The sequence below is a fragment of the Bufo bufo genome, chromosome 2 (assembly GCF_905171765.1).
Source record: "Bufo bufo chromosome 2, aBufBuf1.1, whole genome shotgun sequence".
Taxonomy (NCBI): Eukaryota; Metazoa; Chordata; class Amphibia; order Anura; family Bufonidae; genus Bufo; species Bufo bufo.
The window spans coordinates 169,882,359-170,170,716 of NC_053390.1; the positions used below are offsets into that span (position 1 = coordinate 169,882,359).

Below are 288,358 nucleotides of genomic sequence, written 5' to 3' on the forward strand. Positions count from 1 at the left end.
ACTCCTTACCACACATTTGGGCCCCTAGAATACCAGGGCAGTATAACTACCCCACAAGTGACCCCATTTTGGAAAGAAGACACCCCAAGGTATTCCGTGAGGGGCATGGCGAGTTCCTAGAATTTTTTATTTTTTGTCACAAGTTAGTGGAAAATGATGATTTTTTTTTTTTTTTTTTTTTTTTCATACAAAGTCTCATATTCCACAAACTTGTGACAAAAAATAAAAACTTCCATGAACTCACTATGCCCATCAGCGAATACCTTGGGGTCTCTTCTTTCCAAAATGGGGTCACTTGTGGGGTAGTTATACTGCCCTGGCATTCTAGGGGCTCAAATGTGTGGTAAGGAGTTTGAAATCAAATTCTGTAAAAAATGACCTGTGAAATCCGAAAGGTGCTCTTTGGAATATGGGCCCCTTTGCCCACCTAGGCTGCAAAAAAGTGTCACACATCTGGTATCCCCGTACTCAGGAGAAGTTGAGGAATGTGTTTTGGGGTGTCTTTTTTTACATATACCCATGCTGGGTGAGATAAATATCTTGGTCAAATGACAACTTTGTATAAAAAAATGGGAAAAGTTGTCTTTTGCCAAGATATTTCTCTCACCCAGCATGGGTATATATAAAATGACACCCCAAAACACATTCCCCACCTTCTCCTGAGTACGGAGATACCAGATGTGTGAGACTTTTTTGCAGCCTAGGTGGGCAAAGGGGCCCATATTCCAAAGAGCACCTTTCGGATTTCACAGGTCATTTTTTACAGAATTTGATTTCAAACTCCTTACCACACATTTGGGCCCCTAGAATGCCAGGGCAGTATAACTACCCCACAAGTGACCCCATTTTGGAAAGAAGAGACCCCAAGGTATTCGCTGATGGGCATAGTGAGTTCATAGAACTTTTTATTTTTTGTCACAAGTTAGTGGAATATGAGACTTTGTAAGAAAAAAAAAACAAAAAAAAAAAAACATCATTTTCCGCTAACTTGTGACAAAAAATAAAAAGTTCTATGAACTCACTATGCCCATCAGTGAATACCTTAGGGTGTCTACTTTCAGAAATGGGGTCATTTGTGGGGTGTTTGTACTGTCTGGGCATTGTAGAACCTCAGGAAACATGACAGGTGCTCAGAAAGTCAGAGCTGCTTCAAAAAGCGGAAATTCACATTTTTGTACCATAGTTTGTAAACGCTATAACTTTTACCCAAACCATTTTTTTTTTACCCAAACATTTTTTTTTATCAAAGACATGTAGAACTATAAATTTAGAGCAAAATTTCTATATGGATCTCGTTTTTTTTGCAAAATTTTACAACTGAAAGTGAAAAATGTCATTTTTTTGCAAAAAAATCGTTAAAATTAGATTAATAACAAAAAAAGTAAAAATGTCAGCAGCAATGAAATACCACCAAATAAAAGCTCTATTAGTGAGAAGAAAAGGAGGTAAAATTCATTTGGGTGGTAAGTTGCATGACCGAGCAATAAACGGTGAAAGTAGTGTAGGTCAGAAGTGTAAAAAGTGGCCTGGTCTTTCAGGGTGTTTAAGTACTGGGGGCTGAGGTGGTTAAAGGGCTTCTGTCACCCCACTAAAGTCATATATATTTTTTGGGCTAGTTAAATTACTTATCCTGCGATATATGAAAATATAATGGTGTTACTTACTTTGATTCAGCAGTTTCTTCTAAAAACGAACTTTTATAATATGTAAATTAGGTCTCTACCAGCAAGTAGGGTGGCTACTTGCTGGTAGCAGCTGCAGAAAACCGCCCCCTCGTCGCGTTGATTGACAGGGCCAGCCGGGATCTCCTCCTCCGACCAGCCCTGTCGGCATTTCAAAAATCGCGCGCCTGTGTTCATTCGGCGCAGGCACTCTGAGATGAGGAGGCTCGCCTCCTCAGAACTCCCTCAGTGCGCCTACGCCGATGACATCACCGAAATAGAAGACGTAATCGGCGCAGGCGCACTGAGGGAGTTCTGAGGAGGCGAGCCTCCTCATCTCAGAGCGCCTGCGCCGAATGAACACAGGCGCGCGATTTTTAAAATGCCGACAGGGCTGGCCGGAGGAGGAGATCCCGGCTGGCCCTGTCAATCAACGCGACGAGGGGGTGGTTTTCTGCAGCTTCTACCAGCAAGTAGCCGCCCTACTTGCTGGTAGAGACCTAATTTACATATTATAAAAGTTCGTTTTTAGAAGAAACTGCTGAATCAAAGTAAGTAACACCATTATATTTTCATATATCGCAGGATAAGTAATTTAACTAGCCCAAAAAAAAAAAGAGACTTTAGTGGGGTGACAGAAGCCCTTTAACTAAAAAGCCTCTAAAATTTAAAGGGGCTATCCAACCCCTATAATACCCCTCAAAATGCCCAAGCACCTCATACAGGTTATACTTGCCCTACTCCCTGGCACCTGTGTCTCTCCGGATGCCTGCACAGCTGGCGCTGCATCTCCCCGTCACGAGGATCAAAACATTTTGTCCCCGGAGGGGGGGCGGAGCTTGCGCCAGAGGAAGATGGTAGTGTGTGCCTGAGCTCCATCTAACTAGCTCTGCTTTATCGAAGCCTACGCTCGCTATACCGATCAGATCATGGTGAAAATCGGCAACCCGAGACAGGGAGATACCCAGCAACACCAGAAGCATCCAGTTACCTCGGGGGACATGGACAAATTTATTAAAAAAGCGGCGGCAATACATGTCGCCAAGGAAAGCAAAATGGCGCCCGCGGCTGCCCCTGAAGACGAGTATCAGAACTCAGAGGGAAGAGACAGCGACTCAGAAGAGACCGGAGGTCGTCAAAACCTTCCTATCTCCAGGAAATACTTGAAGTCAGTCCTCACCAAAGCCCTGGAACCACTAGTAAGTGAAGTTTCCTCCATGCGGCAGGACATTAAACATATTGGGGGCAGAGTAGAGGATTTGGAATCCGCTCACAACGCTGCACTAGATTTCCAGGCGGCTGCTTCTAACAGCTTACAAGTGGTCCAAAACCACCTGAACAATGTCTATGCTGCTTTAGAAGACCAAGAGAATCGGGGCAGGAGGAACAACCTGAGGTTCCGAGGCCTGCCCGAATCTATTATCCCCTCAGAAATCCCAAAGGCTATGATGGCCTTATGTGAGCAGATCCTAGGCCCCGATTATCCAAGCCCAATCATCGAAAGGGCTCACAGGGCCCTTCGCCCAAAACCTAAACCAGCAGAACCGCCCAGAGATATAATCTGCCGGTTTCTAAATTTTCAGGATAAAGAAGCCATACTAGAAGGCGCCAGGAAAAAATCGGAGGTCCTGTTCAGGGATTACCGCATCCATATATACCAGGACCTGGCACCGATCACCCTGAAAAAACGCAAGGTTTTGAAACCTTTAACAGAATGGCTCATCCAAAAGAAAATTACATACAGATGGACTTTACCTTTTGGCATCTCCTTCCTATACGATGGGAGCAGGATTACAATCAGAACCCACGCTGACCTGGAACAACTGTTTCAGCATCTGGAAATCCACAACATGGAGATAGAAAACTGGGACTTGATCCAAGATGTCGCCTCCTTGCCGGATATTCTCAAACCGCAGCCTTTTGAACCCAGAAGGACCCCCAAAGCCCAGCGACAAAGGAAAAAGGCCAATTCAATCACGCCTAGACGTCTCTCCACAGACTCCTTCTGACTCAATACGAGTCTATTATGTCTGGTACCTGCTAACCCAGTTATTCTTCCTGGGAAAAGATAAAGAAATGATCCATATTGACCCTCTATAAGTATACTGTTAATATGTGTTAGCTTTAAAGGTTTACCTTATCACCTCCCCTTCATCCTGCTATTCCCTTTTTTCCCCTTTCTTACACCCCCTGTCCCCCCCCCTTCCTCCCCCCCTTCTCCTTTACCCTTCCCCTCCTCCCCCCTTCCCTCTTTCCCCTTTCCCCCCTCCTTCCCCCTATCTGCTTTCCCCCTATCACTCAGAACAAGCTGCAAGGAGCTTTTGAAGTTAGTTATCCAAATCCTCCATACTAGGCTGACATGGTCTCTCTTCTTCAAGCTTAGACCCCTAGTCTCATAAAGCCCCATATTGTACAGTCGGTAGTATCGGAATGGGATGCGCTCCATAGGTTCGCTCCTTATTTCTGATACTTACTCAAGATATCTTTGATAAAGCTCTGCTATCTCAAGGGTATACCCACTTCCCCCCCCCAACTACTGAGTAATGTCTATGCAAATTCATTGCTTATGTCTTTTGTTTTTCTCTTGTTATTTTAGTTACCATGTTTTTACTGTTACAACGTCACCTGAAGACCTCAGATGGATGAATTTGGTATGGGCTGCACATCAAAGGTTGGATCTTTCCTTAATATTAGGTGCTAATCTCCTCCACATAGAGCTAGAGATTTTCCTCCATACCACACTCACCGCGGACTCTATCCTTCCTCGTATCCCAGATGGATGACCTTAAGATAGCATCCTATAATGTCAGAGGCTTCAACTCGCCGTCTAAGAGGCGTCAGATATTTGGTATGCTGAAGAGAGAGGGGGTAAAGGTAGTATTTTTGCAGGAAACACACCTAAAGCTAGGCCATATTCATATTCATACTTCTCCCAATGGTTCCATAGTGGCTCCAATTCTTCAAACTCCAAAGGGGTTAGCATAGGTCTACAGAAAGGAGTTCAGCTTCAGCTCATGGACCAAAAATTAGACCCGGAAGGCAGGTTTATAATGCTGAAAGGGAAAATCCTGCACCAAACCTACACATTTGTCAATGTGTATGTTCCCAATAGGAAACAAATTCCCTGGTTGAAAAATATTCTAGACATAATGAACAATTTTAGGGAAGGTACTTTAATCTTAGGAGGAGACTTCAATCTGGTACTGAATCCCTTATTAGACTCTTCATCGGGCAAATCAGCACACTCTCAGTCAGCTGTCCGCTCCCTGACTTCGAAGCTATGGAGGGCCCAGCTTATTGATGTTTGGCGCACGTTCCACCCAGACACTAGGGACTACTCGTTTCATTCAACAGTCCATAACTCATATCAACGTTTGGACTACCTCTTTATATCCAAAAACCACTTACAATATTGTAAAGACACTAGTATAGGTAATATCCTCCTTTCCGACCACTCCCCTATATATCTGACCCTTACCTCACCTAAGGAAAACAAATCCCATAGATCTTGGAGGTTAAATGAACAACTGTTGGGTAATGCTGAATCTAGATCAAAAATTAAAAAAGCACTAGAAGACTACTTTAGTTTGAACGTATCCTCAGGGGTATCCTCTCAGACCTTATGGGACGCCCACAAGGCGGTAATACGGGGTCAGTGCATTAGCATTGGAGCTTATCTTAAAAAACAGAGAAACAAACAAATAGACGAACTACATGAGAACATCACCAGACTTGAACAAACACATAAAGTTTCAATGCTTAAAAGCCATCTAGAAGAACTAAACGGATATAGGCGTTCCCTCAAAGATCTTCTTAACACCCTTTCAGCAAAATACTATCTTAACTCACAACAAAAGATCTTTGCCCACGGGAACAAAGCGTCTAGGTTCGTAATGAACAGAGTCAAAATGAGGAAATCAAACAACTTTGTCCACAAACTAACAACTACATCAGGCTCACACATCTTTGACTCAGAACTAATCGCATCACAATTTAGAAGCTTCTACGAAGCATTATACAATTTGGACACCCCCACCTCCCCTCTTTCCTCACAAGAACTCTTGTCCCCTCTCTCTACATATCTAGAAAAGTTACATCTTCCAACTTTAACTGAGGAGAATAGAACAACGCTGACCTCCCCCTTTACACCAACAGAACTCTTTGAGGCCATACGTAACTCCCCTAAAGGGAAAAGCCCTGGCCCAGATGGCCTACCCATCTCATATTACTCTACATTTCAGGAAATCTTAATTCCTTACCAAATTCCACTTTTCAATCAAACCATTTCCAACACTCCTCTCTCTAGCGACATGACTAAAGCCCATATTGTTTTAATCCCTAAAGAGGGCAAGGACCCAACACTATGCCCTAGTTATAGACCTATCTCTCTCCTTAACATTGACCTTAAATTGTTGGCCAAATTGCTAGCAAATCGCTTAGCGTCTATACTTCCCACCCTGATTCATAGAGATCAGACTGGCTTTATTAGGGGGAGAGAAGGTAAAGATAATACCGCTAGAGTGCTTAACATCCTCTTTCACATACGAAAGAAATCACTACCTTTGGTCCTTCTCAGCACAGATGCTGAGAAGGCATTTGATAGGGTTAAATGGTCCTTTATGAAAGCGGTCCTTTCTACAGGGAGTGCAGAATTATTAGGCAAGTTGTATTTTTGAGGATTAATTTTATTATTGAACAACAACCATGTTCTCAATGAACCCAAAAAACTCATTAATATCAAAGCTGAATATTTTTGGAAGTAGTTTTTAGTTTGTTTTTAGTTTTAGCTATTTTAGGGGGATATCTGTGTGTGCAGGTGACTATTACTGTGCATAATTATTAGGCAACTTAACAAAAAACAAATATATACCCATTTCAATTATTTATTTTTACCAGTGAAACCAATATAACATCTCAACATTCACAAATATACATTTCTGACATTCAAAAACAAAACAAAAACAAATCAGTGACCAATATAGCCACCTTTCTTTGCAAGGACACTCAAAAGCCTGCCATCCATGGATTCTGTCAGTGTTTTGATCTGTTCACCATCAACGATGCGTGCAGCAGCAACCACAGCCTCCCAGACACTGTTCAGAGAGGTGTACTGTTTTCCCTCCTTGTAAATCTCACATTTGATGATGGACCACAGGTTCTCAATGGGGTTCAGATCAGGTGAACAAGGAGGCCATGTCATTAGATTTTCTTCTTTTATACCCTTTCTTGCCAGCCACGCTGTGGAGTACTTGGACGCGTGTGATGGAGCATTGTCCTGCATGAAAATCATGTTTTTCTTGAAGGATGCAGACTTCTTCCTGTACCACTGCTTGAAGAAGGTGTCTTCCAGAAACTGGCAGTAGGACTGGGAGTTGAGCTTGACTCCATCCTCAACCCGAAAAGGCCCCACAAGCTCATCTTTGATGATACCAGCCCAAACCAGTACTCCACCTCCACCTTGCTGGCGTCTGAGTCGGACTGGAGCTCTCTGCCCTTTACCAATCCAGCCACGGGCCCATCCATCTGGCCCATCAAGACTCACTCTCATTTCATCAGTCCATAAAACCTTAGAAAAATCAGTCTTGAGATATTTCTTGGCCCAGTCTTGACGTTTCAGCTTGTGTGTCTTGTTCAGTGGTGGTCATCTTTCAGCCTTTCTTACCTTGGCCATGTCTCTGAGTATTGCACACCTTGTGCTTTTGGGCACTCCAGTGATGTTGCAGCTCTGAAATATGGCCAAACTGGTGGCAAGTGGCATCTTGGCAGCTGCACGCTTGACTTTTCTCAGTTCATGGGCAGTTATTTTGCGCCTTGGTTTTTCCACACGCTTCTTGCGACCCTGTTGACTATTTTGAATGAAATGCTTGATTGTTCGATGATCACGCTTCAGAAGCTTTGCAATTTTAAGAGTGCTGCATCCCTCTGCAAGATATCTCACTATTTTTGACTTTTCTGAGCCTGTCAAGTCCTTCTTTTGACCCATTTTGCCAAAGGAAAGGAAGTTGCCTAATAATTATGCACACCTGATATAGGGTGTTGATGTCATTAGACCACACCCCTTCTCATTACAGAGATGCACATCACCTAATATGCTTAATTGGTAGTAGGCTTTCGAGCCTATACAGCTTGGAGTAAGACAACATGCATAAAGAGGATGATGTGGTCAAAATACTCATTTGCCTAATAATTCTGCACGCAGTGTATACAAAAATTCCCGACATCCTTCCTATCAGCCATAGATGCTATGTATTCAAAGGCCTCCGCCTCCATATCAGTCAACAATATTATTTCCTCCCCCTTTTTAATTAGCAACGGAACTAGGCAGGGCTGCCCTTTATCCCCCCTTCTTTTTGTTTTATGTATGGAACCCCTTCTGCAATCCATTAGGTCTGACAGAGATATCAGAGGAATAACCCTTGGAGATCAAGAACACAAGACGGCAGCCTTTGCCGACGATCTGCTGATGATGATAAGCAACCCTTCAGTAGCTCTCCCCAAGATCTACCATCACTTAGAGATATTTGGCAAATACTCCAACTTTAAAGTCAACCACAGTAAATCCCTGATTATACATTCCGGCCTATCGACCTCCTTGGCTAACCATCTAGAGCATAATTCCCCCTTTAATTGGTCAAGCCCTCACTTAACCTATTTAGGTATTAAAATTAGCAAAGACCCCTCCCAATTGTATGCTTTAAACTATGCGCCTCTACTAAACCATATTTCCACCTCTCTTAAAAACCTTGACTTACCAATCTTCTCATGGTTCGGTAGGAAAAATTTACTTATGTCCCTAGTTCTACCTAAGCTGACCTACTTACTTCAAGTCCTTCCCATTCCTGTCCCTTCCTCATATTACGCTTCTCTTCAGTCTTTATATAGTTCATTTATTTGGAATGGAAAAAAAGCCCGTCTCTCATATAAGATCCTAAATAGACCCAAGGCACTGGGCGGAATAGCTCTCCCAGATCCAGAATTACCGTATTTTTCGCTTTATAAGACGCACTTTTTCCCCCCCAAAAGTGGGGGGGAAATGGCAGTGCGTCTTATAAAGCGAACACTGCCATGTTTACTTTGGTCACGCTGATACATCGCAAGCCGCGATGTATCAGAGGGGTGGGAGGAGGGGACGGAGGCTGGCAACACTCGCGGCGGGGCCCGATGCAGTGACTGTACTGTAATACATCGGACCCCGCTCACAGTAATTATCACATGTAAAGTCTATAATCTTCAAGCAGTGTCTCTGCTTTAAACTAGGGCAATCCTCTGTAGTGCAACTCACTATGAAAGCGGCAGGCAGGGCGGCAGCGTAACCTCGCGATTCTCACTCATTCATGGGAAGGAAGTGGGAGGAGCATTAATGAGTGAGAATCGCGAGGTTACGCTGCCGCTCTGCCTGCCGCTTTCATAGTGAGTTGCACTACAGAGGATTGCCCTAGTTTAAAGCAGAGACACTGCTTGAAGATTATAGACTTTACATATGAAAACGGCTTCATTACACTCTGCTTTCTTCTATACCAGTACTCACTATGAAAGCAGCGGTCCAGCCGGCGCGTGACGTCACTCACTCGGTCATGCTCCTCCCACTTCATTAATGAAGCTGGCAGGAGCGTGACTGACTGAGTGAGTGGCGTCACGTGCTGGCCGGACTGCTGCTTTCATAGTGAGTACTGGTATAGAAGAAAGCAGAGCCATTAAAAGATTATACATATAAAGTCTACTGTGTGCCCTGTGGTGTAATGGGGGTCACTATTCACACAGGGACAATATACTGTGACACATGATACTGTGACCAGCATAAGATCATCTTATGCTGGTCACAGTATCAGATGTGTCACAGTATATTGTCCCTGTGTGAATAGTGACCCCCATTACATAAGATGCTATATATGATGCTACATCCCCCGTAGTAGTGCGTCACCCACAGGTCCCCCCATAACAGTGCGTCATCCACAGGTCCCCCCATAACAGTGCGTCACCCACAGGTCCCCCCATAACAGTGCGTCACCCACAGGTCCCCCCATAACAGTGCGTCACCCACAGGTCCCCCCATAACAGTGCGTCACCCACAGGTCCCCCCATAACAGTGCGTCACCCACAGGTCCCCCCATAACAGTGCGTCATCCACAGACCACCATTAGTTCAAAACCCCTCCAAAAGCACACCATTAGTTCAAAACCCCTCCAAAAGCACACCTTTTGGTTAAAAATTTTTTTTTCTTATTTTCCTCCTCAAAAATCTAGGTGCGTCTTATCATCAGGTGCGTCTTATAAAGCGAAAAATACGGTATATGGGAAGGCTGTCTTACTAGCTAGAGCGGTAGACTGGCTGAGAAACCCTCCTCATAAATCTTGGGTTCAGATGGAACAAACCTTAATCAAATCATCTTTTAAAGCTCTTATGTTAGGGCATAAATGTTTTCTTCCCTTTCCACCGGATGTAACTCCTCTGATTAAGGCCACTTTTAACACCTGGAAATGGTTCCAATCTACCTTCCTCCATATTCCTTTCCCTTCGCCACTCCTTCGAGTGGGAGATATCCTACATACCGCACCTAAAGCTTTACAAGATAGCCTACCCACACACCTTAGAGACTCCGATATTTTGCTGAGAGATCTGTACACCGACGATATTCCTCCTTCACTAAATAAATTGAGGGAAATCCTGGCTATTCCTTCTTCTCTTGCGCTCAATAACCCAATTTACTTCATTAAAACGTATTTATCCCTCCACATTTCTTTAGGGGACCTAATAAGACCACTAACATGGTTTGAAAGCTTGTTAGAAAACTCACAAAATCCCCTAAGAATCATATCACAATTTTACAGCAGACTCAGATCCCACACCTCAAATGTTCTACCTTCTTTCATGGGCCAATGGGAGAAAGACCTAAAACATACTTTTACAACTAAAGAGATTGACATTATCCTACAATCCCCACATAAGTCCTCTAGATGCGTTCGTATTCAGGAGAACGGTTATAAAATTATGACTAGATGGTACAAGACACTAGATACTCAAGTTCTGGATGCGATAAATGTTGGAGATGCCTATCAGACAGAGGCTCCTTCATACATGTATGGTGGAATTGCCCCAGCCTTTTTGCCTGGTGGGAGAAAATATTTCAATTAGCTAACCATATTTGCGGAGCAGATCTAGTTCCTTCCCCAGAAATTGCACTCCTGAGTCTCCTTCCATCTGGTCAGAAGATTTCAAACCGAATACTCTTCAAACACCTGATAGCCGCAGCAAGTTTCCTAATTCCGAAACTATGGCTTTCCACAGAACCCCCCTCCATTGACCAATGGTTATCAAAGGTCGACCAAATACACAGGTTCGAAGAAATCTCATCCTGGGAATTGAGAAACTTCCAAAATTTAAAGAAGTTGTGGAAGGACTGGGAAATCTTTAGAAGCCCTAACAACACCCCCCAAATTCATCCTCAAACACAGGATTCTTAAACCCTTTGGAGCTGAAGATCTAAAATTCTTTCCTTCTTTATATAGGGAAGTTCCTACTTTGTTTAAAGTCCTTCATCCTTAATAAGTGCAGCCATTTACCTTCTGCGCCCGTGCCAATTCATCCATCCAGGCATACCATGCTAACTTAACTCAGACAAAAAGCTATACTTAACAGAATATGTAAAATTGTAATGATGCTTTTACCTACATATGTCAAGATATACCATGTGACGTTAATGTTACTATTTTCTGTTATTATTCACTATTACTTTATTGTGAGGCTTGGCCTCCACCTGTACTGTATCTTGGTTTTCAATAAAGGAAATAAAAAAAAAAATAAAAAAACATTTTGTCCCCGGGCGTGGGTCTGTCACAGTCAATAGCAGGCTGTGACAGGGAAGAGCCTCCCTAGTGTCACCCACGATGCTAGGGAGGCTCATTTCCATCATGGCCTACTATAGTCAGCCGCCCCCCATCGCCGGATGTTTTGATCCGCGTGACAGTGAGAAGCAGCGGTGGCCGTGCGGCCATCAGGAGCGACATGGGTGCCGGAGAGTAGGGTAAGGATGATCTATATGAGGGGCCTGGGCATTTTGGGGGGCATTATAGGGGTTGGATAATCCAGACAATATGCAGTGTGTAATAGATCAGATTAATGGAATCAAACACACTGTTAGGGCTCATACACAACACTTTAGTCTGTTTTGCGGTCTGCAAATTGTGGATCCACAAAACAGGGATGTTGGCTATGTGCCTTCCGCATTTTGCGGAGCCGAACAGCTGGCCCCTAACAGAACAGTGCTATCCTTGTCCGTAATGTGGACAATAGTAGGACATGTTCTGTAATTTTGCGGACGGAATGGACATACAGATGCGGACATTACAAGGAGTTATGTCCGCAGAGATCTCCCCATTTATTGCTCTGCTAGATTTATATCAAGCTGACAGCTCAAGGGGAGTGTCTCAGCTCTCCCTATCACAGCTCAGGAGGCAGCTGAAGGATGAAACTGAGCATGTGCAGCCTTCTCAGTGAGCAGGTAAAGAAATAAGAAAAACAAACAGCAGGCGGCGCTATACAGATACATTTTATTGAATAACTCAGCGGCTATGCTACATTTTTAATTACAGACAATTATAAAAGTATTCAGATGCAGGTGCTGGTTTGAAAACTGTAGAATATTTTTGTGGGACAACCCCTTTAACTAAAAAGCCTCAAATTTAAAGGGGCTATCCAACCCCTATAATACCCCCCAAAATGCCCAAGCACCTCATACAGGTTATACTTGCCCTACTCCCTGGCACCTGTGTCTCTCCGGATGCCTGCACACAAAAAATGCGGATCAGATGAAGACCAAAAATGTTAGTGTGCATGAGCCCTTACACAGAGGCAATGAAAAGATACAGTATATTGAGCAGTCACAGCTTCTATATAATGTGGTACCTGAGACAACAACTGCAGGCAGGGGCATACACAGATCCCATAAGGCCCCAAAGACAAATATAGAGTTCTGAAAAAGTTATTTCTTGTTTATTTCATGGAGGAATTTTTTAATTTAAAAAGTTGTGTGTCCTTCTTACTCAGTTACGTGACTTTTACTTATGTAGAACATGTGCTTCATACACTGCCTGTCCAAAAAAAAAGTCACCACCTGGATTTAACTAAGCAAATAGTTATGAGCCTCCTATTGGATAATTACTGCATGGGCGATTATCTTTCAGCTGGCAACAAGTTATTTAACCCCAACTGGGGCAATGAGTTGCTTCTATTTCTTAAACAACCATGTCGAAAGACACATCTCGTGGTCGTGGAAAAGATGTTAGTCTCTTTGAGAAGGGTCAAATCATTGGCATGCATCAAGCAGAGAAAACATCTAAGGAGATTGCAGAAACTACTTAAAATTGGGTTAAGAACTGTCCAACGCATTATTAAAAACTGGAAGGATAGTGGGGACCCAACGTCTTCGAGGAAGAAATGTGTCGGGAAAAAATCCTAAATGATCGTGATCGGTGATCACTTAAATGTTTGGTGAAATCAAATCGAAGAAAAACAGTAGAACTCACGGCTATGATTAATAGTGAAAGTAATCGCATTTCCACATGCACAATGCGAAGGAAACTCAAGGGATTGGGACTGAACAGCTGTGTAGCCGTAAGAAAACCACTAATCAGTGAGGCAAACCAGAAAAAAAGGCATCAATTTGTTAGGGAGCATAAAGATTGGACTCTGGAGCAATGGAAGAAGGTCATGTGGTCTGATGAGTCCAGATTTACCTTGTTCCAGAGTGATGGGGTAAGAAGAGAGGCAGATGAAGTGATGCACCCATCATGCCTAGTGCCTACTGTACAAGCCTGTGGGGGCAGTGCTATGATCTGGGGTTGTTGCAGTTGGTCAGGTCTAGGTTCAGCAACAGTATGTGCTCAAAGAATGAGGTCAGCTGACTACCTGAACATACTGAATGGCCAGGTTATTCCATCAATGGATTTTTTCTTCCCTGATGGCACGGGCATATTCCAAGATGACAATGCCAGGATTCATCGGGCTCAAATTGTACAAGAGTGGTTCAGGGAGCATTAGACATCATTTTCACACATGGATTGGCCACCACAGACCTTAACCCCATTGAGACTCTTTGGGATGTGCTGGAGAAGGCTTTGAGCAGCAGTCAGACTCTATCATCATCAATGCAAGATCTTGGTGAAAAATTTATGCAACACTGGATGGAAATAAATCTTGTGACATTGCAGAAGCTTATCGAAAAAATGCCACAATGAATGTGTGCCATAATCATAGCTAAAGGCGGTCCAATGAAATATTAGAGTGTGTGACCTTTTTTTTTTGGTGGCGACTTATTTTTTGGACAGGCAGTGTAATAAGGCACACACTATATTTCTCAATGTATTGTGAGATAGTGACAGGTCTCACGCAGGTTAGAGGCAAGGAAGGGGTGGATAGTGCGGTCAACGCCCCTATTCCACCACATGTGAGACCAGCTGGGGGTACTCAGCCTAGCAGAAAGCACCTCCCAGAGTGTCAGCAAGGGGGGAGTGTGTTACCTGTGGACAGAGGCCTGGAGGCTTTGTCTGTGTGGTCTCAGCTGGGCAAGGCTGAGGGACCACAAGGCTGGGTGATAGCCTGGAGTTGGGTGACGAAGCGACGCCTGGGAGGGTCGCAGGGCTATAGTCAGGCGGACTACTAAGCCCCAATCCCCCACAATAAACACTGAACTGGAGACAGTGGGCGTACTGGACTCTGTACAGCCAGGAGGCCGTGCGACATTGGCTGACAAAGCTGCATGGGTTCACAGGGTGTGAACTGTGACTTAGGTGAGTTAAGAACTTCATGTTTAGTTAGAGCCCAGCCGGGCAGGTGTTTATTTTGTATTATTTATGTTTGGTTTGCTGAGGCACAATAAATGCACTGTTTGGACCTGAAACCTGGTGTCCTGAAGACGATTCTTGTGAGAATGACCCCCCAAGTACAGCGATCCCTTACAGTATTTACACCAGACAACTGGCATTAACATTCATCAAGACCAGTGTTTTCCACGCTGTCAGTCTAAAATCTAGGGCAAAAAATAAAGATCGAAATAGAGATGCAAGTATAGCCCCTCTGAGACTCCCAGGGTAATTATACTGTATATCAACGAAAACCCCAGAAAACTGAGGTAAAAAGGAAGATAAAACTTAACTTTTACTAGTGCTAAGCTAAAATCACAAACTGCACCAAAAAGACATACAAAACACAAATATGCATAAGCCATGTAGTAAAGATTCAACCAGAATGTTGCACAGCCATGATAAAGGGCCCATAGAAAACAATGGAGGGGGGAAAAATGTAATAATCTCACCAATCCAGACGTAGTTGATCTTCATGAGGATATGAATCACTTGCAGACCCCCAATTTGAGCTGGTACCCCGATGTGCTCACATAAACATCGTGTAGACATGTAGACAGGCAAATCTTTCAAATACAGAACAGGCAAGAGGGCGGGTTGCTCCTAACTTCAGTAAATAGATGGAGTCAGGAACAGCGAGCCTGATTATGCCATATGATGAGGGAAGGGACTAAAATTAGTGATGGACGAACATCGGCCGGGACGTTTCGATCAAATGTTCGCGAACCGCGCGTTCGAGGCGGGCCCCATTCACTATAATGGCAGGCGAACATAAAAAACCTTCAGGTCATATTTTCAGCCACCAAAAACTTACTAGAAGTGCACAAATAGTCCCACAACATGGACAGTGACATACCAGGGGGATCAATGGCAAAAATTTCCACAAAAAATATGTATTTTAATCAGGGGCCATTTTTATGCGTCTTAAAAGGAAACTCTCAAAAATGTGACCTACTGGATCCTAGAAAATTTTTATTTTAGGCCACGGGAGTACAGGCCCCAAAAATTAGGCATTCTCCTGACAGATAAGAACAAGTTGGTAAGGCTGATTAGTCAGCCTGCATTTGTGGGAGGGGCGGAGGCTCTTCATATACGAGCCACAGCCTCACTCACAGGCGTGTGTTCTCAGGTGCTCCATTCACCCATTTGTTACATCATGTGTTGTACTCTGCTTCCACTCAAAGCTGCATTCTCCTGTTCATTGCTACGTCATGGTTTTACTCAATAGTCTCACTGGGGCAGTCTGCACCCACCGCTCTGGTTCTTTAATCCTGGCTCATATTCACTCAGACTGGTCTCCTTTTACTTCTGGTTCGTATTTACTTAGATTGGTCTCCTGCCTCAGTTCACTAAACAGCTCCTCAGTGGAGGTCAGTCAGCCAATAGGAGTAAGTTTCCTGCTATGTTTTCACAAGCTGTTCATTTGTTTGTCACGATAAGAGACTTCTCTTAGCGAACTTGCAATGACTCAGGCTCTTGTTTTTCTCCCATCTCTGTTTCAATTTCATGTTTACGTTTATGGTTTGCGGTGGTTAGTGTTATGTATGCACGTGCTTCGGATTTCTAATGTCTATATTTTCAACGCCTGTTGGCAGTTATGTTCCTTAGGCCACCTTCTAGCCAATCCAATCATTCAAGCCTCTGCATATCCTATCAGGTCCGGCTTACGTTTTAATTACATATCGTCACCGCAACGTCATCCCTCTGGCTTCGGGGGCCTCTGGCTTCGGGGGCCCTATGATTGATCCGACCTCATGGCTCCGGGGGCCCCTTGACCGTTTTTCATGTTTTGTTTTGTTTGTTAGGGGTACGACATGGTTGTAGGCTGGTTAGTGTCCCAGGTTTTCTGTTGGAGGGGGTTATGGTTATGCGAGTCCCCAAGGCATTCTGGTGCTGCATAAGTGGTTAAAAAAAAAAAAAAAAACATAAGAGGCTCGCCCGAGTGGCTCTTCGCTTATAGGACCTCACAATTGGCACCGACACTTGTAGTTCGCACGGCCATCTGATACTTTTTTCCGCCATAAGAGTCTCGCACGCATGGCTCCCGCCATAAGGGATTCGCACGCATGGCTCCCGCCATAAGGGACTCGCACGCATGGCTCCCGCCATAAGGGACTCGCACGCATGGCTCCCGCCATAAGGGACTCGCACGCATGGCTCCCGCCATAAGGGACTCGCACGCATGGCTCCCGCCATAAGGGACTCGCACGCATGGCTCCCGCCATAAGGGACTCGCACGCATGGCTCCCGCCATAAGGGACTCGCACGCATGGCTCCCGCCATAAGGGACTCGCTGGAGTGGCTCTTGGCTTAGTGGATTTCACAATTGTTATCGACATTGGTAGGTCATACGGCCATCTGATACTATTTTCCATGGCACACCTTTCAGAAGTTTTCTTTTGTTCATTTAAATTTTACAGATTAGTACTTGCGGTTCATTTCATCCTCATTTCATTAAGAAGCTTTACCCCATGTCATTGTCTTTCTAGGTTATCGAATCCCGGTTGATTACTAAACCCGTCGGGTTAAGCCCCAATCTTTTCCCCAGCCGTCCTCAATTCTAAGGTTTGCACCCCGGCGGCTGCCCGGCCCCATGGGCCCCTGGTGGTTGCTTCGGCCCCATGGCTTCAGGGGTCCGACCAATGGTTGTCTGTGCAGCTATGTTTTTGGTTTTGAATGACTCACATCTTTATCTGTTTGCCAACTTATGTTATTTAGGTTTCATTTTAGTTAATGTCCGTTATTATCTCCATTTTCTGTCACGTTTCCCTTCGTCATGCAGTTGAATTCATGTTGGGGGTCACCTTCCACGTCGGTCAGGTCTCGGTCCTAACTATATTTCGCCTTGCATGTTAGTCAGGCCACGTAGTTTATCTTAGGTATCGCCTGCCACATCGGTCAGGCTCATGGTTTAATTTCACCTGCACCTTATTCAGGTCACTTATTATAGTCATAATTTCTTGATAAAAAATAAAAATAACTCTGCCCCATGGCTTCGGGGGCCCGAAGACTGCTTCGGCCCCATGGCTTCGGGGGCCCGGCGACTGCTTCGGCCCCATGGCTTCGGGGGCCCGACGACTGCTTCGGCCCCATGGCTTCGGGGGCCCGACGACTGCTTCGGCCCCATGGCTTCGGGGGCCCGACGACGGCTTCGGGGGCCCGATGACGGTTTCGGCCCCATGGCTTCAGGGGTCTTGACGATGGCTTCGCCCCATGGCGGCTTTGGCCCCATGGCTTCAGGCTCCCGATGACGGCTTCGGCCCCATGGCTTCGGGGGCCCGATGATGGCTTCGGCCCCATGGCTTCGGGGGCCCGATGACGGCTTCGGCCCATGGCTTCGGGGCCCGATGACTGTTTTCAGTCCTGCTGGGCTGATTGCCTGGTTGGTTGTCCATCTGTGCATCTGGGCTGATTTGGCCCCTATGTATCACATACATACCTGCTTACCTAATTTCCTAATAATCCATGTTGATCGCTCACTTTATGTTTTGACCGCAAGCTGGTCCGGTTCGCCCTACAGCATCATTGTCATGTCTTACGCAGATATTTTGTCTTGCTTTAATTGTTCATGCTTTCGTTCAGGTCCTGCCAGAGGAGGAACAAGTAGGGTAATTCCCTCTAGCATTTCAGTCTCCGATCGTAGTCGACCATATCTTGTCAACCAGGTCCCCGCGCAAAGTCTTTGCCTCTTTACCACGACTAGGAATTCAGACGGTCTTCTCGTCTCAAGCGTTAAAACAATTCTCAGGGGCACACAGTAGAACAACGCGCGGACCACGGCTAGCAGATAGCTGTTGTCTGGGGAACTATTCAAGGATTCTCTTCCTATCTACATAGTTCATTTTGGCCTTCATTCCTGCATAGTCTAGGCAGTTAGGTTTCGGTCCCACGATCTCCTGAGGCTAGGGCATTGCCAGTACTCCCTAGAACCAAAACTTTACAAGGTTCAGTTGGTTTTCATGATCCATTTCACAACGTATCCTGCCGCTTTGGGGCAGTATCCGCAATATTGAGCATCATGTCTCTGGCCTTGTCATCCACAAGATGGGTTGTAGGTTTCCTTCTGGCCTTGCCTCATACACCCCGAATTTTTCGCTCTAGATCCCTGACGCCTTGCAGTTGGCTTGGGGATTAGTTTGCACATGCCATTAGAGTTCCTTTTCTACCCTACTTGGCTTGGTTTTTGCCCACTTACAGGCCTACCCACAATCATGGCTTAGGGCACACAACAAGCCATTTAGTCAGATTAGCTAAGACACGCCTAGCTCGGTTAGGTTGTTCCCGTTGTTTCTCTCCCTAGGGTTCTTCGGATATCTCTTGGCTGTAGCCATGACCACAAGTTGGTAAGGCTGATTAGTCAGCCTGCATTTGTGGGAGGGGTGGAGGCTCTTCATATACGAGCCTCAGCCTCACTCACAGGCGTGTGTTCTCAGGTGCCCCACCCTCCCTCCCTTATCTTCTCATTTCTACAGGGTATGCCCACTTACAGGCCTACCCACAATCATGGCTTAGGGCACACAACAAGCCATTTAGTCAGATTAGCTAAGACACGCCTAGCTCGGTTAGGTTGTTCCCGTTGTTTCTCTCGCTAGGGTTCTTCGGATATCGCTTGGCCGTAGCCATGACCACAAGTTGGTAAGGCTGATTAGTCAGCCTGCATTTGTGGGAGGGGTGGAGGCTCTTCATATACGAGCCACAGCCTCACTCACAGGCGTGTGTTCTCAGGTGCCCCACCCTCCCTCCCTTATCTTCTCATTTCTACAGGGTATGCCCACTTACAGGCCTACCCACAATCATGGCTTAAGGCACACAACAAGCCATTTAGTCAGATTAGCTAAGACACGCCTAGCTCGGTTAGGTTGTTCACGTTGTTTCTCTCCCTAGGGTTCTTCGGATATCTCTTGGCCGTAGCCATGACCACAAGTGATTATGTTGATGGAGGTACATTAGGCAGTTACTGGATAACAATTTTACTGTAGGCCAGTGGAGTACAGGCCCCAAAAATTAGGCATTCATCGGACAGAAAAGAACAAGTGATTATGTGGCTGAAGGTACATTAGGCGGTCACTGGATAACAATTTTATTGTACGCCAGTACAGGTCCCAAAAATTAGGCATTCACCTGACAAAAAAGAACAAGTGATTATGTGGCTGGAGGTACATTAGGCGGTCACTGAATAACAATTTTACTGTAGGCCAGTGGAGTACAGGCCCCTATGTGACTGGTTATACAAACCGGATTCCAAAAAAGTTGGGACACTATACAAATCGTGAATAAAAACTGAATGCAATGATGTGGAGGTGCCAACTTCTAATATTTTATTCAGAATAGAACATAAATCACAAAACAAAAGTTTAAACTGAGAAAATGTACCATTTTAAGGGAAAAATATGTTGAATCAGAATTTCATGGTGTCAACAAATCCCCAAAAAGTTGGGACAAGGCCATTTTCACCACTGTGTGGCATCTCCCCTTCTTCTTACAACACTCAACAGACGTCTGGGGACCGAGGAGACCAGTTTCTCAAGTTTAGAAATAGGAATGCTCTCCCATTCTTGTCTAATACAGGCCTCTAACTGTTCAATCATCTTGGGCCTTCTTTGTTGCACCTTCCTCTTTATGATGCGCCAAATGTTCTCTATAGGTGAAAGATCTGGACTGCAGACTGGCCATTTCAGTACCCGGATCCTTCTCCTACGCAGCCATGATGTTGTGATTGATGCAGAATGTGGTCTGGCATTATCTTGTTGAAAAATGCAGGGTCTTCCCTGAAAGAGATGACGTCTGGATGGAAGCATATGTTGTTCTAGAACCTGAATATATTTTTCTGCATTGATGGTGCCTTTCCAGACATGCAAGCTGCCCATGCCACACTCACTCATGCAACCCCATACCATCAGAGATGCAGGCTTCTGAACTGAGCGTTGATAACAACTTGGGTTGTTCTTGTCCTCTTTGGTCCGGATGACATGGCGTCCCAGATTTCCAAAAAGAACTTCGAATCGTGACTCGTCTGACCACAGAACAGTCTTCCATTTTGCCACACTCCATTTTAAATGATCCCTGGCCCAGTGAAAACGCCTGAGCTTCTGGATCTTGCGTAGAAATGGCTTCTTCTTTACACTGTAGAGTTTCAGCTGGCAACAGCGGATGGCACGGTGGATTGTGTTCACTGACAATGATTTCTGGAAGTATTCCTGAGCCCATTCTGTGATTTCCTTTACAGTAGCATTCCTGTTTGTGGTGCAGTGTCGTTTAAGGGCCCGGAGATCACGGGCATCCAGTATGGTTTTACGGCCTTGACCCTTACGCACAGAGATTGTTCCAGATTCTCTGAATCTTCGGATGATGTTATGCACAGTTGATGATGATAGATGCAAAGTCTTTGCAATTTTTCGCTGGGTAACACCTTTCTGATATTGCTCCACTATCTTTCTGCGCAACATTGTGGGAATTGGTGATCCTCTACCCATCTTGGCTTCTGAGAGACATTGCCACTCTGAGAAGCTCTTTTTATACCCAATCATGTTGCCAATTGACCTAATTAGTGTTAATTGGTCTTCCAGCTCTTCGTTATGCTCAAATTTACTTTTCCCAGCCTCTTATTGCTACTTATCCCAACTTTTTTGGGATTTGTTGACACCGTGAAAATTGGAATCAACGTATTTTTCCTTTAAAATGATACATTTACTCGGATTAAACGTTTGATATGTCATCTATGTTCTATTACAAATAAAATATTGACATTTGCCATCTCCACATCATTGCATTCAGTTTTTATTCACAATTTGTTTAGTGTCCCAACTTTTTTGGAATCCGGTTTGTACATTAAGCGGTCACTGGATAACAATTTTACTGTAGGCCAGTACAGGCCCCAAAAATTAGGCATTCACCTGACAGAAAAGAACAAGTGATTATGTGGCTGGAGATATATTAGACGGTCACTAGATAACTATTTACTGTAGGCCAGTACAGGCCCCAAAAATTAGGCATTCAACTGACAGAAAAGAACAAGTGATTATGTGGCTGGAGGTACATTAGGCGGTCACTAAATAACAATTTTACTGTACGTCAGTGGAGTACAGGCCCCAAAAATTAGGCATTCATCGGACAGAAAAGAACAAGTGATTATGTGGCTGGAGGTACATTAGGCGGTCACTGGATAACAATTTTATTGTAGGCCAGTACAGGTCTCAAAAATTAGGCATTCACCTGACAGAAAAGAACAAGTGATTATGTGGCTGGAGGTATATTAGGCCGTCACTCGATAACTATTTTACTGTAGGCCAGTACAGGTCCCAAAAATTAGGCATTCATCTGACAGAAAAAGCCTTTTTTGCCGCTGTTTATACATAAGACAAGAACCATTTTTTGTTCTGGGTGGTGGCGGATATGTGTAGGCTGTGTGAGGATTTGCTATGGTAGGCAGGGTAAGCGGATGTAGTACAGAAGCAAAACAAGTTTGTAAATGAAAATGTCTGTTTATTCACACAAAAGGCAAAAGAAAAATGACTCATTACAGTCTTGGTGTTAATTCACACAATGAAAAGTCCATAGAACAGACACGTCACCTTGCTAGCCGTTTTAACCGCGGCAGTCCACAGCAGGCTTTATGGGGCCTGTTTCCCAGCGTACAGCCCTCATGCGGCTCTCAACCTTACAGCACAGCACCATGCTTCAGATCCCAAAACAGAGACTCAGCTGCTGAGCCCAGCTGCCTATTTAAAGGACAGCCAGGTGCTGCCAAAACCCAGACCGGCACTTAAACTCCGGTCCGGTATTTGATCTCACCTGGCTGGAAATCAGCCCAGCTGCCCATAAAAATACCTGCCTTCCCAAACAAACCCCTTGCTATGTCACAGCTGGCATGAGGAAATTCAAATACACGTGGTCGTCACAGGTGTTGAATTCCTCCAAGATCCATGCCTCATTAATTTTTAGAAATGTGAGGTAGTCCACACTGTTGTGAGCTAGGTGAGTGCGCTTATCGGTCACAATCCCCCCTGCTGCGCTGAACGTCCTTTCAGACAGGACACTCGACAAAGGGCAAGCCAAGAGTTCCATGGCAAAGTCCCCCTCAAAGCCTGCTTACTCCTCCTCCTCCCCCCAGCCACCATCCTCCTCTGACTCCTCTTCAGACTCCTGCTGACTTGTCTCAGATGGAATAGCCCCCTGGGAATTAATTCAGCATTGCGACTTCCTCATCTTCCAGCTCCTGCTACTAGTCGGCTTGATCAATGACATGACGCAATGCACGCTCCAGAAAGAAGGTGTAAGGCACTGATGGTGCCCTGGCTGCGACTGACCAGATTGGTGATCTCATCAAATGGCTGCAGAAGTCTGCATGTGTCACGCATGAGCAGCCACTGGCGCCTTGAAAAGAAACCAAGCTCCCCAGTACCTGTCCTGCTGCAGAGTTCGTACAGGTAGTCGTTAACGGCACGTTGCTGCTGGAGCAGCCTATTAAGCATATACAAGGTGGAGTTCCAGGGGGTCGGGCTGTCACAAATCAGACGTCTGACGGGCAGGTGGTGTTGCTGCTGAACGTCAGCAAGGCGAGCCATGGCCATGTAAGATCTTCTAAAATGGCCAGAGAATTTCCTGGACTGCCGCAAGACATCCTGGACCCCGGGGTATTTGGCAACGAATCGCTACACGACTAAGTTCAGGACGTGTGCCATGCACGGCACGTGTGTAATTTTGCCCTGTTTCAGTGCGCTCAGCAGATTGGCACCGTTGTCGCACACCACTTTACCAACTGTCAAATTGAACGGGGTTAGCCACTGATCGGCCTGTGACTGCAGAGCTGAAAGCAGTGCAGGACCGGTGTGGCTCTTGGCTTCCAGGCACAACAGCTGCAGCACAGCATGGCAGCGTCTCACCCGGCACGTCGAATAGGTTCTTGGGAACTTGGGGGTGCAGAGGACGAGGCGGTAGCAGTGGAAAAGGAGGATTCAGCCGAGGAGGAGACGGAGGATGGAGTAGGAGAAGAAGAGGCAGACCTGCATGCAATCCGTGGCGGTAACACCAAATCCACACGGGTGCCACGGGTTACATGCTTGACGGCCATCAGAAGGTTCACCCAATGAGCAGTAAAAGTGATGTACCTTCCCTGCTGGTGTTTGCTAGACCATGTGTCTGTGGTCACATGTATCTTGGCACTGACACTGTGTGCCAGAGATATATTCAATAGCCGCTGAACATGGTAATATAGCTCTGGGATGCCCTTCTGGTAGAAATATTTCCTTCCGGGGACTTTCTATTGCGGTGTGCCAATGGCCACAAATTTTCTAAAGGCATTTGAGTCCACCAGTTTATATGGCAGTAGTTGGCGGGCTAGAAGTTCCGACAAACCAGTGGTCAGCCGTTGGGCAAGACGGTTATCCAGTGTCATCAACGTTTACGCTCGAACATTTGGGCCTGCCTTTTGTCAGATGAACACGACAACAGCACGGTGGAAGGGGAAGTAGAGGACAAATGGGAGGAGAGAGGAGAAGAGGTAGGACGTGGAGCGCCGGGAGTGTGACTTTGTGGGTTCTATCGGCGTTGCTCCCACTGAGCTCGGTGATGGGAGGCCAGGTGCCTTCTTAAGGCGGTCGTCCCTAGGTGAGTGTTGGGCTTACCGCGACTTATGCATTGACAGCACAGGCTGCAGATGGCAACACTACTGTCAGCAGCTGACACGTTAAAAAAAGCCCACACTGCGGAGCCATATGCCGGCGTCCTGGGAGCGCAAGATGTGACCATGCATGGTGGATGGCTCGCTTCAGATACATTTGCAGTCTGCTTTTTGCCTCCTGTGCACTGGGAGTTCTGCCTGCTTCTCCATATCTGCTGCTCCGTCTCTCCCTCTGAACTCCCCTCCTCTCCCCTCTCTTGTGGGCACCCACGTGACGTTCATCGACACGTCATGATCGTCACCTTCACCACCACTGACATTAGAGATAACGGAGTAGGCAGCAACAGCGAGGACCACCCTCCATGGGCTGATCTGGGTACTGTCGTCAGACCGCTGGGTGGCCGTTGCTACGTCCTCTTCCTCATCCGATGCCAAGAATGGCTGCGCATTGGTAAGGTCTGGATGGTAAAATAATTCAGTGGAGGGGCTATGGTGGTGGTGTCTTTGGGGGTGCACACAGCAGAGTGAGGAGGGTGCAGATACAGAGGATGAGGAGGGTGCAGAAGCGGAGGCTGAGTGAGCCACTCATCCAACTCTGGTGCATCCTTTGACGTAATCTCACGCACCTTCTCCAACTTCCTACTTAGGCTCCGGCCTGGTGCACCTGCCCGACCCCTACCACCCCTGCGGAATGGCCTGCCTTTTCCTATGCCTGTCAATTTCAAAATTACAGTGTGTCAAAGTCGCTAGAGAAGAGCAGTATTTGGGGAAGCAGGTATATCGCAGGCCTTAATCAGTATTTGGTGGAAGCCTGTATATCAAACCTCTTAATCAGTATTCTGTGGAAGCAGGAATATAGAACCCCTTAATCAATATTTGGTGGAAGCAGGTATATCGCACCCCGCAATCAGTATTTTGTGTAAGCAGGTATCTCGCAGGCCTCAATCAGTATTTGGTGGAAGCAAGGTATATCAAACCCCTTAATCAGTGTTTTGCAGAAACAGGTATATCGCACCCCTCAATCAGTATTTTGTGGAAGCTTGTATATCGAACCCCTTAATCAGTGTTTTGTGGAACCAGGTGTATCGCAGGCCTCAATCAATATTTGGTGGAAGCAGGTATATCAATCCCCTTAATCAGAATTTTGTGGAAGCAGGTATATCAATCCCCTTAATCAGTATTTTGTGGAAGCAGGTGTATCGCACCCCTCAATCAGTATTTTGTGGAAGCAGGTGTATCGCAGGCCTCAATCAGAATTTGGTGGAAGCAGGTATATCAATCCCCTTAATCAGTATTTTGTGGAAGCAGGTATATCAATCCCCTTAATCAGTATTTTGTGGAAGCAGGTGTATCGCAGACCTCAATCAGTATTTGGTGGAAGCAGGTATATGTCACCGCCAGTTCTGTGAGAAGGTCTGGCAGATGTCCTTCTCTACCTCTTGCATGACGTTCTTTGTTTTGGTTTCACTTTGTCATCTCCTTTCCTTCTGCCAGGTGTCACCTATTTAGACTAATCGTCTCCCTTTATATTCCCTCCCATACTGCCTCACTTTGCAGTTTACACTACTTCCTGGATGAAGTGTTCACTGCTGGAGGCTGCTGCTGCTGTTTGCTCAGATAAGTCTTTTCATGTATTGTGTTTCCTTGCTGGCTTGATTCTAGGTGACCCTGACTCCGTCCGTATTAAGTGCAGGGAGCCGGTGGTCGTGTACCCTCACTATTATAGGGTTTTCAGGTGTCACACAGTCTTAGGTACCATTGAGACCCTTGCATGGGCATAGCAGTCAGGGAGAGCTCTTAGGTTTTTATAGGACTCACCTATATGCTCCTTAGTTTGGGATCAAGCCAGTCGGACGTTTATTTATAAGTTCCAGCTATCTGCAACATCATCCGTGACATTATAAACCGCCGTAACCGTCTTAAGCGTGGATCCGGTTTCAGCCTTGATTGACCGCATGCAAGGTCTTTCGCTGGAGGTAGCAGATCTTCGTAAAACTGTGTCTCAGTTTCAGGTGACCAGTTCTGCTAGCTTTTATGGAGTTTGTTCCGAGCCTAAGATCTCGCTTCAGGATACGTTCTCCGGAGGTAGTGAGAATTTTGTTCGCTTTAGAGAGGCTTGCAAACTCCATTTTGGCCTACTTACCCATTCCTCTGGTGATGAGGAGCAGAGGGTGGGGATCATCATCTCGCTGCTCAGGGATAACGCTCAGTCTCGGGCCTTTTTGCTGCAGGTGGGGGCACGGCCCCTCCGATCGGTGGATGAATTTTTTGTAGCCCTGGGGCAGATATATGATGACCCGGATCGTATTGCTCTGGCTGAATCTAAACTGCGTCTTTTATGCCAGGGTAAACAGTCCGCAGAGATATATTGTTCTGAAGTTCAGAGATGGGCAGCTGATACTGGTTGGAATGATGCTGCACTCCGAAGTCAATTTTGCCATGGTCTTTCGGAAAGACTTAAAGATGCATTTGCTTTTCATGAGAGACCAGCCTTGTTAGAATCTGCCATGTCTCTAGCTGTTCGTATTGACAGGCGTCTTAGAGAGAGAGAGGAGACTACTCCTTCCTGTCATATTCAGCCCAAGGAACGTGGGGCTGTCTCATTCAGTGCGCAGGGGTCTCAGTCTCTCTCAATCCCCTCTGAGGAGGAGGTCATGCAGCTGGGTTTGCTTGCCTCTGATAGTAGAGGATTCAGCTCTAAGAGGAGGGTTTGTTTCTGTTGTGGGGGTATAAATAATTTGGTTAATGTTTGCCCCTCTAGGAGATTCATGGAGTTTTCTGAGGGTAAAAAGAAAAAGAAAAAAACCCTCTAAAAACTTTCCATTTGCGGAAATTGAAGGTTTGCCGTTTGCTTGTAGTTCCCATTTTCTCCTACCTGCCAGGGTGGTGCTAGACAGCAAGAACATTGTTTGTGAGATTTTTGTAGATAGTGGAGCAGCTGTCAATCTCGTTGATAATCAATTTGCAATAACGCATGGTTTCCAGGTATGCACTTTGGAAAAGGATATACCTGTTTTTGCTATCGATTCCGCTCCACTTTCTCAAAGATCGTTAAAGGGCATAGTTCACAATATCCGTTTGACTGTGGGCGACGCTCATGTTGAGGATATGTCATGTTTCGTCCTAAGCGGATTACCTACTCCTCTAGTGTTGGGGCTACCCTGACTCACTAAACATAGCCCCACCATTGATTGGCAAGCAAGGCAAATAAATGGTTGGAGTGAGTTTTGCAGAGAGAATTGCCTCACGGCGTCTCTTTCAGAGGTTTCTACCAAGACTGTACCATCTTTTCTCTCAGAATTTTATGATGTGTTTTCCGAGAGTGGTGTCCAGGAGTTGCCCCCTCACCGGGAGTACGACTGCCCTATTAATCTCATCCCAGGCTAAGCTGCCAAAATCACATTTATACAATCTCTCCCAACCTGAAAAAGTCGCTATGCGTACCTATATCTCTGAGAGCCTGAGAAAGGGACACATCCGACCCTCAAAGTCACCTGTTGCCGCTGGTTTTTGTTTTGTTAAGAAAAAAGATAGTTCTTTAAGACCTTGTCTGGATTTCAGGGAGCTAAACCGTATCACAATTCGTGACCCATATCCGCTTCCTCTGATCCCGGACCTGTTTAACCAGATTGTTGGGGCTAAAGTTTTTTCTAAGTTGGATTTAAGAGGGGCATACAACCTGGTCAGGGAAGGGGACGAATGGAAGATGGCCTTCAATACCCCTGAGGGTCATTTCGAGAATTTGGTTATGCCCTTTGGTTTGATGAATGCTCTGGCCTTTTGTGAACAGCATTTTTTATCATATAATGGGGAAATTTGTTCTGGTGTATCTAGATGACATTTAGATTTTTTCTCCTGATTTCAAGACTCATCGGGACCACCTACGTCAGGTCTTGCTGATTCTGCGGGAGAATAAATTGTACGCTAAACTGGAAAAATGTGTGTTTGCGGTTCCGGAGATTCAATTTCTTGGTTTTCTTCTCTCCGCTTCTGGTTTTCGCATGGACCCTGAGAAGGTCCGCGCTGTGCTTGATTGGTAGCTTCCTCAGAATCAGAAGGCGCTGATGCGGTTTTTGGGTTTTGCCAATTATTACAGAAAGTTCAATTTGAATTATTCCTCTGTTGTTAAGCCACTGACTAATATGACTAAAAAGGGGGTAGATTTTTCCTCGTGGTCGGTAGATGCGCTTAAAGCCTTTCCTAGTATCAAAGAGAGTTTTGCTTCCGCTCCCATTTTGGTACAACCTGATGTCTCTCTACCTTTTATTGTTGAGGTGGACGCTTCTGAGGTGGGTGTGGGTGCGGTCTTATCTCAGGGTCCCTCTCCTGCCAAATGGCGGCCGTGTGCCTTTTTCTCAAGGAAACTCTCCTCTGCAGAGAGAAATTATGATGTGGGAGATAGGGAGTTGTTGGCCATCAAATTAGCTTTTGAGGAATGGCGCCATTGGTTAGAGGGAGCCAGACACCCTATTACCGTGTTTACCGACCATAAGAATCTGGCCTACTTGGAATCGGCCAAGCGTCTGAACCCGAGACAGGCCAGATGGTCTTTGTTCTTTTCTAGGTTTAATTTTGTTGTCACGTTCCGCCCTGGGGTTAAAAATGTGAAGGCGGATGCCCTGTCACGTTGTTTTCCGGGAGGGGGGAACTTTGAAGACCCGGGTCCCATTTTGGCTGAAGGGGTGGTCGTCTCTGCTCTTTATCCTGATTTGGCGGCAGAGGTTCAGGAAGCCCAGGCAGAGGCTCCTGATCTTTGTCCTCCTGGGAGGTTGTTTGTGCCTCTCGCTTTACGACACAAGGTTTTTAAGGAGCACCACGATACTGTCCTTGCTGGGCACCCGGGGAGTAGAGCTACAGTGGATCTCATTGCTCGGAGATTCTGGTGGCTGGCTCTTCGTAAGACGGTTGAGGGTTTTGTGGCAGCCTGCGAGACCTGCGCTCGTGCCAAAGTCCCTCATTCACGGCCATCGGGTTCTCTCCTCCCGTTACCCATTCCTTCCCGTCCTTGGACGCATCTGTCCATTGACTTCATTACGGACCTGCCTCGTTCCTCGGGGAAGACTGTGATTCTGGTGGTAGTGGACCGTTTTAGCAAAATGGCGCATTTCATTCCCTTTCCTGGGTTACCCAATGCTAAGACGTTGGCGCAAGCGTTTGTTGATCACATTGTTAAATTGCATGGCATTCCTTCAGACATCGTTTCTGATAGGGGCACGCAATTTGTTTCCAGATTCTGGAAGGCCTTCTGTTCTCGCTTGGGGATTTGGTTGTCGTTCTCTTCTGCTTTTCACCCGCTGTCGAATGGTCAGACCGAATGCGTCAATCAGAGTCTGGAGACATATATGCGCTGTTTTGTGGCGGAGAATCAGGAGGATTGGTATTCTTTTTTGTCCCTTGCTGAGTTTGCTTTAAATAACCGTCGCCAGGAGTCCTCTGATAAGTCACCATTTTTTGGTGCATATGGGTTTCATCCGCAGTTTGGGACATTCTCTGGAGAGGGGTCTTCTGGTTTACCTGATGAGGAGAGATTTTCCTCGTCTTTGTCATTTATTTGGCAAAAGATTCAGGGTCATCTGAAGAGGATGAGTGAGAGATATAAGCGTGTGGCGGATAAGAGACGTGTGCCTGGTCCGGACCTGAATGTGGGTGATCTGGTGTGGTTGTCTACAAAGAATATCAAACTGAAGGTTCCCTCCTGGAAGTTGGGTCCTAAGTTTATTGGGCCTTACAAGATCTTGTCCGTCATCAATCCCGTTGCCTTCCGTCTTGATCTTCCTCAGACTTGGAAGATCCATAATGTTTTTCACAGGTCCCTATTAAAACCTTATGTCCAACCCACTGTACCCTCCTCTTTGCCTCCTCCTCCGATTGTTGTTGATGGTAATCTTGAATTTCAGGTCTCTAGGATTGTAGATTCTCGTATTATCCGCGGTTCTCTCCAGTACCTCGTTCATTGGGAGGGTTATGGTCCTGAGGAGAGGATGTGGGTCCCAGTGGCGAACATTAAGGCCACTGGTCTCGTCAGGGCTTTCCATAGGTCTCATCCTGAGAAGGTGGGCTCTGAGTGTCCGGCGTCCACCCGTAGAGGGAGGGGTACTTTCATCGCCAGTTCTGTGAGAAGGTCTGGCAGACGTCCTTCTCTACCTCTTGCATGATGTTCTTTGTTTTGGTTTCACTTTGTCATCTCCTTTCCTTCTCCCAGGTGTCACCTATTTAGACTAATCGTCTCCCTTTATATTCCCTCCCATACTGCCTCACTTTGCGGTTTATACTACTTCCTGGAGGAAGTGTTCACTGCTGGAGGCTGCTGCTGCTGTTTGCTCAGATAAGTCTTTTCATGTATTGTGTTTCCTTGCTGGCTTGATTCTAGGTGACCCTGACTCCGTCCGTATTAAGTGCAGGAAGCCGGTGGTCGTGTCCCCTCACTATTATAGGGTTTTCAGGTGTCACATAGGTACGTGGGCATGCAATCGTCTACCATTGAGACCCTTGCATGGGCATAGCAGTCAGGGAGAGCTCTTAGGGTTTTATAGGGCTCACCTATATGCTTCTTAGTTTGGGATCAAGCCAGTCGGACGTTTATTCATAAGTTCCAGCTATCTGCAACATCATCCGTGACAGTATATCAAACCCCTTAATCAGCATTTTTTGGAAGCAGGTATATAGAACCCCTTAATCAATATTTGGTGGAAGCAGGTATATCGCACCCCTCAATCAGTATTTTGTGGAAGCAGGTATATCAAACTCTTTAATCAGTATTTTGTGGAAGCAGGTATATCGCACCCCTTAATTAGTATTTTGTGGAAGCAGGTATATAGAAACCCTTAATCAATATTTTGTGGAAGCAGGTGTATCGCACCCTTCGATCAGTATTTTGTAGAAGCAGGTATATCAAACCCCTCAATCAATATTTTGTGGAAGCAGGTATATAGAACTCCTTAATCAATATTTGGTGGAAGCAGGTATATCAATCCCCTTAATCAGTATTTTGTGGAAGCAGGTATATCGCAGAACTCAATCAATATTTGGTAGAAGCAGGTATATCGCATCCCTCAATCAGTATTTTGTGGAAGCAGGTATATCAAACCCCTTAATCAGTATTTTGTGGAAGCAGGTATTTTGCACCCCTCAATCAGTTTTTTTTGGGGCAACAGGTATATCACAACCATTGCAAATAGTTGTTCCAATAGCGCTTGTCCCTCTATATACCAGCTGCACAATACAAATGCACTATATACTTTCTATGTTACAAAGTATATTATATGTATATCACACCCCTCTATATCACACCTATCGATAGCACACCTATACCAGTCCTTAAAAGGACTTTTGTGGCCCTATTAGCTAGCATTTGGTGTCTTTCCCTGCTCCACAAAGCAACCTCTCCCTACACTGGCAAAACACAGAATGTAAAATGGCTGCCAGATCGGGTTCTGTTATAGGGTGGGGTTGTGTCCATGTGCTGAAACGTCTCAATTGGCTGTTCTGTCCTAGGTGATGTGTGTGTCATGGGTCAAAGTTCGGCAAAATTGAAAAGAATATGGCCCAGCGGACATTGCCATATGTTTGCATGTTCGGCGAATTACGAATGCGCAAAGTTCGCCGCGAAACGACCGCCGGGTGAACTGCAAGGCCATTTATACTAGGAATACCCTGCCTATCTATACAGAGCACTCGGCCCGAAAGAGGCGACCCCGTCCGGATACCTGACCCTAGACCCGGACAGTATCCCTAGTAAACCCTAAAAGATGTTCCCGACGTGCCACGTTTTGTTAGATAACTCATCAGGGGACTTTCCATTGCGGTGTGCCAATGGCCACAAATTTTCTAAAGGCCTCCGAGTCCACCAGTTTATATGGCAGTAGTTGGCGGGCTAGCAGTTCCGACAAGCCAGCGGTCAGCCGTTGGGAAAGAGGGTTATCCGGCGTCATCAACTTTTACGCTCGGACATTTGGGCCTGCATTTTGCCAGATGAATGCGATGACTGCACGGTAGAAGGTGGAGTAGAGGACAAATGGGAGGAGAGAGGAGAAGAGGCCATTTCTACTAGGAATACCCTGCCTATCTATACAGAGCACTCGGCCCGAAAGGGGCGACGCCATCCGGATACCTGACCCTAGACTCGGACAGTTTCCCTAGCCTTGGACAAAGAGCAGCAAGCAGGCTGGCTCTAAAGTATCCAATTGCTAGAGCCAAAATATACCAGTAATAACCACCTATTTACTATAAGTGAAAGGTATAAATACAGTATCCAAACAGAAGGCAGCCTGCACTAATAAAGGCTGACCAATCGATAGCAACTGCTAACTAATCACCACTGCTGCAGTTATAGTGTAAAAAAATAAAAAAACAAATATAAAAGGAAGCACCATCTCGAAGTCCAGAGAGAGTTTTAACTAGTAGGTTAGATATTAATTGCTAAAAAATTTATTTTAGTATTATCACAAGTAATAAAAGTTATATTTTAAATCAATAAAAATTACAATACAAATGCACATGTCAAGAGTAGGCAACCAGTAGTCTACGACTAAATGTATATACGATCCTGGATAAGCTGCACTACCTGAGCCACTTGTGTGGGTTGTAGACTCCGTCTCATGCTACCACTAAAGTGAAAGCACCGCCAGCATTTAAAAGTGACCAAAACATCAGCCAGGAAGCATAGGAACTGAGAAGTGGTCCTGTGGTCACCACCTGCAGAACCACTCCTTTATTGGGGGTGTCTTGCTAATTGCCTATAATTTCCACCTGTTGTCTATCCCATTTGCACAACAGCATGTGAAATTGATTGTCACTCAGTGTTGCTTCCTAAGTGGACAGTTTGATTTAACAGAAGTGTGATTGACTTGGAGTTACATTGTGTTGTTTAAGTGTTCCCTTTATTTTTTTGAGCAGTGTAGTATATAATCATTCTTTTCCTGCTATAAAGTAAATACACTACGCACAAAAAGTTAGGGATATTTGGCTTTCGGGTGAGATTTATGGAAAACTTAAAAAGTACACACTACAGTGTTATTATATCATGAAAGTAGAGCATTTAAGTAGAAGCATGGAATGCTTATTTCCTCATCTCAAACAAGTTATTGAAAAAAAAAGCCAACACCAGTGGTGGGTATACCCCCACAAAAAATTTCAATGTTTCAATAACTTGTCATGTGGCCATGAGCATCAGTTACAGCTTGACAACAACTCATACTGTTCACAAGTCGACTTATTGTCTGCTGAGGCATGGCATCCAACTCTTCTTGAAGGGCGGCCCTCAGGTCGTCTAGCACGCAGACCTCGCTGATGTAAATGTGTTTGAATGGTCTGACGTGACAGGTGGGTGCCTCTCACCTCCCTTAAATATGCCTGGAGTTGTTAGACATTCATCCTCCGGTTCCAAAGGGCATTGTTCACAATGAAGCGGTCATCAGTGTGGGATGTGGCCAAAGGACGTCCATTTCTATGCCTTTCTGTGACTCTTCCAGTCTCTCTGTATCTTTGTTGCAGCCAGCTGTTGACACTCTGTGACACTCTAAGCTCAGTGGCCACTTCCGTCTGAGAACATCCTGCTTAATGCCTCACAATGGCGAGGTACTGTTGATCAATTGTTAGGTGTCATCTTGGTCTCATGATGTCAAAATGTGAACAGCATGATGAGGAGGACTGTTTAAATACCAATTGTAATTGAACCAGGAAAGTTATTGGGGCGATTAATGGATCAAACGCCTGTTGTGAATTTTGACGTTAAGCTCCTTGTTAGAGAATAGCAACTTTTGCAAAAAGTACTGAAACATTGAACAGTTGGACATGTGCATTCAAAACTTTCTCGTGACCTTGTGCTAACTACACATGTTGTTACGCTGAGCGCTCCGGGTCCCCTGCTGGCCTCGGAGCGCTCACAGCGTATGCCCCCAGGCAGCACTCCAGCGTCTCGGCGTGTGCGTCCTCTCTCTCTAGGGCGCGCGCGCGCCGGGACTCTTAGATTCAAAGGACCTGTGCACCAGTGATTGGTGCCTGGTCCAAAGGGGTTATTAAGGGTTAAGGTTGTGAGAGGCAGTGCTGACTTAATTAGGCTGCACCTGTGCACTGCCCATTTATACCTTCTCCTCCCACAGCCTTCTGCCGGATCTTTGTGCCTTGTGCCTCAGAGAAAGCGTTCCCTACGTTGCTAGTTTGCCTTACCTGTTGCCGTACCCGTTGCTACCATCCACTCGCCTTTGAACCTTTGCCGCCTGCCCTGACCGCTGCTACGTCCGACTACGCTCTTACCTTCTCCCTGTGTACCACGCCTTATCAGCTGCCAGAGAGGTCGAGTTGTTACCAGGGGACACGACCTGGTAGTTACCGCCGCGGCAAATCCATCCCGCCTTGCGGCGGGCTCTGGTGAAGACCAGTAACTGCTTAGAACCGGTCCTCTAGTACTACCCGCGCCATCGCCTCTCTGGTCCAGAGGATTCACTACCTGTCCTGCCGGTTCGTGACACATGTATGGCACAAGATGGAGTACAGTGATGTGCAGGACTCCATTGGCTGTATTACAGCCTCCATGTGGTGTGCTTGGGGCCTTAAATGGGTATTCCTACCCCTGGAACTCATTCCCATCTGAGAGCGCACCACGCAATGGCGGCCATCCTCTGTTCACCGTTACGGGAGTTCCAAAAATATTGGAGCACTGGCTCTGCTATTTCTGGCAAACCCATAGAGGTGAATGGAGAGGCGGAAGTGCATGTATGGTGCACTCTCCATTCTCCGATATTGGACTTTCGGATATAGCCAAGCTAAAATATCCAACAGTGTGCTTTCCTTTACTTTGAGCGCCCAGTTCTGGAGGTAGGATCGGGTTCCAAACGTAAGACCAGCATCTATCTGACATTGATGGCATATCCTAGCAATATGCCATCAGTGTCTGTGGTGGGTAAACGAACACACAGAGCTGCAGTGTAAAGCATGAGGAAAGGACAGAGGAGCAGCCTTTTTCTGAGTGAGACTTTGTTCAGACAACCATGCTCCTAAGCTGTGGGCATTGATCATAGCAGTGGCCTGTGCACAACGGAAAAGCAGGCCAATGTCATTCACTGAAGATAATATATAATAGATTTAGTAGACCCAAGAAGTAGTAGATTAAATAATTTTGAAGGTACCTAGTAGCCTAAAAGTGACTCTGATTGTTGTTCTCCCATGATCCATCCTTTTTGGTTCTTCTGACATCATGTGGCCATTTCTAGCATTACATTCTGAGAAACAATCTAATATGTAAAAATAGTACATACAGTAGTCTAAAAATATTATATAGCGCAGCAATCCCTTCAGGAATGGGTCAAATTTCATATTTGATTTTTCTTTCCTGACTTCCAAGGGGACATAACTTTTTAGTTTTCCATTCACATAACCATATGAGGGCTTTTTATGGGACAAGTTGTAAAAAAAAAATTGTGGGAAGAAATTAAAAAAAAAAAAAAAAGAAAAGAAATTGCCATTTTTTTGGGGGGTTAGTTCTTACGATGGTCTCTAGAGATGACATGACAACCTTATTTTTTAGATTAGTATGATTACAGTGATACCAAATTTATATAGTCTTTATTATGTTTTAAAAAAAGTAAAAACCTTTAAAAAAATGGTTGTCTTTGCATCACATTCATAACATTTTTATATTTCCATCCACAGAGCTGTGTGAGAGCCAGTTATTTGCGGAGCAAGCTGTAGGTTTTATTATTACCATTTTGGGCTATATATGACTTTTTGATCACTTTTTCTTATTTTTTTGGGGTTTTTTTTTAGTGTTGAGGTGACCAAAATTATAGTAAATCAGCCCTTTTTTTGTACATTTTAGCATTCACCGCGCATAATAAATATTTTTATATGTAAAATTAGGAAAGCAGATTTTTTTTTTGTAATAATAATCTTTATTTATATAGCGCCACCATATTACGCAGCACTTTACAATCCAGAAATCACAAAGTTACTGGCTAATATACAACTGAAGCACTAGGAATACAGTGAGGGCCCTGTTCGCAAGAGCTTACAATCTATGAGGAAGTGAGGGTGAAACAAAAGGTACTGTAGTTGATTGGTATATGAAGTGGTCCAGCCATCTTTGTACCAAAAGGAGTGGTGTAGGCCGATCTGCGTGTGCTAGTGCTTTAGGTGTGGGTATTACTGTCAGAAGATCAAGTTCAGGTCTGAAGAGTTGGGGGGGTTACTAGGGGAAGAGTCAGTTATTTTTTATTTTTGTGCTTTATTAAAAAAATAGTCTATGGGATTTTTACAGGCTTCCTATTAGGCTGGGTTAACAGTCAGTTTCCTATGGAAGGCCTGACAGACTTCATAAAGCCCCAGGCTGCCATAGCAATCAATCGATATCCTGAAATTTAATTGTGGGGCTCCAACTGGTGGATAGAGGGAGCACCCTTTCTCTGTCTAAGGGATTAAATAACCAGGATCAGAGTTATCTTGGATCCTGGTCATTGTGGTTGGGTATCAGCTGTATTACACAGCTGGCACCCATAATGTATAGAGTAGGCTCATCTTGTGAGCCTGCGCCATACATTCCTTGTGCACCTTGGACATACAGTTGCACTTTGGTGCAAGTAAGGGGGTAAAACACTACTGATTTAAATGTTTCAGGTATCAACAATAGTGTTGATCGAGCACCAAAGTTCTCGGGTGCTCTGGCCGAACACATCGGGATGCTCGGGTGCTCTTCCGAGTATAAGGGAAGTCAATGGGAGAACCAGAGCATTAAACCAGGCACCCCCTGCTCTGAAGAGGGGAGGGTGCCTGGTTCATAGGAAAAGGTCAGAAAATGATGGAAACACCACCTAAATGGTTCGGGAACAGCATGGGGAGGATGTCTGGCTGCATCTTGGACTCCCAGATCGCTGCTGCGAACGATGTTGTCCGAGTAGTACGCCACTTTTACAGACTGACAATAATACGCATTAACCCGAAGATTAAATCGATTTTAGAGGAAAAATTGTTAGGAAACATTCTTTCCTGTATATTTACTTGTATATAAAGTGCAAGTGCTGCCAAAAATTACAAGGAAGAGGCACTCCAATACACCCTTTGTTACACATAAAGGAGGGCATCATACATGAAAAATTATGAGTGATGGCCTGCTGGTGACCCTCAAAAACATTTGGAGCAATGGCCTGCTGATCTGACCATCTAAAACATTATGAGCAAGGGCCTGCTGCCACTTTGGTGACTCTAGATAACCTGGGGCTGTTTGTACCACGTCCCCGTGACGGTGACGATCCATTCGGATGTCTGCCCTATCAACTTTCAATGTTATTTTCAGTGCAAACCATGGTGACCACGGGTAACAAGGGAATCATGGTTCGATTCCGGAGAGGGAGCCTGAGAAACAGCTACGGCTACCACATCCAAGCAAGGCGGCATGCGCGCAAATTACCTATTAGGTATAATTAGGTGAGGGCCTGTAGGTGAGCTGACACTGTAAAAAATTTTAGGTGCGGGCCTGCTGGTGAGCTGACCCTCTAAAAGGTTGTAGGTGAGGGCTTGCAGGTGAGCCGACCCTCTAAAACATTATATATGAGGGCCTTCAGGTGAGCTGACCCTGTAAAAGATTTGAGGTGCGGGCCTGCTGGTAGGCTGACCCTGTAAAAGATTTTAGGTGCGAGCCTGCTGGTGAGCTGACCCTCTAAAGGTTGTAGGTGAGGGCCTGCAAGTGAGCTGACCCTCTAAAACCTTATATGCGAGGGCCTTCAGGTGAGCTGATCCTGAAAAAGAATGTAGGTGAAGGCCTGCTGGTGAACTGACCCTGTAAAACATTATATGCGAGGGCCTGCTGGTGAGCTGAACATCTAAAAAATTATATGCGAGGGCCTGCTGGTGAGCTGACCCTGTAAAAAATTATATGTGAAGGGCTTACAGATGTAGCAGGGGTAACACACATACTCTTAACTCAAATTTCTTAACTCATCGCGTTATCTTGAAACAAAAGCCATTGAAAAGCAATTGCTTAACGCATTTAGTTTAGATAACATGTCTCATAAAGCATGTGTGTTAACCCTGCTACATCCATATATGCATGGGCATTAAATGCGACAAAAAAGCATGTGTTGATATGATGGAAGAGGAGAAGGAGGATGAGAAAAGGAAGATTTAACCATATACCCTTGTTTGTGGTGGAAGGGGTGCATGAGAATATAGTGCATTCAGTACATTATAAACAACACATTTAACCACTTAAGGACCACAGGTTTATACCCCCCTAGTGACCAGGCCCTTTTTTACAAATCGGCACTCCACAATTTTAACGGTTTATTGCTCGGTCATGCAACTTACCACCCAAATTAATTTTACCTCCTTTTCTTCTCACTAATAGAGCTTTCATTTGCTGGTATTTCATTGCTGCTGACATTTTTACTTTTTTTGTTATTAATCGAAATTTACCGATTTTTTTTGCAAAAAAATGACATTTTTCAATTTCAGTTGTAAAATTTTTCCAAAAAAATGACATCCATATATAAATTTTTCTCTAAATTTATTGTTCTACATGTCTTTGATAAAAAAAAAATGTTTGGGTAAAAAAAAAATGGTTTGAGTAAAAGCTATAGCGTTTACAAACTATGGTACAAAAATGTGAATTTCCGCTTTTTGAAGAAGCTCTGACTCTCTGAGCACCTGTCATGTTTCCTGAGGTTCTACAATGCCCAGACAGTAGAAAAACCCCACAAATGACCCCATTTCGGAAAGTAGACATCCTAAGGTATTCGCTGATGGGCATAGTGAGTTCATAGAACTTTTTATTTTTTGTCACAAGTTAGCGGAAAATTATGATTTATTTTTTATTTTTTTTCCTTACAAAGTCTCATATTCCACTAACTTGTGACAAAAAATAAAAACTTCCATGAACTCACTATGCCCATCACGAAATACCTTGGGGTGTCCTCTTTCCAAAATGGGGTCACTTGTGGGGTAGTTATACTGCCCTGGCATTTTAGGGGCCCTAATGTGTGGTAAGTAGTTTGAAATCAAAATGTGTAAAAAATGACCTGTGAAATCCTAAAGGTGCTCTTTGGAATGTGGGCCCATTTGCCCACCTAGGCTGCAAAAAAGTGTCACACATATGGTATCGCCGTACTCAGGAGAAGTTGGGCAATGTGTTTTGGGGTGTCATTTTACATATACCCATGCTGGGTGAAATAAATATCTCGGTCAAATGCCAACTTTGTATAAAAAAATTGAAAAAGTTGTCTTTTGTCGAGATATTTCTCTCACCCAGCATGGGTATATGTAAAATGACACCCCAAAACACATTGCCCAACTTCTCCTGAGTACGGCGATACCAGATGTGTGACACTTTTTTGCAGCCTAGGTGGGCAAAGGGGCTCACATTCCAAAGAGCACCTTTAGGATTTCACAGGTCATTTTTTACACATTTTGATTTCAAACTACTTCTCACACATTAGGGCCCCTAAATTGCCAGGGCAGTATAACTACCCCACAAGTGACCCCATTTTGGAAAGAAGACACCCCAAGGTATTTCGTGATGGGCATAGTGAGTTCATGGAATTTTTTATTTTTTGTCACAAGTTAGTGGAATATGAGACTTTGTAAGAAAAAAAAAAAATCATAATTTTCCGCTAACTTGTGACAAAAAATAAAAAATTCTAGGAACTCGCCATGCCCCTCACGGAATACCTTGCGGTGTCTTCTTCCAAAATGGGGTCACTTGTGGGGTAGTTATACTGCCCTGGCAATTTAGGGGCCCTAATGTGTGGGAAGTAGGTTGAAATCAAAATGTGTAAAAAATGACCTGTGAAATCCTAAAGGTGCTCTTTGGAATGTGGGCCCCTTTGCCCACCTAGGCTGCAAAAAAGTGTCACACATCTGGTATCGCCATACTCAGGAGAAGTTGGGGAATATGTTTTGGGGTGTCATTTTACATATACCCATGCTGGGTGAGAGAAATATCTCGGCAAAAGACAACTTTTCCAATTTTTTTATACAAAGTTGGCATTTGACCAAGATATTTATCTCACCCAGCATGGGTATATGTAAAATGACACCCGAAAACACATTGCCCAACTTCTCCTGAGTATGGTGATACCAGATGTGTGACACTTTTTTGCAGCCTAGATGCGCAAAGGGGCCCAAATTCCTTTTAGGAGGGCATTTTTAGACATTTGGATTGTAATAGCAAGCGATCAAAAAGTCACACGCACCCCAAAATAGTGCCAATAAAACCGTCATCTCATCCCGCAAAAATCATACCCTACCCAAGGTAATCGCCCAAAAACTGAAAAAATTATGGCTCTCAGATTATGGAAACACTAAAACATGATTTATTTTGCTTCAAAAATGAAATCATTGTGTAAAACTTACATAAATAAAAAAAAAGTATACATATTAGGTATCGCCACGTCCATGACAACCTGGTCTATAAAAGTACCACATGATCTAACCTGTCAGATGAATGTTGTAAATAACAAAAAATGAAAACGGTGCCAAAACAGCTATTTCTTGTTATCTTGCCTCACAAAAAGTGTAATATAGAGCAACCAAAAATCATATGTACCCTAAACTAGTACCAACAAAACTTCCACCCTATCCCGTAGTTTCTAAAATGGGGTCACTTTTTGTGAGTTTCTACTCTAGGGGTGCATCAGGGGGGCTTCAAATGGGACATGGTGTAAAAAAAAACAGTCCAGCAAAATCTGCATTCCAAAAACCGTATGGCATTCCTTTCCTTCTGCGCCCTGCCGTGTGCCCGTACAGCAGTTTACGACCACATATGGGGTGTTTCTGTAAACTACAGAATCAGGGCCATAAATATAGTTTTGTTTGGCTGTTAATCCTTGCTTTGTTACTGGAAAAAAATGGATTAAAATGGAAAATTTGCCAAAAAATAGAAATTCTGAAATTTCATCTCTATTTGCCAATAACTCTTGTGGAACACCTAAAGGGTTAACGACGTTTGTAAAATCCGTTTTGAACACCTTGATGGGTTTAGTTTCTTAAATGGGGTCACTTTTATGGAGTTCCTACTCTAGGGTTGCATCAGGGGGGCTTCAAATGGGACATGGTGTCAAAAAAAACAGTCCAGCAAAATCTGCCTTCCAAAAACCGTATGGCATTCCTTTCCTTCTGTGCCCTGCCGTGTGCCCGTACAGTAGTTTACGACCACATATGGGGTGTTTCTGTAAACTGCAGAATCAGGGCCATAAATATTGAGTTTTCTTTGGCTGTTAACCCTTGCTTTGTAACTGAAAAAAAATTATTAAAATGGAAAATCTGCCAAAAAAGTGAAATTTTGAAATTGTATCTCTATTTTCCATTAATTCTTGTGGAACACCTAAAGGGTTAACGACGTTTGTAAAATCAGTTTTGAATACCTTGAGGGGTGTAGTTTCTTAGATGGGGTCACTTTTATGGAGTTTCTACTCTAGGGGTGCATCAGGGGGGCTTCAAATGGGACATGGTGTCAAAAAAAACAGTCCAGCAAAACCTGCCTTCCAAAAACTGTATGGCATTCCTTTCCTTCTACGCCCTGCCGTGTGCTCGTACAGCGGTTTACGACCAGAGTACCCTTGCTTTGTAACTGAAAAAAAATTATTAAAATGGAAAATCTGCCAAAAAAGTGAAATTTTGAAATTAATTTTCCATTAATTCTTGTGGAACACCTAAAGAGTTAACAAAGTTTGTAAAATCTGTTTTGAATACCTTGAGGGGTGTAGTTTCTATAATGGGGTCATTTTGGGGTGGTTTCTATTATGTAAGCCTCACAAAGTGACTTCAGACCTGAACTGGTCCCTAAAAATTGGGTTTTTGAAAATTTCTGAAAAATTTCAAGATTTGCTTCTAAACTTCTAAGCCTTGTAACATCCCCAAAAAATAAAAAATCATTCCCAAAATGATCCAAACATGAAGTAGACATATGGGGAATGTAAAGTAATAACTGTTTTTGGAGGTATTACTATGTATTATAGAAGTAGAGAATTTGAAACTTGGAAATTTGCAATTTTTTTAAAAATTTTAGCTAAATTTGGTTTTTCTTTATAAATAAAAATTAATTTTTTGGACTTCATTTTACCAGTGTCATGAAGTACAATATGTGACGAAAAAACTATCTCAGAATGGCCTGGATAAGTCAAAGTGTTTTAAAGTTATCACCACTTAAAGTGACATTGGTCAGATTTGCAAAAAATGGCCTGGTCCTTAAGGTGAAATAAGGCTGTGTCCTTATTAAAAAGGACTTTTGGGTCTCTGAGAAGTTTTGTGTATAAAAAAATATTCAAGTACACTCCCTACACTCTCTGTCCCTTCCTATGCTCAGCTATCCCTGACTACAAATGAGCCGAACATGCGTCATCGGGTGTTCCCTGCTCATGGAGAGAGGAATTAACCCCAAACCACCACGCTTTGCCTTCTCCTTCCAATATAGTTCTGCCGCTGAGACAGTTAGACAGGTAATCAATCAGAACTGGGACCTACTGAAGGGGGATTCTTCCCTTAGCAGCTTTACCAATGAAAAACTGATGATCGCATTTAGAAAGTGCCCTACGCTCAAAGACAAACTTGTCAGGAGTATATTTTCTATGCCTAAGGGCGAGACCTGGCTCAGGAAGCCTAAGGGCAACTTCAAATGTGGCCACTGTTCATTTTGTACACTTAATGTTTGCAGTAAACATCTATTGATAGGGGGGATACCACATACTGTACGGGAATTTATAAACTGCCGCACATCTTATGTGGTATATGTAGTTTTTTGTCCCTGTAAACGTTTCTATATAGGCAAAACAATCCGCCCCCTATTTGAACGCATCCGTGAACCTGTTGGTTCTATACGGTCAGGCAGAGGTAGCCCACGCCTTATTGACCACATCCGTACTGCCCATCATGCACATCCACGCTGCCTCTCCTTTGCGGGGGTAGAGCATGTCCGTCCCATCCCTAGGGGAGGTGACCGGCATCGCCTGCTCCTGCAGAGGGAGGCAAGGTGGATAATGCAAACTGGAGCAATGGGTGCGGCAGGCATGAATGACAAGAACGACATGTCAGTGTTCTTATAATCCGCATGCGTTCAGGGTAGAGGGGCAATTGTTTACATGATGCGATCTTTTTGCATTTGTGATTCTTCGCATTTGCGATTTTCCGCGCTGACATTATGCGGCTTTTGCAGCTCTAACATTATCATTATTTGAATCTCAATGAATTGTATACATCTGAATCTGTATCGCGGTGCCTGAAACCTCCCCTGCCACTTATGTATGAATCTGCAGTTAAAGCCCGCTTGGTGTGGGCACTATTAAGTGATCTGCATCCGATTTTGTGCTTATTGATTTGTTGTTAACATCCATACCTGTTCCTGCTGTTCACATGTTTTTAATTTATGTCATCAATCCCAGGGCGCACAGTTGTGGCCGACGGCGCCGGCCGTCCCCTGTCCGCCTGTATAAAGCGCAAACCTGCGTGATGACGTATACAGCGGCCTGAGGAAGCACGAAACGGCCGTTGCCGCTCGCAACACTGTGTCCGCCCCTGGATCCTTCATGTGCTGTCTTCTTAGGAAGCCCGAATAAAGTATCAACTCATACTCCGGTGAGTGCCGCAACTCTGTTACTTTCCTTCTTCTCATTGTGAACCACAGCCTGATACTCTGTGTTGCTGAGCACCACACAGCGGAGCGCATTATACCACATTTACGGTTATTCTATTATTGGAAACGGCCATACCAGTGGAAGCAGTGCCGCCGTGTTTCTCTTTCTCTCCGTACATGTTATCAGGATCTAATTGTTGGGGGTCCGACATCCGGGACTCCCACCAATCAGCTGTTTGAGAAGGCACCGGCGTTCCTGTGAGTGCCGTGGCCTTCTTGCAGCTTACCAAGCACATCGCTGTATATTGTATAGTGGCTGTGCTTGGTATCGCAGTGCAGCCCCATTCACTTCAATGGGGCTGAGCTGTGCCTAGCCCATGTGACTAATCAACGTGTCGTCACTGGCCTGAGAAATGATGAGTGGGCCACTGCCTTTTTGAACAACTGATCGACAAGGTCCCGGGAGTCAGTCCCCCACCGATTAGATACTGATGACCTATCCCCTTTAACAGCACTGCTCCATCAATAGGATAGGCAATCAATAGTAAAATCCTAGACAACCCCTTTTAAGGCCCTTCCAGATATGGTGACATAAACCAACCCATTCAGGTTCTCAAGCTAGGGGCAGCACATTAAAGGGATTTTTTTATTATTTTTAATATTGATTTTATGTTGATATCCTCAGGCTGTATGAAGAGCCAGCATCACTCCATGAGTACTTAGACCTCCTTCTTCTTTTGCTCATATTAAACTTCAAGTTACAGAGGTTGTCTGATATCTAAAAAAAAGTGCATGGGCTGAATAAATATATATATATTGTGGGGATTCGCTCTGGTAGGCAGGGTAAGCGGACGCAGTACAGAGGCAAAAACAAGGTTGTAAAGCAAAGTTCAGTGTTTATTCACGCACAGAAAAAAACAAGCCAAAAGTAACGCAGTCCACAGCAGGCTTTAGAGGTCTGTTTCCCCATCATGCGGCTCTTACAAATAGATGGCCTCAGTGTCTCAAGACACAGACTCCACAGCTTCTCTGTCATGGAGGATAATCCACCCCAGCTAAACGTGCTGGCTGGGTTTTTATATCCCAGCCAAAACCCGGCCTGGAACCGTGGGGAACAGCCACCCACCCTGCTCTTTGGCTGCTCCCAATAAGAACCGGCCCAGATCGGCTTTACAGCCATACTAACAGTTGAAGTGTGTCACGGCCACGGTTTTGGCCGTGACTCCTTGGGAGCCGCATACTGTTGCCCGCGGTTTTGGGTTGTAGTGTCAACCGCAGCTTGAGGCATCATGTAGTTGGCCTCAGGTGCGGTTGCCGCGGATAACAGCTATGTGTGCGGTTCCCTTGGAGTTGTGTGCACGTTTGTAGCACTTTTGTATGTCTGTGTGCACTTTATTTATGTTTGGTGTGCACTGACATTTTCCCTTCACTGTGGCTGCTCGCAGCAACGTTTTGTATAGTCTGTACATGTGGTGGCAGTGTCCCGGCCTTCGGGCTGACTCCCAGGACATGGTAGCCATCCATGTCGTTGCCTGCGGCAACAGCCACAGTGTGACCTTCGTTTTGACACTTCCCCTTTAAGTTCTGTTTTCCCTTCTGTGGTTTTGGAAGGGTTAACTCCCTTTCAGTGTCTGTGAGTCACGAGGTGTGTCTGATTGTTGGGTGTGGCCTCTTGGACCTATAAAGCCTCAGTTGTAGGCAGTAGCCAGAGAGGGTGTTTCAGCCATGCTGGCTGTAGACATCCTCCTGGTTACTTACCAACTGCCAGTGGGGGCCAACCTTCTGGTCATAAGCTAAATATATGTCCTTTGGTGTCTGGAAGATGTGTTTGGTTTTATGTTTCTTTATTGCACCTGTGGTCCTGGGTTCCCGTGTGTTGTGTGATTGTGTGCTGAGTCCTGCTGTCTGTGGGCAGTACATCCACATGGGTTCCAGGCTTGGTTGTCTGTGGTAGGTCTCTGCTATGTTTGTGACAAGTACCTGCCATTGCCATAGGTTGCATTTGTTTCCCCTTGCTTGCAGCTTGGCCAGTGAGACTCCTGTTCCTCCGGATCCAGAAGGAACAGGATGTCTTACTCTGACTCCTAGCCTAGGGACCGGCGGAGGGCGAGTAGGGATCCGAGGTTCCTGCGCATGGGTCCTCCTACCTTCAAGGTCGGCCCATGCAGGTAGGAGTTAGGGTCAGGTTAGGGACGCTGTAGGAGGTGACCTGCTCCCTAATCCTGTTTGTCCTGGTCAAGCAGCGACCACCATCCTTCGGCACACGGCTGAGGGTTTCCCCCATCCTCAGCCGTGACAAAGTGTCAGACTGCAACTGGGTTTTATGTTTACCACGAACATGTGGTTTTGTTCGAAACTCATGCTCAATACAATTAGTGAGACCTGGCAAATCTGAGAACAAATCCCTATTGTGTTGTAGCAGTTCCTTGCACTGCTGTTTTTGTGATTTGGACAGGGTCTCCGCAATTGTGACATCCTGACTGTTACTTTTTGCCTCTACCACCAAACAGGTCGTTGAGTTTCGATCTTTCCACGGTTCACATGATACAGCTGGATAGGTTTTCTTTTCCCTGGCTGGTGAACTTTGTAGTTAACTTCCCCAACTTTCTCAACCACCTCATAAGGCCCCTGCCAGTTAGCTAGGAATTTGTTTTCCACCATGGGTACCAAAACTAGCACTTGGTCCCCGGACTGAACTGCCTAACCTTGGCTGCCCTGTTATACACTCGAGCTTGGTTATCTTGAGCCCTCAGGAGATGTATTTTACTGTGGGCATGACCTTACGTATCCTTTCTTGCATTTGTGCAATGTGTTCCACTACACTTTTATATGGGGTAGTCTCATTTTCCCAGGTTTCCTTTGCTACATCTAGCAACCCCCGAGGGTGCCAAGCATATAATAATTCAAAAGGTGAAAACCCAGTGGAGGTTTGAGGAACCTCTCTAATAGAGAACAGTAGGTACGGTACCAGACAGTCCCAATCACGACCATCCTTCTCTACCACCTTTTTTTAACATACTCTCAAGTGTTTTATTGAAGCGTTCTACTAGACAGTCTGTCTGCGGATGATATAATGATGTTCGCAGTTGTTTAACTTTTATCATCCGACATAACTCTTTCATGACTTTAGACATGAACGGTGTTCCCTGATCAGTTAATATCTCTTTTGGTATACCAGTTCTGGCAAACATCTGGAACAACTCTCTCGCTATGTTTTTTGACGAGGTATTTCTTAAAGGGACTGCTTCCGGGTATCTGGTGGCATAGTCTACTACCACCAAAATATACTGATGACCTCTAGCTGACTTTACTAGGGGTCCTACGAGATCCATTGCAATCCGTTCAAACGGAACTTCAATGATTGGCAGAGGGACCAAAGGACTTTTGAAATGAGGGACAGGGGCTGATACCTGGCAGGTGGGACAGGACTGGCAATAGTCGACTATTTCCTTGTAACACCCAAGCCAATAAAATCCCTGCAGAATGCGTTCTTGGGTTTTAGCTGCTCCCAAGTGTCCCCCTTAAACATGCGAGTGGGCCATCCTTAACCACCTCAGCCCCCAGTGCTTAAACACCCTGAAAGACCAGGCCACTTTTTACACTTCTGACCTACACTACTTTCACCGTTTATTGCTCGGTCATGCAACTTACCACCCAAATGAATTTTACCTCCTTTTCTTCTCACTAATAGAGCTTTCATTTGGTGGTATTTCATTGCTGCTGACATTTTTACTTTTTTTGTTATTAATCGAAATTTAACGATTTTTTTTGCAAAAAAATGACATTTTTCACTTTCAGTTGTAAAATTTTGCAAAAAAAACGACATCCATATAGAAATTTTGCTCTAAATTTATAGTTCTACATGTCTTTGATAAAAAAAAATGTTTGGGTAAAAAAAAAATGGTTTGGGTAAAAGTTATAGCGTTTACAAACTATGGTACAAAAATGTGAATTTCCGCTTTTTGAAGCAGCTCTGACTTTCTGAGCACCTGTCATGTTTCCTGAGGTTCTACAATGCCCAGACAGTACAAACACCCCACAAATGACCCCATTTCTGAAAGTACACACCCTAAGGTATTCGCTGATGGGCATAGTGAGTTCATAGAACTTTTTATTTTTTGTCACAAGTTAGCGGAAAATGATGATTTTTTTTCTTTTTTTTTTTTTTCTTACAAAGTCTCATATTCCACTAACTTGTGACAAAAAATAAAAAGTTCTATGAACTCACTATGCCCATCAGCGAATACCTTGGGGTCTCTTCTTTCCAAAATGGGGTCACTTGTGGGGTAGTTATACTGCCCTGGCATTCTAGGGGCCCAAATGTGTGGTAAGGAGTTTGAAATCAAATTCTGTAAAAAATGACCTGTGAAATCCGAAAGGTGCTCTTTGGAATATGGGCCCCTTTGCCCACCTAGGCTGCAAAAAAGTGTCACACATCTGGTATCTCCGTACTCAGGAGAAGGTGGGGAATGTGTTTTGGGGTGTCATTTTATATATACCCATGCTGGGTGAGAGAAATATCTTGGCAAAAGACAACTTTTCCCATTTTTTTATACAAAGTTGTCATTTGACCAAGATATTTATCTCACCCAGCATGGGTATATGTAAAAAGACACCCCAAAACACATTCCTCAACTTCTCCTGAGTACGGGGATACCAGATGTGTGACACTTTTTTGCAGCCTAGGTGGGCAAAGGGGCCCATATTCCAAAGAGCACCTTTCGAATTTCACTCCTCATTTTTTCCTGAATTTGATTTCAAACTCCTTACCACACATTTGGGCCCCTAGAATACCAGGGCAGTATAACTACCCCACAAGTGACCCCATTTTGGAAAGAAGACACCCCAAGGTATTCCGTGAGGGGCATGGCGAGTTCCTAGAATTTTTTATTTTTTGTCACAAGTTAGTGGAAAATGATGATTTTTTTTTTTTTTTTTCAAACAAAGTCTCATATTCCACAAACTTGTGACAAAAAATAAAAACTTCCATGAACTCACTATGCCCATCAGCGAATACCTTGGGGTCTCTTCTTTCCAAAATGGGGTCACTTGTGGGGTAGTTATACTGCCCTGGCATTCTAGGGGCCCAAATGTGTGGTAAGTAGGTAAATGACCTGTGAAATCCGAAAGGTGCTCTTTGGAATGTGGGCCCCTTTGCCCACCTAGGCTGCAAAAAAGTGTCACACATCTGGTATCTCTGTATTCAGGAGAAGTTGAGGAATGTGTTTTGGGGTGTCTTTTTACATATACCCATGCTGGGTGAGATAAATATCTTGGTCAAATGCCAACTTTGTATAAAAAAATGGGAAAAGTTGTCTTTTGCCAAGATATTTCTCTCACCCAGCATGGGTATATGTAAAATGACACCCCAAAACACATTCCCCAACTTCTCCCGATTACGGAGATACCAGATGTGTGACACTTTTTTGCAGCCGAGGTGGGCAAAGGGGCCCATATTCAAAAGAGCACCTTTCGGATTTCACAGGTCATTTTTTACAGAATTTGATTTCAAACTCCTTACCACACATTTGGGCCCCTAGAATGCCAGGGCAGTATAACTACCCCACAAGTGACCCCATTTTGGAAAGAAGAGACCCCAAGGTATTCGCTGATGGGCATAGTGAGTTCATGGAAGTTTTTATTTTTTGTCACAAGTTAGTGGAATATGAGACTTTGTATGAAAAAAAATAAAATAAAAAAATAAGCATTTTCCACTAACTTGTGACAAAAAATAAAAAATTCTAGGAACTCGCCATGCCCCTCACGGAATACCTTGGGGTGTCTTCTTTCCAAAATGGGGTCACTTGTGGGGTAGTTATACTGCCCTGGCATTTTCCAGGGGCCCTAATGTGTGGTAAGTAGGTAAATGACCTGTGAAATCCTAAAGGTGCTCTTTGGAATATGGGCCCCTTTGCCCACCTAGGCTGCAAAAAAATGTCACACATGTGGTATCGCCGTATTCAGGAGAAGTTGGGGAATGTGTTTTGGGGTGTCATTTTACATATACCCATGCTGGGTGAGAGAAATATCTTGGCAAAAGACAACTTTTCCCATTTTTTTATACAAAGTTGGCATTTGACCAAGATATTTCTCTCACCCAGCATGGGTATATGTAAAATGACACCCCAAAACACATTCCCCAACCTCTCCTGAGTACGGCGATACCAGATGTGTGACACTTTTTTGCAGCCTAGATGCGCAAAGGTGCCCAAATTCCTTTTAGGAGGGCATTTTTAGACATTTGGATACCAGACTTCTTCTCACGCTTTGGGGCCCCTAGAATGCCAGGGCAGTATAAATACCCCACATGTGACCCCATTTTGGAAAGAAGACACCCCAAGGTATTCAATGAGGGGCATGGCGAGTTCATAGAAATTTTTTTTTTTTGGCACAAGTTAGCGGAAATTGATATTTTTAATTTTTTTCTCACAAAGTCTCCCGTTCCGCTAACTTGGGACAAAAATTTCAATCTTTCATGGACTCAATATGCCCCTCACGGAATACCTGGGGGTGTCTTCTTTCCGAAATGGGGTCACATGTGGGGTATTTATACTGCCCTGGCATTCTAGGGGCCCTAAAGCGTGAGAAGAAGTCTGGAATATAAATGTCTAAAAAATTTTACGCATTTGGATTCCGTGAGGGGTATGGTGAGTTCATGTGAGATTTTATTTTTTGACACAAGTTAGTGGAATATGAGACTTTGTAAGAAAAAAAAAAAAAAAATTCCGCTAACTTGGGCCAAAAAAATATCTGAATGGAGCCTTACAGAGGGGTGATCAATGACAGGGGGGGTGATCAATGACAGGGGGGGTGATCAATGACAGGGGGGGTGATCAATGACAGGGGGGTGATCAGGGAGTCTACAGTATATGGGGTGATAACCACAGTCATTGATCACGCCCGTGTAAGGCTTCATTCAGACGTCCGGATGCGTTTTGCGGATCCGATCCATCTATCAGTGCATCCGTAAAAATCATGCGGACATCTGAATGGAGCTTTACAGGGGGGTAATCAATGACAGGGGGGTAATCAGGGAGTCTATATGGGGTGATCACCACAGTCATTGATCACGCCCCTGTAAGGCTTCATTCAGACGTCCGGATGCGTTTTGCGGATCCGATCCATCTATCAGTGCATCCGTAAAAATCATGCGGACATCTGAATGGAGCTTTACAGGGGGGTAATCAATGACAGGGGGGTGATCAGGGAGTCTATATGGGGTGATCACCACAGTCATTGATCATGCCCCTGTAAGGCTTCATTCAGACGTCCGGATGCGTTTTGCGGATCCGATCCATCTATCAGTGCATCCGTAAAAATCATGCGGACATCTGAATGGAGCTTTACAGGGGGGTGATCAGGGAGACTATATGGGGTGATCACCACAGTCATTGATCATGCCCCTGTAAGGCTTCATTCAGACGTCCGGATGCGTTTTGCGGATCCGATCCATCTATCAGTGCATCCGTAAAAATCATGCGGACATCTGAATGGAGCTTTACAGGGGGGTAATCAATGACAGGGGGGTAATCAATGACAGGGGGGTGATCAGGGAGTCTATATGGGGTGATCACCACAGTCATTGATCATGCCCCTGTAAGGCTTCATTCAGACGTCCGGATGCGTTTTGCGGATCCGATCCATCTATCAGTGCATCCGTAAAAATCATGCGGACATCTGAATGGAGCTTTACAGGGGGGTAATCAATGACAGGGGGGTGATCACCACAGTCATTGATCATGCCCCTGTAAGGCTTCATTCAGACGACCGGATGCGTTTTGCGGATCCGATCCATGTATCAGTGCATCCGTAAAAATCATGCGGACATCTGAATGGAGCTTTACAGGGGGGTAATCAATGACAGGGGGGTAATCAATGACAGGGGGGTGATCAGGGAGTCTATATGGGGTGATCACCACAGTCATTGATCACGCCCCTGTAAGGCTTCATTCAGACGTCCGGATGCGTTTTGCGGATCCGATCCATCTATCAGTGGATCCGTAAAAATCATGCGGACGTCTGAATGGAGCTTTACAGGGGGTTGATCAATGACAGGGGGGTAATCAATGACAGGGGGGTGATCAGGGAGTTTATATGGGGTGATCAGGGGTGATTAGGGGTGATCAGGGGCTAATAAGGGGTTAATAAGTGACGGGGGGGGGGGGTGTAGTGTAGTGTAGTGGTGCTTGGTGCTACTTTACTGAGCTACCTGTGTCCTCTGGTGGTCGATCCAAACAAAGGGGACCACCAGAGGACCAGGTAGCAGGTATATTAGACGCTGTTATCAAAACAGCGTCTAATATACCTGTTAGGGGTTAAAAAAAACACATCTCCAGCCTGCCAGCGAACGATCGCCGCTGGCAGGCTGGAGATCAACTCTCTTACCTTCCGTTCCTGTGAGCGCGCGCGCCTGTGTGCGCGCGTTCACAGGAAGTCTCGCGTCTCGCGAGATGACGCGTATATGCGTGACTGTGCGCAGCGCTGCCACCTCCGGAACGCGATCCTGCGTTAGGCGGTCCGGAGGTGGTTAATACCACTTGTCGATAAGGACTGGGTACCAGCAGTTGTTCCACTACTTCATCCCCCCTTTTGGTCACTCTATACAACATATCATTGTTTATGGCGAAGTGGGGAAACTGATTATCAGCCCCTGGACTTTGGGCAACCCCATTCAGAACTAATACATTCTCCCGGGCACTTTTCAAGGTAAGATCCCTGAGCTGTGCCTCTCCAAAATTGTCCTGAGACACCTCAAGATCCAGGACATTGGTCTCAGGGGTTATTTCCTCGTCCTCCTCACCTAAAATCACCGCTAATGGAGACCCTGATATAGCCCCAGGACACTCCAATACCTCTCCCACCACATCATAACTAGAACGCTCAGCACTTGACAGTCTCATCGAGGCCTTAGCGTTAGCCCACAGGTCCCAGAACAGCGGGAAGTCTCTTCCCAGTATCATCGGGGGCAGTAAGTCCTTCACAACTCCCACCTCATGCTGTACAGTTCCACACATAGTGTTTATGGACACCTGAGCGGTGTCTCCATGGATGCACAACACTCCCACATGCTTTTCAGGGTTTAATACGTGAGGCACAATCGACGTAATCAAATTGACCAAACTGCCGGAGTCCAGTCACTATAACACTGTTCACGGTCACTTGGCACACCTGGGGTCCTTCCTGGGCTTGGGTAACTTCACTGCACACAGGATGTGCAAAACGAGAATATGGTTGGCTGACACCGCACTCCATGGGCTCGGTAGACAAAGGGCAGTGCGCTGCTATATGTCCAGGAGCCTGACATCTCCAACAGATAATGGGGCCGGTATGGACTTGGGTTCCAGTCTCCAACTTTTCCTTGACCTGGGTTTTCCAGTTGGGAGTGGGTTGTAGTCCTTTCTTGGGGAACCCAGTTCCGTTCTTAGAGCTGCGATATGGCCGTCTAAACCCCCCCCCCCCCTTATTTTCCAGGGAGTCCTCCACGCTGATATACCTTTCTACGAGGCAGCCAATTCGTCGGCAGTTTGGGGGTTTCCCTGGGCAACCCAACATTGTATGGGCAGTGGCAGCGTATGGAGGAACCGGTCCATCACCACTTTTTCCACCATTTGAGCTGGGGAGGATGATTCTGGCTATAACCATTTGGGACCTGGGAGGCTTATCTTGGCTAAACTCCCAGCTGTGAACACGCTGCGCTTGGGCTGCATTAGTCACCCCCTGCCAAACAAGAATTTCTGCTTTTAGCTTGCCGTATTCTTTAGCATCTTGCAAGGTTAAATTATAATAGGCTTTCTGAGGTTCTCCTGTTAACTAAGGCACCAACACTTCTGCCCACTGCTCGGGGGGAAACTCTCCCTTTCTGGATGGAGTACGGGAGTGACCTGCCCCACCCGATCTCTCTGGTCACTCCTAAAACCCGGACCCAAAATCCACTTTAATAAAACCTCCCAGCAACCTAATGTTACTGGTATACTTATTTCCGGGAATTATATCACTGAGGCATACATTCTCAGTGAGACGTACCGACCATCCACGATTCTCCCCTCTGGGCTACTACACATCTGGCTAAACACTACCATTTACATTTTCCCCTGAGCAATGGCTGATCTTTGCATAGCTTCATTTAATGTAAAGGGATTCCACTCCCCTTCCAAGCGTAGTCAAGTTTTCTCTTATTTGGGGAAAGAGAAGTGATCGGTCATTTTGCTCCAGGAGACACACTTTAAATTAGATAAATACCCAAATTTTTCTCACTCTTTATTCCCGCAGTGGTACCATTGCGGTTCAGGTTCCTCAACCTCCAGGAATGTAAGCATCGGGTTTCGGAAGCACCTGCCATTTACATACACTCACCTAAAGAATTATTAGGAACACCATACTAATACGGTGTTGGACCCCCTTTTGCCTTCAGAACTGCCTTAATTCTACGTGGCATTGATTCAACAAGGTGCTGATAGCATTCTTTAGAAATGTTGGCCCATATTGATAGTATAGCATCTTGCAGTTGATGGAGATTTGAGGGATGCACATCCAGGGCACGAAGCTCCCGTTCCACCACATCCCAAAGATGCTCTATTGGGTTGAGATCTGGTGACTGTGGGGGCCATTTTAGTACAGTGAACTCATTGTCATGTTTAAGAAACCAATTTGAAATGATTCGAGCTTTGTGACATGGTGCATTATCCTGCTGGAAGTAGCCATCAGAGGATGGATACATGTTCTCATTCTGTTTACGCCAAATTCCGACTTTACCATTTGAATGTCTCAACAGAAATCGAGACTCATCAGACCAGGCAACATTTTTCCAGTCTTCAACAGTCCAATTTTGGTGAGCTCGTGCAAATTGTAGCCTCTTTTTCCTATTTGCAGTGGAGATGAGTGGTACCTGGTGGGGTCTTCTGCTGTTGTAGCCCATCCGCCTCAAGGTTGTGCGTGTTGTGGCTTCACAAATGCTTTGCTGCATACCTTGGTTGTAACGAGTGGTTATTTCAGTCAACGTTGCTCTTCTATCAGCTTGAATCAGTCGGCCCATTCTCCTCTGACCTCTAGCATCCACAAGGCATTTTTGCCCACAGGACTGCCGCATACTAGATGTTTTTCCCTTTTCACACCATTCTTTGTAAACCCTAGAAATGGTTGTGCATGAAAATCCCAGTAACTGAGCAGATTGTGAAATACTCAGACCGGTCCGTCTGGCACCAACAACCATGCCACGCTCAAAATTGCTTAAATCACCTTTCTTTCCCATTCTGACATTCAGTTTGGAGTTCAGGAGATTGTCTTGACCAGGACCACCCCCCCCTAAATGCATTGAAGTAACTGCCATGTGATTGGTTGACTAGATAATTGCATTAATGAGAAATAGAACAGGTGTTCCTAATAATTCTTTAGGTGAGTGTATATTTCTCATGTTCAGGATAATGAGGGGAGGTATATTTTGCTCAAGGGGACCATATCTAATCAAGTGTACACCTTTATTAACATATATGCTCCCAATGTTAATCAGGTTACCTGGATGGATGAGGTGTTGGCCTTGTTAGAAGTCCATAAAGAAAATGTAGTGGTGCTGGGAGGAGATTTCAATATGATGTTAGAGCCTGATCTAGACTCAACTTCTAGAAGATCAGCAATCTCAGCTAAGGCTCTCAGACATCTCAAGAAAAAAAAACTATAAAATTGGTCTGTTTGTGATGCCTGGAGACTTTTTAATCTACACCTTCTTTTCAACAGTTCATGGGTCTTACCAAAGACTCAATTTTTTGTTTATATCGAAGGAACATCTCCAGAACTGTAGCCAAACTAGTATTGGTACCATGCACTTATCAGACCATTCTCCAGTGTTTTTGACATTGTCGGCGCCTACTTTGGAGCCTCGCTCCTTTAGATGGCGTTTGAATGAGCAGCTTATATCTCCAGGTGACCCTCTCACACGCACTCAAAAGCTACTGGAGGAATACTTCGCTTTTAATTCCAGACCAGAGACCCCACCCCAGGTGATATGGGATGCCCATAAAGCATATATGAGGGGACAATTCATATGTATGTGGTCTAGGCTTAAAAAGGAAAGGAGAGCACGTATAGATACTCTTCTCTCCCAGATTCAACGTCTAGAAACCCTGCACAAACAATCCTTATTGGATGCCCACCTCACTGAACTTACTGAGTTATGTGAGGCTCTAAAGAAGCTTCTAAATAATGCCTCAGCTAAGTTTTATCTTCACTCACAATTCAAATATTATGCCCATGGCGACAAGACTTCCAAATTTATGATGCAGCACATCAAACAGAGAAAATCCCACAACTATATCCATTGAATAAAGGTACCAGGTGGTGGAGAGGTCTTTACCACCTCGGCCATTGCTACACAGTTCAGGGATTTTTATTATTCCCTATATAACCTGAGGGAAACCGAACAGAAAGATCGGATTTCCTCCCCACCATCTGGGCTCATAACCTCTTTCCTGCGTTCTCTATCACTTCCTGTCCTGTCTGATCGCAAGGCACAATCCCTACAAGCACCATTTACAATGGACAAACTAGAAACTGCTATTAAACAGCTCCCTAAAGGAAAATGCACAGGTCCTGAGTCCCTTTAAGATATAGGAAGTAAAGTATAATTATATAAGTGCCTTATATATAAGTATATTCATAATATCTATTATAGAAATAGCTGGATTTATTATATAGTTTAAATATGTATGTTACTATGTCACTATGGGGAGTTTCAGTCTCAGGTGTTACTTCATGAGAATTGAGAGAGATCATGAACAAATAGTGTATCTTCAATTTAAGACAATAGACCAAAGTATCACCAGAAAGTCATATATCCCAATGAATAGAAAAGGGACTTTATGGTATTTGTTTTATTTAGATAGGTTTAATCCTAGATTTAGAAATAAAATGGATGTCTGGGGGAATTGTATACATAGGTGTCTGTGTGAATAGCGTAGAACTTTGGATTGTGTGACTAGACTGATTGTGCTTGGTGAGATACATTCTATTGTTTCCCTGTTAGACATTTCAAATCCTGTTTTTAAAATCAGTTAATAAGTAAAATCCAAATGAATTCCCAAAATGTATACATGGACCGCTGCTGCCATCTGGTGGTAGAATAGAATTAAGGAATGTATTGCTAAATCACTAGGGGAGGTCATATTAGTTATAAAGTGATGTCACTAGTTGTTGATTAAACTAGATCAGTCCCATTTTAGATGGGATAAAAAGATGGTATGGGCTGACAGAGGGATGATCTTCTTGAATCAGCTTGGGATGGTCATCTTGAAGAAAACATCTTGAAACATCTTGCTCCATCGGATCCAGCCACTTGACCACCTTTTCAGCCATTGGAGGCAGCCATCTTAGAACCATTGAAACTGATTTCTGCTAGCTGACATTTTGGTATAGTATAACCTTACCTATATTTTATAGGATAATTAATTAATATTATATACAGTCAGGTCCATAAATATTAGGACATCGACACAATTCTAACATTTTTGGCTCTATACACCACCACAATGGATTTGAAATGAAACAAACAAGATGTGCTTTAACTGCAGACTGTCAGCTTTAATTTGAGGGTATTTACATCCAAATCAGGTGAATGGTGTAGGAATTACAATAGTTTGCATATGTGCCTCCCACTTGTTAAGGAACCAAAAGTAATGGGACAGAAAAATAATCATAAATCAAACTTTCACTTTTTAATACTTGGTTGCAAATCCTTTGCAGTCAATTACAGCCTGAAATCTGGAACGCATAGACATCACCAGACGCTGGGTTTCATCCCTGGTGATGCTCTGCCAGGCCTCTACTGCAACTGTCTTCAGTTCCTGCTTGTTCTTGGGGCATTTTCCCTTCAGTTTTGTCTTCAGCAAGTGAAATGCATGCTCAATCGGATTCAGGTCAGGTGATTGACTTGGCCATTGCATAACATTACACTTCTTTCCCTTAAAAAACTCTTTGGTTGCTTTTGAAGTATGATTTGGGTCATAATCCATCTGCACTGTGAAGCGCCGTCCAATCAGTTCTGAAGCATTTGGCTGAATATGAGCAGATAATATTGCCCGAAACACTTCAGAATTCATCCTGTTGCTTTTGTCAGCAGTCACATCATCAATAAATACAAGAGAACCAGTTCCATTGGCAGCCATACATGCCCAAGCCATGACACTACCACCACCATGCTTCACTGATGAGGTGGTATGCTTATGATCATGAGCAGTTCCTTTCCTTCTCCATACTCTTCTCTTCCCATCACTCTGGTACAAGTTGATCTTGGTCTCATCTGTCCATAGGATGTTGTTCTAGAACTGTGAAGGCTTTTTTAGATGTCGTTTGGCAAACTCTAATCTGGCCTTCCTGTTTTTGAGGCTCACCAATGGTTTACATCTTGTGGTGAACCCTCTGTATTCACTCTGGTGAAGTCTCCTCTTGATTGTTGACTTTGACACACATACACCTACCTCCTGGTGAGTGTTCTTGATCTGGCCAACTGTTCTGAAGGGTGTTTTCTTCACCAGGGAAAGAATTATTCGGTCATCCACCACAGTTGTTTTCTGGGGTCTTCCGGGTCTTTTGGTGTTGCTGAGCTCACTGGTGCGTTCCTTCTTTTTAAGAATGTTCCAAACAGTTGTTTTGGCCAGGCCTAATGTTTTTGCTATCTCTCTGATGGGTTTGTTTTGTTTTTTCAGCCTAATGATGGCTTGCTTCACTGATAGTGACAGCTCTTTGGATCTCATCTTGAGAGTTGACAGCAACAGATTCCAAATGCAAATAGCACACTTGAAATGAACTCTGGACCTTTTATCTGCTCATTGTAATTGCGATAATGAGGTAATAACACACACCTGGCCATGGAACAGCTGAGAAGCCAATTGTCCCATTACTTTTGGTTCCTTAACAAGTGGGAGGCACATATGCAAACTGTTGTAATTCCTACACCGTTCACCTGATTTGGATGTAAATACCCTCAAATTAAAGCTGACAGTCTGCAGTTAAAGCACATCTTGTTTGTTTCATTACAAATCCATTGTGGTGGTGTATAGAGCCCAAAAAAGTTACAATTGTGTCGATATCCCAATATTTATGGACCTGACTGTATATATTCAATTAACCATACTTTGTGTATAGTATCTATTTTGGAATAAGATTGGGGTGTACCTGCAGCGTCATCCTAAAACTTGATTTCTCTGATTCAGGGAGATTTATATGTACTGTTGGAAACACGGTATCATCTCCAAAGAACTGAATTCAGTTCTAGGCCGGTATGGTTAATTATGTATATATATATTTGTATCAATAAAAGAGGAGATCTGAAATAGACCAGATTTGGATTTAATCAGGCATTTGTCGGCTGAGAGAAATCAGGTATCGAATTAATTTCAAATATAATTGAAGGGTATTGTCATAATAAGGCATAGTAGTATATATATATATATATATATATATATATATATACTCTATATTATTTAGACTTTCTTAAAATTTTGCATATCATTGATTGAATTTCAATTGTCACCAATTTTCTTATATACACTGCTCAAAAAAATAAAGGGAACACTTAAACAACACAATGTAACTGCAAGTCAATCACACTTCTGTGAAATCAAACTGTCCACTTAGGAAGCAACACTGAGTGACAATCAATTTCACATGCTGTTGTGCAAATGGGATAGACAACAGGTGGAAATTATAGACAATTAGCAAGACACCCCCAATAAAGGAGTGGTTCTGCAGGTGGTGACCACAGACCACTTCTCAGTTCCTATTCTTCCTGGCTGATGTTTTGGTCACTTTTGAATGCTGGCGGTGCTTTCACTCTAGTGGTAGCATGAGACGGAGTCTACAACCCACACAAGTGGCTCAGGTAGTGCAGCTTATCCAGGATGGCACATCAATGCGAGCTGTGGCAAGAAGGTTTGCTGTGTCTGTCAGTGTAGTGTCCAGAGCATGGAGGCGCTACCAGGAGACAGGCCAGTAGATCAGGAGACGTGGAGGAGGCCGTAGGAGGGCAACAACCCAGCAGCAGGACCGCTACCTCTGCCTTTGTGCAAGGAGGAACAGGAGGAGCACTGCCAGAGCCCTGCAAAATGACCTCCAGCAGGCCACAAATGTGCATGTGTCTGCTCAAAGGGTCAGAAACAGACTCCATGAGGGTGATATGAGGGCCCGACGTCCACAGGTGGGGGTTGTGCTTACAGCCCAACACCGTGCAGGACGTTTGGCATTTGCCAGAGAACACCAAGATTAGCAAATTCGCCACTGGCGCCCTGTGCTCTTCACAGATGAAAGCAGGTTCACACTGAGCACATGTGACAGACGTGACAGAGTCTGGAGACGCCGTGGAGAACGTTCTGCTGCCTGCAACATCCTCCAGCATGACTGGTTTGGCATTGGGTCAGTAATGGTGTGGGGTGGCATTTCTTTGGAGGGCCGCACAGCCCTCCATGTGCTCGCCAGAGGTAGCCTGACTGCCATTAGGTACCGAGATGAGATCCTCAGACCCCTTGTGAGACCATATGCTGGTGCGGTTGGCCCTGGGTTCCTCCTAATGCAAGACAATGCTAGACCTCATGTGGCTGGAGTGTGTCAGCAGTTCCTGGAAGACGAAGGCATTGATGCTATGGACTGGCCCGCCCGTTCCCCAGACCTGAATCCAATTGAGCACATCTGGGACATCATGTCTCGCTCTGTCCACCAACGTCACGTTGCACCACAGACTGTCCAGGAGTTGGCAGATGCTTTAGTCCAGGTCTGGGAGGAGATCCCTCAGGAGACCGTCCGCCACCTCATCAGGAGCATGCACAGGCGTTGTAGGGAGGTCATACAGGCACGTGGAGGCCATACACACTTACTGAGCCTCATTTTGACTTGTTTTAAGGACATTACATCAAAGTTGGATCAGCCTGTAGTGTGTTTTTCCACTTTAATTTTGAGTGTGACTCCAAATCCAGACCTCCATGGGTTGAAAAATTTGATTTCCATTTTTTTATTTTTGTGTGATTTTGTTGTCAGCGCATTCAACTATGTAAAGAACAAAGTATTTCAGAAGAATATTTAATTAATTCAGATCTAGGATGTGTTATTTTTGTGTTCCCTTTATTTTTTTGAGCAGTATATTTTAGTTTGCACCGTATTATTGTTATTTAATAAGTATATATTTTTATTTACCACCACCTTCTTTTTGTCATCTAACTTAGCACAGATCACGAGCTCGTTTTAGCTAGGTATTTAAGATAATAGATTAGAATCTCCTTCATTACAGATTCTAATTAATTTACATAAATAATTTAGACTGTTAATCAGAGACAGCATAAATATTCCGACATCTCCCCATACAGGAAACACCCCATATGTGCTTGTAGCCTGCTGTATGGGTACAAATTATGGATTTTGCTGGTAGGCCTGAATTGGCAGACATGGATTTTAGGTGCCATGTCACATTAAAAAATTTCCTGAGATCCCCAGAAATTAAAAACCCCATGAAGTGACCCTATTTTGGAAAGTTCACCCCCGTATAAACATTTTAAGGGGTGGAAAAGGTACTTTTCAGTAAACAGGTGTCTCACAGAAGGCAGAAACACTTGTCAAAGGATTTAAAAGCACACGGCTGTGAAAATGAAAAATTACTAGCAGACCCCAATTTTTCACTTTCACAAGGGGTTAATTAAAGGAGAAAATGCATCCCCAGTATGTGTTCCCCATTTTCTCCCCATTCAGGAAACACCCCATATGTGCTTGTAGCCTGCTGTATGGGCGCACAGCAGGCAAACAGCTAAATGTGAATTTGGCTGTCCTGAATTAGCAGACATGGATTTTAGGTCCCATGTCGCATTTAAAAAATTCCTGAGGTCCCCAGAAATTAAAAACCCTAAGAAGTCACCCCATTTGGGAAAGTGCACCCCCGTACGAACATTTTAAGGGGTGGAAAGGGTACTTTGCAGCAAACAGGTGTCTCACAGAAAGCAGAAACACTTGTCAAAGGATTTAAAAGCACATGGCTGTGAAAATGCAAAATTTCTAGCAGACCCAAATTTTCAGGGGGTTAATTAAAGGAGAAAACGCACCCCAGTATGTGTTCACCATTTTTTCCCCATTCAGGAAACACCCCATATGTGCTTGTAGCCTGCTGTATGAGCGCACAGCAGGCAAATAGTAAGATATGGATTTTGCTGGTAGGCCTGAATTGGCAGACATGGATTTTAGGTGCCATGTCGCATTTAAAAATGTAATCAGATCCCCAGAAATTAAAAACCCCAAGAAGTGACCCCATTTTGGAAAGTGCACCCCTGTACAAACATTTTAAGGGTGGAAAGGGTACTTTTTCAGCAAACATGTGTCTCACAGAAGGCAGAAACACTTGTCAAAGGATTTAAAAACACACGGCTGTGAAAATGAAAAATTACTAGCAGAACATAATTTTTCACTTTCACAAAGGGTTAATTAATGGAGAAACTGCACCCTACATTTTGTTCCCCATTTAGGAAACCCCCCATATGTGCTTGTAGCCTGTGAATTTGGCTGGCCTGAATTGCCAGACATGGATTTTAATTGCCATGTCACATGAGATCCCCAGAAATTAAAAACCTCAAGAAGTGACCCCATTTTGGAAAGAGCACCCCCGTACGAACATTTTAAGGGGTGGAAAGGGCACTTTTGACCTAACAGGTGTTTCATAGAAATGAATATGTAGTGGTTGGTGAAAAGTGGATCTGTAAGCTATGCGGACTAAATCAGAGATATAAGGTGGTAAAACTACAGGGTACATCAGGGAAGAAATAAAATGAATACTCCATGGATGAGTGGTAGATTTAAAAAAATTGGGATTAGGTGGTCACTAGGACCTGAGCGTAACTTTGCAACCTCTCTGACTAATGTTAAAACCCAATCTTTTATTTCACTATGTTAAAATTACCAATAAACTTCTTGGGACCATTTGTTAAAAATCTCAGGAATTGAATGAATCAGGGACATATACCACTTGTGTTGATATATGTATGTGTATATTCGCACACCGTGCTCCTACTAACTTGAGGGATTATCCACCCTCTGAGTATCCAAATTTTAACAGTGAACTCCCTGCCTCAATTCCTGCCTAAAACTTAAGTCCTGTGTCCCTACATGTTTCTCCGAGCCTCTCGGCGTCTTCGGGGGAAACTATACAGGTACTGAGTGGGGGCGATGTTTGGGCTTTTAAATCCTCGGTTTCTCTGGGTAGTATTGTCTGACCAATCAGATGGCCGTTTGGGTAGACTGACACCCACAGCCACCAATGGGCAAGACATCTGGACATGCGTCACATCGACATGCGCACTGACGTCACCATGCTGCGCCACAGGTCACCCACCGCATCTATCCTCGCCCATGATGTCATCCATAATGCGCCGCTCTTGCATCCTTGTCAGCGCATAGATCGGTCATCACTTACTAGGTTCAGCGCTTGCGCCCTGTAGCTGTACACTACACTGATCCCTCTTCTGCGCATGCGTCCGCACTTAGTACTTCTTTTGCCATCTTCTTGTACTGCGCATGCGTCCAGACTTAGAAGAGTCTCCGCAGAGGTCCTGCTGTATCCGATAATAGTGACAGAATGGAGAAGAAATATAGGTACTATGCAGCCTGTGGATCAGAATCTGTACCTGACGGGGCGCCAATTATTGTGCGGTGATATTATTATTCTTACCAGTGTTAGATTGTATATATAAACTTGTGCATGTGGTCATTATTGTTATAGGGCTTAACCACCTCAGCCCCCTTAGCTTAAACACCCTTAATGACCAGGCCACTTTTTACACTTCTGACCTACACTACTTTGACCGTTTATTGCTCGGTCATGCAACTTACCACCCAAATGAATTTTACCTCCTTTTCTTCTCACTAATAGAGCTGTCATTTGGTGGTATTTCATTGCTGCTGACATTTTTACTTTTTTTGTTATTAATCGAAATTTAACGATTTTTTTGCAAAAAAATGACATTTTTCACTTTCAGTTGTAAAATTTTGCAAAAAAAACGACATCCATATATACATTTTTCTCTAAATTTATTGTTCTACATGTCTTTGATAAAAAAAATGGTTTGGGTAAAAAAAAAAAAATGGTTTGGGTAAAAGTTATAGCGTTTACAAACTATGGTACAAAAATGTGAATTTCCGCTTTTTGAAGCAGCTCTGACTTTCTGAGCACCTGTCATGTTTCCTGAGGTTCTACAATGGCCAGACAGTACAAACACCCCACAAATGACCCCATTTCGGAAAGTAGACACCCTAAGGTATTCGCTGATGGGCATAGTGAGTTCATAGAACTTTTTATTTTTTGTCACAAGTTAGCGGAAAATGATGATTTTTTCTTTTTTTTTTTTTACAAAGTCTCATATTCCACTAACTTGTGACAAAAAATAAAAACTTCCATGAACTCACTATGCCCATCACGAAATACCTTGGGGTGTCTTCTTTCCAAAATGGGGTCACTTGTGGGGTAGTTATACTGCCCTGGCATTTTAGGGGCCCAAATGCGTGCGAAGTAGTTTGAAATCAAAATCTGTAAAAAATGGCCGTTGAAATCCGAAAGGTGCTCTTTGGAATGTGGGCCCCTTTGCCCACCTAGGCTGCAAAAAAGTGTCACACATGTGGTATTGCCGTACTCAGGAGAAGTTGGGCAATGTGTTTTGGGGTGTCATTTTACATATACCCATGCTGGGTGAGAGAAATATCTTGGCAAAAGACAACTTTTCCCATTTTTTTATACAAAGTTGGCATTTGACCAAGATATTTATCTTACCCAGCATGGGTATATGTAAAATGACACCCCAAAACACATTGCCCAACTTCTCCTGAGTACGGCGATACGACATGTGTGACACTTTTTTGCAGCATAGGTGGGCAAAGGGGCCCACATTTCAAAGAGCACCTTTAGGATTTCGCCGGCCATTTTTTACAGATTCTGATTTCAAACTACTTACCACACATTAGGGCCCCTAGAATGCCAGGGCAGTATAACTACCCCACAAGTGACCCCATTTTGGAAAGAAGACACCCCAAGGTATTCCGTGAGGGGCATGGCGAGTTCCTAGAATTTTTTTTTTTTTGTCACAAGTTAGCGGAAAATGATGTTTTTTTTTCTTACAAAGTCTCATATTCCACTAACTTGTGACAAAAAATAAAAACTTCCATGAACTCACTATGCCCATCACGAAATACCTTGGGGTGTCTTCTTTCCAAAATGGGGTCACTTGTGGGGTAGTTATACTGCCCTGGCATTTTAGGGGCCCAAATGCGTGCGAAGTAGTTTGAAATCAAAATCTGTAAAAAATGGCCGTTGAAATCCGAAAGGTGCTCTTTGGAATGTGGGCCCCTTTGCCCACCTAGGCTGCAAAAAAGTGTCACACATGTGGTATTGCCGTACTCAGGAGAAGTTGGGCAATGTGTTTTGGGGTGTCATTTTACATATACCCATGCTGGGTGAGAGAAATATCTTGGCAAAAGACAACTTTTCCCATTTTTTTTATACAAAGTTGGCATTTGACCAAGATATTTATCTCACCCAGCATGGGTATATGTAAAATGACACCCCAAAACACATTGCCCAACTTCTCCTGAGTACGGCGATACGACATGTGTGACACTTTTTTGCAGCATAGGTGGGCAAAGGGGCCCACATTCCAAAGAGCACCTTTAGGATTTCGCCGGCCATTTTTTACAGATTCTGATTTCAAACTACTTACCACACATTAGGGCCCCTAGAATGCCAGGGCAGTATAACTACCTCACAAGTGACCCCATTTTGGAAAGAAGACACCCCAAGGTATTCCGTGAGGGGCATGGCGAGTTCCTAGAATTTTTTTTTTTTGTCACAAGTTAGCGGAAAATGATGTTTTTTTTTCTTACAAAGTCTCATATTCCACTAACTTGTGACAAAAAATAAAAACTTCCATGAACTCACTATGCCCATCACGAAATACCTTGGGGTGTCTTCTTTCCAAAATGGGGTCACTTGTGGGGTAGTTATACTGCCCTGGCATTTTAGGGGCCCAAATGCGTGCGAAGTAGTTTGAAATCAAAATCTGTAAAAAATGGCCGTTGAAATCCGAAAGGTGCTATTTGGAATGTGGGCCCCTTTGCCCACCTAGGCTGCAAAAAAGTGTCACACATGTGGTATTGCCGTACTCAGGAGAATTTGGGCAATGTGTTTTGGGGTGTCATTTTACATATACCCATGCTGGGTGAGAGAAATATCTTGGCAAAAGACAACTTTTCCCATTTTTTTATACAAAGTTGGCATTTGACCAAGATATTTATCTCACCCAGCATGGGTATATGTAAAATGACACCCCAAAACACATTGCCCAACTTCTCCTGAGTACGGCAATACCACATGTGTGACACTTTTTTGCAGCATAGGTGGGCAAAGGGGCCCACATTCCAAAGAGCACCTTTAGGATTTCGCCGGCCATTTTTTACAGATTCTGATTTCAAACTACTTACCACACATTAGGGCCCCTAGAATGCCAGGGCAGTATAACTACCCCACAAGTGACCCCATTTTGGAAAGAAGACACCCTAAGGTATTCCGTGAGGGGCATGGCGGGTTCCTAGAATTTTTTATTTTTTGTCACAAGTTAGCGGAAAATGATGTTTTTTTTTCTTACAAAGTCTCATATTCCACTAACTTGTGACAAAAAATAAAAACTTACATGAACTCACTATGCCCATCACGAAATACCTGGGGGTGTCTTCTTTCCAAAATGGGGTCACTTGGACGGATTGCTATCATCGAAGGAAAAATGAATTCCCAAGTTTATCAAGACATTTTGCAGGAGAACTTAAGGCCATCTGTCCACCAGCTGAAGCTCAACAGAAGATGGGTGTTGCAACAGGACAACGACCCAAAGCATAGAAGTAAATCAACAACAGAATGGCTTAAACAGAAGAAAATACGCCTTCTTGAGTAGCATAACCTCAAGAAAGCGATTCACACCAGACATCCCAAGAATATTGCTGAAATGAAACAGTTCTTTAAAGAGAAATGGTCAAGAATTACTTCTGACCGTTGTGCACGTCTGATCTGCAACTACAGGAAAAGTTTCGTTGAAGTTATTGCGGCCAAAGGAGGTTCAACCAGTTATTAAATCCAAGGGTTCACATACTTTTTCCACTTGCACTGTGAATGTTTACATGGTGTGTTCAATAAAAACATGGTAACATTTAATTCTTTGTGTGTTATTAGTTTAAGCAGACTGTGATTGTCTATTGTTGTGACTTAGATGAAGATCAGATCATATTTTATGACCAATTTGTGCAGAAATCCATATCATTCCAAAGGGTTCACATACTTTTTCTTGCAACTGTATCAGTGGATCCGTAAAAATCATACGGACGTTTGAATGGAGCCTTACAAGGGGGTGATCAATGACAGGGGGGTGATCAATGACAGGGGGGTGATCAGGGGTGAATAAGTGACAAGGGGGGGGGGGGTGTAGTGTAGTGGTGTTTGGTGCTACATATTACTGAGCTGCCTGTGTCCTCTGGTGGTCGAGCCAAACAAAAGGGACCACCAGAGGACCAGGTAGCAGGTATATTAGACGCTGTTATCAAAACAGCGTCTAATATACCTGTTAGGGTTAAAAAAATCGCATCTCCAGCCTGCCAGCGAACGATCGCCGCTGGCAGGCTGGAGATCCACTCGCTTACCTTCCGATCCTGTGAACGTGCGCGCCTGTGTGCGCGCGTTCACAGGAAATCTCGCGTCTCGCTAGATGACGCACGGATGCGTCCAGGAGGGATGAATCAACCACCTTCCGGACGCATCCGTGCGTTAGACGGTCAGGAGGTGGTTAATAGACCAGGTAGAGATCCTTATTATATTTAATGTTGTCAATATCTATCAATTTTACATTATAGCTTCTGCACCTTATCTATCAATAAGGGCTTAGATATTTATGTTTCACATATATTATGTAACATAACATAGTAACATAGTACATAAGGCCGAAAAAAGACATTTGTCCATCCAGTTCGGCCTGTCATCCTGCAAGTTGATCCAGAGGAAGGCAAAAAAAACCTGTGAGGTAGAAGCCAATTTTCCTCACTTTAGGGGAATAAAAAATTCCTTCCCGACTCCAATCAGGCAATCAGAATATCTCCCTGGATCAACGACCCCTTTCTAGTAGCTATATCCTGTAATATTATTACACTCCAGAAATACATCCAGGCCCCCCTTGAATTCCTTTATTGTACTCACCATCACCACCTCCTCAGGCAGAGAGTTCCATAGTCTCACTGCTCTTACCGTAAAGAATCCTTTTCTATGTTTGTGTACAAACCTTCTTTCCTCCAAACGCAGAGGATGTCCCCTCGTCACAGTCACAGTCCTGGGGATAAATAGATGATGGAATAGATCTCTATACTGACCCCTGATATATTTATACATAGTAATTAGATCTCCCCTCAGTCGTCTTTTTTCTAACGTGAATAACCCTAATTTTGATAATCTTTCAGGGTACTGTAGTTGCCCCATTCCAGTTATTACTTTAGTTGCCCTGCTCTGGACCCTCTCCAGCTCTGCTATGTCTGCCTTGTTCACTGGAGCCCAGAACTGTACACAGTACTCCATGTGTGGTCTGACTAATGATTTGTAAAGTAGTAGGACTATGTTCTCATCACGGGCATCTATGCCCCTTTTGATGCAACCCATTATCTTATTGGCCTTGGCAGCAGCTGCCTGACTGTTTTTTGCAGCTTAGTTTGCTGTTTATTAAAATTCCTAGATCCTTTTCCATGTCAGTGTTACCGAGTGTTTTACCATTTAGTATGTACGGGTGACTTGCATTATTCCTTCCCATGTGCATAACTTTGTTAAACCTCATCTGCCACTTATCTGCCAAAGCCTCCAATCTATCCAGATCCCTCTGTAGTAGTATACTGTCCTCTTCAGTGTTAATTACTTTACACAGTTTAGTGTCATCTGCGAAAATTTATATTTTACTATGCAAGCCTTCTACAAGATCATTAATAAATATATTGAAGAGAATAGGGTCCAATACTGACCCCTGAGGTACTCCACTAGTGACAGTGACCCAATCTGAGTATGTACTGTTAATAACCACCCTCTGTTTTCTATCATTGAGCCAGTTACTTACCCACTTACAGACGTTTTCTCCCAGTCCGAGCATTCTCATTTTATATACTAACCTTTTATGTGGTACAGTGTCAAATGCTTTGGAGAAGTCCATATACACGACATCCATTGATTCGCCGCTGTCAAGTCTAGAACTTACCTCCTCATAGAAACTGATTAAATTAGTTTGACATGACCGATCCCTCACGAAGCCATGCTGATATGGCGTTATTTGCTTATTTCCGTTAAGATGCTCTAACATAGCATCTCTCAGAAAACCTTTAAACAGTTTACCCACAACAGATGTTAAACTTACCGGCCTATAGTTTCCAGGCTCTGTTTTTGGACCCTTTTTGAATATTGGCACCACATTTGCCATGCGCCAATCCTGTGGGACATTCCCTGTCAGTATAGAGTCCGCAAATATCAGAAATAAGGGTCTAGCTATGACATTACTTAATTCCCTTAGGATACGGGGGTGTATGCCATCCGTTCCTGGCGATTTGTCTATTTTAATCTTTTTAAGTCGCTGTTGTACTTCTTCCTGGGTCAGACAGGACACTTTTAATGGGGAATTTATTTCAACATTCAGCATTTCATCTGACAGTTTATTTTCCTCAGTGAATACATTGGAGAAAAAAATATTTAACAGCTTTGCTTTCTCCTCGTCGCTCTCTGCGACTCCCCCCTCATTACTCTTTAAAGGGCCGACACCTTCAGATTTATACTTTTTAACATTTATATAATTGAAGAACATTTTAGGGTTAGTTTTACTCTCTTTGGCAATTAATCTCTCGGTCTCTAGTTTGGCCGCTTTTATTTGTTTTTTACATGTTCTATTGTTTTCCTTATAGTTTTTCAGTGCTTCCGTGCTACCCTCCTGTTTTAGTGTTTTATATGCTTTCTTTTTGTCATTTATTGCTTTCTTTACAGTTCTGTTTATCCACATTGGTTTCTTTTTGTTCCTTAACCTTTTATTCCCATACGGTATGTACCTCTCACAATGAGCTTTTGGGATGCTTTTAAAGATATCCCATTTTGTGGCTGTATTTTTATTTGTGAGGACTTTATGCCATTTAGTTAGGCCTATGGCCTCTCTTAGTTGGCTAAATTTAGCTTTTTTGAAGTTTGGTATTTTTGTTCCTCCCTGTAGAAACGCTCTTTTGAATGATAATTGGAAGGTTATTAGTTTATGGTCACTATTTCCCAGGTGTCCCCCAACCTGCACGTCTGTTGTTCTGTCAGGTCTATTGGTTAATACTAAGTCCAGTATGGCCGTCCCTCTAGTCGGGTCCTGAACCAGTTGGGAGAGGTAATTGTCTTCGGTTATTGCCAAGAACCTGTTTCCTTTATGAGATATACAAGTTTCAGTGATCTAGAATCTCATACATACTGGTTGCACACCAGAGAAAAATTAGTTAAGATGGTAAAAATCTTCTATTTTTAAATTTTTCTTTCTTTCTATCCTGTTACTTTATATCTATATGGTTGCGGGACTTGCCCTTGGGATTCGCGCCTCCCTGAACGGTTTATATTTCTATCCACAGGCCCATCTCATCAATGTTCCAATCCTGCACGTCGGGTGCACGCAGAGGCAGGCTCAGTACCTAAGGTAAGTATTACATATAGAGAAGAATTTCTACCTCCTATATACAGGGCTGAAAAAGATATATATATATATCATGGAAGCCCATTGCTAGTATACCCTTCCCCTCAACTAACTCTCCCATTTCTCTATAGTATGAAAAATAATTTATGGGGGGAATTATTCTACTTTTGTTCCATGTATTTTATGCCATTTATATTAATTTTACTACGGATTAAACTATAGCCGGGTCAATTCAACTTATAAGAATGAAGCGAAGGTAAAACCTTCATTAAGCCCATTTGGGGCAAGAGAATGGAGACGATAGATCCATTTAGTCTCCTCTTGTTGTAATTTCCGGTCCATGCTGCCCTTTCTAGGAGATCCCCACATCTTCTGTATCCCCCAGATTACTAAACTCTTTCTTAGGGATCATGAACTTGCAGAAACTGCAAGCCCCACATGGGTATGATCCTATTGTTTTGAGCCATGTTACCTTATTTTTAGGGGTTCTTTGAAAATGACTCCTAACCAGCATCTCTTTTAAATTGGTACCCTGTCTGTATGTAATACTTGGATTTTTGGGAAGTATCTGTCTCAGATCTTTGTCTGCTCTCAGGATATGCCAGTGTCTTTGGAGAATCCTATATATCTTTTTATTCTGCACGTCGAAGGTCCCTATGCATCGAATGACTTTATCTCCATCCGTTTTTCTCTTAATGAGGAGTTCCTCCCGATTAGTGTTGATAGCTCTGTTGTAAGCTCGATGCAGGACCTTCTTGGGGTATCCCCTCATTCTGAATCTCGAATATAGATTACTACTTTCTTTTTAGAAGGTCTCATCATCGGTACAATTCCGTCTGGCCCTTAAATACTGGCCCACGGGAATGCCTCTCTTTCCTATCCAATGTTATTTTTAGAAAAATTGTTTCACCTGGGTAAAAGATGTCAATCTCTTTGCTAGAAAGTTGGCATTACATAAAGAATTTAAAGAGAAAGAGAGACAGGATCCGGGTAAGAGGGAATGAGAGGCATTATCTATTTTGATAAGATCTGTCGAGGGAAGGTAGGGGTGAGGTTGTAGTTCCTACAGCCCCATTAACGGACCTGGGTCCAAGATCAAAATATACCCCTCCGTTTTCAGGGGTATAGCTCTAGCTGATCTGACCAAAAAAGACATAAAATAATTGTGAGTGAGTAAAAAACGTAACAAGTGAATAACGAAATCTTTGTGATTATAGAAGTGTGTCCCCTTGGTATATAGATAGTGCTTCACTGCTTGTACTTGTGTATAGGGCCTCTACATCAAGGCTTGCTATAAGGGTGTTGGGGCCTACTTGGATGTCATTCAATTTTTTGACCATGTCTAACGTATCTTTTATATACGATGGTAGAATTTCAACAAAGGGCCTTAGAAATAAATCCCCATATGTACTGATACCTTCACACAAGCTGCAATTACCAGATACGATGGGTCTACCCGGGATGGGATCCCGCTGTTTGTGCACTTTGGGCAAAGTGTAAAAGGTCGCAGTCGTGGGATATGCATTAAATTGAATTTTAAATTCGTCTTTTGAAATTAGGCTTTCTTCTTTGGCTTGTTTTAAGATGGCCTCTAGTTCAAGTTTGTACTTAACTGTGGGATTAGACTCTCTAGTTTTTTATACGTCTTCTGATCATCTAGAAATCTTTAGACCATATCTACATAGTCCTTTTGTTTTAATAAGACGATGTTTCCCCCTTTATCCGAAGCTTTTATGACTATTTTGTCTTTTTTGGTCAGATCAGCTAGAGCTTCCTTCTCTTCCTGCACCAAATTGTTACCCACCTTATTCTTTTTAGTCTTAATTTTCTCTAGATCCTTAGTTACTAAATTGACAAAGGTCTCCACACTGGCATATCCTGAAAACGGAGGGGTATATTTTGATCTTGGACCCAGGTCCGTTAATGGGGCTGTAGGAACTACAACCTCACCCCTACCTTCCCTCGACAGATCTTATCAAAATAGATAATGCCTCTCATTCCCTCTTACCCGGATCCTGTCTCTCTTTCTCTTTAAATTCTTTATGTAATGCCAACTTTCTAGCAAAGAGATTGACATCTTTTACCCAGGTGAAACAATTTTTCTAAAAATAACATTGGATAGGAAAGAGAGGCATTTCCGTGGGCCAGTATTTAAGGTCGAGACGGAATTGTACTGATGATGAGACCTTCTAAAAAGAAAGTAGTAATCTATATTCGAGATTCAGAATGAGGTGATACCCCAAGAAGGTCCTGCATCGAGCTTACAACAGAGCTATCAACACTAATCGGGAGGAACTCCTCATTAAGAGAAAAACGGGTGGAGATAAAGTCATTAGATGCATAGGGACCTTCGACGTGCAGAATAAAAAGATATATAGGATTCTCCAAAGACACTGGCATATCCTGAAAGCAGACAAAGATCTGAGACAGATACTTCACAAAAATCCAAGTATTACATACAGACGGGGTACCAATTTAAAAGAGATGCTGGTTAGGAGTCATTTTCAAAGAACCCCTAAAAATAAGGGAACATGGCTCAAAACAATAGGATCATACCCATGTGGGGCTTGCAGTTTCTGCAAGTTCATGATACCTAAGAAAGAGTTTAGTAATCCCCAAGACGAAAAAACATATAAAATACGCGAATTCATTAGCTGCAAGAGTACCGGGGTGGTGTATTGTATACAATTTGAATGTGACAAATTATACATTGGAAAAACGATTCAAGAACTAAGGCTCTTTCACACTTGCGTTCTTGTCTTCCGGCATAGAGTTCCGTCGTCGGGGCTCTATGCCGGAAGAATCCTGATCAGGATTATCCTAATGCATTCTGAATGGAGAGAAATCCGTTCAGGATGCATCAGGATGTCTTCAGTTCCGGAACGGAACGTTTTTTGGCCGGAGAAAATACCGCAGCATGCTGCGCTTTTTGCTCCGGCCAAAAATCCGGAACACTTGCCGCAAGGCCGGATCCGGAATTAATGCCCATTGAAAGGCATTGATCCGGATCCGGCCTTAAGCTAAACGTCGTTTCGGCGCATTGCCGGAGCCGACATTTAGCTTTTTCAGAGTGGTTACCATGGCTGCCAAGACGCTAAAGTCCTGGCAGCCATGGTAAAGTGTAGCGGGGAGCGGGGGAGCAGCATACTTACCGTCCGTGCGGCTCCCCGGGCGCTCCAGAGTGACGTCAGGGCGCCCCAAGCGCATGGATCATGTGATCACATGGATCACGTCATCCATGCGCATGGGGCGCTCTGACGTCACTCTGGAGCGCCCCGGGAGCCGCACGGACTGTAAGTATACTGCTCCCCCGCTCCCCGCTCCTACTATGGCAACCAGGACTTTAATAGCGTCCTGGGTGCCATAGTAACACTGAACGCATTTGGAAGACGGTTCCGTCTTCAAATGCTTTCAGTACACTTGCGTTTTTCCGGATCCGGCGTGTAATTCCGGCAAGTGGAGTACACGCCGGATCCGGACAACGCAAGTGTGAAAGAGGCCTAAGGAGGAGGATTTCCACACATCTCAGTGTTTTAAATACAAATGAGGAGACATCACTGTCTAGACACCTACAGAGATGTCATGATGGAAAAACCAGTGGTTTAAAGATCTGGGGGATACAGAAGATGTGGGGATCTCCTAGACAGGGCAGCATGGACCGGAAATTACAACAAGAGGAGACAAAATGGATTTATCGTCTCCATTCTCTTGCCCCAAATGGGCTTAATGAAGATTTTACCTTCGCTTCATTCTTATAAGTTGAATTGACCCGGCTATAGTTTAATCCGTAGTAAAATTAATATAAATGGCATAAAATACATGGAACAAAAGTAGAATAATTCCCCCCATAAATTATTTTTCATACCATAGAGAAATGGGAAGGTTAGTTGAGGGGAAGGGTATACTAGCAATGGGCTTCCATGATATATCTATCTATTTTAGCCCTGTATATAGGAGGTAGAAATTCTTCTCTATATGTAATACTTACCTTAGGTACTGAGCCTGCCTCTGCGTGCACCCGACGTGCAGGATTGGAACATTGATGAGATGGGCCTGTGGATAGAAATATAAACTGTTAAGGGAGGCGCGAATCCCAAGGGCAAGTCCCGCAACCATATAGATATAAAGTAACAGGATAAAAAGAAAGAAAAATTGAAAAATAGAAGATTTTTACCATCTAAACAAATTTTTCTTCGGTTTGCAACCAGTCTGTATGAGATTCTAGATCACATAATATATGTGAAACATAAATATCTAAGCCCTTATTGATAGATAAGGTGCAGAAGCTATAATGTAAAATTGATAGATATTGACAACATTAAATATAATAAGGATCTCTACCTGGTCTGTTAAACCCTATAACAATAATGACTACAGGCACAAGTATATATATATACAATCTAACACTGGTAAGAATAATAATATCACCGCACAATAATTGGCGCCCAGTCAGGTACAGATTCTGATCCACAGGCTGCATAGTACCTATATTTCTTCTCCATCCTGTCACTATTATCGGATACAGCAGGACCTCCGCGGAGACTCTTCTAAGTCTGGACGCATGCGCAGTACAAGAAGATGGCAAAAGAAGTACTAAGTGCGGACGCATGCGCAGAAGAGGGATCAGTGTAGTGTACAGCTACAGGGCGCAAGCGCAGAACCTAGTAAGTGGTGACCGATCTATGCGCCGACAAGGATGCAAGAGCGGCGCATTATGGATGACATCATGGACGAGGATAGATGCGGTGGGTGACCTGTGGCGCAGCATGGTGACGTCAGTGCGCATGTCGATGTGACGCATGTCCAGATGTCTTGCCCATTGGTGGCTATTGGTGTCAGTCTACCCAAACGGCCGCCTGATTGGTCAGACAATACTACCCAGAGAAGTACCTGTATAGTTTTCCCTGAAGACGCCGAGAGGCTCGGCGAAACATGTAGGGACACAGGACTTAAGTTTTAGGCAGGAATTGAGGCAGGGAGTTTACTGTTAAAATTTGGATACTCAGAGGGTGGATAATCCCTCAAGTTAGGATTCGCACGGTGTGCGAATATACAGTACAGACCAAAAGTTTGGACACACCTTCTCATTCAAAGAGTTTTCTTTATTTTCATCACTATGAAGGCATCAAAACTATGAATTAACACATGTGGAATTATATACATAACAAACAAGTGTGAAACAACTGAAAATATGTCATATTCTAGGTTCTTCAAAGTAGCCACCTTTTGCTTTGATTACTGCTTTGCACACTCTTGGCATTCTCTTGATGAGCTTTAAGAGGTAGTCCCCTGAAATGGTCTTCCAACAGTCTTGAAGGAGTTCCCAGAGATGCTTAGCACTTGTTGGCCCTTTTGCCTTCACTCTGCGGTCCAGCTCACCCCAAACCATCTCGTTTGGGTTCAGGTCCGGTGACTGTGGAGGCCAGGTCATCTGGCGCAGCACCCCAGCACTCTCCTTCATGGTCAAATAGCCCTTACTTTCAAAGTTTTCCCAATTTTTCGGCTGACTGACTGACCTTAATTTCTTAAAGTAATGATGGCCACTCGTTTTTCTTTACTTAGCTGCCTGTTTTCTTGCCATAATACAAATTCTAACAGTCTATTCAGTAGGACTATCAGCTGTGTATCCACCTGACTTCTTCTCAACGCAACTGATGGTCCCAACCCCATTTATAAGGCAAGAAATCCCACTTATTAAACCTGACAGGGCACATCTGTGAAGTGAAAACCATTTCAGGGGACTACCTCTTGAAGCTCATCAAGAGAATGCCAAGAGTGTGCAAAGCAGAGTAATCAAAGCAAAAGGTGGCTACTTTGAAGAACCTAGATTATGACATATTTTCAGTTGTTTCACACTTGTTTGTTATGTATATAATTCCACATGTGTTAATTCATAGTTTTGATGCCTTCAATGTGAATCTACAATTTTCATAGTCCTGAAAATAAAGAAAACTCTTTGAATGAGAAGGTGTGTCCAAACTTTTGGTCTGTACTGTACACATACATATATCAACACAAGTGGTATATGTCCCTGATTCATTCAATTCCTGAGATATTTATCAAATGTTCCCAAGAAGTTTATTGGTACTTTTAACATAGTGAAATAAAAGATTGAGTTTTAACATTAGTCAGAGAGGTTGCAAAGTTACGCTCAGGTCCTAGTGACCACCTAATCCCAATTTGTTGCATTATAATAGCGTAGCAACCTCCTGAGGGATCCTCTCTTTTGTTATATTTAAGTAGATTTTAAAACACTCCTGCATGCACAGGCCAGGTTTTGCAGTGGTAAATGGTGTCTTTCTTTATCCCCCTTTTGGAACACACCCTGCATCTTTTTGGGGTCCTTCCTTGCTGTTTGGGGGCCTTCACCTGGAAAATGTTGCCCTGGTACAACACGGACACTATGACTTCCAGAAGTACTGGGACCCGCCCCAGTCTGGTTTTGAAAAATGAGGGCCTTGACAACCACCTCTTGGAACTGAAGGAAAGTTCCTGTGTGGCCTACAGATTGAAATAGCACGTACGCATTGCAAATTGCCATCTGTATAATGTGTAAGCTTTTTGTAGCAGACTTTCGTTTTTCGTGTGGCACTATAGGGCTTCAGAAGTTGATCTGAAAGATCCACCCCTCCCATGTGCCTGTTGTAGTCCAGGATACAAACTGGTTTGGGGGTAGTGGATGTGGTACCTCGTACAGGAGCAGGGGAGCTGGTGTTAGTGTGAATGGTGGTCAGTACAAGGACGTCCCTCTTGTCCTTGTACTTAACCACCAGCATGTTCTCACCTACTTTCACCCATTCTCAGTGGTTGCCCTACCAGGGATCAAGTGAGGCCTCTCTGATCTTTGCGCACTATGCCACAGTACCTCTGGCAGTTAGGGACATGAATAGGGGTATGCTGGTATAATAGTTATCCACATAGAGGTGGTAACCCTTATTCAGCAGTGGATGCAGTAAGTCCCACACTATCTCCCCACTAACTTCTAGGACGGGGGGGCATTCTGGTGGTTCTATCTGGGAATCTTTCCCTTTGTAAATTCGGAACTTCTGGGTGTACCCGGAGCTACTCTCGCAAAGTTTGTATATCTTTATGCAATACCGTGTCCGTTTGCTAGGCAGGTACTGGCGGAATCTAATCCTCCCTTTGAAAAGTAATAGGGACTCATCTACACTGACATTTTTATCTGGGTTGTACACCTCAGCAAAATTGGTGTTAAAGTGGTCAATGACAGGCCTAACCTTGAACACATGGTCAAATGTTGGGTCGTTTTGGGGTGGGCACTGTGCATTGTCATTGTAGTGTAGGAATTTCCTAATTGACTCAAATCGTTTCCGTGTCATGGTCTTACTGTAAATTGGAGTTTGGTAGAAAATGTCCGAACTCCAATATTGTCTAACTTTTGGTTTCTTTACAACGCCCATATGCAGCACGAGTCCCCAAAACTTCATCATCTCTGCTGCACTTACTGGGGTCCAACCTAGGGGGTCTAGCGTATGGCGATATAGGGTTCTGAGCAATGAATTGTTGGGCATATGAATTGGTTTGGGCCACCATTAAAATTACAACATCTTCAGAGATGAAGATTTAGAAAAAATCAGTTTCTGTGAAGCCCGCATAATCTACCTAAATTCCTGAGTTGCCCACAAACTCAGGAATTTGGGGCTGATAATTGTCAGGGGGTGGGGTTCATAAGGGTTCACTCTGGGGGGCTGCCTCCGCTGCTACCCTGGGGCACCTTCTAGATGGTCCCTCATCAGCGGATGATGATGATGATGAGGGGGTAGAGGAGTAGAGGAAAGTGGCATCCTCTTCTCCCTCACTGGCAGACTCAGTATCAGAGGCAAGATATGCGTATCCCTCTTCAGCCAAGTATACTCGTTGGGACAGATGGGCCATTTTTATTTTATTGGGGTGTGACGTGTGAAATGTGTAAACCTTTATTTTGTGTGAGGGGTGTGTATGTTGTGTTTTCACACGTAAAGGGGCTTGGAATACATTTTAAAGAAAATTTTGAAGAAAAAAAAGAAGAAAAAAAAATTGGTAAAAAAAAATGGATTTTGTGCACAAAAAAAATTGCAGTGCAAAGTGAGCAGATGCGATCAGTAATGGACACTGCTGATCGGTGCTCAGTGGTTGCAAAATGCACGTACGCAGATGGTGCGTTCATGCAAAATTCAAAACTGACACTAAGGCCTCCTGCACACGAATGTGTGCACCCCGTGGTCGTGGTAAAAATGGTATCATACCTACTATAAATGAGTCAATGGAAGCTCTTAGCGCACTTATATGATCAAACGTGTGGCGGGCCCATCTACCAGGCGTCAAGGTGGCTTCCGCAGATGGGTCCCTAACACTAATATACCGCCTCTCTTTGGACTTACCTAAGCCTACAGTTTGCAGGGCAGTGTAGGAACCAGCTACATAAGCACTATGATACCACTTATATTTAGAATGATCCCCATTTCTTAGCTCTATTGTTTGTATGTATAATGGTGTGCAGGCATTTTATTTTTATAATCATGTTTGCTTGATGGATATGCACCTGTGATTCTGAATGTTCTAGTATAAATTTTCTTGTAGTAATTGAGGGTTTACAAAAACTTATAGTTGGGCCCTAGTAGAGACCCTCGGGAGATAAACTCACTATTCAACCGGTCAAAAGACCGAAAATCCCTGTAGGGGTGCTACTTAGTACAATTTAAAAGTATAATTTTATTAGGTAAATCTTAAAGTGATCTATAATGATCCATAACCCCACAAAAACAAACTCTCAGGTACTGCGCTAGTTACTAGACTTTCTATTATTCTAATCCCCTTATCAATGTTGCGGCAGGGAAGTGACTGTCCTTTTCTTTATGTGGGCAGTTTGCAATGACCTGAATAAGAGTGTATCTCTACAGGAGAGTATTGGAAGGTATGATACCTAACAGCTATCTCAATGGTCCATGTTGGAATTCATATGTAATTATCTCCAGGGTACTCGATTCATATACACATTGCTTCTCACTGCACATTAGTTGCCCTCTGGGCTTGTACGTTGTCACACTCCCTCACACATCCTCTACACCAGGGGTGCACAACCTTTTCTGGTTGAGGGCCACATTGTCAACCTGAACCAATTCCAAGGGCCGAAAATAAACTTTAAAGGGGTATTATCAAAAAAAAATACTATATTTATGGAATATTGAACATACAGTATATATTATAAATGTCTAGTTACACTTCTAGTACTCCCATCTAATGGGACAATACATGAAAGATTCATGTGAGCAGCCGCAAGACATAGACATACATGTCTGCTACCAGATGGCTGGGGGTCGCATAGAATGGTATTGAGGGCCGCATGTGGCCCCCGGGCCGCAGGTTGTGCACCCCTGCTCTACACATACTATACATTGGGGGGTAAATCATTCACACATTACTATGTACTCAGATACAAAGCGCCAGTAACCTGCCTAAAAACGATGCGCCTAACACTACTCCCCACCAGACATGTTGCGCCGCGATGCGGCTTCGTCAGGAGTTAGGGGTATTAGCGTCAAATTTTATTACCTAGGCTACACCCCCTGTCTGCTGACGGTCCCTCTCACTATTGGCCGTAGCAGACAGGATGTGACGTCATCAAGGTGTGTCCATCTACATGCACGTAAAGACTACGCGAGCATCGCATCATCAAAGTGCGTTCAGGCCGGTTTACCTCTGTGCGCACAATGACTGCACAACCATTGCGTCATCAATGTGCGCTCCGCCTGGCCAGCCTCTATGGGAGGAGTCTTTATGCGGAAAGCAAAGGTACCTGTTCTGTAATTGAACCCCCATTAACTGATTTGAAACCTCGATCGAAATGGACTCCAGCGTTCTCTCAGTATAAAAACATAGAGACCTTTGTCGAAATGGTTACTGAAGAGATAAGAACTACCAAAATAAATAAACTGGAGAGTTCTATTAACTTGGGGAGTGAAGAATTAGCTGCCCTGGAATCTCTAAAAAAGGATAATGATATTGTCATTAAGCCAAGTGACAAAGGGGGGAACATAGTGATACAAAACCGTATCAACTATGAATCTATGGTGGAAAGATTACTGAGTGACAATAAAACCTATGAGATTTTGGATGGAAATCCTACAGATAGGTACCTCGCTGAACTGCATGGAGTCTTAAAAGAAGCCAGGGATGGTTACCTGATCTCCAAAGAAGAATTTGACTTTTTGTTCAATAAACAGCCTATCATTGCAACTTTCTATGCACTTCCGAAAGTGCATAAGAATAAGGTCCCAATACCTGGTAGACCTATAGTATCCGGTAATGATGCACTTACTCAATCGGCCAGTGAATAGGTTGACATGATATTAAGGCCTTTTGTCATGGCCTTACCGTCATATATAAAGGACACTAATGATGTTCTATCGAAGATAAATACTGTCACATTATCTAAATCCACATTCCTGGCCAGCCTCGATGTCGAGGCTTTATATACTAACATTGAGCATAAATTAGGGCTGCAGGCGGTGAGGTCTTTCCTGGATACTAAAAGCACGTTATTACACGCACATAATGAATTTGTTTTACGGTTATTACACTTTGTTTTGACGCACAATTATTTTTTATGTAATGGAACTTATTTTCACCAGACATATGGGACCGCGATGGGCACACCGTGTGCACCAACTTTTGCTAACTTATTCCTTGGGTGGTGGGAGGATAAAATAGTTTTTTCAGAGAACCTGGATCCATATACAAAGAATATCAGCTACTGGGGCAGGTTTATCGACGATGTTCTGCTGTTCTGGGAGGGAGAGAGGGCATGTTTCCTTGAATTTGTGGATATACTCAATGATAATGAGATCGGGATGCATTTCACGTATGAAATCCATCCAAATCAAAAAAAATTCCTGGATCTCAAAATCCAGGACAAAAATGGACAGATCCAAACAGACATTTTCCGTAAGCCTACCTCAACAAAGTTTTCTTCACTGGACGAGTTGGCACCCAACCGCCCTAAAAAATGGGATACCGGTTGGGCAATGTCTACGTGCCAGAAGAAACTGCTCTACGGATAAACTGTTTAAAATCCAAGCAGATGATTTATACAGACGGTTTCGTGCTAAGGGTTATCCTCGGAAAGCTCTAAAAAGAGCTTATAACCGAGCGAGGGACGTCAGGAGGGATGCCCTCCTCACATGTCGGGACAGTCCCTCTGGGACCTCCCAGGACAGCAGAACTATTCGATGTATAGGTACCTTCGATAGCCATCATCATCTTATGACAAATATTCTGAGAAAACCCTGGAAAATACTTACGAGTGACCCGGATTTGTGCCAGGTGCTGCCGTCTTATCCGAGTGTTACATTTAGGCGGGGACCAAATTTAAGGGACCAACTGGAACATAGCTTCCTCTCTAAGATTGGACAGGATAACAGTAATTGGTTAAAATCAAAGGTGACAGGGTCTTATCCATGTGGAAACTGTACCTTTTGCAAATTTTTACCCAAAATAAAAAAAATTCTAACCCAGTGGATGGAAGGGAATTTGAGATCAGAGAATGGTTTAATTGCAAAAGCAGTGGAATAGTTTATATAGCTTTGTGCACATGCCCCAAATTATATGTTGGAAAGACAACTCAAGAATTAAGAAGAAGGATTTCTGGCCATATTAGTGCAATAAACACGAAAAAGGACACGTCTTTATATAGACATATCTCATATGCCCATAATGGTAAAATTGATGTTCTAAAATTCTGGGGTCTATCCCAAGTAAAACTGGGCCCCCGATGTGAAAATATGGACCAGAAACTTCTAAAAGAAGAGGCCAACTGGATTTATAGATTATCATCCATGGCCCCTAAGGGGCTGAATGAAGGCTTTTCATACTCTGCCTTCATTTAATTTCTTGCCCTGTGCCAGTTTTGTAATGTACACATGGTTGTCATTTACAATATGAATGCCATTGATTTTGATAGATTATCAATATGTATATAATAGTTAGGATTCATTCCATATCCTACAAATGAGGAGTAGCCGTAGGTGGAGTCATGTCCAGTATTGTGATACAGTTTTGTGTCGATCATTCAAAGGGTGTCATTTATATTGCACATATAAACTATGGGGTAACACCTAAAACAATGAAAAGTTAGCAAATTAAATATTGAGTGGTGATTTATTGATGTTGTTATCTATAGTAGTTTGAGGACAAATGTGGCTTTATCACAGAAAAAGTACACTCACCTTTTCCTATTACAGAATATAATCGTTAATTTCTAACGATAATTTGTTTTCCCTTAGTCCTAACAGTGGCACAAATGGGGTATTCTGCCCCTGTGGACTGGTTAGGACAGGTGGAAGTTTAATGAACAAATAAAAAACACCGGCATGCACACGCCCTCCCTGCCCCCAATAAAGAGGGGTGTGACCCTCCAAAGGATGTGTAATTACAAGTAGACAAACATAATCATAATAACATAGGGGGGGAAATTTGTGTGCCACTGTTAGGACTAAGGGAAAACAAATTATCGGTAGAAATTAACGATTCCCTTACGTCCTAACCAGTGGCACAAATGGGGATTTAGCAAGTAGAAACCCCCATGGGAGGGTCCTCATGCCTGGCGGAAGATAACACTGTCCGGCCAAATGAGGAATAACTATGTATTCTGGTATCCACTCTATAGTGTGAGATAAAAGTGGAGTGAGAACTCCAAGAAGCTGACTTACAGATCACATCCAATGGGATCGAGCTTCTCTCTGCAAAAGAAGTGGCCACTGCTCGAGTAGAGTGGGCCCTTACAAATTCAGGAGGCTCCGAACCCTGAGACATATAAGACTCCCGAATTGCCTCTTTAATCCAACGACTGATGGAGGGCTTAGAGGCTTTCCTCCCCTTATGGGTACCGGAAAAAAGGATAAGGAGGTTTTCATCCTTCCTAAATACCTTGGAGCGTTCCAGGTAAATCCTAAGACATCTCGCAATATCGAGGGTATGGAGCCCTCTTTCCTCAGAGGAGGGGGGTGGAGCCAAAGTTGGTAGGGAGATCACCTGATTAATATTGTCAAAGAAAGGAACCTTTGGGATGAAGGTAGGTAACAATTTTAGAAGTACCCGATCCTGTAGGAACTTTGTATATGGCTCAAAGGCAGAAAAAGCCTGGAGTTCCCCAACTCGCTTTGCAGAGGTAACAGCTAACAAGAAGGTGATCTTCCAGGTCAGGAACCTGAATCCCGCCTCCTCTAGGGGCTCAAAGGGGGGAGATGATAACCCCCTGAGCACGACCGACAAATCCCAGGCCGGGATAGGTCTGATTACTGTAGGCTTTAATCTTGAGGCTCCCTTCAGGAATCTCTTGATAAGGGGGTCTTGAGAAATAGCTCTGTTGAGACAAGCAGAGATAGCTGAAATCTGCACTTTAAGGGTAGCTGGTGATAGCCCCCTGTCCAGACCGTCCTGAAGAAATTGGAGGATCATCGGGATGGAAGCTTCAGCGGATCTTTGCTGATGTCTTGTACACCAGGATGAAAAGATATTCCAGATTCTGGAGTAGGCTTTATTAGTAGCTTCTGATCTGGAGTGCTCCAGGGTTCAGACCCCGATAGCCCTTCTATCCCTGGAAGGGACTGATCAACCTCCAGGCCGTCAGGTTGAACATTTGAGGAGACCTGGGTGCCCCCCGACACCAGTACTCTCTCTGGGGGAAGCCTCAGAAATTGACCCCGACTCATCTGTAAGAGTTGGGTAAACCAAGCTCTTTTCGGCCAGTATGGGATAATGGCGATAACTGACGCTTGGTCCTGCCTGATCTTCATCAAGACCCTTGGTATCAAGGAAATTGGAGGGAAGATGTAGGCCAGCCTGAACCTCCATGGGATTGACAGTGCATCTATTGCCACCGGGTTGTCCTCCCTGTAAAGGGAGCAATACTTCTCCACCTTGGTGTTGAACCTCGTTGCCATGAGATCGATCTCTGGCATGCCCCACCTGAGCGTTATCTCCTTGAAGACCTCTGGATGGAGTGACCATTCTCCGGTTGGAAGACCTCGGCTCAGACGATCCGCAATCACATTGTGAACTCCGCGAATGTGAACGGCTGATAAGTGGGTGAGGTTCAGTTCTGACCTATCTCTCTCAGGAGACTTTGTGACCTCGTGCCTCCCTGCTTGTTGATATACAGTACAGCGGTCATGCTGTCTGACTGTACCTTTACTGCTTTCCCTCGAATGATGGGAGCAAAATGAAGAAGAGCTAGTCTGATTGCTCTGATCTCCAGGAGATTCGATGACAATAACCTCTCCTGAGGTGTCCAAGTTCCCTGGACTGTCTTGTCCTGAAGATGCGCACCCCAGCCTACTAGGGATGCGTCTGAAGTAAGTATGATCCGAGAGGGTTGGATCAGGGACTTGCCGTCCGTGAGGTGGGACCACCACCTCAGAGAGGATCGGACTTTGTAAGGCAGGGAGAGCACGGAATTGAGTCCCACCGGACTGTGATTCCACTTGGCTAATACCTCCGACTGAAGCGGACGTAGGTGCCATAATGCCCAATGTACCGCCTCTGCGGTTGAAGACATTAGTCCCAACATCCTCATCCACGTTCGAATCGTTACCTGTTTTGGTACAGAGAGAGAACGGGCTGTTTGTTGCACGGATTGCCTTCTTTCGGGAGTGAGATGAATTGTCATCCTGATTGAATCCACCATGAACCCCAGGAACCTTACCGAGGTGGCTGGTTGAAGTTGGGATTTGTCCCAATTGATTATCCATCCTAACTGATGTAGGAATGTAACAGCCTGTTGGATGTGTTGGGACAGGATTGCTTGGGAAGGAGCTCTGAGGAGCCAGTCGTCCAGGTATGGAACTATGCTCAGGCCCTGAAGCCTTAGAGCGGCCACCACAGAGACCACTATTTTGGTGAAAGTGTGTGGGGCTGAAGAAATCCCAAATGGGAGGGCCACAAACTGAAAATGTTTTAGGACCCCCCCAATGTTTACCGCGATCCTTAAGAATCTTCTGGACCCAGGATGGATGGGAATATGGAGATAAGCATCCTTGAGGTCTAAGGTTGCCAAGAAATCTCCCGACATAAGAAGATTGGTCACTGACTGGATAGTTTCCATACGGAACTTCTTTTGTTTTATGAAACGGTTGAAGAACCTCAGATCTATAATCATCCTCCAACCTCCGGTATTCTTGGGTACCAGGAAAACTGGGGAGTAGATACCTGTTCCCCTCTCTTGGAGAGGAACCTCCTCTAAGGCCCCCTTCTGGAAGTATTCTAGCACGTAGCTTTCTAGAATCTTCTGTTTGTTGCTGGGAAGAAGCCTTGTCTGAACAAACTTGTCCAGAGGCAAACTGCTCAAGTCTACAAGGTAGCCATGCGAAATTACACGCAGGACCCAACTGTCCTGGATATGATCCTGCCAACAAGGTAGAAAGTGCTGTAGGCGGCCGCCTACGGGAATGTGGGGAGAAGGGAGCCCGAGATCTCCAGTCAGGCCGGCTAAATACCAAGAGCCTCGAGGAGGCCCGCAATCAGAGCGCCGAGGACTTCTTGGGGGGTCTAGAACCCCGAGAGGATCTTCCTCCTCTACGGGAACCCCAATTCCTCTGGGGTCTGGGTTGCGGTTCCGCTCTGGAACTATACCCCCTGCCCCGACCACGAAAGGACTGCTGGGGAAGGGACTTGCCCTTCTTGTCCGACAGCCCCTCCATTATGTGGTCAAGCTCTGCACCAAAGAGTTTGCCGGGTTCATATGCCATGGCACAGAGGTTATGTTTTGAGGCCGTATCGGCCTTCCAAGGTTTCAACCAAAGCGGACGCCTGCCCGCGGTTGAAAGAGCCATGGTCTTGGATGCCAACTTCAGTTGTTGTGGAGCTGCGTCACACAAGAAGTCAATGGCTAGGCTGGCCGTCTTGCACGAGGCCAGAATGTCGTCCCTAGAGACCCCCTGGTCCAGGTCAGACTGGATTTGCGAAAATCTAGATCTTAGAAAATTCGCCACTTCGGACGAGGAAATTGCGACAGAGGCGGAAGCGGAGGCCGAGGAGTAAGTGCGCCTAAGGGCGCAGTCCGCCTTCCGGTCCATTGGGTCCAGCAAACTTGACCCGTCGTCTGAAGGGATCAGGGTCCTTCTGGATAACTTTGCTATAGCCATGTCCACTTTAGGGACAGGCCCCCAGGACGATACCTGATCCTCTTTAACCGGGAACACCGCCTTGAACCTTTTGGTCAACACTGGACCTTTCTCTGGCTTTCTCCACTCTGTTTTCATCAGAGATAGGAGAGAATCATCCGCTTTAAAGGCCCTAGGCCCCCTAGAGGCAGAGGATGAGGCTTCCCCCGGATCAACGTCCTGGTCCCCCGACCGGACGGATTTTAATAGTCGCTGGGCCTTCTCCAGCGGGAAAAAATATGCGAAACCATCCTCCTCATCCGAGGAGGAAGAGGCTGAACCCTCTCTCGCCTCCTGAGCCCCTGAGACCTCCATAGCACGATGGGGGGCGGAGGGACGATGACGCTTGGAGACCAGGGCACTCTTCAATTCTTGTATGGAGGCGTTGACCTGGGACATGTTGGACTCCATGTACCCCTTCACCCAGTCGACCACGTCGTGGACAGATGGCTCCAGCGGGGGGAGGGTCTTGGCCCTGCAGGATGGGCACCGGGAGAAATCGTAAGAGTCCTCCAGGACAATCTGACAGTCATGGCACTGCAGGTGGCGCCTCTTGCCCGCGGACTTCCTGCCGGGCTCTCGCTCACCGTCACCGGTAGACGACATGGCTGAAAATTAAAATGAGAGATGAATTTAGCAAAATTCAAGAAGACAAGGCTTAATCGCAAGCTTTAGGATCTTTACCCAGAAGATCCTAGCAAGCTCAATATAACAGCACAAAGAAGAATTTTCAGCACAGAGGTAACAACACTCTAGCACCAAACCACACTCAAGGTTGACAGCAAGCTGCGCTCCAGGAGACTGAACCTGGAGCTTCATCCAGTTTAAATAGGGTAGTTGGCGCCAAAAGAGAAAGCCCCGCCCACAAGGGGGCGGGGTAAGCCTCTGAGTTTATATCTTTGAACTAAAAGACGAACAAACAGAAATAACTTTATATTGTGGACCTAGAGAGGGCCCTGAAAACATTAAAAGGCCTCCCACGGCCCTATAATATGAAAATACACCTCCGGCCGATGCCCGATCGGCCGGAGCGAAAACCCGGAAGTGACGTCACCTGACGTCACTTCCGCAGGATGGCGGCGCCCAGCAGGACATGTGGGACGCAGCCACCGCCGCTCCAGCACAGAAAAGGAGGTAAGCCCCACAATAGCAGGGCTCTCTGCAAGGGAGGCAACCAGCGGCATAACCGGAGGACCCCCTCCGCCGCATCGGAGGAGCGGAGCAGTTCCCAAGGGAACATGTAAACCCTTATGGGATTCAAAAATAGAATAGAAAGGGGGGAAAAAACAACACTCTCTCCACCGAGGGATGCAGGAGTGCACCACCCGTCCCGTCCTGTCCGCAGGACAGAAAAAAACACATCCTTTGGAGGGTCACACCCCTCTTTATTGGGGGCAGGGAGGGCGTGTGCATGCCGGTGTTTTTTATTTGTTCATTAAACTTCCACCTGTCCTAACCAGTCCACAGGGGCAGAATACCCCATTTGTGCCACTGGTTAGGACGTAAGGGAATACCCTTTGATATTTGTTTACTATGTAACGTGACACTCGTTACTCCTCCCATAGAGACTGGCCAGGCGGAGCGCGCATTGATGACGCGATGGTTGTGCAGTCATTGTGCGCACAGAGGTAAACCGGCCTGAACGCACTTTGATGATGCGATGGTCGCGTAGTCTTTACATGCATGTAGATGGACACACCTTGATGACGTCACATCCTGTCTGCTGCGGCCAATGGTGAGAGGGACCGTCAGCAGACAGGGGGTGTAGCCTATGTAATAAAATTCAGCTCTCCGCAGCGCGCCGGCGCTAATACCCCTAACGAAGCCGCATCGCGGCGAAACATGTCGGGAGGGGAGTAGTGTTAGGCGCATCGTTTTTAGGCAGGTTACTGGCGCTTTGTATTTTAGTACATAGTAACATGTGAATGATTTACCCCCCAATGTATGAGGATGTGTGAGGGAGTGTGACAATGTACAAGCCCAGAGGGCAACTAATGTGCAGTGAGAAGCAATGTGTATATGAATCGAGTACCCTGGAGATAATTACATACGAATTCCAACATGGACCATTGAGATAGCTGTTAGGTATCATACCTTCCAATACTCTCCTGTAGGGATACACTCTTATTCAGTTCATTGCAAACTGCCCACATAAAGAAAAGTACAGTCACTTCCCTGCCGCAACATTGATAAGGGGATTAGAATAATAGAAAGTCTAGTAACTAGCGTAGTACCTGAGTTTTAGTTTTTGTGGGGTTATGGATCATTATAGATCACTTTAAGATTTACCTAATAAAATTATACTTTTAAATTGTACTAAGTAGCACCCCTACAGGGATTAATTGAGGGTAGCGCATCTTTTAGACTGAACACGCCCATCTACCTGGGACTTCTGAGCAGAGTACGTATGTACCTGGTCTCTACATTGCCCTGAATATTGTAGGCTTAGGTAAGTCCAAAGAGAGGCGGTATATTTAGTGTTAGGAACCCATCTGAGGAAGCCACCTTGACGCATGGTAGATGGGCCCGACAGACGTTTGATCAAATATGTGCGCTAAGAGCTTCCATTAACTCATTTATAGTCGGTATTATACTACTTTTTTTTAGAATGATCCCCATTTCTTAGCTCTATTGTTTATATATATATATATATATATATATATATATATATATATATATAATCTAACTACTACTAACTGCAGGTCTTTTTTCACACATGGGAAAGGGACAGGGACGGAGGGTGGTTTAGGGATCTGGAACAGCTGCAAATGAAAAAATAAAAAATAAAATCAGTGCAGCAATTCCAGATGTTGTTCTTTCTTCAGGAAAAGTTGAAATAGCAGTGGTGGTGCACCACAAGTCCCAGCAAGCCAACTGCTGCCCTTACCTGGCATGGCTGCCTGCCGGTAAGAACAGCCATGGTGCCCTGATTCCCTCACAGCTCCCGGCGGACCTTGTGCCGTACATGTATGTCACTGGTCCTTAAGTCACATCCAGATGTGACGTACATGTACGGCAAGGGTCCTTAAGGGGTTAAAGGGCTTCTGTCATCAGGAACGTAGTTATTAACACTGGCAGCTGACAGTCGGCCCCTTTCTGTGTGCCTCCGTTTTTGTTAAAAATGAACTCTTATTTTATGCAAATAAGCCACTAGGAGCAATGGGGGTGTCGCCCCTAATCCTAGAGGCTCCTTTCTCTGGCCATGCCCTTGTGATGCTGATTGACAGGGCCAGGCAGGATGGTGTGAACACTGAATCGACAACATCACAAAAAAAAATATTAATTATACATCATCACTGAATCCTTAACCCTTAGAAAACCGGAGGCTTTTTCGTTTTTATTTTAATTCCGTCGTCCTGGAGTCATAACTTTTTTACTTTTCAGTTCACATATCCATATGAGGGCTTGTTTGTTGCAGGACAAGTTGTACAATGCCACCATTTAATATGGCCTACAATGTAGTGGGAAGCAGGAAAAAAATTCCAAATAGGGTGGAATTGTAAATAAATGTAATTCTTGTTCCTGCGGCGTTCCCTTTGACCTATGCCCTTGATTCTCTGGGTCAGTACGATTACAACAATACCACATATGTATAGGTTTATATATGTTTAAATACTAAATAATAAAAAAAATTGACATCATCATATTCTGACCCCCTTTTTTTGTAATGTCTACTGAACTGTGTTGAACTGTGTAGGGGCTCACTTTTTGCGGGACAATCTGTAGTTTTTATTCTTACCATTTTGGAGTGTCTGTGTGACTTTCACTATGAAATTTTATTAGTGTTTTGGGGGGTAAGAAGCGATGAAAAAAGGTGAATTGGCCATTTTGAGACTTTTTTCTGTTACGCCATATTTGAAAAATATTTTTATATTTTAATAGTACAGACATATTTGGACGTGGTGATGCCCATGATGTTTATATATATTTTTTTTATTATTTATGTACAGTATTTTTTATTCTAAGGAAAAGTAGTGGATTTAAATTTAAAAAAATTAAATAAATTGTAGCCCCTCTAGGAGGTTAAAATGTCCACTACTTTGTTTTTTTTTTTTATCATGGTTTGCTGATCTAAGTTGGCCTGCCACCTGCTGGCCAACATAGGAACTGCAGCTCTAAGACGCTAGGTCTCTTCAGAAAGAATAAATGACCGGCATCTTCCGTGTTTTACACCCTTTAGATGCCATGATCACATTTGATCCCAGCATCTAAAGGCTGTAATGTCCACGATCAGCATTATTGCCGTGAGCCTCAGCTGTTCAAAACAGCAGAGACCCACTGGCTATGGCGCCGGCAGCACGCACGAGCAGGCGCCATGTTTACAAACTGTACCAGTGCTGTACATGTATGGCACTGGTAGCAAAAGTGTTAAATGAATAAAAATGATTTCCTATAAAGAAGAAGGCGTATCTCTTTTCTGCCAAATTAATAAAATAAAAAAAACACAATTCAGCCCCAATAACCAACGTAATCTTGCCCATGTCAGTGATTTCTAATCAGCTACGGAGGAGTAGCAATATACTCTAACACTTCTGGTCCCCCATGTACCTCCAGACTACACCCACACTGTTACAAGCACCCCACAAACTTTCCATATACCTTTCATAATGGCCATAATGCCAGTGCTAAACCATGTTATCCCAGTGCACCTACAGAATCCTAACCAGTGCCTAAACTGTACTCTACATAAAGAGAGATGGTACCCCACAAATCCTGACCTAGCCCGCCTCTCAGGCAGTTAAAGGGGTCCTCTTCAGCACACAGCATTCATCATGTAGATAAAGTTAATACAAGCCACTTAGGGTGCGTTCACATCTGTCTTCTGTATTCTGTTATGGCTTTCCGTTATAACATAGTTATAATGGAAAATAACAGAATCCATAAGACGGAAGTCAAAACGGAAGCCAATGGAACTCCATGGTGACGGATGCCACAGTATAACATCTGTCCGAGGTGTCCGATAATGTACCGTATATGTTTTTGTGTATGTTGACAAAAACACACCCTTATCTGCCCCATCCAGAACTTCCGTTATTTTTGTTGTTCTGCTCATCTAACGGAGCAGAACAGAAATAAATAGAGGTGGTGTGAACATGCCCTAAGAGGTGAGCATGCAGGAAACCGTTACTGGTCTAAATAACATGAGGTAATTATAGTGAAATGATAAAGTCCGGTCCAATATGGCGGATCATCCCTGTACTTTACCACTTGGCTTTAATAGCCTGCATCTCACACACACACACATTAGTGCGTGGTGCAGTGCGTGATGTATGAGAAGCGTGTGGGGCAGTGCGTGATGTATGAGAAGCGTGTGGGGCAGTGCTTGAGGTATGAGAAGCGTGTGGGGCAGTGAGTGATGTATGAGAAGCGTGTGGGGCAGTGCTTGATGTATGAGAAGCGTGTGGGGCAGTGCTTGATGTATGAGAAGCGTGTGGGGCAGTGCTTGAGGTATGAGAAGCGTGTGGGGCAGTGCTTGAGGTATGAGAAGCGTGTGGGGCAGTGCTTGAGGTATAAGAAGCGTGTGGGGCAGTGCGTGATGTATGAGAAGCGTGTGGGGCAGTGCGAGGTGCGTGTGGGGCAGTGCTTGAGGTATGAGAAGCGTGTGGGGCAGTGCTTGAGGTATGAGAAGCGTGTGGGGCAGTGCTTGAGGTATGAGAAGCGTGTGGGGCAGTGCTTGAGGTATAAGAAGCGTGTGGGGCAGTGCGTGATGTATGAGAAGCGTGTGGGGCAGCGCGAGGTGCGTGTGGGGCAGTGCTTGAGGTATGAGAAGCGTGTGGGGCAGTGCTTGAGGTATGAGAAGCGTGTGGGGCAGTGCTTGAGGTATGAGAAGCGTGTGGGGCAGTGCTTGAGGTATAAGAAGCGTGTGGGGCAGTGCGTGATGTATGAGAAGCGTGTGGGGCAGCGCGAGGTGCGTGTGGGGCAGTGCTTGAGGTATGAGAAGCGTGTGGGGCAGTGCTTGAGGTATGAGAAGCGTGTGGGGCAGTGCTTGATGTATGAGAAGCGTGTGGGGCAGTGCTTGAGGTATGAGAAGCGTGTGGGGCAGTGCTTGAGGTATAAGAAGCGTGTGGGGCAGTGCTTGATGTATGAGAAGCGTGTGGGGCAGTGCTTGATGTATGAGAAGCGTGTGGGGCAGTGCTTGATGTATGAGAAGCGTGTGGGGCAGTGCTTGAGGTATGAGAAGCGTGTGGGGCAGTGCTTGAGGTATGAGAAGCGTCTGGGGCAGTGCTTGATGTATGAGAAGCGTGTGGGGCAGTGCTTGATGTATGAGAAGCGTCTGGGGCAGTGCTTGATGTATGAGAAGCGTGTGGGGCAGTGCTTGAGGTATAAGAAGCGTGTGGGGCAGTGCTTGAGGTATGAGAAGCGTGTGGGGCAGTGCTTGAGGTATGAGAAGCGTGTGGGGCAGTGCTTGAGGTATGAGAAGCGTCTGGGGCAGTGCTTGATGTATGAGAAGCGTGTGGGGCAGTGCTTGATGTATGAGAAGCGTCTGGGGCAGTGCTTGAGGTATAAGAAGCGTGTGGGGCAGTGCTTGAGGTATGAGAAGCGTGTGGGGCAGTGCTTGAGGTATGAGAAGCGTGTGGGGCAGTGCTTGAGGTATGAGAAGCGTGTGGGGCAGTGCTTGATGATCACACACTGCACCAGATACATCGATAGATTACACACATCCATCTTGATGTCTGGGATGTAGTCTTCAGATCCACTGCTGCCATATTTGCCGGGGTTCTTGGGAAGCGTGCCTGGCTCTCCGTACTATAGCAACCCCGGGAGATAGCCCCTCCTCCTTACAGCTCCCGCCAGCTTTCTCTGCTGCAGGACACTGTACCGTTCAAACTAACCAATAACAAAGCTCCTTATTTAATGCGCCCTGCACTGATAAATGGCATGGAAAAGTCTACGGCGTATTGGTACACCTTAAACTTTTTTCAGAGAGTAAAACAGCCTGAACAGGCATCTATGACGCTGGTACAGACGTTGTTGCGACCTCTGGTCTGAAATCATCCCCACATTCCCATATCATCAATACAGTGTAATACTGCCGGTAATTACCCGATGAACAAGCAAACGGCAGATCGTGCTAATTACAATCTGCCGCTGGCAAATAACTGTACAGCATGGAGACAAGCGATGGTACAACAATCGCTCCTACCCATACTGTGGACAAGATCGCTGCATGTGATAGGAGCGGTCTCCTCAGCAAGCGAGCAGGCGATTCCTTCCTTATCGCCTGTAAAATCTGCCTATGTAATACAGCCTTTACACACACTATCAACAACATACAATTCCACACACACAAGACACCCCCCTCAGCATACACACAGCCCACCCATCTCAGTGTACAATCCCACACAGCCCCTCCATCTGTGTACAATCCCACACAGCCCCCCATCTCAGTGTACAATCCCTCACTCACAACCTACAGACATCACCCTACTACATAGCCACCCCTCTGAGCATACAACGCAACCCCCCCCCCCCCCCATATACAACCCAGACACCTCCTTAGAACACAGCCCCCCCATAAAACCAGATACCCCCTCCCTCACCCATAACCCCCACCCCATACCAGTGTACAAACCCACAGATACCACTCTACTACACAGCCCCCCATATACAACCAGATACCCCCTTCCCTCTGCATCCACACAGCCCCCCATCTCAGTGTACAATCCCTCACAGTACAATATCAGTATATTAGTAGGGTTCTGTGTACTTCTACTGTGCTGCAGTTTTTTTTTTGTTCACTCCATGTGAAAAAGCAGGCGGTTCTCCTGTTTCCGATCCACGTGATCTAGGAGCGCCACGTGATGTTGTGACGTCAGCAGGTCCTTTCCGGGTATAGTATTTAGCCATAACCGTGAATTAACGTGGAGAGCCGGGAGGCGATCAGAAGATCGAGCATCCGTCCTGGAGCGCCCCTGCTGCTGACACGTCACATTCCGCCGCCATCATGATTAAAGCCATCCTCATCTTCAATAACCACGGCAAGCCGCGGCTGTGCAAGTTCTACCAGCACTACGTAAGTGACGTCACACCTGCCGGGGTTCTCTGCAGGCGAGAGTGAGCAGATGTTATTGGGTGTGATGCCAGGATGGTGACGGCTGTCTACTCTCCACTGATGGAAACCTAGGGATGTGGACTACAAGTCCCAGCAGCCTTTGCTGCTGTATATTGTACATAGCACTCCTTCAGCTGTGTATTAGGCTATGTTCACACCTTGGAGCCTCAGGTGACAGCTCTGCCTCCCATCCAGTGCTGATTCTGATGTCAGTATGATGGAGACATTGTAGGAAACACTATTGGACCCATGTTCGGATCCATCGTGCGTGATAAATGGAAGCTATGATGCAAATGTGAACAGAGCCTAATAAGAATACAAGACATATTGGGATTTGTACTGGTCTGAGGTGACGTGCGACTCCTAAGTCACGTCATTGTAGACACGCAGCTTTAGTGCCTTCTCTGTCTTGTCTGAGTAGCTCAGAAAAGCCACACGTCTACTAGATGAACGGGGAGTGACCCTCAGCTACAGTATAAGGGGCCATTCACACATCTGCAATTCCATTCCGCATTTTGCGGAACGGAATTGCGGACCCAAGCTTCCAGGTCCGCAATTCCGATCCTGAAAAAAATAGAACATGTCCTATTCTTGTCCCCAATAGCGGACAAGAATAGGCATATTCTCTTAGTGCCGGCAATGTGCGGTCCACAAAATGCAGAACGCACATTGCCGCTGTTTGTGTTTGGGCATGTTGTATTTTTTTGCTGATCCGGAAGTGCGGATGCGGACAGCACATTCCGGCCCAATTGAAAATGAATAGGTCCGCACCTGTTCCGCAAAATTGCGGAACCATTTTGCAGACGTGTGAATGGACCCTAATGCAGGGGCAGACTGGGAACTAAAAGTGGCCCAATGTTGCAGGTGCGCCCAAATTGACTGAATGTGTGGCAACATAATTAGGCACCCAACATATGTAGACAGGGACAACGGAAGTAGGCCGTAGTGCAGACTAATATACCGCCGCAGCAGAACCAAATACCACAGTGCAGCACAAAATACTGCCGCACCACAGTATTCAACTGTATTGTTGTCCTGAGGACGTCGATACGGTTGAATTCAGGAGGGCACCTGCAGGTGCTGGCCATCTGTGTAGAGGGAATCAGATTACTATGAACACGACTGGAGGCCATGAGGAGGGCTTCAGTGGCCCTCCTAGGCATCAGCCCACCTGGAAATTTCCCTGTAGGGTCTATGGCCAGTCCGCTCCTGGTATAATGTGACTCAGAACTTAAGCCGTGCAACCAAAGTCCCCGTTTAGAGCCTGGAAGTTAATGTTTACACCAGTGTCCCCTGATTTAGGATAAAATATTGGAAATTTCTATCAATATGAAGGCTGTGCCCGGTCTCCTCACCACCTGGTGAGATCTGGGGCAGATCTGCAAGTAACAGATGCGGATGTTAATTTGAAAACCTGCATAGACTACACGGCCCAGGAAACCTGCTCGGTCTGGGGGCTGTATTTCCCGTTATGGACACTAATCACTTGAACTGAACTCTCAGCATCATCATGATAGTAAATTCTTACCTGACCTTGAGTCTTCGGAGCTGTAGTCGCGGCGTTATGTGATTACAGTTCTACAGACTCGCGGTCAGGAAGGAATTCACAACATCAAAAATCATCATGATGCTGAGAGTTCAGCTCTTATGAGTAGTGTCCATCACGGGAAATACAGTCCCCACATGGAGCAGGGTTCCCACTATGAACAAGCCCGTCTGAAACTGGCCTTAGGCCTCTTTCACATCATTAAATCGTGGACGTGGTCTCCACCACTCGCGTATCTATCGACTTTAGGGTCCATTCACACCTGCAATGTGCGATCCGCAATTTGCGAACCGCACATCACAGACACTATAATAGAAAATGCCTTTTCTGGTCCGCAATTGCGGACAAGAATAGGACATGTTCTATTTTTTACAGGAACGGAATTGCGGATCCTGAAAAAATGGATGTGGATCCCAAAAATGCGGGTGCGAATCCCGAAAATGCGGATTCGCATCCGTTCCAGCACCATTGAAAGTGAATGGGTCCGCAAATTGCGGAACGAATGCGGACCCAAGTTATGGATGTGTGAATGGACCCTTATTGTGTGTTTTCACACATCAGTGGTTTTCCGTGGACTGTGGGTCTGTGGTGACCTCAGGGAAGTATGCCCTATCCCTCAAGCACATTATAGTCACGGACACAACATGGATGCTGTTTGTGTGTTTGTTCCGTGGTTTTCATGGACCACTGGTAGGAGATGCTCTGGGAATGATCGGCTTAGCGGTGTCGATGGAATACAGATGCCACATGGACCTTGTCGGACATCTTCACAGATGAACCACTGACCATGGACACAGATGTGTGAAAGAGGCATTCTACATGGCACATTTCCCCTCTTTTCGGTTAGCAGCTGAAAGTATTGGGTTAACAGAAGGATCTGCTGCCATGCTATTAACCACATTGTCCGGTACTTGTGCTTCACGTGGTTTGACGCACTGGTGATCTCCTCCAGGGAATGGAGACGCTCGGCCGGCTTGTGTGTGCGCACCAGTTGTTTTTTACAGTATGGAGATGTTCATTGCACAGGAACACGGCCATGAGTTTTATCTGTATCTTCAGAGCATTGTCACGACTATGGATCATTTCTGGATAATTACACAGACGCATTCCAGAGTGGCTTTAGCCTGCCCGCTGTCTCTCACGTGACCCCATGTAATGTGATTCGGTGACGGGTGGCAGCCTTACATAATGAGGGGCTGTGAATGCCTCACTACAGCAGATGATGGCTCTGTAGTCCATTGATCAGTGAAGTCACAAGATTGTCCCTCTTGTGCACGCCTGTTAGAGATGTCCTGTTGAAAGGTTGTCTTGTCTACCAGATACTTACACCATTTCACCTTCAAGGAGTTTTCTAAATAGAAGCTGGGGTCCATCTTTTCTTTTATATTAGGGACCTGAATATACAGTAATTCTATAATATTCTCCGTTCATGGGTAACAGAGGAGAATAGCTGCTGGGAAATCAACCCCCACCCCCAGCTACTCTCAGAGAACAGATGGATTGTCATGGTGGCCATCAACACGTGACAAGAAGTCATCCCACTGTAAAGGCCCCTTTCACACGAGCAAGTTTTCCACGCGGGTGCAATGCGTGACGTGAACGCATTGCACCCGCACTGAATCCTGACCCATTCATTTCAATAGTGCTGTGTACATGAGTGTTGTGTGCGTTGCGTGAAAATGCAGCATGTTCTATATTCTGTGTTTTTCACGCAGCCCTGGCCCCATAGAAGTGAATAGGGCTTCAGTGAAAAACGCATTGCATCCGGAAGCAAGTGCGGATGCAATGCGTTTTTCACTGATGGTTCCTAGGAGATGTTGTTTGTAAACCTTCCGTTTTTTATCACGTACGTGAAAAACGCATCAAAACGCATTGCACCCGTGCAGAAAAAAATGAACGCAGTTGCAGACAAAACTGACTGACCTTGCTTGCAAAATGGTCTTCACTGTTCTCTAAGGCCTCTTTCACACGAGCGTGTCCGGATTAGGTCCGGATGCGTCCCAGTGCATTGCGGCAAACCCGCGCGAGTAGGTACGCAATTGCAGTCAGTTTTGCATGCGCGTGATAAAAAACTGAATGTGGTACCCAGACCCAAACTTCTTCACAGAAGTTCAGGTTTGGGTTCAAGGTTGTGTAGATTGTATTATTTTCCCTTATAACATGGTTATAAGGGAAAATAATAGCATTCTGAATACAGAATGCTAAGTAAAATAGGGCTGGAGGGGTTAAATTTAATTTAAATTTTTTTTTAACTCCCCTTAATCCACTTGTTCGCGCAGCCGGCATCTCTTCTGTCTTCATTGGTGAGGAAAAGGACCTTTTGATGACGTCACTACGCTCATCACATGGTCATTCACATGATCCATCACCATGGTTATGGATCATGTGATGAGTGTAGTGACGTCATCAAAGGTCCTTTTCCTCACAGATGAAGACAGAAGAGATGCCGGTTGCGCGAACAAGTGGATTAAGGAGAGTTCAAATTTTTTTTTTAACCCCTCCGACCCTATTTTACTTAGCATTCTGTATTCAGAATCCTATTCTTTTCCCTTATAACCATGTTATAAGGGAAAATAATAATGATCGGGTCCCCATCCCGATCGTCACCTAGCAACCGTGCGTGAAAATCGCAATGCATCCGCACTTGCTTGTGATTTTCACACAACCACATTCATTTCTATGGGGCCTGCGTTACGTGAAAAACGCACAAAGAGCAGCATGCTGCGATTTTCACGCAACGCACAAGTGATGCGTGAAAATCACCGCTCATGTGCACAGCCCCATAGAAATGAATTGGTCCGGATTCAGTGCGGGTGCAATGCGTTCACCTCACGCATCGCACCCGCGCGCAAAATCTCGCCCGTGTGAAAGGGGCCTAAATGTTTTTTGAGTATATATAGCATTATTCAAGTAAAGGGTTGGGAATTACTGAGAAAGAAACAGGCCCAGAATGACTAATCCTATACAGTGGATATAAAAAGTCTACACGCCCCTGTTAAATGTCAGGTTTCTGTGATGTAAAGAAAATGAGACAAAGATAAATAATTTCAGAACTTTTCCACCTTTAATGTGACCTATAAACTGTACCACTCAATTGAAAAACAAACTGAAATCTTTTAGAGGGAAGAAAAAATATAAAAATAAAATAATATGGTTGCATAAGTGTGCACACCCTTAAACTAATACTTTGTTGAAGCACCTTTTGATTTTATTACAGCACTCAGTCTTTTTGGGTATGAGTCTATCAGCATGGCACATTTTGACTTGGCAAGATTTGCCCTTTCTTCTTTGCAAAAACACCCCAAATCTGTCAGATTGCGAGGGCATCTCCTGTGCACAGCCCTCTTCAGATCAACCCACAGATTTTCAATCGGATTCAGGTCTGGGCTCTGGCTGGGCCATTCCAAAACTTTAATCTTCTTCTGGTGAAGCCATTCCTTTGTTGATTTGTATGCTTTGGGTCGTTGTCATGCTGAAAGATGAAGTTCCTCTTCATGTTCAGCTTTCTAGCAGAAGCCTGAAGGTTTTGTGCCAATATTGACTGGTATTTGGAACTGTTCATAATTCCCTAAGGCCCCAGTTCTAGCTGAAGAAAAACAGCCCCTTGGCATGATGCTGCCACCACCATGCTTCACGTATGGTGTTCTTTTGGTGATGTACAGTGTTGTTTTTGCCCCAAACATATCTTTTGGAATTATGGCCAAAAAGTTCAACCTTGTTTTCATCTTCATAACACCTTTTCCCACATGCTTTTGGGAGACTTCAGATGTGTTTTTGCAAAATGTAGCCTGGCTTGGAGGTTTTTCTTCGTAAGAAAAGGCTTTCGTCTTGCCACTCTACCCCATAGCCCAGACATATGAAGAATACAGGAGATTGTTGTCACATGTACCACACAGCCAGTACTTGCCAGATATTCCTGCAGCTCCTTTAATGTTGCTGTAGGCCTCTTGGTAGCCTCCCAGCCCAGTTTTCTTCTCGTCTTTTCATCAATTTTGGAGGGACGTCCAGTTCTTGGTAATGTCACTGTTGTGCCATATTTTCTCCACTTGATGATGACTGTCTTCACTGTGTTCCATGGTATATCTAAGGCTACTTTCACACTTGCGGCAGAGAGATCCGGCAAGCAGTTCCGTCGCCGGAACTGCCTGCTGGATCAGGCAAAATGTATGCTAACTGATGGCATTAGTAAGACTGATCAGGATCCTGATCAGTCTTAAAAATGCCTGATCAGTCGAAAAAATGCATTGAAATGCCGGATCCGTCTTTCCGGTGTCATCCGGCAAAAACGGATCCGGCATTTATTTTTTCACCTTTTTTTCAGTCTGCGCATGCGCATACCGGAAGGACGGATCCGGCATTCAGGCAAGTCTTCAGTTTTTTTAGCCGGAGATAAAACCGTAGCATGGTTTTCTCTTTTGCCTGATCAGTCAAAACGACTGAACTGAAGACATCCTGATGCAAACTGAACGGATTACTCTCCATTCAGAATGCATGGGGACATACCTGATCAGTTCTTTTCCGGTATAGAGCCCCTGTGACGGAACTCTATGCCGGAAAAGAACAACGCAAGTGTAAAAGTAGCCTAATGCCTTGGAAATTCTTTTGTACCCTTCTCCTGACTGATACCTTTTAAAATGAGATCCCTCTGATGCTTTGGAAGCTCTCTGATGACAATGACTTTTGCTGTGGGATGCGACTAAGAAATCAGAGGCACTTTAAATGATGGCAGGTGTATGCTGACTCCTATTTAACATGATTTGGAATGGGATTGCTTAAGGCCTCTTTCACACGACAGTATGTCTTTTTCAGTGTTTTGCGGTCCGTTTTAAACGGATCCGTTGTTCCGTTTTTTGTTTCCGTTGTGTTTCCGTTCCGTTTTTCCGTTCCGTTTTTCCGTATGGCATATACAGTGTACAGTAATTTCATAGAAAAAATTGGGCAGGGCATAACATTTTCAATAGATGGTTCCGCAAAAAACGGAATGGATACGGAAGACATACGGATGCATTTCCGTATGCATTCCGTTTTTTTGCGGACCCATAGACTTTAATGGAGCAACGGAACGTGATTTGCGGCCAAATATAGGACATGTTCTATCTTTAAACGGAAATACGGAAACGGAATGCATACGGAACACATTCCGTTTTTTTTGCGGAACCATTGAAATTAATGGTTCCGTATACGGACCGTATACGGACCGCAAAAAACGGCCCGCAAAACGGAAAAAAAAAAACGGCCGTGTGAAAGAGGCCTAATTCTGAAAACCGCTACATCCCCAGTTATAAGAGGGTGTGCACACTTATGCAACCACATTATTTTAGTTTTTATTTTTATTTCTTCCCTCCACCTAAAAGATTTCAGTTTGTTTTTCAATTGAGTTTATAGGTCACATTAAAGGTGGAAAAAGTTCTGAAATGATTTATCTTTGTCTAATTTTTTTTTACATCACAGAAACCTGACATTTTAACAGGGGTGTGTGGACTTTATATCCACTGTAGATGGTGTAAACCTAGACAGACAGTCCAGACCTGCACCAGATTTATCACGGGGCTCAGGCTGGATGATAAACGTGGTAGGGGCGGGACACTTTTGTCTAGCTCTATATCAATTATTAGTTGGCTTACTTTGAGACAGAATTTTATGCCAAAATTGTGGCTTAATTTTGGTGCAAAACGGTGCATCTTAGACCACACCCACCACATGAAGCCCCATTCCTTTTGAGAAGCTCCACCTCATTTACTAGCAAGTCTGGAAAAAGTGTAATTTGGGTCACTTTTTATACAGATTTTAGGTTCAGACATGTTAATCTGGGCCATTGCCTACAAGCTATTTTCACTCCTGAAAGAATTGCATGCCCCGCACTCTAAGACTAGGTTCACCTACCAGAAAGTCCGCTGCAGGTGTGAACCTAGCCTAAGCAGTTTTTGTTCAGTTACCATTATAGCGGTCCAGATATGTAACTTGCCCGGCACTGCTCAGGTTCTGGTTCCATCATGTATAAGGTAAACATTAGTCATTGACTCTTACTGTAAAGAAACATATAACGCACAGTGTAAGATTTTTATTTTTATTTTTTTTGATAGTTGTACAGAAAGCTATACTGGCTAAACATATGCCAAACATGCCCTGTCTGCACTGGCATACACGTGGACACTGATGGGGTCATTTATCAAATAGTTTTTTTTACACAATAAAAGCACACAGAGCTATGGGGACTGGATATTTCGGATGTGCTAGCGGCCATCTAGCAACCCATGTCCTCAGCTCTATACACAAAATCCCGTTGACAGGTTCCCTTTAAACTTCACAAAGTGCTTTCATCGTATTCATCAAACTATCATACTAAGGCCTCATGCACACAACCGTTTTTTTTTGCGGTCCGCAAAAACGGGTTCTGTTTTTCCGTGATCCGTGACTGTTTTTTTGTCCGTGGGTCTTCCTTGATTTTTGGAGGATCCACGGACATGAAAAAAACTGTCGTTTTGGTGTCCGCCTAGCCGTGCGGAGCCAAACGGATCCGTCCTGAATTACAATGCCAGTCAATGGGGACGGATCCGTTTGACGTTGACACAATATGGTGCAATTTCAAACGGATCCGTCCCCCATTGACTTTCAATGTAAAGTCAGGAGTTAATATACCATAGGGTCAGAGTTTTCTCCAATCCGATGGTATATTTTAACTTGAAGGAAACCTGTCACCAGGATTTTGTGCATAGAGCTGGGGACATGGGTTGCTTAATGGCCGCTAGCACATCGGCAATACCCAGTCCCCATAGCTCTCTTAGCGCTTTTATTGTGTTAAAAAACAGTTTTGTTCCATATGCAAATTACCTGATATGAGTCCTGTGTCCGGAGATGAGTCAAGCGGAAAGGAGCCCAGCACCGCCCCGCGTCTTCCGAATCTCCTCCTTGCTGGCTGACGTCAGAGCTGGAGCGCCGAAATCTCGCAATGCGCCAGCTAGCGCATGCGTAGTTCGTTCCCTGTGCTGATGCCAGTACAGGGAATGAACATGATGCCGACACTGAGCATGCACTAGCTCGCGCATCGCGAGATTTTGGCGCTCCAGCTCTGTGACGTCAGCCAGCAAGGAGGAGATTCGGAAGACGCGGGGCGGTGTACGGCTCCTTTCCGCTTGACTCATCTCCGGACACAGGACTCATATCAGGTAATTTGCATATGGATCAAAACTGTTTTTTAACACAATAAAAGCGCTAAGAGAGCTATGGGGACTGGGTATTGCAGATGTGCTAGCGGCCATCTAGCAACCCATGTCCCCAGCTCTATGCACAAAATCCTGGTGACAGGTTTCCTTTGAAGCGTCCCCATCACCATGGGAACGCCTCTATGTTAGAATATACCATCGGATTTGAGTTACATCGTGAAACTCAGATCCGACAGTATATTCTAACACAGAGGCGTTCCCATAGTGATGGGGACGCTTCTAGTTAGAATATCCTACGAACTGTGTACATGACTGCCCCCTGCTGCCTGGCATCACCCGATCTTTTACAGGGGGCTGTGATCAGCACAATTAACCCTTCAGGTGCCGCACCTGAAGGGGTTAATTGTGCGTATCATAGTCCACTGTAAGAGATCAGGGGCTGCCAGGCAGCAGGGGGCAGACCCCCCCTCCCTCCCCAGTTTGAATATCATTGGTGGCCAGCATGCGCCCCCCCCTCCCTCTATTGTAATATCATTGGTGGCCAGTGTGCGGCCCCCCTCTATTGTATTAATATCATTGGTGGCCAGTGTGGGGCCTCCCCTCTCCCCCCCTGCCCGATCATTGGTGGCAGCGGAGAGTTCCGATCGGAGTCCCAGTTTAATCGCTGGGGCTCCAATCGGTAACCATGGCAACCAGGACGCTACTGCAGGCCTGGTTGCCATGGTTACTTAGCAATATTACAATATTAGAAGCATCATACTTACCTGCTGCGCTGTCTGTGACCGGCCGGGAGCTCCTCCTACTGGTAAGTGACAGGTCTGTGCGGCGCATTGCTTAATGATCTGTCACTTACCAGTAGGAGGAGCTCCCGGCCGGTCACAGACAGCGCAGCAGGTAAGTATGATGCTTCTAATATTGTAATATTGCTAAGTAACCATGGCAACCAGGCCTGCAGTAGCGTCCTGGTTGCCATGGTTACCGATCGGAGCCCCAGCGATTAAACTGGGACTCCGATCGGAACTCTCCGCTGCCACCAATGATCGGAGAGGGGAGGCCGCACACTTGCCACCAATGATATTACAATAGACGGGGGGGGGGGGGGGGGGGGCGCACGCTGGCCACCAATGATATTACAATAAAGGGGGGGGGGGGGGGCCGATGGAGGCCGCACACTGGCCACCAATGATATTACAATAGAGGGAGGGGGGGGGCCGCACGCTGGCCACCAATGATATTACAATAAAGGGAGGGAGGGGGGGCCGGGGGAGGCCGCACACTGGCCACTAATAATATTACAATAGGGGGGGGCGGGGGGGGGGGGGGCGCACGCTGGCCACCAATGATATTACAATAGAGGGAGGGAGGGGGGGCCGGGGGAGGCCGCACACTGGCCACCAATGATATTCAAACTGGGGAGGGAGGGGGGTCTGCCCCCTGCTGCCTGGCAGCCCTTGATCTCTTATAGGGGGCTATGATATGCACAATTAACCTTTCAGGTGCAGCACCTGAGGGGTTAATTGTGCGGATCACAGCCCCCTGTAAGAGATCGGGTGCTGCCAGGCAGCAGGGGGCAGTCATGTACACGGTTCGTAGTATATATTCTAACTAGAAGCGTCTCCATCACTATGGGAACGCCTCTGTATTAGAATATACTGTCGGATATGAGTTTTCACGAAGTTTTCATCTCTGAAAAAGCTTTTATGCAGACGGATCTTTGAATCCGTCTGTATGAAAGTAACCTACCGCCACGGATCACGGACGCGGATGCCAATCTTGTGTGCATCCGTGTTCTTTCACGGACCCATTGACTTGAATGGGTCTGTGAACCGTTGTCCGTCAAAAAAATAGGACAGGTCCTATTTTTTTGACGGACAGGAAACACGGATCACGGATGCGGCTGCAAAACGGTGCATTTTCCGATTTTTCCACGGACCCATTAAAAGTCAATGGGTCAGCGAAAAAAAACGGAAAACGGCACAACGGCCACGGATGCACACAACGGTCGTGTGCATGAGGCCTAAGGAGAGCCTTACCAATAAATTATACTGATGCTAAGAAAGAAAGGTATAAAGTGCCTATTGTGCTTTCACCATCTGAGCCTGCAATGAAAGATACTACTCCCTATATAACTATGTTCACCATTGCATTAGGGGCTTAGGGTACTTTCACACTTGCGTTGTTTGATTCCGGCAGGCAGTTCCGTTGCCTGAACTGACTGCCTGATCAGGCAAACTGTATGCAAACGGATGTCATTTTTTCTGACTGATCAGGCATTTTTCAGACTGATCAGGATCCTGATCAGTCAGAAAAATGCCTGATCAGTCAGAAAAATGCATTGCAATACCGGATCCGTTTTTCCGGTGTCATCAGGCAAAACGGATCCGTTTTTTTTTTTTTGTTTTTTTTAAAGGTCTGCGCATGCGCAGACCGGAAGGACGGATCCGGCATTCCGGTATTTTGAATGCCGGATCCGGCACTAATACATTCCTATGGAAAAAAATGCCGGATCCGGCATTCAGGCAAGTCTTCAGTTTTTTTCGCCGGAGATAAAACCGTAGCATGCTACGGTTTTCTCTTTTGCCTGATCAGTCAAAACGACTGAACTGAAGACATCCTGATGCAAACTGAACGGATTACTCTCCATTCAGAGTGCATGGGGATATGCCTGATCAGTTATTTTCCGGTATAGAGCCCCTGTGACGGAACTCTATGCCGGAAAAGAAAAACGCAAGTGTGAAAGTAGCCTAAGTTTGGAGCCTACGTCACAAATTACATAATTTTTGCTGGGAAAAACTAGCACGGCATGCAACACTATGTTTTGCGGTTAAATGACAGCCACTGTGACTGCTCCCATTATAAGTCAGTGGAGGCTGGCGGGCAGCTTTGGTGCCTGTCATCTGATGGATCTAGTATTGCTGTCATTTTGGATTTTCTGCTGCTTTGGCGGAAAAAAAGGAAATGGAGATGTGAACCTAGTCTAGGTGTATGCAGGTAACAAGAGATCGGCTCCCTGTACCTGACCTGTGATACTGTTCCGAAACTGGGATTAGATTACTTGGTGACAAGTGGCATCTTTAAAAACAGCCTCTACAAGCCGAAGAAAGTGCTTGGATCTATTACTATACATTGTAGAGATGCCATATATTGTGCTGAACCGTTCAGCGTGGGGTATAGTCATAGAAACCTAGAATGTGTCGGCAGATAAGAACCATTTGGCCCATCTAGTCTGCCCAATAAACTGAATACTATGAATAGCCCCTGGCCCTATCTTATATGAAGGATGGCCTTATGCCTATCCCATGCATGCTGTATTTGCAGCTGCCACTTCTGCAGGAAGGCTATTCCATGCATCCACTTCTCTCTCAGTAAAGTAATACTTCCTGATATTACTTTTAAACCTTTGCCCCTCTAATTTAAAACTATGTCCTCTTGTAGCAGTTTTTCTTCTTTTAAATATTCTCTCCTCTTTTACCTTGTTGATTCCCTTTATGTATTTAAAAGTTTCTATCATATCCCCTCTGTCTCGTCTTGCTTCCAAGCTATACATGTTAAGGTCCTTTAATCTTTCCTGGTAAGTTTTATCCTGCAATCCATGTACTACCGTCTTCCCCCGAAAATAAGACCTACTTCTAGTTTTGCCTATCCCTGTAATATAAGGCATCCCCCCGAAAATAAGGCCTCCCCGATAATAAGGCCCCGCCAGAATATAAGGCCCCTGACGCTACCGTAGGGCGTCTGAATCCTCTGGACTGTAGCGGCGGCTGCCGCCGCGCAGCTCACTGATTGGCCGCAGCGCATCTAGAGCTGTTCAGGCGGTGCGAGGTCTCTTTAAATCAGAGAGCCTGCGCTGCCGCCAGGAGAAGCTGCCGCCTGCTGCTCGCTCTGCCCTGACGGAATCTGGCTGACTCGCGATTAGACAGTGAGTCGCACGGGGCAGGAGCTGGGCACATTGTGTGGAATCTGGCTGGCACAGACACACAGGGGTGACTGAGGTGGTGGTGGGGAAATGTTTGATAAAGTAGTGGGGGATGTCTGGTGAAGGTGGGAGGGGGGAGAGAGACTAAATAATCCACTGTCCACTGGCACAGGGGCGTGGGATCACTTAAAATGACACAGGGGGATCAGAGGTGGGAATCAAAATGACACAGGAGGATCAGAAGGGGGTACTACCGTAAAATAGTAATCCCCCTCCCCTCTGATTCTCTTGTGCCATTTTGATCCCCCTGTGTCATAGAAAATAAGACATCCCCTGAAAATAAGACCTAGCGCATTTTTGGGAGCAAAAATTAATATAAGACACTGTCTTATTTTCGGGGAAACAGGGTAGTTCAGTAGCTCTTCTCTGAACTCTCTCCAAAGTATCAATATCCTTCTGGAGATATGGTCTCCAGTACTGAGCACAATACTCCAAATGAGGTCTCACTAGTGCTCTGTAGAGCGGCATGAGCACCTCCCTCTTTCTACTAGTAATGCCTCTCCCTATACACCCAAGCATTCTGCTAGCATTTCCTGCTGCTCTATGACATTGTCTGCCTACCTATAAAGGGAACCTGTCAGCGGCAAAACCCATCCCAAACAGTTTTTCATTCGTTTTTCTATCTTTCATCCTCCGTCCGCGCTATTTTCCAGTCAGGCTTGATGTCAAGTGGGCAGCGGCCTCCTTGCTTGAAGTCAAGGTATCCACGCCCCCTTCCCTGCCCCTTCTTCTGTGACTGACAGCCGGCTGTCGGGCATAAGCGCTGTCAGTCACAGGGAAGGGGCGTGGTTACCGTGACTTCAAGCAAGGAGGCCGCTGCCTCCTTGACTTCAAGCCTGACTGGAAAATAGTGCGTACGGAGGATGAAAGATAGTTTTTCATACTTCTGCGTCATCAGAATGCAGTAAGAAAATCATAATTTGAAACTCACTGCCGACTACTTGAAGGTACTGCTGGCGGTTTGGGATGTGTTTTGCTGCTGACAGGTTCCCTTTAAGTCTTCTGAAATAATGACCCCTAAATCCCTTTCCTCAGATACTGAGGTTAGGACTCTATCACAGATTTTATATTCTGCTCTTAGGTTTTTACGCCCCAGGTGCATTATCTTGCACTTATCCACATTAAATTGTAGTTGCCAGATTTTTGACCATTCCTCTAGTTTTCCTAAATCATTTTCCATTTGGTGTATCCCTCCAGGAACATCAACCCTGTTACAAATCTTTGTGTCATCAGCAAAAAGACACACCTTACCATCGAGGCCTTCTGCAATTTTGCTGATAAAGGTATTAAACAATATGGGTCCCAGAACAGATCCCTGAGGTACCCCACTGGTAACAAGACCATGGTCTGAATATACTCCATTGACTACAACCCTCTGTTGCCTGTCCCTCAGCCACTGCCTAATCCATTCAACAATATGGGAGTCCAAGCTCAAAGAATGTAATTTATTGATAAGCCTTCTATGTGGGACAGTATCAAAAGCCTTACTGAAGTCTAGATAAGCGATGTCTACTGCACCTCCGCCATTTATTATTTTAGTCACCCAATCAAAGAAATCAATAAGATTAGTTTGACATGCTCTCCCTGAAGTAAACCGATGCTGTTTTTCGTCTTTCAAACCATGGGATTTTAGATGTTCCACAATCCTCTCCTTAAGTATGGTTTCCATTAATTTCCCCACTATTGATGTCAGGCTTACTGGCCTATAGTTGCCTGATTCCTTCCTACTACCTTTCTTGTGAATGGGCACAACATTTGCTAATTTCCAATCTTCTGGGACGACTCCTGTTACCAGTGTTTCGTTAAATAAATCTGTTAATGGTTTTGCTAGTTCACCGCTGAGCTCTTTTAATAGCTTTTGGTGTATCCCATCAGGCCCCTGTGACTTATTTGTATTAATTTTAGACAGCTGACTTTGAACCTCTTCCTCTGTAAAGACACATGCATCAAAAGATTCATTAGTCTTCCTCCCTAACTGAGGTCCTTTTTCCTTCATTTTCCTTTGTAAAAACTGAACAGTAGTATTCATTGAGGCAGTCAGCTAGTTCTTTATCTTCTTCCATATACCTTCCTTCTTTTGTCTTTAATTTGGTAATTCCTTGTTTTAGTTTCCTTTTTTCATTTATGTATCTGAAGAATGTCTTATCGCCTTTTTTCACTGACTGAGCTAATTTCTCTTCTGCCTGTGCTTTAGAAGCTCTTATAACTTGCTCGGCCTCTCTCTGCCTAATCTTATAAGTTTCCCTGTTATCCTCGTTGTTGTTTTTTTGTTTTTTTATAATTACTAAATGCTATCTTTTTTTGTTTTTAATGATTTTGGACACTTCTGCTGAGTACCACAGTGGTCTCTTCCTTTTTTTTTTTTTTTTTTTTTTTTTTGCTTTTACTGACAAGCCTAATGCAATTATCTGTTGCCTTCAATAGTGCCACTTTTAAGTAGTCCCATTTCTCCTGGACTTGAAACTGTTCCAGTCTGATAGGGACTCGTATACCACTAATCTAATTTTAGAAAAGTCAGTTTTTCTCAAATCTAAAACTTTTTCGTTATTGTGTGGTGTGACTCAATCACTGTACTTATAGTAAACCACACTAACTGGTGATCACTAGATCCAAAGCTTTCCCCCACAGTAATATCAGATACCAAATTCCCATTTGTGAATACTAAATCTAAAATAGCCTCCTTCCGGGTTGGCTCCTTAACTACTTGCTGTAGAGATAATCCCAGTAGGGAATTTATAATATCTGTACTCCTGGCCACTGCACAGCTGAATGCTCATGGCAGAACCGAGTCACCAAGGGAGAATTTTTAGAGGTTCTTAGCTTGTGAGTTGAAAGCTACCTACTATTAGGCATCTACCCTACTATTAGACATCTAGCTTGCTTTGTTTAAAGGGACTCTGTCAGCATCATCGACAGAGTCCCTTTAAACCAGGCATACTACCCTTTTGTCTGTATGCTAAACGGCTGCAGAGATATGTGTTTTTATTCATATGCAAATGAGCAGATTGGAGCACCAGGGGGTGGATCTGAATCCTTGGAGCACTCCTTTGTGACACCCCCTGTGCTCTGCACACCCCTCCCCTTTGATGGACAGTGCTAGACATGAGCATGCTGAGTGCAGAGCTGTGTTATAGCATGTGCATATCATATACACGTCTGCCTATAGCATTACCATATTGAGAAGAGTGGATTTCTATGCTTAGAAAGCTAACCCATACAGTTTTTTTTTCCCACAGGCACAATATATGATTATAATTAAATCAGTAATATTTGTTAGCATTCGAAGTATAGAAAAATCTGTGTCCTCAATAGGGTTGACATGATACCAAAATTTTGATTCGCTTTCGATACCATAAAAAAGTATTGCGATACCATTCGATACTACGCGGAAAAAATAAAACACCAAAAAAGTCGTGTGCATTCGGCATTTTATGGAACATCCGGCCCATAATAGAACAGTTTATAGTTTGGACTTTTCGGACATGGCGAAATAATATGTTTATTGTTTATATATTTTATATGTAAAATTGGGAAAGAAGGTGATTTATACTTAATATTTTACATTTTTTTTGTAACTTTTAATTTCATAACTATTTCCCCCTTAGGGGCTAGATTCTGGGATCTTTTAATCCCTTGTCCTATTGACCCTAATAGAGCTCTATTAGGATGAATATGATATCACACTTTCCCTGCTGCCCTGGGCTTTGTGCACACAGCAGCAGGGAGCTTACCATGGCAGCCAGGGCTTCAGTAGCGTCCTGCCTGCCATGGTAACTGATCGGAGCCCCGCAATTACACTGCTGGGGTTTCGGTCGGAACTGCCACTGCACCACCAATGAAGGGCAGGGCAGGGGACCCTGTAGCCACTGCCACCAATGATTAAAATACTGGGGGGGTTGGTGGCGCACTGTATCACCAATGTTTTTAATACTGTGGAGGGGGGGGGGTCACACTGTGCCACGAATGAAGATAATTAATGTTTACTACAGATACAGGAGGCGGGTGTCGGCGGCAGAATCATATAGCCGGCACACTGCCTCTATGACAGAGAGCTGCAATCAGCGGCAGTTAACCCCTCAGGTGCGACACATGAGGAATTAACTGCTGCTGATCGCAGCGCCCTGTCATAGAGGTCTGGTGCCGGCTATGTGATTCTGGTGCCGGCACCCGCCACCTGTATCTGTATTAAACGTTAATTATCTTCATTCGTGGCGCGGTGGCCACAGTCCCTCTCTCCTCTCATTAGTGGCAGCGGCACAGTGGGGAGGGAGAGACTGCTTCCTTCTCCCATGTGCTGCTGAGGGAACATGGCCGCGCTGAGAGCAGTGCGTGCCATGTTCTCATGTTCTCTGATACTGGGCTGTGCAGTATTGCAGCCTAGTATCGGTAAAGGGAAAATCCCGGTATCGAATCGATACTGGTACAAAAGTATCGATAATTCAATACCCAGTGCAACCCTAGTCCTCAATATGATAAAGCTGTAGCCTGGAGGTAAGTGGTTAGCCTTTTATGTAGAGATCCCAGGTTTGAATCTTGGGAGAGACTTTCAGATTTATTTATTTTTCTTCAGATATTTATTTTTCTCCCTCATTTAACCCATAATAAAAGGCTATATCGTTATCATGTTGAGAGTAAATGCTTAGAAGCCTAAAACATATTGCTAGTTTCTTTATACTGTAATTATATATTGTGCCTGTAAATAAACCAGCAATATGTTTTAGGTTACCAGGAATTAAAGTGTAACCGCCATGTTTTCATCAAAATGTTTTTGCATATGTTACTGCTGCAGCACCATTATGCATAAAGCAATCTTTAGTTTCTTCACATACCACTGTTTTCTTTGAGGTTTTTACCTTAGTTACGGTTGTTTTAGCATTTACAATATGAGGACCTTCTCAAGATGACTCCTCTGCCAGTTCTCTGAGGCCAAAACTGCTTTCCCTCACTTCCCATACACACTTGCTGTAGCCAGCAGCTCCCTGCCAGCCAATCAGATTAGATTACTGAGAGACACGCCTCCTCACTCTGAAGCCTAATGCAGGCATCCAGTTTGAAGGACTGCCCCTCCATCTTCCTGTCTTCTTGGCCAGAGACAGACAAGCCATAGCAACTGTCTTTTAAGGGAGCAGTGGAAAGGGACAGAGGACATTAATGACAGCTGTTATTATAAGGTAATTACACGTTTTGACAATCGTTGACAGACTAACTCAGGTATACATGCCTAGCTCTAACAAACTAGCAAATAAAATAAAAAATTATGATAACGGCCAATGTGTCACCCGTGGGTGATACTGGACATGTGCGCAGGAAATACACTCTAAACGGCTACTGTTGCTGGGTGAGAGGACTAGATGGATCGGGGACGCGACAAAGAAACTGACTCAATTAGAAGGTGTCACATGAATCCGCTAGAGCTGGGGATATAAGAATAGTACTGGTGTGGTTCCTACCTGAAAGGAGGTTCGTCCTGATGTGCGTTCTTGTTCTGGTTCGGATAGCCTTCCTTCTTAGACGGCTTGTGTGGAATCTTCTTTATTAATATTCTTTGTTGCAAATGAGCGTGTCCTCTTCGTTCACCTGCTAGCACGAGCGCTGCCCCGGCCGGAAGCAAGCGCGGTGCGAGGTGACTGGTTACTGTGGTTGTCCTGGAAACCAAAATGGTGACGTCACCGGTAGGGGTACTGTGGCCTCCGTGGGACAAAAAAACCTTCCTACGCGTTTCGGGGCTGTGCGGGCTCCTTCGTCAGGGATAGTTTTTTCTCTCAATGTCTCTGGAGGTTAAATAGCTAATTCGTTCTCCAAGGCAACCATGACAACGAGCAACCATAAGAGCGGGCATATAAGTTTCCAAGTCTCTATGAGGTGCTGATTTATAATACTACGGTTAAATTCATACTTCCTTAATTTCATTGACTGTCCAGAGGGATATATATATATATATATATATATATATATATATATATATATATATATATATATATATATATATATATATATTGATCATGATTAATAGTTGCCCAATTAGTCCAGGTGGCCTAATGGATGTATGTTAATTGGAAGGCAAAAATTTCTATTTCCTGGTTTAACCCATTAGGTGCCAGGCTATTATATCTAAAAATCCATTTACTCTCCACTCTGGACATGAGTTTGATGTAATTCCCTCCCCTACTGTCCTGTTTGATCCTCTCTATGCCCCCAAATTTGGATCCCAGGAACTTCCCTTGATGGAATTCCACATAGTGGCGGGATAGGGGGTGATGGTCTACTTTTTTATGAATATTATTAATATGTTCCCTGATCCTGGTTTTTAATTCTCTTTTAGTGAGTCCAACATAGGTCTTATTACAAGGGCACTGGATGTAATATATAACCCCTTTGGTGTTACAGGAGATATAATCCTTGATGGTGAATTTACCTTGTGGGGTATGTAGTTCAGATAGGGGTTTTATTAGATGTTTCACGGTTTTGCAATTCTTGCACAGACGACAAGGGAAAAAGCCTTTTTTGGGGCATACTTTGTTCCTCAGTGTGTTTTTTTTTTTTTTTTGTCGGGTGGGGCTACAAGATTAGCTAAATTAGGAGCTTTCCTGAAAATAAATGTGGGTTTCGATGGAATCTTCTCCCCTATGATTTTATCGTACTTAAAGGGGTTATCCCACTAAGCAGTTTCATACTTACCTGCTGCCACCGCGCGTTCACTTCCTGGATTCTGGCTGGGGGCGGGCTTCATCTTGATTGAAGTCTTCTCCCGGCCGGGCCGCGCGCTGGACTGAACGCGCACGCTGCCGCGCATGCGCAATGTGACTTATTTCTGGCCAGTATAGTACAGAGCCGGCGTGCGCGTTCGCAGCTCTGTACTATTCTGGCCGGGAAGAAGTCACCGTCACGCATGCGCGGCAGCGTGCGCGTTCAGGACAGCGAGTGGCCCGGCCGGGAGAAAAGAAGAAGTCTTCTGGGCAAGCGCGACCATCAGGATTTTGCGGAAGAGCGGTGGTCGTAACCAGGGGAGACCGAGTCACAGCAATGAGGTAAGTGGGGATGAATTTTCTCCTAATCGGTGGGAATTTGTTAACAAAGTATATTTACAAAAATGATCACTGTCAAATCATTAACAGATTTAACAGTGATCATTATGATGGGATAACCCCTTTAAGAATGTCCCAATGTTTGTGAATAATTCTTTTAAAAGCTCCCACCCCTGCACTAAATGTAGTGATAATAGGGACCTTTATTTGGTTGATATCCTCACTGGCTAATGCGTTCTTATCTGTTATTTTATCCTTTAATAATAGATTCCTGTCCATACTGCTAACAGTATTGGTGATTGGGATCAATGTTTTCGAGTCGTACCCTTTTTCCAGGAATTTTTTGTTTAGATCTGCCACCTCCTGTTGGTAGTCGGTGTCTATAGTGCAATTTCTACGGGCCCTGATGTACTGACCGTAGGGGATGTTATTCAACCATGTGGGCAAGTGGCAACTTCCCAAAGGAATAAAGCTATTGGTGTCTGTTGGTTTGTGGTAGGTTTTAGTATGTATAGACATGTCCTCAATGAATATAGTTAAATCCAGGAAGTTGATTTCTTTTTTATCAAAAGATGTAGTAAAATGCAGATTAAAATCATTTTTATTTAGATTGATTAAAAAATTGTTGAGGGAAAGTTCATCCCCCTTCCAGATAAAAATGACGTCGTCAATGAACCTTTTCCAGAGGACCAGACCCGCACCGAGCTCCCCATCGGGAAATATGGTGGGCTCCTCCCACCTGCCCATATAGAGATTAGCGAAGCTCGGTGCGAAATGGGTCCCCATCGCGGTCCCCCACGTCTGAAGATAAAAATCTGGACCATATTTGAAGTAATTATGCTCCAGAATAAATGTGATACAATCACACGTAAAATTAATTTGTTCCTCCGATGTTGTTTGGTCCTTCTTTAAAAAATATTCCACAGCATCACGGCCCTTTTTTTTTTATCAATTACTGTGTAAAGGGCAGTCACGTCCAGAGTGCCCAAAAAGAAGTCCGTCTGCCATTCAATCCCTTCTAAAATTTGGAGGATGTGTTTCGTATCTTTAAGATACGCCGGTAACTTTAAAACCTTTTCTTGTAGTAAGATGTCCACATATTTGGACAAGTTTGCAGTGAGACTATCTATCCCTGAAATTATGGGTCTGCTCGGTGGGCTAGTACTGTTCTTGTGAATTTTAGGGAGATAGTAAAAAATTGGTATTTTAGGGCTTTGGTTGTTAATGAAGAGGATTTCATCCTTAGAGAGGGCTCCCATATTCCTACCCTTTTGAATTAATACGTTTAGTTTTACTTTTGTATGTTGTTGTGGGGTCGAGAATGAGTTTCTTGTACGTCTTGAGATCAGAAAGTAGTCTCAAGGCCTCCTGATGGTAATCCTTCTGGTCAAGTATGACCAATCCTCCCCCTTTATCTGCTGGTCTAATGATGATCTGGTGGTTAGTTTGTAGGGATTTTATAGCTCTGATCTCTCCCTTAGATAAATTCTGGGAACTTGTTCTCTTATTAGGATTAATCCGAAGTAGGTCCCTAATGACCAGCGATTGGAAGGTAATTAGGGAATCGGAATATTCAGAAATAGGGTTGAATTTGGATATGGGCTTTAAGTTGGTATGGATGAACTTATTGTCAGAGTCTACATTAATATGTGTGTCTATCCTTCCAGTCCTAGAGTTTCGTTCTGGTATCTGTAGAGTCTGATTGGGGTGCGTGTCCACAACTCCAATATTAGTGCCTACTCTTCTTTTTATTTGTGTTTTGGTTATTATAGATGTTATAATGTTGGGGTGAATAGTAGTTGGTTTGTTTGTATGGGATTATCTTTCCTTTTTAAATTGCGCAGGAATTTTTTCACCCCAATGAATGCATCAAATGTATTTAGTTTGGAGGAGGGGGCAAATTTTAAACCTTTATTGAGGAGGGTGAGTTCTTCATTACTTAAAGTGTGGCTGCTAAGGTTGAATATACCTTCCCCCAAACTTTTTTGTTTCTGTATAATTTTGGTTAAACCTCGTCCTCTTCTCCCCCTTTTGGTTTTTTTCTTTTTGTTTGATTCCTTGTGTGAAAAAAATCCTTATTGATAGTCTTCTTTATTTTATTGCTCATAACAGTGTTCCGTGATCTATTTTGTTTGAGACTGTTCTTGGTGATTGTATTCATACTACTTTCTCCTTTGACTACAGTAGCATAGCTTGGTAGGTTTATTTGTGTGTTATGTCCATCTATGTGGGACCCTTGGGTAATGTCCCCCGATGGGGGCGATATGTCCTCAATGACCGCAAACTCATCTATTTTCTCTAGGATTGCGTATCTATTAGGGGATATAATCGAGCCGTTCTCCTGTTGCTGGGATCTTCTTTCACTGGTACTAGGTTCCATGACTGTGACCAGTGGTGTCTGAGTCCTAATTCTTTCTTTATCACAGGGGTGGTCCTCGTTAGTTCGGCTATCTTCATGTACTGATAAGTTGTTCAGGGTACAGTCACACCATGTGTTGTCTATGGTGTCAAAGTCCCCCTCTGAGACTGAACTCACTGTTTGTTTGGAGCCTGCTGAATTCACTACATTGTCAGTTTCTAATATGTCTCTCTTAAATTTTTTTGTTTTTTTTGGCTATTATGGCATCTTCTTTATTTTTTATTCTGTTTTTTACTGACCTGGCAATTCTTATTAGGTCCTCCTCTTCTTTATATGGTCTAATTTTATCAAAAAGTTCCAGTATCTCTTGGTTATTGCTCCTCAGGCTGTCCTTTCTTTTTTCAATAATAAAGACTACTGCTTTTTTAGAAAAATCATGAAATAGGGTGTCCCATTCCTTAAGTGTAGTGGAGTCTCCCAAATCTCCGTTAAGTGGTTTGGATACCTTAAGGCCCTTGGGGACAGTGTCATTCTCTAAATATTTTTCCAATGAGGAGACTTCCCATAAGTCCCGCATTTCAGTGATTAGTAATTGTTCTAGTCTTTTGACATTATTGATCATCTCATTTTTCTTTTCTTTCCATAGATGATTGGGTTGATTTAAAGTGCCTTTTTTATTGTTTTAAGATTGTCTGGATAAAGATCATTCTGTCTCTCCTATCGTACCATAATTCGCTCATGGTAGACAGTAGCGGTATGCTGCAGGGGGGATTGCAACAGAAACAATACAGGACAGTAGGGGAGGGGATTACATCAAACTCATGTCCAGAGTGGAGAGTAAATGGATTTTTAGATATAATAGCCTGGCACCTAATGGGTTAAACCAGGAAATAGAACTTTTTGCCTTCCAATGAACATACATCCATTAGGCCACCTGGACTAATTGGGCAACTATTAATCATGATCAAAATATATATATGTATGTGTGTGTGTGTGTGTGTGTGTGTGTATATATATATATATATATCTATCTCCCTCTGGACAGTCAATGAAATTAAGGAAGTATGAATTTAACCGTAGTATTATAAATCAGCACCTCATAGAGACTTGGAAACTTATATGCCTGCTCTTATGGTTGCTCGTTGTCATGGTTGCCTTGGAGACCGAATTAGCTATTTAACCTCCAGAGACATTGAGAGAAAAAACTATCCCTGACGAAGGAGCCCGCACAGCCCCGAAACGCGTAGGAAGGTTTTTTTTTGTCCCACGGAGGCCACAGTACCCCTACCGGTGACGTCACCATTTTGGTTTCCAGGACAACCACAGTAACCAGTCACCTCGCACCGCGCTTGCTTCCGGCCGGGGCAGCGCTCGTGCTAGCAGGTGAACGAAGAGGACACGCTCATTTGCAACAAAGAATATTAATAAAGAAGATTCCACACAAGCCGTCTAAGAAGGAAGGCTATCCGAACCAGAACAAGAACGCACATCAGGACGAACCTCCTTTCAGGTAGGAACCACACCAGTACTATTCTTATATCCCCAGCTCTAGCGGATTCATGTGACACCTTCTAATTGAGTCAGTTTCTTTGTCGCGTCCCCGATCCATCTAGTCCTCTCACCCAGCAACAGTAGCCGTTTAGAGTGTATTTCCTGCGCACATGTCCAGTATCACCCACGGGTGACACATTGGCCGTTATCATAACCTTACTCCAAGAAGTACAACAGCTCCTTCCTAGGACATTTCAGCTGCGGAGTCATCCAATTTAGGCTGACGTTTACACATCTAAACAAAGGGAGCGCAGGGAGGTCCATTTCTTTCTTTAAAATAAAAAATTTGTTACACTTTAAAAAACCCTATTCTCAATATAATAATATAGCTTTTTATTATGCGTCTTAATGTGGTAAGGCTACAGTAAGTAGTGTATATGATATGTACATGCTAGAACACAGCTCTAGGAGACAGCTGTGCCCTGTCAATCTAGGGGGATGGGTGTGCAGAGCACAGGGGGTGTTACAAAGCAGTGCTTCAAGGACACAACCCCACCCCATAGTGCTCCAATATGCTCATTTGCATATTTATATAAAAAAGAAAGGTTTCATTTTAATCAGCATGATGAACCCTATAAGGCAGTATGCCTGGTTTAATATGAGTTGATCTTGCTGACAGAGCTTCTTTAAGGCATCCATCTTAATTACACCTGAGCGTTTAGTAGTGTGTCACTTTGTGTGGATTTGAGGTACATGTAGAATAAAAGCTTGTTATTACATTATGTATGACTTCATTGTGTGTGACTTTGGGGCAACACTTCTCAGATTAATAATGTCTCTTTAGTTTTTTCAGCGGTTATTTGTCAAATAGGGCTAACGTGACTGGTCTCCTTTGGCCTGGTTTCTTCTTCTGACCTAGTTTTTCTACAGCGTTGTTAATGTGCGTTTTCATTTCTTTCAGAGTGAAGATATACAACAGCAGATTATCAGAGAAACATTCCATCTCGTGTCTAAAAGAGATGAGAACGTCTGCAACTTCTTAGAAGGAGGATTGTAAGTATAGACGCAGTCGTGGCTTTGATAAGGCTCCGGCCACATCACGATTTTGCATCTCATTGAAAGGTTCTGAGTAGGGATGAGCGAACCCGTGGAAGTTCGGGTTCATCCGAACTTCAGGTCAAAGTTCGGGACCTGAACTTGACCCTGAACACCATTGAAATCAATGGGGACCCGAACTTCACTTTATTATTTTCCGTTATAACATGGTTATATCTGAAAATAATAGCATTCTTAAGACAGAATGCAAAAGAACATGGCCATTTAGGGGTTCAAAAAACCACAACTCGCCTCATCCACTTGATCACGCTGCAGCAGTCTTTTCTATCTTCATTCAGCAGGACCTGCGATGTGTGCGATGACGTCGCCGTGCTCTCCCATGTGGCAGGTCCTGCTGAATGACGATAGAAGAGACTGCTGCAGCGCGATCAAGTGGATGAGGTGAGTTTTTTTGTTGTTTTATTTTATTTTTTATATTATTTTTATTTTTTTACCCTAAATGGCTATATTCTTTCGCATTCTGTCTTAAGAATGCTATTATTTTCCTTTATAACGGAAAATAATAAAATCACCCGAACACCGGACCTGAACTCGGACTTCAGTGAAAAGTTACCTCATCCCTAGTACTTGGTTCTTTTGGCTGAAATTTTAAAGGGGTTATCCCACAAATGTAGTTTAGTGCCCTCATTAAGAGAAAGAAAATAAGAGTCTTGCAGGTCTGATACCTTTAAAATGGCAGAAGTAGAAGCAATGATGTTACCTAACGAGAACACATTTTACACACACATTTAAAGCTGCTTTTGCTCTTTTATCTGAAGGACTTTCTTTCCTTTTTTCTGGTTGGGCTGGAGCTTATCAATGACCTGTATCTCCCAGGATGCATTGCCATACAATTTTATTAACAGCTTCCTTCTCTGCCCCTCACATATAGCGTGGTGATACATATGGTAATACCCCTGCCTGTAGAGATATAGCTATGTGTTTTTTTTGTTTAGTTTCTTTTTCAATTTAGAAGTAGGGATGAATGAATGAAAGGTGTCTGGCCAACTTAATCTTCTTCGCTGAGGGGAGGGGAAGGGAAGCTGCTGGGCACGTTAGTTCACCACTGAATACAGGAGAAGATGGACCAGAAGGATAAACAGGGGGCGCTACCAGATTTACTTTTCATGGGAGAACCCCTTAATGGGAAGCACCGGGACACACATATAGAGACTGCTTTTTTTTCCTATTAGAACACATCCTGTTTTTAATGTTTTGTTTAGAAGTCAGTGGCAACAGGATAGTATTTCCGCTTTTAAAGGACCCTATTTTTCTAACTATAAGGGCTCAAGCACCCGACCGTATGGCATTTTCAGTGTTTTGCGGTCCATTTTTTTTACGGATGCTTTGTTCCGTTTTTTGTTTCCGCTGTGTTTCCTTTACGTTTTTCCGTATGCCATATACAGTAATTACATGGAAAAAATTGGGCTGGGCATACCATTTTCAAAAGATGGTTCCGCTAAAACGGAACGGATACGGAAGACATACGGATGCATTTCCGTATGTGTTCCGTTTTTTTTTTTTTTGCGGACCAATTCACTTGAATGGAGCCAAGCACCGTGATTTGCGGACAAGAATAGGACATGTTCTATCTTTTCACGGTACGGAAATGCTGAAACGAAATGCACACGGAGACACTTCAGTTTTTTTTGTATGTACCGCATACTGAACTCAAAAAACAGCCAGTATAGTGAACGCAAAATACTGTTGTGTGCATGAGCCCTAAGAAGTACCTTTTAGCAAGAAGAAAATCTTGTTAAAGGAGTGCCTGTGTCTTATAATCCACAGAGTGGTCCAGCAGTTCCAGACCACCCTGACTGCTTCCTTAATGATCCAGCGCACTTACAGCGCTTTGCTGGATCAATGAAAGAGCTAATGGCGTACCTCCGATGGGGGCAGAGCAAGCAGCTGCTATGGGGTCTGTGGGGGTTAGGGTGCCCGGCTGTGGATAGCTAGCTGTGCAGAAGAGAAGATAACATGTGGAGAAGGACCTGAGTGATGCCATCATCATGTGACCAGTGCAGGAAGAGACAGAGCTCAGCAGTGCTTCGGAGAAGTGGTGAAGGACCTGTGTGATGTCACGATCTAAGGTGGAGGAGCTCCTGTGCTGCGTGTGTAGGAGAGATTAGTGGTTTCTCTTCCTCTGTAAGTTGTATTGCCTGATGGTCCATAATATCCTAGAAATGCTGGGAGTTATAGTTCTCTCCTATTATATCCCTCCGCACGTAATGTCCACTGATGCCCTATAATACCAGTCTGGACATGCTGAGAGTTGTAGTTCCACTTATATCCCCCCCCCCCCTATAATGTCCACTGATGTGTGTGTGTGTGTATTTGTATAATGTCATGAACATGGAGAATAAGGCTACTTTCACATCTCCGGTTCTTCCAGAACAGCCTGCTGCATTTCACTGGATCTGGCACTGCCGGATGTGGACAGATTGTCTGTCAGCCTCATTAAGTATAATGGGGTCCGGCGGAGATCTGTACGCATTATGGTAGACAAGCGGAGAATCGGTCGGACAGAAACCGCTGCATGCTGTTGTTTGTGTCCGGCCAATTCTCCTCTGGTCTGCTGGAACAGCCATGTCTGAGTTCCTCACCAGAGGGTGCAAGGACAAGCATGGTGGGACACAACAGAGCAATAACTGGAGGAACACTTACTTGGATAGGTACATTTATTGAGGTGACTACATCAGGGCTTGACAAATTTCCTTGGAATCTAGGAGCCAGCTAAAAAAGTTAGGAGCCGTTTTTTATTTTTTACCTTTATAAAGCCTTATTTTCAGCGACAAAAATAACACCTCTTAAACTAACATATAAAGAAGTCTAGAACCAAACAACATGGGCATTGTTTATTATCAGTGTACTGTGACGTCACTGTGTGTATAATCCCTGCGCTGTGACGTCACTGTGTGTATAATCCCTGCGCTGTGACGTCACTGTGTGTATAATCCCTGACAGAACTGAGATCCCTTCCCCAGAATGTTTGGTCCGGGCTCATCATTCATCTCATAGAACTGCAGCTATGAAATCCACAGCGTATTGCAGCAAATACCAGCAAAATGGATAAGATTTTACCCAAAATCCTCACACTTAATAAAATCCACACGGAAATTAACCTACTGTGCACATTTCAAATCCGCACCGTGGTAATATATGATTTCACCATGTGTAACTGATCGTGGCTGAATTCCACAGCAAATCCACACGCTACATGTAGAGTTTGATAAAAATCCACAACAGGTAATCTTTTCATTGGAATTACCCCAGGAATACTGCGGGGGCCTTCCAGCTCTCTCATGGATTGTCACCCAGCTTTCCTGGTCTCCTAGTCCTGAGGAGAACATATCTCAGTACGGGAACATATAGAGAAGTTATCAGATGATTTAGCCATTCAGGAGTCCTATGGCAGCTCCTAGGAGACCTGTGTGGTATACAGCCTGTCACCCACCTTTCCTGAGGAGAATATATCTCAGTATGGGAACATATAGAGAAGTCATCAGATGATTTGGCCATTCAATAGTCTTAGTTCTCATAGGAGCTGCAACCCGGCTTTCCAAGACTCCTGAATGGGTACATCATATGATAATGTATCTAAATGTTCCTATACTGAGATATATTCTCTTCAGGAGACCAGGAAAGCTGGGTGACAGACAGCCTGTATACCACACAGCTCTCCTAGGAGCTGCCACCCGGCTTTTTGTGTGGTATACAGGCTGTCACCCATCTTTCCTAGAAGGGGAAAGAACTAAGAAATGGCCGAATGGTAACTGCAGGGATGGAGCACGGTGCAGGAATGGCCACCAGTTGTGGCTAGCAGGAGCTCCGCCCTAATGACGGCAGCAGGTATGCAGCTCCCCGCTGGGTTCATGGCCGTGCTCGAGGCCAACTTGGCTGCAGCAGGCAGACATTACAAACTTTGAGCCTACCGGATAAGTGCAGAGCACATCATTTACCGCCGCAGAGACGGCCGTGCAGGGACCTGGCAGCACTTGGTGCCCTGGGATGTTGCGCTGCCCGATCATGTCCCCTGCTGTATACAGCAGGAGGAATGATGATGGGCTGATTGTCTTTCCTCCACTTGTCAGCGAGTGCAGCGCCGCTACCTGTGCTCCCGCTCTGCCTCCCCTGCACGAACTCCTCTTCTCCCGCCGTGCCTCTCTCACCGGGACACTGACTCTGATGTCTGCCGGACAGTTATCGCATAAGTATCGGCCGGGCTCTGGTAAAGGCTTCGCCATTTTTAACTGCCCTGGAGATGACGCACGGCGACATCAGCACGCTGCGACCGATAGACGGTGAGAGAGAGTGGCCAAACCACGATGGAGCCGAAAGCTGAGGGGTCTGGGCAGGGTGGCAGTCCGAGCCTGGGCGCAAGTGATTTAAAAAAAAAAAGGTTTCATTTTGCTCGCGGTCCTAACCCTCCAGTGGCTGCGCCCGGCTGCTGGTGTGCTGGGCCTATTTTCAAGCAGTGGCAAATACCCAGGCGCCAGGACGAAATTCCTAGTCGCCATGGCGACCTGGCGCCTGGGATTTGTCGATCCCTGGACTACATGTGTCATTGCTGTTTGTTACAATAGTCAGCAGAGTACACATTTAGGTTAACAGAAGCTGACCAAAACTATTAACCCCCACCACGCTAGACCCCATAGTTACTGAGCTTGACTCCTCCATTAAACCACTAAGGAAGATTTAATAAGTAGAACTAATATATATAAATGGGGTGCGTCTTAGGCCTCATGCACACGACCGGTTTTTTTTGCGGTCCACAAAAACGGGGTCCGTAGGTCCGTGATCCGTGTCCGTTTTTTCTTCCGTGGGTCTTCCTTGATTTTTGGAGGATCCACGGACATGAAGGAAAAAGTCGTTTTGGTGTCCGCCTGGCCTTGCGGAGCCAAACGGATCCGTCCTGATTTACAATGCAAGTCAATGGGGACGGATCCGTTTGACGTTGACACAATATGGTGCAATTGCAAACGGATCCGTCCCCCATTGACTTTGAATGTAAAGTCAGGAGTTAATATACCATAGGATCTGAGTTTTCTCCCATTTTCACCATGGGAACGCCTCTGTTAGAATATACCATCGGATTTGAGTTAGATCGTGAAACTCAAATCCGACAGTATATTCTAACACAGAGGCGTTCCCATAGTGATGGGGACGCTTCAAGTTAGAATATACTACGAACTGTGCACATGACTGCCCCCTGCTGCCTGGCAGAACCCGATCTCTTACAGGGGGCTGTGATCCGCACAATTAACCCCTCAGGTGCTGGACCTGAAGGGGTTAATTGTGCGTATCATAGCCCCCTGTAAGAGATCAGGGGCTGCCAGGCAGCAGGGGGCAGACCCCCCTCCCTCCCCAGTTTGAATATCATTGGAGGCCAGTGTGCGCCCCCCTCTCCTTCCCTCTATTGTATTATCATTGGTGGCCAGTGTGCGCCGGCCCCCCCTCTATTGTATTAATATCATTGGTGGCCAGTGTGCGGTCATGTACACAGTTCGTAGTATATTCTAACTAGAAGCGTCCCCATCACTATGGGAACGCCTCTGTGTTAGAATATACTGTCGGATTTGAGTTTTCAAGCTTCGGATCCGTCTGTATGAAAGTAGCCTACGGATCACGGACACGGATGCCAATCTTGTGTGCATCCGTGTTTTTTCACGGACCCATTGACTTGAATGGGTCCGTGAACCGTTGTCCGTCAAAAAAATAGGACAGGTCATATTTTTTTGACGGACAGGATACACAGATCACTGAGGCGGATGACAAACGGTGCATTTTCCGAGTTTTCAACGGACCCATTGAAAGTCAATGGGTCCGCAGAAAATCACGGAAAACGGAACAACGGCCACGGGTGCACACAACGGTCGTGTGCATGAGGCCTAAGGCTACTTTCACACTTGCGTGGTTAATTCCGGTATTGAGATCCAGCAAAGGATCACAATACTGGAATTAAATCCGTTCTGTTAGGAAGCGGTTCTGTGAAAAATCAAAACGGATCCGTCAGTAAATACATTGAAAGTCAATGGGTGACGGATCTGGTTTTTTAGGTTCCTTAAAGGGTTTCTACCACTTCGTTTTCACATAATTAGCTTTCAGACACTAGCGATCCGCTAGTGTCTGCTCTACCAAACCATCCTAATCTAATAGCTTTTTGTGCAGCCGTTTCGCTAAAAAACGAATTTATATTGATATGCTAATGAGCCTCTAGGTGCTATGGGGGCGTCATTAGCACCTAGAGGCTCTGTCTACCTTCACAAAATGCAGCCGCCCAGCGCGTCCCTCCTGCCCGCCCATCTCCTCCGGAATGCGATCCTCCCTGTGAGCCAGCGGACGAATTCTCGCGCATGTGCGTCTGTATTCGGCGCATGCGCAGTGAATGTCTGACCGCTTTCTGCACAGACCTCTCCACTGCGCCTGTTCCTCGGAGCACTATGACGTCATCGGCGCAGGCGCAGTGGAGATGTCTGTGCAGAAAGCGGTCAGACATTCACTGCGCATGCGCCGAATACAGACGCGCATGCGCAAGAATTTGTCCGCTGGATCACAGGGAGGATCGCATTCCAGAGGAGATGGGCGGGCTGGGCGGCAGCATTTTGTGAAGGTAGACCGAGCCTCTAGGTGCTAATGACGCCCCCATAGCACCTAGAGGCTCATTAGCATATCAATATAAGTTCGTTTTTTAGCGAAACGGCTGCACAAAAAGCTATTAGATTAGGATTGTTTGGTAGAGCAGACACTAGCGGATCGCTAGTATCTGAAAGCTAATTATGTGAAAACGAAGTGGTAGAAACCCTTTAAAAAAACGAATCCATCACCATTGACTTACATTTTCAGTGCAAGATAATTTTATTTTTTTTTCTCATTTTTATGATCTGACACAAAATAGAATGCTGCCAGATCGGAAGACATCCTGAACGGATCTCATTCCATTTAGAACGGATGAGGACTAAACAGAAAAGTTTTTGTTTGTTTTTTTCTGGTATTGAGATCTTCGGATGGAAAGCAACAACCCAAGTGTGAAAGTAGCCTTAGTTTGGCTTTGTTTGCTCAGATTTAGACATAATCCAGATGGCTGTATTAAAAATCGTTCAACACAGACGATTATTAGTAGGGCATTGAGGTCCAAATGTCTTCGTGAGACACAGAGCTGGAGCTAGGGCCATACAATTATGACTAAAACGACCATAATATTCTTAAAAAAAATAAACCTGTGGGAACTAGGGGATTAGAATATTCTAAAGTTGGATGCAGTAAATCTCATGACTTTTCACAGAAATCCATTACAGCTAAACATTTTTTAATTTTTTAAATAACATGAAGAGAAATAAAGTAGTGATTACTGGTAATAGCAGGCATACGCTCCTTGTCTGACTGATGTGAATTGTGTTTGCAGGTTAATAGGAGGATCTGACAACAAGCTCATATATCGACACTATGCAACACTGTACTTCGTCTTCTGTGTGGATTCCTCGGAGAGTGAACTTGGAATTTTAGATCTCATACAGGTAAGTAGTACAATAAATAATTTTACATCACAGGTGGTGAAAAGCTGGTTACTGTAAGGGCTCATGCACACGAACGTATTTTCTTTCCGTGTCCGTTCCGTTTGTTTTTGTGGGCCATATGCGGAACCATTCATTTCAATGGGGCCGGAAAAAAAAAAAACGGACGTTACTCCGCGTGCATTTCGTTTCCTTATGTCCCTATTTTCGTTCCACAAATGACTAGAACATGTCCTATGTCACATTACGGACAAGGGTAGTACTGTTCTATTAGGGGCCAGCTGTTCCGTTCCGCAAAATACGGAATGCACACTGACATCATCCATATTTTTTGTGGTCCTGTGCATGATGCTTAAGGGTTATTGAACTAGAGCAGTGGTGCCCAACCATTTTTCATCTGAGGGCCGCACTTGACATAGTATAAATTTCGCGGGCCAGAACCAGGTAGCTTTGACGGAAAGAAATGCAAACACTGTGAGGGGGCACGTATGAGCATTACTACTGTGAAGAGTAAAATATCTGGGCATTTTTTATGTGAAGGGGGCACATGTGAGCATTACTACTGTGAAGGGGGCACATGTGAGCATTACTACTGTGAAGGGGGCACATCTGGGCATTTTTTACGGTGAAGGGGGCACATCTGGGCATTTTTTACGGTGAAGGGGGCACATCTGGGCATTTTTTACGGTGAAGGGGGCACATCTGGGCATTTTTTACGGTGAAGGGGGCACATCTGGGCATTTTTTACTGTGAAGGGGGCACATCTGGGCATTTTTTACTGTGAAGGGGGCACATCTGGGCATTTTTTTACTGTGAAGGGGGCACATCTGGGCATTTTTTTACTGTGAAGGGGGCACATCTGGGCATTTTTTTACTGTGAAGGGGGCACATCTGGGCATTTTTTTACTGTGAAGGGGGCACATCTCTGGGCATTTTTTTACTGTGAAGGGGGCACATCTCTGGGCATTTTTTACTGTGAAGGGGGCACATCTCTGGGCATTTTTTACTGTGAAGGGGGCACATCTCTGGGCATTTTTACTGTGAAGGGGGCACATCTCTGGCCATAGAAAGACTAAGGAGTGGAATGCAGGAAACTCTCTCTAGAAATGCCTTGCGGTGCAATATTATGAGTCCTCTCTCCCTCATTAATATTGCTAAGCGCGTTCTGAGGAGCAACCCAGGCGGCTCACATGGGCACCAGACCCAGTGATCACATATTAATAAATAGGCTCAGGTCCAATCACTTCCACCACTACCACACCTCGCCAGTCACATCCTTCATAGACCTCCTGCTCCCATCTGACTCATCCTTACCTTCTCCTTCAACGTGCTCTGATGGCTTGCTGAGAGTCCAGAGGGGGTCTGTACGGGCATGGTGGGTGGGTTCATTTCTTGGTGGGTTAATTTGGGTTCATTTATTGCCCCCTCTGTGCATATACAGTACAGACCAAAAGTTTGGACACCTTCTCATTCAAAGAGTTTTCTTTATTTTCATGACTATGAAGGCATCAAAACTATGAATTAACACATGTGGAATTATATACATAACAAACAAGTGTGAAACAACTAAAAATATGTCATATTCTAGGTTCTTCAAAGTAGCCACCTTTTGCTTTGATTACTGCTTTGCACACTCTTGATGAGCTTCAAGAGGTAGCCCCCTGAAATGGTTTTCACTTCACAGGTGTGTCCTGTCAGGTTTACTAAGTGGGATTTCTTGCCTTATAAATGGGGTTGGGACCATCAGTTGCGTTGAGGAGAAGTCAGGTGGATACACAGCTGATAGTCCTACTGCCGCACGAAGGCCATCTACTGTCTGGAACCGTTGTCCATTTTTGTAAACTTCCCTTGCCATCCATCCCCAAAGGTTCTTAATTGGATTTAGATCAGGGGAACACGCAGGATGGGCCAAAAGAGTGATGTTATTCTCCTGGAAGAAGTCCCTTGTCCTGCGGACGTTGTGTACTGTAGCGTTGTCCTGTTGAAAAAAAAAAACTGTCGTTACCACACAGACGAGGGCCCTCAGTCATGAGGAATGCTCTCTGCAACATCTGGACATAGCCAGCGGCCGTTTGACGCCCCTGCACTTCCTGAAGCTCCATTGTTCCACTGAAAAAAAAAAACGCCCCAGACCATTATGGCGCCCCCTCCACTGTGGCGCGTAGAAAACATCTCAGGTGGGATCTGCTTGTCATGCCAGTAATGTTGGAAACCATCAGGACCATCAAGGTAAAAAAAATTCTCATCAGAGAATAAAACTTTCTTCCACCTTTTTTAAATGTCCCATTTTTGGTGCTCTCTTGCAAAGTCCAAACGAGCAGTTCTGTGGCGTTCATGGAGACTAGGTCTTTGAAGACGTTTTTTGTTTTTGAAGCCCTTCAGTCTCAGATGCCGTCTGATGGTTATGGGGCTGCAGTCAGCACCAGTAAGGGCCTTAATTTGGGTCGAGGATCGCCCAGTGTCTTGACGGACAGCCAATTGGATCCTCCTGCTCAGTGCTGATGAAATTGTTTTGGGTCTTCCACTTGACTTTTTTGTTCCATAACCCTCAGGATCATTTAAGAAATTCCAAATTACGGTCTTACTGCGTCCCACCTCAGCAGCGATGGCGCACTGTGAGAGACCCTGCTTATGCAGTTCAACAACCCAACCACATTCAAGAAGGGAGAGTTTTTTTGCCTTTGCGTTCACAACGTGTGACTACCTGACAGAAAATGACAATGAATCCACATCTTTGCACAGATTTGGCCTTTTAAAGGCATTTGGTCCTAAACTTTTGATCAGCTGAAAAACAGCCTGTTTCAGTTTATTCGTTTTTCATTAAATTGAATGCTCAAAAAATGTTTTGTCTCACTCCCATTTCTTCTTGTTTCATGTTGAAGCTCTACATGGAACCTTGTTAAGATCCAGCCATGCTAAATATGATTTTTTGCCATTTTTCAAGTGGTCTTAAACTTTTGATCAGGACTGTATACAGTTGCAAGAAAAAGTATGTGAACCCTTTTGGAATGATATGGATTTCTGCACAAATTGGTCATAAAATGTGATCTGATCTTCATCTAAGTCACAACAATAGACAATCATAGTCTGCTTAAACTAATAACACACAAAAAATTAAATGTTGCCATGTTTTTATTGAACACACCCTGTAAACATTCACAGTGCAGGTTTAAAAAGTATGTGAACCCCTAGACTAATGACATCTCCAAGAGCTAATTGGACTGAGGTGTCAACCAACTGGAGTCCAATCAATGAGATGAGAATGGAGGTGTTGGTTACAGCTGCCCTGCCCTATAAAAAACACACACCAGTTCTGAGTTTGCTTTTCACAAGAAGCATTGCCTGATGTGAATGATGCCTCGCCCAAAAGAGCTCTCAGAAGACCTACGATTAAGAATTGCTGACTTGCATAAAGCTAGAAAGGGTTATAAAAGTATCTACAAAAGCCTTGCTGTTCATCAGTCCACGTTAAGACAAATTGTCTATAAATGGAGAAAGTTCAGCACTGCTGCTACTCTCCTTAGGAGTGGCCGTCCTGTAAAGATGACTGCAAGAGCACAGCGCAGACTGCTCAGTGAGGTGAAGAAGAATCCTAGAGTGTCAGCTAAAGACTTACAAAAGTCTCTGGTATATGCTAACATCCCTGTTAGCGAATCTACGATACGTAAAACACAAAACAAGAATGGATTTCATGGGAGGATACCACAGAGGAAGCCACTGCTGTCCAAAAAAAATTGCTGCACGTTTACAGTTTGCACAAGAGCACCTGGATGTTCCACAGCAGTACTAGCAAAATATTCTGTGGACAGATGAAACCAAAGTTGAGTTGTTTGGAAGAAACACACAACACTATGTGTGGAGAAAAAGAGGCACAGCACACCAACATCAAAACTTCATCCCAACTAGGAAGTATGGTGGTGGGGGCATCATGGTTTGGGGCTGCTTTGCTGCGTCAGGGCCTGGACGGATTGCTATCATCGAAGGAAAAATGAATTCCCAAGTTTATCAAGACATTTCTGTCCACCAGCTGAGGCCCAACAGAAGATGGGTGTTTCAACAGGACAATGACCCAAAGCATAGAAGTAAATCAACAACAGAATGGCTTAAACAGAAGAAAATACGCCTTCTGGAGTGGCCCAGTCAGAGTCCTGACCTCAACCCGATTGAGATGCTGTGGCATGACCTGAAGAAAGTGATTCACACCAGACCTCCCAAGAATATTGCTGAACTGAAACAGTTCTGTAAAGAGGAATGGTCAAGAATTACTCCTGACCGTTGTGCACGTCTGATCTGCAACTACAGGAAACGTTTGGTTGAAGTTATTGCTGCCAAAGGAGGTTCAACCAGTTATTAAATCCAAGGGTTCACATACTTTTTCCACCTGCACTGTGAATGTTTACAGGGTGTGTTCAATAAAAACATGGTAACATTTAATTCTTTGTGTGTTATTAGTTTAAGCAGACTGTGATTGTCTATTGTTGTGACTTAGATGAAGATCAGATCACATTTTATGACCCATTTGTGCAGAAATCCATATCATTCCAAAGGGTTCACATACTTTTTCTTGCAACTGTATATCCATTTTGCCCCCTCTGTATATATTCCCATTTTTGCCCTCTCTTTATATTTGTCCCCTGTGTACATATTCATTTTTTTGCCCCCACTGTATATATTTCATTTTTTGCCCCGTCTGTATATACACTGCTCAAAAAAATAAAGGGAACATAAAAATAACACATCCTAGATCTGAGTTAATTAAATATTCTTCTGAAATACTTTGTTCTTTACATAGTTGAATGTGCTGACAACAAAATCACACAAAAATAAAAAAAATGGAAATCAAATTTTTCAACCCATGGAGCTCTGGATTTGAAGTCACACTCAAAATTAAAGTGGAAAAACACACTACAGGCTGATCCAACTTTGATGTCATGTCCTTAAAACAAGTCAAAATGAGGCTCAGTAGTGTGTGTGTGTGGCCTCCACGTGCCTGTATGACCTCCCTACAACGCCTGTGCATGCTCCTGATGAGATGGCGGCCGGTCTCCTGAGGGATCTCCTCCCAGACCTGGACTAAAGCATCTGCCAACTCCTGGACAGTCTGTGGTGCAACGTGACGTTGGTGGATAGAGCGAGACATCATGTCCCAGATGTGCTCAATTGGATTCAGGTCTGGGGAACGGGCGGGCCAGTCCATAGCATCAATGCCTTCGTCTTGCAGGAACTGCTGAGACACTCCAGCCACATGAGGTCTAGCATTGTCTTGCATTAGGAGGAACCCAGGGCCAACCGCACCAGCATATGGTCTCACAAGGGGTCTGAGGATCTCACCTCGGTACCTAATGGCAGTGAGGCTACCTCTGGCGAGCACATGGAGGGCTGTGCGGCCCTCCAAAGAAATGCCACCCCACACCATTACTGACCCAATGCCAAACCGGTCATGTTGGAGGATGTTGCAGGCAGTAGAACGTTCTCCACGGCGTCTCCAGACTCTGTCACGTCTGTCACATGTGCTCAGTGTGAACCTGCTTTCATCTGTGAAGAGCACAGGGCAACAGTGGCGAATTTGCCAATCTTGGTGTTCTCTGGCAAATGCAAAACGTCCTGCACGGTGTTGGGCTGTAAGCACAACCCCCACCTGTGGACGTCGGGCCCTCATATCACCCTCATGGAGTCTGTTTCTGTCCGGTTGAGCAGACACATGCACATTTGTGGCCTGCTGGAGGTCATTTTGCAGGGCTCTGGCAGTGTTCCTCCTGTTCCTCCTTGCACAAAGGCAGAGGTAGCGGTCCTGCTGCTGGGTTGTTGCCCTCCTACGGCCTCCTCCACGTCTCCTGATGTACTGGCCTTTCTCCTGGTAGCGCCTCCATGCTCTGGACACTACGCTGACAGACACAGCAAACCTTCTTGCCACAGCTCGCATTGATGTGCCATCCTGGATAAGCTGCACTACCTGAGCCACTTGTGTGGGTTGTAGACTCCGTCTCATGCTACCACTAGAGTGAAAGCACCGCCAGCATTCAAAAGTGACCAAAACATCAGCCAGGAAGCATAGGAACTGAGAAGTGGTCTGTGGCACCACCTGCAGAACCACTTCTTTATTGGGGGTGTCTTGCTAATTGTCTATAATTTCCACCTGTTGTCTATCCCATTTGCATAACAGCATGTGAAATTGATTGTCACTCAGTGTTGCTTCCTAAATGGACAGCTTGATTTCACAGAAGTGTGATTGACTTGGAGTTACATTGTGTTGTTTAAGTGTTCCCTTTATTTTTTTTGAGCAGTGTATTTCCTTTTTTTTGTTGCCCCTATAAATTTCATGATTTCTGCCCCCCCCGGGGCCGGACCCCTATGAAGTATTTGCTGCCGGCGTGCCACTGTGCCGCACTGCCAGCCGGCGATGTGTGCACATTTACACATATAAAAAAAAAAAAGATACTTACCTACTCTGCTCCGCTCCCGCTGTCTTCCAGCGTGTGCGCCGTGTGCCAGCGTCATCCCGTCAACCTGCGTGATCCCGCGAGACCTGACTCTGAGGTCCCAGGTCTGGATCATCACGGCAAAAATAGCGCAGCGCCGGATGGGCGGGGGCGGGTCCGGGGGTGGTGGTGGTTAGGTTACGTAACTAACTGGGCAGTGCTTCGCCGCCGCCCAGGTCCGACCTGACTGGCCATGAAACCATTAAAAGCACTTGCGCCGCAAAACTAATAATAGTACGGCAACTGTGTGCAAGCACGGGCCGCATGACACCGCTTCACGGGCCGGATGTGGCCCGCGGGCCGTAGGTTGGGCATCACTGAACTAGAGTAATCCTCATAGAGACCCCTTAATGAACAGTTAGGTCTGAGCTCTGTGATTTGATGGGTTACTGTGGTTTAAATCCCCAGCAGATGCATGTGTTAACCACACACATAAGGGGGCCACATTTTAAGGGGTCTGATCAGATATTAGTGGCATTAGCCTGTAATGTCTGTTCAGTTGGGGTCACGTTGTTTTAACGGGAACCTGTCACCATGAAAATGTAATGTAAGCTGCAGGCAACATGTTATAGAGCAGGAGGAGCAGAGCAGATTGATTGATAGTTTTATGGGAAAAGATTCAGTAATTGTATTTCATTAATTTCAATTTCTGCTCATTCTGGGCTTTGAAGTCAACGAGGCAGTGCTATCAGCTATCTCTGTATACACAGTCATAGAGGGAAGGCTGTCATCACTGATAGGATCGTCTCCTGGACTTCAAAGCCCAGAATGAGCAGAAATTGAAATGAATGAAATACAAATATACATCAATCTGCTCAGCTCCTCCTGCTCTAACATGCTGCCTGCAGCTCAAACATCATGTTGAATATGACCGGTTCCCTTTTAACCCTCATTGATGACTAGAATGAAGTGGTGGTGGAAATGTCTTCTGCTGCTTTGTCTACTGATGCCTACGTGTGACTTTTTCAGGGTAGCTGCCATTATCTTTATTTATCTATGTGGCTAGCCAAAAAAGCTGAGATGAAGTGGGAGAGCTTTTTCGTCCCACCATAGCCTCTTTCTTTTAGTGACTCTTTAAGCTTCTACACCATCCTGATTGTGGATGTCATCTCCTTCTCGATTTAAAGCACAGAATAAGGCTATGTTTCTACAGCAGCATGCATGTCGCAGGCCGTGCCCAACTGCAGCCAATTACAGGAAGGCAGTGATGATTTGTGGACAATAGCCCTACATTCTCTCACATGGAACAGCAGGTTGTTCGGGGGATCATTGACGACAGCCCGATACAATGCGAAGTAGATTTGCAGTTGTCATCCAGTGCATTCTTGGATTTTGCTATGCACTGGTCCGAGCATATTCTGCTTAATTGATATGTTACTTAGAAAGTGACCGGAGCAGTTGCCTGTAGTCTTTCTAGCTAAAAATGCAGAGTTGTAAAGATTCCTCAGGTGACACACTATTTTGGATTGGTTTTCCTACCTTACATCCGCCTGTCATTAGTGCACTGCCTCAGATCTCTCTTGACTACATAACAAATGATACCAGAGATGCTGTGGGAACCATTGAAATACCTCTATTGTACGCAAAAAAACATTAAAAAAAGTAACACAAAAATGCAACAACTGCCTTAGCAGTCTAAAATGGCTCGGTGAAATATACAGTTTTTCTTAAGTTGTGAGAAACAGAAACTGCGTAACTTTCTGTGCTACACGATTTACTCGGTTATCATCACTTCTATGGAAGTTACGACAACAATGTAGCCTAGTGAGTTCAGCTGTTACCTTTAAAACCTGGCAACCAGCCTGGGTGCGCCAGCTGGCAGGTCCGGAATTGAACCTTGTGCTGTATAGATAGCCAGGATATGCCATAAATATCTGATAGATTTGGGATCCACCTATAGCACCCAGAACTGTCTATATAAAGGGGGGTCTCCCAACCCCATCCTTCTGGTCACTGCATCCAGATTTCTAGAGGTGGCTAGGTTCACAAAAACGGCTGAGCAGACTGAGCTGTCGGATCATGTTCTTTCTCCAGGATTCTTGAACATACAGTATCTGCAAAATTGACTGCAGGCTGTCATCAGTAGAGTTGTGTTTGTGCTCCATTCATGGACCATTGTTGGATTTGTTTCCTGTTGAGAAGGCACTGCTAATATTTCAGCCAACATTTATGCTTGTTGGCTAGGAAAAAAAGTCAATGATGCCCCAAATAGGGAGCGTTATTGTCAGGCACACCGATTAACCATTTAAAACTACCTGCCTAATCTGTCTGTGAAGGCTCTAATTTGTCATGGTCATGGTATAGCAGTAGTTATAAGTCACAGCAGCTGGACTTGTATTTTTTTTCTTGAAGTCATTTCATTAGTCATCCGACTGGCTTTCTTAATTCCATTTTAATTTAGAAAGTCGGTCAGATGACTAGCGAAACATCTTCAAGAAAAAAAAATACAAGTCCAGTCCTGACTTATTAATTCTGATGAACCTGCATAATATTGTGTAGCCCCCCCCCTCACAATGCCAAAACAGCTCTAAACCCATAGGAACATGAACTAATGACCTCTTAAGGTGTATTGTAGTATCTGTTAGCAGCTGATTCTTCAAGTCCTGTAGAGTGTGAGATAGCCTCCATTGGGAAAATTGGCGGCCAAGTCAACACCTTGAACTCTGTGTTCCTCAAGCCATTCCTGTACAATTTTTGCAGTGTGGTAGGGCACATAATCCTGGTGAAAGCAGTCGCTGCTTTTAGGGAATACTGTTAACATGAAGGAGTGTACTTGGCCTGTGCAATGTATAGGTAGCAGATATTTGTCTTAGTAACATCCACATGACAGCCAGGACCCAAGTTCCATTGTCTAGTTGTGATGCTCGCATGTCCATTGGTACAGTACCATGGGTTGGGTACCAGTGAGTCTTGACCTTCAATGACCTTGTTGTTGGTTCACCAGTTGTCCTTCCTTGGATAATTTTCGGTAGGCAATAAATAACCACTGCACACCGGGAACATCTCAAAAGTTCTGGCCATTTTGGAGATGTGTTGACCCATTCATTTTCCACCTGTCTATTCATCACAGTTTGGCCCTTGTGAAAGTCATTTACATCCTTTTTACTTGCTGTTTTCCCCCCCTCCTTCAAACGCATTAACAAGAACAGACTTCATTTGCTGCCTAATATATTATTCTTAAAGGGGTTGTCCAGGATTAGAAAAACATGGCTGCTTTATTACAAAAACAGCACCTCAGATGTCCATGGGTCCCGCCTGGTATTGTAGCACAGCTCCATTTGAAGTGAATAGAGCTGAGCTGTAATACCACACACAGCCTATGGACAGGTGTGGTGCTGTTTGTATTTAAAAAAACAAAAAAAAAACAATTTTTTCTAGTCCTGGAGAACTCCTTTAAACCTCTTCCACTTAGGCCTTACAGCATTATAAACTAAAACTGTACATATCAAGCTGTTGGTTTGCAGTATGGAGTTTTGCTCTGAAGAGAGTTGATTAACTGAAAATACAGTCTCTTACTTTTGAAGATAATTATGTTGTTTAAATGCTATTTAGAAGCTGGTTATTGATCCCAGGTTGTCATATCCTTTTACTTGAGACTGAAATATTCATGGAATAGTAGAAGACTGACATGAAATATTCATGTAGGGCTGACCTAGATATTTAAATATCCTCACTGAATGTGCGCTGTGTATCAGGTCCTTCAAGCAGCATTAGCCATGTGAAGGATGATTAGCTTACCTCTCCTGGCAGTCAACACGATGCTGTCTGTTATGATGGTGGGATTATTACTTCTGTAATAGATTAGTTAATATAATAGGTACCAAAATGTTAGCACGTGCATACAGTGAAACATCTGTACAGTCAATATATTCCAGTCCATCTTAATATTTCTAAGGTGCCTACAGTAAACTCACCTGAGGCAAGTAACAGGTGTGGGAAATATAGAAATCACACATGAAAGCAGATAAAATGGAGAGAAGTTCACTTAGTCTTTGCGTTGTGTGTCTGTGTGCGCCACACTAAGCATGGATAACAGAAAGGGGAGAAGAGAACTGTCTGAGGACTTGAGAACCAAAATTGTGGAAAAATATCAACAATCTCAAGGTTACAAGTTCATCTCCAGAGATCTAGATTTGCCTTTGTTCACAGTGCGCAACATTATCAAGAGGTTTGCAACCCATGGCACTGTAGCTAATCTCCCTGGGCGTGGACGGAAGAGAAAAATTGATGAAAGGTGTCAACCGAGGATAGTCCGGATGGTGGATAAGGAGCACCAAACAAGTTCCAAAGATATTCAAGCTGTCCTGCAGGCTCAGGGAGCATCCGTGTCAGCGCGAACTATAATAAAACACTTTATCCAGCTCACCTTCCTGGTCAATTGTATTCACCCGACTCCTGGAACCTGTGAGGTGTGTCCCTCTTTGCAATCAGCAGAAACTTGGAAAGAAACGGTTCCGGATACAAATGGAGATCCTCTTTAAAACTTCCTCTTTATTCAATATTCATTTACAGCAGACTGTCACTTGGTACACAAGACAAGTTGACGCGTTTCGGGTACAAGACCCTTAGTCGTAACAGTACAGCACAGTGGAAGTTTTAAAGAGGATCTCCATTTGTATCCGGAACCGTTTCTTTCCAAGTTTGTGCTCAGCGCAAACTATCCGTCAACATTTAAATGAAATGAAACGCTATGGCTGGAGACCCAGGAGAATCCAACAGCTGACACAGAGACATAAAAAAGCAAGCCTACATTTTGCAAAAATGAACTTGAGTAAGCCAAAATCCTTCTGGGAAAACGTCTTGTGGACAGATGAGACCGAGATAGAGCTCTTTGGTAAAGCACATCATTCTACTGTTTACCGAAAATAGAATGAGGCCTACAAAGACAAGAACACAGTACCTACAGTGAAATATGGTAGATGTTCATTGATGTTTTGGGGTTGTTTTGCTGCCTCTGGCACTGGGTGCCTTGAATGTGTGCAAGGCATCATGAAATCTGAGGATTACCAACGGATTTTGGGTCACACTGTAGAGCACAGTGTCAGAAAGCTGGGTTTGTGTCCGAGATCTTGGGTCTTCCAGCAGGACAATTACTCCAAACATGCATCAAAAAGCACCCAGAAATGGATGGCAACAATGCGCTGGAAAGTTCTGATGTGGCCAGCAATGAGTCTAGATCTAAATCCCATTGAACACCTGTGGAGAGATCCTAAAATTGCTGTTGGGGAAAAGGCGCCTTTCCAATAAGAGAGACCTGGAGCAGTTTGCTAAGGAAGAGTGGTCCAAAATTCCGGGTGAGAGGTGTCAGAAGCTTATTGATGGTTATAGGAAGCGACTGATTTCAGTTATTTTTTCCAAAGGGTGTGCAACCAAATATTAAGTTAAGAGTGCCAATAATTTTGTCCAGCCCATTTTTTGAGTTTGGTGTGACATTCTGTCCAATTAGCTTTTTTTTTTCCCTCTCACTTTTTGGGTTTTCTTCCAATACACACAAAGGGAATAAACAGGTGTATAGCAAAACATGTGTTACTGCAATACTTTTCTGTGAGAAATACTTCATTTTCTTGAAAAATTTCTGGGGTGTCAACATTTACGGCCATGACTGTACATACATACACCAGTGAAACTCGAAAAATTAGAATATCGTGCAAAGTTCGTTTATTTCAGTAATGCCACTAAAAAGTTAAAACTAACATATGAGATAGACTCATTACATGCAAAGCGAGATATTTCAAGCCTTATTTGTTATAATTTGGATGATTATGGCTTACAGTTTATGAAACCCCAGTCACAATCTCGGGTCCCCTATGCTCAGGGGGTATGGATTAATTAGCTGACTAGAGTGTGACACTTTGAGCCTAGAATATTGAACCTTTTCACAAATTTGTAATTTTAAGCTGCATTAATGCAATTCCTTTTAATTTGTGTTACTGAAATAAATGGACTTTTGCACGATATTCTAATTTTTTGAGTTTCACCTGTATATTACTGTATATTTTCCCTACTTTTCCTTACTAGCCATTCTGTCTTTTTAAAAATGTATTTTCCTGGCTTGACAGCCTCTTTTTAATAGGAGGATAAAAGCCATGTCATTACCTGCTGTGGTTTGCACAATGGAGGCATTGATTTGTATTTTACCAATTCTGCATCACCTTTAGCACAGGAACATTACACTGTATACAGTTAGAGGAAGTAAATATGTATTGTCTTCTATCTTCTGAACAGTAGATGGTGCCAGAGACCCTGCTATGCTATAGCCTACTTATTAACATATTTGGAGAAGCCTGGTAAATCGTAGCAGATCTTTTACTTTATCTTTGCTGCATTTTATTATTTTTGGTACCGAGATCACAACTTTTTTTTTTGTTTACTTATTAGGAAAATCCCGATTCTAACAGGCGGCAACACATCCGCCTGTAAAAAAGCTTTTTATGGCAGGGGCAGTGTCAGTAAAGTGATCTGTGTAAAGGCAGAGGTTCCTAATGCTAAGTATTTAAAAGTAACCTGTATCCAAAGCCTCATATCTTATTCTTATTTTACATGCCTTGTAGAGACTCATTGAACGACAATCTGGTTTCAGTTGAATATTTTAATTATTATTTTTATTGTTTTATAATATCCTGGCATAGCATGTGTCAGTACAGGCGTTTTTCTACTTTTGATGGTAGTGACCCAGCATAAAAACCCCCCAAAAAACCACGTACATATAAGGTGACTTAAAGGGGTTTTGTCCAGCTTTTACTAAGGGCTCTTTCACACTTGCGTTGTCCGGATCCGGCGTGTACTCCATTTGCCGGAATTACACGCCGGATCCGGAAAAAACGCAAGTGAACTGAAGGCATTTGAGGACGGATCCGTCTTCAAAATGCGTTCAGTGTTACTATGGCACCCAGGACGCTATTAAAGTCCTGGTTGCCATAGTAGTAGTGGGGAGCGGGGGAGCAGTATACTTACAGTCCGTGCGGTCCCCGGGGCGCTCCAGAATGAGGTCAGAGCGCCCCATGCGCATGGATGACGTTATCCATGCGATCACGTGATCCATGCGCGTGGGGCGCCCTGACGTCACTCTGGAGCGCCCGGGGAGCCGCACGGACGGTAAGTATGCTGCTCCCCCGCTCCCCACTACACTTTACCATGGCTGCCAGGACTTTAGCGTCTTGGCAGCCATGGTAACCATTCAGAAAAAGCTAAACGTCGGATCCGGCAATGCGCCGAAACGACGTTTAGCTTAAGGCCGGATCAGGATTAATGCCTTTCAATGGGCATTTATTCCGGATCCGGCCTTGCGGCAAGTGTTCCGGATTTTTGGCCGGAGCAAAAAGCGCAGCATGCTGCGGTATTTTCTCCGGCCAAAAAAACGTTCCGGTCCTGAACTGAAGACATCCTGATGCATCCTGAACGGATTTCTCTCCATTCAGAATGCATTAGGATAAAACTGATCAGGATTCTTCCGGCATAGAGCCCCGACGACGGAACTCTATGCCGGAAGAAAAGAACGCAGGTGTGAAAGAGCCCTAAGTACTGGACTACCTTAGTATAGGCCATGACTAGCTGATCGGCAGGGGCCTGACACTCCACACTCCGTCCAATCAGGTTTCAGGTGTAGCTCTGGCGCTGGAAGCAAAGAGCCTCGTCAACTGTTTAGTGGAGGGAGCTTGTTACTACAGCGCGGTTTGCATTGTAGTCAATTATAGTTTGTTACTTAACTACTATGACTTTAACCCAAACTATTATCTAAACAGTTAGCCTTAAGTTATGGCCGGACTGGGGGGCAGAGCCTTTAGGGGAGGCCATCATGACGGGAGGTTTGGTTCAGGGAGACCCCAGGTAGATGGTGATAGGCTGGGTTTAAGGGGGGTGGGTTTTGAGGGGCTTTGGAAAAGGGGGGATTGGGTGCTTTAAGTTTAAGGGGAGTGGTCAAGGGGTTAAATAGTTAGAGCCAAGAGAGGATAGGGGCCATTTTAAGTTGTGGGAAAAGAGCGCCCACCCTCCCTTATGTTTAAGGAGATAAAGGGTGAGAGGTCAGGGGAGAAAGGGGGCACAGGGAGGCTTAAGGTTGTCACGGTAGCTGTGGCGGGGGGAGGTCCTTGAAGTTGGTTATATTCACAGAGGAGGATGCTGGGAGGGCTCCATGGTTGGGGCTGGACTCCCAGTGGTGGCGGATTTAAAAGGGGCCATTCAGTGGTGCTTCTGAGCTGGTGGGCAACGGCTGGAGGCAAGATGGCTTACCCCGGTGGGGTATTTGCAGTTGTTTGGGGCTTCAAGGACCTCCCCTCGGTGGGAATTGTTATTTAATATATGGTCATGGTTTTTTATATGTTTTGTATGTTAATAAAAATGGCTGCTGTGGCCGATTTTATTCCAAACCCGGTGTCTGAGTTTTCATTAAGGAATGTTGGGGATAGAACACCGGGGGGAGGTAATTTATCGGAGGAAGGGGGTAAGTTGAGGAATAGGGGAGGATTACAGGGGTTGGACGGTAAGTAACCAATACCACCGTCATGTGCTTTGAGCTTAGCACGTGAATTTGTTCAAGAACACGAGACAAAACAATTAAAGGGAGTTTAATAGAGTCATAATTCATATTTCTTTAAAAGTGTTTTATAGGCCTGGATTTTTATGGAATGGCATATACTGTAGGTGTTGGTAGTGGGACGTGCCATCGCCTCCCTACTCCAGTACGACACTTTCCCCTAACCTGAGGCAAACCCAGGTGTAGCTGCTGGGCTCTTTATTGTGGGGATAAATGCAGGGCTGAAATGCTCTGTCAGGGTCAAAACCTGGAATCTTTGTAAAGCCTAGTCTCCTGTGTGATGCTTAGAGGATAGGTGTGAAAAAAAAAACCATTGTTTAGTGGCGCCCATGTGGGCAAAGACTTTTTATGTTCAATTATGGATTATGTGGATTCGCTCAAGTGACTGTATAACTTGGATGAAAAATAAACGGTATTGGACTTTTAAACTGGTTAATCCTGTGAAATCTATCATCGCGCCCCCCCCCTGCACACACGGTTCCCAAATTATATATATTAATAAAGAACTAAACGAGAAACCTAACACTCGCGTAGATGGGCATAGGATTCTGTGCTGGGCCAGGCAGAAAACCAGGACAAATCTTCATTACTTCAGTGAGCTCCAAGAAATGACACCCAGCCCTGGTTCTTCATACCTTTTCATCTCTTTCTATAACCATTTCCCCAGCCTCGGATGTCAATGTGGGGGGTCTGGGTCCAACTAATTGCATTCATGACCTTTTTTTATGATTGCTGAGATGTGACTAGAAACTTTATAGACCCTAGCAGACAAGACACAGATTTATATACACAAAAAAAATAAAAAATCGATCTCTTACCAAAGGCTGGACCCAAATTAATATTAATATTTGTAACACAGTTCATCCTTGTTTTTTCTGCTGAATGCTGTGTTTTTGCGTCTGCTGCAGGGAGACCGAAACCTTCCCAAAGAAAACAATGGAATCCGTTATGGCATCATTTTCACTGCAGCATTTCACTACCACGATGCAGAGAAACTGATGGTAGAACCGATTCCACTGTTTTCTATGGCATTGTTGTAATGACTGATGACTCCCTGCACCGACTTAAAGACCTAGCATGCTGCAGTTTTTCTGTCTGACTGTTTAAGCACTTGTCTGGCATCCATAGCTGAAAAGTGCGCAAAAAAGTAATCAGTTGTATCCGGCTCAGAAAACTGATATATGTGAACCCACACTAAGAATGCCTACAAATGGCGCGGAGCTAATAGTCATCCATGCAACCAACTCCGAAAGAAGTGAATGGCCATTAAAGTTTTATTTCCATGTAAGAAAGTGAATCGAGGGAGTCCGACATCTGGAACCTCCACCGATCCTTAGAATGATGAGGCTGCAGCATTGATTTAGAGCATCTGACCACTGGTTGTGCAGGACCTGCCACATGGCTCCGTTCACATGAACGTGTAAAGTGGCTGCAGTGCTAAACCAGAGTTGTGGCAATTGTCTGCATTGGGGGAGGTCCCAGAGTTTGGACCCCACCGATCAGAAAGTGATGAGATCTTGGTGATCTGTATTACAGTGCCTGAACATAATTGGGGGAGATTTATCTTAGTTGCCCTTAGAAACCAATCTGATTCCTCCTTTCATTTTTTTTTAGAGCTCCTTTTGAAAATGAAAGGTGGCATCTGATTGGTTGTTATGTGCAACTAAGCCAGTTCTACTTTACACCAGTTTTTATAAATCTCCCCCACAAAACTCTCACCACAAGATGTAGTGCAATCTGCAAGCTCTATAACATATAGAGCAGGAGGAGCTGAGCCGATTAATATATAGTTTTGTGGGGAAAGATTCTGTAATTTATACAATTTTATGTTTATATCTATCTTTGCTTTTTTTCACTTCCTGCGAACAGCTATCGGTACATCTTCAGACACCTGCTTTGTAGCTGTGGATAGGGTTCCCAGCCCCGTCAACTTTGTTTAGTAAAATCACAGCAAATGTATTTTTGAAAGTAGATAATATTTTTTATTTTCATTCAGTAGATGTGAAATGCGGCTCTTTGCCACAACTGGTGTCATTTCTTCTGTACCTCTACCCTCCAGCGGCACAGTGCCTGACGAAGGCTGAATTATCGGCCGAAAACCTTCGCACTAAGAGAGCCGCATTTCAATCTACTGAATGAAAATAAAAAATATTATCTACTTTCAAAAATATGTTTGTTGTGATTTTACTATACACCGCTATCGGTACAGGGAGGAGGTGTAATCAGTGACCGCTATCCCTTAGGGTTCATGCACGGAAATGTATTTTCTTTCAGTGTTTGTTTCGTGGTTTTTTTTTTTTTTTTTTTGCGGACCGTATGCGAAACCATTCATTTCCATGGGTCCGCAAAAAATGGAAGTTATTCCGTGTGCATTCCGTTTTCGTATGTCCGTATTTCTGTTCCTCAAAAAAATAGAACATGTCCTATTATTGTCCGCATTACATTCTATTGAGGTCCAGCTGTTCCATTCCGCAAAATACGGAATGCACACTGATGTCATCCGTATTTTTTTGCGGTTCCGTATTTTGTCGACAGCAAAATACATCCGGTCGTGTGCATGAGGGCTTATGCAGACGTATACACACACAATGCGATCAGTCACTGATAACCCTTCGCTCCTGTACTGATGAAAGTGAAAAAAGCAGAGATATAAATGAAAGCTTTTACTAAATCTTTTCCTGCGAAAACATATATCTCCATGTGCCCGGTTTCTCCTGCTCTATAACATGGCACTTTCAGATTGTATTGTATCTTGTGGTGACAGGTAATCTAATGTAGAAATTGAAAATGTAAGCTCTATTCATACTTGGATTGAAAGCCTTGGTCGGGATTTCTGCCGGCCTTCCCCCGATATCTGTGAAGTAGGGTAAAACATGGTGAGAATATAGCCATTCATGACCTTGTAAAGGGGGTTGTCCGTTTTTGGACACTTATGAAACTCTCATATCGGGCATCATTTATAAGAACAAAAAATGGCTTTACAACCCACGACAAACGAGGTGTAGCTTTCATGTCCTGAGCAGCAATTGGTTGCAGTGGACAACAGAAGACTTCTTTTAAGACCGTTTGATAAATGGGTCCCATAAAGTCCGCTTTCTTCAGGGTGCTAAGGGTGGAGGTTTTCGGTTTGGCTCTGTACTAGGAACTTCCATTTTTCTTAGCAGCAGCTAAAGGCTGTTAACGTTTGATATTCAACTGCATCTTCACAATATAGTCTCCGCCATCACTAATGTACATCCTGAAAAATGACTACTGACTTTTCCAGAGTGCTTTTCATCTTAAAGCAACACTTTCCATTAATGGAGACTGCCACAAAATGATGAAATCCCTCACATTTTCCTTGTAACCACTGTAATACTAAATGGCAGTTTTCAGTCTTCGTCTTGAACATCTGTCAGAAGCCTCAGTAAATCTGTCGGGTAAATGCTGTAGTTGAATCATTGGTAGTAATGAGAGACATTTGCCTCCGTGCTGCACATGGCAGGGTGTTTCCACTGCTTGTGGGCACAATTCACAATCTAGTTGGCGAAGCCGTGCTTGACTCACAAGTAAGGGATCTTGCACACTGTTACAGAGCAGATCCGTTCAATAATGAAGTGATTGTGGTGAGACGTCCCCTAGTGGGACAAAAAAAAGTTAATCTTTATTTAAAAAGTGAAAAAATCTATTTTTGTGTAAAAAGTTATGTCATTTTGTAATTGTGGTTAATTAAACGCACAATATCCCCATATTTGTCATAACCTTATAATAAAAATAGCCTGTTATTTAACGGATATGTACACCTTTGGGACATTTTTTATGATTGCAATCTACTCATTTTGGGCTCAAAATAATGTTTTCAATTCGTCTTTATTTAAAAATGTTCAGTCGTTTCGGAGCAAAAAGGGCTAAAAAGCTGTTACATTCAGGTTTCTTTGAATCCTGTCATCATGACGGCTCGTGTAGCTTTTATCTCATGTTTGTATGTATCAGTTTGGTAAGAATTGAGCTACAATGAGTGTTTATGAGGTCAGGAGATCAGAGATGAGAGCTACACATAAGCTGTCCGATGACGGGATTCAAAGAAAACAGACTGATTTTTAACCCTTGTAGCTCAGAAATGGCTGAACATTTTTAATAAAGTCTAATCGAAAAAATTTATTTTAGCCCAGTATGAGTGAAATGCAATCATAAGAAAAAATGCCCATAGACTTTAAAGTGGTATTCCAGTTACAGAAAGTTATCTCCTATTCACTGCCCTCAGCTATCTCTGGCGCTCCCATAGAAATTAATGGAGTGGTGGTGTGCTTTTCTGACCAGCCGCTCCATCCATTTCAGATGGGGGGCTCCTGTGGATAGATGATAACTTGTTATAATCGGAATACCCCTTTAAGGTGACAGCGTATGAAGTCACTATATTTCTATATTATGGACTTGTAGGGGCTCAGTGTGTCAGTTTTATAGTGCCTTTATACCACCCTGCATTCTCTGCTAGAAGTAAGGAAGGGTACCACTTCAATATGACACGTGACATATAAATAAGTAACACATTTCAGTTTCCATTGTAAACACGGTATACATCAAGAACATTTCCTGACAGATGCCACTATATAGACATATAGTGACACCCAATGCCTATCGGTTCGCATTGTAAAGAATAAAAAAATGCATGCCATTTTTTTTTAAACGGTATACTTCTGTATGGAGTAGTGCACCAGATTGCGCTATTATAAACAGCTGCAAAAAGGTATACCGAAATATACCGGCCAAACAATGCCAAAGGGACTATGGATTTGTTAAGTGTCTGAGCTTTCTTGGGTCAAGCCGTCACTGAAACTACCCTTCCAGGTTAACACCGGTCCGTAATTTGGCGGTGTGCATGCGCCTTATGACTCAATCACAATGCAGTTGATTTGCCATAAATGTGTGTTGTTGGAAAACCCCTTTTAGAATACAGGCTGTGACATCTCTACTAGGGCGGCAGCTATCGATTTATTTTAGTAATCAAGTATTCTATCAATTAATCCGATTCATCGAGTACTCTAAGAAAAAAATGAATTAAAAGAACATTTTCCTTTATAAAAACTTATCAGACTCCCCTACCATCAGTCCTCAGCTCCATCAGCCACCTCCTTGAATCAGCCCCCCCATGCCATCAGTTTTTTTGTGCCATCACCTCCCATGCCATCAGTACTCGGTGCCATCACCTTCCCCATGCATGAGTCCTCTGTGCCATCAGTACTCTGTGCCATCAGTCCCCTGTGCCATCACCCCCATATGCCATCAGTCCCCTGTGCCATCACCTCCCCATGCCATAAGTCCTCTGTGCCATCACCCCCCATGCCATCAGTCCTCTGTGCCATCTGTCCCCATGCCATCATTCCTCTGTGCCATCACCTCCCATGCCATCAGTACTCGGTGCCATCAGTCCTCTGTGCCATCACCTTCCCCATGCATGAGTCCTCTGTGCCATCACCTCCCATGCCATCAGTACTCGGTGCCATCAGTCCTCTGTGCCATCACCTTCCCCATGCATGAGTCCTCTGTGCCATCACCTCCCATGCCATCAGTACTCTGTGCCATCAGTCCCCTGTGCCATCACCTCCCCATGCCATCAGTCCCCTGTGCCATCGCCTCCCCATGCCATCAGTTCTCTGTGCCATCACCCCCCATGCCATCAGTCCTCTGTGCCATCTGTCCCTATGCCATCATTCCTCTGTGCCATCACCTCCCATGCCATCAGTACTCAGTGCCATCAGTCCCCAGCGCCAGTTTAGTACTTACCTCTCCTGTAGGGGATCTTGAGCCTCTTCACGCATTGCACTGGGACCTGACGTCACACAGCATCAGGTCATAATGCGCCCTTACGTGCCTGACGATGTGTCAGGATACAGTGCGGTGCGGGCTGGCGGGGGACCAGGGAGCGTGAGTAATAGCAAGCGCTTTACTCACGCTCCATGTTCACATGACACAAACTAATCCTTTATGCAAAAAATTTGGTTCAAGGATTTTTGAGTCGTGTTACTCTATTTAATCGAGTAAGACTCTCTACACAGACTCCAATATCGCACATTACAGGCCGAGTGCCTCATCTTCTTGCTGAAGAGGAGAAGATAACTGATCAGCCTTGATTCTCCGGCCCTGACTTGTTTGTTGTATTTTTTTTTTTTTATACATCTGCTCCGAATTATACTTGGACCGAGTTTTACTATTACAGCAAGCCGAGATGCTTTACATTTTTGTGGGTAATTGATATTCTAGCAATGCTCTGAGCTGAATTGATTTGTCATTAATTTTCTGGTTACTTTTAAAGTGTTACCAGGTGAATGGCAAGTTTTTCCGTCTTACTAATGTGAGATGGAAAAGCTTAGCACACATACAGTAAAAGAAGAAAAAACAGAACCATGCGAAGATTTCTCAAAGCAAGGCTTCACCTTTTGCTTGTAGTTAACAATGTACAGCAGAGTTTACAATGTTCATTTGATAGTGACGTACCATTCAAGCAGGCCTGTGATTGTCACCGGTGGTCATAGGACTAAACTACTTCCTGGTCCTGCAGAGACCAGAACCATCCGGGAACAGGGTTCGTGGACAGCGTGTGTGTGTGTGTGTGTGTGTGTGTGTGTATTTTTAATTTTAATTTTTTAAAATATTATTATTATTATTATTTCATGGGCCACACGTTAGGACTAGAGTTGAGTGAAGTGCGCTTCAGATGCTTAATGCGAAGTCACTTCGTTCAGAACTTCTGGATATTACTGTACAGTATTGGAATGTATGGGCTCCCGTTAACCAAAGTAAGTTATTCACGAAGTCGCGCGTGACTTTGTTGAATAACTTCGGTAGTTGATTTTTTTAAAGTGGAAAACCACTTTTAAACTTGAAACCAAGCTTGGCTTTGGTTCCGACTAGTACCTCAGAACCGAAGCCGAGTTCCCATACGGGTTGTTGGCTCCTAGACCAGAAAACCCCTATAATTTCCATGTAGATTTTACTGTGTACATTTGAAGTCTGTTGCTGCTGTTTTATGTGAATATTCAAATGATCTGTCAGTATAAAATTATGGCTTGCATGTTACAAGTCTAAGCGTGGGCTTAGTGTGACAAATGTCAAAAACAGTTACAGTATATGGTGACGTCTGTCTCGTAACCATTTGAGTCACTGTATAAAAGTGACAATACACACTAGGCAAGGTTCACATCTCCATTTTGTAAATCTGGTAGTCTGTTGCGGCACAGGAATAGACCACCAGAGTTACCGTATATGACATAGCCAAGGAGTGCCGGATCCACATTCACTATAATGAGATCCGGTGGGTTTCCAGATTATATGATTGCTTTCTGCGAGAGAAATGCTACTGCATGCTGAATCCCATTATAGTGAATGTGTCATCAGAGGATATCCTATTGTTTAAGCCATCATCTCATATTCATAACGTGCAGGATTACAATGACAGTTAACACCTTAGAGAATATAGAATAAGACAGGATCCACCATTCACAACAGGCAATGTCACAGCTTGACTACTCCCACTAAATGTACATTGTGCTCTGCTTGAATGCAGCAGAGCTGTGTAAGCGTGGAGCTCTTATGTGTCCGTAGTGAATAAAGTCTTCATTTTTATACATACTCAAAATCTTGTATCAAAGTCCTTTAACAGTGCTTTAACCTCTCTTTAGTTTGGAAAATAGACATAAATACAATTTGTATTACAACTATTTCTGTTGTGCATTATTGCCACGAACAATGTCAGCAATGGTCCTTATGACTGAAACTGGGAACAAAGCCTAGTCATAAAAAGACACCATTAAGTGCCCAAAGCATTACAGACACATAAGTGTGTGAAGAGCGGCATATCAACAGCGGAGTAAGAACTACACTCTGCCTTTTTATTGATTTTGTTTCTTTTACCTCTCTGTGGTAGATTCATCTGGTGAATTATTGCACCGCTACGTCAGTTAGAAGTTGACCTTTTGTGCATTTGCAAATTTGGATTGTAGTTCTGTTCCTCCTTACGAGTTAAAGGGGTTGGCCCATGAAAAATATCCTACAGTTTCCAAGCCTGCACCTGGATGTAAATCCTTTTGTAATTGCATGTAACTAAAAATTTAGCATAACCACTGATTATTCAATAAAATGTATCTGTATAGCGCCATCTGCTGTTTTTTTTTATTTCTTTCTTTTTCCTGTTAATTGAGATGGCCGCATATACTCAGTTTTATCCTTCAACTACCTCCTGAGCTGTGATAGGGAGAGCATGGACACACCTCCTGAGCTGTGATAGGGAGAGCATGGGCACACCCCCTGCACTGTGATAGGGAGAGCATGGGCACACCCCCTGCACTGTGATAGGGAGAGCATGGACACACCCCCTGAGCTGCAGCAGAAAAGACCCTCCCCATGAGCTGTCAGCTTAAAATCGATCTATCTAAATCGGCTATAAATCTAGCAGAGCAATTAATGGGGAGATGGCCACTGATGGAGGATCATGTGATCAGACAAATCACCTCCATTCAAACACACTCCACCTGCACTAAACTGCCTGGTCACATGACCCTCCATCAACGTGGGAGAAGTGGGGGGGAGAATTCATTATGGAAGCGCTGATTAGTACCGGAGGATCGGGAAGCAGTGAAAGCTCTGTAATCACCACTTCCTGGTCCTCGGCTGTCGGCTGTGCAGGGCTGCGCACAGTGTGACCTCACGCTGTGCGCAGCCTTCACAGCCGACAGCCGAGGACCAGGAAGAAGAGAGAGAGAGCGCTGGTGGTTAGGAGCGGCGGCGTCCAGGAGAGGTAAGTGCAGGGCTGTGGAGTCGGAGGCAATTTTGGGTACCTGGAGTGGGAGTCGGCAAAAAATGAACCGACTCCGACTCCTACTAGATTTAAGTTTGAATAAAAAAAAAAAAAGCAACTTTAACCTCTTAAGGACACATGACGTACCGGTACGTCATGATGTCCTGGTACTTAAGGACACATGACGTACCGGTACGTCATGTGTTGTTCCGATCACTGCCGCCCGGCCGGCAGTGATCGGAACCCGGTGCCTGCTCAAATCATCGAGCAGGCACCTAGGCTAAATGCGCGGGGGGGTCCCGTGACCCCCCCATGTCGGCGATCGCGGCAAACCGCAGGTCAATTCAGACCTGCGGTTTGCTGCGATTTCTGCAGTTTCTGATCCCTGCGGTCCCTGACCGCGGGGATCAGAAACTTTAGTATTCCTAAAATAGATCTGTATCCCTCCCCCTGCACCCCCCGAGTGATTTTAGCCTGGTGGGAGGTGCAGGGGGAGGGTTGCGGGCGGTGCGGGAGGCGGGCGGTGCGGCAGGCGGGATCGCGATCCCCCGCCCGCCTCCCCTTGTATAATCGTTGGTTTCTAGTGGGTATACCAGGGTGCCAGCACATTGCTGGCACCCTGGTATAAACGGCTGACATCTGCGATGCGATGTCAGCCGTTAACCCTTTCCATACAGCGGTCCGTACGGACCGCTGTATGGAAAAGGTTAACAGCGCAGGGAGCTCCCTCCCTCTCCCATCGGGGGGCTGCTGTGCCTTTGCAGCCCCCCGATGGGAGAGGGAGAGAGCCCCCAGAGAGCCCCCCTCAGCCCTGTGCTTACCCTTCCCCGTCTGCGCAGTTCTGAGCAGACGGGGAAGGTTCCCATGGCAACAGGACGCCTCTCAGGCATCCTGCTGTCCATGGTGCTGAACAGATCTGTGCTGAAAGCATAGATCTGTTCAGTGTAAGTAAAATACAGTACAGAACAATATATATTGTACTGTACTGTATTATACAGACATCAGACCCACTGGATCTTCAAGAACCAAGTGGGTCTGGGTCAAAAAAAAAGTTAAAAAAAGTAAAAAAAAAGGAAAAATCAAAAAACACATTTATCACTGATAAAAAAATGAAAAAAATAAAATTCCCTACACATGTTTGGTATCGCCGCGTCCGTAACGACCTGATCTATAAAACGGTTATGTTACTTTACCCGAACGGTGAACGCCATAAAAATAAAAAATAAAAAACTATGATGAAATTGAAATTTTGCCCACCTTACTTCCCAAAAAAGGTAATAAAAGTGATCAAAAAAGTCGCATGTACGCCAAAATAGTACCAATCAAACCGTCATCTCATCCCGCAAAAATCATACCCTACCCAAGATAATCGCCCAAAAACTGAAAAAACTATGGCTCTTAGACTATGGAAACACTAAAACATGATTTTTTTTGTTTCAAAAATGAAATCATTGTGTAAAACTTACATAAATAAAAAAAAAAGTATACATATTAGGTATCGCCGCGTCCGTATCGACCGGCTCTATAAAAATATCACATGATCTAACCCCTCAGATGACCACCGTAAAAAAATTAAAATAAAAACGGTGTAAAAAAAGCCATTTTTTGTCATCTTACGTCACAAAAAGTGTAATAGCAAGCAATCAAAAAGTCATATGCACCCCAAAATAGATGCCAATCAAACCGTCATTTCATCCCGCAAAAAATGAGACCCTACTTAAGATAATCGCCCAAAAACTGAAAAAACTATGGCTCTTAGACTATGGAGACACTAAAACATTTTTTTTGTTTTAAAAATGAAATCATTGTGTAAAACTTACATAAATAAAAAAAATAGTATACATATTAGGTATCGCCACGTCCGTGACAACCTGCTCTATAAAATTACCACATGATCTAACCTGTCAGATGAATGTTGTCAATAACAAAAAATAAAAACGTGCCAAAAAATCTATTTCTTGTTACCTTGCCGCACAAAAAGTGTAATATAGAGCAACCAAAAATCATATGTACCCTAAACTAGTACCAACAAAACTGCCACCCTATCCCGTAGTTTCTAAAATGGGGTCACTTTTTTGGAGTTTCTACTCTAGGGGTGCATCAGGGGGGCTTCAAATGGGACATGGTGTAAAAAAAAACTGTCCAGCAAAATCTGCCTTCCAAAAACCGTATGGCGTTCCTTTCCTTCTGCGCCCTGCCGTGTGCCCGTACAGCAGTTTACGACCACATATGGGGTGTTTCTGTAAACTACAGAATCAGGGCCATAAATAATGAGTTTTGTTTGGCTGTTAACCCTTGCTTTGTAACTGGAAAAAAAATATTAAAATGGAAAATCTGCCAAAAAAGTGAAATTTTGAAATTGTATCTCTATTTTCCATTAAATCTTGTGCAACACCTAAAGGGTTAACAAAGTTTGTAAAATCAGTTTTGAATACCTTGAGGGGTGTAGTTTCTTAGATGGGGTCACTTTTATGGAGTTTCTACTCCAGGGGTGCATCAGGGGGGCTTCAAATGGGACATGGTGCCAAAAAAACAGTCCAGCAAAATCAGCCCTCCAAAAACCAAACGGCGCACCTTTCACTCTACGCCCCGCTGTGTGCCCGTACAGTAGTTTACGGCCACATATGGGGTGTTTCTGTAAACAGCAGAGTCAGGGCAATAAAGATACAGTCTTGTTTGGCTGTTAACCCTTGCTTTGTTAGTGGAAAAAATGGGTTAAAATGGAAAATTAGGCAAAAAAATGAAATTCTCAAATTTCATCGCCATTTGCCAATAACTCCTGTGCAACACCTAAAGGGTTAACGATGTATGTAAAATCAGTTTTGAATAGCTTGAGGGGTGTAGTTTCTTAGATGGGGTCACTTTTAGGGAGTTTCTCCTCTAGGGGTGCATCAAGGGGGCTTCAAATGGGACATGGTGTAAATAAACCAGTCCATAAAAATCAGCCCTCCAAAAACCATACGGCGCACCTTTCACTCTACGCCCCGCTGTGTGGCCGTACAGTAGTTTACGGCCACATATTGGGTGTTTCTGTAAACGGCAGAGTCAGGGCAATAAAGATACAGTCTTGTTTGGCTGTTAACCCTTGATTTGTTAGTGGAAAAAATGGGTTAAAATGAAAAATTAGACAAAAAAATGAAATTCTCAAATTTCCTCCCCATTTGCCAATAACTCTTGTGCAACACCTAAAGGGTTAACAACGTATGCAAAATCAGTTTTGAATACCTTGAGGGGTGTAGTTTCTTAGATGGGGTCATTTTTGGGTGGTTTCTATAATGTAAGCCTCGCAAAGTGACTTGAGACCTGAACGGGTCCCTAAAAATTGAGTTTTTGTAAATTTCTGAAAAATTTCAAGATTTGCTTCTAAACTTCTAAGCCTTATAACATCCCCAAAAAATAAAATATCATTCCCAAATCAATTCTAACATGAAGTAGACATATGGGGAATGTAAAGTCATCACAATTTTTGGGGGTATTACTATGTATTACAGAAGTAGAGAAACTGAAACTTTGAAATTTGCAAATTTTTCCAAATTTTTTGTTAAATTAGGTATTTTTTGGTGCAAAAAAAATAATTATTTTGACTTCATTTTACCAGTGTCATGAAGTACAATATGTGACGAAAAAACAATCTCAGAACGGCCTGGATAAGTCAAAGCGTTTTAAAGTTATCAGCACTTAAAGGGACTCTGGTCAGATTTTCAAAAAATGGCCTGGTCCTAAGGTGTAAAAAGGCTGTGTCCTTAAGGGGTTAAATGCCCCAATTCACAAAAAGTTATAATTAATTACCGTATTTTTCGCCCCTATAAGACGCAACTGCCCATAAGACTCACCTAGGTTTTTGAGGAGGAAAATAAGAAAAAAAATATTTTGAACCAAAAGGTGTGCTTTTGGTGGGTTTTGAACTAATGGTGGTCTGTGGATGGCACTGTTATGGGGGCATCTGTGGATGGCACTGTTATGGGGGCATCTGTGGATGGCACGGTTATGGGGGCATCTGTGGATGGCAAATATACAGCATCTTATCTTATGTGTCATCCACAGATCCCCCCCATAACAGTGTCCCTGTGTAGTGAATAGGGGCCTGCATCTGTTTCTGTAATGGCAGCGGGGCCCGGTGCCTGCTTCATTCATAAAGTGGGCGGAGCAGGCGCAGTGAGCGTAGTGAGCTACGCTACGAGCGCCCACCCGGCCTCCTGACTGCCAAGAAGTTAGTAGTAAGTAGTACAGCGCTAGATTTAAGAGGATTGGAATACTTTAACAATACCCACAAGTTAGATATTATTACCGTATACTACAGTGAGCGGGGCCCGGTGTAGTAGAATACAGTGACTGCACCAGGCCCCGCTGCCATTACAGAAACGGATGCTGTCCCCCAGCCCATCCTCCCTCTCAGCCTATTCACCGGACGTTCGCAGCATTCGCCCCCATAAGACGCACTGCTATTTGGCAATCAACGCACAGTTAAGGAGCGGCAATACTTATACTTTCCATTGTGTTGTGTTCCGCTGTTACAGGGAACGCAACTCCCATGGTTAACCTAGCCTCTCACTGATAACTGACTAGAGACACTTGTAGAAGTGAAGGGAATGGATAGTCAATAGCTCAAGACTGAAGCTGTAAACCATTTGAAAAACTGCTGTCATTCAGCTAAGGCTATAAAAACTTGTAAACTCAGATTGTTAGCTTAAAGCGAACCTTTCACCTCAGTCGACGGGACTGCGCTTGTACAGGCGGCGCATGCGCCGTCGGACTCGAGCGCGATCCTGTAACTGAATTGCGCATGCGCCGTCCCCGATGCCTGCCTGTCTTCTCTTCCTTACGCGCGATTCAGTTACTGGATCGCGCTTGAGTCCGACGGCGCATGCGCCGCCTGTACAAGCGCGGTCCCGGCGACTGAGCCGGGTGTCAATGAGACTGCATAGAGGCGGGGTTAGGGCAGGGGAGTTACAGCCTGGAGTGAGGGCAGGGCTACCCCCTTGACTTCTACCGTGACTTGTGGATCTGGAGAAGAGTACTTTATAAAGCGATTTTTCCATGCATATACATGGCAGAAAAGCGGGACAAGACCGTGTGCTAACACAATGAGGATGATCTATAAAGTACTTTTGATAGTTTATTAAGTGAAATCCAGGTGAAAGGTTCGCTTTAAACTTTAAACATGACTATGGGATTCTACTAGGGAAATCATGTTTTCCAATAAATGCCCCGTCCTGGATCCTCCTACTGCCCTATCTTCAGCAGAAGATCAGCACACACAGGAGAAGGCAGCAGCTTCCTAGCCAGTAGTTCTGTGGTAATGACATGTATGTTGCCTTCCTTCAAGGAATGTATAAAATACATTCTCATATTAAATACAGAGGAGTCGGAAGTACCAAAAACTGAGGAGTCTGAGTCGGAGCATTTACCTACCGACTCCACAGCCCTGGGTAAGTGGTTTATTTATTTTATTTGCGCTAATGGCTGGGGGGGCTGGGGGGGGGGCTGATATGGTATTTGGGAGCTGACATGGGGCTGGTGACAAGCAATGAGGGGCTGATGAGAGGCATGGGGGTCTTATCTAAGGTATGATTGGGGCTCATTCACATAGGGGTCTGATCTGAGGTCTTATTAACATTGGGGGTCTTATTGGGGCTGTCAGCTGTGGTCTGATTAACATTGGGGGTCTGACTGCTGGTCTGACATGAGGTGTAATGGAAAATATTTTTTTCTTATTGTCCTTCTCTAAAACCTAGGTGCGTCTTATAGGGCAAAAAATACGGTATTGTATCATGTAATGGCACAAAAGAAAGGTCTAAGATGTCCCGTGAAAAATAATATCAAATGCATGTAGGCTGGCTCTGAATTGAATCAGTTATTTGCAGTTAGATAGACGCATTGCTACAACTAAAAAATTGGTCTTGTAAGGAAGGGGGATAAACAAGCAGTTAAAGGGGTTTGATTGGCATGTTGATAGGATATGCCACAGATGTCAGAAAGGTGCTGATCCCACTTCTGGAATCTGCTCCTGTGTACAGAACGGGGCCCGGGGAGTGAAGGCACACACACTGAGCATGCACAGTGTCCTCCTTATTCAATGCTATGGGACTTCCAAAAGTACCCGTGCCAGCGACCTTGGCTAATTGCAGAAGTCCCACATTGGTGAATGAAGGGCAAGCTGCATATGCACCGCCACTTCTCTGTTCACCACTATGGGACTGTCAGAAATGGCCAAGCCAGGGCGTCGACTATTTTCGGATCTCCCATTGCAGTGAATGCCATGGCTGCTCTCCCTTTGTAATATTAACTTTATTTCTATTTTGCACTGTTTTCCAGTTCTCTGAATAAATCCAGCTATGTAAGCAATTGATGTTTTTTTTTTTCCAGTTGCCTATTTTATGTATGCATGTCCTTTTTAATGTCTAGTCTACCAACAATTTGGTAATTTTTGGAAATCTTTGGTTTGGGGGGTACTATATCTCCTTGGGGAGAGAGCGCCTTAGGCCATACATGCTATTCTGGGAAGAAGGGTATGCAAATGAGCTCTTAACAAGCTCCACCTCTTCTTGGAAATCTTTGAAATACTAAAATGTCTTTTCACAGAAACTGGTGAACGACAAGATGTAAACCGTTGGTAAGCCTAGTAAACAGGATAGACAGTTGGAGAAAAAAAAAACAAAGGTATTCGGCATATTTGGTAATTATCCAAACTACACTCACCTAAAGAATTATTAGGAACACCATACTAATACGGTGTTGGACCCCCCTTTTGCCTTCAGAACTGCCTTAATTCTACATGGCATTGATTCAACAAGGTGCTGATAGCATTCTTTAGAAATGTTGGCCCATATTGATAGGATAGCATCTTGCAGTTGATGGAGATTTGAGGGATGCACATCCAGGGCACGAAGCTCCCGTTCCACCACATCCCAAAGATGCTCTATTGGGTTGAGATCTGGTGACTGTGGGGGCCATTTTAGTACAGTGAACTCATTGTCATGTTCAAGAAACCAATTTAAAATGATTCGAGCTTTGTGACATGGTGCATTATCCTGCTGGAAGTAGCCATCAGAGGATAGATACATGTTCTCATTCTGTTTACGCCAAATTCGGACTCTACTATTTGAATGTCTCAACAGAAATCGAGACTCATCAGACCAGGCTACATTTTTCCAGTCTTCAACAGTCCAATTTTGGTGAGCTCGTGCAAATTGTAGCCTCTTTTTTTCTATTTGTAGTGGAGATGAGTGGTACCTGGTGGGGGTCTTCTGCTGTTGTAGCCCATCCGCCTCAAGGTTGTGCGTGTTGTGGCTTCACAAATGCTTTGCTGCATACCTTGGTTGTAACGAGTGGTTATTTCAGTCAACGTTGCTCTATCAGCTTGAATCAGTCGGCCCATTCTCCTCTGACCGTTAGCATCCACAAGGCATTTTTGCCCACAGGACTGCCGCATACTGGATGTTTTTCCCTTTTCTCACCATTCTTTGTAAACCCTAGAAATGGTTGTGCGTGAAAATCCCAGTAACTGAGCAGATTGTGAAATACTCAGACGGGCCCGTCTGGCACCAACAACCATGCCACGCTCAAAATTGCTTAAATCACCTTTCTTTCCCATTCTGACATTCAGTTTGGAGTTCAGGAGATTGTCTTGACCAGGACCACCCCCCTAAATGCATTGAAGCAACTGCCATGTGATTGGTTGACTAGATAATTGCATTAATGAGAAATAGAACAGGTGTTCCTAATAATTCTTTAGGTGAGTGTATATCCAAAGTTGGAAACTATATCCAAATGGAAATGTCTGTGGGTTTTTTAATGATGTGACTGCTGACAAGAGCAGAATGAATTCTGAGGTGTATATCAAAACTCATCTGACTGTACTTCACAGTGCATGTGGTCACTAATCTGAAGCGGAAACTTTAGGCTAGTGGTAAGTTCTTCCGGCAGGCTGTTCTGGCAGAGAAACAGCCTGTCAGAAGAAATCGTATCCGGCGTGGCCAGAAAAAGGCCGGAGCACTGCCAGGCACTATTGGCTGTACGGGAACTTGGCGGTGATTTGGCCTGTTTCTGCCGCAGCGGTATTTTATTAATGCCAGAAACAGGTCGGATCCCCGCCAAGTCCCTTTTATAGTCAATGGGGTCAAGTAGTATCCTGCTATGCCGAATACAGTCTTTTCTGTCAGGCTGTTCCTCTACACCACTAGTGTGAAACTAGTCCTAGTCTGTTACCTGACCTCAGTAGACTTGCTGAAGGCAAAACATAATATTTTAACACCACGAGAACCAGCGGCAAATGCAGACAACTGCAGTAAAGGCCTCGGGGAGTTTTTCTATGGAAATAACCTGGACCCTGGTAATGCCAATGGATTCCAGACTATAAAGGATTTATAGGGAACCGGTCGGCTCCCTTGTGCTGCCCTCTCTGTAGTGACTGACAGATTTCATATGTTAACCTGTCTGAAACTGTGCGGTGAGTCCAGGGTTGTCCCTGATATGCACGCTGGTCCCTTCAGTTTGCTGCCGATTGCCTTTTTTCCCCTCTACTTCCGATTTTTGTTCAGCAGGGGAATGGCGTATTATCTCCCATATGCGGTGGAAGACAGCTAAAACTACAATATATTGACCACAGTGCAAACATTTATAGACCTAACCATACACCGTTACATTTTCAAACGTTAATAAAAATAGTATTTCAATTTCGAATAAAATACATATAAATACATATTTTATATTCTGTACAGATTACAGTAGAGCGATTTTGAATGGGTCCATTGCCATCCGTTCTTTACATTGTTAGATGCATTCAGAAAATGTTCACAAGAAAAGCAGAAGTTTGTATTGCAACCTAAAGTGCTTTATTTTGAAAAGTTTTGAATCCCTTTGAATTCTGTGTGTCCCAATTTGGCAGGGTCTTTGAGGTCCTGATGTTGACCTCTGGACAGCTGAAGTAATTCCTGTATTACAGTACTATTTAAATGAGATCATAGCAAGAGACGAATTACAGCCCTGACTGACTGATGAAAAGTAATCTTGTCACCCAAAAAGAGATGAAACCTTCATGTGAGGCCAGGGCCGGCTCCATGTTCATGTGGGCCCTTGGGCGATAAAGTCTCAGTGGGCCCCCTTGTGGCATTTTGCACTGCGCTTACAGCAATGAAACTACATGTATTATAGAATAAATGCCTTACACAGAGCATGCTACAGAGCGGATATATGTGACTCAGTCCTTATGTGCCTACTTTTATTTTCTACCCAGTGTTTCAGTCCCTCAGGTCTACTCACAGATATGTGCCCCCTCACAGTAGATATGCCAAGATATGTGCCGCCCTCACAGTAGATATGCCAAGATATGTGCCGCCCTCACAGTAGATATGCCAAGATATGTGCCCCCTTCACAGTAGATATCCCAAAATATGTGCCCCCTTCACAGTAGATATGCCAAAATATGTGCCCCCTTCATAGTAGATATGCCGAGATATGCCCCCTTCATAGTAGGTATGAAAAGATATTTGCCCCCCACAGTAGATATGCCAAGATATGTGCTCCCTTCACAGTAGATATCACAAAATATGTGCCCCCTCACAGTTGATATGCCAAGATTTATGCCCTCTTCACAGTAGATATGCCAAGATATGTGCCCCCTCACAGTACATATGCCAAGATATGTGCTCCCTTCACAGTAGATATCACAAAATATGTGCCCCCTCACAGTTGATATGCCAAGATTTATGCCCTCTTCACAGTAGATATGCCAAGATATGTGCCCAGTGCCCCCTTCACAGTGGTTATGCCCAGATGTGCCACCTTCACAGGAAGTGAAAAAAAAAAACAACAATAAATACTCCTCGCTTCAATCACCTGGCTCCTCCCATGATCTACGCTCCCCATCATCATCAGCAGGATACTGGTGACACATTGCGCTGCTGTGTAGGAGGAGCAGAGGCTGATTCCCAGCCTGCCCCACTCCTCCTCCTTCACAGATCAGCAGGACGATGTGTGAGGACATCATGCTGCTGCTGTGGAGCGCTGGCAGCTCAATGGTTCTCTGCTTCAGTGCCGTGCCTACGGTGTTTGGCACCCAGGGCGGGTCCTTTCTCTGGAACCCCCCTACAATACTTAAAAAAATTAATAAAATGGTACCCCCTCACAGTAGTATTTCCTTCATTGTACAACCTTCACAGTAGTTTTGTACAGATGTGTGCCCCCTCACAGTAGTTATGCCCACATTGTGCCCTCTCACAGTAGTTATGCCCTCTTTGTGCCCCCTTCACAGTAATAATCCCCATTGTGCCCCCTTCATAGTAGAAATCCCCATTGTGCCCCCTTCTTTGTAGTAATGCCCTCTGGCTCTGTGCCCCCTTGATTGTAGTAATGCCCTCTGGCTCTGTGCCCCCTTCATTGTAATAATGCCCTCTGGCTCTGTGCCCCCTCCATAGTAGAAATGCCCTCTGTGCCCCCTCCATAGTAATAAAGTCCCCTGTGACCCCTCTGTATTAAAAACAAAAAAACACAGTAACTACTCACCTTGTCACGCTCTTGAAGATCAGTCCTCTCTTCCCTGCAGGCGCAGATCGCTCTGCAGCACTGTGTGGGCGTAGCTTATGCAGATTACTGGGCTGCAGGCTCTGCCCACACAGGCCGGCAGCATGATCCGTGCCTGCAGGCTGAATGGTGGAGCAGGGAGAAGTCTTCCTGCTTCACCATTGAAAGCCTGAAGAAGGGGAGGAGCGTGGGGAGCTGAGCGGTGAGTGACAGGACCCAGCTCCCTGCGCTCCAGCAATGAACGCTTCCATCTGTATTGATGGAAGTGCTCATTGCTACTGGCCTCTGACAGCTGTGCTGTGGGCCCCGGCACTTGCCCGGGTATGCCGGGTGCTGACCCCAGCCTTGTGTGAGGTCCCTGAGAGCAGATCTTGTTCCAGTACTCTTAATAGAAGTACAGTTTCCCATAATAATGATTTATTAAAGGGGTTGTCTCATCATGTAGACGAAGTTAATACAAGGCACTTACTAATGTATTGTGATTGTCCATATTGCCTCCTTTGCTGGCTGGAATCATTTTTCCATCACATGATACACTGCTTGTTTCCATGGTTACGACCACCTTGCAATCCATCAGCAGTGGTCGTGCTTGCACACTATAGGAAAAGGCACTAGCCTATGTGCGCTCCCACAGTCCTGGCCACCAGAGAGGCTGGCACTTTTTACTATAGTGTGCAAGCATGACCACCACTGATGGATTGCATGGTGGTCGTAACCATGGAAACGAGCAGTGTATAATGTGATGGAAAAATGAATCAAGCCAGCATAACACTGAGCTAAAGAGTGGCCTCGTCCTCCTTCTCCTACTTGTCAAGGATTATCATCCTGAATACAGTTGATAAGATCTTCAGCTGAATCTCTGTGGGAATGGAGTTCATGAGGAGACATGAAGTACAGAGAGGAAGGACAGGACAGACTGTGGTAATGGAAACTCCTCATGAACTTTATTCCTACAGAGATTCAGCTGAAGATCATATTAAACTGTATTTGGAATCATAATCCCTGACAAGTAGAGCAGAGAGGAGGATGAGGCAGCTCTTTACCTCAGTGTTTAGGACCGATTTTGTGTGTACTAATAGGACGGTGGCCATTTTATTTTCCCTGATGATTGCTCTCTAGACAAAAGGAGTCATTATAAGTAATGAAAGGTAATTGGGAATATATTTATAATAAAGTAATATTTACGTATTTTCATTTTCTTAATCCCCGGAGAGCCCCTTTTAATGTCAGACTCTCTCTCTTAACAAAGCTAGAACCAGTGTTCTACCTCACATGGATCCAGAGCTCCCCACATTCATTGCTCACATTGCTTTGCTAGATTTATTTCAAGATGGCAGCTCAGGGGTGTGTCCTTTCACAGGCAGCTCTTTCCCTGTAACTGTCACCGATTCTAACAGTAGATAAGGTTGGTGACAGTTGGGATTGAACTCTGCATGTGTGACCACCTCAGCAAGGTGGACAGGGAAATAAGGAAAAGAATAAACAGCAGGTGGCGCTATACAGATTTTTTTGAATAACTCATTGACTATAATACATTTTCAAATACATGCAATTATAAAAGGGCTGCTTTCAAAAAGATAGAATACTATTTGTCTGACAACCCCTTTTAAGAGGTCTAGTCACTTGCTAAAACTTTTTAATCCCTCCTCCCTTTTTATTCTTTAATTCAGTTAATTTGTTCCCGGTTTCATCACGATTATTTTACCTAATTGTCCATCCTTATTTTACAGGTGTTTGTGGAAACCCTGGACAAGTGCTTTGAAAACGTCTGTGAATTGGATTTAATTTTCCATGTAGATAAGGTATTTCATTTTTACATATTACTGGATGTCATTTCTGGTGCATTACTATTGAGGTGTTACTGTAATACTGCCCACGAGTCCCTGGTACTAATAAGGTATTTACTAGTTTCATTTTTAAATATACAAAGTCAATGTAAGAGTACTTCTTCCAAATGTTTTATCTCAGGCTGTCTTGTATTCCTGGGCCAGTTTTATCTTCAAAGCTCGATTGGCAGTATGTTGGAAATTGGAATTGTAGGTATCACGAGTAGAAGTGGTAAGATTTAGTAAATATATTGGAAATAGCTCACTAGTCCCACAACCATAAGAGGTGCACAATCTGATGAATTCACCCTTCAAATTGTATAACTGTCAATGTAGGATTGGCACACTCAAAACATGCGGAGCCCCACGGAGTTGAAACAATTTATTATAACTACGTTTGATAAAATATGATAAAATACAATAAAATACATAAAATAAATTAAACAATGGTAGTAGTTTTGTAATATTCAAATCAACTTATTGCAGACAAAGTATCCTAGATGTTCTCAATAGTGGATGGGTCTGTAATGACACACAATGGATGCTTAACTGCAGATCCTAACAACAGGGTGTTGTCTTGCAAATAAAACGCACTCTAGGTCACTACAGTCCATATGTATACAAGTCACAAAATATTCAGAAGGACTGTTTGAATTCCAGGAGGTTGCATCAAACTCCGGTTATATTCATATGCAAGAAAAACGCACTGAGAGACTCTACATGCAGAAAAGCGCATACAGTGATTTCCTATGCAGGCACTATATTCCTATCTCTGTATATCTACAGTTTCTGCAATCCATGCATTCCAAGGTTGTTATAGGAGTTTTTCATAAGAATTTTCTGCATGCATTTATATTCGTATTTTTCTCAAGAATTCTATTCAAGAGGATCCTCAAAGAGGTTATTCCACACAAAGTCCCGATTGCAATATTCACATATGAACGCTATATTGTTGTTTCGTTATAAATGTAGGTTTGTAACGATAACCCACACTTGTGGGCTTACCTGGCCTTTTTATTCAGCTGTTTTTTTCTGGGTGATTGTCGCTTCCGACTTTAGGCCGGCGTCCCGGTCTTTGCTGTGTCAGCGGCTTAGTATTCCCCAGTGATGACTTTCAGCTGGTTGCAGGCAGGTTAATATAGAGCGTCTTGTTTGAATCCTAGATATCCTCTGGCGAGAGTTTCACCCCTGAAGGATTTGAACCCCGAAATAACAGTGCACTGTTAAAAACCAGAGGATATCTAGGATTCAAACAAGACGCTCTATATTAACCTGCCTGCAACCAGCTGAAAGTCATCACTGGGGAATACTAAGCCGCTGACACAGCAAAGACCGGGACGCCGGCCTAAAGTCGGAAGCGACAATCACCCAGAAAAAAACAGCTGAATAAAAAGGCCAGGTAAGCCCACAAGTGTGGGTTATCGTTACAAACCTACATTTATAACGAAACAACAATATAGCGTTCATATGTGAATATTGCAATCGGGACTTTGTGTGGAATAACCTCTTTGAGGATCCTCTTGAATAGAATTCTTGAGAAAAATACGAATATAAATGCATGCAGAAAATTCTTATGAAAAACTCCTATAACAACCTTGGAATGCATGGATTGCAGAAACTGTAGATATACAGAGATAGGAATATAGTGCCTGCATAGGAAATCACTGTATGCGCTTTTCTGCATGTAGAGTCTCTCAGTGCGTTTTTCTTGCATATGAATATAACCGGAGTTTGATGCAACCTCCTGGAATTCAAACAGTCCTTCTGAATATTTTGTGACTTGTATACATATGGACTGTAGTGACCTAGAGTGCGTTTTATTTGCAAGACAACACCCTGTTGTTAGGATCTGCAGTTAAGCATCCATTGTGTGTCATTACAGACCCATCCACTATTGAGAACATCTAGGATACTTTGTCTGCAATAAGTTGATTTGAATATTACAAAACTACTACCATTGTTTAATTTATTTTATGTATTTTATCATATTTTATCAAACGTAGTTATAATAAATTGTTTCAACTCCGTGGGGCTCCGCATGTTTTGAGTGTGCCAATCCTACATTGACAGAAGTGGTAAGATGTCTGTTGTTTCGTTAAGGCCTCATGCACACGAACGTTTTTTTTCACGGTCCGCAAAAACAGGGTCCGTAGGTCCGTGATCCGTGACCGTTTTTTCGTCCGTGGGTCTTCCTTGATTTTTGGCGGATCCACGGTCATGAAAAAAAAGTCATTTTGGTGTCCGCCTGGCCGTGCGGAGCCAAACGGATCCGTCCTGAATTACAATGCAAGTCAATGGGGACGGATCCGTTTGACGTTGACACAATATGGTGCCATTTCAAACGGATCCGTCCCCATTGACTTTCAATGTAAAGTCCGGAGTCCCTTTTATACCATCAGATCGGAGTTTTCTCCAATCCGATGGTATATTTTAACTTGAAGCGTCCCCATCACCATGGGAACGCCTCTATGTTAGAATATACTGTCGGATATGAGTTAGATCGTGAAACCTCATTTCCGACAGTATATTCTAACACAGAGGCGTTCCCATGGTGATGGGGACGCTTCTAGTTAGAATATACTACAAACTGTGTACATGACTGCCCCCTGCTGCCTAGCAGCATCCGATCTCTTACAGGGGGCCGTGATCAGCACAATTAACCCCTCAGGTGCCGCACCTGAAGGGGTTAATTGTACTATCATATCCCCCTGTAAGAGATCAGGGCTGCCAGGCAGCAGGGGGCAGACCCCCCCCCCCCCCCTCCCCAGTTTGAATATCATTGGTGGCCAGTGCGGCCCCCCCCCCCTTCCCCCATTGTAATAAATCGTTGGTGGCACAGTGTGCGCCCCCCCCCCCTTCCTCCCTCTATTGTAATAATTCGTTGGTGGCACAGTGTGGCCCCCCCCCCCGCCTCCCCCCCCCCCTTCCTCCCTCTATTGTCATAAATCGTTGGTGGCAATCATTGGCCCCCCTCCCTCTATAGCATTAACAACATTGGTGGCCAGTGTGCGGCCTCCCATCTTGCGCCCCCCCCCCCCCCCCCCGATCATTGGTGGCAGCGGGTTACTAGCAATAGTACAAGATTCATACTTACCTGGGAGCTGTGATGTTCGTGTCCGGCCGGGAGCTCCTCCTACTGGTAAGTGACGGTTCATTTAGCAATGCGCCGCACAGACCTGTCACTGTCACTTACCAGTAGGTGGAGCTCCCGGCCGGACACGAACATCGCAGCAGCAGGTAAGTATTAATCTTCTACTATTGTACTATTGCTAAGTAACCATGGCAACGAGGACTGTAGTAGCGTCCTGGTTGCCATGGTTACCGATCGGAGCCCCAGCGATTAAACTGGGACTCCGATCAGAACTCCGCTGCCACCAATGATGATGGGGGGGGGGGGGGGGGGAGATGGGAGGCTGCACACTGGCCACCAACGTTGTTAATGCTATAGAGGGGGGGGGGGGGGGGGGGGGGGCGCACACTGTGCCACCAACGATTTATTACAATAGAGGGAGGAAGGGGGGGGGGCGCACACTGTGCCACCAACGAATTATTACAATAGAGGGAGGGGGGGGGTGCCGCACTGGCCACCAATGATATTCAAACTGGGGAGGGGGGGGGGGGTCTGCCCCCTGCTGCCTGGCAGCCCTGATCTCTTACAGGGGGATATGATAGTACAATTAACCCTTTCAGGTGCCGCACCTGAAGGGGTTAATTGTGCTGATCACGGCCCCCTGTAAGAGATCGGGTGCTGCCAGGCAGCAGGGGGCAGTCTTGTACACAGTTTGTAGTGTATTCTAACTAGAAGCGTCCCCATCACCATGGGAACGCTTCTGTGTTAGAATATACTGTCGGTTCTGAGTTTTCACGAAGTGAAAACTCAGCTTTGAAAAAGCTTTATGCAGACGGATCTTCGGATCCGTCTGTATAAAAACTAACCTACGGCCACGGATCACGGACACGGATGCCAATCTTGTGTGCATCCGTGTTCTTTCACGGACCCATTGACTTGAATGGGTCCGTGAACCGTTGGCCGTGAAAAAAATAGGACAGGTCATATTTTTTTCACGGCCAGGAAACACGGATCACGGATGCGGCTGCAAAACGGTGCATTTTCCGATTTTTCCACGGACCCATTGAAAGTCAATGGGTCCGCGGAAAAAAACGGAAAACGGCACAACGGCCACGGGTGCACACAACGGTCGTGTGCATGAGGCCTAAGTGTAGTAAAGTGTTAAAGGGGTTTTCATGGATTTTAATATTGATGACCTATATATCAGATCGGTGGGGGTCCTACACTCTGCACCCCACAATCGGCTGGTTGAAGAGAAGGCCACGCTCCGTGTTTACTTTCTCGACATTGCAGCAGTAAGCAGGTGTAATTACAAGAAGCCGTCCCATTCACTTCTATGGGGCAACCCGTTTCTATTCAGGTGTATAGTAAGGAGATGTCCCTTTGAAGTGAACGGTATGGCTTGTAATTACGCTGGTTTACCACTGCGATGTCGATAGCGAGCAAGTAAACAATGAAGGCTAGGCTGTGCTTGCACGGATAGATTATCAATATTAAAAACTCAGAAAACCTCTTTAATACTATTTCACATAGACTTTTTTTATTTATTTTTTCTCTGGCATGCCATAAAACACTCTTCAGCAGCTACCGGGACCATCAGAATCTGGAGAACTGATTCCAGATACAGTTCTTGGAGCTGGTAGTGAGCTTCATATTAAGCTACATGCACACGACTGTTGTGTGTTTTGTGGTCCGCAAGACACTGCAATTTGCGGAACGGCACGGACAGCCATTAATATAACTGCCTATTCTTGTCCGCAAAACGGACAAGAATAGGACAAGTTATATTTTAATTTTTTTTGCGGACCACGGAACGGAGCAACGGATGCGGACAGCCCACGGAGCGCTGTTCGTATCTTTTGCGGGCCCATTGAAGCGAATGGGTCCGCATCCAAGCCGTAAAAACTGCTTCTCGGATGCGGACCAACACCATGTTCGTGTGCATGAGGCCTCAGTGTCACTTATTTCACCGAAGAGCAGCCATGCATGTGCTATGCTGTACACTGGCAACCAAGAGGAAAACGTACCAGTTTTTTTGTTATTATGGGTGTTTTATGACCTGCCTTTTTGACATGTTTTAAATCTTTACAATGGAGGAACCCATATTAACTGGTGTTATCTAATAGCAAATGGCATTGAGGGTTATAATTCCTTTGTGTCTTTTTATTTATTTACTTTTAATTTTTTTTATTTTTTAAACTCTGGTTGGAAAAGCCCAAAGCTCCATTTACACGAGCCAATAATTGTCCAGATAATCTGCGCATGAAACGCTCGTTCATACAGTGATCCTGTTGCTCATGCAGGCACCACCAATCATAGTTCCTGGGCAGCAGATGGTGTTGTCTAAACAGCGATCTGCTGGTCAGAAACCATGATTCTGTATGATCACAATAGCGATCCCCCGTCCTCATACAGTGAAGGAGATCGCTGCATGTAAATGTGCTGTCTCCTTCACTGAGCGAGCAGCCGACTGTCGGGCAGGAACACTTCTTTCCCAACAATCGGCTGCAGAATCATCCTGTGTAAATCCACCGTAACTTATTGTCTCCTGCCCGTATGGTACTCACAGAGAAGCCGATAGGATCTTTCCTACAGATCCACGTTTTCATTGCACATGAGCTCATAGACTATCATTAGCTATTCCTGCATTGAACTCTCATGTGTCCTAAATACAGTTGTGTGCAGGAGTCCTGACTACAAGAAGACCATACTGTGTCTCTCCCTTTTAACTCCTTAAGGACACAGCCATATTTCACCTTAAGGACCAGGCCTTCTCCTCTTGATCGCGTAGCTGCCGGTCTCTTCTTACTACTTTAATCATGAGCTGCTGGCTAAAGGACCTGTGGTGATGTCATATCACATGGTCCAATACCACGGTGATGGACCATGTGATTGGACCATGTGATGTGATGTCACCACAGGTCCTTTAGCCAGCAGCTCTTGATTAAAGAAGTAAGAAGAGACCGGCAGCTACGCGATCAAGAGGAGAAGGTGAGTTATTTTTTTTATTTTTTAACCCTCAATTGACCACCTACTAAGCATTCTGTATTAAAGAATGCTATTATTTTCCCTTATAACCATGTTATAAGGGAAAATAATACAGTGAATAGACTGTCATCTTAGCAACCATGTGTGAAATCGCACCGCATCCGCACTTCGTTGCAGATGCTTGCGATTTTCACGCAGCCCCATTCACTTCTATGGGGCCTGCGTTGCGTGGAAAACGCACAATATAGAGCATGCTGCGTTTTTCACGCAACGCATAAGTGATGCGTGAAAATCACCACTCATGTGCACAGCCCTATATAAGTGAATGGGTCCGGATTCAGTGCGGGTGCAATGCGTTCACCTCACGCATTGAACCCGCGCGGAAATCTCGCCCGTGTGAACTCGGCCTAAGGCATATTGGTACACCATAGACTTTTTCCAGGGTGCAGGTGCCCACAGAGAGGGCTCTGAGTGCCGCCTCCGGCACCAGTTCCATAGGTTCGCCACCACTGCTCTAGAGGCTCATTTGCATATAATAAACCATAATTTTTCTCAGCAATGTGGGCACATATGAACATGGGACCAACACAGATGACTTCAGCTGCCAAGCGCACATGTAACAGGTCAACCAGTGTCATAGGTACAAATCTGCTGACAGATTCCCTTTAATCGAGCTAGCTGTAGATATACTGTTCATCTGGGCACAGCTGCTATATGATACCCTTTCACATCCAGTATTCTATAAAATGAGAAGCAGCATTTTTATTCCAGATTATATTGTATCACAGAGATCAAAACTTCCCCTCATTTCTGGGTAACTTTTCTATCATGCTGCCTCTTGTGACACAGATGTGAAACTTTCCACCAGTCGTCGGTGGAGCCAGTGGTGGAATTTAAATGAACAGATGCCAGATGGCTCTATTTAACTTGGATGTGCAGGAATGAAGTGTAATATTGTTCCCTTTCTTTGTTCTGCTCTTGAATCTTTAATTTGTTTTTCTACGATGAACTCAAACATTTTACATGCAATTCTGCTTATTGGGAAGAACGGCAACGACAATGCAGGGCTCAGAAAATGAATATTTATATCTTTGGTACTGTAAACAATTTCAACTCCTTAACCCCTTAGTGACCAGGCTGTTTCTAGGCCTTAAAGGGGTTGTGATTGTCCATGTTGCCTCCTTTGCTCGCTGGATTCATTTTTTCATCACATTATACACTGCTTGTTTTACATTGCTCATAGGGTAACAGCTTTTAAATGACCGACGGCCTCCTGACTGATCAGTGGGCAGCACAGGTTCTCAGTCTGCAGTGGTGTCTTTTGGCATCGCTGCTCTATCAGTCTCTGAGTGCTTTACTCTGCACTCCAAGCAGCAGCCTCCGGAATACAGACTGCCATTTATCCCCGTCATCGCTGTAGTCCGTCCCCTTGCCATGATGAAAGGGGTCACCAGATTTCTGGTTAAAGGCAATGAATCAATATCGGGAATAAACATTCACACAAACATTCGTTCCCATTCATTGGCCGATGTAAAGTTGCTGCGTTTACTCGTGATTTCAACGTTTATGCAGCACATTAAATCATCATTTCCGGGCAGCAGATTGTGCTGTGTAAACGGGAATCTGCTGCCCAGAAACAATGAATCCGTATGAGGACCAGCAGGGGTGATTTCTGCATGTCAATGACGAGCAGGGAGTTATCGGGGAGAAACGGTTCCTTCTCTATAATTGCCTGCTCAGTCTGCCTGTGTAAAAACAAAACCTGCACCTTGTCAGGGACACCCCATAGCACACAGTTTAGTGTGAATTTCAGATGTTTTTAAATTGTCTTTGTTTTTATAATGCATTTTTGTGTAGTCGTTAATAAAATCATAACTTTTATCAAAATATGAGGTGCGGTCTTTGGTGCAAGTTCTCTTCTTCTTTTTTTTTTTTTTTTTTGTTGTCCCTAAAGGCAACCTGCATCATAGTGACACAGAGTATAGTGTATTGACATAAAGGAATATGCTAAAATATTTTTAATTAAAAGGGTTTTCCAGGTATTTAACATTGATGACCTATCCTCAGGATAGGTAATCAGTATCGGATTAGCAGGGGTTGGACTCCCAGCACCCCTGCTGATACGCAGTTTAAGGAGGCCGCCGTGCTTCGGTCAGTACCGCAACTTCCTCGCAGCTAACCAAGCACGGCCCTGTCCAATGGATAGCGGCTGTGTTTGGAATTGCAGCTCGGCTCTATTCACTTGAAAGGGGATGAGCTGCGCCTAGGCCATGTGACCAATGAACGTGACGTCACTGGTCTGGGAAGAGGGCACAGTGCTCACCGGAGTCTCCTGTCTCTTTAAAAAGCTGATCGTCTGGGTGCTGGAAGTCGGTTCCCTACCAGTATTGATGACTTATCCTGAGGGTATGTAGAGATAATCCACGGCACACCAATGTCTTTTACTTTGCGAATTTATTTTAGGTACAAAGAAATATTCACAAGATTTGTCAATATATGACTAGTCGCGCCATGATTATGATATGAGCATAAATCACATATATTTGTAGGCCATAATGTGTCCATAATGTGAATATTTCTTTGTACCTAAAATAAATTTGCAAAGTAAAAGACATTGGTGTGCCGTGGATTATCTCTACATATTCTGCGACTGAAGTCCTCTGCGAGCACCCACCACTATACAAAGGTGTGCGGACTCCACAATCTCCTTTAATTATCCTGAGGGTAGGCCTTCAATATGAAAATCCCGGACAATCATTTAAAATAAATTTGTAAAAATGTAATCCCTTAATAGTTTAAAAAAAATGATAAAAAATGGCAGCAAATATAAAAAGTGTCTATTTAGTATAAAATGCTTGTTATTGCGCAGACATTACAAAAGAAATCAAAGTTAACTTAGGATCCAATAACTTGAAGAATCCATTTAAAGGGGTTGTCTGGGCTTTTACTATTGATGACCTATCCTCAGGATAGGTCATCAATATCAGTACGGCGGGGGTCTGACATCCGGCACCCCCTCCGATTAGCTGTATGAAGAGAAGGCAAGCGTCATGCCCGTGCCGTCTCCAGTCTCTCTCGCTTGCCATAGACATAGCATCAGTGAGCAGGACGGGAGACGGAGACGGCACAGGTGCATGGCTTCTCTACATACAGCTGATGGGAGGGGGTGCCGGGTGTCAGACCCCCGCCGATCTGATATTGATCACCTATGCCGAGGATAAGTCATCAATATTAAAAGCCTGGAAAACAGGTCATTCAGTGTGAACCATGAAAGGTGTAAAAAAATAAACAGGAAAAAAAATTATTTCTGTATTCTGCAGAAATTGATATAAATTCGAATGAAATAAAGAATTGATATGTAAATATATACTGGTAACTATATAACAATTTATGTGTACTACCAACAAAAAATCTATTTTTTTTTCAGCATAAAACAAGGCCTTATGCATCTAAGGCTACTTACACACTAGCGTTTTTACTGGATCCGGCAGGGTTCAGCAAGAACGCTTCCGTTACTGATAATACAACCGTCTGCATCCGTTATGAACGGATCCAGTTGTATTATCTTTAAGTCAATGGAGGACTGATCCGTTTTCTATTGTGTCAGAGAAAACAGATCCGTCCCCATTGACTTGCATTGGGGTTCATGCCGGATCCGTCTTGCTCCGCATCCCAGGACGGAAAGCAAACTACAACATGTTGCGGTTTGCTCTCCGGTATGGGAACGCAACTAAACGGAACGGAATGCATTTTCGAGCATTCCGTTCAGTTTAGTTTTGTCCCCATTGACAATGAATGGGGACAAAACTGAAGCGTTTTTTTCTGGTATTGAGCCCCTATGACTGATCTCAATACCGGAAAACTAAAACGCTAATGTAAAAATAGCCTAAGTAAATAAAAAAATTAAAAATTATAACCATTAAAATGTGGAGAGGCAAAATAAAAAGTAATGAATTAACTGGTTGTTACAGGACCTGGTCAGAATGAAGTCAAAGGACCTTACAATACAGTAATCCCTCAAGATACAATGGCCTCAGGATAGAATTTTTTCAGTGTACAATGGTCTTTTCTGTGCTATCATAAGTTGAAACTAGACTAAACATACAATGCCTCAGATCCAACCAATCAGTACAGTGGTAAAACACCTGTATTGGTTGTCTAGTAGCGCCTGTGGGATGCTACATGTTCGGTACTCCTCCCTTCAGGATGACCTGCTCCTTTGGGTACATGTGTACTATGCGAGACCCTGAAGAATGTCCTCACCATAAAAAGTGATTTACAGCTTCCTGCAACTATTCCAGATTGTTATATTTAAAAAAAATATGTTTTATCTTCTTCTTTTTCTTAACTTCTCCTTTTCTCTTATCACGGGATGACATTTTGGGGCTTTGGAGCTGATTATTGGTTTTCCATAGACTAATGGACTCAACTGTCATCCCTGAAACCAATTAAAGGGAATATGTCACCGGTTTTCTGCTGCCCTTACTTATAAATCCTAAAGCCCCTTAAAGACGAGTGTGTCTGGAAGCGTTGCGGCAAACCCGCGCGAGTAGCTACCCAATTGCAGTTAGTTTTGACTGACTGCGTTCCATTGTTCAGTTTTTATCGCGCGGGTGCAATGTGTTTTGCACGTGCGTGATAAAAAAACTGAATGTGGTACCCAGACCCGAACTTCTTCACAGAAGTTCAGGTTCTGGTTTAGTGTTCTGTAGATTGTAATATTTCCCCTTTATAACATGGTTATAAGGGAAAATAATAGAATTCTGAATACAGAATGCATAGTACAATAGGGCTGGAGGGGTTAAAAAAATAATAAAATTTTTTTTTTTTAACTCCTTCTTCTTTGAGGAATAGGACCTTTTGATGATGTCACTGCGCTCCATCACATGGTCCATCACATGATCTTTTACTATGGTGATGGATCATGTGACGGACCATGTGATGAGCGCAGTGACGTCATCAAAGGTTCTTTTCCTGTGCACAGCAAAGAAGAAGACAGAAGAGAAGCCAGGCTGCGCGATCAAGTGGATTAAGGTGAGTTATATTATTTTTATTTTATTTTTTTAACCCCTTCAGCCCTATTGTACTATGCATTCTGTATTAAGAATGCTATTATTTTCCCTTATAACCATGTTATATGGGAAAATAATAATGATCGGGTCCCGATCGTCTCCTAGCAACCGTGCGTGAAAATCGCACCGCATCCGCACTTGCTTGCGGATGCTTGCGATTTTCACGCAGTCCCATTCACTTCTATGGGGCCTGCATTGCGTGAAAAACGCAGAATATAGAACATGCTGCGGTTTTTTTCACGCAACGCACAAGTGATGCGTGAAAATCACCGCTCGTGTGCACAGCCCCATAGAAATGAATGGGTCCGGATTCAGTGCGGGTGCAATGCGTTCACGTCACGCATTGCACCCGTGCAGAAAACTTGCTCGTGTGAAAGGGGCCTAACAGCCCCAGTGCATGCCAATGAGTGCTCATGGCTCACCCCGCCCACCTGCCTCTGATTGACATTTATTTTCCATATGAATCAGCAGCAGGTGGGCGAGGAGAACTCATAAATATGAGTACTCATTGGCATGTCTTGGAGCAGTTCAATACAAAACTTTGGCAAGACTGCTGGATCAATTAAAGAACGTTACCCAGGATTTTGCTAAGGGGATTTGTCAGTAGTTTATGTTGCCCTTAGTTAGGACACCATAAAACTGGTGAGACATTCCCTTTATTATTGTAACTTGAGGGACCATTGCATAGCTATTAAAACTTTTCCCATTGTCTTCTATGACTTGAAATCAACTGACAAGACAGAAGTTGCGTGATATATAATAATATATATTATTATATATAATAATAATCTGCTGATACAGATCTTTCGCAGGTACTACAGACCAAGCTCATTTCCCACATAATTATCTTTTTTAGGCCTTGTTCACATTTCCATCATATTACATCAGCTTTTCATCTTTAGGAGAGCCCTAATACCGTACCATGACTGTGTTAGTCTGTCCAGTATAAACAACACTGAAGGACAGAAATAGTTTTTGTGACCAAATCTACTCCAGCTTTTACAAGAAGAACCAGTACCTTTCAAGAGCTCGTCCAGTTGTCCCTCACCCATGCAACCAGAAGTCTACCCTGTGTTGATGAGCTAGAACTCTGAAACAGTACTGCCTGCAGATGGGATCTCTGGTTTGGCTGATATCCCCAGTCATGTTTAAAGGGGTTGTTCACCTTTTCATTTGTTTTACAGACCCCACAGCATGGCCGAACCCAAGGTGGTGATCATAATTACGGCTGGGTTTTTGCTCCATCTCTGCCCCGCTGGCTCTTTAGGTCCCAGGTCTTTCTGTGTCTACATCCAGTCTGACATGGGGCATGTGACTGCTGAAGCCAGATACAGTGGGGCAAAAAAGTATTTAGTCAGCCACCAATTGTGCAAGTTCTCCCACTTAAAAAGATGAGAGGCCTGTAATTTTCATCATAGGTACACTTCAACTCTGAGACAGAATGGGGGGAAAGAATACAGGAAATCACATTGTAGGATTTCTAACGAATTAATTGGTAAATTCCTCGGTAAAATAAGTATTTGGTCACCTACAAACAAGCAAGATTTTGACTCTCTCAGAGCTGTAACTTCTTTTTTAAGAGGCTCCTCTGTCCTCCACTCGTTACCTGTATTAATGGCACCTGTTTGAACTTGTTATCAGTATAAAAGACACCTGTCCACAACCTCAAACAGTCACACTCCAAACTCCACTGTGGCCAAGACCAAAGAGCTGTCAAAGGACACCAGAAACAAAATTGTAGACCTGCACCAGGCAGGGAAGACTGAATCTGCAATAGGCAAGCAGCTTGGTGTGAAGAAATCAACTGTGGGAGCAATTATTAGAAAATAAAAGACCTACAAGACCACTGAAATTCTCCCTTGATCTGGGCCTCCATGCAAGATCTCACCCCTTGGGGTCAAAATGATCACAAGAACGGTTAACAAAAATCCCAGAACCACACGGGTGGTCCTAGTGAATGACCTGCAGAGAGCTGGGACTAAAGTAACAAAGGCTACCATCAGTAACACACTACGCTGCCAGGGACTCAAATCCTGCAGTGCCAGACGTGTGCCCCCTGCTTAAGCCAGTACATGTTCGGGCCCGTCTGAAGATTGCTAGAGAGCATTTGGTTGATTCAGAAGAGGATTGGGATAATGTCATATGGTCAGATGAAACCAAAGTAGAACTTTTTGGTAAAAACTCAACTCGTCGTGTTTGGAGGAGAAAGAATGCCGGGTTGCATCCAAAGAACACCATACCTACTGTGAAGCATGGGGGTGGAAACATCATGCTTTGGGGCTGTTTTTCTGCAAAGGGACCAGGACGACTGAACCCTGTAAAGGAAAGAATGAATGGGGCCATGTATCGTGAGATTTTGAGTGAAAACCTCCTTCCATCAGCAAGGGCATTCAAGATGAAACGTGGCAGGGGTCGCCAGGCAACGAAGGAGTGGCTTCGTAAGAAGCATTTAAAGGTCCTGGAGTGGCCTAGCCAGTCTCCAGATCTCAACCCCATAGAAAACCTTTGGAGGGAGTTAAAAGTCTGTGTTGCCCAGCGACAGCCCCAAAACATCACTGCTCTAGAGGAGATCTGCATGGAGGAATGGGCCAAAATACCAGCAACAGTGTGTGAAAACTTTGTGAAGACTTACAGAAAACGTTTGACCTCTGTCATTGCCAACAAAGGGTATATACCAAAGTATTGAGATGAACTTTTGTTATTGACCAAATACTTATTTTTCCACCATAATTTGCAAATAAATTCTTTAAAAATCAGACAATGTGATTTTCTGGATTTATGTCTCTCATAGTTGAGGTATACCTATGGTGAAAATGACAGGCTTCTCTCATCTTTTTTAAGTGGGAGAACTTGCACAATTGGTGGCTGACTAAATACTTTTTTGCCCCACTGTATACCCAGGACCTACAGAGCCAGAGGGGCAGTAGTGGAGCCAGAAACCTGCAGCGGCGATGAGGTAAGTAGGATCACCACTTGAGGTCTGGCCGTGCTGTGTGACGGATTGGCTCCGGATGCGTTCAGGATGCGTTCAGTGAAACTCGTACCATTTTGCAAGCAAGTTCAGTCAGTTTTGTCTGCGATTGCGTTCAGTTGTTAATTTTTTTCTGTGCGGGAGCAATGCGTTTTGATAAAAAAATGAAGATTTACAAACTACATCTCTTAGAAACCATCAGTGAAAAACGCATTTCATCCGCACTTGTTTCCGGGTACAATGTGTTTTTCACTGAAGTCCCGTTCACTTCCATGGGGCCAGGGCTGCGTGAAGAATGCAGAATATAGAACATGCTGCGTTTTTCACGCAACGCAGAACTGATGCGTGAAGAAAAAAAAAACACTCATGTACACAGACCCATTGAAATAAATGGGTCAGGATTCAGTGTCGGTGCGATGCGTTCACATCAAGCATCGCAGCCGCTTCGAAAACTCTCTCTCATGTGAAAGGGGCCTTAAAGTTTGGTTACACATGGACATATATACGATAAGTAACATATACGGTCTGTCTGCTAAACATCTACTTTTATAAGACATGAAGAGCAGGATTTTTACAGGCTGCAAGGAAAGACGAACCAATGAAGTCAGCAATATTTTAGTATATGTGTTAAGCAGCATCCATTTTGATTATTTCCTCCATATGTTTAATCATAGTTTTATAGCCTGTGTGTTCTTCAATCTGTTTTGCAATTATCATTTATAAGGAACTCTAATTTTGTTGAATTGCAAGTAGAGGAACTGCTTAGATAGCAAGGCATTATTTAGAAAGAGGCTTTTTCCAAATCCACGGATCATGCACATATGTGTAATGTTTAAATGTAACAGATGTAATTTTCCATAATTTTTGATTGGTTGCTTTAACCCCTTCTCTTCCAGCGCCGTATATATACGGTGCTGGGAGGGTCTTCGAACATGGCATATGCTCATGGGTGCAGCAGGCGCCATAGCCGGCGGATCTTCTGTTTCAGTAATGCCAATGGCAGTCATTAAAGCCTTTAGATGCCATGGTCAAGCACGACCATGGCATCTAAATGGGTGAAAAACTCGAAAGGTTAAGACTGGTATCCTCCTTTGCTGATCGGGGATGCCGGTCGTACATTCTAATATGCTGGGTCTCTCTGAAGAGACCCAGCGTATTAGAACTGCAGTTCCTATGGTGGCCAGCAGGTGGCAGGCCAACATAAGAGATCACCAATTAAAGATTTTACTATCCTCCTATGGGAGTATAGTAGAAGTATTAAACAAACTAGTGGACATTGTAGCCTCCTAGAGGGGCTGCAAAAAAAAAGGTAAAAAAAAAAATATAAAAATTTAAATCACCTCCCTTTCCTTTAGAATAAAAAAATAAATAATAACAAATATAAACATCATGGGGATCACCATGTCTGAAACCGCCAGTACTATTAAAATATAAAAATATTTTTCCAATATGGAGAATAGCGTAATAAAACAAAGTATCAAATGGCCGATTCACCATTTTTTTCATTGCTTCTCTTACCCCCAAAAATTGAATAAAATGTGGTCAAAAAGACACACACTCTCCAAAATGGTATCACTAAAAGCTACAGACCATCCCTCAAAAAATGAGCCCCCACACAGCTCAGTAGACATAACTATAAATAAAAGTTATGGGGTTCAGAATGGTGATGCAAAGAAAATGTTTTTCAAAGTTTAGATTTTTATTTTTTTTCCCAGTATTTAAACATAAAACCTATACATATATGTCATAGTTGTAATAGTACTGACCCAGAGAATGAAGGGCACAGGTACGTTTTGCCACATAGGGAACGCAGTAGGGGAGGAAAAAATAAACCTAAAACTGTGGAGGAATTGCGTTTTTTTTCCCAATTCCACACCATTTGGATTTTATTTCCTGCTTCCCACTACATTGTATGCCATATTAAATGGTAGTATTAGAAAGTACAACTTGTCCCACAGAAAACAAGCCATCATATGGATATGTGAACGGGAAAAATAAAGAAAGTTATAGCTCCAGGAAGGCAGAGAAGAAATTTTTAAATGCAAAAATAATATAAGGGTTAATAAATGCTTCTAATTGGTTTTATTATAATTAGTGTGTAAGGGGGTGTAGACCCCCCAGGCTAAAGTTAATAAGAGTTCCACTGCCTACCCCTGGGAGAGAATCCTCACAAAGCAAGTTATCTGCGTCTTTTTGATTCTTAGGCCGGCTGACTTCCCTTGGCATAGGGGAAGACCATTAACCTATTTGAATCCCACAGACAAGCGAGGTGGCGGTGTAGTCCCCTAGTTTGGGACTTGTCCTAAATTGCAGCGACACCATAGGTAGCACTAGAGATACAGCTTTCTTCCTTCTGAAAGACAGCTGATTTACATATTTTTTCACAGGGAGCATTGCCTGTAAGACCCCACACCAGCTGGATCTTTGCATAGAGAACAATTACCTTTCAAGAGCAGAAAATATTAATACAAGTGTTACAGGGATGGATAAGCTGTTGTAGATGTTGGGATCCATCTATACCAGTCTGGTAGTCCCAAAAGTTAGACCTAGGCACGTTGGCTTTCTGGGATTTATCCAGACAATGTAGACAAATACAGTACAATGTATATATGCATCTATATAAGAGGGAGCAGGGAAGGATTTGTATTTCTGCCAGACATTTTCTGTACAAGTGGATGTTTAACAGTCTTTCTGTCTTTCCGTTAGGTGCACAACATACTTGCAGAAATGGTGATGGGAGGTATGGTTCTAGAAACCAATATGAATGAAATTGTAACTCAGATCGACGCTCAGACAAAATTGGAAAAATCAGAGGTAAGAACTTGCAGTGTTACTGTACTATAGAAACTATCATCACACTAGACATTATATTGCATTAAAGCACCTTAATCTTCTCGACTACAACAACCCCCCTTTCCCCAGGCAGTTGGAACCCTCAGCGGTAAGATCTGAGGAAAGCTTCTGGTGGGTCCAGTGTGGTTATTCAGTGGACTACATGTCCTTGCCAAGTAATCCAGAGCACTGCAATGAGGGGTTCCCATCCATGGGTTTTTAGAGGCTATGTACACCTTTGGGGACAATTATTTTATTATTGCATTTTCCTCATTCCATCATTTTATCAATTGGTCTTTATTAAAAATATTGAACCATTCTGTCACAAAGGGTTAACTGTTTTTCTAACTGTGTGACTGGTATTTTGACTTTGAATAACTCTTATCTCTAAACTACTAAGAGGTCATAAACACTTATTTAAGCCACATTCTTATCAGTAAGATAAGGATTGAGCTTTGAGTGTTTATAAGGTCTGAGAGCAGAGATAAGGAGCCCATCAGATCCCTGTCTGACAGAGCAGAGACAAAATTCAGATCCTGCTAGTAGAGCATCTCCGCTCTGTACAGAGAAAGGGACTCCATATTTTTTATTAAAGACCTATTGAAAAAAATGATTTATAGCTCATAATGAGTACAATGCACTAATAAATAAAAAAAATACCCCCAAAGGTGTACATAGCCTTTGAAGTACATTTCACAGCAATAAATATTCACTGCAGCAAATTATTTCAGTCTCAATAGAATTTTAGAAAGTATAAAACACACATTGGGACATTTATTAAGCTGTTTACACCACTGTTGTTAAAAAAAAAAGAAGAAAAAACGCAGATTATGTCGCACTCCTTATATGCACCATAATTTGCGACTTTTTTAGCTTCTTGGCACTTTTCTGAAGTTATGGGGAGAATGGAGCGTGGCTTTGCACAGCCCACTGCAGTTACTATAGCTTTCGCCAGGAAGTGGCAGAAGTGATAGCTGAAGTCTATGCCATAGACTTCAGTTTCTGCTGCAGGGCTGAGATGCATCTGATTTGCTAAGAGGCTTGTGCCTAATTTATTAAGAGGCAGATCTCATGCCACTGCAGGAAGATCAAGATTAGCGTATGGTTGCGCCAGTCTTGCTATATCTCCCCCATTAAATACATTTTTCTACCACTTGTATGGTATATGCAGACATTCTTTGTAAGTATCATTGTTCTTGTAAAAGACATGCCAGTGGTGTTAAAGGGGTTTTCTGGGAGAAGAATATTGATGGCCTGTCCTCAGGATAAGTCATCAGTACCTGATCGGGAGACACCCAGCACTACCACCAATCAGTAGTTTAACCACTTCATTACTGGACTATTTTCCATTTTTGCATTTTTTCACTAACCGCCTTTCCGGAGCCATATCTTTTTTTTATTTTTCCATTTACATAACTGCATGTACTTTCTAATGACACCATTTAATTTTGAATTGGATGTAGTGGGAAGCTGGAATAAAATTATGGAATTGGAAAAAAATGCAATTCTGCCACAGTTTTTATGGGTTTTGTTTTTATGACATTCACTATCTGGTAAAACTGACCAGTTCCCTTCATTTGTGTAGTTTTTCATGTGTTTTAATACTGAAATAAATAAAAACTGTGAAAAAAAGTATTTTCATATATATTTTTTCCATTATGCCATTCACCGTATGGGATAAATATTTTTATATTTTAATAGCAAAGGCATTTTTGGACATGGAAATACATATGATGTTTATTTTTTTTGATTGTTTGAGTTTTTTTATTTTTTTTATTTTTTTTAAACCTCTTCTTTTATTTTTTATTATTTTTTTTTTACTTTTTTTTTAGGCCAACCAGGGAAACCCAAAATGCAATAATTAGATTACCATTTGTATTCAGTAATAGAATTGTATTGATTACGGAATACAAAAATCTGTGTATTCTAATCCAGTGCTGCCACCTGCAGGCCTGAATTGAAATATACCAGTAATAGGACTAGAAGCCTTGTACAGGCTCTGGCCTATTATTGCTGAAGACATTACTTCCTGCCTTGGTAGCCCGAGCTTCCATTTTCTTAACATTTCAGATGTTATAGTCAGATTTGAGTGATGCTTTTGTGTGAAACAGAAGTCACCTGGTGGCTATAGAGCCCACTCTGCTCTGAACCGGGCACCATCTTTAAAGACTCTACCAACAATGTATATAGTTGTACGACGTAAAGAGGCCAAGGTGCTCTGGGGAGTGCTGTAGCTTCCTCACAGCACACCGAGCACAGCGCCATACATGGAATAGCGTCTATGCAACCTGGGCCCATTCACTTTAATGGGAAACTCACTGTTAAACCAGGCAGAATGCCTTGTAGGGCTAAGTCAGACGAGGAGAAGGAGCGGCTGGCATAGGACATTTAGGTGAGCCAACTCTAGAAGGTATGATGCCCGGTTTAACAGTGAATTTACTGGTGACAGATTCCCTTTGAGCTCACAGCTCATTGCAGTACAATTATCATCTCTTTTGTCATGAACCATTCACTTTTCTATCTTCACGTGACCAAGGCAGAGTGATCTTCTGGTAGTAAATACTGAATGTTCACATTAAGGGTCCATTCACACGTCCGTTTTTCTTTCCTGTTCTGTTCCGTTTTATGCGGAACAGATCTGGACCAGTTCTGTACCCATTCATTTTCAATGGGTCCTGGAAAAAATCGGACAGCACAATGTGTGCTGTCCGTTTCCGTTGTTCCGTTCCGTATGTCCGAAAAAATATAAAACTTGTCCTATTCTTTTCCGCAAAAATTTGATCCTGGAGCGCAACGGTTAGTTACTTCTCAAAATGAATACGAGGCTGGTTGAGCATGCCCTGTGCCCCTCCATTTATTCTTTATGGGACTGTCGGGGGTTAGAGGAGTATAGTGCTTGACCATTTCTGTCAGTCCCATATAAATTAATAGAGTGGCAGTGCATGTGCTTAACCAGCTTCTCCATTCATTTCACAAGATATGGGCCCAGGTTCTTTGCATTTGGGGTAAACTCAGTGGATGGACCTTCACTAATCTAATATTTACCACCTATTCGGTGGATATTACCAAAATAAAGGGGTTTTACATGATTTTACTATTGATGGCCTATCCTCAAGGTAGGCCATCAAAATCTGATCAGCATGGGCATGACACCCCGGACCCCCAGTGGTCAGCTGTTCTGCTGTACTGTAGCTCTGCTTTTGTAAGTCAGCGTCAAAACTTCACAACTTCGTCCTTTGTGTAGTAGAAATAAGGAAAATGCCACAGTAACCAGCTCTGTCCACTACACAATGGACGGCGCCAGGGCTACTACAGAACAGTTTATCACCAAAGGTGCGGCATGTCGGACCCCCTTTAATTGGGTATTAATTTACCTATCCTGATCATAGGCCTTCAATAATGAAATTCTGACAAAACCTTTTAAGGGTGTTTCAGACTGAGCAGATTTCTTTCTGCCGGTTAATTATAAAATGAGTTTTACCTCCTTTACCTCACGCTGGCGTCATGGCTTCTGTGTTCATGGGAGGCATGGCAGACACGTGGTCCATTTTGCAACACATCCCATGCCCCTTTTCTCTTACCGTAAAGACTAACCCAGGTTCTGGCAAGTTTCTGTTCAAAAAACAACTGTAACCTGATGAAAAGGAAATGATCCTAGTGTGAACATATTTTGCATAAAAATACTATTATCTGCACATCTTTTTCTTATTATCACATCGTCCCCATACAGCTTTGTTATGGTGCTTTAATAGGGTTTTCAACATTATTTTTATTTATTTCTAATTATTATCAAGATTTGTTAATGAAATGTAACAGAACAGTCTCAGCCCTAGAGAATTAGAGACGCGTGTACCCACAGGAGTGGTCCATAATAAACTTTTAGCGACACTAACAGAATGTCTATAGAACAATCTACAGGGAGAATGGCCACATCTTGTGTAAGTGATGAGCAGTTCTTATGGGCAGCAGAATCAGTCTGGTTCCTGCTTTCATTTACCCAAATTCCAGATTTCCTGCTTGTTGATAGCACATCCTTGTTCACACATGGTGCTGCCGACAAATGATGATTTCTATGAAATATGCGCTTGCCCAATGAATGAGCGTTTGCTTGTTTTCCAGGTAATCAGTGGCACGTTTACACATGGCAATTATCGGGAACCTGCATTTCTACAAATGTTCTTGTCTGAGAATTGTCCCAATCGCCCCTTACTAGAGATAAGCAAATGAATTTGTCTCTACACCTGCAAGCGTGTGTCCCCTGCCTCTTAATTAACAGAGCTGGACATCTCAGTCTAGAGCATGCGCCACTACTCCGAATAGTGCAGAGACTCTGGGGCAGTGACTGTGCTTGGGCCGCTACACTTCACCAGGCCATCATGGAGAAATTCAGAGCAGCATGGATTCAGGCTAAATTGTGTATTGGCAATGGCAACCCTATGTTTTAACAGGCTAATCCCCTTCAATATAGGAGTTTCCACCTCTGTATGAGTTCTCAAAATGCTCCTGATTAGTAGAGCGGAAAGTGCTCTCACTCTATGCCTCCCTAATGGTTACAATTACATTTAAATTATTCCCTGGAATTAATAGGATTTATGAAAATCTGTAAGTGAAAGCAACTGGTAGGCATCCGTATCATCCTCTGATTTTCTCCTTTGTGAGACAATTGAATTACTGTAAAAGAATAACAGGTAATTCCGTTTTTGACAGGTTCACTTAACGCTTTTTTCATTGTTTGTTGCAAATGATCATTTTAAAAAGTAATATAAAAAGTTTTATATAGATGTCTACAATTACAAATATAATTTGTAGTAGTTTGTGCTCATCTAAGAGTACTTTCACACTTGTGGCAGAGGATTCCGGCAGACATTAACACCTGGAAATAAGTGAACAGATTTGCTCCTGTGAATTTGTTTAGTAATAGCTAATGTATGTTCGTTGACACCTGATTAATATATTGTACTAATGCCCCCAGTAGAGCCCCATGAATTCTAATGCCTTCCCTGTAGTACTCTGGCCCATATTGGGCAGTAGTGCCCTATGAATTATAATGACCCCACCCCCCTTTACTGCTCTAGCCTGTACTAATGGCCAATGAATTATAATGTCCCGTCCCCCAGTGCTCCAGCTTGTATTAATGCCCCCAGTAGTGCCCACATATTGGAGAGAAAAAAAAAGAAAAAGCACTCTCCTGTCTCTTGTTCCCTGCCACCGTCTGCTATGCACTCACCTGAAGTCTCATGGCAGCGTGTTCGGTGCACGCACAATACAAGGATGAAGATCGCTGGGCAGGTGGCAGACTTCTGTATCGGAAAAGGTGCTTCACTCTGCACAGCATATTTCTGTGTATTTACACAAGACAGCTGACCTAAATACATTGATATGTCTCCAACATACAGCTCTAAATCACTGCTTCCCTTCAAATAATATATTACAGAACTGGCTGCCAACAACCACCACTAGGGGGAGCTCAATGCACAGAAATTTATAAATGTACTGTAATAATCTCTTTCCACTGAGCTCCCCCTAGTGGCAGCTCCATGAAAATGCAGTACTTTCATTTTTGGAAGAGAGGAAGTCTGGAGCTTGTCCCCTCCTCCCTCCGGGCCCCTCTGTTGAAGTTATGCCTCTAACGGAGAGAAATCAACTACTTGTTGTCATTATTATTATTTATTGTTAAAGCGCCATTCATTCCATGTCGCTGAACATATGAAATGGGGTGCACATACATGAGACGGACAATTGCGCTAAGGATGAACAAGACGAGTTACAAACTGGTAAAGGAGAGGGGACTCTACCCATGAGGGCTTACAATCTATGAGGTATGGAGGAAGGACACAGTATGTGAGGATAAAGCTGGTCATGGCGGTATAGAGGCAGCAGTGTCACTTGTTGTAGGCCTGTCTGAAGAGGTGGGTTTTCAGGTTTCTTTTGAAGGATTCCACTGTAGGTGAGAGTGATGTGTTGGGGTAGAGAGTTCCAGAGTATGGGAGATGCACGGGAGAAATCCTGGAGACGATTGTAAGGAGAGGAGAGAAGGTCTTGTGAGGATCAGAGATTATGTGTGGGGATGTATCAGGAAAGTAGCTCAGAGATGTATAGAGGGGACAAGTTGTGGACGGCCTTGTTTGTAGTTGTTAGTATTTTGAACTGAATTTGCTGGGCAATGGGGAGCCAGTGAAGGGATTGGCCGAGGGGAGAGACAGAGGAGTAATAGGGTGAGAGGTGGATTAGTCAGGCTGCAGAGTTGAGGGTAGATTGGAGGGGTGCGAGAGTGCTAGATGGAAGGCCACAGAGGAGGATGTTACAGTACAGTAGTCTAGGTGGGAGATGATGAGGGCATGTACAAGCATTTTTCCAGACTCCTGGTTGAGGAAAGTGCGGATGCGGGATATATTTTTGAGTTGGTAGAAAGCAGGTGGTAGAAAGGGCTTGGATTAGATTGGTTACCTAGTTCTTTCAGTGTCCTCTCACAAAAATCATTAGATTGCAGAGTTTCTTAGTGTATTAAAACTTGTGGCCATGGTTTTTATATATATATATTGTAGGAAGGTACAAGGGGTCATCATTGATGATAGGTATGTGTCACCGAGGTTCCTGGCCTCGGTGAAGTAAGAGCCGGTATTTTCATGTGTCAGCAGCAGCTAATCGTTAATTTCTAACGATAATTTGTTTTCCCTTAGTCCTAACAGCAGCACAGATGGGGTTAACTGCCCCTGTGGACTGGTAGGACCGGCGGAATTTTAATGAGCCCAAAGAACCAATAAACGATCTTCAGCTCCCTGAAAGGGAGGAGATCACCCCCCAGCCCACCGTGTTTTTAACAAGCATAATGTATTTAGGGTGGGATATTTGTGTGCTGCTGTTAGGACTAAGGGAAAACAAATTATCGTTAGAAATTAACGATTCCCTTACGTCCTACCAGCAGCACAGATGGGGAGATAGCAAGAAGAATCCCCTAGGGAGGGTCCTCATGCCTGGCAGAACTAAGAACAGTCTGCCCAAAAGCCGAAAACTCTGCCATCCTAGCATCTATCCTATAATGGGAGATGAAGGTTGACTCAGAGCTCCAGGAGGCCGCCTTACAGATCAACTCTAAGGGGAGGAGTCTTCTCTCCGCACCCGAGGTGGAGACCGCCCTAGTAGAATGGGCTCTCACAAACTCAGGAGGATCTAAGAATTGGGAGACGAAAGCTTCCATAATGGCCTCCTTAATCCAGCAACTAATGGTAGCTTTAGACGCTTTACGGCCTTTAAACTTACCGGCAAACAGGATAAGAAGATTCTCATCTATCCTGAACTCTCTAGATCTATCCACATAGATCTGGAGGCATCTTGAAATATCCAGCGGGTCTCTAGCTGGAGTATCAGAGGAGGAGGCTGTAAACAAAACTGGTAAAGAGATTACCTGATTGATGTTCTGGAAAGTAGGCACCTTAGGCCTGAAGTAGGGTAAAAACTTCAGGAGTACTCTATCCTGTAGGAAAATAATGTACGGGTGAATTGCAGAGAGAGCCTGCAATTCAGAAATTCTTTTGGCTGAAGCTATAGCCAGAAGAAAGACCATCTTTAAAGTCAAAAATTTGAAATTTACCTCCTCCAAGGGCTCGAAGGTGGGAGATGCTAGCCCCCTGAGCACTACTGAAAGATCCCACTGGGGGATAGGTTTCAGTATAGTAGGCTTTAGTCTTTCAGCTCCCTTCAGGAAGCGTTTAATGAGTGGGTCCCGAGAATGTGGCCTGTTGAGACAGGCCGAGATGGCATAAACCTGTACCTTCAAGGTAGCTGGAGATAGGCCTCTATCTAATCCATCTTGAAGAAATTAAAGTATCGCAGGAAGGGGCGGATCTGCGGACGCCACCTGTCTGGAATCACACCATGCCACGAAGATTCTCATGATCCTGGAGTAGGCCTTCTTTGTAGACTCTGCTCGGGAATGCGACAAAGTTCTCAGGACCGACTCGGAAAGCCCTTCTATGTTGGGAAGGGACTGATCAACCTCCAGGCTGTCAGGTTGAACCTGTGCAGATCTGGCCAGAGGTGAGTGTCCCACGACACCAGGGTCTGCTCCGGGGGGAGTCTCCAGTATTGTCCCCGACTCATCTGAATGAGCTGGGTAAACCAGGATCTTCTGGGCCAAAACGGTATGATGGCTATTACCGAGGCCTGATCCTGACGGATTTTCATCAATACCCTCGGTATCATGGAAAACGGAGGGAAGATGTAAGCCAGCCTGAACCTCCACGGTATTGACAGAGCATCTATCGCCAGGGGGTTGTCTTCCCTGTAGAGGGAACAGAACCTCAGCACCTTGGCGTTGAACCTGGTTGCCATGAGATCCACTTCTGGCATACCCCATCTGTGAACTAGCTGCCTGAAGATCTCCGGATGCAGAGACCACTCCATGGTCGGTAATCCTCGACTTAAGCGGTCCGCTATCATATTGAGGGAGCCTCGAATATGAACGGCAGATAGATGGGAAAGGTTCGTCTCTGCCCACCGAAGAATCACCCCGATCTCTGACAGAAGGGTCAATGATCTTGTGCCTCCCTGTTTGTTTATATAGAGAACTGCAGTCATATTGTCTGACTGGACTTTCACTGCTTTGCCCCGGATCTGAGGGGCAAAGTGAAGGAGGGCTAGCCGGATAGCTCGCATCTCGCGAAGATTGGAAGAAAGACGCCGCTCCAGAGGAGACCAAGATCCCTGTATTGGGGATCCGTCCAGGTGAGCGCCCCAGCCTACAAGGGACGCGTCTGTAGTCAATATGACCCAAGCTGGTTGGAGACTCGACGAGGGACATAAAGGACCTTTGCTAGGTCCTGAATCCGCGCTCTCCTTTCTGGAGTCAACCGGAGGGACATCTCCACAGAGTCGACCACGAATCCTAAGTAATGGATTGAAGTCGATGGGCTCACATTCAACTTCTGCCAGTTGATAATCCAGCCTAGGCGGAAGAGAAAAGAGATTGCGACCTGAAGATGGTGGGTAAGGATCGGAACTGAAGAGGCTATGAAAAGCCAATCATCCAGATAAGGAATAATAGTCAGTCCTTGAAGTCTCAAAGCTGCCACCACCGACACCACCACCTTGGTGAAGATAAGGGGGGCAGAAGAGATTCCGAATGGAAGCGCGGCGAACTGAAAGTGCCTGCGAACCCCTGAAATCTGGACCGCGATCCTGAGGAGTTTCCGGGACGCGGAATGGATCGGAATGTGAAGATACGCATCCTTGAGGTCCAGAGTAGCCATGACGTCCCCAGGGTTGAGGATATGGCTGACTGACCTTTATGGTTTCCATGCGAAACCTTGTTTTCCTTATAAATCGATTGAGAAATCTCAAGTCGATGATCATCCGGAGATCTCCCGTCTTTTTGGGAACCAGGAACACTGGTGAATAAATCCCTAGGCCCCTCTCCCTTGCCGGCACCTCCTCTAGGGCTCCCTTGGAAATATAGTCCTGAATGTAAGCTTCTAGGACCACTTGTTTGGCAGACCCGAAGTTTCGTGTGGCGATGAATCTCTCTGGGGGGAGAGAGATAAGATCTACCCGGTACCCGAGGGAAACTATGTCCTGGACCCAGGGGTCTGCAATCAACCGGCTCCAAGAGTCTTTGAAATGGGTAAGACGACCCCCCACGGGAATCTGGGGGAGGGGTACGGGAAAATCTAGGGGAGATACTGCAGGGGCAGCAGGGCTTATCCAAGAGCCTCGAAGAGGCCCATAGTCAGGAGGGTTTTGCCTCCCTGGTGGGTTTACGGGAGCGTCTCGAATATTTACGAGATGGTCCCCCCAATCTCTGCGCCTAGACTGCTGCCGCCTTTCTTCTCCTGCCTGGGGCGTCCCCGAAAGGGCTGCTGGGGGAGGCTCTTCCCCTTTTTATCGGAGAGCCCCTCCATTATCTTGTCCAATTCGGACCCGAATAGCCTATCCGGTTCGAAGGGGAGCCCACAAAGATTGAACTTGGACGCGTTATCAGCGATCCAAGGTTTCAGCCAGAGTGGTCTGCGGGCAGCCGAAGCTAGGGCCATAGTTTTGGCGGCCAGCTTCAGCTGGGTAGAATCGACCAGAAAGTCCATGGCCAGATTGGCTGACTTGAAGGCTGCCAGGATATCATCCCTTGATACGCTCTGATCAACGTCCGTCTGGATTCGGTTAAGCTCAGAGCGTAAATAGGCGGCTACCTCCGTGGCCGCAATAGAAGTTGATGCGGAGGCAGCAGCCGCCACGTAACTCCTTCTAAGGGTGCTCTCTGCCCTCCGGTCTAGAGGGTCCTGCAGACTAGACCCATCGTCTGCAGGAACTAGAGTGCGCCGGGACAACTTGGCAATAGCCATGTCCACCTTGGGAACGGAACCCCACGATTCCACCAAGGGTTTAGCCATCGGGTACATCAGTTTGAATTTTCTAGTGAGAACTGGACCTTTCTCAGGCTTTCTCCATTCCGTGCGCATCACGGAGAGAAGGGTCTCATCCGCTCTAAAGACACGCTGTGTCCGTCCGGCGGGATCGGAGGACTCCCCCATGTCAACATCATGGTCCCCCGACCTGATGGACTTGAGTAACTTCTGCGTCTTTTCTGGAGGGAAAAAGCAAGAAGTAGATTCTTCTTCCTCAGAAGAAGACGACCCCGGAGAACAGGGGGTAGGTCTTTCGACCAGTGCGACCACCTCCATGGGAGTCTGAGAGGGTCATGGTAGCCTCTCATTCAGCAGCTGCACCACTCCCATAATGGAGTCATCCACGTATGTCTTCGTCCACTGAAACATTTCTTGCATCGTGGGTTCCGTGGATGCCGTGCGACAACTCTCACATCTAGAGTACGGACAGCTGTCGTCTAAGGGGGTGTTACATTCGTAACACGCCAGATGCTTCCTCTTGGCCCCAGTTTTACGCTGATCCGGATCCTTAGGGGAAGCCATAGTCTGTAATTAGAAAGAACACAGGTCACAACACCTACAATTTTACCTGGAGGTGGTGAAACAAGACCTTATGGGGGCCCACCAGCCCTAGCAGAAAATAGAGCTGTAAAAGAGGAAACCACAATCCCAAGCCAAGCAATACTAAATATCTCAAGGCACAGGGAACTCTGGAGCTAGCTTGTGAAAGCGACGCAACCAGAGCACTGACTGACAGGCTCTGGGCGCTTAAGAGGAGGAAGCCCCGCCCCCTGGGCGGGGCCTCAATCGTAACTAGCCCAGAGGAATAACAGAGCCTAAACAGGCTCAGCAAGCCCTAAATGTCTCCCCCACCTAATCCTGGATCCCAGGGTGACATGGGGAGAAAGTTTTAATAGAAGTAGTGAGGTTTATACCATCACGGCATCGCTATGGAAAAACCGGAAGTGACGTAGCGCACCTAGTGCGCGTCACTTCCGGAGATGGCGGCGCCCATAGCACCGCCACATGCGGCGAGAGAAGGACGGGATACCGCAGCACTCGAGTGGAAGAAGAGAGGAGGGGACACCCCCCTCCCCGACAGTACCCCAGCGGCACCCGACGGCCATAGCGCCGCTCACATGCGGCGAGGGAGGACGGGATACCACAGCTGGGTTCAAAAAAGAGGGGAGGGGACACCCCTCACCCCGACGGTACCCCAGATAGAAACGCCGACCAGCCTAAAATAAAGGCAATGTGAGGCCATGGAGGGCAAACTTTAGATTTAAAAAAATAGAGCCCCTAGCACTCTTCAGCTCCCAGAGGGGGGAGCGACACCGCCAGTCCACCTGTCCAGAGGACAGAAAAAAACACGGTGGGCTGGGGGGTGATCTCCTCCCTTTCAGAGAGCTGAAGATCGTTTATTGGTTCTTTGGGCTCATTAAAATTCCGCCGGTCCTACCAGTCCACAGGGGCAGTTAACCCCATCTGTGCTGCTGGTAGGACGTAAGGGAATGCTGATTGACACTTTTGCTATTTAGTATGGCTGTAAATAGCTGATCCGGGACGGCTCTTATTGGAAGTAGTCAAAGTGCTGGGTGGGTGACTACTCCCCACCATCCAGGCCGGGTTTTGACAGCACCTGGTTATCCTTAAAAAGGCAGCCGGGCTCAGCAGCACAGAACACCCTGTATGTTGTGATCTGAGCCCTGTGCTGGGCAGAAAAGCTGAGACCAGTGTGTTAGGAGAGCAGGCCACCTAAAGCCTGCATTTAGACTGCTGGAGGCAGAACCGCCGACAAGGTGACGATTTTTGTTATGCATGAACTTTCTACTCGGTGTGAACAAACGCCAACCCTGCAAAGAGTGTTTTTTGTTTGACCTTATGTGTGAATAAACACGGACATTTGAATTACAAACTTATTGTGTGTGTAACGGGGGAATATTGATCACCAATATTTATGCAAATATCAATAATTAATATTCATAAATGGGAGGGGCCGTCTATTGATGACTCCGCCCATTTATACCTTTATATACTAATAATAACATACTTTCGCCATGCATTACACTAATAACTACTCTAGCTGCATGCGCCTTACTAACTCGCTACCGCTAACAAGTACACGCTACACAAAGGGTATAAATATAACGGTATTTATTAAAACCTAATACACTAAGCACGCAATACACTTACAATATACAGCACTACAAATATACAGCACTAAACTACACTACACGTTCCCAATTCCACCCATCAACTATCTATACAGTTCACACATACACGTATTAGCAGCCCACCCGCCTGGCTACTCACTGTCCCTACGGGGTACGACGAGGGTTAACGGTGGTCTTACAGGGGTGTAAGTAAACCACAAATAATGGGGTAAGGTACCGTGACAATGGAAGGGTAATCGGGGCAAGGATATATCAGGGGCACAGGATCAGGGAAATCAGGGCAGGGGTTTTGGGTACCAGGGTGCCCAGTATTCAGCAATGCAGGGGGTTAATACCCTACAAGTGTACAGTGAGGCCCAGGGGTTATTCAGGGGAGTAGGGGTTTGGATAACCAGGGGGGAAAATAGGGGTTAACCAGGGGGGGGTCACTTACAACAATACAAGTCTAATTATACGCTATATCTATATATATTTATAGATCAATCGTTATAAATATATATACATATAGACGCACACACCACAATACAAACCTCACTACACTAGACAATTCCCAATTCCACCCCACACTCTAGCTGTACAATACACATACATACATACATTCCTTAGCAGCACACACTCAGCTACTACTGGGGTATGCAGGCAGATTACAGGGCAGCTACAGGGGTATGAGTTGGTGGCAGGGAAGGGGTGAATCAGGGCAGGTGTATTAGGGGTCTGGAGGGAAAGGGGTACTCAGCCATTCTCAGGGCCATGTGGCCTCTCTTCCTTCAGGGTGCAGCTCCCATGTGTCTCTCATTGCAGTCCAGGAATCCAAGAGAAAGCATGTCTGCCCTGCTTGGGGCTTTATAGCCCAAAACCAGCCCCCCTCCTCCTTCCTCAGGGATGTGACATCATAGTGTCACTGTGACGTATGCCTGCCCTCAGAACAGACAGTTGGCCCCCCTGAGGCTAGCAGCACCACACGCCCAGCCATGTCCCAAACATAAGTAACTAGGCTGATAAAATCAACAAAAGGATCAATTGATTTCTTAGCCTTTGAAGTCACCAGCCATCTGGAGACATATCCACCCCACTGCAGGAACTGGCTAAACGCTGTCCCTATGGGGGGCATTTAAGTATATATATGTAAATAGATACTTGGGGCGCATCTATATACACATATGTACTCATTATAAACCTGGGGCATACATAGGCAGTTATAGGCCCATATATATATATATATATATATATATATATACCTGGGGGAGAGCCATGGCAGATACAAATATATAGATGTATGCACTGCATACTCACATCCATATATATATATATATATATATATATATCTACATGAGAGGGACAGGAAATATATACTAACTATAAGGGGACACATATAAGGGGGGCACAGATCAACCAGGGACCACACATTTCCCACAGGGCCCAACATGAGCCCCTGTGGGCCACTAAGGGCAGATGTGCGTAGATGCTGGGCACATCCGCGCACATCATCCTATGAAGTGACCATTAATGCATGTACATATATATCATATATGCATGCGTCTCAACCCTTCCTCAACAGTGTGTATATGTATATATATATATATATATATATATATATATATATATATATGCCTTTGGTTTGCAGGTAGTTCTATTTGTATACTCACTCCTGACAAGTGACATTAACCACCCAAATATTAACATTCCTGCAATGTCAATATATATTATTCACTTTTCGTCAGATGTTGTTGTTTTGTAGTTCCTCGTGTCTTTCACGTGGAATTGTTTGCACGTGATACATACTTCCCACAGGGAAACTGCAATTCAGGGATATGAGATTGTAAAACCAATTCTGCCTCCCCTTTCCCCTCAGTTGATTACAAAATATGAACCGACTGCCCCCTGAGATGGTGTAGTAGGGATGAACTGTGCTACAGAGGAGGCTAACCATTTGCACTTCATATGTTCATTATTTTGGTGAAACATCTGTCTTTGAAGAACCAGGCCAGTCTCTGGATTCCTGTGTGTTAATTCCTAGAACCTAAAGCCAAGTCATATGTTTTATATATTTTAAAATTCTAAGTTGAAAAACATGGAAAGGAATTCCTACCACTGTGCAGTTGAAGATGATCACTATTTGAGTCACATACTGCTACATAGGGCACAACTACACTGCTACATGCGTCGCGCGACATTGATGTCGCACGACAATTTTTATAATGATAGTCTATGGTGTTGCACTGTGACATGCTGCGACTGCGATGCGACAGTCGCAGAAAAATCCATCTTGGATGGATTTTTTGCAACTGTCGTGTCGCAGTCGCAGCATGTCACATGTCGCATTGCGACACCATAACTTATCATTAAAAAAATTGTTGAGACAAAATGTTGTGCGACACATGTCGTCGTGTAGCCCTAAAGGGGCAAGGCACTGTGGAGGTCATTGTTAAAAGGGCGGGCACTAGAGGTCACTGTTAAGAAGGTAGGGGCCAATATTAAAGGGGCAACTGCTGTGGAGGTCACTGTTAAGGGAGTAGGGTGCTGTGAAACTCACTGTTAAAGGGGCGAACCCTGCTGGCTGCGACTCCATGTATATATTATCTACCAACTGTTTCCAGTCTGCTTGAGGGTTGAGGGGTTTTCCAGGTGTTTAATTTTGATGACCTATCTCAAAATTGGTCATCAGTATCACATCGGTGCTGGTCTGACTCCCAGCACCCCAGCCGGTCAGCTGTTTTGAAGGGGTCGCTGTGCTCTTGTAATGCTGCGTCCTCTTCAGAATTTAACTGCACGCCATCCCCCTTGTAGTGACGGTGCGGTGGAACTACAACTGCTCGTCCCACTCACATCGGACAAGCTGCTCTTGCCTTTTCACTGTTTGTGGTTGGGCAGCAGCTCATCCCATGTAACAAGCACCTGCATCTCCCAGGAGTGCCTTGCAGTCAGCTCCTATTAACCCCTTCCTCTCCTGTATTGCACTATGGTATCTCTTTCTCTATTGTCTAGCCTCTAGCGTAGATGTATATTTAAGCCAGTTCACTATGAGATCACTACTGCACTGAAAGCAGGGAAGCTACTGAGCATATCTGGTCTACCACTGAATGCAGGAGAAGGTGAGCCAGCATTTCAGCAGAGAGAAAAATGTAATGCAAATGAAAAACCTAGCAATATTTTTATAATGGGTATATGGCAATAATCCTTTATTTGAAATGCCCTATTCAGTGCATAGTAATACATTTCATGGGTTAACCCTATGACATTTAGGTAAACTGAATATGGTTTTGATCATTTTATTCACTAATAAGTATTTATTAAAGGGGTTTTCTGGTGAAAATCTATTTTTTTTTAACAAGTTCCCACGGCATGGCCCCTGAAAGAGAAGATTCATACTTATCTGCTTCATGCTGCTTGTGGCCACATCACCGCTGGAGCGAGTCATTGGCTGGAGCGGTGGATGTGACTATGTCCAGCCGGATGTAAACAGTGCCAGGACCGGAAGATGTCAAGAGCAGAGGAAGCATGGACCACCGGAAGAGGGTAGAGCAGGAAAGTATGAATCTTCTATCTCCGGATCCATGCTGCAGGAATTTGTTTAAAAAAATTATATTTTTTACCGGAAAACTCCTTTAATGGTTCAGTGTCTGTGTTCATTGCGTAATTGACTTCTCTTTAGTTCATTTGACTTCATGGGGCTCTTTCTAAAAATATTTTAGATCACATGTTTGCAGGAACATCTAATCTGTTTGTTCTTGGCTTACTCTGTTTTCATTTTCTATATATGTTCATAACTGTCCCTTCTGAATGTTATAGTGCTCTTCATCTATACAGCCATTTTGCAGACTGAATCAGTATTAGTGACTTGGTAATGGTTTTTACAGTATTTTGCAGAGTGGAGCAGTTTGGATTTCTAGAAGTATAGGCCTACATTGAGGAAAAATGGCTGCCTCTACTGTGTTTAGATGCTGAATGTTCTGTAATCACTACGTTAACTAAAGCACATGTTGGAAATGGTGACCCTGGGTTGATACATTTTTCACGTTATGTTGTACAATATGCAACTTCATGGCTCTTTACATTTTTTTTTTATGTGAAAATATTTTTATTTCAGATATCAAATATAATCCTGGATGTCCAGTTTCCAATTATCAAGCTTTAGTGACACAGTCCCATGGGTGTCTTTTTATATATTTTTTCTTACATCTATGGCTACTTTCACACTAGCTGCAGCCTTCTCCGGCAGGCTGTTCCGGCGGGGGAACAGCCTGCCGGATCCGTGCTAGTGCGCTGCTGGAAATCCGCTCCGGCCCCATTCACTATTAGGGTTATACCAGGTTTCGAATAATTGATACCCAATCGATACTTTTGTATCAGTATTGATTCTATACTGGGATTTGCCTTTTACCGATACTAGGCTGCGCTACTGCGCAGCCTAGTATCACAGAACATGTCACGTTCTGCTGCTCTCAGCACGCGTAATGTTCTCCTCCGCAGCACAGTGGAGAAGGAGGCAGTCTCTTCCTCCCCACTTTGCCGCTGCCACCAATGAGAAGAGAGAGGAGGAGGGGAGGGGCAGTGGCCACTGCGCCACGAACAAAGATAACTAACTTTTAATACAGATACAGGAGGCGGGTTCCAGCTATATGATTCTGCCGCCGGCACCCGCCTCCTGTATCTGTATTAAACGTTAATTACCCCCCCCCCCCCCAGTAATTAAAACATTGGTGGCCCAGTGCGCCCTCTTGAACCCAGTATTAAAGTCATTGGTGGCGCAGTGCGCACCCCTCCGCCCCCCCCCCCAGTATTATAATCATTGGTGGCAGTGGCCACAGGGTCCCCTCCGGCCTCTCTATTGGTGGTGCAGTGGAAGTTGTGATCGGAGCCCCAGCAGTGTTCTCAAAATCAAAAAATTTTGGTATCATGACAGCCCTATTCACTATAATGGGGGCAGGCCGGAGGTCCGGCCGCAGCACGGCAAACATGCAGATAGGCGGCCGATATAAAACTATGCCGGAACAGCCTGCCGGAGAAGGCTGTCGCTAGTGTGAAACTAGCCTACTATGGATTTGTTCTTTAGCTAACCCCAGAGAAGAAATTGTTCATATAAACTTTTTTTTTTTTAGTTTATTCCATTCTTCTCTCTTGCAGAGTTTTATCTTTCAATCTCCCAGACAGGACAGGTAGATCAAGGTATGCTGCCGAAATATATCTGACACACTGAGAAAGGCAAAGCAAAATGATGTCAATGACATATTTAGGCCAGACATCCCTAACCCTAAATTCATAAAACTGCCAGCCACACGGGCATTATTGCTGCTGATTTTGTAACTTTTTTTTTTTTTTTTTTTTTTTTTAGTTTTACTAACCTTTCCTTCACTAGATATTGCAACATTTCATGCCTTTTTTGTTTATCATCTACTTTTTTTTTTTTTTGCATTCTAGTAGAAGACTTGCCTAAGGCCTCTTTCACACTTGCGTTGTCCGGATCCGTCGTGTACTCCATTTGCCGGAGGTGCCCGCCGGATCCGGAAAAACGCAAGTGAACTGAAAGCATTTGAAGACTGATCCGTCTTCAAAATGCGTTCAGTGTTACTATGGCACCCAGGACGCTGTTAAAGTCCTGGTTGCCATAGTAGTAGTGGGGAGCGGGGGAGCAGTATACTTACAGTCCGTGCGGCTCCCGGGACGCTCCAGAATGACGTCGGAGCACCCCATGCGCATGGATGACCCATGCGCGTGGGGCGCCCTGACGTCACTCTGGAGCGCCCCGGGAGCCGCACGGATGGTAAGTATACTGCTCCCCCGCTCCCCACTACACTTTACCATGGCTGCCAGGACTTTAGCGTCCCGGCAGCCATGGTAACCACTCTGAAAAAGCTAAACGTCGGATCCGGCAATGCGCCGAAACGACGTTTAGCTTAAGGCCGGATCCGGATCAATGCCTTTCAATGGGCATTAATTCCGGATCCGGCCTTGCGGCAAGTGTTCAGGATTTTTGGCCGGAGCAAAAAGCGCAGCATGCTGCGGTATTTTCTCCGGCCAAAAAACGGTCCGTTCCGGAACTGAAGACATCCTGATGCATCCTGAACGGATTTCTCTCCATTCAGAATGCATTAGGATAAAACTGATCAGGATTCTTCCGGCATAGAGCCCCGACGACGGAACTCTATGCCGGAAGAAAAGAACGCAAGTGTGAAAGAGCCCTAAGTTTTGCTACAATTTAGTTATTACATTAAAGAGGGAGCTAGTTATCACTTGGTTTAGGCTACTTTCACACTATCTGCCGCTGACTGAAAGCATTTGTGAGACAGATCCGGATCCGCCTCACAAATGCATTGCAAGGGCGGATCCGTCTCTCCGCTTGTCATGCGGACAGACGGATCCGTCTTGTATCTTTTTTCACATTTTTACCGGTCTGTGCAGGCCGGAAGGACGGATCCGGCATTCCAGTATTTTGAATGACGGATCCGGCACTAATACATTCCTATGGGAAAAAATGCCGGCATTCAGGCATGTCTTCAGTTTTTTTCGCCAGAGATAAAACCGTAGCATGCTACGGTTTTATCTTTTGCCTGATCAGTCAAAATGACTGAACTGAAGACATCCTGATGCATCCTGAACGGATTACTCTCCATTCAGAATGCATGGGGATATGCCTGATCAGTTATTTTCCGATATAGAGCCCCTGTGATGGAACTCTATGCCGGAAAAGAACAACGCAAGTGTGAAAGTAGCCTTATAACTCCCTTTAATTAAGACTCTTTGTTCTTGCGTTCGTCCTCTTTCATGTGTGAGCACGGGGGATGTCATCAGGCATTCTGTTAAATTTAATTAATGTGAAGATATAATATAGAAATGGGGCCACACTAATTGAAGGTTACCAAAAGGGAGAAAAAAGCGAATCATTCCCACCAGAAAGATTTAGAAACGTTTTGCTTTTCCAGAAATGTGAAGGGACCACAGTGTCCAGTATCTTTTCAGTTCTCTACCCATAACAGACTTATAGAAAATCCAATTTTGGGGTAGCATATACTGATGGCACAGTTTAAAAGGCTAGTTCAGTAGAAAAAATGGCCATGAAATGGTTAAAAAATAAACTAGCCTAGCTAATCCCGTGACACTGCTGTTCACATGGTGCCCTAGACCCCACTGTGCGCCACTTCCTGCTTTCTCGAAATGGCTGGGAATGGTGCTCAGCTAATCGCTGGCTGCAGCAATAAACCGCCCCAACCAGTGAGTGGATGAGCAGCATTCCCAGCCGTTCCCTTCCACGTCAAGACATCCACAGGAAGTGGAGCAGTCCGGCACTGTCGGAACAGCAGCGAAAGGGGAGTATAAACTCGTTTATTTTCTTTTTACCATTTCATGGCCATTCAAAATCTTTTTTTTTTTCCACTGGAATATCCTTTTAAAGTGTTCATCCCATTATACACAACTTTTCAGAAATCAATAGTATAAGTGAAGATAGCGAACTTTAGAATATATCTGATTTGAGAAAAAATCGTTTGCCACTTGTCAGGTTCTTTTCTTCTTTCTCCCTCCACTTTTTAAACTGTTCGCTCACATTGAATTCACTGATCAGGTTCGCTGAATTTGCTGATCTGTCTTCAGAGAGGAGAACTTTTTAGCTTCACTGAGTGATCAGATTACAGTTGCCCATAGAAGTCTATGAGGAGGAGGACAAGGAGATAACTTGTATAATGTCTTCCATACAAATCACACATAGAGTAGAGGTGATTCTGTACCTTTATCCCTGCATCACACCCTCTTAAGCAGTAGCATTGATGACATTATACTGTACATCTGTACTGTGCATTGTATCTGTGATTCCATCACTAAAGTGAGATAGAAAAAAGAAAGAGAATTAAGGTATGCGTATCTTTGCCTCTCCCACTCTGCAGCTGCTTCCTCCTTCCTTTTCCATTGACCGCTATGGACAGCATGTCATTATGTCATTCCTACAGAGATGCAGTGATGGCATCTCTAAATATCCCACGTGACGGCTGAGGCTGGTGATTTGCTTCAGTGATCACATGGGATTGTTGGAGAGGTCATGGCTACAGTGCACACTGGAATGGCAGCAATAAGGTAAGACTTATTTTGTTTTTTATTGAGTTTTTATATCACTCCGTGGCTTTGTATTACACACTGTAATACACTTACAGCTTCCTGCCTGTGAGATCCAGGGGGCTGGATCTCACAGGCTGTCACGGAAGGCAGCCACGATGCCTTAGGAAGTCACAGCAGCGCGGGGACCCGATGGCCACCCCACACCCAGCAGAATCTCACATGTGCTGCCGTCAGCGCTGACCACGGCAGTGCGAGGGTTAATGCGCCGGCATTGGTGTTTTCACCAATGCCGGCGCATACAGCAGGGGTCCAGCTATCAGTGATTGCCGGACCCCTGCTGCTGATCAGGCGGGCGCAGCTCCTGCACCCACCCAATCAGCCCGCCATATATGCATGGCGCTGTTCATTAAGTCTCGTCCACCAGCGCTGTACCTGTCGCGAGAACTTAAGTTGCATTTAGCTAAAGTTAAGAATTACAGGGAGAAAGAGTTTATTTTAGTCCCAATGATCGATTCTACCAGGCAGTATGCCTGGTGTAATAGTGTTGATCGTGGTAACAGATGCACTTTAAAATATATTAATTTACTTTATCTCATTATAGTACAACACTGTTTGGTTCAGTAGAAGTGCGAGGGTTTAGGTATTACATCCCATATACACATAGTAAATCGATTATCAGCCATAGTATTAAAACCGACTAGTAAAGTGAATAACTTTGGTTATCTTGCTACAATGGCACCATTCAAGGGGTGGGATACATTGACAGCAAGTGAATGATTAGGTCTTAAAGGGCTTCTGTCACCCCAATAAAGTTTTTTGTTTTTTTTTGGGCTACTTATAATCCCTATACTGCGATATATCAATATATAATGCTATTACTCATTTTGGTTCAGTAGTTAATTCAAAAAAACGGACTTTTATAATATGCACATTACCTGTCTACCAGCAAGTAGGGCGGCTACTTGCTGGTAGCAGCCGCATCCTCCTATCATAATGACGCCCCCTCCTCATGTTGATTGACAGGGCCAGCGAACTCGCTCGTCCTCTGGCTGGCGCTGTCTGCATTCAAAATCTGGCGCCTGCGCCGTACCTGTCTTCAGTCGGCGCAGGCGCACTGAGAGGAGGACGCTCGCTCGGCCACTGCATCCTCAATGCGCCTGCGCCGATGACGTCACATCTACACCCGGCGCAGGCGCACTGAGGAAGGAGCGGCCGAGCGAGCGTCCTCCTCCCAGATTTTGAATGCAGACAGGGCCAGCCAGAGGACGAGCGAGTTCGCTGGCCCTGTCAATCAACAAGAGGAGGGGGCTTCATTATGAAAGAAGGATGCGGCTGCTAGCAGCAGGTAGTTGCCCTACTTGCTGGTAGACAGGTAATTTGCATATTATAAAAGTCCGTTTTTTTAATTAATTACTGAACCAAAATGAGTAATAGCATTATATATTGATATATCGCAGTATAGGGATTATAAGTAGCCAAAAAAAATAATAAGACTTTTTAGTGGGGTGACAGAAGCCCTTTAAAGAGGACCTGTCACCAGAAAATGCAATGCAATCGGAAAGCACCATGTTATAGAGCAAGAGAAGCTGAGCGGATTGATATATATTTTTGTTTGAAAAGATTCAGTAACACTTGTAATTTATACATTTATATATCTGCTTTTCCACTTCCTGTGAACAGCTATCGGTACAGGGAGGAGGTGTTATCAGTGATTGACAGCTATCTCTGTATACACACTAATACACACAATGCTATCAGTCACTGTGAACACCTCCCCCCTGTACTGATGCTGCTCTCAGGAGGTGGACAAGTCAAAGATATAAATGTGTAAATTACAGGTTTTATTGAATCTTTCACCACAAAACTATATCTCCATCTTCTCAGCTTTTACTGCTCTATAACATGATTCTTTCGGATTGCATTTTGTGGTGACAGGTCCTCTTTAAATTTGATGTGTTGGAAACAGTAAAAATGGGTAAGCATAAAGATTTGAGCGACAAGGTGCAAACTGTGATGGCTAGGCGACTGGGTCAAAGGTTCCCTAAAGCCATAAGTGTTGTGGGTGTTCCTTGTAAGCGGAGTTTAGTGCCTACTAAAAGTGGCCAAAAATAGGACAACACAGTCCTAAGTAGGTAGTGGGTCCACACTGTTGCCAGCAGTACTGTTTCTTGGCTTGTCTGCATGGCTCAGTGATAGTGGGTGGCCATGGGTGCTTTAATGCATGCTGGCTGTAGGCTTCAGGATCGGTACAGGCTGAAGAATCTTGGCCGGATCTCTTGAGCATGTGGGGAGGAGCAGGAACTAAAAGTAAGGCACCATGGCATCACATCTTTTGCACCTAGTAAATGGGATGGAAGCCCTTAATTTGTAAGGGTACAATTTCGCAGAAAATTTGCAATTTTTATACCACCTACTTAAAGAGGACCTGTCGCCTCTCCTGACATGCCTGTTTTAATAGCTTCATGCATTCCCCATGTAATAACAACTCTGGAACATCTATTCTTATTGCTCTATGATGTGTCATTCCTTTATTATTTCTACTAGAAGTTATGAATGAATTGCTAGCAGTCTGCAGTAAGGGTACAGAGGGGAGGTAACCAGTTGGGGGTGTATACCGGAACAGTCTGAATGTCAGCACTGATTGGAGAGATGGGGCTATGCAGGTACACAACCTAACTGGTTACCTCCCCTCTGTACCCTTACTGCAGGCTACTAGCAATTCATTCATAACTTCTAGTTGAAATAATAAAGGGATGGCACAACATAGAGCCATAAGAATAGGTGCTCCAGAATTGTCATTACATGGGAAATGCATGTTGCTATTAAACAGGCATGTCAGGAGCGGTGACAGGTCCTCTATAAGTATAGTCACAGACCAAGTAAACCCCTTCATAATGATATTTCCTAATAGGTGCCTGTTTCAGCAAAATAATGCATTCTGCCACAATGCAAAAATTGTCTAGAAATGTAATGAGGAACCTGACAAATAGTTCACAGTGCAGACTTGGCCCCCAAATTTCCTAGATATGCTGTTGAGCATCTGTTGAGTTTGCTGGTAAAACGAAACCAATCCCTGATGACCACACCTCTCAATTTACATGACTTATAGTTTTACTTTAATTTTGCGTTGCAGCTTTCTCCCTGTAACTTTCACAGCTTCTAACAATAATTAGAGCTGGTGGCAGTTGAGGGATGGAACTGAGCATGTGCGACCACCTCGGTAGGTGGACGTGCACATTACTATACAGATTATACATCAGGAGGCCTCATTATATAGAAGTAAAGAGAATATCTCACAACTGGAGCATGTTTACGTAAAATGCAAAAGTAACTCGTTTTTCACGCTGCATTATATTAAAAATAATATTTAAAGAGAATACATTAGTAGTACTGCAGCTAAGGAGACCATATGACCATTTTATTTATTTTTCTACAGCACTAAAAAGCTGGGCTGAAATACATAGTCTGAACTGCTGTGCTAACATAATGGAGAGGACTTGTACTTGTCCTGACTGTGTATTTCAGCACAGCTTTAAATGCTGACAGTGGAGAAACGGGGGACAGTAGGAAAATAAAAAATGACAATCTGGTCTCTTAATCTGCAATACTTCTCATGTATTACAGCAGATAATATTCCAAAATCTTGGTAACAGATTTATTTAATGGTGGCACCACACCTTTCTAGTATATTTAAAAAAAATGGTTAGGCCTCTTTCACACGGCCGTTTTTTTTTCCCGTTTACTGGCCGTTTTTTGCGGTCCGTATACGGTCCGTATACGGAACCATTGATTTCAATGGGTCCGCAAAAAAAACGGAATGTACTCCGTATGCATTCCGTTTCCGTTTTTCCGTTCCGTTTTAACATAGAACATGTCCTATATTTGGCCGCAAATCACGTTCCGTGGCTCCATTAAAGTCTATGGGTCCGCAAAAAAACGGAATGCATACGGAAGTGCATCCGTATGTCTTCCGTATCCGTTCCGTTTTTTGCGGATCCATCTATTGAAAATGTTATGCCCAGCCCATTTTTTTCTATGAAATTACTGTATACTGTATTTGCCATACGGAAAAACGGAACGGAAAAACGGAACGGAAACGGAAACACAACAGAAACAAAAAACGGAACAACGGATCCGTTTAAAACGGACCGCAAAACACTGAAAAAGCCATACGGTCGTGTGCAATAAGCCTTATGCTTTAAATGATTGGCTTCTAACGTCTTGATGCTAGATACCACAGGACCCCTTCGGAGGTGTTATGTGGTCCATGCCTTGATGGGTGGGAGCTGTTTTGTTAGCATGATGGGGACCTACACACATTATACGTGATATAAGCAGGTGGTTTCTACATTATGTTATGATGCTTTGGCCAAGAATGTACATCAGTAGAGGCATGCATTTCTTATAAAGACTAGTGTTCCTAATGAGTTTCATGACAGGTCACTTATAATTATATCAAAACCTCTTTCTCAGTTGGAACTATTAACAAAAAGAACTAAAATGTCAAAAAAATATATCATGCCTGAAAATTGCCATGAGTTAAATTTAATTCTGTTTATTAAGTATTTACTTTTGAATTTACACTCGGCAATGTGCTTGTAGTCTTGTTTATTTCCTTTAAAAATGTTTCAATTTTTTTTTTTTTTTTTATATATATTTTGTGGATCTGGCATACGAATTTGAAATAGTATATTATCATCTCTTTACATTCCTATCCTTGTGAATCCATAGCTTTTAAATGAAACAAGTCTTCACAATCAGTTTGGCCTTATATTGATATACTTGCAGACTTCATTTTGTTTTCTTTCTCTACTTTTCATTGAGGTAGCTTATAATCGTCATGCTCTTTGAACCCCTTTTCCATCCCCATTTCATCCAAGCTTCATGAGCCTGTTAGAACCAGTTAGCGTATGTTAGTTGTGACAAACCCTTATTGTCCTGTTCCTTAATGTGATTTGCGGAAAAAATAATTGTTTGGAAAAGAGCTTTTGTTAGTATCTACTGACCTCGTGAACAGGTTACATCCACTGATATTTTACCAGAATAAAAATAACAATTTGCTATTAAATTCACTGGGGTCCTGAATAATCTTATAAATATGTTGGTATGTTAATATACAGTATCCGTATTAATGGGTATGGCGACCTATAAGAACTCCATCCATTTAACATTAAAGGGATATAAACTGAAAAATATTTGAAATGATGGGAATGATGTACCACACAGAAATACACTATGTTCCCACTGTTGCAGGTATGGATGGCTACGGTTTCTCGCCTTCCATTGTCAACCAGTTGAATGCCCTTCCATCTTAATTCTGCCAATGTAGGGCCTTATAGACATAGTAATCGGCAACTATGGTCTGTTTGCTATTGATTATCATTATGGCCATCTTTATATGTATTCTGTTGCGTTTTTTAAAACAAGGAGGCATTTTTTTCTATCAAGGCCAATTCTGGCCGACAAGGTTTGTTATATATCAACTTTCTACCTTAGGGAAGGATTTATAGCAATGGTACTATTTTATCTGGATTATCGTATTTCATTTATATTATAGGGCCTTTCCTTGCAGCAACATTACAGGTAACCTGGTACAGTACATGTGCGTTAACATGCTGAAATGATAACCGTGATTACCGCTTTAGCTTATTGTACCGTACTGCTTACTGCAGTGTACTTGTGATGGGCCCAGAGTTCAGTTCAGACGTATTTAACTAAAATGCTAATAATTGTTGAACGGTAGTTCTCAATTGTCGTATGTGGGATATTGTTTGCATATGTCATTACTGTCTTTTTTTTTTTTACTCAAAATACAAAAATTCATATAATAAGGAAAAGGAACTTCTTTTACTGGTAACCTTTGTATAGTAGACCCTAATAGGCAGGGGAAATGATTAACATCTCAGCACCTCATAAGCCTTCCCATAATCACATTAATGTTCATATTGACATTTCATGCGTCTTTTGTCCCACGTCTAATCTTAAACTCATATTAACCAATTTCATGCAATCCAGGGGACTCCCCGCAACTTTTAAGACTTAAATCAAGTAAACTGAATAAAGAGACCATGACATTGATCTTGTTTTTCTATGTCTTTCTTTTGTTCTCTACTCTGTACACAGGCGGGATTTGCAGGTGCTCCAGCACGGGCAGTGTCTGCTGTAAAGAATATGAACCTCCCAGAGATGCCAAGAAACATTAATATTGGTGACATCAGTATAAAAGTACCAAACTTGCCTTCTTTTAAATAGCATTCCTTTGTACTTTTTTTTTTTCAAGCTGAGATATGTTTACCAAAAGAAAATACATCTAAGTGAAGGAACTGCTAGGGTTGGATGTGAATGTTGCCCTTTACTTAAGATTGCTAGCAGAGCAAGCTACTGGCTGCAATGTGTTTCAAAACGGTGTAACACCTTTAAGGCATGTTTGTGTGTCTTGGCCGCTGCCATGTTCAGAGAAAGTGTTAACAAAAAAAAAAGTACAGAAAAAAATGACTTTGTTAAATTTCCAGTGTTGCTATGTTTTGTATCCTCTTACAGTACATGATTTCTATTATTCTAGGATGAATCATATCTGCATCATTCCTGTATGTTCCTCGGTTGTTGGATAGATTATTTATGCCCATATTTAGAATGAATGGATTTGTTACAAATACCATTTTTCAGTGCATTTCAAAGTAATTGGCTCTTTGTTTATTGTGTCAGGGGGAAAGTGTCTAATTCTAATGTTTATCATTGTTGGGGGGGGGGGGGGTTGTTTTTTTCCGATTTTGGCTGAATAAAAATTAACTATTTTAACACTGTAATAAATTGCTTTAATGTTATGGTTTCATGTTAGATGTTCTGCAAAATAAATATTTTATGAATGATGAAGTACTTGTACTAAGCTGGTTAAGTCTGCAAGTGCAATATAAAAATCTGGCTGCAGAGGCAAGGTTTTAATTTTTTTAATTTTTATGAAAACATGTATTACACACACTATACAAAAGGATAACTGAGCAACTGAAGAATAGCAAAGTAAAGTACGGTATTTTTTCTTATACGAGGGGTGTTCAGTAAGTTATCTACCCTAGCATGTTATGTAGGTGTTGGAGAGCTGTCTGCACCATGTGCCGTGATGTGTCTGGACATGGAACACACACAATAGCTGTTCAGTCTGACGAAAGCACTGGAAAGTGACAGGATGGCAAGTGCAGTACAGTGCGGGTCTACAAATAAAGTGAGAGATTTGGAGCTTTGTTCTGTGTTTAAATTCCTTACAAAGGAAGAAAAGAAGCCTAAAGAAATCCATGAAAGGATGATTGCTGTATATGGTGATGATGCACCTTTCTAAAGCTTTGGGCCAAGCAGTTTAAGGCTATGTCTACACGACGATATTTGTCGCGCGACAGATAGGGTACAACTACACTGCAACATTTGTAGCACTAATGTCGCGCAACAATTTTTATAATGGCAGTCTATGGTGTCGCTATGCAACATGCTGCGACTGAGACAGTCGCAGAAAAATCCATCTCAAATGGATTTTCTGCAACTGTTGCGTCGCAGTCGCAGCATGTTGCAGAGCGACACCATAGACTTCCATTATAAAAATTGTTGCGCGACATTAGTGCAACAAAATGTTGCGCTACAAATGTTGCAGTGTAGTTGGGCCCTATCTGTCACGCGACAAATGTCGTCGTGTAGACGTAGCCTAAATAGGGTAGGGAATTAATTGAAGATGACCCCCATTCAGGGCGACCTGTCGAAGCGTCTTCAGAGGAAATGTGCCGTAAAGTGGAGGCCATGATTTTGGAAGATCTTCAAAGTGAGAGTTATGGCAAATGAATTTGGCATTTCAGTTGGGCAAGTTGCCAGTATCATTCATAATGTTTTAATGATGTCAAAGGTCAGTTCCAGGTAGGTGCCATGCATGTTGACGACTGAGCAAAAAAACTTGTCGCCAGCAATTTAGCCAAGAGAATTTAGACATGCTTAACCCTTTAACGCAAAACGCTGTGCATATACGGCGGGGGATGCATTGCCATAATGCATTCCGCCGTACATGCATGGTGGGCTGATCTGTCGGGCATCGGAGCGGTGCGCGCCCGATCACTGCAGGGGCCCGGCAGTCCCTGGTAGCTGGGCCCCTGCAGTATCCACCGGCATCGCTGTACATGCCGGTGGATTAACCCCTTCTATGCCGCGGTCCGCGCTGACCGTGACATAGAAGTGGTTTGCGGCGGGTGATTGAGCACATCGGGTCCCCGCACTGCTGTGGCGGGGGCTCAATGTGTCAGAAGGCAGCCCGATGCCGTGCAGAGACTGCCCAATGCCTTGCACAGCATTGGGACCTGCCTTCTACGGGTTCCCAGAAGATCCAGCCTCAGGCTGCGTCTCCTAGGCAACCTGTTAGTGTATTACTCAGTGTATTACATAAACAGGCAATACATTACAATACAGATGTATTGTAATGCATTGCAGAGGGGATTAGACCATCTAAAGTTGAAGTCTCAGAGTGGGACAGAAATAAAGTTAAAAAAAAAAGTGTTTTTTCTATAAAAAAAAAAATCCCCTTTCCCCTCATTTTATAATAAAAAAAAAAAATTGAAAAAACACACATATTAGGTATTGCCGTGTCCGTAACGACCGGCTCTATAAATATATCACATGATACATCCCGTCGGATAGACACCATAAAAAATAGAAAACTGTGTCAAAAAAAGCAATTTTTGTCACCTTACATCACTAAAAGTGCAACACCAAGCGATCAAAAAGGCGTATGCCCCAAAAAATAGTACCAATCTAACTGTCACCTCATGCCACAAAAAACTAGCCCTTACATAGGACAATCGCCCAAAAAATAAAAAAAACTATGGCTCTCAGACTATGGAGACACTAAAACATGATTTATTATTTATTTATTTTTTTTAAAATGCTTTTATTGTGTTAAAAAAAAGTATACATATAAGGTATCGCCGCGTCCGTAACAACTTGCTCTATAAAAATACCACATGACCTAACCCCTCAGATGAACACCGTAAAAAAAAGGTGTAAAAAAAGCCATTCTTTTTGACACCTTACATCACAAAAAGTAATGGCAAGCGATCAAAAAGTCATATGCACCCCAAAATTGTACCAATCAAACCATCATCTCATCCCACAAAAATGATACCCTACCTAAGACAATGGCCAAAAAAATTTAAAAAACTACCGCTCTCAAACTATGGAGACACTAAAACATGATTAATTTTTTTGTTTCAAAAATATTAGTGTATAAAACTTAAATAAATAAAAAAAAGTATACTTATTAGGTATCGACACGTTTGTAATGACCTGCTGTATAAAAATATCACATAATTTAACCCCTCAGGTGAACACCGTAAAAAAAAACGAATAAAAATAGTATAAAAAATCAATTTTGTCACAAAAGTGTAATAGCAAGCGATCAAACAGTCATACGCACCCCAAAATACTACCAATCAAACCGTCATCTCATACTGAAAAAAATGAGCCCCTACATAAGACAGTAACCCAAAAAAATAAAAATAAACTATGGCTTTCAGAATATGGAAAAAATCAGTTTTTTTTTTTTTCAAAAATGCTTTATGTAAAACTGAAACAAACAACCCAAAAAAGTAGTCCTATTTGGTATTGTCGCGTCCGTAACAACCTGCTCTATAAAAATAGCTCATGATCTAACTTGTCAGATGAACGTTGTAAATAAACAAAAAGAATAAAAACAGTGCCAAAAGAGCTATTTTTTGCTACCTTGCCTCATAAAAAGTGTAATATAGAGCCACCAAAAATCATCTGTACCCTAAAATAGTAGCAGCTAAACTGACACCTTATCCCGTAGTTTCCAAAATGGGGTCACTTTTTTTGTAGTTTCTACTCTAGGGGTGCAACAGGGGGTCTTCAAATGTGACATGGCAAGTTAAAATTATCCCAGTGAAATCTGCCCTCCAAAAGCCATATGGCGTTCCTTTCCTACTGCGCCCTGCCGTGTGCCTGTACAGCAGATTAAGACCACATATGGGGTGTTTCTGTAAACTACAGTATCAGGGCAATAAATAATGAGTTTAGTTTGGCTGTTAATCCTAGCTTTGTTAGCGGAAAAAAATGATTAAAATGGAAAATCTGCCAAAAAAGTGAAATTCTAAAGTTTCATATCCATTTTCAATTAATTGTGGAACACCTAATGGGTTAACAAAGTTTGTAAAAGCAGTTTTGAATACCTTGAGGGGTGTAGTTTCTAAAATGGGGTGGTTTCTATTATGTAAGCCTCACAAAGTGACTTCAGACCTGAACTTGTCCTTAACCGCCTCCAGACCGCCTAACGCAGGATTGCGTTCTGGAGGCGGTCCTTTTGTTCCTCCTTGACGTGCCGGCGCGCCATCTCGCGAGATTACGCTCACAGCCGGCCCGCGCATGCGCATTGCGGGCCAGCAAAAGTTAGAGTATTTCGTCACCAGCCTGCCAGCCAATGATCGTCGCTGGCAGGCTGGTGATTTTCAAAAAATCGAATTACAAGCCAGTTAACACATTATATTTATAAATATAATGTGTTAAATGGCTTCTGTGCTCCTCTGCTGGTCCTTTTTGTCGGTTGGTCCCAGCAGAGGAGCAGATTTCACTGTGAGTACACACCAACACTACACTTAGCCCCAGATCACCCGCCATCACCCCAATTAACCCCTTGATCACCCCTGTCAATCACCTAGTGAAAGGGAAAAAAGTGATCAGTGTAAACTGTCACTTTTTTTTCACTAGTATTGACGGTTAGGTTTAGGATAGTTTAGGCCCCTTTGTTAGGTAGTTAGCGCCCAGCCAACCGCACCGCAGTCACTGATTCGCTGATTAGCGTATCGCTAATCAGCATTGGTACTTTTATAGTATCTGTAAGTGATCAGAACTGATCACAGTCAGATCTATAATAGTATTAGTGTCACCTTAGTTCGCCCTCCACCCAAAACTCAGTGTTTGCCCGATCAGGCCTGATCGGTCGCCCACACGTGCGTTCACCCACGCCCGCCCTGCCGCAGTTACAAAAATTTTTTTTTTTTTTTTTATCACTGCACAATCACTTTACAAGCGCTGCGGCGATAAAAAAAAAAATCAGTTTTGATATTTTTTATCAATCGCAGCGGCTTCCGGTACTTCGCTAGCCTCCCATTTGTAAGACAGGCTTGCTTTTTTTCTTGGGTAGTCTCAGGGAATACCCCCTAAATTTAGTTGACCAAATGGCAAATAAGGGGTATTCTTCTGAAGAGGCCTACAGGATTCTGACCCAGTCGGATGAGGAATGGCAACCCTCATCTGACGAATCTAGCGGGTCAGAATACGAACCTGTAGAAAGCAGTGGCAGTCTGACCCAAAGTTGGAGGTTGAGGTCCCTGATACCACCAGGCGTACCCGGCCCCGTGTTGCTAGACCACAGGTTGCGCAGGATCCGCTTCAAGGGCAGCAGAGTGGGGCTGGCGCTGTCCGATTACGCGGTGAGGCATACACCAGCAGTGCAGCCCATCCTGGACTTAGTACCAGCACTGCGACAAGTGGCGAGCACCAGAAGGGCAGTTGAAGCTGGTACGGTGGCACGTGCAATAGTTCCCCCGTCGCAGCCACCGCACAGACAGGCCCGTTGAGCCCCTAGAGTCCCTGAGGTGCTGGCAAACCCTGATTGGCAGCCCCCAACTTCAGCCGCACCAGTAGTTCCCCCTTTCACCGCCCAGTCTGGAGTTCGGGTTGAGACAGCTCAGATCGGATCGGCACTGGGGTTTTTTGAGCTGTTCTTGACTGCGGAGCTCTTGAACTTAGTCATGGCAGAAACAAATCGGTATGCCACTCAATTTATAGCCGCCAACCCGGGAAGCTTTTATGCCCAGTCTTTCCGGTGGAAACCCGTCCAAGTTTCCGAATTTAAAACTTTTCTGGGCCTTCTCCTGAACATGGGCCTGACAAAAAAGAATGAATTGCGGTCATATTGGTCCACGAACCAAATTCATCACATGCCCATGTTCTCTGCTGCCATGTCCAGGACACGATTTGAGACCATCCTGCGTTTCCTGCACTTTAGCGACAACAGCACCTCTCGTCCCAGAGGCCACCCAACTTTTAACCGGCTCCAAAAAAATCGGCTAACTATACAGACATGTGGAGCGGCACCCGGGGATCTCACTGTACTTACTATTATCCCCGGGCGCCGCTCCGTTCTCCTGCTATGCCCTCCGGTATCTCCGTTCCCTAAGTTATGGTAGGCGGAGTCTGCTCTAGCGCTGGCCAATCGCATTGCAGAGCTCACAGCTTGGGAGAAAATAACCTTCCAGGCTGTGAGCTCTGCGCTGCGATTGGCCAGCGCTAGAGCAGACTCCGCCTACCATAACTTAGGGACTGGAATCTGCGCCTACTATAACTTAGTGAGCGGAGATACCGGAGGGCATAACGGGAGAACGGAGCGGCGCCCAGGGATAATAGTAAGTGCAGTGAGATCCCCGGGTGCCGCTCCACATGTCTGTATAGTTAGTTCATAGGGTAAGAATCGGTGAAAGGTCCTCTTTAACACCAAATTTGCAGATTTGTATACCCCTGAGCAAAACATCTGCGTAGACGAGTCCCTTATACATTTTACCGGGCGTCTTGGCTTCAAACAATACATCCCAAGCAAGCGCGCCCGGTATGGGGTCAAATTGTATAAGCTCTGTGAAAGGGCCACAGGTTATATGCACAAATTTCGAGTCTATGAGGGTAAAGATCAGACCCTGGAGCCGGTCGGTTGCCCTGACTACCTGGGGAGCAGTGGGAAGACAGTCTGGGACTTGGTGTCACCCTTATTTGGCAAGGGGTACCTGTCACGGATGGTGTACAGGAAACAAGACAATGCAAAATAATCTATGACTCACTGGATCCACAACTAAGGAACAAAAGGGAGACCCCTGCATGAGACCTGGCACTCTCCCTGACTGCTCAGCCTATGCGAACACCCCAAAGGTGGATGGTCGCATATCCACGTACCTCGACTATTTAACACCTGAAGACCCTACAATAGTGAGGGGACACGACCACCGGCTCCCTACACTAGACACGGAGGGAGTCAGGGTCTCCTGAGATCCAGCAAACAGAAAATCACAAATAAAAGAACAGCACTTATCTTGCAGAAGACTGGGAAATAGGAACAGCATGCACATACACTCCTGGAAGTTGTATAAGCCGCACACTACTGCATTATGGGGAGGAATTTAAAGGGATGCAATCAGTCCAACTGCATGACAGCTGAGAGAGGCTAACGAGATGAGGAACTGAAAACCAAAACAAAGAAAACTCAAGGAGGAGGTTCTGAAAGGCTTCTGTCAGAGCTTCTCAGCTGTCTCGTTGTGACAGTACCATCTTTATGTGGACAATTTTTACACAAGTGTGCACCTCTTCAGGCATTTGTTCCTAGAACAGATTGGCTGCTGTGGCATCGCACGACCTAGTCGCCGGGGCTTCCCCCCAACGGCTCGTTACCACCCGTCTTGCAAGGGGGGAGAGGGCTGCCTTGTGTAACCAAGAACTGCTTGTGGTGAAATGGAGAGACAAGCGTGACGTTAACATGCTCTCCTCCATTCACGCAGACACAACAATACAAATAGAACGGGCAACCAGTGTCATTGAAAAGCCCCTCTCAGTCCACGACTATAATTTGCTCATGGGAGGGGTGGACTTCAATGACCAGATGTTGGCTCCTTATTTAGTTTCCCGACGCACCAGACGCTGGTATAAGAAGGTGTCTGTATATTTGATTCAATTGGCTCTGTACAATAGTTTTGTTCTCTACAGTAAGGCTGGGAGAACAGGATCCTTCCTCAAATTTCAGGAAGAGATCATCGAGAACCTCCTGTATCCAGGAGGTTCCGTGGCCCCATCCACCAGTGTAGTGAGCCGTCTACACGAGCGACATTTCCCCAATGTCGTTACTGGTACCTCAACCCAAGCGCCACCCCGAAAAAGATGTTGTGTCTGTAGCAGGAGTGGAATAAGGTGTGACACCCGCTATTTCTATCCTGACTGCCCTGACCACCCTGCCCTATGCTTAGGGGAGTGTTTCCGGAAGTACCACACACAGGTACACTTAGCATAGGGATTGTGTTACACAGGACAGGCACACAGGGCTATTAGAGCCCTTTCACTCACAGCTGCTGCAAACCTCTCCTTTCACCTGGGACAAAGTGCATAATGTACTTCGCCACATCTCTGGGCAATTTGCGCTTTGCACATTGTCCCATGGGGAAGGAGAAGTTTGTCCTATAAAGGTAAAAAAATAAATCACCGGTAAGCAAAAAAGTTCATGTTCTGTTCCAAAAGTTCAAGAAAGTTTATAAAAGTTATGTTCTGTTCAAATGTTATATAAAGTTAATGTTAATAAATTTATTGCGTTGCGGCCTGTTTTTTTTTTGTTTTGTTTTTTTACCTTCTGGGTGGACCAACCGATGAACGAGCTGCAGCACTGATGTGCATTCTGACAGAAGCATTGCGCTGCTGTCAGATTACACAAAAGTCGGTGTATGCGGCGCTGCAAGATGAGATTTCTCCTCTGCAGTAAAAAAGATACGTTTGCCGAGGCATATGAGCTGAGGGGCGGTGTTCATATGCTTTGGCAAACACTTTGTATATAAAAAATAAAAAAAATCCCGGCAATGATTTATTCATCCACATCGAATGATGTGAATGGAGAAATCGGGTTTGCCAGGGCATACGGACTGAGTGGGTTTGGATGTTGGGCAGAGCTCCTATGTCCTGGCAGACGCCTTTACCCGTATGCTCAATATAAGGAGATTAGCAGAAACTCCTAATGCTGGCCATACATGTAATGATTGTGGAGACCCTCAAATGCCAGGGCAGTACAAACACCCCACAAATGACCCCATTTTGGAAAGAAGACACCCCAAGGTATTCACTGAGGGGCATATTGAGTTCATGAAAGATTGAAATTTTTGTCCCAAGTTAGCGGAAAGGGAGACTTTGTGAGAAAAAAAAATAAAAATCAATTCCCGCTAACTTGTGCCAAAAAAAAAAATCTTCTATGAACTCGCCATGCCCCTCATGGAATATCTTGGGGTGTCTTCTTTCCAAAATGGGGTCACATGTGGGGTATTTATACTGCCCTAGCATTTTAGGGGCCCTAAAGTGGGAGAAGAAGTCTGGAATCCAAATGTCTAAAAATGCCCTCCTAAAAGGAATTTGGGCCCCTTTGCCCACCTAGGCTGCAAAAAAGTGTCACACATGTGGTATCGCCGTACTAAGGAGAAGTAGGGCAATGTGTTTTGGGGTGTCTTTTTACATATACCCATGCTGGGTGAGAGAAATCTCTTTCTAAAAGACAACTTTTCCCATTTTTTTTTATACAAAGTTGTCATTTGACAGAGATATTTATCTCACCCAGCATGGGTATATGTAAAAAGACACCCCAAAACACATTGCCCTACTTCTCCTGAGTACGGCGATACCACATATGTGACACTTTTTTGCAGCCTAGGTGGGCAAAGGGGCCCAAATTCTAAAGAGCACCTTTAGGATTTCACAGGGCTTTTTTAACACATTTGGATATCAAACTACCTCTTACGCATTAGGGCCCCTAAAATGCCAGGGCAGTATAAATACCCCACAAGTGACCCCATTTTGGAAAGAAGACACCCCAAGGTATTCCGTGAGGGGCATGGCGAGTTCCTAGAATTTTTTTTTTTTTTTTGGCACAAGTTAGCGGAAAATGATGATATTTTTTTTTTTTCTTACAAAGTCTCATATTCCACTATCTTGTGAAAATAAATAAAAACTTCCATGAACTCACTATGCCCATCACGAAATACCTTGGGGTGTTTTCTTTCCAAAATGGGGTCACTTGTGGGGTATTTATACTGCCCTGGCTTTTTAGGGGCCCTAATGCGTGAGAAGTAGTTTGAAATCCAAATGTGTTAAAAAATGCCCTGTGAAATCCTAAAGGTGCTCTTTAGAATTTGGGCCCCTTTGCCCACCTAGGCTGTAAAAAAGTGTCACACATGTGGTATCGCCGTACTCAGGAGGAGTAGGGCAATGTGTTTTGGGGAGTCTTTTTACATATACCCATGCTGGGTGAGATAAATATCTCTGTCAAATGACAACTTTGTATAAAAAAAATGGGAGAAGTTGTCTTTTAGAAAGAGATTTCTCTCACCCAGCATGGGTATATGTAAAAAGACAGAGATATGAGGGGAAAAAAAGAGGGGATTAGTCACAGACTCCTTATGGTGAAAAGAGTCTGGAAAATCCAGGCAGGGCGCCAAAAAGAAGGACCGTTAGTGTATGGTTTAAAATTCGGGTATAATACGGGTGTGTTTGATTACTGGAGAGGTGGTAGGCAGCCACAGGTCTAGTGTCCAGACAGGGGTAAGCCTCAAGTGGACATAATGCAAGGATAGGGAAAAAAAAGACCTGTATAGGGCGCCAATAGCCTCAAAAGTAATGGCCTACTTGCGGTAAAAATTGTTAATTAGGTGGTAACTTTGATACAATTGTTTAAAAACACAACGTTTGTGAAAACGTGCAGAATAACCTTATTTAAAACAGTAATGGTAGTTAATAAAAATCGCAATGAGAATAAAAAAAGTTTTTTGTAGTAAACACTCACTTCACCCAGGAGGGGCAGGGTGGGATAAAGCACAAAACACCCACTCTGCTTCCTCCTGCGCCTGGATCGCCTGTAAGATCGTCCAGAAATAACGGCAGTCACACTTGGAACTTCTGGTTATTTTCTTTTTATTGTTTAGCACAGGGTAGGGGTAGGAGTGGGCTCAACGTGTTTCGGGGTCACTGGGATCCCCTTCATCAGGAGCATAAGTGTATCATGCATAATGGCAGGTATTTATACAGTGAAAGAGCGCCAAAAAACGTCGCCAAAAAAAAGGGAGGTAGTGGTGTCACTTTCGGTTTGCATTCCAAGGTGGAACGCATTGTAGTCGGCTTAGCTTGGAGTTGTTTCCGGTTTGCGTTCCAGCGTGGAACGCATCAGAGCACATCTTGGCTTTATAGTGGATTGAATGTGTGGGCCAGGAGGGGAAGCGACGTCACTTCCGGTATGTGTTCCAGCTTGGAACACATCGGGACCGAGGCGGCTGAGGGATCGGCACAAAAGTACATAGACTTGTTGTCGGATAATGTGGGTAGGTGTAAGGATATTTAGGAGGGGTATCCAGGGGTTTTAATAATGGCCAGGGAGAGGGAATTGGGTATGGAAAAGACCGGAAGTGATAAGGGTTCCGGTGTGCAGCTTCTCACAGGGATCATGGTGGAGAATGTCTGCATATAAGGGGGGGGGGGGGGGATATAGGGGTTGGCGATTGTTAATCTAAAAGAAATGACAAAAAATCACGTCATGCATACTAACATATTTTGATATGTTTTGACCAGGGTCTTTTGACCGGAAATGGCTGGTTCTTTTAGATTAACAATCGCCAACCCCTATATCCCTCCCCCCTTATATACAGACATTCTCCACCATGATCCCTGTGAGAAGCTGCACACCGGAACCCTTATCACTTCCGGTCTTTTCCATACCCAATTCCCTCTCCCTGGCCATTATTAAAACCCCTGGATACCCCTCCTAAATATCCTTACACCTACCCACATTATCCGACAACAAGTCTATGTACTTTTGTGCTGATCCCTCAGCCGCCTCGGTCCCGATGCGTTCCAAGCTGGAACGCATACCGGAAGTGACGTCGCTTCCCCTCCTGGTCCACACATTCAATCCACTATAAAGCCGAGATGTGCTCTGATGCGTTCCACGCTGGAACGCAAACCGGAAACAACTCCAAGCTAAGCCGACTACAATGCGTTCCACCTTGGAACGCAAACCGGAAGTGACGCCACTACCTCCCATTTTTCTGGCGCCGTTTTTTGGCGCTCTTTCACTGTATAAATACCTGCCATTATGTATGATACACTTATGCTCCTGATGAAGGGGATCCCAGTGACCCCGAAACACGTTGAGCCCACTCCTACCCCTACCCTGTGCTAAACAATAAAAAGAAAATAACCAGAAGTTCCAAGTGTGACTGCCGTTATTTCTGGACGATCTTACAGGCGATCCAGGCGCAGGAGGAAGCAGAGTGGGTGTTATGTGCTTTATCCCACCCTGCCCCTCCTGGGTGAAGTGAGTTTTTACTACAAAAAACTTTTTTTATTCTCATTGCAATTTTAATTAACTGCCATTACTGTTTTAAATAAGGTTATTCTGTACGTTTTCACAAACGTTGTGTTTTTAAACAATTGTATCAAAGTTACCACCTAATTAACAATTTTTACTGCAAGTAGGCTATATGTAAAAAGACACCCCAAAACACATTGCCCTACTTCTCCTGAGTACGGCGATACCACATGTGTGACACTTTTTTGCAGCCTAGGTGGGCAAAGGGGCCCAAATTCTAAAGAGCACCTTTAGGATTTCACAGGGCATTTTTTTACACATTTGAATTTCAAACTACTTCTCACGCATTAGGGCCCCTAAAAAGCCAGGGCAGTATAACTACCCCACAAGTGACCCCATTTTGGAAAGAAGACACCCCAAGGTATTTCGTGATGGGCATAGTGGGTTCATTGAAGTTTTTATTTTTTGTCACAAGTTAGTGGAATATGAGACTTTGTAAGAAAAAAAGAAAAAATAATTATCATTTTCCGCTAACTTGTGACAAAAAATAAAAAGTTCTATGAACTCACTATGCCCATCAGCGAATACCTTAGGGTGTCTACTTTCCGAAATGGGGTCATTTGTGGGGTGTTTTTACTGTCTGACCATTGTAGAACCTCAGGAAACATGACAGGTGCTCAGAAAGTGAGAGCTGCTTCAAAATGCGGAAATTCACATTTTTGTCACATAGTTTGTAAACGCTATAACTTTTTGCGCAAACCAATAAATATACACTTCTTGCATTTTTTTTTATCAAAGACTAGGGATGAGCGAACCCGAACTGTATAGTTCGGGTTCGTACAGAATTTTGGGGTGTCCGTGACACGGACCCGAACCCGAACATTTTCGTAAAAGTTCGGGTTCGGTGTTTGGCGCTTTCTTGGCACTTTTTGAAAGGCTGCAAAGCAGCCAATCAACAAGCGTCATACTACTTGCCCCAAGAGGCCATCACAGCCTTACCTACTATTGGCATGGCTGTGATTGGCCAGTGCAGCATGTGACCCAGCCTCTATATAAGCTTGGGTCACGTAGCGCTGCACGTCACTCTGCTGATTCAAGCATAGGGAGAGGTTGCTGCTGCGACGTTAGGGCGAGATTAGGCAGATTAACTCCTCCAAAAGACTTCATTCTGTGATCGATCTCCAGCTGTGGATCATTGAAGTGCTAATATCGAATTGCTCACTTTTTTTAGGCTGCCCAGAGCGTTTTTATTTCACTTTTTTCTGGGGTGATCGGCGGCCATTTTGTGGCTTGTTGTGCGCCAGCACAAGCTGCCACCAAGTGCTTTTAACCATTAATAGTGTGGTTATTTTTTGCTATATCCTACATCAGCTGCAGGCTGAGCCTGTGTCACCGAAGTGCATTTAACCATCAACAGTGTGGTTATTTTTTGGCCATATACTACATCAGGTGCAGGCTGAGCCTGTGTCACCCAAGTGCATTTAACCATCAACAGTGTGGTTAATTTTTGGCCATATACTACATCAGGTGCAGGCTGAGCCTGTGTCACCCAAGTGCATTTAACCATCAATAGTGTGGTTATTTTTTGGCCATATACTACATCAGGGGCAAGTTGAGCCTGTCACCCAGCGCCTAAAAAATAGACCTGACATTTATATTCCTCCAAATCAGTACTGTTTTAGCTGGTCAAGTTATTTGTAGTGACCGTAAAAGCACAGTTTTTGTTCTGGGTTGAAAAACTATTCCCAAATTTGCCATTCTCAAAATAAGTAGTTTCTGCTATATCAGGCCTACTTTAAATCTATCCCAAAAAGGATATCTTAGATTCAAGGTGCTGATAGTGTCATTCAGAAAAACTTAACACACACGCTACCGTGCAGATACAAGTCTAATTCTGTGATTAAACGTATACCTGTCACACAGCGCAAAAAAAAATAGGCCTCACATTTCTATTCAACCAAATCTGTACTGTTTTAGCTGGTCAAATTATTTGTAGTGACCGTAAAAGCACAGTTTTTGTTCTGGGTTGAAAAACTATTCCCAAATTTGCCATTTTCAAAATTGTGGTGAACGGGAACAATGAGGAAAACATCTAATAAGGGACGCGGACGTGGACATGGTCGTGGTGGTGTTAGTGGACCCTCTGGTGCTGGGAGAGGACGTGGCCGTTCTGCCACAGCCACACGTCCTAGTGAACCAACTACCTCAGGTCCCAGTAGCCAGCAGAATTTACAGCGATATTTGGTGGGGCCCAATGCCGTTCTAAGGATGGACTGTCTGAGCCTCAAGTTATGCAGCAGTCTCTTATGCTGTTTGAAGACTCTGCTGCCAGGGTTTCCCAAGGGCATCCACCTAGCCCTTCCCCAGGGGTGGAAGAGATAGAATGCACTAACGCACAACCACTTATGTTTCCTGATGATGAGGACATGGGAATACCACCTCAGCACGTCTCTGATGATGACGAAACACAGGTGCCAACTGCTGCGTCTTTCTGCAGTGTGCAGACTGAACAGGAGGCCAGGGATCAAGACTGGGTGGAAGACGATGCAGGGGACGATGAGGTCCTAGACCCCACATGGAATGAAGGTCGTGCCACTGACTTTCACAGTTCGGAGGAAGAGGCAGTGGTGAGACCGAGCCAACAGCGTAGCAAAAGAGGGAGCAGTGGGCAAAATCAGAACACCCCCCGCCAAGAGACTCCACCTGCTACTGACCGCCGCCATCTGGGACCGAGCACCCCAAAGGCAGCTTCAAGGAGTTCCCTGGCATGGCACTTCTTTAAACAATGTGCTGACGACAAGACCCGAGTTGTTTGCACGCTGTGCCATCAGAGCCTGAAGCGAGGCATTAACGTTCTGAACCTTAGCACAATCTGCATGACCAGGCACCTGCATGCAAAGCATGAACTGCAGTGGAGTAAACACCTTAAAAACAAAGAAGTCACTCAGGCTCCCCCTGCTACCTCTTCTGCTGCTGCCGCCTCGGCCTCTTCCTCCGCCTCTGGAGGAACGTTGGCACCTGCCGCCCAGCAAACATGGGATGTACCACCAACACCACCACCTGCGTCACCAAGCATCTCAACCATGTCACACGGCAGCGTTCAGCTCTCCATCTCACAAACATTTGAGGGGAATTGTAAATTCCCACCTAGCCACCCTCGATCCCTGGCCCTGAATGCCAGCATTTCTAAACTACTGGCCTATGAAATGCTGTCATTTAGGCTGGTGGACACAAACAGCTTCAAACAGCTCATGTCGCTTGCTGTCCCACAGTATGTTGTTCCCAGCCGCCACTACTTCTCCAAGAGAGCCGTGCCTTCCCTGCACAACCAAGTGTCTGCTAAAATCAAGTGTGCACTGCGCAACGCCATCTGTGGCAAGGTCCACCTAACCACAGATACGTGGACCAGTAAGCACGGCCAGGGACGCTATATCTACCTAACTGCACACTGGGTAAATGTAGTGGCGGCTGGGCCCCAGGTGGAAAACTGTTTGGCGCATGTCCTTCCGCCGCCAAGGATCGCAGGGCAACATTCTTTGCCTCCTGTCTCCTCCTCCTCCTACTCAGCTTCCTCCTCCTCTTCTTCCACCTGCTCATCCAGTCAGCCACACACCTTCACCACCAACTTCAGCACAGCCCGGGGTAAACGTCAGCAGGCTGTTCTGAAACTCATATGTTTGGGGGACAGGCCCCACACCGCACAGGAGTTGTGGCGGGGTATAGAACAACAGACCGACGAGTGGTTGCTGCCGGTGAGCCTCAAGCCCGGCCTGGTGGTGTGCGATAATGGGCGAAATCTCGTTGCAGCTCTGGGACTAGCCGGTTTGACGCACATCCCTTGCCTGGCGCATGTGCTGATTTTGGTGGTGCAGAAGTTCATTCGCAACTACCCCGACATGTCAGAGCTGCTGCATAAAGTGCGGGCCGTCTGTTCGCGCTTCCGGCATTCACACCCTGCTGCTGCACGCCTGTCTGCGCTACAGCGTAACTTCGGCCTTCCCGCTCACCGCCTCATATGCGATGTGCCCACCAGGTGGAACTCCACCTTGCACATGCTGGACAGACTGTGCGAGCAGCAGCAGGCCATAGTGGAGTTTCAGCTGCTGCACGCACGGGTCAGTCGCACTGCGGAACAGCACCACTTCACCACCAATGACTGGGCCTCCATGCGAGACATGTGTGCCCTGTTGCGCTGTTTCGAGTACTCCACCAACATGGCCAGTGGCGATGACGCCGTTATCAGCGTTACAATACCACTTCTATGTCTCCTTGAGAAAACACTTAGGGCGATGATGGAAGAGGAGGTGGCCCAGGAGGAAGAGGGGTCATTTTTAGCACTTTCAGGCCAGTCTCTTCGAAGTGACTCAGAGGGAGGTTTTTTGCAACACCAGAGGCCAGGTACAAATGTGGCCAGACAGGGCCCACTACTGGAGGACGAGGAGGACGAGGATGAGGAGGAGGTGGAGGAGGATGAGGATGAAGCATGTTCACAGCGGGGTGGCACCCAAAGCAGCTCGGGCCCATCACTGGTGCGTGGCTGGGGGGAAACACAGGACGATGACGATACGCCCCCCACAGAGGACAGCTTGTCCTTACCTCTGGGCAGCCTGGCACACATGAGCGACTACATGCTGCAGTGCCTGCGCAACGGCAGCAGAGTTGCCCACATTTTAACGTGTGCGGACTACTGGGTTGCCACCCTGCTGGATCCCCGGTACAAAGACAATGTGCCCATCTTACTTCCTACACTGGAGCGTGATAGGAAGATGCGCGAGTACAAGCGCACGTTGGTAGACGCGCTACTGAGAGCATTCCCAAATGTCTCAGGGGAACCAGTGGAAGCCCAAGGCGAAGGCAGAGGAGGAGCAAGAGGTCGCCAATGCAGCTGTGTCACGGCCAGCTCCTCTGAGGGCAGGGTTAGCATGGCAGAGATGTGGAAAAGTTTTGTCACCACGCCACAGCTAACTGCACCACCACCTGATACGGAACGTGTTAGCAGGAGGCAACATTTCACTAACATGGTGGAACAGTACCTGTGCACACCCCTCCACGTACTGACTGATGGTTCGGCCCCATTCAACTTCTGGGTCTCCAAATTGTCCACGTGGCCAGAGCTAGCCTTTTATGCCTTGGAGGTGCTGGCCTGCCCGGCGGCCAGCGTTTTGTCTGAACGTGTATTCAGCACGGCAGGGGGCGTCATTACAGACAAACGCAGCCGCCTGTCTACAGCCAATGCGGACAAGCTGACGTTCATAAAAATGAACCAGGCATGGATCCCACAGGACCTGTCCATCCCTTGTGCAGATTAGACATTAATTACCTCCCCTTAACAATATATTATTGTACTCCAGGGCACTTCCTCATTCAATCCTATTTTTATTTTCATTTTACCATTATATTGCGGGGCAACCCAAAGTTGAATGAACCTCTCCTCTGTCTGGGTGCCGGGGCCTAAATATGTGACAGTGGCCTGTTCCAGTGGTGGGTGACGTGAAGCCTGAGTCTCTGCTATGACATGAAGACTGATTCTGTGCTGACATGAAGCCTGAATCTCTGTTATGGGACCTCTCTCCTCTGCCTGGGTGCCTGGGCCTAAATATGTGACAGTGGCCTGTTCCAGTGGTGGGTGACGTGAAGCCTGATTCTCTGCTATGACATGAAGACTGATTCTCTGCTGACATGAAGCCTGAATCTCTGTTACGGGACCTCTCTCCTCTGTCTGGGTGCCGGGGCCTAAATATGTGACAGTGGCCTGTTCCAGTGGTGGGTGACGTGAAGCTTGATTCTCTGCTATGACATGAAGACTGATTCTCTGCTGACATGAAGCCTGAATCTCTGTTACGCGACCTCTCTCCTCTGCCTGGGTGCCTGGGCCTAAATGTGTGACAGTGGCCTGTTCCAGTGGTGGGTGACGTGAAGACTGATTCTCTGCTGACATGAAGCCTGAATCTCTGTTATGGGACCTCTCTCCTCTGCCTGGGTGCCTGTGCCTAAATATGTGACAGTGGCCTGTTTCAGTGGTGGGTGACGTGAAGCCTGATTCTCTGCTATGACATGAAGACTGATTCTCTGCTGACATGAAGCCTGAATCCCTGTTACGGGACCTCTCTCCTCTGCCTGGGTGCCTGGGCCTAAATATGTGACAGTGACCTGTTCCAGTGGTGGGTGACGTGAAGCCTGATTCTCTGCTATGACATGAAGACTGATTCTGTGCTGACATGAAGCCTGAATCTCTGTTACGGGACCTCTCTCCTCTGTCTGGGTGCCGGGGCCTAAATATGTGACAGTGGCCTGTTCCAGTGGTGGGTGACGTGAAGCCTGATTCTCTGCTATGACATGAAGACTGATTCTCTGCTGACATGAAGCCTGAATCTCTGTTACGGGACCTCTCTACTCTGCCTGGGTGCCTGGGCCTAAATGTGTGACAGTGGCCTGTTCCAGTGGTGGGTGACTTGAAGACTGATTCTCTGCTGACATGAAGCCTGAATCTCTGTTATGGGACCTCTCTCCTCTGCCTGGGTGCCTGTGCCTAAATATGTGACAGTGGCCTGTTTCAGTGGTGGGTGACGTGAAGCCTGATTCTCTGCTATGACATGAAGACTGATTCTCTGCTGACATGAAGCCTGAATCCCTGTTACGGGACCTCTCTCCTCTGCCTGGGTGCCTGGGCCTAAATATGTGACAGTGACCTGTTCCAGTGGTGGGTGACGTGAAGCCTGATTCTCTGCTATGACATGAAGACTGATTCTGTGCTGACATGAAGCCTGAATCTCTGTTACGGGACCTCTCTCCTCTGTCTGGGTGCCGGGGCCTAAATATGTGACAGTGGCCTGTTCCAGTGGTGGGTGACGTGAAGCCTGATTCTCTGCTATGACATGAAGACTGATTCTCTGCTGACATGAAGCCTGAATCTCTGTTTCGGGACCTCTCTCCTCTGCCTGGGTGCCTGGGCCTAAATGTGTGACAGTGGCCTGTTCCAGTGGTGGGTGACATGAAGCCTGATTCTCTGCTATGACATGAAGACTGATTCTGTGCTGACATGAAGCCTGAATCTCTGTTATGGGACCTCTCTCCTCTGCCTGGGCCTAAATATGTGACAGTGGCCTGTTCCAGTGGTGGGTGACGTGAAGCCTGATTCTCTGCTATGACATGAAGACTGATTCTCTGCTGACATGAAGCCTGAATCTCTGTTACGGGACCTCTCTCCTCTGCCTGGGTGCCTGGGCCTAAATATGTGACAGTGGCCTGTTCCAGTGGTGGGTGACGTGAAGCCTGATTCTCTGCTGACATGAAGCCTGAATCTCTGTTATGGGACCTCTCTCCTCTGCCTGGGTGCCTGTGCCTAAATATGTGACAGTGGCCTGTTTCAGTGGTGGGTGACGTGAAGCCTGATTCTCTGCTATGACATGAAGACTGATTCTCTGCTGACATGAAGCCTGAATCCCTGTTACGGGACCTCTCTCCTCTGCCTGGGTGCCTGGGCCTAAATATGTGACAGTGACCTGTTCCAGTGGTGGGTGACGTGAAGCCTGATTCTCTGCTATGACATGAAGACTGATTCTGTGCTGACATGAAGCCTGAATCTCTGTTACGGGACCTCTCTCCTCTGTCTGGGTGCCGGGGCCTAAATATGTGACAGTGGCCTGTTCCAGTGGTGGGTGACGTGAAGCCTGATTCTCTGCTATGACATGAAGACTGATTCTCTGCTGACATGAAGCCTGAATCTCTGTTTCGGGACCTCTCTCCTCTGCCTGGGTGCCTGGGCCTAAATGTGTGACAGTGGCCTGTTCCAGTGGTGGGTGACATGAAGCCTGATTCTCTGCTATGACATGAAGACTGATTCTGTGCTGACATGAAGCCTGAATCTCTGTTATGGGACCTCTCTCCTCTGCCTGGGTGCCTGGGCCTAAATATGTGACAGTGGCCTGTTCCAGTGGTGGGTGACGTGAAGCCTGATTCTCTGCTATGACATGAAGACTGATTCTCTGCTGACATGAAGCCTGAATCTCTGTTACGGGACCTCTCTCCTCTGCCTGGGTGCCTGGGCCTAAATATGTGACAGTGGCCTGTTCCAGTGGTGGGTGACGTGAAGCCTTATTCTCTGCTGACATGAAGCCTGAATCTCTGTTACGGGACCTCTCTCCTCTGCCTGGGTGCCTGGGCCTAAATATGTGACAGTGGCCTGTTCCAGTGGTGGGTGACGTGAAGCCTGATTCTCTGCTATGACATGAAGACTGATTCTCTGCTGACATGAAGCCTGAATCTCTGTTACGGGACCTCTCTCCTCTGCCTGGGTGCCTGGGCCTAAATATGTGACAGTGGCCTGTTCCAGTGGTGGGTGACGTGAAGCCTGATTCTCTGCTATGACATGAAGACTGATTCTCTGCTGACATGAAGCCTGAATCTCTGTTATGGGACCTCTCTCCTCTGCCTGGGTGCCTGGGCCTATATATGTGACAGTGGCCTGTTCCAGTGGTGGGTGACGTGAAGCCTGATTCTCTGCTATGACATGAAGACTGATTCTCTGCTGACATGAAGCCTGAATCTCTGTTATGGGACCTCTCTCCTCTGCCTGGGTGCCTGGGCCTAAATATGTGACAGTGGCCTGTTCCAGTGGTGGGTGACGTGAAGCCTGATTCTCTGCTATGACATGAAGCCTGATTCTCTGCTGACATGAAGCCTGATTCTCTGCTATGGCATGAAGAGACTGATTCTCTGCTGACATGAAGCCAGATTCTCTGCTATGGCATGAAGAGACTGATTCTCTGCTGACGTGAAGCCCGATTCTCTGCTATGGGACCTCTGTCCAATTGATATTGGTTAATTTTTTTATTTTTTTTATTCATTTCCCTATCCACATTTGTTTGCAGGGGATTTACCTACATGTTGCTGCCTTTTGCAGCCATCTAGCTCTTTCCTGGGCTGTTTTACAGCCTTTTTAGTGCCGAAAAGTTCGGGTCCCCATTGACTTTAATGGGGTTCGGGTTCGGGACGAAGTTCGGGTCGGGTTCGGATCCCGAACCCGAACATTTCCGGGAAGTTCGGCCGAACTTCTCGAACCCGAACGTCCAGGTGTTCGCTCAACTCTATCAAAGACATGTAGAACAATACATTTTGAGAAAAATTTATATAGAAATGTAGTTTTATGTGAAAAAATTTACAACTGAAAGTGAAAAATGTCATTTTTTTGCAAAAATTTCAGTCAATTTCGATTAATAACAAAAAAAGTAAAAATGTCAGCATCAATAAAATACCACCAAATGAAAGCTCTATTAGTGAGAAGAAAAGGAGGTAAAATTCATTTGGGTGGTACAGTAAGTTGTATTACCGAGCAATAAACCGTGAAAGTAGTGTAGTGCAGAATTGTAAAAAGTGGTCTGGTCATTAAGGGTATTTAAGCTAGGGGAGCTGAGGTGGTTAAAAAGTGGGTTTTGGAAATTTTCTGAAAAATTTCAAGATTTGCTTCTAAACTTATAAGTCTTCTAACGTCCCCAAAAAATAAAATGGCATTCACAAAATGATCCAAACGTGAAGTAGACATATGGGAAATGTAAAGTAATAACTATTATATTTGGTATGACTATCTGTTTTAAAAGCTGAAAAATAGAAATTTGGAAAGTTGCAAATTTTTGGTAAATTTGGTATTTTCTTTATAAATATTAAATATTTTGATTCAAGTTTACCACTGTCATGAAGTACAATATGTGATAAGAAAACAGTGTCAGAATGGCTTGGATAAGTAAAAGCATTTTAAAGTTATCACCACATAAAATGACACATGTCAGATTTGCAAAAATCAGTCTGGTCCTCAAGGGGTTTAAAAAAATCTAGGAGACTTCTATTCTCAAATTATTATTGGTGATGAAACATGGGTCCACCAACAGAATCCATACAAGAGTCCATGTAATAAAAGCACAAGGAATTTTGTGTGCAGCAGTCAGCTGGAAAGATCATGGAAACTGTTTTTTGGGATACAGAAGGCATTTTATTACTAGAATTCATGCTACACGAGAGAACAATTTCAACAATGAAGGCGTTACGTGAAGCGGTCAAAGAGAAACACAGTGGAACGTTGTTGGCAGATGTATTGCTGCTTCTCAAAAATGTGCCAGCTCACAAATCACAAGCTGGCGATAATGCAGTCAAAGAGGCGGTAACATGGTTCCTGCAGCAGCAAGGAGTCTCCTATTCTGTGTGCATCCAATCACTGGAGGCGAAGTGGAATAAGTGTGTTGAAGTCAAGGGGGGTTAAGTCGAAAAGTATTAAATTCAATTTTCTCAGAAAATGTTGTTTTCATATTCAGGTTGATAACTGATTACTGAACACCGCTTGTACTGGACATTTTTCTTTGTAATCTAAGGACCGTGGGTATAATAGAGCCAGTGTGCTGCCCTATTCCTTTTTTTTTTTTGCTTCCATGGCACTATAAAAAGAGAAAGAAAAAAAGCGAGGGTTAATCCAATCTAGATGACTCCAAGAGATAGGATATAACTAGAGGCGCCAGTGGATGAAGAACAGGAAAAAACAGGTGTATCAGGGTAGGCAGCTGAAAGGGGTATTCACACTAAAAGAGATCAGTGTGTAAAAGGAAGTGAACAAAAAAGACTTAACAAGTCAAGGAGGTTACACCCCTATAAGAAGCGCCAAAACCCAAAAAGTATAACAAAGAAATATTTTGTATATAATAGAATGATCAAAAGCTGATTAGCTGTAAATAAAGGTTGGGTGTTCCCCCTAATCAGGGTAACCAAAATGAAGAGGGGGAATGAGTGGACAATAGACACACCACTATAGCATACCTATAATCCCAATAAGTGGATATAATCACATATATTAGCCATATGACGGTATATTGAAGTAGCCAAAGAAAATAATCAACTCACTTCACGGGGGGTGGCAAGCTGGATAAACTCAAGACACCAGCATGGACCAATAACCCCCCAGCCAGGAGCGCCTGTGGAGTCTTCAAAACTGATAGTTGCCCAGTAGGAAAGAAAAGGCTTCACCTCAGTAATGTTGTTGAAGGCTTTGACTTCTTTAATGTAGAAAACTGGTTCATAAAAGGCTCAACGCGTTTCGGGGTATGCAAACCCCTTCATCAGGAGCAGGTACAGATAAAAAATGCCTATGATAACAATTGTAGTCTTTACCTGGTGGCCCTATATATAGGGCTGTGAACATGCTAGTAAAATGTCTTTTGGCGCCAAAGGGGGAACACATGGGATACTGAAAGTAATGGTCCGCCTCCTAGAAAAGGCTTTAGCCAGTTAAAAGAAGGGACAGAAGCTGAACTTTCGGTCTACCGTGCGCTCCACCCTGGAACGCATCTAGGACTTCCGGTCCGGCAGGCGCTCCAACCTGGAACGCAGTGAAAACTTCCGGTTCCTCCCTCACGATGCTCAATCGTGAACTTCCGGTTTTTGTTTGTGCGCCTCACGCTGGACCACATAGATGGACTTCCGGTCCGGCGAAAACGCTGGGTGATACAGATTTTTCAGGACAATGCAGTAGAGAATAGTATAAAAACTATACAATCATATAAAAATGGGCCGGATATTGATGTGCACTAAACATGCAAATGCATACATATCCCACACCATAGAAGACATATATGTCCCCATGTGTGCACACATATGTATACATCTGCACATGCCAACACAACCAATAAATACATATGTATATACAGATGTGAATGGTTACGCTTGCTGATTCCAGCTGTTTATCACACTCTGGAGATAGAGAGGGAAGAGCCTATGGACGGTCAGTGATGGGATTAGATACACTGCTCAGCAGGTTGCATCACACAGGATAGGATTAGATACAGATGTGATTGGATACACTTGCTGATTCAAGCTGTTTTTCACACTCTGGAGATGGTGAGGGAAGAGCCTGTGGAAGGTCAGTGATGTGATTAGATACACTGCTCAGCAGGCTGCATCACACAAGATAGGATTAGTTACACATGTGAGGGCTGAGCCTGTGGACAGTCAGTAATGGGATTTAGACACTGGGTGAGAAGTACATTCTGTCTGGGTGTAGAAAGACACAGGAGTTGTAGTGTGTGTATGCTGCAGGCATAGCAGAGTGGGGGCGTGTCCAGGCTGTGACTCATCACTGTGCAGTGCAGCCAGGCTTGTGTATCAATAAAGTTATGTATTCAACAAAACAAGAAGGGGAGAAAGTAAACAGATCTGCCAGGATAATGTGATGTATTCCGGGGGGCACAAAGCTCAGACATGAAAAACAGGTATTGGGGGCATATGTATGGATGGTGAGTGGTGTTAGGAGCTCATATAAATTTTTTGATTTTGGGACCGGACAACCTCTTTAAGACACTCTAGTGTTGACCTAGCAGCAGCCTGTGTCATACTGATATATACTGCCTGTCCAAAAAAATTTAACTAAGCAAATAGTTATGAGCCTCCTATTGGATAATTACTGCATAGGCGATTATCTTTCAGCTGGCAACAAGTTATTTAACCCCAACTGGTGCAATGAGTTGCTTCTCATTTTTTAAACAACCATGTCGAAAGACACATTTCGTGGTCGTAGAAAAGATGTTAGTCTGTTTGAAAAGGGTCAAATCATTGGCATGTATCAAGCAGAGAAAACATCTAAGGAGATCGCAGAAACTACTAAAATTGGGTTAAGAACTGTCCAACGCATTATTAAACACTGGAAGGATAGTGGGGACCCATCGTATTCGAGGAAGAAATACTTAAACGTTTGATGAAGTCAAATTGAAGAAAAACAACAGTAGAACTCGGGGCTATGTTTAATAGTGAAAGTAAGAGCATTTCCACACGCACAATGCGAAGGGAACTCAAGGGATTGGGACTGAACAGCTGTGTAGCCATAGGAAAACCACTATTCTGTGAGGCAAACCAGAAAAAAAGGCTTTAATTTGCTAGGGAGCATAAAGATTGGACTCTGGAGCAATGGAAGAATGTCATGTAGTCTGATGAGTCAAGATTTACCCTGTTCCAGAGTGATGGGTGCATCAGGGTAAGAAGAGGGGCAGATGAAGTGATGCACCCATCATGCCTAGTGCCTACTGTACAAGCCTGTGGGGGCAGTGCTATGATCTGGGGTTGCTGCAGTTGGTCAGGTCTAACAGGCAGTTGAACATACTGAATGACCAGGTTATTCTATCAATGGATTGTTTCTTCCCTGATGGCACAGGCATATTCAAAGATGACAATGCCAGGATTCATCGGGCTCAAATTGTGAAAGAGTGGTTCAGAGATACATCATTTTCACACATCGATTGGCTGCCACAGAGTCCAGGCCTTAAGCCCATTGAGAATCTTTGGGATGTGCTGGAGAAGGCTTTGAGCAGCAGTCAGACTCTACAATCATCAATGCAAGATCTTGGTGAAAAATGTATGCAACACTGGATGGAAATAAATCTTGTGACATTGCAAAAGCTTATCGAAACAATGCCACAGCGAATGCGTGCCGTAATCAAAGCTAAAGGCGGTCCAATGAAATATTAGAGTGTGTGACATTCATTTTTGGTGGCGACTTTTTATTTGGACAGGCAGTGTAGTGTATAATGTATTATCATACAGATGTTTGCAAATACATTATAAATGTGAAACAAAGTCATAAAACATTAATCTCTTAAGGGTATTTAAAAAAAAAAACTTATAACGTATTTTTCACCCTATAAGACGCACTTCCCCGCCCAAAAAAAGTGTGGGGGGGAAATGGCAGTGCGTCTTATGGGGCGAATGCTGCCGTTTACACTGACACACCGCCAACCGCATGCTGCACAGCGTGGTCGGGGGTGTATCAGCGAGGAGGGGCTGGGGGCCAGCATCTAGTTTTGTAATGGCAGTGGGACCCGATGCAGTCATTGTATTCTATTGCAACGGGCCCCGCTCACTGTACTAATCGTATCTAACTGCAGGCAATGTTTAACTATAGAATATCTTCAATCCAGCAGCCTGTCCGTAGCAGGCGGGCGGGCACTGGCAGCGCAACTCACTACGTCACGTGCCTGCTCCGCCCACTTTATTAATGAAGCAGGCGGCGCGGGCACGTGACTAGTGAGTTACGCTGCCAGTGCCCGCCCACCCGCCCAGTCTCCTGCCTGATACCTGCTACGGACATAAGTAGAGGCTGCTGGATTGAAGATATTCTATAGTTCAACATTGCCTGCAGTTAGATACGATTAGTACAGTGAGCGGGGCCCAGTGCAATAGAATACAATGACTGCACTGGGACCCGCTGCCATTACAAAACTAGTGTAGATGCCAGCCCCCACCCCCTGTAATGGGGGTCATTCACAATACACAGGGACACTGTTATGGGGGGATCTGTGGATGACACATAGCATAAGATGCTATTTATCTGTCATCCACAGATCCCCCCCATAGCAGTGTCATGCCATCCACAGATGCCCCATAACAGTGCCATCCACAGACCCCCATAACAGTGTCATCCACAGACCACCATAACAGTGTCATCTACAGATCCCCCATAACAGTGCGTCATCCAGAGATCCCCCATAACAGTGCGTCATCCACAGATCCCCCATAACAGTGCGTCATCCACAGATCCCCATTACAGTGTCATCCGCGGATCCCCCATTATAGTGTCATTTACAGGCTACCATTAGTTCACCAAAAGAACACATTTTCATCCTCAAAAACCTAGGTGCGTCTTATGGGCCGGTGCATCTTATAGGGCGAAAAATATGGTAAATTATGTAATAAAAAATAAAAATGTTATAAAAAAAATGGTAACCTCTCAAGTGCCATTATTTAGCACATTTTATTTAACACATATTAAATAACAATTGACAGATACACATACTAGGTATTTATGCAATTTGAATAATTTCATTATCAGGTTATTTAGTGTGAAACTTGAAATATCAACATTGCTTTCTTCTATATTGCCGCAGCAGAAAAAATTATATAAATTTCACCATACAACAACAAAAAATAACATTTCTCCAGCATAAAACAAGGACTCAGACAGCTATGTCAGTGAAAAATGAAAATAAAAAAGTTATGGTTGCTGTAATGTAGAGAGGGCAAAAACTAAAAGATTTTTCTGGTCATAAAGGCCTTTTCAGACCTGGTCTTTAAGGCCTAGTTCACACTGCAATGTTTTGGTTAGTGATTTGCCTCAGTGATTGTGAGCCAAATGCAGGAGTGAGGCCTACGTAGAAATATATAATATAATGGGATAGATTTGCATCTGTTTTGTCTCACAATCACTGATGGAAATCGTTGACTTAAACACTGATGTGTGAACTAGTCCTTGGAGTGAGCCAGGCACAGTGAAAAGGGTCTGCTGGACTCCTCCCTTCTTGGCTTGATTGACTGGTCTCTCCCTATATGCAGATGGGGAAAGACTTCTCAATCAAGAAAGACTGAATTGGGAGACGCTTAAGGGAAATTATATTTCTCTGAATTGCCGCAGCATAATGTAGGTGCTTATCAGTATTAATATTAATCTACCGACAAGTTCTATTTAGCCCAGTGGTTGTCAACCCATTCACGCCAAGTGACAAGAAATTTGCACAGAATACTCCAAGAAAGCGAACAGTGGTAAATGTTAAAGGTGTTGTCCTGGTTCAGAGCTGAACCAGGACATACCCATAATTTTACCCAGTTCATGCTCCGATGCTCTCCCTTGCCCTGTGCAGGATTGTGCAGGGCAAGGGCTCTTTAATTTACCATAACACACTGGCGTGCGGAGACTTCCGCCAGCAGTGTGTTCGGTGACGTCACCGGCTCTAGGCTAGGGCAGCGCTAAAGCCCGCCCATCAGTGCCGGTGACGTCACCGGGCTCACTGCTGGGTGGAAGCCTCTGCCTGGCAGCCCTAAGGAGAGCCCATTTTGTCACCGGAACTCCACAAAATGCCTTTGCCCTGCGTGATTCAATGCAGGGCAAAGGAGAGCATCGGAGCATGAACTGCTCTGATGCTCAAGTCAGGGGGCTGCCTGGGTGAAAATGGGAATATGACCGGATTCAGCTCTAAACCCGGACAACCCTTTTAACAAAGTAAGGCCACTGTCATAGAATCTGTTCTAAGCATCTGACAGCAGTTTCTTCAGATTTGACAATATAGTTCAGCATGCAAGAGTAATCTTCCTGTCGAAAAGAAACAGAAACCACATTAGAACTCATGATGGATGACTATTACTTTAAATTACATTTTACACAACCAAACATAGAGGAGAACACAGCATTACATGCATATTACATCTAGTGACGTCTCCTCTGATATACATTTGTCCCTCAAGATACAGTGGCCTCAGGATATAATATTTTCAATATACAATGGTCTTTTCTGACCCATCATAAGTTGAAACTAGACTCAACATACAATGCCTCAGACCACATCCAACCATTCAAGGCCACTTTTCTAGTAAAATAGCCTTAGCAGTTGCTAGATATCATCTATTCCCAACTGTTTCCTAAATCTTCATTTTCTCTTATGTTGTCAAATCTCATTCACTTTGCTGGTACGGTATTATGCTGTCGTTTAAAAAAAAAAAAAAAAAAAAAAACTACAACATGTGCAGGTAGCCTTAAAGCTTACCTATCATTTACATCTTTTACCACTTAACAATGGTTTATGCAAACATAAGCTTTAATACACCTCTAGAAGAAAAAGTGCCTCTTTCCTCTGTACTTGGCTTTGTTTGGTCTGTAACTGTTCAGAAGCTCTGTACTCACTAGATCACCTCTGATGTTAGGCATGAAAAACTTGTGGATCATATTACACCGCGCAGAGATGAAGAGGTTATTGGTGAGTGAAGTTTCCTGCACACATACACACAATCTTTTCTGAAGGCGAGCTATTCATCATCTAGCACTTATACTATGCTATCTCACCAGTACTTGATTGAGAGCAGCACTGCTGAATCATTTCAGTGAGAAATCTTAGTTACAACGTGCTGTCACTCAGCAATTCAGCTGGCATTTTCCTCTATACCAGCTTTAGAAATGAAGGCATTCTATAGCAGCCTGCACTTTATTCTTTAGATGATGCAGCTTTAAAAATAGGTAGTTCTCGAAGTAAAGCATCTGAGACACAAATTCTGTTTTTGTATCCTCCAGCAATTTTCAAAAATCACTTTATGAAAATTTAGGCTCCCTATAGAAGAGCTCTCACTGATCATGATGCACAAAACATCCAGTCCAATTTTGGTTCAAAATCACAATGGAGTTCAATTTCCTAACTAATTTATCTATATCAATGTTTCCTATGAAAACATAGTAGGAGCATGGGACCAGAAGTCATTGGCATCACAAGGAAGATGTGGCACCACTGTAGTGAGCCTGGAGCTTATGAGGTTACAAGACATAGAAATCTTAAAACACACTGATATTTCAAAAGAGTGAGAAGTGGCCAAACCCCTTCAAAGACAATTGTTACAGCACTGGGGGGGTGGGGGGGGGACAGATTTAGCTTAGGAATAAACCTAAGGACATTATCCTGGCGGTCTTCTGGTATTCACCATTTAACCCCTACACAGGAGGGATCTGAACTTTGCTGCAGGGGAGCCACCAGGCTGCTACCTCTCAAGAGTAGTCAATGTTTAGTTAACAGCTAACTTATGGGTATCTGAGGCTTTGCTGCAGGGCCCCAAGGGGTCAGATGGACTTGTAAAAGGTCATGGCTGGTGGAGAACATGCAATACAAGGCAGGCAGTGAGTGATCAATACAGGTAAACAGGCAAAGGTCGGTACACAGGCAGACAACAAGATAGAGCATACCTAGCAGGAGCTTTGTAAGCTAATAGACCTATTGCTTATGCACCCTCTCAATGACCCATAATAGACAGCTCCCGTGTCAGTGGAGCTTGCTGCTATGGCAATCGAATAGTGCTGGCAGTGCTGCCATGGAGAGGTGGGGTCTGCCGCAGGTGTGCCACCAGGTGAGTTTACTACAACAGGATCCATTTCTGTGCCATGGTCACAGATAATGTAAATTAGGAACGGTAGAGAGGTCTTTTCAAACATGCATTTTTTCAAATTTAACATCAAGTCTGTTCTCTCTCAAGCACTGGAGAACAGTGCATATGTGTCTCTGGTGTGCAGACAAGCCAGGTGAGAAAGTCAGGATATGATCCAAGTAAACTACTACACAAGTAAGAAGGAAATCATGGAAAATATCATTGACAATTTCTTGAAAAACCATAGGAGTTTTAATGAGAACAAAGGGATTTTCATAGTGGCCATCTCGGGTATTAAATGCAGTCTTCCACTGATCAAACGAATCTGGATGAGATTATATGCTCCTTGAAGATTCACTTTTGTGAAAATTCTGGCTCCCCAGAGCCTGTCGAAAAAGCTCAGGAATTGGCAGTAGAGAATACTTGTTTTTCATGGTAGTTTTATTTAGTCCACAGTAATCTAAACACGGCCGTCCTTTTTCTTGACAAAAAAGAAACCAGTGTCTGCTGGGAAATTATATACTAGCATTGACCTCCCTTGGCAATAACAGCTGGTCAGCTCAGTGTCAGAACCTGTTATTTGTAAAGGGGTTCTCTATGTCATAGTAGGGAGCAGTGAACCCTGAACTACAGTACACGTTCCACCTTCCCTAGCTACTTGTACGATCCGCCCTAGGCAGCAGCCCACAACTGGATGACAGTCCCTTCCTAGATAAATGCAGAGACTTATAAGCAAGAAAGAGCTTAGTGGCAGATTGACGACCACACTAGGAAATTGGCGGAACAAACCAACCGGGTCACACCAGAGATCACACCAGAGAGACAAATATAAGCCAAGATTCAAAGATCCGGATGCAAGAGTGAAAAATAGAAATCAGTGCAATACAGAATCAGAACCAAGCCAAAAGTCAGAACCAGGAGGTCGCATCAAAATCCAAATTTCCAGCCAAGTATCAAAAGTAGAGATCACTAGCCAATTATCACAAATTGAATACCAGGAGAGTCAGAATAAGATTTATGAATGTTAGTGAGAAATCCAGAAGACACCAATCACAGGCAACCTGTGGCCAGCAGGTTTCCTGCTTAAATAGGCAGCACTTCCTGGTCATGTAACCCCCCCCACCCACCCTTGCATGACTGATGACATCAGCGCACTTACAGCGCTGCCTGCTGTGGACCGTTCCTTCAGCAGAATATGACAGTGAATGGAAACATTCTCTTTCCGTTCACATAATGGCATTGCATTGCATGTATTCCCTATAGGATTTGTATTTTTACAGAATTGTTCCCTAATGTAAAGATAAAAAAGTACATTTGCCTTTTGAGTTTTTGTTGTTTCTGCTTTTCCACACAAACTGGCTGCTATTAAGAGCTTTTAAAACCTGCACTTTTTAATAATTGGGACCTGCCAAGTTTGAAAATAGAGGTAGACAGCTCTATGATGTTCAAAGAAGTGTATCATTTTGATCTTCTACAGATTTTACCCTTTTGGTTGTGCTGACCTTTCTTTAAGTGCCTTAATCTCTTGGATAACCTTTTTAGAAAACCACAGCTAAAGTGTGCAGACTGTGTACAGACAATGGTTTTGGCAAATAGTTAAAGGTCTATTATTTTCCACCTATTTACAAGGCAGTAGCATATCATGATGGTCATACTTTGTAATGTTAAAAAGTGACTAAACTTTCAAAAATGCTTGAAATGTCCTTTAAAAATCTCCTGTAACGATGTGCTGCTATTCAAAGCTTTCAAGTAAGCGGAGTGGGCGCAGACAGGAGCCCACTCAGCTAAGTCCTGGCATAGTGCATTGGTAAGTGCTGTTCTAGGATTAAGCAAAGATCAGGGGGCACAGGCAGGAGCAGTGATCCGTATACAGCACTTGCTGTGGCCCCATTGCACAGTACAATGGAATCTGTACACAAGTATACAGCTGACATGTCAGCAGTGTACAAGTGTAGTGATTTTGCAGCGCTTAGGGTACTTTCACCCTAGCGTTATTCTTTTCCGGTATTAAAATACCGGAAAAAAATCCTAATGCATTCTGAATCGAAAGCAATCCGTTCAATATGCATCAGGATGTCTTCCGTTCCGTCCCTTGTACCGTATTTGACTGGACAAAATACTGCACAAAATCCTGGAACACTACCGCACTTGCTGGATCAGGCATTAATTTCCATAGAGATGTATTAATGCCGGATCCGGGAACCAATTTGCCGCATTGCCGGATCCGGTTTTCCGGACATAGGAAGAGCTGATTCCACTCTATGTTTACCCACATATGAGGAGGAGAGCTAAGTATCTTGCGGCTTTTTTGATGTTTGAATTATCATTGAGCTAATGCTAATGTATTCTAGCCTCGTTTGTGTTTGCACGACTATGTACTGCATACAATATAAATCCAGGATTGGGGCCACTGACCAACGCCAACCTGGGTGGGAGCAATCATATGTGATACTTTGTGTCTTTACAATGAGGCACTTATGAATTGATGAGTCCCCTGATGAGTTGGTTTGTAACTAACGAAACGCGTTGGGACAATTTGTGGACAATTTCTTGTATTGACATTTGTGTCCCCTACCTATCTATGTAGTTGGGACAATTTGTGGACAATTATTTGTATTGACATTTGTGTCCCTTACTTATTTATGTACTAGGGATTAACTGCGTACATTTTATCAGTGATTAGCATTAAGGTCCTTCCGTTGGCAATTGACAAAGCTGTGCAGTCACTCTCGCAGCACAGGGACAAGGAGGGACAGTTAGCTAGCATAGGACACTAGGTTTGGTAGGGAAAAATAGATGTAAGAGACCCAGTATCATAACCCCCATCCCTAGTTTTTAGTAGCGCTGTGGAATAATGTGGTTTTGCACAATTTTAATATAGACACCTATTAATTGGGCAATTTTAGTAAATTCATAATAAAAGTTATGTATTAATTATAAGGTACCCGTGGGATTTAAATAGTGTACTGTTTTCTAGTGTGAAAGTACCCTTAGGAGAAGAAAAGTTCAGATGGCTATTTCTCTATTAACCACTTAAGGACCACAGGTTTATACCCCCCTAGTGACCAGGCCCTTTTTTACAAATCGGCACTCCACAACTTTAGCGGTTTATTGCTCGGTCATGCAACTTACCACCCAAATGAATTTTACCTCCTTTTCTTCTCATTAATAGAGCTTTCATTTGGTGGTATTTCATTGCTGCTGACATTTTTACTTTTTTTGTTATTAATCGAAATTTACAGATTTTTTGGCAAAAAAAATGACATTTTTCACTTTCAGTTGTAAAATTTTGCAAAAAAAACTACATCCATATATAAATTTTTAGGGCCCCTAAAATGCCAGGGCAGTATAAATACCCCACATGTGACCCCATTTTGGAAAGAAGACACCCCAAGGTATTCAATGAGGGGCATGGCGAGTTCATAGAATTTTTTTTTGCCACAAGTTAGCGGAAATATGATTATTTATTTTTTTCTCACAAAGTCTCCCTTTCCACTAACTTGGGACAAAAATTTAAATCTTTCATGGACTCAATATGCCCCTCTGCGAATACCTTGGGGTGTCTACTTTCCGAAATGGGGTCACATGTGGGGTATTTATACTGCCCTGGCATTTTAGGGGCCCTAAAGCGTGAGAAGAAGTCTGGAATATAAATGTCAAAAAATTTTTACGCATTTGGATTCCGTGAGGGGTATGGTGAGTTCATGTGAGATTTTATTTTTTGACACAAGTTAGTGGAATATGAGACTTTGTAAGAAAAAAATAAATAAATTATTTCCGCTAACTTGGGCCAAAAAAATGTCTGAATGGAGCCTTACAGGGGGGTGATCAATGACAGGGGGGTGATCAGGGAGTCTATATGGGGTGATCACCCCCGTGTCATTGATCACCCCCTGTAAGGCTCCATTCAGACGTCCGTATGTTTTTTACGGATCCACGGATACATGGATCGGATCCGCAAAACACATACGGACATCTGAATGGAGCCTTACAGGAGGGTGATCAATGACAGGGGGGTGATCAATGACAGGGGGGTGATCAGGGAGTCTATATGGGGGTGATCACCCCCCTGTCATTGATCACCCCCCCTGTAATGCTCCATTCAGACGTCCGTATGTTTTTTACGGATCCACGGATACATGGATCGGATCCGCAAAACACATACGGACATATGAATGGAGCCTTACAGGGGGGTGATCAATGACAGGGGGGTGATCAATGACAGGTGGGTTTCAGGAAGTCTATATGGGGTGATCACCCCCCTGTCATTGATCACCCCCCTGTAAGGCTCAATTCAGATGTCCGTATGTGTTTTGCGGATCCGATCCATGTATCAGTGGATCCGTAAAAATCATACGGACATCTGAATGGAGCCTTACAGGGGGGTGATCAATGACAGGGGGGTGATCAGGGAGTCTATATGGGGTGATCACCCCCGTCATTGATCACCCCCCTGTAAGGCTCCATTCAGACGTCCGTATGTGTTTTGCGGATCCGATCCATGTATCAGTGGATCCGTAAAAAATCATACGGACGTCTGAATGGAGCCTTACAAGGGGGTGATCAATGACAGGGGGGTGATCAATGACAGGGGGGTGATCAATGACAGGGGGGTGATCAGGGAGTCTATATGGGGTGATCAGGGGTTAATAAGGGGTTAATAAGTGACAGGGGGGGGGTGTAGTGTAGTGTAGTGGTGTTTGGTGCTACTTATTACTGAGCTGCCTGTGTCCTCTGGTGGTCGATCCAAGCAAAAGGGACCACCAGAGGACCAGGTAGCAGTTATATTAGACGCTGTTATCAAAACAGTGTCTAATATACCTGTTAGGGGTTAAAAAAATCGCATCTCCAGCCTGCCAGCGAACGATCGCCGCTGGCAGGCTGGAGATCCACTCGCTTACCTTCCGATCCTGTGAATGCGCGCGCCTATGTGCGCGCGTTCACAGGAAATCTCGGCTCACGCGAGATGACGCCTATTGGCGTTAGTGTGACCTGGGAGCACCGCAGCAATGACGCCTTTCGGCGTTAGCTTGGCGGCAGGTGGTTAAAAAAGCAAAACACAAATAAAGTATATTACAAAAATTCTTGTTAAGACATTTCTAGCATTTTTAAATATTTTTTTTTGGAAGGGCAGTGATAGTGACCATTTTTGCAATATGCTTCAATATATGATATATATATATATATATATATATATATATATATATATATATATATACACACACACACAGTACAGACCAAAAGTTTGGACACACCTTCTCATTCAAAGAGTTTTCTTTATTTTCATGACTATGAAGGCATCAAAACTATGAATTAACACATGTGGAATTATATACATAACAAACAAGTGTGAAACAACTGAAAATATGTCATATTCTAGGTTCTTCAAAGTAGCCACCTTTTGCTTTGATTACTGCTTTGCACACTCTTGGCATTCTCTTGATGAGCTTCAAGAGGTAGTCCCCTGAAATGGTCTTCCAACAGTCTTGAAGGAGTTCCCAGAGATGCTTAGCACCATCTCGATTGGGTTCAGGTCCGGTGACTGTGGAGGCCAGGTCATCTGGCGCAGCACCCCATCACTCTCCTTCATGGTCAAATAGCCCTTACTTTCAAAGTTTTCCCAATTTTTCGGCTGACTGACTGACCTTCATTTCTTAAAGTAATGATGGCCACTCGTTTTTCTTTACTTAGCTGCTTTTTTCTTGCCATAATACCAATTCTAACAGTCTATTCAGTAGGACTATCAGCTGTGTATCCACCTGACTTCTCCTCAACGCAACTGATGGTCCCAACCCCATTTATAAGGCAAGAAATCCCACTTATTAAACCTGACAGGGCACACCTGTGAAGTGAAAACCATTTCAGGGGACTACCTCTTGAAGCTCATCAAGAGAATGCCAAGAGTGTGCAAAGCAGTAATCAAAGCAAAAGGTGGCTACTTTGAAGAACCTAGAATATGACATATTTTCAGTTGTTTCACACTTGTTTGTTATGTATATAATTCCACATGTGTTAATTCATAGTTTTGATGCCTTTAGTGTGAATCTACAATTTTCATAGTCATGAAAATAAAGAAAACTCTTTGAATGAGAAGGTGTGTCCAAACTTTTGGTCTGTACTGTATATATATATATATATAAAGAGAGGCTGCGAGGACAGCAGCAGTCAATGTGGAGCGTGTATAGATGAATATGGTAAACATAACAACATAGCATTTTCTAACAAAAAAACACCAATATCCACCTTATCATTAAAACCCAAAGGTCCTGCTGCATTCATTTTCAAAATCATTCTACAATAGCCTCTCTGCGGAGCAATTCTCTTTCTTGATCGCCACCCACTAGAAGTGGTTGCATTCTTAGCAAGCCTCCAATTCGCAGCTCTGCCGGGTCTGCATTATGCTCCCTCCCAACATGCTCAATCAATCTTGTGGCTCCATGCCCTGCAGAGATCAAGCGAAAATGCTCACAGATTTTGTCATGCAAACAACGCATAGTTTTCCAAATATAATACTGCATAAAGGGCAAAAAAATTACATAAACAAAATAAGTTCTACAATTAATAGTCTTTGACTTCTATTTGTCTAAAATGCCGGTCTTAATAAATGAACTCCTAAGTGTTTTCTACTCTCCTGGCCCTCCTAGCCCCCTAGACTTTTTTTTCACAATTTTTTTTTCTTCTAAATTTAATTTTACATTTATTACAAGCCCCTTCATGTGTGAAAACACTACATACACACCCCTCATACTAAATAAAGGTTTACACATTTCACACGTCACACCCCAATAAAATAAAAATGTCCAATTCATCCCAACACGAGTATACTCAGCTGAAGAGGTATACGCCATCCTTGCTTCCTATACTGAGTCTGCCAGTTAGGGAGAAAAGGATGCCATTTTCCTCTACTCCTCTACCCCCTAATCATCATCCGCTGATGAGGGACCCTCTAGAAGGTGCCCCAGGGTAGCAGCGGAGGCAGCCCTCCAGAGTGAAGCCTTATACACCCCACCCCCTGATGATTATCAGCCCCAAATTCCTGAGTTTGTGGGCAACTCAGGAATTCATAGAGATTGTGCAGGCTTCATAGAAACTGATTTTTTTCAAAATCTTCTTTGAAGATTTTGTAAATGTAATGGTGGCCCAAACAAATTTATACGACCAACAATTCATTGATCAGAACTCTACATCGCCATACGCTAGACCCCCTAGGTTGGACCCCACTAAGTGCAGCAAAGATGATGAAGTTTTGGGGACTAGTGCTTCATATGGGCGTTGTAAAGAAGCCAAACGTTAGGCAATATTGGAGTTCTGACATTTTCTACCAAACTCCAATATATAGTAACATCATGACCCAGAAGCGATTTGAGTCAATTAGGAAATTCCTACACTACAATGCCAATTCGCAGCGCCCACCCCAAAACGACCCAACATTTGACAGTCTGTTCAAAGTTAGGCATGTCATTGACCACTTTAACACCAAGTTTGCTGAGGTGTACAATATAGATAAAAATGTCAGTGTAGATGAGTCCCTATTACTCTTAAAAGGGAGGATTAGATTCCACCAGTACCTGCCTAGCAGTGTGCATGGTATGGCATAAAGTTATACAAACTTTGTGAGAGTAGCTCCGGGTACACCCACAAGTTCTGCATTTACGAAGGGAAAGATTCCCGGATAGAACCCCCAGAATGCCCCCGTCCTAGGAGTTAGTGGGAAGATAGCACCCACTGCTGGATAAGGGTTACCACCTCTATGTGGATAACTATTATACCAGCATACCCCTATTCACGTCCCTAACTGCCAGAGATACTGTTGCTTACGGCACAGTGCGCAAAAATCAGAGGCCTCCCTAGATCCCTGTTAGGGCAACCACTGAGAATGGGTAAAAGTAGGGCTCTCCTCCATGAGAACATGCCGGTGGTTAAGTACAAGGACAAGAGGGATGTCCTTGTACTGACCACCATTCACACTAACGCCAGCTCACCTGCTCCTGTATGTGGTACTACTACCACTGTCCCCAAACCAGTTTGTATCCTGAACTATAATAGGCACATGGGAGGGGTGGATCTTTCAGATCAACTTCTGAAGCCCTACAGTGCCACACGAAAAACTAAAGTGTGGTACAAAAAGCTGGCCGTACACATTGTACAGATGGCACACACAGGAACTTTCCTTCAGTTCCAAGAGGTGGTTATCAAGGCCCTAATTATTCAAACCCAGGCCGGGGAGGGTCCCAGTACTTCTGGAAGTCATGGTGCCCTTGTTGTACCAGGGCAACATTTTCCAGGTCAAGTCCCCTAGACAGCAAGGAAGGGAAGGACCCAAAAAAGATGCAGGGTGTGTTCCAAAAGGGGGATAAGGAAAGACACCATTTACCACTGCGAAACCTGCCCTGAAAAACGTGGCCTGTGCATGCAGGAGTGTTTCAGAATCTACCACTCATCCATGAAGTATTAATTTAATTTCATCCATGATGTCCCCTGTAGTTTTACCACCTTATATCTCTGATTTAGTCGGCATAGCTTACATATCTACTATTCACCAACTACTACATATTTCTTCTGCGAGACAACTGTCAAAAGTACCCTTTTCACCCCTTAAAATGTTCGTATGGGGGTGCTCTTTCCAAAATGGGGTCACTTCTTGGGGTTTTTTTTAGTTTCTGGGGACCTCAAGAATCTTTTAAATGCGACATGGCACCTAAAATCCATGTCTGTTTATTCAGGCCTGCAAAAAGCATATTTTGCACTTTGCCTCTAGAGCCCTGCTGTGCGCCCATACATCATTTTTTGAGCACATATGGTGTTTTGGCATATTCGGGGGGGAAATGGGTAGCAAAATATGGAGTGCATTTTGTCCTGTTAACCCTTGTGAAAGTGAAAAATGTGGATGTAAAGCAATTTTTTCTGGAAAAAATTGCAATTTTTCATTTTCACAGCCAAGAGTTTCCTAATTCTGTGAAACGCCTGATGTGTCAAAGTGCTGACTACAAACATTTAAATATTTCTTGAGGGGTGTAGTTTCCGGAATGGGGTCACTTTTGGGGGGTTTCCACTGTAGGGCCACCTCAGGGTGTCTTCAAATGCATGTGGTCTGCTGCTGACATCCTCCATTGTATGCATTTTTGCTGGGGATTGCCGTTAGCAGCGGATCACATGCGGGGGGGATTGCTCCCCCAAGTATAAACCCGCCACACTGTTTAGGGTTTTGAGCACTTCCTCCCATTTAGGCCACTTCATTCTGTGATTTTTTTTTCTTGATATATATGGAATGTGCCATAGTTTATCATTGGTAACATTCTGTGCACCTGGTAGCCTGTGTCACATGGCCTGTTATAGGTGGGGCTCGCAGCCTCCTCCTACCCTCCCAATGTATTAGTGATCTTACTATGGAGGTATGTGGGAGTTTGGCTGTGAGTCGGACCTCAGCACCTATCGGACTGTGTTTACACACTGTAGGACCCATGCCACATTGAGATACCTTGGCGGGGTGCCTTGGGCTCCGATATGTTCCTGACTGGAATATATTGGCCAAAGTCTCCGTTTTTAACATCAGCGTGAGGATTTGGCAAGTATTGTTAGCATGTTATTGTGGTGCACCTTTTGCAGTGATTTATTGATCCAGAGGAAGGCAAAAAATAAACTGCCAGGTAGAAGCCAATTTTCCCCACTTAAGGGGAAAAAAATTACTTCCTGACTCCAATCAGGCAATCAGAATAACTCCCTGGATCAACGACCCCTCTCTCGTAGCTATAGCCTATAATATTATTACACTCCAGAAATACATCCAGGCCCCTCTGGAACTCTTTTAGTGAACTCACCATCACCACCTCCTCAGGCAGAGAGTTCCATAGTCTCACTGCTCTTACCGTAAAGAATCCTCTTCTATGTTTGTGTACAAACCTTCTTTCCTCCAGACGCAGAGGATGTCCCCTTGTCACAGTCCTGGACGGATCCGTTTGACGTTGACACAATATGGTGCAATTGCAAACGGATCCGTCCCCCATTGACTTTCAATGTAAAGTCAGGAGTTAATATACCATAGGAATCGGAGTTTCCTCCAATCCGATGTATATTTTAACTTGAAGCGTCCCCATCACCATGGGAACGCCTCTATGTTAGAATATACCATCGGATTTGAGTTAGATCGTGAAACTCAGATCCGACAGTATATTCTAACACAGAGGCGTTCCCATAGTGATGGGGACGCTTCAAGTTAGAATAGCCTACGAACTGTGTAAATGACTGCCCCCTGCTGCCTGGCAGCACCCGATCTCTTACAGGGGGCTGTGATCCGCACAATTAACCCCTCAGGTGCCGCACCTGTATTACATTCATTGGTGGCCAGTGCGGCCTCCCCTCTCCCCCCCCCCTAATTAAAATCACGTTCCGAATACCCCATCATTGGTGGCCAGTGCGGCCTCACCTCTCCCCCCCCCCAGTTAAAATCACGTTCCGAATCCCCCATCATTGGTGGCCAGTGCAGCCTCACCTCTCCCCCCCATAGTTAAAATCACGTTACGAATCCCCCATCATTGGTGGCCAGTGCGGCCTCACCTCTCCCCCCCCTTGTTAAAATCACGTTCCGAATCCCCCATCATTGGTGGCCAGTGCGGCCTCACCTCTCCCCCCCCCCCCAGTTAAAATCACGTTCCGAATCCCCCATCATTGGTGGCCAGTGCGGCCTCACCTCTCCCCCCCAAGTTAAAATCACATTCCGAATCCCCCATCATTGGTGGCCAGTGCGGCCTCACATCTCCCCCCCCCTAGTTAAAATCACGTTCCCCCATCATTGGTGGCAGTGGAGAGTTCTGATCGGAGTCCCAGTTTAATCGCTGGGGATCCGATCGGTAACCATGGCAACCAGGACACTACTGCAGTCCTGGTTGCCATGGTTACTTAGCAATTTTTAGAAGCATTACACTTACCTGCGAGCTGCGATGTCTGTGAGCGGCCGGGCGCTCCTCCTACTGGTAAGTGAAAGGTCTGTGCGGCGCATTGCTTATAGCTCACTTACCAGTAGGAGGAGCGCCGTCCATTGATTCGCCGCTGTCAAGTCTAGAACTTACCTCCTCATAGAAACTGATTGAATTAGTTTGACATGACCGATCCCTCATGAAGCCATGCTGATATGGCATTATTTGCTTATTTTCATTCAGGTGCTCTAACATAGCATCTTTTAGAAAACCTTAAAACAGTTTACCCACGACATATGTTAAACTTACCGGCCTATAGTTTCTGGGCTCTGTTTTTTGACCCTTTTTGAATATTGGCACTACATTTGCTATGCGCTAATCCTGTGGAACACTCCCTGTCAGTATAGAGTCCTTAAATATAAGAAATAAGGGTCTGGCTATGACATTACTTAATTCTCTTAGGATACGGGGGTGTATGCCATCCGGTCCTGGCGATTTGTCTATTTTAATACTTTTTAAGACGCCGCTATACTTCTTCCTGGGTCAGATAGGGCACTTTTAATGGGGAATTAACTTTTACATTCTGCATTTCATCTGACAGTGTCACGGCGGGCGTGCACACAGAATCACAGAAAACCCACCAACCAGGCTCTGGGCGAGAGACAGGGGAAGGGTCACCTCCTAGCTAATCCCTGACCTCTTTCCGTGCACTGCTCAGCCCACCTGCAGACCTTTAAGGTAGGTGTGAGGTGTCCCCGTGCCTGGGCTGACAAAACCCTAACTTCCCTGAGATGGCGAAGAGTGAAAATAGGAGCAGCCTGCTCGCACAGAACCTGGATGGAAGAGATGACACAAAACAACTAAACCAGAAATCACACTTATCTCTCTGAGATGGAACAGACAGAAAACCTTCCTTCCTAGCTTCCAAGACCACAATGATTTGTATAATCCGCTCAGAGCACTGGGCTTGATGAGCTATTTAAATGACGCCACCATTAATGACTCCACCCAGTGCACCTGATGAGAGGCGGATCCAGCACGGCACCAAAACAAACACTAAACTCGTGCTGCAATCCTGGCCGACCTCTGGCACATCGTCAGAGTGGGGCATGACAGTACCCCCCTTCTACGGGTGACCTCCGACACCCCGACCAACCTTATCCGGAGTGGGACCTATGGAAAGGCCTCACCAGTCAGTCGGCGTTGACATCCACCGCCGAACCCACATCCTCTCCTCAGGACCGATCCCCTCCAGTGCACCAGGTACTGAAGAGAACCCCGAAGAACTCTCGAGTCGAGAATCCTGGAGATCTCAAACTCCAAGTTTCCCTCGACCAGAACAGGAGGAGGAGGCAATGGCGATGGTTCCACCGGTCTCACGTATTTTTTTAGTAAAGACCCGTGGAACACATTATGGATCCTCCAAGTCTGCGGAAGATCAAGCCGAAACGCCACAGGATTGATCACCGCAGAAATTTTATACGGACCAATAAATCTAGGACCCAGTTTGCAAGATGGCACTCTCAATTTGATATTCTTAGTGGACAACCACACCAGATCACGCACACACAGGTCCGGACCAGTTACACATACTGTATCTTGTCAGCCATTCTTTTATACCTCTCACCCATACTCTCCAAATTCCCTTAAATCCTCCGCCAGATGGAGGATAAGGCAGAAGAGAATCTCTCCTCCTCTGGCATCCCAGAGGAACCAGACCCACAAAAGGTACCAAACTGAGGATGGAAACCGTATGTGCCAAAAAATGGCGACTTACCCGTGGACTCCTGCCTACGGTTATTCAACACAAATTCTGCTAAGGACAAGAATGAGGACCAGTCCTCCCGATTCTCAGCCACAAAGCACCTCAAGTAGGTCTCCAGGTTTTGATTAGTACGCTCCGTCTAACCATTCGACTGTGGATGAAAAGCCGAAGAGAATGAAAGTTGAATGCCAAGCCGAGAGCAGAACGCCCTCCAAAACCTGGAGACAAACTGCGTGCCCCTATCAGAGACTACGTCTGAAGGAATACCATGCAATTTCACAATATTATCCACAAAAATCTGCGCAAGAGTCTTAGCGTTAGGCAGACTTGTTAGTGGTATAAAGTGAGCCATTTTACTGAAACGGTCAACTACCACCAAAATCACAGTTCTCCCGGAGGAACTCGGCAGATCTGTAATAAAGTCCATGGACAAATGCGTCCAAGGACGAGACGGAATAGACATTGGAAGAAGCGAACCAGGTGGTCGAGTATGAGCAACCTTTGACCGAGCGCAGTTTCACAAGCTGTCACGTAATTCTCAATGCTCTTACGTAACCCTGGCCCCAGAACCTCCGGGATACTAGATCACAGGTGGACTTACCACCAGGATGTCCAGCGAGAACAGTATTGTGATGTTCCTTGAAACACCTTGTATCGCAGACCCTCAGAACAAACAACCTCCCTGGGGGTACAAGAAACCAGGAGCCCCTCCTGGGCTCCCAACACCTCCATCTCCAAGTCAGGGTACAGAGGCGAGACCACCACCCCCATCCGCCAAAATCGGAGCAGGATCTCTGAATCACCCTCCCCCAGGAAAGCTGCGAGACAAGGCATCTGCCTTGACGTTCTTGACCCCTGGGCGAAAGGTAACCACAAAATTTAACCTGTTAAACAAACAGTGACCATCTGTCCTGCCTAGGGTTCAGACGCTTGGCAGATTGCAGGTAAGCCAAATTCTTATGGTCAGTAACACTCATAACGGGGTGAGACGCCCCCTTCTAACCAGTGACGCCATTCCTCAAAGGCGCAACTTGATAGCCAACAACTCTCTATCTCCAACATCATAATTCCTCTCGGCGACTGAGAGCTTTCGTGAGAAGAGAGGCAGCACGGGACCCACTTGCCAGGAGATAACCCTGAGACAGCACCGCCCCGACCCCCCCTTTGATGCATCAACCTCCACTACGAATGGTTGAGACACATCCGGCTGCACCAGAATGGGAGCAGACGTAAAACGCTCCTTAATTAGCCGAAAAGGCCTGCAATGCCTCATCCGACCAGACAGAGACATCGGCGCCCTTCGTGGTCTTACTATGGTAGAATAATTGAAATACATTTTCTATAATAATTCGTAAACCCCCAAGAACCGCATCAAAGCTTTCTGATTTCTCTGGTCGGGTCCACTCCAGAACCGCCCGGACCTTTTCGGGGGTCCATACAAAAACCGGAATCAGAAAGCATGTATCCCCAAGAACGGAAGCTCTTGCACCGCAAACAAACATTTCTCCAACTTGGCATACAACTTATTCTCCCGAAGGATCGTCAAAACCTGTCTCACATGATCCTGATGGGTCTTCAAATCAGGAGAATAAATTAAAATGTCATCCAGGTAAACTACTACGAACCTCCCCACCAAGTGATGAAAAATGTCATTGACGAATCGCTGAAATACTGCTGGCGCGTTCGTCAACCCAAAAGACATCACCAGGTTCTCAAAATGACCCTCATGCGTATTGAAGGCCATTTTCCACTCATCCCCTTCCTTGATTCTGATCAGATTGTAGGCCCCTCTCAAATCCAATTTGGAGAACACCTTGGCTCCAACAATCTGATCAAAAATATCAGAGATCAAAGGAAGGGGATATGGATCCCGGACTGTAATACGGTTCAATTCCCGGAAATCCAAACACGGTCTCAGTGATCCTTCCTTTTCCTTACAAAGAACAAACCTACTGCCACTGGAGACTTAGATGGTCTAATATGACCCTTTGCCAAACTCTCGGCGACATACTTTCGCATGACCTCTCTTTCGGGTTGAGAGAGGTTGTAAAGCTGAGACTTTGGCAACTTAGCCCCCGGAATAAGATTAACTGGACAATCATAGTCTCGATGAGGGGGCAATTCCTGAGCCCCCACCCTCCGAAAAGACATCCGCAAAATCCGAGAGATACTAAGGTAAGCCGTAATGGACACACCAGAGATAGATGTGCCAAGACAATTTATCCGAACAAAACTCACTCAGCCAATGATTTGTCTCGCTTGCCAGTCTATAATTGGGTTTATGTCTAGTCAACCATGGCAACCCCAAAACTAAAGGAGCTGGCAAATCCTTCATGACAAAACAAGAAATAATTTCAGCATGTGAATCACCCACCCTTAAGTGAATACCATGAACAATGTGAGTAAGGCTCCCTTGAGAAAGAGGGGAAGAATCAATTGCAAAAACACGAATCTCATTCTCCAAAGTGCAAGAACTTAGTCTTAGGTTTTGAAGGAAAATTAGGTTTACCCCAGCACCACAATCAAGGAATACATCAACAAACAAATTTTTTGACTCTAGAGCCACCATAACTGGAAGGAGAAAACGGGAACTGCAGGGAGCTTGCATACCTGTCTGCTCCACCACACCATTCATATTACCAAGTGTGAGGGAAGTTTTTTTTTTCTTTTTTCTTTTTCTCTTCCACCTGTGGTTTAACATAAGGACAAGAAAAAATAAAATGACCCCTCTTTCCACAATAGTACCATAGATTGTGCACTTTCCTAAAGTCTCTACTATCAGAATGGCAAGATATCTGACCTAACTGCATGGGTTCCTCCCCTACCCCCGAGTTATAAGTAATACCACCCTGGGCAGCAGGTGAGACAAAACCACACGCAGGAGGGATCCCCTGCACGGAGGGACCCTTACACCTCTCTCTGATACGTCTATCCAACCGTATAGCCAAAGACATAGCATTCTCCAGAGTATCCGGGTACTCATAAAAAGCCAGGGCATCTTTCAACCTTTCAGACAACCCCTGACAAAACTGACTGCGTAACGCGGGGTCGTTCCACCCCGACTCAGTAAGCCCATCTCCTAAAACTCTATACAGTAAACCTCTGCAGTACGTTTACCCTGTAGTAAGTTACGCAATATCGATTCTGCCATCGAGACCCGATCTGGGTCATCGTAAATCAATCCCAGGGCTTTGAAAAATTCCTCCACCGACCGGAGGGCCAGAGAACCGGGCGGCAGAGAAAAAGCCCAGGATTGCGCGTCCCCTTTAAGCAGAGACATGATGATAAGAAACCCATTCCTTTTGAAGACTCCTCCCAGTTAAAATATCCAATGGAGAGGAAGGCTGATAGTCTTTTACGCAAGTCCTGGGAGGCAGCTATGTATAGCGTAAAAACTAACATAGCTGCAACTTCTGTGGCAAGATCAATGTACTTGTGGTTAAATGAGTTGGAGGATCATCTGAAAAATAAAACCCCAAGGGAGGATATTATAGAGTCTTTACCCCTACTAAAATCAGCCTCTGCCTTCCTGGCTGACGCTTCTGTGGAAACAGTAAGGTTCTCTGCTAAAGATGCAGCCCTATCTAATACGACAAGAAGAGCCTTATGGATGAAGTCATGGTCAGGTGACAAAGCCTCAAAAATGAAATTGTGCTCCATCGCTTTCTCGGGAGAATATGTCTTCGGTCCTGGACCTCGAGAAAGCGACGGATAAGAAAAAAGGGTTTCCCGAGGAAAGACCCCTAAGAAGGAAATTTCCTTTTCTTCCCTATGGGGGAAAAGAAAGGTCACACAGGAAAAAAGGAAAGACAGGAAGGTGGAGCTACTCAAAGGCTGGTCGAGGTAGGGGGTTCCTTCTTAATCCCCAAAATAAAAGCGAGAGACAATGACGCTAAAATTGGGGGAAGACTAAGTTCTCAGATCAGTGGAGAGAAATAACATCAAACCTCTGGGTACAAAACATCGTAGAGAGGGGATACAAAATAGAATTTTCCTCTCTTCCTCGAAACAAATATGTAGTCTTTTCCCCCTCATCAAAAAGTCTGTGTCAAAAAATCTGGAAGGGTGTTCAAGACATGTTAAGGTTAGGAGTAGGGATGAGCGAACCCGAACTGTATAGTTCGGGTTCGTACCGAATTTTGCGGTGTCCGTGACACGGACCCGAACCCGAACATTTTCGTAAAAGTCTGGGTTCGGGTTCGGTGTTCGGCGCTTTCTTGGCGCTTTTTGAAAGGCTGCAAAGCAGCCAATCAACAAGCGTCATACTACTTGCCCCAAGAGGCCATCACAGCCATGCCTACTATGGCTGTGATTGGCCAGTGCAGCATGTGACCCAGCCTCTATTTAAGCTGGAGTCACGTAGCGCCGCACGTCACTCTGCTATGATCAGTATAGGGAGAGGTTGCTGCTGCGACGTTAGGGCGAGATTAGGCAGATTAACTCCTCCAAAAGACTTCATTCTGTGATCGATCTGCAGCTGTGGATCATGAAGTGCTATTATTGACTTGCTCACTTTTTTGAGGCTGCCCAGAGCGTTTTTAGATCACTTTTTTTCTGGGGTGATCGGCGGCCATTTTGCGACTTGTGGTGCGCCAGCACAAGCTATCACCAAGTGTATTTAACCATCGATAGTGTGGTTATTTTGTGCTATATTCTACATCAGCTGCAGGCTGAGCATGTGTCACCGAAGTGCATTTAACCATCAACAGTCTGGTTATTTTTTGGCCATATACTACATCAGCTGCAGGCTGAGCCTGTGTCACCGAAGTGCATTTAACCATCGACAGTCTGATTATTTTTTGGCCATATACTACATCTGGTGCAGGCTGAGCCTGTGTCACCCAAGTGCATTTAACCATCAACAGTGTGGTTATTTTTTGGCCATATATTACATCCGAGGCAAGTTGAGCCTGTCACCCAGCGCCTAAAAAATAGACCTGACATTTCTATTCAACCAAATCTGTACTGTTTTAGCTGGTCAAGTTATTTGTAGTGACCGTAAAAGCACACTTTTTTTTCTGGGTTGAAAAAACATTCCCAAATTTGCCATTCTCAAAATAACTAGTTTCTGGTATTTGAGGCCTACTTGAAATCTATCCCAAAAAGAATATCTTACATTGAAGCTAGTGATAGTGTCATTCAGAAAAACCTAAGACACACTCTAGCGTGCTGATAGAAGTCTGATTCTGTGATTAAACCTATACCTGTCACACAGCGCAAAAAAAAAAACAGGCCTCACATCTCTATTTAACCAAATCTGTACTGTTTTAGCTGGTTAAGTTATTTGTAGTGACCGTAAAAGCACACTTTTTTTTCTGGGTTGAAAAACCATTCCCAAATTTGCCATTCTCAAAATAACTAGTTTCTGGTATTTGAGGCCTACTTGAAATCTATCCCAAAAGAATATCTTACATTGAAGGTACTGATAGTGTCATTCAGAAAAACCTAAGACACACGCTAGCGTGCTGATAGAAATCTGATTCTGTGATTAAACCTATACCTGTCACACAGCGCAAATAAAAAACAGGCCTCGCATCGCTATTTAACCAAATCTGTACTGTTTTAGCTGGTCAAGTTATTTGTAGTGACCGTAAAAGCACACTTTTTTTTCTGGGTTGAAAAACTATTCCCAAATTTGCCATTCTCAAAATAACTAGTTTCTGGTATTTGAGGCCTACTTGAAATCTATCCCAAAAAGGATATCTTACATTGAAGGTGTGGCGAAACCAACCTCGCCACTGGGTTTTGGAGAGGACTGGCTGCTGGCCTCTTGCCCCTGGATTATGGGCCATATGCTAACTTTTAAACCCCTGAACCTATTCAAGTGAATTTTGGATAGGTTTGTCCCCAAGTTATACTGTTTAAATTAATGTAAGTTATATGTATGGCCAATGTAAACTCACAAAGTTGTAACAATGTATAATAAGTGTAACTTGTCAGCTTGGGAGGAAAATGCTGTGTGTGTTTCTATTGTGCCATTGTCCCATTGTGTGTTTAAAGGGTGATGTCTGTCCTGTTGTCTGCGCATGTGTATTGGTGACTTCTCTTTGTCTTGAGAGATAATTGGATTACGCCTCGGGTGTCTCGAGGGCAGAGAGGTGGAAACCATGATGCATTGTGGGGATGTGTTGTGTCTGTGTGTTCTAAGTGCTGTTTATCTGTCCTATGTCACAGTCTTCATTCTGGTCCCCTAGGGGCGTGTACACCAGATGGGCTGTACTTACATTGTATGTGTTGTAAATTACTGATTGGTTGCATTTCAAACCCCTGTGGGCAGTACTATGTTTGTGGTTTATGAATAAAAGAGGCTGTACGTGAAGTACAGTCAGACCACTGTTTGACCCTCAACACGGAGCCTTGTCTCGTTATTGGGGGGATTCACTGTATGCTGTTAGAAGACAGATTGCCAGGATTGTATGCTTTTCCTGTTCGTCTGCTAGCAGCTATTCGTGAGGTTCCAGTTTGGAGTGCTACTTTGTATCCAGTTCGGGACTTTGGTGTATCCTGCAGTAGCTGTGCCTGTCTCTCAGAAAGGGGCTTATCGCCTGAACGGATTTTAACCCCTTGTCTGCTGAAACGGTCCGCTACATTGGTGGCAAGCAGCGGGATCGTTCCTACAGCCAGAAGGACAGCTACAGGAGACACCATTTCTGTTGATTCTACAATTTAAGGGCAACGCATGTCCCAGTACAGCGACCCTGACAGCACCAGAATGGAAACAGCAGTGGAATACGATGAGGGTGTCATGGATGACCGAGATGCAGTCCGCAAAGGCATCTGGTACCAGGTACTGGGTATTGTGGAGTATATGCGGGACGAGAGACTCCCCACGGAAGACCAGCGGTTGCAGAAGCTAGTAGCCCTGCGGATGCCCTTCCTGGGAGAGCAGCCCCGGGAGGAATGGGTAAAGGAATTGGAACTCCTAGCATGGCGGGAGCTGTGGCTGGAAGATGCCTACCAGGCGCTCTGGTGGTATGGGGCACAGTACCTACCCAGGACAGCTGAGCATGACAAGCCGGAGGGAGAGGAGTTTGATGGTCCTGGCTTGTTATGGGAGACTTTTTCAGAGCTGGAGTTTGGGAGCCCTACACAAGCCCGGTTCCATGATCTCTTGGAATGGAGGGAGAGCAGGTATGACTGGGACGACACTCATGAGATTGAGCAGGACCTGGTCCACCTGGTGACCCGGGAGATGGAGCTGGAACAGGGCTACCAGCAGCTGTTCCACGCCAGTGAGAAGGCTCAGCAGGACAGTAAGGTGACAAACCCAGTCTCCATTCCCCAGCGGCAGTGTGAAGTGCAGGGAGAGGAGAGCAGTGTCCTCCCTCCCCAGCGGCAGGCTGAGTTACAGGGGGCAGAGGTAGTTGTTCCTGCCCCCCCAGCAGCAGCATGATTTTTTGGGAATTGGGAGCCCAGTCTCCATTCCCCAGCGGCAGGCGGAGTTACAGGGGGCAGAGACAGTCGGTCCTGTCCCCCAGCGGCAGAGTGTCCAGCAGGGAATAGAGAGCCCAGTCTCCTTTCCCCAGCAGCAGGACACTGTATTGGGAGCGGAGACGGTCGGTCGCCCTCCCCAGCGGCTGGAAGTATGTATGGGAGAGGAGCTCGTTACCCCCTCTCCCCAGCGGCAGCTTAACGCACCAGGGGGAAACAGTAAGCCCCACAACAGTGCAGATGGGACCGTTGTCTCTGCACTTACAGCACAGGGGGTAGCGACAGTCGGTCTACCCCTCCAACAACCAGGCTCCAACCAGGCTTCTTCCGTGGTAGCGCTGGCACCATGGCAGAGTACCGCTGATCCCTGCCCACAAAGCAACCTCCACTCCAAGCCAGGGAGCAACACAGAGACCGGGAGTACCAGCTTCCAACATAACCTTGGTGGACTCACTGGACAGAGACAGGCTACTAAAGTCAACAGGTCCAGTATTTGGTTGTGCGTGGGCTGCCAGACTAACTCAGGTACCGACCGGCGTGAGGTCAGGTATCTGGTTAGTCTTCCCTGGGGGGGGGGAGATGTGTGGCGAAACCAACCTCGCCACTGGGTTTTGGAGAGGACTGGCTGCTGGCCTCTTGCCCCTGGATTATGGGCCATATACTAACTTTTAAACCCCTGAAACTATTCAAGTGAATTTTGGATAGGTTTGTCCCCAAGTTATACTGTTTAAATTAATGTAAGTTATATGTATGGCCAATGTAAACTCACAAAGTTGTAACAATGTATAATAAGTGTAACTTGTCAGCTTGAGAGGAAAATGCTGTGTGTGTTTCTATTGTGCCATTGTCCCATTGTGTGTTTAAAGGGTGATGTCTGTCCTGTTGTCTGCGCATGTGTATTGGTGACTTCTCTTTGTCTTGAGAGATAATTGGATTACGCCTCGGGTGTCTCGAGGGCAGAGAGGAGGAAACCATGATGCATTGTGGGGATGTGTTGTGTCTGTGTGTCCTAAGTGCTGTTTATCTGTCCTATGTCACAGTCTTCATTCTGGTCCCCTAGGGGCGTGTACACCAGATGGGCTGTACTTACATTGTATGTGTTGTAAATTACTGATTGGTTGCATTTCAAACCCCTGTGGGCAGTACTATGTTTGTGGTTTATGAATAAAAGAGGCTGTAGCTGGTCAAGTTATTTGTAGTGACCGTAAAAGCACACTTTTTTTTCTGGGTTGAAAAACTATTCCCAAATTTGCCATTCTCCAAATATTTAGTTTCTGGTATTTGAGGCCTACTTGAAATCTATCCCAAAAAGGATATCTTACATTGAAGGTATTGATAGTGTCATTCAGAAAAACCTAAGACACACGCTACCGTGCAGATAGAAGTCTGATTCTGAGATTAAACCTTAACCTGTCACACAGTGCAAAAAAAAAAAGGTCTCACATTTCTATTCAAGCAAATCTGTACTGTTTTAGCTGCTCAAGTTATTTGTAGTGACCGTAAAAGCGCACTTTTTTTTCTGGGTTGAAAAACTATTCCCAAATTTGCCATTCTCAAAATTGTGGTGAACGGGAACAATGAGGAAAACATCTAATAAGGGACGCGGACGCGGACGTGGACATGGACATGGTCGTGGTGGTGTTAGTGGACCCTCTGGTGCTGGGAGAGGACGTGGCCGTTCTGCCACAGCCACACGTCCTAGTGTACCAACTACCTCAGGTCCCAGTAGCCGCCAGAATTTACAGGGATATTTGGTGGGGCCCAATGCCGTTCTAAGGATGGTAAGGCCTGAGCAGGTACAGGCATTAGTCAATCTGGTGGCCGACAGTGCATCCAGCACGTTCACATTATCTCCAACCCAGTCTTCTGCAGAAAGCGCACAGATGGCGCATGAAAACCAAGCCCATCGGTCTGTCACATCACCCCCATGCATATCAGGGAAACTGTCTGAGCCTCAAGTTATGCAGCAGTCTCTTATGCTGTTTGAAGACTCTGCTGCCAGGGTTTCCCAAGGGCATCCACCTAGCTCTTCACCAGGGGTGGAAGAGATAGAATGCACTAACGCACAACCACTTATGTTTCCTGATGATGAGGACATGGGAATACCACCTCAGCACGTCTCTGATGATGACGAAACACAGGTGCCAACTGCTGCGTCTTTCTGCAGTGTGCAGACTGAACAGGAGGTCAGGGGTCAAGACTGGGTGGAAGACGATGCAGGGGATGATGAGGTCCTAGACCCCACATGGAATGAAGGTCGTGCCACTGACTTTCACAGTTCGGAGGAAGAGGCAGTGGTGAGACCGAGCCAACAGCGTAGCAAAAGAGGGAGCAGTGGGCAAAATCAGAACACCCGCCGCCAAGAGACTCCGCCTGCTACTGACCGCCGCCATCTGGGACCGAGCACCCCAAAGGCAGCTTCAAGGAGTTCCCTGGCATGGCACTTCTTTAAACAATGTGCTGACGACAAGACCCGAGTGGTTTGCACGCTCTGCCATCAGAGCCTGAAGCGAGGCATTAACGTTCTGAACCTTAGCACAACCTGCATGACCAGGCACCTGCATGCAAAGCATGAACTGCAGTGGAGTAAACACCTTAAAAACAAGGAAGTCACTCAGGCTCCCCCTGCTGCCTCTTCTGCTGCTGCTGCCTCGGCCTCTTCTGCGGCTGCCGCCGCCTCGGCCTCTTCTGCTGCTGCTGCCGCCGCCTCTTCCTCTGCCTCTGGAGGAACGTTGGCACCTGCCGCCCAGCAAACATGGGATGTACCACCAACACCACCACCTGCGTCACCAAGCATCTCAACCATGTCACACGGCAGCGTTCAGCTCTCCATCTCCCAAACATTTGAGAGAAAGCGTAAATTCCCACCTAGCCACCCTCGATCCCTGGCCCTCAATTCCAGCATTTCTAAACTACTGGCCTATGAAATGCTGTCATTTAGGCTGGTGGACACACACAGCTTCAAACAGCTCATGTCACTTGCTGTCCCACAGTATGTTGTTCCCAGCCGCCACTACTTCTCCAAGAGAGCCGTGCCTTCCCTGCACAAACAAGTGTCCGATAAAATCAAGTGTGCACTGCGCAACGCCATCTGTGGCAAGGTCCACCTAACCACAGATACGTGGACCAGTAAGCACGGCCAGGGACGCTATATCTCCCTAACTGCACACTGGGTAAATGTAGTGGCGGCTGGGCCCCAGGCGGAGAGCTGTTTGGCGCACGTCCTTCCGCCGCCAAGGATCGCAGGGCAACATTCTTTGCCTCCTGTCTCCTCCTCCCACTACTCAGCTTCCTCCTCCTCTTCTTCCACCTGCTCTGGCCACACACCTTCACCACCAACTTCAGCACAGCACGGGGTAAACGTCAGCAGGCCATTCTGAAACTCATATGTTTGGGGGACAGGCCCCACACCGCACTGGAGTTGTGGCGGGGTATAGAACAACAGACCGACGAGTGGTTGCTGCCGGTGAGCCTCAAGCCCGGCCTGGTGGTATGCGATAATGGCCGAAATCTCGTTGCAGCTCTGGGACTAGCCGGTTTGACGCACATCCCTTGCCTGGCGCATGTGCTGAATTTGGTGGTGCAGAAGTTCATTCGCAACTACCCCGACATGTCAGAGCTGCTGCATAAAGTGCGGGCCGTCTGTTCGCGCTTCCGGCGTTCACACCCTGCCGCTGCTCGCCTGTCTGCGCTACAGTGTAACTTCGGCCTTCCCGCTCACCGCCTCATATGCGACGTACCCACCAGGTGGAACTCCACCTTGCATATGCTGGACAGACTGTGCGAGCAGCAGCAGGCCATAGTGGAGTTTCAGCTGCAGCACGCACGGGTCAGTCGCACTGCGGATCAGACACACTTCACCACCAATGACTGGGCCTCCATGCGAGACCTGTGTGCCCTGTTGCGCTGTTTCGAGTACTCCACCAACATGGCCAGTGGCGATGACGCCGTTATCAGCGTTACAATACCACTTCTATGTCTCCTTGAGAAAACACTTAGGGCGATGATGGAAGAGGAGGTGGCCCAGGAGGAAGAGGAGGAAGAGGGGTCATTTTTAGCACTTTCAGGCCAGTCTCTTCAAAGTGACTCAGAGGGAGGTTTTTTGCAACACCAGAGGCCAGGTACAAATGTGGCCAGACAGGGCCCACTACTGGAGGACGAGGAGGACGAGGATGAGGAGGAGGTGGAGGAGGATGAGGATGAAGCATGTTCACAGCGGGGTGGCACCCAAAGCAGCTCGGGCCCATCACTGGTGCGTGGCTGGGGGGAAACACAGGACGATGACGATACGCCTCCCACAGAGGACAGCTTGTCCTTACCTCTGGGCAGCCTGGCACACATGAGCGACTACATGCTGCAGTGCCTGCGCAACGACAGCAGAGTTGCCCACATTTTAACGTGTGCGGAATACTGGGTTGCCACCCTGCTGGATCCCCGGTACAAAGACAACGTGCCCACCTTACTTCCTACACTGGAGCGTGATAGGAAGATGCGCGAGTACAAGCGCACGTTGGTAGATGCGCTACTGAGAGCATTCCCAAATGTCACAGGGGAACCAGTGGAAGCCCAAGGCGAAGGCAAAGGAGGAGCAAGAGGTCGCCAACGCAGCTGTGTCACGGCCAGCTCCTCTGAGGGCAGGGTTAGCATGGCAGAGATGTGGAAAAGTTTTGTCACCACGCCACAGCTAACTGCACCACCACCTGATACGGAACGTGTTAGCAGGAGGCAACATTTCACTAACATGGTGGAACAATACCTGTGCCAATGTGGACAAGCTGACGTTCATAAAAATGAACCAGGCATGGATCCCACAGGCCCTGTCCTTCCCTTGTGCAGATTAGATATTAACTACCTCCCCTTAACAATATATTATTCTACTCCAGGGCACTTCCTCATTCAATACTATTTTTAATTTCATTTTACCATTATATTGCGGGGCAACCCAAAGTTGAATGAACCTCTCCTCTGTCTGGGTGCCGGGGCCTAAATGTGTGACAGTGGCCTGTTCCAGTGGTGGGTGACGTGAAGCCTGATTCTCTGCTATGACATGAAGACTTATTCTGTGCTGACATGAAGCCAGATTCTCTGTTACGCGACCTCTCTCCTCTGCCTGGGTGCCTGGGCCTAAATGTGTGACAGTGGCCTGTTCCAGTGGTGGGTGACGTGAAGCCTGATTGTCTGCTATGACATGAAGACAGATTCTGCGCTGACATAAGGCCAGATTCTCTGTTACGGGACCGCTCTCCTCTGTCTGGGTGCCGGGGCCTAAATGTGTGACAGTGGCCTGTTCCAGTGGTGGGTGACGTGAAGCCTGATTCTCTGCTATGACATGAATACAGATTCTGCGCTGATATAAGGCCAGATTCTCTGTTACGGGACCTCTCTCCTCTGCCTGGGTGCCTGGGGCTAAATGTGTGACAGTGGCCTGTTCCAGTGGTGGGTGACGTGAAGCCTGATTCTCTGCTATGACATGAAGACTGATTCTGCGCTGACATAAGGCCAGATTCTCTGTTACGGGACCTCTCTCCTCTGCCTGGGTGCCTGGGCCTAAATGTGTGACAGTGGCCTGTTCCAGTGGTGGGTGACGTGAAGCCTGATTCTCTGCTATGACATGAAGACAGATTCTGCGCTGACATCAGGCCAGATTCTCTGTTACGGGACCGCTCTCCTCTGTCTGGGTGCCGGGGCCTAAATGTGTGACAGTGGCCTGTTCCAGTGGTGGGTGACGTGAAGCCTGATTCTCTGCTATGACATGAAGACAGATTCTGTGCTGACATCAGGCCAGATTCTCTGTTACGGGACCTCTCTCCTCTGCCTGGGTGCCGGGGCCTAAATGTGTGACAGTGGCCTGTTCCAGTGGTGGGTGACGTGAAGCCTGATTCTCTGCTATGACATGAAGACTGATTCTGCGCTGACATGAAGCCAGATTCTCTGCTATGGCATGAAGAGATTGATTCTCTGCTGACATGAAGCCAGATTCTTTGCTATGGCATGAAGAGACTGATTCTCTGCTGACGTGAAGCCAGATTCTCTGCTATGGGACCTCTGTCCAATTGATATTGGTTCTTTTTTATTTTTTATTTTTTTATTTTAATTCATTTCCCTATCCACATTTGTTTGCAGGGGATTTACCTACATGTTGCTGCCTTTCCTGGGCTGTTTTACAGCCTTTTTAGTGCCCAAAAGTTCGGGTCCCCATTGACTTCAATGGGGTCCGGGTTCGGGACGAAGTTCGGATCGGGTTCGGATCCCGAACCCGAACATTTCCGGGAAGTTCGGCCGAACTTCTCGAACCCGAACATCCAGGTGTTCGCTCAACTCTAGTTAGGAGCAATTATGCAGGTTCCCTCATCTCAAGAAACAGGTTTCTATTCGACTCTTTTTCTAGTATCCAAACCGGATGGATCCTTCCGTATTATAATAAATTTAAAACAGCTAAACAGAAGTATTCTGTACAGAAAGTTCAAGATGGAATCGCTTTCATCCACAATTCCGTTAATAAGGGAAAATGCGCTGATGTGCACTATCGACTTAAAAGACGCGTATTAACACGTCCCAATTCAAGAGCAGTGCCAAAAGTTCCTGAGATTTGCAGTAAAAGATCTAAAAGGGAAAATTTGTCATTTCCTGTTTACAAGTCTCCCTTTCGGTATCTCCTAGGCCCCCAGGGTCTTCTTCAAGATCATACTGGAGATGATAGCTCACCTCAGGAAACAAGGTCTAATAATAATACCGTATTTAGACGACTTCCTAATATTAGCAGACTCAGAAGAACAGATGCAAAACGACCTCCATGCCTTTCTAAGCCTATTAGAAGATCTGGGTTGGATTGTAAATCTAAAAAAAATCCTGTATTCATCCCCAAACAAGAATAAAATTCTTGGGTATCCTCCTAGACTCAGTCAGTCAGTCCTCTTTTATTCCAGAAGAGAAAATATTGGGCCTGATACAAAAAATTAAAAAATTCTAAAAACAAAAAATTTGCTCAATCAGAGACATAATGAAGCTGTTGGGAGTTCTGACATTGTGCATATCCTCAGTTCCTTGTTCACAGTTCCGCTCCAGAACCTTACAGAACTGGCTATTGAAGGTTTGGGACAAAAGACAGGTTTCGTTAGACAGGAAGGTCCGGATCCCAGTGTGGGTAAAATCATTCCTCACATGGTGGACAGAGGCCTCAAATCTCGACAAGGGCTTGGTCTGGCAGAGAATACATGTATCCAAATTCAAACAGATGAAAGCAAATCAGGTTGGCGAGCATTCATAGAAGGAAACTTCTTTCAAGGTCTCTGGCCAAAGAGCGTTTCGGAAAAATCATCAAACTACAGAGAACTAGAAGGTCATCATATAAAGATTCTCTCCGACAACATAACAACTGTAACTTATTTGAGACGACAAGGAGGAACGAGATTGCAGGATCTGATGAGGCTGTCGGAAAAAATATTCTCTTGGGGAGAAAGAAACGTAAAATCAATTTCCGCAGTTCACCTAAAGGATTCTCAAAACCAAATGGCGGACTTCCTGAGCCTGAAAACTCTAGATCAGGAAAAATGGTCTCTTAACCAGGAAACATTCAACCTGATAGGGAAAAGATGGGCCCACCAAGATTAGATCTATTCGCCTCAAAAACAAATGCAAAAACCTGCAAATTCTGCTCCCTAAATCCCAGGGACAACCCTTGGGCAATAGATGCTTTCTCCCACACCTGGGATTGGAAGTTGGCTTATGCGTTCCCTCCATTTCAGATGATCCCCAAAGTGGTTCAGAATATCATCCACGACAGACCAAATCTCCTTTTGATAACACCATGGTGGCCGAAGAGGAGCTGGTTCTCGGTTCTCAAAAAAACTGTCTATTCAAGACCCTTGGATCCTTCCCTACAGAAAGGACATTCCAACACAGGGTCCATTGATCCATCCACATCCAGAATTCTTCAAGCTGGCAGCCTGGATCCTGAGTCAGAAATCCTAAACAGACAGGGCTTATGAGACAAAGTAATCTCCACACTTAACCCCTTAAGGACTCGGCCCTATTTCACCTTAAGGACTTGGCCATTTTTTGCAAATCTGACCAGTGTCACTTTAAGTGCTGATAACTTTAAAACGCTTATCCAGGCCGTTCTGAGATTGTTTTTTCGTCACATATTGTACTTCATGACACTGCTAAAATTGGGTCAAAAAAGAAATTTTTTTTGCATAAAAAAATACCATATTTACAAAATATTTTGAAATATTTGCAAATTTCAAAGTTTCAGTTTCTCTACTTCTGTAATACATAGTAATACCCCCAAAAATTGTGATGACTTTACATTCCCCATATGTCTACTTCATGTTTGTAGCATTTTAAGAATGATATTTTATTTTTTGGGGATGTTACAAGGCTTAGAAGTTTAGAAGCAAATCTTGAAATTTTTCAGAAATTTACAAAAACCCAATTTTTAGGGACCACTACAGGTCTGAAGTCACTTTGCGAGGCTTACATAATAGAAACCGCCCAAAAATGACCCCATTCTATAAACTACACCCCTCAAGGTATTCAAAACTGATTTTACAAACTTCGTTAACCCTTTAGGTGTTGCACAAGAGTTATTGGCAAATGGGGATGAAATTTGAGAATTTCATTTTTTTGCCTAATTTTTCATTTTAACCCATTTTTTCGAATAACAAAGCAAGGGTTAACAGCCAAACAAGACTGTATCTTTATTGCCCTGACTCTGCCGTTTACAGAAACACCCCATATGTGGCCGTAAACTACTGTACGGGCACACAGTAGGGCGTAGAGGGAAAGGTGCGCCGTATGGTTTTTTGACACCATGTCCCATTTGAAGCCCCCTGATGCACCCCTAGAGTAGAAACTCCATAAAAGTGACCCCATCTAAGAAACTACACCCCTCAAGGTATTCAAAACTGATATTACAAACTTTGTTAACCCTTTAGGTGTTGCACAAGATTTAATGGAAAATAGAGATACAATTTCAAAATTTCACTTTTTTAACAGATTTTCCATTTTAATATATTTTTTCCAGTTACAAAGCAAGGCTTAAAAGCCAAACAAAACTCAATATATATGGCCCTGATTCTGTAGTTTACAGAAACACCCCATATGTGGTCGTAAACCGCTGTACGGGCACACGGCAGGCCGCAGAAGGAAAGGAATGCCATACGGTTTTTGGAAGGCAGATTTTGCTGGACTGGTTTTTTTGACACCATGTCCCATTTGAAGCCCCCTGATGCACCCCTAGAGTAGAAACTCCATAAAAGTGACCCCATCTAAGAAACTACACCCCTCAAGGTATTGAAAACTGATTTTACAAACTTTGTTAACCCTTTAGGTGTTGCACAACATTTAATGGAAAATAGAGATACAATTTCAAAATTTCACTTTTTTGGCAGATTTTCCATTTTAATATTTTTTTTCCAGTTACAAAGCAAGGGTTAACAGCCAAACAAAACTCAATATTTATGGCCCTGATTCTGTAGTTTACAGAAACACCCCATATGTGGTCGTAAACCGCTGTACGGGCACACGGCAGGGCGCAGAAGGAAAGGAATGCCATACGCTTTTTGGAAGGCAGATTTTGCTGGACTGTTTTTTTGACACCATGTCCCATTTGAAGCCCCCCTGATGCACCCCTAGAGTAGAAACTCCAGAAAAGTGACCCCATTTTAGAAACTACGGGATAGGGTGGCAGTTTTTTTGGTACTAGTTTTGGGTACATATGATTTTTGGTTGCTCTATATTACACTTTTTGTGCGGCAAGGAAACAAGAAATAGCTTTTTGTCACCGTTTTTTTTTTGTTATTTACAACATTCATCTGACAGGTTAGATCATGTGGTAATTTCATAGAGCAGGTTGTCACGGACACGGCGATACCTAATATGTATACAATTATTTTAATTTATGTAAGTTTTACCCAATGATTTCATTTTTAAAACAAAAAAAAGTTTTAGTGTCTCCATAGTCTAAGAGCCATAGTTTTTTCAGTTTTTGGGCGATTATCTCAAGTAGAGTCTCATTTTTTGTGGGATGAGATGATGGTTTGATTTGCACTATTTTGGGGTGCACATGACTTTTTGATCGCTTGCTATTACACTTTTTTTACACCGTTTTTATTTTTATTTTTTTACGGTGGTCACCTGAAAGGTTAGGTCATGTAATATTTTTATAGAGTCGGTCGATACGGACGCGGCGATACCTGAAATGTATACTTTTTTTAATTTATGTAAGTTCTACACAATGATTTCATTTTTGAAACAAAAAAAATGATGTTTTAGTGTTTCCATAGTCTAAGAGCCATAGTTTTTTCAGTTTTTGGGCGATTATCTTAAGTTAGGGTCTCATTTTTTGCGGGATGAGATGACGGTTTGATTGTTACAATTTTTGCGTACATGCGACTTTTTTGATCACTTTTATTACCTTTTTTTGGGAAGTAAGGTGGGCAAAATTTCAATTTCTTCATAGTTTTTTATTTTTTATTTTTATGGCGTTCACCATTCGGGTAAAGTAACATGACAGTTTTATAGATCAGGTCGTTACGGATGCGGCGATACCAAACATGTGTAGGGAATTTTATTTTTTTCATTTTTAATCAGTGATAAATGTGTTTTTTTCCTTTTTTTTTTACCCAGACCCACTTGGTTCTTGAAGATCCAGTGGGTCTGATGTCTGTATAATACAGTACAGTACAATATATATTGTACTGCACTGTATTTTACTTACACTGAACAGATCTATGCTTTCAGCACAGATCTGTTCAGCACCATGGACAGCAGGACGCCTGAGACGGCGTCCTGTTGCCATGGGAACCTTCCCCGTCTGCCACAACTTCGCAGACGGGGAAGGGTGAGGACGGGGCTGGCGGGGGGCTGCTGGGAGCTCTCTCCCTCTCCATCGGGGGCTGAAAAGGCACAGCAGCCCCCGGATCGGAGAGGGAGGGAGCTCCCTGAGCTGTTAACCTTTTCCATACAGCGGTCCGTACGGACCGCTGTATGGAAAGGGTTAAACGGCTGACATCGCATCACCGATGTCAGCCGTTTATACCAGGGTGCCAGCAATGTGCTGGCACCCTGGTATACCCACTGTACACCAACGATTATTCAATGGGAGGCGGGCGGGGGATCGCAATCCCGCACCGCCCGCAACCCTCCCCCTGCACCTCCCACCGGGCTAAAATCACTCGGGGGTGCAGGGGGGGGATACAGATAGATTTTGGGCATTATAAAGTTTCAGAAACTGCAGAAATCGCAACAAACCGCAGGTCTGAATTGACCTGCGGTTTGTTGCGATCGCCGACATGGGGGGGTCACGGGACCCCCCCGCGCATTTAGCCTAGGTGCCTGCTCAATGATTTGAGCAGGCACCGTGTTCCGATCACAGTCCGCCGGGCGGTACGTCATGCGTCCTTAAGGGGAAACATGCCGTACCGGTACGTCATGCGTCCTTAAGGGGTTAAAGCCTGTAGGAAAATAGTCACTTCAACAATTTACTTAAAGATCTGGAATAAGTTCTGCACATGGTTTGGAGAGACAGATCCAAATAGGTCTCCTCCAAATATACAAAAAATCCTAGAATTCCTTCAACGGAGGCGACATGGGCTTTCGGCCATTAACCCTAAAAGTAGAAATTGCAGCCCTAAGCATATTTTTCGACTCAAATTTGTCAGAACATAGATGGATAAAAAGATTCTGCAAGGCAGCCACTCGTTTGAAGCCCCTTATCAGACCTTGTATACCATCGTGGGATTTAAACAGTTCTACAAGGCCTAACATCTAGCCCTTTTGAACCTCTGAATGAAGCCTCAGTTAAATTTCTCTTGCTTAAAACAGTCTTCCTGGTAGCCATTACCTCTGCTAGGAGATTAGGCAAAATTCAGGCCTTATCCATTAGACAACCCTATTTAACGATTAGGGATGATCGCATTATTTTCAGACCAGATCCGGGGGTTTTGCAGAAAGTAGTTTCTGAGTTCCATAGAAATAAGGAAATTGTTCTTCCCTCTTTCTGTAATGCCCCCAAAAATCAAAAGGAGGAAAGTTTCCATTCCCTAGATGTTAGATGTACAGTTATGAAGTATATAGAAGTGTCTAGGGAGTTCAGAAGAGCTGACAATCTTTTAGTCCAGTTTGCAGGCAAAAATAAAGGGAAAGCAGCCTCTAAAGCCTCCATTGCCAGGTGGATAAAACAGATGATCTGGCATTGTTATCGTGTCCAAAATCTTGCTTGCCCGGTAAAAATTAAGGCTCATTCCACCAGTTTCTTCTTCTTATGCCGAAAAAGCAGGTGCATTATTTGGACCAGATATGCAAAGCTGCGACCTGGTCAAATGTGCATACATTTATTAAACATTATAGGCTTGACTTGTCGGAATCTTCCGAATTATCTTTTGGTAGGAAGGTCCTTCAAGCCATAGCCCCCCCTAAGATTATTGATCTGTTAGGTGGTGAAATGGGAAAAATTGAATTAGACTTACCGGTTGTCACGAGGGTGTCAAGAGCCATGTCTGACTCCGTTATACCCGGGGTCAGGAAGTCACAGCGGGTGGCTGCACGCTCTTTGTCTAAAGATCGCCCTGTTACTTAATGGTAGCTTTCTGTGTTTGCCTTGCAATCCTTTTTGTCAGGGATCCGTAGCTTCTTCTCCTCAGCTGTTTCTTGTCCGGCACTCCTTTTTATCAGGGATCCGTAGCTTCTTCTCCTCAGCTGTTTCTTGTCCGGCACTCCCAACCTCCTTATATTCCCCTCTCCCACTTCTCTGGTTGCCAGATATAGAGCTTCCTGCCTGGACTTCTATACTGATCCACTGGAGCTGTGTAGCTGTTATTCCTGGTTGTCATACCAGAGCATTACCCTTCGGATCCCTGTTGGTTGCTTGTTGTCGCCCACCTGGGATTATATGTTTCGTCAGTATTGTCTGTCCTCTCCCTGGTGTTTTCCTTTAGTGTTAGTGGTGCGGATTAGTGTTCCCACCTCCCTATTCACTACTTAGGGCTCATCTCAAGGAAAGCCAGGGTTTAGGCACGTAATAGGCGTACGGGTGAAAAACCCGTCTAGGGACGTCAGGGCAGTCAGGTGCCAGCCTCAAGGTGAGTTAGGGGTCACCATCTTTCCCTCTCCCTTGGACAGGGCCTTCCCTTTTCCCTCCCTTTGCGTCAGGTATGTGATCAGCATGCCGGTTGTGATACCGGTAATTCCTTTTTCATGAATCCACCATGACAGCATGGAAATCCCAAATTCCCACCCAAATAATCTAATATTATCTTTAGTATGAAGGAATACAAAAAAATATATAAAAAATAAAAAAGATTTGATATCTTCTCGGGCACTATAGTAATTTGAAAAACACTGAGGTGGATGGTGGGAGGGGGCAATTTAACCTTTCTCTGTTTCCTGCCCCTACAAAGGTTAGAGGGTCAATCTCATATACTATGCCGTCATGGTCGATTCATGGAAAAGGAATTACCGGTAAATCTAATTCAATTTTTTCGCAGCACACAAAATTAAACTTTCTACAGTGTCCATCCATATTTATAGATGCCTGCAGACCTCCAGAACTGGACACTGCTTTGAGTGATTGATCGTCACTGTTAGCATAACCAGCCCCTGTGGAGCATACAAATGCAAGGTGTCGAAAGAGACAACTTATCAGTTGCCATCTACAGTCGTGGCCAAAAGTTTTGAGAATTACATAAATATTGGAAATTGGAAAAGTTGCTGCTTAAGTTTTTATAATAGCAATTTGCATATACTCCAGAATGTTATGAAGAGTGATCAGATGAATTGCATAGTCATTCTTTGCCATGAAAATTAACTTAATCCCAAAAAAAACTTTCCACTGCATTTCATTGCTGTCATTAAAGGACCTGCTGAGATCATTTCAGTAATCGTCTTGTTAACTCAGGTGAGAATGTTGATGAGCACAAGGCTGGAGATCATTATGTCAGGCTGATTGGGTTAAAATGGCAGACTTGACATGTTAAAAGGAGGGTGATGCTTGAAATCATTGTTCTTCTATTGTTAACCATGGTGACCTGCAAAGAAACGCGTGCAGCCATCATTGCGTTGCATAAAAATGGCTTCACAGGCAAGGATATTGTGGCTACTAAGATTGCACCTCAATCAACAATTTATAGGATCATCAAGAACTTCAAGGAAAGAGGTTCAATTCTTGTTAAGAAGGCTTCAGGGCGTCCAAGAAAGTCCAGCAAGCGCCAGGATAGTCTCCTAAAGAGGATTCAGCTGCGGGATCGGAGTGCCACCAGTGCAGAGCTTGCTCAGGAATGGCAGCAGGAAGGTGTGAGCGCATCTGCACGCACAGTGAGGCGAAGACTTTTGGAAGATGGCCTGGTGTCAAGAAGGGCAGCAAAGAAGCCACTTCTCTCCAAAAAAAACATCAGGGACAGATTGATCTTCTGCAGAAAGTATGGTGAATGGACTGCTGAGGACTGGGGCAAAGTCATATTCTCCGATGAAGCCTCTTTCCGATTGTTTGGGGCATCTGGAAAAAGGCTTGTCCGGAGAAGAAAAGGTGAGCGCTACCATCAGTCCTGTGTCATGCCAACAGTAAAGCATCCTGAGACCATTCATGTGTGGGGTTGCTTCTCATCCAAGGGAGTGGGCTCACTCACAATTTTGCTCAAAAACACAGCCATGAATAAAGAATGGTACCAAAACACCCTCCAACAGCAACTTCTTCCAACAATCCAACAACAGTTTGGTAAAGAACAATGCATTTTCCAGCACGATGGAGCACCGTGCCATAAGGCAAAAGTGATAACTAAGTGGCTTGGGGACCAAAACGTTGACATTTTGGGTCCATTGCCTGGAAACTCTCCAGATCTTAATCCCATTGAGAACTTGTGGTCAATCCTCAAGAGGCGGTTGGACAAACAAAAACCCACTAATTCTGACAAACTCCAAGAAGTGATTATGAAAGAATGGGTTGCTATCAGTCAGGAATTGGCCCAGAAGTTGATTGAGAGCATGCCCAGTCGAATTGCAGAGGTCCTGAAAAAGAAGGGCCAACACTGCAAATACTGACTCTTTGCATAAATGTCATGTAATTGTCGATAAAAGCCTTTGAAACGTATGAAGTGCATGTAATTATATTTCACTACATCACAGAAACAACTGAAACAAAGATCTAAAAGCAGTTTAGCAGCAAACTTTGTGAAAACTAATATTTGTGTCATTCTCAAAACTTTTGGCCACGACTATAGTTTTAATTTGCTTTCCACTGTGTTAATATACTCCTATAATTGATCACAATTTTATTCTTAAATAGATATAATGACAGATTTATGGCTTGGCATCTATTGCTATTTTATCATTATGGTTTCTATGGCTTTTTGGTACTTAATGTGCTTTATAACATATAAATGATTTGTAATGCTGTAATATGAAAATAAGAAACAACATCTTAGCCTCCACCTAGAATTCCTGTGGTGATTATAAAATTCTTTGTTTTTCTGTACAGATGGTTGTTATAAATTAGTTGTGACCACATGGACACATTATGTTTTCAAGTATGTTATTATTATTGAAAAATTCCCAAACATTCCACAAGTTATTAGTATCTGAAGATGAATCAGTACGAGGAGATTGCAGTTGTCTTTAGGCTACTTTTCCTTGTTTAAAATATAATATTAGATCAGGGGATGCACAAAAAATGTACTTTCCTCTAAAAGCTATGGACACCTTTGAGGACATTTTTTATTATTGTATTCTACTCATTTTGGGCTAAAAATAATTTTTAAAATGGTCTTTATTGAACATTATTAACAGTTTTTCTTCTATGGCTTTCACTTTAAGCGCATTTGCAGACTAGCAGGCTTTCTGTTTTACACTGACTTTATCAAAGAACTGCGCTGATAGCTTGCTCTGTAGCCCTAACTTCTGAACTTCAGACAGCTCATAAACAGTCACTATAGCGTAACTCTTATGAGTCTGATAAGAATTTAGATTAAATGAGTGTTTATGAGCTGTCAAGAGTTCAGAGACAAGCGCTACAGATCCAGCCAACAGTTCACTTCTCTGATGGAATCAGTGTAAAGCAGAAAGCCTGCTAGTCTGTAAATACACTTAAAGTAACAGCTGTAGAAGAAAAACTGTTCAAAATAACGACAAAGTGTCTATTGCCTTTAAAGGGATTTTCTCAGCCAGATTGTAGCTACAGAGCTTTTCATATCATTATATCAGTCTCCTTTATCTAGATAAAAGTATACTAGTCTTACCCCCACATGTCTTTTGATTTTTTTCTAAAAATTGCTTTTATTCATATGCTAATTACCTTCATAAGGGGCTGTCCCTCCGGTCGTTGGAGCCCAGCTGCGCCCCTTATCTTGGAGCCCAGCACCGCCCCGCTTTTAATCATTCACTCCTCTCCTTGGCGTTTCTTTTTTTCCAGTGCGCCGTAATCTTGCGCATGCGTCCTTGATCCACACGTCCGGGCCCACGTGGTGTCCTTGCAGCAGCCTCACTGAAGGAATCGCGCGTGCATGAAAGGACGTGTGGGGCTAAGACTAGTATATTTTTATCTAGATCAAGGAGATCTGTAGCTAAAATCTGGCTGACAGAATCCTTTTAAATATACCAGCTGGTGAGTAATCCAGCAACTGTCCATTTAATCCCTAGTTTTCCAATGTATGTAAAGAAGGCTACTTTCACATTAGCGTTTTTTGCAGATTCGTCATGGATCTGCAAAAACGCTTCCGTTGCAATAGAACAACCACATGCATCCGTCATGAACGGATCCGGTTGTATTATGTCTTCTATAGCCATGATGGATCCGTCATGAACACCATTGAAAGTCAATGGGGGACAGATCCGTTTTCTATTGTGCCAGATTGTGTCAGAGAAAACATTGTGTGTCAGGACGGATTCGTCTTGCTCCGCACCACATCGCAGACAGAAAAACACTGCTTGCAGTGTTTTTCTGTCCCCAATGGGGACGCAACCAAATGTAACGGAGTGCATTTTGGTGCATTCTGTTTCGTTCAGTTCAGTTTTGTCCCCATTGACAAGGAATGGGGACAAAACGGAAGCGTTTTCTTCCGCTATTGAGATTCTATGACGGATCTCAATAGCGGAATTGAAACCGCTAATGTGAAAGTAGCCTAAGCTGTCATTCAGAAGGATGACATCCAGGTTCTTCTTTGTCAAGAAAACAGATGGGTCTCTCTGGCCATGTATTGATTACCATGGGCTAAACAAAATTGCAGTAAAAAAATGTACCCTCTACCGCTATTTCCAGAACACTTTGATAGGCTCCATGGAGCCAGAATTTTGGATCTCCTAGGAGCTTACAATCTCATCTGGATCTATGAGGGCGATGAGTAGTAGACTGCCTTTATTATCTTTGATGGCACTATAAATATCTCGTCATGTCCTCCTTTAGTCTATGTAATGCTCCTGCGGTTTTTCAAAAAATTTATAATGATATTTTCAGTGATCTCCTCCATACTTGTGTAGTAGGTTATTTGCATGACATCTTGATTTTTACTCAATTCTTTCTTGCTCAGATTTGTCCAAACACTTCTTTCTGGAGGTGGACACATCCTCTGTGGGAGCAAGAGCCATTCTGACATAAAAATTTTGAGTAATTCGTAAAACGTTCCCTTTATTTGTTGGTAATTAAGTCATTACAGCAGGTTAATTCTTCTTTTTCATTATTGTAGTTTCTAGTGCATCTGGGGAACCTATAGCATAGATGCCCTGTATGCAATGTAGGGATTCGCTCTGGTAGGCAGGGTAAGCGGACGCAGTACAGAGGCAAAAAACAGTTTGTAAAGCAAAGCTTCAGTGTTTATTCACACATAAGGTATAGCACAAAACGCAAGTCACTTTTTTGTTCACACACACGAAAAATTCATAAAGCAAGAAAGTCACCTTATCTCCTGGGTGTTAGTTCACACCCTGCTGGCAGTTCTGCCTCGTCAAGTCCATAAGCAGGCTTTAGGAGGCCTGTTTCCCCTACACCCGGGTCTCAGCCCTCCAACTCGGCATAAGCCTCAGATCCCAACACAGAGATCCCCTCTGCTGATCCCAGCTGTCTTTTAAAGGCAGCTAGGTGTTGCGAAAACCCTGGACCAGCACCTGAGATCCAGTCCGGCGTTTGACCCCACCTGGCCGCCAATCAGTCCCGCAGCACACACTGGGAGGAAAATACCTGTTTTCCCAGACAATACCCTTCACTGTGTCACATCCCCCCCCCCTTTGTTCAACCTTGAGTGGGTGAACACATCCCAACCAGTGCACTCGGGACAGGGCATCTGCATTTCCCTGCAACCGACCTGCCCTGTGTTCTACTGTGGCTTGTCGCCGAGCCTCGGGTAACCGGTATGGTTTTAGCCGGACTTTCGGCTGAGGCTCAGTGAAATTGTCATGCCAAATTGTGGAAGTGCATCCAAGGAGGTCCGAGAACACCTGAGATCCAGTCCAGTGTTTGACTCCACCTGGCCGCCAATCAGTCCAGCAGCACACACTGGGAGCAAAAATACCTGTTTTCGAAGACAATACCCTTCGGTGTATACAATATATTGATCGGCACTGCCGGAAATAGAGTGACGGTGCGTGTGTCCCAGGGCAGGCATCCCATGTAGAAAAAAGGAAAAAAGGACCGGCACTCGCTATTAGTATATAATCTTGTGATTTATTGTCACATCCTAGTGACGCGTTTCGGCATACTCTCTGCCTTTATCAAACTGTTTGATAAAGGCAGAGGGTATGCCGAAACTCGTCACTGGGATGTGACAATAAATCACAAGATTATATACTAATAGCAAGTGACGATCCTTTTTTCCGAATACCCTTCACTGTGTCACCCCGTCCCCCTTTGTTCAACCCTGATGGGGTGAACACATGCCAAACAGTGCACCCGGGACAGGGCATCCGCATTTCCCTTCAACTGACCTCCCCTGTGTTCTACTGTGGCTTGTCGCCGAGCCTCAGGTAACCGGTATGGTTTTAGCCAGACTTTCGCCTGAGGCTTAGTGACAATGTCATGCCAAATTGTGGAAATGCATCCAAGGAGGTCCGAGAACACATCCGTGTTCCGACTAACGAGGGACAGGGCATCCGCATTTCCCTTCAACTGACCTCTCTTGTGTTCTACTGTGGCTTGTCGCCGAGCCTCAGGTAACCGGTATGGTTTTAGCCAGACTTTCGCCTGAGGCTCAGTGACAATGTCATGCCAAATTGTGGAAATGCATCCAAGGAGGTCCGAGAACACATCCGTGTTCCGACTAACGAGCTCCCTGGCCTCCTGAGCCTGTTTAAAGGAGAGGCTGTCAGCAATTTTTACTGTGGCAACCGTTTCCCTTGCATCAGACAGAAGGGCTGGAGCCTCCCCCCCTAGAAAACCCAGCTGCAGTCTGTCTTCAGTACAGGTTTCCCTATCTTTCCAAGGTTTGAGTAAATTAACGTGGTAAACCTGCTCTGGCTTTCGCTGCCCTGGATGGTGTACCTTGTAGTTTACATCTCCAATTTTCTCGAGTACCTCGTAGGGCCGCTTCCACCTAGCGCAGAATTTGTTGTCCACAGGCGGCCCACAAACCAAAATAGAATCTTCCCAGCTAAAGTTTCGGTACACAGATGCTCGATTATAGGTCCGACTCTGGGCTTGCTAAGCTATCTTCCTATTCCGTGGGGTTGTCTCCCCCTCATCCACCGGACCTACCGTGGGCCCCTTCGCCTTGGGTTTCCTGTGTTCTAACACCTCAACTGGGCCAGGCCTCGCTACTTGAGCTTTCCCTATCTCTCGGGGATCAGTATGTACAATGGCCGGCCACAGGGCTGGGTACAACGGAAAGTCTCTTCCTAATATCAAGTCATAGTGCATGCTCGTGGTTACGGCCACCTCATGGATCCGCCTGCGAGCACACGTGCTTAGGGACACCAGAGCAGTGGGGTACTCTTTTAAATCTCTATGTATTATGAGCACCCCAACTTTCCGGCCCGTAAACTCGGTGAGTTGCACCAAGGAAGCCCTCACAAGGGTCACCCGACTCCCTGATTCTAGCAGAGCCATCACGGGAGTGACTCCCACCTCCACCTGACACAAAGGTTTGTTATTGAGAGTTTCTGGAGTGTCTGACGCACCGACCCTTCTGGCATACCATGACTGTCGATACCCAAAGTTTACATCCATGGGCTCGACCAGGAGGGGACAGTCGGCCCGTACATGGCCGAGCTTACGACACCACCAGCAGATTATCGGGTTCTGATCCCCAAAGGGCTTATCCCATGCGGTCTTTCTCAGCTCAGGCCACCAGGTCTGGGGCAGGGATTTTCTGGATTTTGTTACACCCTTCCCCAGAGTTCCCCCCTGGAGTTCCTCAGTAGCCCCATACCGTTAGACCAGGTACACCATCTCCAGGGCACTAGTAGGAGACATCTGGCCAACCCAGCATTGGAGGGGTGGTGGCAATGCCCTCCAGAATTTGTCAGCTACAAAACGCTCCAGCATAGCAGTGGGACTCTGTACTTCAGGTGGTAGCCATTTTTGCAAGAGATGCAGCAAATTATAATACTGGGGTCTCGCTGGCTCAGCCGGGTTAAACTCCCACTGATGCACCAGCTGGGCACGGACCAACACATTCACCCCCAGTCTCGCCAGGATCTCACCCTTGACCTTACCACGTGTTGCAGCAGCCGCTGGTTCGTTTCTTGCTGTCGCTGATTAGCCTCTAGCAGTTGTCTGTTAGTCTCCTGCTGCTTCTCAATGGCCTGTTGTTGCCTTAGGTTGGCCTGCACCAGCTGCTTCATCATCTCCTCCATCTTGTCCCATGATGCTGGTTGCAACTTAGCAGACTTAATCCAGGACATACAACAGAGCCCGAAAAAAATGCAAGCAAAATATTTTGGCTTTAGGCCAGCCTCACTGCGTTTGCTCGCATCCTCCACCAATTGTAGGGATTTGCACTGGTAAGCAGGGTAAATCAGTACAGAGGCAAAAAACTGTTTTCTTCAGTGTTTATTTACACATAAGGTATAGCACAAAATGCAAGTCACTTTGCAGTCTTTGTGTTTGTTCTCACACACTTAGCAAGAAAGTCACCTTATCTCCTGGGTGTTAGTTCACACCCTGCTGGCAGTTCTGCCTCGTCAAGTCCATAAGCAGGCTTTAGGAGGCCTGTTTCCCCTACACCTGGGTCTCAGCCCTCCAACTTAGCACAAGCCTCAGATCCCAACACAGAGATCCCCTCTGCTGATCCGAGCTGTCTTTAAAAGGCAGCTAGGTGTTGCCAAAACCCCGAAACGGCACCTGAGATCCAGTCCAGTGTTTCACCCCACCTGGCCGCCAATCAGTCCAGCAGCACACACTGGGAGGAAAATGCCTGTTTTCCCAGACAGTACCCTTCACTGTGTCACAGCAATTACTGATGTTCACTTACTGTATATATGAATCAGCACACTTAAACTAGATGGGGGTCCTATATTTAAAATAACTTCCATGCTATCACAGTTATGATAGCTCCAGCTAGTCCAACTATTCCACTCACAGTCATTTACAATACATTTTTATTGTACAATACATGCAGAGCTGAAAATAGTTTGCAATTGGTGCTTTTTCTCTGGCTAAGAAGCCTCTGTAGAATCCATACTAAGTGCATATTCTGTTCGCAATGTTCTGAATTGGATTATATGCAGGGGTATTTTTAGTGTTTAGCTAACTGGGTGTGGAACCAATTCAATTTCCATCCTGCTTCTACTATACAACTTGAATTTTATCATTGAAGTTTACTGCTCACATTAAAATGTTTAATTCTTCTCTGTTCGACTGACATTAGCTCATTAAAGCGGATGATCTAGGAGATGAAATTGTCAAACTGAATAGAATTGCATTTGCTTCTCTCTCAGCACCAACATGCAGAATAGTGAACCACTAAACTCTTGAAAATACCTTAACAGAAAATAAAATATCACAATGGGAGGTTTAGACCACATGCTACCTGTGCCATAAAGCTTTATTCTTGTGTGATTTTCCTACTCATCTCCTGTTATGGTTCTTCTCGTATCTTTACATAGCATATATCGATATCATGCAATATTAACCTGTCCTGACATAGCAATTTTTTTTCTCGTTTTCTACTCCCTACCTTGCCATAGCTGTTTTACTTTCTGTTCGCATAGCCACATGAAGATTGGATTTTTGCAGGATAAGTTTCACTTTCTAGCATTTAATATTGCATAAAATATAGTGGGTAGCTGGAAAAAATCTAAAAGGGGTGGAACTGGAAAAAAACAAACACAATTATGTCATAGTTTTATGGTTTTGTTTTTATGCTTTAAAACTGACATGTTACCTCCATTTTTTTTTTTGGGGGGGGGGGGGGGGGTCAGTATGATTACAGCAATACCAAATTTGTATAGTTTAAAAAACAAAAATGGAAAAATGTTTTTCTTGCATTGCTATATTCTGACCTCCATATCTTTTTTATTATGTCTATGGAACTGTGTAAAAGCTAAATTTTTTGTGAGGCAAACTGAAATTTTTTATTGGAACTTATTGTGAGGTGTGTATAACTTTTAAATCACTTTGATCACTTTTTATTACATTTTTTGAAAGATGAAATGACAAAATAATTCTAAATCAGCCATGTTTGCCATTACGACATTCAGTGTACAGGATAACTATCTTTATAATAACCAAAATAGGGCAATACCAATGATTTTAATTTTTTTATTATTATTATGGAGAAAGTGGGGTGATTTTAATTTTTAGATTTTTTTTAAAACTTTTTTTAGTCCCTAGGGGACTTTAACATGCTATTATGAGATCACTTCTCCCATAGACTACAATGATTTAAAATTGCAGTCTATGGGATATTTACTGTGTTCCTATGGAGTCCTGCCTCCGTTCACTGTGCTGTAAAAATGACATGACGTCCTTATTCTACAACTCAATTATGGCAATACCAAATTTGTATAGTTTTTTGTTTTATTACTTAAAAAAAAAATTTAAAAATTATATTTTGGTCTACAGAACAAACTGTAGTTTTTATTGGTACCATTGGGAAAGTGGTTGATTTAAACTTTAAATATTTTGGTGTCTTTTTTAAAACTTTTTTTCACTTTTTATTTATTAACTATTAGTCCTCTTAGGGTGCTAGAACCTCGGATCCTTTGATCCCTTGTAATATTCACCCTAAGGCTACTTTCCTGCCGCTATTTTGCCGTGCCGCCGGACTGCCGCCCTGTCTTCATTGACTATAATGGGGGCGGGGATCGGAGGTCCGGCGCAGCACGGCAGTGCACGGTGAGAGGCCGCCGGACTAAAAGTACTGCATGTCCGACTTTTTAGTCCAGCGGCCTCTCATCGCGTACTGCCGTGCTGCGCTGGAGCTCCACCCCTGTCCCCATTATATTCAATGGGGACAGAGCGGCAGTCCGGCAGCACGGCGAAATAGCGGCAGGACGAATCCGACAGGGTGAACAGCCTTTCGGATACGTCCTGCCGCTAGTGTGAAAGTACCCTAGTAGAAATCTTTTAGGGTGAATAGGATTTTGAATTTCTCCCTGCTGAGCTGTGCCTCGTGTACAGCTTAGCATTGAGGTTACTATGACAGCCCTGGGAAGCCTCAGCAGCTCCCATGCTGTGTGGGTAACTGATCGGAGCCATGCGATTTCACCGCAGTGTCTCCAATCGGATCCCTCTGCCTGACCTCACAGATGCTGCGATCGCTGTTGATTGCAGCATCTGAGGGGTTAAATTATGGGGTTCAGCGTGATTGCCATTCCTCATCATTGCAGCTGGGTGCCCTTTGTATTATTCATACATTTGCTGGCACATAATGCCGTACATGTACGGCATTATGCGTTAAGGGGTTAAAGGCCCGACATGCACTGCACATACAGTCAGGTCCATAAATATTGGGACATCGACACAATTCTAACATTTTTGGCTTTATACACCACCACAATGGATTTGAAATGAAACAAACAAGATGTGCTTTACCTGCAGACTGTCAGCTTTAATTTGAGGGCATTTACATCCAAATCAGGTGAACGGTGTAGGAATTACAACAGTTTGCATATGTGCCTCCTACTAGGCTGCAAAAAAGTGTCACACATGTGGTATCGCCGTACTCAGGAGAAGTTGGGCAATGTGTTTTGGGGTGTTTTTTTTACATATACCCATGCTGGGTGAGAGAAATATCTCTCTAAAAGACAACTTTTCCAATTTTTTTATACAAATTTGTCATTTGACAGAAATATTTATCTCACCATATGTAAAAAGACACCTCAAAACACATTGCCCAACTTCTCCTGAGTACGGCGATACCACATGTATGACACTTTTTATGCAGCCTAGGTGCACAAAGGGGCCCAAATTCCATTTAGGAGGGCATTTTTAGACATTTGGATTCCAGACTTCTTCTCACGCTTTAGGGACCCTAAAATGCAAGGGCAGTATAAATACCCCACATGTGACATCATTTTGGAAAGAAGACGCCCCAAGGTATTCCATGAGGTGCATGGCGAGTTCATAGAAGATTTTTTTTTTTGGCACAAGTTAGCGGAAATTTATTTTCTTTGTTTTTTCTCACAAAGTCTCTCTTTCCGCTAACTTGGGACAAAAATTTCAATCTTTCATGGGCTCAATATGCCCCTCAGCGAATACCTTGGGGTGTCTTCTTTCCAAAATGGGGTCATTTGCGGGGTGTTTGTACTGCCCTGGCATTTGAGGGTCTCCGCAATCATTACATGTATGGCCAGCATTAGGAGTTTCTGCTATTCTCCTTATATTGAGCATACGGGTAATGATATATATTTTTTCCGTTCAGCCTCTGGGCTGAAAGAAAAAATGAACAGCACAGATTTCTTCATTCGCATCGATCAATGTAGATGAAGAAATCTCTGCCAAAAAAAAGGAGGGAAAAGGCGTCTGCCATGACATAGGAGCTCCGCCTAAAACATCCAAACCACTTAGCTCGTATGCCCTGGCAAACCCGATTTCTCCATTCACATCAATCGAAGTGGATGAATAAATCATTGCCGGGATTTTTATTTTTTTTATAAAAAATGTTTGCCAAAGCATATGAACACCGCCCCTCAGCTCATTAGCTTCGGCAAACGTATCTTTTTTACTGCAGAGGAGAAATCTCGTCTTGCAGCGCCGCATACACCGACTTTTGTGTAATCTGACAGCAGCGCAATGCTTTTGTCAGAATGCACATCAGTGCTGCAGCTGCTTAATCGCTTGGTCCACCTAGAAGAGAAAAAAAAAAAACAGGCCGCAACGCAATAAATTTATTAACATTAACTTTATATAACATTTGAACTGAACATTAACTTTTATAAACTTTTAAAACAGAACAATAACTTTTTTGCTTACCTGTGATTTTTTATTTTTTTTTACCTTTAGAGGACAAACCTCTCCTTCCCCATGGGACAATGTGCAAAGCGCAAATCGCCCAGAGATGTAGCGAAGTACATTATGCACTTTGTCCCAGGTGAAAGGAGAGGTTTGTGGCAGCTCTGTGTGAAAGGGCCCTAAGACCCCTGTGTGCCTGTCCTGTGTCACGCAATCCCTATACTAATAGTGTACCTGTGTGTGGAACTTGCAGAAACACTCCCCTATGCATAGGGCAGGCTGGTCAGGACAGTCAGGACAAAAAAAGGTGGTGTCACGCCTTATTCCACCCCTGCTACAGACACAACATCTTTTTCTTGGGGAACGTTGAGTTGGGGTACCAGGATAGACAGACGGGAAGTGTCTGCCATGTAGCCGGCTCACTACATCAGAGACTTGGGGCACGGATCCTCCTGGATTCAGGATTTCCGAAATTATCTCTTCCTGGAATTTCAGGAAGGATCCTGTTCTCCCAGCCTTACTGTAGAGAACAAAACTATTATATACAGCCAATTGAATCAAATATACAGACACCTTCTTATACCAGCGTCTGGTGCGTCGGGAAACTAAATAGGGAGCCAACATCTGGTCATTGAAGTCCACCCCTCCCATGTGAAGGTTATAGTCGCGGACAGAGAGGGGTTTCACAATGACTCCAGTTGCCCTTTCAATTTGGACAGTCGTGTCTGCGTGAATGGTGGACAGAAGGTAAACGTCCCTCTTGTCCCTCCACTTCACCACGACCAGTTCTTGGTCACACAAGGCAGCCCTCTCCCCCCGTGCAAGTCGGGTACTAACGAGCCGTTGGGGGAAGCCCCAGCGACTAGGTCGCACGGTGCCACAGCATTGAATTCCGACTAGATGTAAGTGCCGAAAGAGGGCCACCCTTGAGTAAAAATTGTCCACGTATAAGTGGTACCCCTTGTGGAGTAAGGGTGACACCAAGTCCCAGACAATCTTGCCACTGCTCCCCAGGTAGTCAGGACATCCGACCGGCTCCAGTTTTGAGTCTTTTCCCTCATAGACCCTAAAACGATAGCCTATGGCCCTTTCACAGAGCTTAAACAGTTTGACCCCATACCGGGTGCCCTTGCTGGGGATGTACTGTTTTATGCCAAGGCACCCGGTAAAATGTACTAGGGACTCGTCTATGCAGATGTTTTGATTAGGGGTATACGCATCTGCAAATCTGGATGACAAATGGTCTATGAGGGGCCGAATTTTGTGGAGCCAGTCATAAGCAGGGTGGCCTCTTGGATGACAGGTGCTATTGTCAGCGAAATGCATAAAGCACATGATGACCTCAAAATATGCCCTGGACATTGCAGCAGAGAACATGGGCATGTAATGTATTGGGTCTTTAGACCAATATGACCGCAATACATTTTTTTTTGTTAGACCCATGCTGAGGATAAGGTCCAAAAAAATTTTAAACTCGGAAACTGTGACTGGTTTCCACCGGTAAGGCTGGGCATAGAAGCTTTCCGGATTGGCGGTAATAAACTGTGTGACGTAGTGTTGGTTTCTGCCACAACTAGGTCATAGAGATCCGCGGTGAAGAACAGCTCAAAAAACTGAAGGGGCGATCCTAAATGAGCCGTCTCCACGTGAACTCCAGACTGGGCGGTGAAAGGGGGCAATACGAGTGCGGCGGAAGCAGGGGAGTGCCAATCAGGATTTGCCAGCACCTCTGGGAGATTAAGGGTTCTACGGGCCTGTGAACGCGGTGGCTGCGATGGGGGAGTTATTGCACGTGCCACCGTACCAGCTGGAACTGCCCTTCAGGTGCTTGCCACTTCACCAGGGAATACGGCAGTGCTGGTAGAAGGTCCAGGATGTGCTGCGCTGCTGGTGTATGCCGCACCATAAACAAGATCAGCGCTAGCACCACTCTGCTGCAAATGAGGCTCATCATGCGGGGTATGCAGAACCCTGACATGGGATTGCGTACGCCTGACCGTAGCAGGGACCTCTACCTCGTCATCTTCGCTAGCGGTTAGAGTGCCACTGCTGTCTACAGGTTCATATTCTGAACCACTGGATTCAGCGGGTGAGGCGTCCCCATCGCTTTCATTCATCACGGCCAGAATCCTGTAGGCCTCTTCAGCGCAATACCCCTTGTTTGACATTTTGGGTTCACTAAATTTAGGGGGTATTCCTCTGAGACTACCCAGGAAAAAGAGCAAACCTACCTAGTAAAAAGGAGTGCTTGCGAAGTAAAGCTGCGATCGCTAATAAAGATCCAAAAAGCTCAAAAGTGATCTTTATAGCGGCGCAGCGATTTTACAGTGTTTTTGCAGTGATCAGAAAAAAATAATTTCTGTCACTGCGGTGGGGCGGACTGAACGCAAGTGTGCGCACAAGATCAGGCCTGATCGGGCGAACACTGCGTTTTGTAGAGCCTAAGGTGACCCTAATGTACTTATATAGATCTGAATGCGATCAGTCTTGATCACTTACAGATACTATATAGTACTAGTGCTGATTAGCGACAGCGATAATGCTAATCAGCAACTAATCAGTGACTGCGGTGCGGTGGGCTGGGCGCTAAACTACCTAGCAAGTAGCTAACTACCTGGCGGTGATGAGGGACCCTTACAGGGGGGTGATCAATGACAGGGGGGTGGACAAGGGGCTGATCAGGGAGTCTAATATGGGTGATCAGGTGCTAAATAAGGGGTTAATAAATGACTAATGTGTAGTGTGGTGATTTGGTGCTACTTACAGAGCTGCCTGTGTCCTCTGGTGGTCGATCCAAACAAAAGGGACCACCAGAGGAGCAGGTAGCAGTTATATCAGACGCTATTTTCCAAATAGCGTCTGACATAACCATTTCATTGGTCATTTTAAAAATCCACAGCCTGCCAGCCAATGATCGCGGCCGGCAGGCTGCAGATGAACTTATGAACTACGCGATCCTGTGAACGCGCGCTCCTGTGAGCGCGCGTTCACAGGAAATCTCGGTTCAGGTGTTAGTGTGACCTGGTAGCGCCACAGCAATCACGCCTTTCGGCGTTAGCGAGATGGGAGGTGGTTAAAGTACAGGGTGAAATACATAACCTTGTTCCCCTTGTGTGGTTTGTGCACAATAATGGAAGAATAGCATACTTAGCCATTACAGAAGGTGTTGGTGTTTCTGCCATGCAAAGTTTAGCAGTCTTATCATGTCCAGGAGCACCTTCTGCAGCACCATACAATCAATATTCCAGAAATGAATTTTAATTTGGGGTTTTAGTTTGGGCACTGTCTGGGAATTAGTTTCATAAACCCTTCCCTTCAGGTAAAGGTAATGTTCTGCTGATGTGCAATGGCTGGGATAATTTTCACATCGATTTCCTTGGGCTTCACATAATCCTTTCCTAGATGTCTGCAACAATGATAGGAGTCCGAACGCATAGTTGTCTAGCTCTGTTGGCATCTGTCACAGATCTTGTTACACCACTTCCACGCGAGACCATATATAATGCTTTATGATGGAGCAGGAAGGTTCAGAAATTGACCACCAAACCATTTCTGGGTTTCTGTGAATGAGCCTGTGCATGTATAAACCTCCACTATTACAGTTCTCTGTTGAATCAAATGCGGCATGTTGGACAAACACACAGCACTACCGCCCTTCACAACATGTACTACTCTACTGGCAGGGAAGGATATGATGGGCCTCATTCATTTCTGAAACTTTTCTGGGAAAATGAAAGCTGACCTCTGATTGGTTTCTAAGGACAATGTTTCCACCTTACTGTTAGACAGTTTTGATGAATGAGGCTGATAAGCATTATCCTTTGCAATCCACACAAGGAAAGCAGGGGTGTCAGGGATCAGAGAGGAAGGAAAGAGGGTGCCCTCTGACTCCACCCTCAACCTCTGTCCCTGCCTACTTACACTACCCGCTCTAGGTGACAGGGCGTAACTGGGCGACGGTCCCTTACTTACGTAAGTGCACAGAGGAAAGATACGGAAAGTCAACAAGCCAAGGGTCAGAACCAGGAGAAGCGAGAGTACAAATGGAGCGGGCAAATGTAAGGTCAATAGTCAGAGCCGAGGTCAATCCAGGAGAGCAAATACGTACAAAGGATGAGACGAAGTCGAGGTCAAAAAACGAGCCGAGGTCACAAGGTCAGGAGGTCAATCAGAACAAGCAGCCGCAGGCTAGAACCAAGGAACAAGGAAGCACCAATGGACCAGTATCACAGGCAACCTGTAGCCAGCAAGTTGCCTGTATTTATAGTGGGGAGTGAGGGTCATGTGACGTGGCCAGCGTCACATGACCGACAGACAGACAAGTCGAGCACCGAGTGATCAGCTCGGCGCTCAAGGCAGACCTAGGAGCAGGGAGCCTCCCAGCTAGCAAAGCCGCCCTGGAAACGAGGCCGAACACAGATCCTTGCTCCCGAAGCTAAGCAGCAGGTTTGCGGCTGATGGGAGACTGAGTGCGCCTTCGGCGCCCCGTTACAAGGGGTCTGTTTTCCATGGCCCACCATGTATATACTGTAGCTAGCAAATACTCATAACTAAGCTGTCCTTTACCTGAGAAAAACTTCAGTATTCTACCCTGATCTACCATGTCTGTTTTCGTAAGTGCTTACAGTTCTCTTAAAATAGCAATGCTGCAAATCTATGCCATGGTTGCCAACCAGAATTTTTCTTTTTTCTGGACAACTTATCCTAAAATCACAGACAGCCAACATTTTTTACAGACAAATTTGAAAACCATATTGAATGATAAAGATTATAAGTGATACATGTCTATAGCTCAATATACTGATAAGTACTCATTACCAGCAGTTACTGTGAGCTGTAAAATGAGGATAATTGACAAAATAGTCTAGTCAAGTACCTTCAAAAATCACGGAAACGTCTATTTTTTTCACAGACGCGGGAAAAAAGTCGCCTGTTTTTACGGGCTGTCCAGAAATTTCTGGTTGGCAACCCTGGTGCATGCACGTTCCTTGTCAATGCATTGCGTTCCTTCACAGTCTGACATTGTCCAGTCAGTACTTACAATTGACATCTTCACTAGGTTAAAAGACGCTGTATCGGCAAGGGGAAATACTAGTAACCGGCTGTTATTTTATTCATACATTTTTAGGGGGAATAACAGATCAATCCATATGCAATTATTTACTGAAACAAAAATGTCAGGAGAACTGCCAGGTTCTCTTTAGTTACCTTTATTAAAGGGGTTGGCCACTTTATGGCTACTGTTGATCAATGTGTATATAAGATGATTATATGGCACTAACTAATATAGTCTTTGTTGATATTATGAACCATTTTCTACATTTCATAAGGTATTCTGCCTTGTTGGTCAAGTCTTTTCTGTTGTTCACATAGAGTTCCTGTCCATAAAATGGCTGCTTATGGACGGTCATGTGACTAGGCAAACCACTCAGCCTCCTCCAATCAAAAACACTGCACCTGCAATAAAACTCTCAACATTGCAAGTGCAGATGCCAGATGTGGTGTATTTGAGTTGAGGCGGCTGAGGGATGTGTCTGGAGTTTTTTTTTTTGCCTTGTCACATGGCCCTCCAGCAGCGACCATCTTATGGACAGGTCTTCTGTGTGGACAGCACAGAAGATTTGCCCAACAAGGGGAGATGGTTTATGAAATATTGCAAACTGCATATAAAATTAAGAAATACTATATTAGTAAGTGTCATATAGTCTTCTTACCTATACATTGGTCAAAAGTAGCCAGAAAGTGGCCAACACCTTTAAGGCCTTATGCACATGACCAAAAAAAATTGGATAGGATTTAAACCTATTCATTTCAAAAGGACTGCAAAAGATCAGCATCTCCTAAAAAAAATAGAACACATACTATTCTTGTCCATTTTGCAAGAATAAACATTTGTAACATACTGCGGGACCTGCAGAAGTGAAAATGCGTAATGCATGTGGCCGGTAACTGTGTTTTGCGTATCGGCGATTTGCAGACTGCAAAAACAGATATGGTTGTGTTCATGAGCCTTAGGGTGGTCATACACAGCTTTTTGAGGCAGGAAAGGAATCAAAAATATAAAAGAAAATACTCCTCTATCTCCTTCCTTCTGGTTTTTGCTCAAAAACTGCCAGAAAGAACTGCCACAGAAACCTATGAACACATCCTAAGGCAGAATGTTTTATTGGCTCCCACCCCTTAGCACCCAGGACCCAAGGAGCATGCCTTATTTGTAGACCCCTCCCCATGTTTTAACTGAATAAATTGATAACACCGTCTTGTTCCTACATTTAGTTTCAATGTTTTATTTGAAGTTTAAAGCAAAGTAAAATATATACTGTTGCCAGAAAAAATATATAAATAATAAATTAAGTGTGTTCGGTATGCCATCAGTCTATTGAGAGTTCAGAACCAAAGCATCAATCGGAAAAAAAAACTTTTACACAAAATA

At 44.5% G+C, this 288,358-nt stretch overlaps 1 protein-coding gene across 1 annotated transcript; it reads left to right on the forward strand.

Annotated features, from left to right (window-relative positions):
- The first annotated feature begins 94,376 nt into the window (after positions 1 to 94,376).
- AP3S1 (adaptor related protein complex 3 subunit sigma 1) lies at positions 94,377 to 207,255 on the forward strand. The gene is made up of 6 exons (XM_040421654.1): positions 94,377 to 94,583; positions 119,144 to 119,235; positions 126,680 to 126,791; positions 162,825 to 162,896; positions 179,728 to 179,835; positions 206,573 to 207,255. Exons 1-6 carry the CDS (start codon positions 94,515 to 94,517, stop codon positions 206,699 to 206,701), a joined length of 582 nt encoding a protein of 193 aa, XP_040277588.1. The 5' UTR covers positions 94,377 to 94,514; the 3' UTR covers positions 206,702 to 207,255.
- The last annotated feature ends 81,103 nt before the right edge of the window (positions 207,256 to 288,358 follow it).

Excerpts from the sequence above, each read along its gene's own strand:
- AP3S1 (XM_040421654.1), top strand. The coding sequence starts at position 94,515 with ATGATTAAAGCCATCCTCATCTTCAATAACCACGGCAAGCCGCGGCTG. Across the intron at positions 94,584-119,143 it reads GCAAGTTCTACCAGCACTAC|AGTGAAGATATACAACAGCA; the intron begins GTAAGTGACGTC and ends CATTTCTTTCAG. Across the intron at positions 126,792-162,824 it reads GAATTTTAGATCTCATACAG|GTGTTTGTGGAAACCCTGGA; the intron begins GTAAGTAGTACA and ends CTTATTTTACAG.